We start from the raw sequence: 266208 nt of genomic DNA, 5'->3' as shown, positions 1-266208 counted from the left end.
GCCCTAAAAAAAGGAAGAAAAAAAAAAAAACCTTCCTGAGAAATCTTAAGCCCTCTTAAAAAAAAAAAAAAAAAAAATCTTGGGGGAGTTCCCTTCGTAGCTCAGCGGTTAACAGACCTGACTAGGATCCATGAGGACTCGGGTTAGATCCCTGGCCTCGCTCAGTGGGTTAAGGATCTGGCGTGAGCTGTGGTGTAGTTTGCAGATGTGGCTCGGATCCTGCATTGCTGCGCCCATGGCTTAGGCCAGCAGCTGTAGCTCTGATTAGACCCCTAGCCTGGGAAACTCCATATGCCGTGGGTGCAGCCATAAAAAAAATTGAAAATAAATAAATAAATAAATAAACAAAAATCTTGGGTGAGGAGGGGCCTACTCCGTGCCAGGCAGGGTGTGATGTGAGGGCTGATCTTCACAGCGCCTGACCCTAGAGGTGAGAGGAGGCTCAAGCCTGGCTGGCAAAGGGGAGGGGCCAGGATGGACCAAGGCTTCTATCCATCCCTGTTCACAAGGCCGTTTGTAATTACAGCAATCATCACTCACACGTAAAAGACGAGCAGGCATTGCTCTGACCGTTTGTCGCATATCAACGCATTTAATCCTGTCACAGTCCATTGAGGATTGTGCTGGTGAGGAAGCTGGGGACAGAGTTTGATCAGCTGAGCCTGAGATCCAGAGGTGCAGAGCAGAGGGGACCCCTCCAACCCAGGGCAGGTGTCCAGAGCCCAGGCTGAGGCGGGCCCCCAAAAGGCTGACCCCAGAGGGGGGAAAGCCCAGACACAGGCCCCCCTAATCCTGTCACCATCCGGTGGCCAAAGCTGGCGTGTTACAACACAAAATCAGATCCTGCCACACCCCTCAGAACTCCCAAAGGCAGAGCCACCTAGTCAAGCACAATTTCTTCCTAACAGAAATTTTGATTTAAGGCTTCTTAATCCTGGCTTCAAAAAAAAAAAAAAATCAGAAGGAGGTTCTCTGATAGGATCCATCTGCAGCATCTCCCACTCTGTGGTGCCCGTGTGTGAAGCAGAGATAGGGAACGCTTTATGGTGGGCATGTGAAGCAAGACCTCAGAGGTCCGAGTCCTGGAGATAAGCAGGCCCTAGAGACCCTTGACCTCTTGCTTTAATTCCCCAAAGAGGGTAGTTATTACCTCAGGGCAGCCACAAAGGATGAGGTTAGCGTCACTTCTAACTGCCTTCTGCTGCCAGGGGGAGATGGGAGGCATGGTCCCTCCTTGCCTGGGCCCAGTGTCCTCTGGATGTCCTACCCCTGGTCATCCCAGCCCTTCCCTGCCTCTGGCCTTTCTCCTCACCATCCAGATCATTGGCCCCAGCCTGGCAGCTGGTGTAGGTAGGGCTGGGTCTGATTTGGTAGCCATATATGCCTGGCACAGAACAGGCTCTCAGTGTATCCTTGTGGACCAGACACAGCTGGATTCCACACTTACTGTATACAGCATGGGGGTTAAGATTGTGGCTGAGCTGAGCTGCCTGGGTTCACATCCCTGCTCTGACACGTGTTAGCTGAACCCTCAGGGAACCTTTGGCCCTCCTGGACTCCAGTTTCCACCCGTGTTAAAAATGGGGCAATACTATCTCCTCTACTAGGATGTTATGAGGATGAAGCAAGTTGGAGCAGGAAGCCCTCTAGTAGTAAGCGCTCAGTGATGGTTACCTTTTAATTTGTATTACTATATTTAGCTGCATGATACTGGGCAAATCACATCTCTGAGCCTTGGTTTTTGTTTCTGAGAAGTAGCGATACTATCCACCTCACGGGACTGTTGGGAGGACTGAAAGAGAATGCTGTGTATAGAGGGCTCAGGACACTGCTTGGAAAACATTGGGTAAGAAGTCCACATTTCCCTGTGCTGTATTCTCTTCTTTCAGAGTCTTGCTGTTGATCGACTTACTGGCTGGATATATTAATAAATATTCATAGTCCAGGTAGACTCTCTGGAAAAGATAGAATTGCTCTGGGCCTCCCTTGCTGGGGGCACAATCTCGAACAGCCCCCAGATACAATATCTGCCACCTTGACTCACTGGTTAACTTCCCCCAGGATTGAGTCACCTCGTGGTACTTTTTCCACTGGAGAAATGGCTCAGAGAGACTCCCTTTCCAGACCTGTGCCTGCACAGAAGCCCTCAAAACCCTACCCTCAAGGATAAATTAATGGTGGTATTTCAACCAAGAGGCGGCTAGTGAGGGATTATTCAGAGGCAGACCTTTACCAGCTAGCAGATGACAAACCAAACCAAACCAAAACACCCTGCTTGTTCCTTGTCCCCAAGCCAAATCCTCCCACGTGGCAACCCGAAGGCCCTGACAAAGCAGGGCAGTCATGGACCTTCACACGCCAGGACCCCAAAGAGGGAAGGATGGCAACTCCACAGAGACGCACACTTAGGACAAGGAGGAGGCTGACGGCAGTTCTCAGCTCCGAGTCCTGGACAGAAAGGGGGAAGTTATACAGGCAGCCGCTCCTCCCTGAGGGCCAGCCTCTATCACCTCACTCTTCTCTGAACTCACAGTGGGGTCCCATGTGGACAAAGGGTTTTTCCTTCCTTTTTGTGTGTGATTTTATTCATACACAAAAAAGCTTAGAGGTGAAACAAATTATTTGGTTATACATTTACTAAACCACGTTAACTGAAAAGAAGCAGCTTACATAAAATCTAGACCAGAGGTCACAGAACTTAAACTTTTCTTTGGTTGTTGGTATGTGGATCGGATGTGATTCTTTCCCCAAGTCTTTTTTTCCACTCGTCAAAATCCCTCTGGGTACCTTCAAAAAGTCCTAAACCTTTAGCATAAGCTACCCACTGAGCCACTGGTTCGGCAAGTATTTATCACCTACCACATATGAAGCACCTACCAAGGTGGTACCAAGTATTAAGTGTTACCAAGTATTAAGCACCTACCACGGGGGTGAGGTGTGAACACCACAGACCCGCCTGGAGTTGCTCCATTTAGCCAGAGCAAGCAAAGAACCTTGCCCCTCCACCCCTGCCCCCGAACCCCATCCTGGTTATACCCTGGAACACTCCTGCACAGGTTTGGTTTTTTTTGTTTGTTTGTCTATTTGTTTGTTTTTTGTCTTTTCTAGGGCAGCACCTGCAGCATATGGAGGTTTCCAGGCTAGGAGTTAAATCAGAGCTGCAGCTGCCAGCCTACGCCACAGCCACAGCCACAGCAATGTGGGATCTGAGCCATGTCTGCAACCTACACCACAGCTCACAGCAACGCCAGATCCTTAACCCACTGAGAAAGGCCAGGGATTGAACCTGCAACCTCATGGTTCCTAGTTGGATTCGCTAACCACTGCGCCATGACGGGAACTCCACATCATTTCAAGTTTAAGAAAATCTTAAAATTTAAGGAAAACCATGAACAGTCACTGCCCATAATCTCACTATCTTAGCACAATGATTTCCATTTGTCTTTCCTTTCGGTTTCTATGATGTACACATCATGTTTTACAGCAGAAGCCATCCCAATATGCTTACCAGATGATATTTTTCCACCATTTATATTTTTATATATTCTTGCCTAGTCTTTATAATTAGCTTTTTCAAAAAGCTACACTGTTTTACCCTGGTTCCTGTGCCAGAATTACAAACTATTCCCCTAACTGTGGGACTTTCACTTTTTTTTTTTTTCTTGGAGTCATGGAAAACAGTGCGGTGTTCACAGACTCAGCACTCTCTCTGGAGCACCTCCTGCACCCAGGTCCTGTGATGAGAACATCAGGACCCCAAGGCCACCAGCCAGCCACAGTCCTCCCAGAGCCCAAGTCCCTTTGGCTCGTAAAGTCCCAAGGAACACCAGCACAGATGCAAGGACACCAGAAGAGCCTTCTAGCAAATAACACTAAAAAAACCCCAGCAAAAGGGATTCAGGTCTGAGGAGCCCAAAAGAATTCTACATTTTCAAAATGACTGAAGCAAAGTGTTTGAGGAAGTCCCAGCTCCCAAGTTTTAGTCACCAGCCAAGCTGAAACTATCTCCACACAAAGTCGTATTACTAAATAGCAGGTCTTCTGATTTCATTGACGACTGAGGGAAAACCCAGCTTTATTTCAGAATGAACTCCCCTCACCCTATAGACCAGCCAGGAAATCCCACACTCCCTGCCCACCCAGAGAGCAAGTTCAGGCCTGTGTCCGGCATGGCAGAGCTCCTGAGTGGGCAGGCCTCTCTCTGGACCTTTCTCTCCTCCACTTCTCACTCCAAACGAGGAGCCCTAGAAGAACCAAGGCTTGCCTGTCCTCAGTCATCAACTTTTCCACTGTTTCCTTAGAAATAAGAGAGCGCATAAACTTATTCTACGCCCCCCACCCCCAAGGTCTCTCCCATAAAGCCCCATTCTCTAGTCCCCACCCTACTCCAGCTGCCAGAAGCGGATGCAGAAGAAACACTGAAGGAACACAGACCAGCTGGAAACTCCAGGCCTCAGGCAGCCTGGGGAAAATCGATGTGCTTGTGGGTTTGCCCTCTTCCTCTAGACTCTGAGGCCTCACAGGATCAGCTGTGGCCAGCACTGTGGGAGGAGGAAAGGTTACTGGTCAGATACTGTCCTTCTAGAAGTTTCCGCACAGCAGAACTCTTTATCATTTTCCCCTCCAGGGCTGACCCCAAAGGCTATCTCCAGAGCTTGGTAAACCTTTGGCTGGGGGTGGGGGCAAAGGGGGTTGGCAGGACATTTATCACATATCATGGGGGGAGTTTACTTGTCCCTACAAGGCCTTAGGCTCTGGGGGCAGGCACAGGTCTCACAATGACAGCTTAGTCAGTTCCCTGGAGTTACTAAAGAGCTTTCTCTGGAAGCTTCATCCCCTCCCAGTTTTTATAATCTTTGTGTTTTCTGTTTTGTTTTTCTCTTTTTACAGCCATACCTGTGGCATATGGATGTTTCCTGGCTAGGAGCTGAACTGAAGCTGCAGCTGAGGACTACGCCACAGCCACAACACCGGATCCAAGCCACATCTGGGACCTATGCCCCAGCTTGCGGGAGATCCTTAGCCCACTGAGTGAGGTCAGGGATTGAGCCCAAAACCTCGCAGAGACGACATTGTACCCTGAACCTGCTGAGCCGCAACAGGAACTCTCTCCCGGCCTTTATTAGATAGGGAATCAAAGACAAGTCACATCCAGATCCAGTCAGGTCCTGGTGCAAGAACAACAGAAAGACCCTTCCCACGAGTAGAAAGCCACATACTAAGGACACTAGGCTCCTCGGGCTGGATTTTTCTGGCTTTAAAACATTTCAGAAAATGAAGCCTCCCACCAGACTCAGCTCAAGAGAAAGGGACTCCCTGATGGTACTCAGTAGGTGCTAAATAAATGCACGTTTATTTTCTTGGCAGAGATTCAGCAGGTTGTAAGGTCAGCAAAAGCCTCACAGAGGAAGGGCCAAGGAATAACTAGCACCTGGTTCTCAAAACAGCTGAAACTGGGGAAGTGGAGCTTTAAGAAACGCTGATGTTAGGGGAATGGGTAGACGGATAGGTGTGTGAGGAAGGAAGCAGAGTCAGATGGCCAGGGCGGAATCGAGGTGGTGAGTACATGGCTCTTCACTGTAGAATTCTTTTCATTTTACTATATATTTGAACATTTTCATAATGCAGTGTTGGAAGGAAAATCCTGATGCCTGGTCCCCCCACAGAGATGGATTTTTTTTTTTTTCGGTCTTTTCTAGAGTCGTACCCGCGGCATATGGAGATTCCCAGGCTAGGGGTCTAATCAGAGCTGTAGCCACTGGCCTACACCACAGCCACAGCCACGGCAGATCCGAGCTGTGTCTATGACCTACACCACAGCTCACGGCAACGCCGGATCCTTAACCCACTGAGCGAGGCCAGGGATCGAACTCACAACCTCATGGTTCCTAGTCAGATTCGTTAACCACTGCACCATGACGGGAACTCCCCAGAGATGGATTTAATTAGTGCAGCCTCTGCTTTGAAAGTTGCAAGAGCTGCAAGGTGATTCTACAGCCCAGCCAAGGCTGAATCTCCTTGTCTGGTGTGGGCCATGTGTGGTTCAGACCAGCGAAATTAAAATAACCCAGGAACTTCTTAGAAATACAAATTCTGGAGTTCCCGTCGTGGCGCAGTGGTTAACGAATCTGACTAGGAACCACGAGGTTGTGGGTTCCGTCCCTGCCCTTGCTCAGTGGGTTAACGATCCGGCGTTGCCGTGAGCTGTGGTGTAGGTTGCAGACGCGGCTCGGATCCTGCGTTGCTGTGGCTCTGGCGCAGGCCAGTGGCTACAGCTCCGATTGGACCCCTAGCCTGGGAACATCCATATGCCTCAGGAGCGGCCCAAAGAAATAGCAAAAAGACAAAAAAAAAATAAAATAAAATAAATTTAAAAAAAAGAAATACAAATTCTGGGCCCCAACCCAAATCTACAGAATCAGAAATTCTGAGGGTGGGAAACAATTGGTATTTAATAAACACCTTCCCATGATTCCGGTGCAAGTTAGTTAAAGTGGGTAGTTCCCAAACTTGGCTGCACACTGGAATCACTTGAGGAATTTGAGCGTGGGGGGGGGGGGGGAAATAAATATGATTCCAGAACCAAGCTCTGACCTCCTCCTCCTCGAGCCTGTATTCTTTTTTATAACTCCCCAGTGATTCTGATGTTAACCAAGGTTTGGGCCCAGGCCCAGTTAAAAACTGAGCCTCTCAGGGGGCTGTGTCTTAACCAAGCTGCACAGTGTCCTAGAGGAGAGGAGGGATTAGGGCCAGTTCCCATGGTCCACAGTTGTCCCCACTCACTGCCTTCGTATACGACCCATTACTTATGTTGATCAGGTGAATTTCTGAGCTCCCTTATTCTAGCCTGTACATTGGGATCACCTGGGAGCTTTGAACTACCCACAAAATTTTCTCTGAAATAAGTAGGGTATGAAAAATATCCTCTTGTATAATTCCATCTCTACTGCAACTTCCTCTCTTTCCAGGCCTGCACCCAGCCGTGGGGGGGGGGGGGGCAGATGAGAAGGGAGTTCTGTGGCTGCCTGGTGATCTCTAATTTGCTCGATCCTCTTTCTGAACCAGCTGCATTCGTGGAATCCAAGCTTGAGAAAGAGAGCTGGCTTCCTGCTCTGCCACCAGCTTGCCTTGTACCCCTGAGTCATTACATAAGTTCCCTGGGGTCACCAAAGAACCTGGAGAAGTCATTGAAAGGAGTGGATGGCACAGAACTCGTTCTCACTTTTCATGTCTAAAAAAAGTTTGTAAATAGTGTCCTCAGAAAAGGAACCCTCTGAGTTCCCATGGTGGCTCAGCAGTAAGGAAGCTGACTAGTATCCATGAGGACGTGGGTGTGATCCTGGGCCTCGCTCAGTGGGTTAAGATCCAGCATTGCTGTGAGCTGTGGTGTAGGTCACAGATACAGCTCAGATCCTGTGTTGCTGTGGCTGGCAGCTACAGCTCTGATTGAACCCCTAGCTTGGGAACCTCCAGTGTGGCCCTTAAGAGACAAAAAAAAAAAAAAGGAACCCTCCTACACTGTTGGTGGGAATGCAAATTGGTGCAGCCACAGTGGAGAATAGGGAATGCAAATTGGTGCAGCCACAGTAGAGAACAGTATGAAGATTCTTCAAAAAAGTAAAAATAGAACTACCAAATGATCCAGCAATCCCACTCCTGGGCGCACATCCAGAGAAAAATCTACTTTGAAAAGATACGTGCATCCCGGTGTTCATATAGCAGCACTGTTTGCAATAGCCAAGACAAGGAAGCAACCTAAATGTCTATCCACAGATGAATGGATAAAGATGTGTATATATACAGAGCCATAAAAAGGAATGAAATAATGCCATTTATAGCAACACAGACGGCCCTGGAGATTATCACAGAAGTCAGAGAAAGACAAATAGCATATGGTATCACTTATATGTGGAATCTAACTTACTTACAAAACAGAAACAGACTCCCAGATATAGAGAACAGATTTATGGTTACCAAAGGGGAAAGGAGGTTGGGGAGAGATAAATTAGGAGTTTGGGATTAGCAGACACAAACTATAAAATAGATAAACAACAAAACCCTCCTGTATAACCCAGGGAACCGTCTTCAATAACCGTAATGGAAACTACTGCGAAAAAAATAGGTATATATGTTTACACCACTTTGCTGTATACCGGAAACTAACACAACATTGTAAATAAACTGTTACTTCAATTTAAAAAAGAAGAAAGAAACTAGACAGAAGCGGTGGGAAAAAAAAGTGTCCTCAAAATAGTACAGTGGGAGATAACTGGAAAAGGGAAGGAAAATGAGGCAGGAGGAGGGGAAGTTCCTCAGAGAACCTTTCCTAGGCACGCCTTTCCTAGGCCTCAGGAAGGACAGAAGGCTTAGCATTAAAAAAAGGGAAAGGGCCCCACCTGATCCAGGAACAATAGAGGGCACCTGCTGCCCTGGGCAGTGCTGTGGACCAGGGGATATTCCCAAGGTCCAGGGCAAGGAGTTTACAAGATGGTGGGGATCAAAATGGACCAGGGTCCTCTCCTTTTACAGAAGAGGACACCGAGGCTCAGAAAAAGTAAAAGACAAAAAAAAAAAGGGGGGGGGGGGAGTTCCCATCGTGGTGCAGCAGAAACAAATCCGACTAGGAACTATGAGGTTGCAGGTTCAATCCCTGGCCTCACTCAGTGGGTTAAGGATCCTGCGTTGCTGTGGTGGTGGCGTAGGCCAGCGGTTACAGCTCCAATTGGACCCCTAGCCTGGGAACCTCCATATGCCCCAGGTGCAGCCCTCAAAAGACATAAAGAAAAAGAAAATGTAGTGACTTGCCATTGGTCATGTGCCTGTTATAACTTTCTCAAAGGAGTCCATGCTCTTCAAAGGGCTCTTAACTCCTAAAGTCATTGCAGAAACCCCTTAAGACAACTGATGAACACTCTTTTCAGAAATAGGACTGTAACTATAAAATTATTCACATAATTTTAAGGGTTTTAATGAATCCACAGAGTTAGACCTCGTAGTCTGGTTTTGGGTTTTTTTGGTTTGTCTTTTTAGGGCTGCACCTGAGGTATATGGAAGTTCCCAGACTAGGGATCCAATCAGAGCTGTAGCCACCTACCTACACCACAGCCTCCAGCCATGCAGGATCTGAGCCATGTCTGCAACCTACACCGTAGCTCACAGCAACGCTGGATCCTTAACCCACTAAGCAAAGCCAGGGATCCAACCCACGTCCCCATGGATACTAGTCGAGTTTGTTACCACTGAGCAATGCCGAGAACTCCCAGACCTCCTAGTCTAATGTTTTCTACCTGAGCTCTTTCACCTATTCTCCTGGACCTATTTTTTTTCCTACTGTAGCCCTCAGTTCCCCACCTATAGTTTAAGTCTAAACTCTTTAGACTTTCTTGGCCAGATGGCCCCTGAGGGCCTCCCAAATCTCAGAGATCAGTCATTTCAAAGTCCCCCAGTTCTTAGAAATCAGAACAGCTGAAATGAGATCAGGAGGAGGAAAGCGTGCATGACTTTGGAAGTATCTGAGGCTGAATAGAAGCTCGAAGGCCCAAAGCACTGTTCTTAAGAGAGCTAGAGGGAAAGAATGCAGGCCCCTGCCCAAGTTCCCCCTAGGATAAATGCTGTCTGGATAGGACAGTAGGACAGTAATAAGCCCCTCAGGAAAGCCCCTCAGGAAAGCCCCTCAGGAAGCCACCCCTTTAATCAGAGGAATTCCCAGGAGGATGAGGTCATGGAATCTCTCATCCATTTAATAAATAATTCTTGAGGAAGCCTCCAGGGGTACCAAGATATTGTTGAGGGGTTAGAGGAGACATCTCATGGATGTCTTTTCTGGAGGAGCAGACAGCTCACTCACATGTAAAACAACATCATTTTAGGTCATCAGAAAGCAAGAAGAGAATAAAACCAGTATTGAGATAAAGAGGGAGGGAGTACTTTTCATAGGGTTCACAGAAAAAGTGATGTTTGAGATTAGACCGGCATGATAAAAACAAGCCAGCTCAGGGCAGATGGAGGAAGGGCTTTTCAGGAGGGATGGGGAAGGGAAAAGATCCTAAGGTGGCAAAGAACTTGACAGAGCGATGAGGGGAAGAGTCGGGGGCACTGGGTCTGAGAGACTTATAGGCTGGAACTAGAAGCCACTGGGGAGGTTTGCAGAGGAAAAGAATGGATGCTTTTCAGACCCTAGATAAAGAACATTTCCTTCTCTGATCTAGGAGGAGCTCCCCCTCCCCTTACCTCTTTGATCTCATTTCTTCCTTCCCTCCATATGGCTGGCCTCCTTGCTTTTCTAGAAATAAAACCTCTCCAGGCTACTCTTACCTGGAGTCCTTTCACGCTGGCTGTTCCCTCCACCTAGAACACTTTCCCCCCAGATACCCGCATGGCTCACTCCCTCTTCATCATTCTTTGCTTGAATGATATCCTTTCAATGAAGCCTTCCCCACCCCCAAGTTTAATATTGCAACTCCTCAACCCACCCCTCCCCACTTCCATCCGCTGCTTCATCTCCAGAGTGCTTACTATTTTCTAACATAACTCTAATATTCCATTTCTAATGTACATATTCATTTGTTTATTGTCTGTCTCTGCTGAAATGTCAGCAGCTCCTTAAGGGCAGGGATTTTGGTGGATTTTGTTCACCACTGATCCCCAGTATCCCAACAGTGAGGACACCAGCAGGTGTTCAGTAAATGTTTCTGGAGTGAGTGAAGCAATTAAGAGGCGGTTGCAGAGTTCCCGTCGTGGCTCAGTGGTTAACAAATCCAGCCAGGAACCATGAGGTTGCAGGTTCAATCCCTGGCCTTGCTCGGTAGGTTAAGGATGCGGTGTTGCTGTGAGCTGTGGTGTAGGTTGCAGACTCAGCTTGGATCTGACATGGCTGTGGCTATGGTGTAGGCCGGTGGCTACAGCCCTGATTAGACCCCTAGCCTGGGAACTTCTATATGCTGTGGGAAGCGGCCCTCAAAAGGCAAAAAAAAAAAAAAAAAGGAGAGAGACAGTTGCAGTAGTTCAGACACAAGATGATAATGCCTTGTAAAAGGATGGAGGCAGAGGAGATGAAGGCAAAGAGCCGTGAGAATTCTGGAATGTTAGGCTGAGCAAGTCTAGAGCTGACTGGTCCCCAACCCAAGAGCTCTTTTCATTCTTCCCCACATATTAGGCCTGCGGAACCCAGTCCAAAAGCTGCACCTCTCCTCCTTCCTTCTTGCCTTTCTATTTAATATAACACCTGAAACAGAGCAAAGGCAAAAACAAACAAACCCCTTAACTTTTGAGATGTACACTCAGACCTCCAAATTCCTACAAAATAAAATAAGTAGCCCACCTAAATTGATACAGAATTTAGTATATTGCTCTCACTTCGATTTGGGGGATATAATTCACATACCATAATATCGATCTTTTTAAATTCAGTAGTTTTTTAGTATCTCCACCACCATCTAATTCCAGAACATCAGCATCAGTTCCAAGAGAAACCCTGTACCATTACCAGTCTCGCCCTGTTCCTCCTTCCACCCAGCCCCTGAAAACCACTAATCTATTTCCAGGCCCTATGGGTTTGTCTCTTCTGGACATTTTCATACACGCGGAACCACACAATATGTGGCCTTTTGTGACTAGCTTCTTAGAATAATTTTTTGAAGTTTAGCCATGTTGTAGTAAGTATCAGTTCTTCTTTCCCTTTTATGGCCAAATAGGTCTCCGTTGTATGGATATACCTTGTTTATCCATTCGTGTGATGTTGGACATTTTGAGCCGTTCCCATCTTTTGACTATTACAGGAATGGATATTTATGTACAAGTTTTTGTGCGGATGTAGACTGTGTTTTCAATTCTCTTGGGCACATCCCCAGGAATAGAATTGCTATGTCAATGGGTGACGCTCCATTGAACTTTTCGAGGAACTGCCAAACTGTTTTCTGAAGTTTCACCTTTCTCATCATCCTCATTTTGCTGATGAGGAAACTGAGGGGGGAAGGAAGTGAGGTGATTTGCTCATATTCACCAGCTATTGAATGGCAGACTCGGGGGGTGGATGGGGGTTGCTTATGAAAAGAAATCTTCTTCCCAATGCATTTTGCCCATTCTTCAAAGCTTCTGAGTGCCTTCTAGGAGCCAGGCACTAGTCTAGGTGTTGAAACAACCTCAAGAATAAGAGAGACGTAACCACTGCTTTCTTGGATTCATAAATCTAGGGGGACAGTAAATAAGTATTGTCTTACTGTCTGTCTCCGCTGAAATGTCAGCAGCTCCTTAAGGGCAGGGATGCACAATGATGAAGTCTACAAGAGGATATGCCTTAACTCATCCTGTCCTTTATGTAGTGAAGAAGAGCTTGGGCTTGGAGCCAACCTGCCCAGGTGCAAACTCTGCTCCCCACAGGCTAGCTGAGGGACTTGGGCAAGTTCCCTATACCCTATGCCTCCGTTTCTCATGTGGAAAATGCACAGAGTAAATAGTACCTACTTTGAGGGGTGTAAGGTGGATTCAATGCCTCAAAGTCTATAAAGCACTTAGAACGTGGCCCTGGTAATCCCCAAATAAATAGTAGCTGCTGAGGTTGCTATTATACTGTCTATCCTTTGCCCATCATTCGGGGAGTATAAATTTTGGTCTTTCCAACTTGCTCTGTTTTCCCACTGCCTTTCTTTATCACTGCCCCATGTACACAGCTGTGGCCAGAATTCACCAGAATTTCCGCAGTGCTCTGTGCCAGGGTCCTGCAAGTCAGTGCATCTGGTTTGATGCTCCAGTTAGGATCCCTGAATGCTGGGCTCCTCTGGGTACAGAGAAGGAAATGCTTTTTATCTAGTTGTCTTTCCTCCTTAACCAGATTGTGAGCATCTCAAAACCAGACTTTTCTCACTTCTCTACTGCTACAAAAATTTGGTGAGAAAAACAAATGTAGGCCAAGTCTGAGTGGGCAATAAGGCTGCAGGAGCACAGGCTCTGGAGCCAGACTGACCTGGGTCTTAAGCTCTGCCCCTCCACCTAGAGCTGCCTGACCCTGGGCAGGTCACTGAGCTTCCTTTTTTCATCTGTTGATTTGCCGGTGGGGCAGCAGCCTCTCAGTGCCCTTGTGGATCTGTAGTGAGCTGTAGAAGTGCCTTGCTTGTGCCAGGAAGACACTGATAGCCCATCATTGCCACCAGTTTCATCACAGCAACGCTGCAAAGGAGCTGGAGCCCAGCTCGGGCAGCACAACAGTGGAGGCAGCCGAGTACAGGAAGTACACAAGGTCAAAAGGAAAAAAATGAACTCTCAGAGATGTTCTCTGATCACTATCATGCGCATTGGGTTGAATGGAACAGAAAATGCTGTTTGGGCTTTTTTTTTCCCTCTCCTCATCTCATAGATACTTCTTTGGCTATTTTTTTTTTTGTCTTTTTTGCATTTTCTAGGGCCGCACCTGCGGCATATGGAGGTTCCCAGGCTAGGGGTCTAATTGGAGCTGTAGCCACCGGCCTACGCCACAGCCACAGCAACGTGGGATCCGAGCCACGTCTGCAACCTACACCGTAGCTCACAGCAAAGCCAGATCCTTAACCCACTGAGTGAGGCCAGGGATTGAACCTGTAACCTCATGGTTCCTAGTTGGATTCATTAACCACTGAGCCACAACAGGAACTCCTCTTTGGCTATTTTTTATGAAGAATAGGGACAAAAATACTTATTTAACTGTAGCCAGTGAATTATTAAGAAATGCATGTGAGCAGAGATTGTGTAATTCTCAAACTGCCATGCTTCATCAGCAGCCCATCAGTCTGAGAAACACTGGAACGCCTGCCTAAATTGTGCTCTGTTCCTAGGAGGTTTCCTGGATTGGCTTAAACACATTACTTAAGAGTAACAACAGAGGACATTAAAAATTCTTCCAACTCCATGGTGCCCATCCACTACGGCAGTGCATGTCCCACAGTTAATCTTCAGAGACATGCAAGGAATGATATCATGTTTGCCCTTTGAAAAATGTCTTTTCTTCATGGGGGCCTCAATAAGGATGAGCTGTTTATTTATACCAAAAGTGGTCATATAACTTTTCAATTGCAGTGAGCAAGAATCCAAAAAAAGTCATATTAATGTATTAATATCTATATAATACATACATTTTAAGTGGTTTTCCAGTGTTTTCTCTGTGGCAGTTCTGAGAGGAAGCAGCTAGGTGGGGAGGATTATTGTCTCTGCAAGTCTCATCGTGGTACCTGAGATTCCTGGGATGCTGAAAAGAGACCAGGGCAGCTTCTGCTTCATGTCTGTTTGGTATTTGGAGGCACCTACAAACCAGAAGAATTCTGCAAAGAGGGAGCCCCCAAATTGAATTCTAGACTCAAAGAAATCTAAATTTGCAAATAAACTGTGCAAATGAGATCAGGGTCGAAGGTGGGGTTCTTGATGATTTAAGAAAACCTAAGAGAAGGAACTCTTCTAAAACTCCAGATTAGTCAAGGGACATGCTAATTGTAAACCATTCTTATCTAGATTTCCCTTTGCAAATATTCTCTAAGGTAGAATCTTCACTAAGCAATCTATATTTTGCCCCAAAATTGGTCAAATTTGACCATGTGATAAAAAATTGGTTGGCAGCAGGAAGAGGGAGTGAACTTCCCTTTTATGGTGGCTAAAATTGGGCAATATAGAAGAAAGGGGAGAGAAGGAAGAAAGAAAACAGAAGAGGAATGAACTGTTCCACACCGAACTGATACTAAACAGAAAGCAGCCAGACACAGAAAGTGAACACTGGGGACAGAGCTCTGGAATCCTGTGCTCCTAAGGACACTCCTGAGCCCTGCCCATACCTGCCACCCCAGGGCTTTGCCCCAGACCCTTCCTAATGACATGTTTTTTGAATCAATAACCAGGATACACCGTGAAGGAAAATAGCATATCTGAAATGAACACTGACTCAGAAAATGCAGGGCCTCTGGGCATAGCTCTCTTGAACCCCAGGCTCAGATACCTGTAGCCTGAATCACTCTTGACCCCTTTGGGGACCAGCCCCAACTCTGGGAGAGATTAGCTCACGAGAAGCACATTCCCCACCCACCCTTTCCTCCTTGTTTGTAGGTGGAGGCAGCTGAGAGACTTACTTCTGGAAGGTAGGTTCCTTTTGTCACCCACACCCCCTCCACTATTGCCAAGGGGGTCGGTGGGCAGAAGGAGTCAGTCCCATGCTGCTCAGCTCATACTGAGAAGATACCACTTCCAGGCAGCCCGGCATGATGTCTTTGGCCTACTTTCCTTCCAGTTTTCAGCAAAGTGGACACTGTGGGGGTCACGGTGGTTGGGTTCTTGTTAAAAATCTTGAAAACTTTCTTTGCTGGAGGAGGACGATCTTGACTATGAGAAAGAGGTTAGAAAACTCTTTGTAGCTTCCCCAGGTTATGCCTCAGAGAGAAAACCTATTGGTCATTCGCAATGGAATCAAGAACGGGGCGCGGGGTGGGGGTGGGGGTGCAGAATTTGGAGGGAAGGTGAGAACTGGGAGAACGAGAAGCCTCTGCTGCCTTTGGTGCCCATGGCCTCCTGAATGTACTTCTGCCAGTTAGAAGTGGGTGTGGCGTGGAACCAGAAGCATGGCCTGCCCTCCACCCCAGTTCCCCTCCAAAGAGAGCAGGGTGGGGAAGGAGAAAGGACATCAGACCTGGGGTCCTGGCTCTGCCACCAGCCTTGCAATGGGGCGTGGGAACTCATTCCATGCCTTTAGCTATTTGTCTTTTTCCCGCAAACATGGACGAGGTCCCGGTGTTGCTCAGTGGGTTAAAAACCCAACTAGTGTCCATAAGGTTGCAGGTTCGATCCCTGGCCTCACTCAGTGGGTTAAGAATCTTGCGTAGCCATGAGCTGTGGGGTAGGTTGCAGACGAGGCTCGGATCCCATGTGACTGTGGCTGTAGTGTAGGCCAGCGGTTACAGCTCTCCTAGCCTGGGAACTTCTATATGCCATACATGTGGCCCTAAAAAGAAAAAACAAAACAAAACAAAAAAACAAACCTGGAGTTTCTACCCTTTGGTTGAGAACCTCTGGTGTCTGAGTGGTATACAGACTTTCCATGGCCCATGTGCGTTCTCCTGGGGAGAAGCGGTGTCTATAGCTTTCACCAGGGGCTAAAACAATTCCCTGACCCCATGAGGATAAAGGTCAGGTCTGAAGGTCCTGTTCTCTGACTCTGGGCACCATCGGGACCATTTTGTGGCTTTACCATTTGATAGGGTTTTTTGCAGTCTCTTACCTCAGTGACCTCCAACTCCCAGCTCGGACATCTGCCCAGAACTGTCTGCTCTCCCTCCAGGGTGCCCGCCAGCCACAGCTATTATTCTTTTTGTTTCACAAAACTTTGTTTTTGACTGTGGAGCCAAGAGGTCAAGTTCCCCCATGGTGACACTGCCACCTCTTACCCACTGGTCACCAGTGTGCGTGGGGTGGGGGAGGGGCCCCTGCTGTGAGCTGGACAGCTAACATTCCAGCTTCTTCTCATCCAAGACCTTTCTCCACAAGCAGAGAAAAAAAATCAGGGTTTTAACAAGAATTAAACCACAGTGACCCAGAGTGTTCACCCTCATCAAAATCTGAATGGAAAGTAGGCCAAAGGCTTTTGCATCCAGGCTGCCTGGAAATGGTGTCTTCTCATCAGGAGCTGAGCAGCCCAGGAAGTGAACCCAGACTGCTCTTTCCAGCTCTTGCCTTTGCCTCTACTTCTCATTTCCACTAAACAGCAACCCACCAACAGCCCAGGCAGGAAGCACCATTTGAAATGAACCTCGTTTTTTCCGATTTGCTCTCCACCCCTCTATCAGCCCTCGCCTCCAAACCTTTATAAGGTTTTACTTTCTTCCTAGAGTTCTTTGCTCTGATTCCCTTGCCAGGCCATGAGCTCCCTGAAGGTAGGGACTCAGTCTAGCTCAGGCTTGGATGCCCTGTGTCTGCTGAACAGAAGAAGGGCTCTAAATCGATGGGTCTCCCCTTTCCTCCCCCTGGCTGGTTACTAGACTAATAATAGGAGCAAGAAGGAGCAGTGAGAAGGCAGCAAGGAGCCAGTGGTCACCATGCCCTAGCCGAGGCTCAGGGAACAACTGCTCTCCTCCAGTCCAAGCCCTTCTCGTTTCCTTGCTGTCTGGGTTGCCCCCTCCCCAGCGGGCTGATGTGGCAGAGAGCACAGCCTCAGATGGGCGTCAACAGGTGGGCCTCCTCCAGTGCTGTCAAGGGGCACAAATGGGCCTCTTTACCAAGAGGTGGGAAAATGGGGTGAATGAGCCAGGGTGCCCACCCCAAGGGGAGGTCCTACAGCCCTGACCATAAATGGTGTGACTTTTGCCAGAAGGCCACACAGGACAAGAGATCAAGTTACTTTTTCTACATGGGTCAGCAGGGACCCTCGTCTGAAGGCACATCTTGCCTTGGTCAAAGGCCCCTTTGGGCATCTGGAGGAACCTATGGATCCCTCTCAGAACACTGTTTTATTTTGGCCGCAGCATGCAGTGGCTTGATGTGGGATCTCAGTACCCAGACCAGGGATTGAACCCATACTGCAGTAGCGAAAGCACCAAGTCCTAACCACCAGTCCATCGAGGAATTCCCTTTTTATTATTTTTTTAAATTAATTAATTTTTGGCCATGCTTACAGCAAGTGGAAGTTTCCAGGCCAGGGATTGAACTCTAGCCACAGCAGTAACCCAAGCCACAGCAGTGACAATGCCAAGTCCCTAACCACCAGGACACCAGTGAACTCTTTATTTTTTAGATACTGTTTTAAATGCGGCGTAGGTCACAGAAGCAGCTTGGATGTGGCATTGCTGTGGCTGTGGTGTAGGCTTCTGCTGCAGCTCTGCTTCAACTGCTAGGCTGAGAACTTCCATACGCCACAGGTGTAGCCCTGAAAAAAAAAAAAAAAATTCCTTTCTCTTCTCTGCCTCCCATTTCCCTCGCAGGGGAAGGCACAAGGGAGTCATCATTCTGGACTCTTCTAATTTAGCCACTTAAGATTCTTTTCCACAAGGCATTCACTTGTTTATTCATTTCGATCCACAAATATATGAATACCTACCATGTGCCAGGCACCATTCTAGGCGCTTGGGCTCTATCAGTGAAGAAAAGGCACAGATCTCTGTCCTCAAGGAGTTTACAGTTTAGCAGCGTGGGGCGTGGGGGAGGCACTAAGTGACACATTGCACTCAGGGAAATTGCACAGCGTCCTCCAGGGGAAATGACCAGGGTAAAGAGGACAGGTAGTGCAGTGCGAGGCAATCTTAAATAATGTCAAGGAGCTCGCCTGAGAAGATGGCAACTGAGCGGAGGTGGAAGAGTGAAGCAGGTAGGGAGCCCACCTGTGCAGGAGCCTGTGGGCTACTTACCTTCCAGAGAGAAGCAGAGGCTGGCCTCAAACTGTGGAGAGACAGAGTGAAAAGTCTCAGGCCAAGCCCTGGGGGAAGCAAGGAAGAAATAGAGGAAGGGGTTTTAACGGACCTTGAACCGCAAGAACAAGTAGCAAAGAAAAGACCCAATTCCGTTCTTATTGTCTGGAAAAAACAATGACACAATGGCATCGCACTGATTCAGTAAGAGCCAAGGATAACCAGCCTTCACCCCAGCCAAACAATGGGGGATGTGGGGCTGGAGGAAGAGAAACCCTTGAGCCGGAAGCCTTGGAAAGGCCCTCCCCACTGCCACCTGCATCCAAGCCCAGTGGCTCTGGATGGAGGGCCCCAGTGCCCAGCTCCCAGGCCAGGTTCTCACTGCTCCATCCTGGCCCTGGCACCTTTGGTGGGCAACCCACATCACCCATGTGCTCCCTGTGTTCCTTGAACTCACCGAGCACAGTCCTATTTCAGGGCTTTGCACTTGTTTTTGTCTCTGCCCTGAATCTCTGCCCCCAAGTACTTCTGAAACTCACTGTCCACCTCAGTTCTACTCTCAAATGTCACCTTGCAGTGGTCTTCCCTGCCCATACCATCCTATCAAAAATAGCCCATCACCTCTACCACCTTGTTTCTCTATCCCCCTACTCTGCCTATACAACTTGACCTGATATTATTATTATTTTGTATTTTGTCATTTTAGGGCTGCACCCAGGGCATGTGGAAGTTCCCAGGCTAGGGGCTGAATGAGAGCTACAGCTGCTGGCCTACACCACAACCACAGCAATGCAGGATCCGAGCCATGTCTGCAACCTACACCACAGCTCACAGCGCCATGGATCCTTATCCTACTGAGTCGGGCCAGGGGTCAAACCCTCGTCCTCATGGATCCTAACCACTGAGCCATGATGGGAACTCCCCTGACCTGATATTATGTACTGATGTAGTGATTTTTTATCTCCATCAATAGAGAGTGGGTTACATGAGGCAAAGACTGTCACATTCATCATAGTGTCCCTAGAGTCTAGACTGTGTCTGCCACACAGTAAGTACTCTGTTCCGCCCTTTCTTGAGATTAGAAGATGCAGGGGAAAAATACCCGATCACCAACCACCTTCTTTGGAAATATTTTTCTCACAAAAGATACTCACCAGTTGTACTGGGCTGAGTAGTGTCTCTCCCAAATTTCTGTCCATCAGAACCTCAGAATGTGACTGTGCTTGAAAACAAGATCTTTGCAGATGTAATGAAGTTAAAATGAGGTCACACTGGATTAGGATGGACCTTAATGCAGTTGTCCTTATGAGGACAATTTGGACACAGAGGGAAGAAGATGTGAGACAGAGGGTGAAGGTCACAGGACCAGGATGACAGAGCCTGGGGCGATGCATCTACAAGCCAAGGATTGCTGTCCACCACTGGAAGCTAAGAAAAGGGGAAGAAGGCTCATCCCCTAGAGCCTTCAAAAGGAACATAACCCTGCTGACACCTGATTTCTGACTTTTTTGGAACTGTTAAAGAATAATTTTCTGTTTTAAGCCAGCCTGTTTGCGGTGCTTTGTTAGGGCAGCCCTAGGAAATAACACATCAGTGTTACCTGGAACTCTAGTCTCTTAAGCGGTCAAAAGGGATCATTCCATTTTCTGGGTTCCCATCCCTGGAGAGACCCAGAAGCATGAGACACAACCCTGCCCTCAAGTTGCTTGCTGTCTAGTGAGAAAGACGTGATTTATAGCTTGTGCTTGCAAAGATTTCCCTGCCCATTCTCGTAATGGCATCTTTCAGGAAGAGGAAGTGATGGGCAGAAGTGAAGAAAGTATACACTGTGAAGGGCACACACTGACTGACCAAAAAGGGCGGGGAGTCCTTGCCAACAGGATAGCATTACACTAGACACATGCCAGTAACAGATGTCACTTCAGATGTTCTAGCCACTCTTTTAAAAAGTAAAAAGAAAAAAGGAAAAGGATTTCCCTGGTGGCTCAGCAGGTTAAGGATCTGGATTGTCAGTGCTGTGCCTTGAGGCACTGCTGTGGTGTGTGTTCTGTCCCTGGCCTGGGAACTTTGGCATGCTGAGGAACAAAAGAAAAAAAGAAAGGAAAGGAAAGGAAGGAAGGAGGAAAAAGAGTGAGAAAGAGGAAAAAAAAAAAGAAAAGAAAAGAAAGGAAGGGAGGAAGAGAGAGAAAGAGAAAGAAAGTAGGAGTTCCCGTCGTGGCACAATGGAAACGAATCCAGCTAGGAACCCTGAGGTTGCGGGTTCAATCCCTGGCCTCGCTCAGTGGGTTGAGGATCCGGTGTTGCTGTGGTGTTGGTTGCAGACATGGCTCGGATCTGGCATTTTCTGTGGCTGTAGCATAAGCTGGCAGCTATAGCTCCAGTTGGACCCCTAGCCTGGGAACCTCCATGTGCTGCCAGTGTGGCCCTGAAAAGACAAAAAAAAAAAAAAAAAGAAAGAAAAAAGAAAAGAAAAGAAAAAAGAGAAAGTAAAAAGAAACAGGTGAAGTTAATGTTAATAAAATAACCCCAAATATCCAACTTCTTTTTTAAGATACAATCACTATGAAAATTGTTGAGACATTCTCATTCTTTTTTTCATATGAAATCTTCAAAATCCTGTGTGCACTTCGCACTTAGAGCACTTCTCAATTCAGACCAGCCATTTTTCAAGTGTTCAAGTGACCAAATGGGGCTAGATGTTGCTCCCCTGGACAACACAGTCACAGAGGCTTCCAGATAGATGAGCAGGATTCAACAGGGGTCCCGTGGACCTCTAGGGCTTCATGATAAGCTTTGGCAAATCCCTGTTTCCCTGAAATCGTTAGCTAAAATTTGACTGCATTTGCTTTTTCCTCAGGAAGTAGTTTTCTTAGATTTTCCAGGAGTCTGGGGTAAGAACTCCCACAGTGGGTCCAGATTTACAGCCTGAGGACCAGGTCCAGCATTTTCATGTTGCAGCACAGGAGTCTGTGGACAGAGAAGAGGGTGGACTCAGGGAACACAGCCTGGATCAAAAAGCCAGGCCTGGGGGCTGTGTTCCCCTCACTGCCTCTGCCCCCTGCCCTGGAGGGCAACTCAGATTCTTCATGTGACACCAGCTGTGGGAAGGGGTAGGGGTGGGAACGCAGGTCAGCAAGCGCATTTTCCATGGCTTCTTGCACCTACAAGTGTGACACATTCTTCTGCATTCATCTTAGTTCTCAGACGAGTTTCCACAGAAAAAATAGCTTCCTCTTTTTTTGCTCTCGCCTCATCTTCCTCATCAAGAGGCTGTCAATCTGTGAGAGTCTCCACCCTGCTGCTCGGAGGAAGTAGAAACCCTTTACCCCCACCCAGGGCAGAGCTACAGTCAAGGCTCTTTTACAGTGAGAGTCCCCAAATTTGGTGGGTTGTCAGAATTCCTTGGAGGTGTTGAAAATGTAGGTGCCTGGGCCCCAGTCCCATCACATGTGCATCTCTGGGAAAGGGCCCAGGAATCCTCTCCTGATAAGAGTTCTTGTGATTCCTGTGTGGTTGCCTTTGGATATGTTTCTTTTTCCTAAGGAAGGTAGTGTGGCAGCCTCACTGGGCTTTGTGTCACCTGAACTTTGAGGCTGGGCTCCTGCCACTTTCTAGCTCTGTGACCTTGGGCCAGTTTTTGTTTTCACTCCTCTGAGTTTCCATTTCCTTATAGGCAGAATGGAGACAACATGAGATGAAATCATTCGCCGCTCTAAGAGCCCTGAAGTCGCAGCCTCCCAAGCCCAGCCTTCCCCTCTGCTTCTAATTGGGAAGTTTCTTTGAAAAATGTGGTCTAGTGGCTTGAAGAACCAAATGTTTCAGACACCAGCACATTGAGGGGAAAGACATTTCCTTGACTTCCTCCCATGATGCCAAAATAAAGAAAATCACAGCTATTCCCACCCCCACCCCACAATGGAGAAAGAAAATATTCCTGCAGCCAATTTCAGAGTCTTTTTTTTTTTTTTTTGTCTTTTGAGGGCCCCACCTGTGGCATATGGAGGTTCCCAGTTTAGGGGTCTAATCAGAGTTATAGCCGCCGGCCTACACCCCAGGCCACAGCAACACAGGATCCTTAACCCACTGAGCGAGGCCAGGAATTGAACCTGCAACCTCATGGTTACTAGTCGGGTTCATTAACCACTGAGCCACGACAGAAACTCCCAATTTCAGTCTTGAAATGATTCCAACTGACACTACAGACAGAAGCCAGTGGCTAGGATCCTGCAGTTTCCACCTACAGAAAAGGTAATGTTTACCCGCAGCCTCACTCATTTAGAGACTCATTTGGCGGTTTTTTGTTTTTTGGTTTTTTTTTTTTTTTTCCTTTGAGATCATGTGTTTTTAAAAGTCCCTAAACCAAGTAACAAACTGTTTCAGCAAGTCCCATATTAGATTACTCCCCCAAATCCCCTGCGGGTGCCGTGAGGAACAAGCATGTATTTCCCTCTCCCCTGTGCTGGGGGGATGATAGGGGAGGAGCCTTGGCCTCTAAGAACATCCTGATTCCACATTCTCTTCCTCTGTCCCCCTTCACTGCCCAACACTCCTGGATCCTCCTCACCAGAGGTGAGACTCCTCCTGGTGCCCCCAACACCCCTGGATCCTCCTCACCAGAGTCCTCATCGCACCTGCTCTCTTCTCCTACCTGTTGCTTCTCACCCTTCTAGTCTCACCTCCTCTAAGATGTTTCCAGGAACCTCCAGCTCCCTGGGTTTGCAGACCCCCTCTTCTCAGTACCCAAAGCCCCGATTGCCTGCATTTCCCCCTTGGCCCATTTACTGGAAGCCTGGAGTCCCAGGGAGGGCTCAGTACAGAGGCCTCGCACAAAAGAAGTGCTCAACAAAGCTTTGCTGATTGTTGAATTAGATAAGAGTTTCCAAGGAGTGGAAGTGGAAATTCAAATTAACTTAGGGTCCAGACATATATCAGTGTGAGAACGGGTCTCCATGACTCATGTTTAGGTTGAGCTTCATTGAACCTGAAGTTGCAAAAGAGAGGAAACACGGGTTGCTACAAAGCAACCTAACCGCAGAGTGCACACATCTTGTTTATTATCTGCCTGTGATGCTTTTAGTTTCAGTGACACAGGCCTATTGCAAGATTAGTTTTCTGGGCCAGGAACTAGGGCTTCTCTTTTTGGCTAGGTGAAGACACTCGGGGGTAGGGGGGGGCTCTAGTAAGGGTTAGAACCTATGTCGAATGTAGAAACACTTTTCCATAAATGGGCTTCCTTTTAGCAAAATGAATCATACAGTCAAGGAGGAAGCATGTTGAGAAAGAAAAAATCCTGCTCAGGGTATGTTTTTCCTGCGTCATTAGCTTATTTTATTTCACAGACATAGTGTTGAACTATGTAATGGATCTGTTTTCTCCTTTCTCATTGGTTGCTAGGAAGCTCTGAGTCAACCCTATGACCCACTAAAATAAGGATGTCCATTTCTTTTTTTTTTGCTTTTCAGGCCCACACCTGTGGCACGTGGAGGTTCCCAGGCTAGGGGTCCAATCGGAGCTACAGCTGCCAGCCTATGCCACAGCCACAGCCACAGCAAGGCCAGATCTGAGCCACATCTGTGACCTACACCACAGCTCACAGCAATGCCAGATCCTTAACCCACTGAGCGAGGCCAGGGATTGAGCCTGCCACCTCATGATTCATTTCCGCTGTACCACTATGGGAACTCCAGGATGTCCATTTCTGTATGTTTCTTGACTGGCCCTATTTTATGTTCACATCTTCATTTTTCCTCTATTTTCCTCACCATTTACCTTAAGTCCTATTTAGAGTAAGGTGGAGGATAAGAGGAGAAAGGGAAAAAAAAATTGATCTTAGCCTTAAAGGATAAAGAATCTATATAGAAGGAGATAAGTAACAATGATGAAAATAATACTAGGGAAGCTTTTGTTTATTAAGTAAATATTAAATATGATAGTTATTAAAATATTTAGCACTTATACAAGGTACTATAATATATATCATCTCACTAAATTCTCCAACAGACCAACCAGGTAAGTACAGAATTGATATTTTCCTCAGGTTAGTGTTAGAGATGAGGAAATGAAAGCTGAGAGACAGGAAGTCATGAGGCCAGGATTACCCGGCTGTCGAATCGATGCCTGGAGCCCAAGCCCAGGTCTGGGTGATGCCAAAGCATGAACTCAGAGGCACCACATCTACAAAACCACATGTTAGGGGCAGAAAGTGAAGGTGCCATGGTGCATCTTCCTAGAGAGCCTGTGGACTCAATGGTCAAAGACTACGTTCAGCCAGCCTGCTCTTAAGAATGCCAATTTCTTCTTCTGTAATTGAAGTATAGTTGATTTACAATAGTGTAATTTCAGATGTACATCAAAGTAACTCAGTTATTTTGTTTTCAGATTCTTCTCCATTATAGGTTATAACAAGGCATTGAACATAGTTCCCTATTATACAGTAAATCCTTGTTGCTTATCTATTTTAAGTATAGTAAATTGTTAATCCCAAATTCCTAATTTATCCCTCCCACTCCCTCCCTCTCTCCCTCCTTTGGTAACCATAAGTTTGTTTTCTATGTCTGTTAAGTCTGTTTTATATATAAATGCATTCATGTTATTTTTTAGATTCCAGATGTAAGTGATATCATATAGCATTTGTCTTTAGGATTCTAGATGTAGATGATATCATATAGCATTTGTCTGACTTCACTTAGTATTATAATCTCCAGGTCCATCCATGTTGCTGTAAATGGCAATGTTTTTCTTTTTTATGACTGAGTAATATTCCACTGTGTATGTATATGTATCCACATCTTAAACCAATCGTCTATTGATGGATACTTGGCTATTCCTTGGCTATTGTAAATAGAGCTGCTATGAACATTGGGGTCCATGTATGTTATCAAATTATAGTTTTTCATCTTTTCTGGCTATATGTCCAGGAGTGGAATTGCTGGGTCATATGGTAGCTCTATTTTTAGTTTTTTAAGGAATCTCCATACTGTTTTACATAGTTGCTGCACTAATTTACATCCCCACCAACAGTGTAGCAGGGTTCCCTTTTCTCTACACCCTCTCCAGCATTTATAATTTGTAGACTTTTTTATGATGGTCATTCTGACTGGCATAAGGTGAAACCTTATGGTAATTTTGACTTGCATTTCTCTAATAATTAGCAACGTGTTGAACTTTTTTTTTTTTTTGTCTTTTCTAGGGCCGCACCCGCAGCACATGGAGGCTTCCAGGCTAGGGGTCTAATTGGAGCTGTAGCCACCAGCTACACCACAGCCACAGCAACACCAGATCTGAGCCACATCTGCAACCCATATCACAGCCCATGGCAACGCTGGATCCTTAACCCACTGAGCAAGGCCAGGGATCGAACCTGCAACCTCATGGTTCCTAGTCAGATTCATTAACCACTGAGCCATGACGGGAACTCCAAGTTGAACATTTTTTCACGTGTCTGTTGGCTATCTGTATGTCTTCTTTGGAGAAATGTCTTTTTAGATCTTCTGCCCTTTTTTTTTTCTTTTTAGGGCCACACTCTCAGAATATGGAAGTTCCCAGGTGAGGGATCTAATCGGAGCCATAGCCACCAGCCTACACCACAGCCACAGCAACATGGGATCCAAGCCACATCTGTGACCTACACCACAGCTCACGGCAATGCAATGGCAGATTCCCGATCCACTGAGTGAGGCCAGGGATCGAACCTGAATCCTCATAGATCCTATAAGGGTTCATTAACTCCTGAGCCACAAAGGGAGCTCCTTCTGCCCATTTTTAAATTGGTTTTTTATTGATTTGTATGAGCTGCTTGTAATAAAAAATTGCCAATATCTTTGACTCAAGTGGAGAATATTACTAGGTTCATAGTGCCTTGGCTGGAATGACAAATAGCTAAAACAGTGAAGAGCCTATGAGCCCCAACTCAACTGTTCTTCTCTTCCCCTCAAATCCAGGCTGAAAAGAATGTGTTGAATTAATGAGTGAATGGGTTCACAGATGCTTCACAAGCATTGTTGACATTGCACACATGAAGGAAGCTATACCCAAACCCACACAAATGAATTCTGACTATAGACATCATACAGACACACAGACATATTCACACCCCACAGATTCCTGTAGAGGCACTAGCCTTTTCCAATAGAACATCATTTACATAAGTGGCACAGTTTTTCAAATTTCAGTAAAAAGAAAACAAAGAGCTAACTACTTTATATACAGAAATAACAAATTAAAAACAGGTCTGCATCCAAAGTAAAGTAGAAGAGTCAGGGGCCTCGGCAGTTCACACCTGAATGGCGGGGACACTGATTTCCGCCAGCAGGGAATCCGATGCGGATGTGGAACCAGTAAGATGTGGGGCCTCGCCAGGCAAGGCCATGGGAGTCTCTGGACTTTATATTCCTAGCCCTTTACTTAGTCACGCCCTGGATGCCTCTTCCAGTCAGTCAGTAGGCATTGTCAACAGTTGGAAAGCAGAATGGGGTAGTGACTGAACTCCAAGCCTTTAGAGTCCAAAGCAGGCTCAGATTCCAGCTCAGGCACTGTACCAGTCAGGGCTCTCCGGAGAGACATACACAGAGAGATTAGTTTAAAGGAATTGGCTAAAGCCACTGTGGGGGTAAATCCAAAATCTGCAGGGAAGGGTGTTCCTGTCGTGGCTCAGTGGTTAACGAACCTGATTAGGATCCATGAGGTGCAGGTTCGATCTCCAGCCTCATTCGGTAGGTTAAGGATCTGGCGTTGCTGTGAGCTGTGGTTGTCACAGATGAGACTCGGATCTCTTGTTGCTCTGGCTGTGGCATACACCGGCAGCTGTAGCTTCGATTCAACCCCTAACCTGGGAATTTCCATAGCCCTCAAATGTGGCCCTAAAAAGAAAAAAAAAAAAAAAAGAAAAAATCTGCAGGGAAGGCAGGCATGCGGGAAATTCCCAAGGAGGTATGTTGTAGTCTTGAATTCAAGGGCAATCTGGAGACAGAATTTCTTCCTCCTGGGGGACTTCAGTCCTTTCTCTTAGGGTCTCAACTGATTTGATGAAGTTATACATTTTTTTTTTTTTCCTGCACACGCAGCATGCGGAAGTTCCTGAGCCAGGGATTGAACCTGAGCCACAGCAGTGACAATGCTGAAATCCTAACCGCTAGGCAACCAGGGAACTCCAGAGGCCCATACACATCATGGGAGGCAGTCTGCTACTCAACATCCATTGATTAAAATATTAATCTCATCTGAAATGAACTGATTGGTTGTGTTCCCCCCCCCCCAACTTCATATATTGAAACCCTAATCCCAGTGTGATATATTAGGAGGTGGGGCTTTGGGAGGTAACCAGATTATGAGGGTGGAGGCCTCACAAATGGGATTAGTGCCCTTATCAGAAGAGGCTGGAGAGCTGGCTGTCTCTCCTTCCACCACATAAGAATACAGGAGGAAGGAGTTCCTGTCATGGCTCAGTGATTAACGAATCTGACCAGGAACCATGAGGTTTCGGGTTTGATCCCTGGCCTTGCTCAGTGGGTTAGGGATCTGGCGTTGCCATGAGCTGTGGTGTAGGTTGCAGATGCGGCTCGGATCCCGCGTTGCTGTGGCTCTGGCGTAGGCCGGAGGCTACAGCTCCGATTCAACCCCTAGCCTGGGAACCTCCATATGCCACAGGAGCGGCCCAAGAAAATGGGAAAAAGAAAAAAAAAAAAAAAGAATATAGGAAGAAGATGGCCCTCTGCCACCTGGAAATGGACTCTAACCGGAACCCCCCATCCTGATACCCTGATCTTGGAATTCCAGCCTCCAAAAGTGTGAAAAATAAATGTCTGCTGCATATAAGTCACCCACTTTATGGTACTTCGTTACAGCATGCCAAAGAGAGTAAGACAGCATCTAAAAAATACCTTTCCAATGATATCTAGACTGATGCTTGACCAAACAACTCGACACAGTAGCCTAGCCAAGCTGATACATAAAAGGAACCATCTGGGGCACTTCCTGGATTGTGACTCGGGCCTCAGTGATGATGCCTACTTCAGAAAAGTGTGGGGAGGGCCAGATAGGGTGCACATACAAGTGCTTTTCGGGTGGAGAGTGCACTCAGGTCTGAGTGGGGCCCCTGGCAACAGAGGGGGCAGGCAGATCCAGGCTTCTGGACTTCCATAAATGACAGTGGCAGCTGAGTCACCTTTCCAACTGGGTACATGCATTCTGCCAGGCTCAGAGAGCAGCTTGGAGCAGAGATACATCTTCATGATCCATTTCTCCTGGGAACACAGAAGCCACAGGCATCAGCTGCCTCTTTCAAGATGGCCTGACCCAGGATGGATTTGCTGAGGTTTGACCTAGTCGTTTGGTCAAACACCAGTCTAGGTTATGCAGGCAAGGTGTTTAGTCTGTTCAGGTCACTTTTTTTCCACCTTAGTTTTGTTTTTTTTTTTAATTGGCACATAATTGACTTACAATGTCGTGTTAGTTTCAGAGGTAGAGCAAAGCGAATCAGTTATATATGTATGTACATATATTAATTTCTTTTCAGATTATTTTCCCATGTAGGTTACTACACAGCATCGAGTACATTTTCCTGTGCTATACAGTAAGTCATTGCTACTTATCTACTTTATTATAGTAGTGTATATATATTAATCCCAAACTCCTAGCTTATCCCTCCTCCCAACATTTCCCCTTTGGTAACCATAAGTTTGGTTTTGAAATTTTTGAATCTGTTTCTGTATTGTGAAGAAGTTCTTTGTATCATTTTCTTAGATTCCACATATTAGTGATTTCATGATATTTGTCTTCTCTGTCTGACTTCACTTGGTATGATAATTTCTAGGTCCATCAATGTTGCTGCAAATGGCATGATTTCATTCTTTTTTATGGCTGAGTAATATTCCATTGTGTATATGTACCATGTCTTCTTTATCCAGTCCTCTGTTGATGGACATTTACATTGTTTCCATGTCTTGGCTATTGTGAATAGTGCCACATTCAGCCCCATCACCCAACATGGACTGAGTACCTGCTTTGCACCTGGCCCTGTTCTCGGCTCTGGGCCCTCACAATACTCTTCCCACCCTCACAGAGCTGGCGTCCTTGGCCTTCACACCTTCCCTTTCCTCCTGTGAATCTACCACTCACAAATCCTGACCTCCAACTGGGACCTGCCCTCAGACCTCCAGCCTGGCTGGGTCCACAAGCGTGGCCCATCATTGACTCAAACTCACCAAGACCCATTTGAACTTTTTTTACACTCCCTGCCACCACCCTTTCCATCCCTCCTCCTGCCAATGACATCACTACTTAGCCTGTCGTCGCAGCTCATAGCTTCAGTAACAGTAGAAATGGGGCATATCTACTGAGTGCTGAAAGAGTTCCAGGCACATGTATTGTCTACCTTAACTGTCACTGCAAACCTATGATGTGAGCTCCATCGCAGATGACAAAAGGGAAGGTCAGAAAGGTTAAGTAATTTGTTCAAGGTCGCACAGCTAGAAAGTACCATAACCAGAACCCAAGTCCAGGTATTTTTCGAATAAGGAGCAGGTTTTTTCTGTGTTTCCAGGGACAACTGGGGATCCTTGAGGCCTTTTTGGGGTCTTTGAGGTCAAAACTATTTTCACAATGATACTAAGATATTATGTGCCTTTTTTTTTTTTTTTTTTGGTCTTTTTAGGGCCACACCCAAGGCTTATGGAGATTCCCAGGCTAGGGGTTGAATTGGAGCTGTAGCTGCTAGCCTACACCACAGCCACAGCAACATGAGATCCAAGCTGCATCTACGACCTACACCACAGCAACATCAGATCCCTAACCCACCGATCAAGGCCAGGGATCAAACATGCATCCTCATGGTTACTAGTCAGATTCTTTTCAGCTGAGCCACAAAGGGAACTCTGTTATGTGCCTTTTCAACTCTCACTATCCTACAAGGATCCGGTGGAGTTTCAGAAGCTGCGAGGTACATGGTATCACAATAGACCTAATGCAGAGGCAGATATGAGAATCCAGCAAATGATCTTTCTCGTAAGCTGGACATCAAAAAGGTCTGGAAAAAAATGTAAAACGATGCCATTCTTCTCACTAGTTTTTTTCATTATGGAATAAGTAATTTTTAATTGAAGTACAGTTGATGTACAATATTGTGTTTGTTTCAGATGTGCAGCAAAGTGATTTGATTATTGAAATATATAACTATTAATCATAAAATGTTAACACAGAATGGATTTATTCTGGTTATTTAGATTTTTCTTGGTTTTAATTTCTAAGATGATAAACATCAATGGCTACAACCTACAACAACAAAATTCAACAATTTTTAAAAGTGTAAAGTGGTCTCTTAAGACCAAAAAGTTTAAAAAACATTGATTTTAAAACTTTTATGGTTGTCTTTCCTTTCCATTTCTTCAACATCTCACACATTTCCTCAATGTTTTAGGAACGTTCTGTTGTTTTTCTGGCCTCCAGGCTGCTTGCCCTTGATCCACCTTGTCTGGCAGCTACTATTGTAGATTTCTCTCGCTGTTTACTACCCTGCATTCCTTGTTTTCTCTTAAAATGTTTATTTTTAAATTATGGTCATATGATTTTATTTTGAACAATTTCGAGCAAATACTCTAGTATGACGCACCTGCTCCCATGTGTATTGCATTTCGCTTTATGCAACAATTTGGATGCTCTGAAAAATCCATGGTTAAGTCTAATTGTTCCAAGTGAATCGTATTTAAAATGCTCAGGAGAACAACAAAACAGAGAAGCTTTTGAGGCAGTGGTTCTCCAACCTGAGCTTGCATCAGAGTCACCTGGAGGGCTAGGGAACCCCTAGTGGCCCCACCCCAGGGTTCCGGATGTGACAGATGTTGGGGGAGGGGCTGAGAGTTGGCATTTCCAGCAAGTTTCCAGTTGATGACGCTGCAGCTCCTGCTGTTACAGGGACCATAGTTTGAGAACCACTGTTTTAAGGTAAGCACTCCCAAGTTATATTTTCCATTAAAGCAAAGCACTCTACGGGGGAATCTGCCTCACATGAGCTTCATTATGTAACAATACCATATCTTTTCATTCAAAATGAGCCCTGGGAACTGACAAGCTTACTGAGCACACACGGGTCACTCCAATAAGTGGGTGATATTTGAGAGTGGCTACCTTCTTCCTCTAGTAGGGTGTGAGGAATTTTGTTTGTTTTATTGTGTTGTGTTTTTTGTCTGTACTCTTATAACTGCCAATGACAGAGACTCAAACTGGTTTGAACTAAGCATTAGAGGTAATTGATGGGGCGGGTCAGGGCTTCAGGCACATCTGGGTCTAGGTGTCACCATCATCACCAGGAATCTGACTCTTTGCACCGCTGGGCTCTGCTCTCGGCCAGGTTTGGTCCCCCTGTGGTGCCACAATGGTCCCAGTGTCTCTCAACAAGGTTCATACCAGGCTGCTGATCTCTGGAAAAACACAGATCCTCTTTGCCTCCGTAGCCTAGATTGATTTGTGTGTATGGGTTAAAATAGATATGACAGAAAAGTTACGTTGTAATCATTGCGAATTGTACAGTTCTGAGTTAAATGCATTCATGACTGTTGTGCAGTCATTACCACCAGTGCTCTCTGGGTAGCAGTCTGACAGTTTTCCTCCAAGGAACCAACTTGTCTCCAAGTCTGGGTCCATGTGGTTTGGAGGGGCTTCCCTTGTCTCAGCTCCAGGGGTGCAGAAGAAACTCATGCTGGCCAGTGAGAGCTGTCCCCCGGCCAGAGGATTTGGTGCAGGGACAGCCCTGGACAGAAGTTGGGTGAGTCAGAGTCGATCCTCATCACCCTGGATTATGCTGAAGCTGCTGGGAGCGGGGACTCCTCCTTAACATTGCTAAACTGGGAGGTGAGCCTGGTGCTTCCAGGGGCCACTCACAGAGGGAGAAGCCTGAAAACCAGCAGAGAAGAAAGCAGACCCGAGAAGTGGAGAAAGATATGAAGGCCTCCGATACTGAGCCAATTTCTTTCTTTTTCCCTTTTCTGGCTACACCTGTGGCATATAGAATTTCCCAGGCCAGGGATCAAATCTCATCCGAGCTGCGTCTCTGACCTACACCACAGCTGTGCAATGCTGGACTGGGGATTGAATCCGCAATGCAACAGAGAGGAGCCGGATCGTTAACTTCCTTGCTATAGGGAGAGCATTGCCAATACATTTCTTTTATCTCCTTTTCCTTCTCTCTTTCTCTCTCTCTCTCTCTCTCTCTCTCTCTCTCTATATATATATATATATATATATATATATTTTTTTTTTTTTTTTTCCTGCAAGGAGTCCATAGCAATGGCCCCTCCTAATCATCCCAATCCCTGGAAGCTGCTACTTTCCTCAGGGAAGGGCAGTTAAGATGCAGGTGGAATTAGTGCTGCTAATCAGATGATTTTCAACGAGGGAAGGTTCTGGATTATCCAGGTGGGACCCATATCATCACCAGCGTCCTTAAAAGTGGGAGCGGAGGCAGGAGAAGAGGTCAGAGGGACGCAGGGTGAGAAGACCTCGGGTCCCTTTTGTGGCTGTGAAGACAGAGGAAGGTGCCATGAGCCAGGGACGCAGAAGCTGGAAAAGGTGAGGGAGCAGCATCTCCTCTGGAGGCCCGGGACGGTCTGACCTGTGGAGCTGTAAGGTCTTGTGTTTGTGTCATTTGAAGCCACCCAGTTTTGGGTCATCAGTCCCAGCAGCCACCAAGTGTGTGGTCACTGGCTACGGTTTGGCTTAGAAAACAGCAACATCCTTTTCCCCTGTTGCCTCCCCACCCTGCCCTGGGACAGCACAGCCACTGGCTCCACCTGCCCAGAGCCGAGCCCCCTGCTCCTCCCAGAGAACTGACGTCCTTCCTGGGCCGACCATCTGGCTTCAGCCCATCTTCCCAGCCTCCTGCCTCCCTCAGTGCTTCTTTCAACCAGGCTTCCTCCTCTCGTTTTTCTTCTCAGGGGCCCCTGGGGGTAAAACTGCTCCCCTCCCCCCACTGCCGCCTCTGTCTTTTCCCCACAAACTAACCCGCACCCCCTCCTGGCCTTGTAACCCCACCTGTCCCTCCCCTGAAGGCTCCACTCTCTCCTCACCTCCTTCAGGTGACCTTCACGCTCAGCTGCCACTCACAAACCCTCACTTGGGCAGGGACCGCCCCTGCCTCAGGCTGGCTCTCTTTCCAACATGCGAGGAAGACGGGGTGGCCTGTCTTGTCCTGAGCTGCATGCAGAGCCTGGAGGGTCCGCCTTCTCCCCAGGCTGGGCATCTGGTCTGATCAGCACCTCCAAGCCTTTCTTTTATTTAAAAAAAAAAATTTTATTAACATGTAGTTAATTTAAAATGCTTTAATTTCTGCTGTACAGCAAAGAGATTCAGTTATACATACGTATATTTTTATATTCTTGTCTGTTATGATTTATCATAGGTTAGTGAATATAGTTCCCTGTGCTATATAGTAGGACCATGTTGTTTATTTTATATATAGTTCATGGCTGCAAATCTCACCCTCCTAATTGATCCCTCCTCAATGTCCTTTCCCCTTTGGTAACCCTAAGTTTGACTTTGAGATCTGTGCGTTTGTTTCTGTTTTGTAAATATGTTCATTCGTGTCATATTTTAGATTGCACATACAAGTGATATCATATAATGTTTGTCTTTCTCTGATATACTTCACTTAATATGATAATCTCTAGTTTCCTCCATGTTGCTTCAAATGGTACTATTTCATTCTTTTTATGGTAGAGTGATAGTCCATTGTATATATACCACATCTTCAGTCACTTATCTATGGACATTCGGGTTGTTTCCATGTCTTAGCTTTTGTAAACAGTGCTGCTATGATCATAGAGGTGCATATATTTTTTTCAAATTAGAATTTCCTCTGGATTTATGCCAGGAAGAGGGATTGCTGGATCATAGGATAATTCTATTTTTAGTTTTCTGAGGAACCTCCTTGCTATTTTCCAGAGTGGCTACACCAACTTACATTCCCACCAATAGGGTAAGAGGGTCCCATTTTTTCCACACCCTCTTCAGCAATTCCCATCAAAGCTGGCCATTCTGGAGTTCCCATTATGGCACAGCGAAAACAAATCCGACTAGGAACCATGAGGTTGTGGGTTCAATCCCTGGCCTTGTTCAGTGGGTTAAGGATCTGGTGATGCCATGAGCTGTGGTATAGGTTGCAGACGTGGCTCAGATCTGGTGTTGCTGTGGCTGTGGCGTAGGCTGGCAGCTGAAGCTCTAATTTGACCCCTAGCCTGGGAATTTCCATATGCCTTGGGTGCAGCCCTAAAAAGACAAAAAAAGCTGGCCATTCTGAACAGGGTGTGGTGATACCTCATTGTAGTTTTGATTTGCATCTCTCTAATAATTAGCAAAGATAAGCCTCCTTTCATGTACCCTTCAGCCATTTGCATGTCTTCTTGGGAGAAATATCTATGTAGGTCCTCTGACCATTTTTCAAATGGGTTGTTTGGTTTTGTTGTTGTGGTTGAGTGGCATGAGCTTTTTGTATATTTTAAAATGTAAACCCTTTTCAGTCACAACATGGCCAAATACGTTCTCCCAGTCGGTAAGATGTCTTTTTTTCTTTATGGTTTCCTTTGCTGCACCAGAGCTCGTAATTTCATTAGGGCGCATTTGTTTAGTTTTGCTTTTATTTCTATTGCTTTGGGAAGCTGACCAAAGAAAACATGGGTATACTTTATATTAGAGAAGGTTTTGCCTATGTTCTTTTCTAGGAATTTTATGGTGTCCTGTCTTTAAATCTCAAGGCTTTGTGAGTTTGTTTTTGTGTGTGGTGTGAGGGAGGGTTCTAACTTCACTGATCTGCAGGCGGTTGTCCAACTTTCCCAGCACCACCTGCTAAAAAGACTGTCTTTTCTCCATTATATATTCTTGCCTCCTTTGTTAAAGATTAATTGACCAGAGCAGTGTGGGTTTGCTTCTGGATCTGGGCCCCTCTTAGGACAGAACAGACTCTGGTCCACAGATCTCCCAGTTTATCCTGCAGCATCTGGGCCCTCAGTAGAGATTGGCTGCATGTGGGATTGCTTCACTGTTTCCTTGGCCAGGCTGGTTCACTCACTCTTTCCAGGTCAGCCATCCCTACCTGCATTCAGCATGGCTCCCTCCCCTCAATGCCCCCAGTCTAGTCTTGGAGCCAAGTCTACAGAAATCGCAGGAAGTTTGTATGAGCAGAATAAGGTAGATCTCCCAGCCCAGCAGAGTGTGTGTGCCCCTCTTTTCCCGATTTCCTTTAGAGCTTGAAAGAGCTGTGCTTAGGGACCCTAGCCAGTGGGGAGGGATCTAGGGTTCCTTGCTGAGCCCCACACACTGTGCTAACCCAGAGACAAAATGGGTGCTAAAGAGACTTGGGCAAGATCAGCACTCTTTTCAGACCCTTGGTTTTCTCATTTATAAATCAAGGAGTGTGTGCTCATCCTCACTGGTTATTCAGGGAAAAATGCAAATTAAAATAACAGTGAGGGAGGTTTTCAGCCATCAGGTAAGCAAAAACTTAGAAAATGGGACATCTGATGTTAGAGGGGAATCATACATTTGTGTGTATTACTTATGGGAATGTGAATTGCTATAACTCTTGGGGAGAACAGTGTGGCAGAATCTTCAGATGAAAACCGTGCACGTGGTCAGCAGTCAGGAGAGAGGGTACCCTTGGCAGTGGAGTATTGGACCAGGACAAAAACAAGGAGTCTCCTCAGGTGCTGACAGTGCTCGGTTTCTTGAGTACGAGTCACACGTGTTTGCTCTATTTGTGAGACTTTGTTAAAACTGTAAGGTTTATGACACAAAATTTTGGGTACAAAAAAAAAGTTAAAATAGTATGTGCTTGTCCTTGGACCCAGTAATAACAGTTTTAGAAATCTGTTCTACAAAAATAAGTGTCAAGGATTATATCAGGATTCATTCACAAGCATGTTTATTGGTTTGTAGCAATATAAAAACTGACAATATCCTGACCATCATAGGAAACAGGTGAATAGATAAGGTTTATCCATGCTATGGAACCAGAAGCTGCTTTTTTTTTTTTTTTTTTTGTCTTTTTAGGGCCTCACCCACAGCATATGGAGGTTCCCAGGCTAGGGGTCGATTTGGAGCTGAAGCCACCAGCCACAGCCACACCAGATCTGAGCCGCGTCTGCAACCTACACCACAGCTCATGGCAACACCAGATCCTTAAACCACTGAGCGAGGCCAGGGATCAAACCTGCATCCTCATCAATACTAGTTAGGTTCATTAACCTCTGAGCCACAACGGGAACTCCCAGAAGCTGCTTATTAAACATTGTATCAGTCTGTATGGACTGAGCTGAAGAAAGGTTTATGATAAATTGTGTGTTGGAAGGAAGCCAGTTGCAGAGAGTAATTCCACTTTTGTAAAAGAAGAGACTAGAAAGAACCCAGGTGTGTTCAGTTGGAGGATGTGTATTTGAGACTAGGCAAAGGTGTAGAGGGAATCACCATGCTATGAAATTCTTCCCTCAGGGGTGCAGGGTTGGAGGAGAATGAGGAAAGATTTGTCTCTATATACTTATTAGTACAAGCATGGTGTGTTTTTTTAATTAAAACATTTTAATAAGCCAAGAAAAAGGAAGATAATGTGTTCCAGGAAAGAGTGGCTGCACACTGGGAGAGGAGTGGAGGGGAGTACCAGGATGAGAGCTGAGCATCAGCTCTGGAGAGCAATTGGTGCAGGGTGGGAAGAAGGAGGGCTCCTAGAGGGAAGTCTTTGGGGAGAAAGGACCAATAGATGACTCTGATGGTCACTGTGACAGCCAGAACATAGGGGCAAATACTGAGGGGGCGGGTGGGGAAGGTAGTCAGAAACTCCAAGCAGAGCATAAGTCTGAGCACGAAAGGAAAATAATCATAGTACCTTTTAAAGTTGCAGTGGGTGATATTTACATAATCCATGTAAATAGTTGAATCCTTAGCTTGTAGAATCATCACACAAAGATATAAGCACTTGGTTATGACAGAGTAAAATGTATACATAATACTTATCAACACTGCCAATGTATAAATGGAAATATAGGAGTTCATGTTATGGTTCAGCAGGTTAAGAACCCAATGTAGTCTCAGTGAGGATTCAGGTTCAGTGATCCCGGGCCTCCCCCAGTAGGTTAAGGATCCAGCATTGCCACAAGCTGTTGCATAGGTCACAGATGCAACTCAGATCCAGTGTGGCTGTGGCCTAGGCCAGCAGCTGCAGCTCTGATTCAACCCCTAGCCCAGGAACCTCTGTATGTCACAGGTACATCCAGAAAAAAGAAAAAAATTTTTAAATATAGTTTTGTGAGGGAAAATTAAAGGTAAGGATATGGACACTAATATCCTCATCTCAGTGGATGGTCATGAAACAGAATAACACGTATTTACATACATTAATTTATATATAAATTTGTTACATATTATTTGGGTTATATTTAATACATTTATAATTTAAACCAAAAACAGTTTTAACATGGGGGACCTATGCTGAAAGAAATGAGGAGAGCAAGTAAGGTGTCATAAGTGAGCTGTATCCTTTACTATCATTAGAAGTCAATAGATAATACTTCTAATTGATAAATCAAGAATTAGTGACGTGATGGAATTCGCTTCGTGGCTCAGCGGTTAACAAACCCAACTAGGATCCATGAGGATGGGGGTTCGATCCCTGGCCTTGCTCAGTGGATTAAGGATCTAGAGTTGCCTCGAGCTGTGGCATAGGTCGCAGACATGGCCCGGATCTGACATTGCTGTGGTTGGGGTGTAAGCTGGCAGCTGTAGCTCCAAAATGACCTCTAGGCTGGGAACCTCCATATGCCACAGGTGTGGCCCTAAAAAGAAAAAAAAAGTGACATGAGCATATGATTACCACATATCCAGATAACCAGCAAAAGACAGGTGCCTCCTGGGAGTGGTTGGGTGGCGGGGGGTAGGGAAGGACAGTGCTAAGAACTACTTTTCGTTTTAAACTCTTTGAAACTTTTTTAAAATTAAGGATATTTCGGAGTTCCTGTCATGGCTCAGTGATTAATGAATCTGACTAGGAACCATGAGGTTTTGTGTTCGATCCCTGACCTTGCTGAGTCGGTTGGGGATCCGGCGTTGCCATGAGCTGTGGTGTAGGTTGCAGATGCGGCCCAGATCTGGCATTGCTGTGGCGTAGGCCGGTGGCTACAGATCTTATTAGACCCCTAGCCTGGGAACCTCCATATGCCATGGGAGAGGCCCTAGAAAAGGCAAAAAGACAAAAAAATAAATAAAAAACAAAAAGGATATTTCTTAAATTGTCTTTAAAAATCATTTAAAATAAAAACTTTGCTTAAAAGAGGAAATGAGGAGCTCCCCTTGTGGCTCAGTAGATTGAAGATCCAACCTTGTCTCTGTGAAGATGTGGGTTCAATCCCAGGTCTTGCTCAGTGGGTTAAGCATCCAGTATTGCCACAAGCTGTGGCTTTGGTCACAGGTGCGGCTCAGATCCAATGTTGCCGTGGCTGTGGTGTAGGCAGGCAGCTGCAGCTCCAATTTCACCCCTGGCCTAGGAACTTACCTATGCCACAGGTGCAGCCTTTTTTTTGTTTTTTTAAGAGGGGGGAATGAATGCAACACTGTATGTGTGTGAGTGTAACATTCAACAAATTCTACTCTGGGAATAAGTGCATTTTTAGTGTAGAACTGCTGCTTACCTAGTCTGTGTTCCTTGTTAAGTAATCTTTTTCCTCACCACCCTTGAGGCATTCCAGAACATTCTTCAAGGGTCATTAGGGAATCTTTAACATTCATTTAGGAGGCTTCCCCTTGGGCCCTGAGAGCTAGTGTTGTGGTTACCAGCCTCAGGCCCTCACTTGCAGCCACCCAGCAGAAGGGTGGGAGGGGCTGCTTAGAGGACCAGGAGGAGATCGTTGTGGCTCCTTGTTTGCCTAAAGCCACTGGGCATGCTGGGTCCCCAGGCTGGCTTCTCCTTGGGAACCAAAGGCACAGAGCAGCTTTGTGGTTCAGGATGCTTCTCCCTACAGAGGCTGCTCTAATACACTCTAGTTTCCATCTCCTAATTCTAACAGCAGCATTTCCTGAATTTAATGGACGTGAGAATCACATGGGCATCCACTAAAACATGGATCCCAGGACCTCATCCCCAGAGTTTCTGATTAGTTTTAGGCTTGAGCCTGGGAATATGTATTTTAAGTAATTCAAAATGATTCCAAGGAGTTCCCATTGCGGTGCAGTGGAAACAAATCCGACTAGGAACCAAGAGGATGCGGGTTCAATCCCTGGCCTCACTCAGTGGGTAAAGGATCTGGCATTGCCATGAGCTGGGGCGCAGGCTGGCAGATGTAACTCTGATTTGACCCCTAGCCTGGGAACCTCCGTACGCCTTGAGTGTGGCCCTAAAAAGACCAAAAAAAAAAAAAAGAAAAAAAATTCCAGTGCAGGTGAGTCCTCTAGGGAACAATCCCCTACAGCTTATGCTACTACAACATTTTATTAAAAATAGGATCTTAAGAACAGTTAACCAAATTACTCAACTACCATTTAAAAAATTCTCACTGCTCGTTGCTGTGGCTCTGGCGTAGGCCGGTGGCTACAGCTCGGATTCAACCCCTAGCCTGGGAACCTCCATATGCCACGGGAGCGGCCCAAGAAATAGCAACAGCAACAACAACAACAAAAAGACAAAAAAAAAAAATTCTCACTGCTGACCCTGGAACAACAGGGTTGCCCACATGCGAAGCAGCTTAAACAGCAGAACTGAATTTGGAGCTCACAGGTGAAGCCTACTTGTTCTCTGGTGGATTAGTTCCATCTCTGCTAAACTGTAGTCACCCAAGCCTCTAATTCAGCTGCTCTGGGTGGTATCTGCTGACTTCTATAAGCACCCCAGGCCATCTCAAAGTGATTTCATTTCTCATGCATGATCATATATCAAGTCAGATCATTCCACACACAGCCTCTGTATTTGGTGTCTATTAAGTTTGTGGAATAAGGTATATATTCTTCTCAAGAAGGTAAAAGCAGGCCTTTGGAATTAAGGTACAACTTGGAACCTTCTGGCTACCCTTGATAAGGGAAACTTCAGGTGTTCTTCCAGAGGAGCATTGGGATCTTGCCCCCTTATTTCTATTTTTATTTATTTTTTCAAGTAAGTGACTTATTTCTCTTGGACATTTCAGTCAATTTCTACAAAACTTCACACTTCCTCAAAAGACCACATTTGGCAAATAAATCTCTATCCTAAAGAATTCATAGCTGGAGGAGTTCCCTTTGTGATTCAGTGGTTAATGAATCTGACTAGTATCCATGAGGATGCAGGTTTGATCCCTGGCCTCGCTCAGTGGGTTAAGGATCCTGCGTTGCTGTGAGCTGTGGTGCAGGTCATAGACGTGGTGCAGATCCTGTGTTGCTGGGGCATAGGCCAGCAGCTAGAGATCTGATTTGACCCCTAACCTGGGAACCTCCATATGCTGAGGGTGCAGTCCTAAAAAAGATAAAAAAAACCAATGAGTATAAAAAATTACAAATGTCACTAAACTCCATTCCCATAACCAATTCAATCAGCAGCTTTTTCTACATGTGTTTCAATATTGCCAACAAGATCTGCCAAAACTTCTCTTAAGGGATGGTTTGAGCTGAGAGTGGCTTCTCACTTGCAGAAAACAGTAGCTTTGCCACAGAACTTCATGCCAGATCAAATCACGCATCCCCAACCCCATCACTACTTACAGCCTCGTGGAAACAATGGAGATCCTTGTAGTCAACTCTGAGATGCCTCATTGCTGATCTGGCTTCTGCTAACCCCAGTGGATCTCTCCTTCCACGACCTAGCTTCTCTACTCGGCTTCATCTGTTTACTCCTCCATCCACTAGGAAAAGAGCACCCACGCTAACAGCCTTGAGAGTATTCCAGCACCGAGTTACAAAACCAGAGGAGAGCTGGGTGTGGTAGTCCTTCTCCCTACCACACAGCAGTGAGCATCAATGGCTTTCAACACTTTTTACTGTGACAGGAGAGAAACACAAACCTTCATCTAGAAGAAAGAAGAGTCCAAGAGGCATGCAGCTCCACAGGGTTTTTCCAATGAAATAAATTTGGTTCTCAGCAAGTGTTCAGATTTTTTACTAAGACTCATAACTGGCGCCCAGGCTGTTCTGAATGCACCTGTTTATGTAGCTTTGCTGCCAAAAAAGGAAGCTTCCTAGCATGGTGCGCAGGGCAGAGTGGCTATAGCACCACACAGATTCAGGCGAGACAAAGGGAATGGGCCAGAAAAAAAAAAAAAATGTTAAGAGGAGCTGAGTCTGCTTACAGACACATGTGCTCTGATGTCTGAAATTCTTTCAGGAAGCAAATGGCAGGTAATAATTCTGCATTGATCAGGAGAGTCTAGAGATTTTACTGAGTTGCTTATTTCTAAATTGGTCAGATCTAAGTCATACGTGTTTTGAGAACAAAATGCAGGCAAACTGAAGCCTTGTAATTGTGAAAGTATGTTAGAGTTACAACTAGCTAGTAAATAATGAGGATTAGCTCTGGCCTTGGTAGAACTTCAAGAACATTTTCCTTGCAGCAAAGATGAAGGTGGTCACACAGAACTGCTCATTAATCTGTACAAAGATTTTCAAGAGAATGACATTTTTGAATGGGAGGATGAAAAGTTGGCAACTTTACTACTTAAAAATTTAGTTTACAATGAGCTAAAGAGTGTGTATCGGCTCAGTGGTTAACGAATCCGACTAGGAACCATGAGGTTGAGGGTTCGATCCCTGGATTTTCTCAGTGGGTCAAGGATCCAGAGTTGGTGTGAGCTGTGGTGTAGATCCCAGATGCAGCTCAGATCCTGCGTTGCTATAGCTCTGGCGTAGGCTGGTGGCTATGGCTCCCTTTAGACTCCTAGCCTGGGAATCTCCATATGCTGAGGGAGCGGCTCTAGAAAAGGCAAAAAGACAAAAAAAAAAAGTGTATCACCTGAAAGTTCCCATAATCCTCTACACTTCTAGATGGATTTCACCTAACCCAAAATGCCCCCTTATTTTTAAGTGGGATGTAATTAGATTTTATTGCACATAAAAACAAAGGAAGGATTAAATAATCAGAAATAGAGTTCAAAGCTCGAGTCTAAAAGAACAGTAAAATAAAAATGAGTAGAATTTTTAAATTAAAAAAATTTTTTTTTGTCTTTTTAGGGCTGCACCCACAGCATATGGAGTTTCCCAGGCTAGGGGTCTAATTCGAGCTGTAGTTGCTGGCCTATGCCACAGCTACGCCAAATCCGAGCCTTGTCTTTGACCTACACCATAGCTCACGGGAACGCCAGATCCTTAACCCACTGAGCGAGGCCAGGTATCAAACCTGCAACCTCATGGTTCCTAGTCAGGTTAGTTTCCACTGTGCCACAATGGGAACTCCTTCTTAAAGGAGTTCAGTGGGTCTGAGATCCAGTCTTGCCACGAGCTGTGGCAGACATGGCACGGATCTTGGCATTGCCATGGCTGCGGTGTAGGCTGGCAGCTGTAGCTCTGATTCAGCCCCTTGCTTGGAAACTTCCATATACTGAGGGTGCGGCCCTTTTAAAACAAACAAAGGAAAAGAATAAAAGGACAGTAAATTTTTAACATAAAGCCATTCTATAGTTTTGCATAATCGGTACAGCAGATTGGAGGTTATTCTGTTGTCATTTTTATAATTTCTTCTGTAATTGTACTATCTTCTTAGCATCTAAGCCATAGCTTGAGGTGAAAATAAAAAGCATAAAAATGATCCAAATGAGATCAGAGATGACTTTTGGAGGGTGATGAGTCTCTTGATACCAAAATCTGGTTTAGGGGCGGGTAACAGGAAAGACAAAGTGATGAAGATAACCAGTGGAGGAAAAGTGAGGGAGCTTTCAGAAGGAAGTGGGGATCAAGAACACTGTTCTGAGACAGTTGATATGTGGCTGCATGCCAGTCACGTCAGAGTCAGAAACGCATTATCATTCATTCATCAGTTTTCTCTGGCTGCTTTTTCTTAACTGTGTTTTTGACCCCAAGTTTTATACAGAGCGTGTATAAGCTTTCCTTGTCACTTCATGTAGATGAAAAATTAATACTGGTCATGACCTTCCTGAGAAGTTATTAAAGAGTTCGGGATTACATGGGTTGTGTATGGGTGAGACTGCATGAGAGCTGTACTTACTCTGGGATTTCTCCTTGTTACACAGTTCCTTTGCTTGTTTGAACTGTTTTTCCTATTCTAGGTTTTTTCAAAGTCCAAAAATAATAAAAAGTAATGATTAAAACAACTTGAATGGGAGTTCCTGTTGTGGCTCAGTGGGTTAAGAACCCGACATAGTGTCCATGAGGATACAGGTTCAGTCCCTGGCCTCATTCAGTGGGTTAATACCTGGCATTGCTGCAAGCTGCAGCATAGGTTGCAGATGTGGCTCAGATCCAGTGTTGCTGTGGTAGTGGCATTAGCCAGCATCTGCAGCTCTGATATGAACCCTAGCCCGAGAACTTCCATATGCCCGTGGTGTGCGTTCCTTTAAAACAGAAAAATCCCAACCAACTCCAACGGGTATTATGACTCCCAATTGATCCCCCACCCCCAAAAAAAAGGTTACATCTCTGACATGCAAAATGACTAAAAGGTCCATTTGTGTATTAACAACCCTAAAAATGCATTAATGTACACTGGGCCATTTAAAAAATTATCATTATTGGAGTTTCTATTGTGGCTCAGCAGTTAATGAACCCAACTAGCATCCATAAGGACTCAGGTTTGATCTCTGGCCTCCATCAGTGGGTTAAGGATCCGGCATTGCCCTGAGCTATGGTGTAGGTCGCAGATGCCACTGGGATTCTGCATTGCTGTGGCTGTGGTGTAGACTGGTGGCTACAGCTCCAAATGGACCCCTAGCCTGGGAACCTCCTTATGCCGCAGGTGCAGCCCTAAAAGACAAAAAGACCCCAAAAAAGAAATCATTATCCTAATATATTTGAGTTTTTTCTCTTCATATATCATGATTGGTAATTGATTGTGACAATCAAAAACAGACCTGCAAAGTCAGTAGCTATAAAAAGTTTGGAAATACTACAAGAGCTGCTTAGCTGTAAAATGTATACAACTTTTCATCTATGTATCTATATAGATATGGTACAATTATTATTTGGACAATAATATGATTTTAAGTTAAATTCTTATTGCTTCTGCCTGGTTTAATGGCTTGTGAAACAGTTTTACTTTAAAATTTGTTTTCTTGAAGTATAGCTGATACATAATATTAGTTTCAGGTGTAAAGTGTGATTCCACATGTATATACCTCAAAATGGTCACCCTCAGAAGTTCCCGTCATGGCCCAGCAGAAACGAATCCGACTAGGAACCGTGAGGTTGCAGGTTTGATCCCTGGCCTCGCTCAGTGGGTTAAGGATCTGGCATTGCCATGAGCTGTGGTGTAGGTCACAGACTTGGCCCGGGTCTGACGTTGCTATGGCTGTGACATAGGCTGGCAGCAACAGCTCCGATTCGACCCCTAGCCTGGGAACCTCCATATGCTGCAGATGCAGCCCTAAAAAAATCAAAAGACGAAAAAAAAAATGGTCACCCTGGTAAATCTAGTATCCATCTGCTTCCAAAGTGATTATATGGTAATATTATAAGTAAAATCATTGACTATGTTCCCTACGCTGTAGATTATATCCCTGTGGTTTATTTTTTGTTTTTGCTTTTGTTTTTTTTTTTTTTTAGGGCCAGACCTGTAGCATATGGAAGTTCCCAGGCTAGGAGTGGAATCAGAGCTGCAACTGCTGGCCTATACCACAGCCACAGCAACACAGGATCTAAGTCGCTTCTACGACCTACACCACCACCCACGGGAACACCAGACCTTTTCCCACTGATGGAGGCCAGGGAACGAACCCGAATCCTCATAGATGCTAGTCTAGTGCGTAACCCACTGAGCCAAAGGGGAAGTCCAGAAGTTTGTACCTTGTAACTCCTTCACCATTTTGCGCAAGCCCTCATCCCTTCCTCCCCTCTGGTGACTAGCACTTCGTTCTCTTTATCTGAGTTTGTTTGTTTTCTTTTTTTTTTTTTTCACTTTTGTTTTCTTTAGATTCCAATGTAAGTGAAATCATGGGTTCGCTGACTTGACTTGACTTAGCATAATACTGCCTAGGTCCATCCATGCTGTTGCAAATGGCAAGGTTTCATCCTGTCTGATGGCTGCGTCATACTCTATTTTGTATGTCTATACCACATCTTCTTTATCCATTCATCTAGCAATGGATGGTTGTCTTATTTTATAGTCCATTTAAACTAAAATGATAGAACCAGCAGCTTGTTAACTTTGTAAGAGATACTCATAATGACCTTGGTTCAAATAACAGCTCTAGGATTTCCTATTGTGGCTCAGCAGGCTAAGAACCCAGCTAGTATCCATGAGGATGCAGGCTCGATCCCTGGCCTGACTCAGCAGAATAAGGATCTGTTGCTGCCCTGAGCTATGGTGTAGGTCACAGTTGTGGCTCGGGTCCTGAGTTGCTGTGGCTGTGACGCAGGCCAGCAGCTGCAGTTCCAGTTTGACCCCTAGCCTGGGAACTTCCATCTGCCACAAGTGTAGCCCTTAAAGAACAAAAACAAAACAAAAGCAAATAATAGCTCTACATCTTACTCCTCATGTGACCTTGGACAAGTCACTGGAGCGCTCTTAAGCCTCAGCTGCTCATTCTGTTAAAAGGAAGATAGTTGCGTCCATGTCAAGTTTTCCAAACAGTTCTATGAAATAATGCATAGAAAGTGCTTAGAGTCCCTGGGATAGATTAGATAGTGCTCAATAACATCAGCTTTTATAACTACCTTTTATATATAAAGAATAAAGAAACTCCAAAAGTAAATCAGGAAAAGCAAGAATTGGCAAGCCTTGCCCCTGGGACAAATCTGGCCTGTCCCCTGTTGTCATGAGTATACTTCTATTATAACAGAGCCACATTTGTTCACTTATGTACAGATGCTTTCACAGCAAGGTGTTTTTTTTGTTGTTGTTTTTTGGGGGTTTTTTTTTGGTCTTTTTTTAGGGCCACACCCTTGGCATATGGAGTTTCCCAGGCTAGGCGTCTAATTGGAGCTGTAGCCGCCAGCCTACACCACAGCCACAGCAATACAGGATCTGAGCCATGTCTGCGACCTACACCACAGCTCATGGCAACGCCAGATCCTTAACCCACAGAGTGAGGCCAGGGATCAATCCCACAACCCCATGGTTACTAATCGGATTTGCTAATCACTGAGCCACAACAGGAATTCCCACAGCAGTTTTGAATAGATGCAATAGACTGTATGGCCCAAAAAGTTTAAAAATATTTACCATCTGACCCTTTACAGAAAGTTTCCAGATCCCGAGTATAAGGAGAAGAAATTTAATTGGCCAAAACTAAAATTGCATTTGAAATGTTGAATGGATATTTTCTAGTCAAATGAGAAAAAAGACTAAATCTACCAAGACCTTCCTCTTGCATGATTTGGGAAGAAACTAACAGCACTAGCTCAAAATGATATGAGGAGCAGAAATAAACAAAATGCAGATAATCCATAGAATACCCCTGAGTTACAGGCAATTGCAAAGGAAGAAGAAAAATCTCTCCTTTACCCAATGTAGACAGCAGAGAATTCCTTATGAAAACAGCACTTAAACAAACCTATCCTTAATAATGAGTATTTCCCCCCAAAGAGAGCCTACACCATCTGGAAGACCCTAAACTTCACAGACAAATTTCCATATTTTTCTCAGATAACTGCTCAGAATTGATAGGTAAAATGCAATCTCCTGGGAGGAGGCATTCAATGTATACTTGTGAAATAAGTGAATGAATCAAGGAATGATGCCTTTAGTCTATTGTCTAAATCTAGCAAGATGGCGTGGTGGCGGGGGGTAAAGGACTTTGCTGTCAAAAAGCCCAACTTTTTATTAGCTCAGTCTCTAGCCTTTGTCCCAGTGATTGATTTTAGGGGTGAAGAAAAGACAAAGGGAAATTGGAAATAACTCCATGGCTCTGGTAGGACATTGACTCAAGCCCAGACTCTATCCTGCTGCCCACTCTTCTGAGGGTTCTGGGTATGTGTATCTCAGGTTAGTTTTGCAAAATTTAGCCCAGAATAATGAACTATCTAGGTAAAGGTGAGCCTCCATTATTCTTCAGCAACCCTACAGTCATAGGGATGAAAACAATGATGAAACAGCTTTGACAGACTTCAAGCAGATCAAACAGTATTAAGGAATCCAGCATGGCTAGAAACCCAATATATTCCGTGATAAAATAACAAAGACATGTCATTTCCAGAACCCTAGACTCAACCAAAACCAATGTGTACTCAGTCATAGAGGAGTCCATTTTTCCTTTGGCTGGGAGACCTCTGGCCTCTGTGGGTTAAGAATCCAGTGTTGCCTCAGGCTGTGGCATGGCTCCAGAGGCAGCTCTGATCCAGTGTTGCCATTGCCGTGGCTGTGACATAGACTGGCAGCTGCAGCTCCAAGACCTCTAGCCTGGGAACTTCCATATACCACAGGTATGGCTATTTAAAAAAAAAAAAAAAAAAAGATATTGCCATGATTCTAAACTCAACCAAAACCCATGTGTACTAAATCATAAAGGAGTCCATTTTTCTTTGGCTGGGAGACCTAGCCACATTAGTTTCCTAAGCGAAGCCTCAACCGCCACTCTGCATCTTGCCCAACACAGAATAAGCTAGGGCATCAGTTCTTGAGGGGAGGACCTGGGAACCACAGAGTGGGGCAGGAAATCCCAGGAGCATGTTCATGCTAAGAGGACACCAGCTTTTTCACCCTCACATGCTCACAAACAACTTTTCCAAAACCTATGGGCCACGTTCTATCACACCAGGTAATGAGAATCAGCCTTTTTCCTATTAAGCCAAACATTAAGGATCTTTGCAAAAGTGGAAAATATGTTTCATCCTGGAAAATTTTTATAGTTTGAATCCCCTGGATTATTATGAGCATAAATTGCTAACATTTCCTTAAATTGAATTTCAACTAGGGTGAACACAGACAGAAATAACTGGCATAAACAAAAGCCCTCTGGCTCCTCAGTTTTAAGTGCAAAGGGGCTTTGAGTAGTTTGAGAACTACTAATCCAGAGAAGCAAGGACGTCTCAGAGGGCAGCTGGCTCTGGGAAGCCAGGCTCAGGGAAAGCACTTTGCAGAACAGGCTGTGTGCAGGGAGTGCGTGACTGTGAAGCAGCCAGGCAGATTTTTCTGCTGATAAGACAAAATCTTAAAACGTGAAAAGTCACTATGGACAGCCAACGGACAAATAGGAAAGTGTATTGATGGTTATTAAGATAAAGACTGGTTTTAAGGCCAGTGCCCGTTATACTTGAATTTTATCTTTGGACTCAAGCTGAATCACACAGTTGGGAAGAGGGAAAGCTGTCAGGATTGAAGAGGCTGTGCCTTCCTGGTCATATTCTAGAGCTTAGTGCAGTGACCGGCACACAGAAAGAGCTCAGGATTTGTTAAGCAAACGAATGAATGACTGTAAGGTGAAGTTAGGAGGTTGAATAGGTTGAGAGCAATACGGCTGTTAATGTTTTGGGAGTTCCTCGTAGTCGAGCAGTTGAACATATCGTGTTGTCACTGTTGTGTGTGTTCCATCCCTGGTTGGGGAACTTGCACATGTGGCAAGTGCATCCCAAAAGACAACGGGGGGTTGTAATGGGGTGGGATGGTGGCACGGGGGTGGGGTGCTCTGGAATCAACTCTCAAAAGAGAGTTGAGTTCCCGTTGTGGCTCAGGAAATGAATCTGACTAGAATCCATGAGGACACAGTTTCGATACCTGGCCTTGCTCAGTGGGTTAAGGATCCAGTATTGCCATGAGCTGTGGTGTAGGTTTTAGACACGGCTCAGATCTGCTGTGGCCAGAACCTATAGCTCTGATTGGACCCCTAGCCTGGGAATCTCCATATGCTGTGCGGGTGTCCCTAAACCTCCCCCCCAAAAAAAGTTGAAAAAATGAGAGTAGCTAAACACAGAGACACCTTACTATCTCCAAGAAACCTCCCTCCCCCTTTGCCTCTCTTTTTTTTTTTTTTTTTCCTTTTTAGGGCCACACCCTTAGCATATGGAAGTTCCCACCTAGGGGTCAAATTGGAGCTTCTGTTGCCGGTCTACACCACAGCCACAGCAACTCGGGATCCAAGGTGCATCTGCAACCTACATCACAGCCTGCGGCAACACCAGATCCTTAACCCACTGATCAAGGCCAGGGATTGAACCTGCAGTGCAATAGAGAGGAGCCAGATCATTAACCTCCTTGCTACAGGGAGAGCATCGCCAATATATTTCTTTTATCTCCTCTTCCTTCTCTTTTTTGCCTGAAAGGAGGTCCAACTAACTAAGCCTCAGAACAGTGGCCCCTCGAACATGCCCGTGTCCTAATCATCCCAATCCCTGGAAGCTGCTACTTTCCTCAGGGAAGGGCAGTTAAGATGCAGGTGGAATTAGTGCTGCTAATCAGATGATTTTCAACGAGGGAAGGTTCTGGATTATCCAGGTGGGACCCATATCATCACCAGCGTCCTTAAAAGTGGGAGCGGAGGCAGGAGAAGAGGTCAGAGGGACGCAGGGTGAGAAGACCTCGGGTCCCCTTTGTGGCTGTGAAGACAGAGGAAGGCGCCACGAGCCAGGGACACAGAGGCTGGAAAAGGTGAGGGAGCAGCATCTCCTCTGGAGGCCCGGGACGGTCTGACCTGTGGAGCTGTAAGGTCTTGTGTTTGTGTCATTTGAAGCCACCCAGTTTTGGGTCATCAGTCCCAGCAGCCACCAAGTGTGTGGTCACTGGCTACGGTTTGGCTTAGAAACAGCAACATCCTTTCCCCTGTTGCCTCCCCACCCTGCCCTGGGACAGCACAGCCACTGGCTCCACCTGCCCAGAGCCGAGCCCCCTGCTCCTCCCAGAGAACTGACGTCCTTCCTGGGCCGACCATCTGGCTTCAGCCCATCTTCCCAGCCTCCTGCCTCCCTCAGTGCTTCTTTCAACCAGGCTTCCTCCTCTCGTTTTTCTTCTCAGGGGCCCCTGGGGGTAAAACTGCTCCCCCCCCCCCCACTGCCGCCTCTGTCTTTTCCCCACAAACTAACCCGCACCCCCTCCTGGCCTTGTAACCCCACCTGTCCCTCCCCTGAAGGCCTCCACTCTCTCCTCACCTCCTTCAGGTGACCTTCACGCTCAGCTGCCACTCACAACCCTCACTTGGGCAGGGACCGCCCCTGCCTCAGGCTGGCTCTCTTTCCAACATGCGAGGAAGACGGGGTGGCCTGTCTTGTCCTGCGCTGCATGCAGAGCCTGGAGGGTCCGCCTTCTCCCCAGGCTGGGCATCTGGTCTGATCAGCACCTCCAAGCCCTTCTTCTTCTATTAAAAAAAAAAAAATTACTAATGTGTAGTTAATTTAAAATGCTTTAATTTCTGTTGTACAGCCAAGTGATTCAGTTATATATATATACATTTCTTTATATTCTTGTCCATTATTGGTGTATCACAGGTATTGAATACAGTTTCCTGTGCTGTGCAGTAGGACCTTTTTGTGTATTTATTTTGTATATAGTAGTTTGTGGCTGCAAATCCCAAACTCCTAATTTATCCCTCCTCAACCCTTTCTCCTTTGGAAACCATAAATTTGGTTTCAAATCTGTTGAGTTTATTTCTGTTTTTGTAAATAATTTCATTCGTGTCATATTTTAGATTGCACATGTAAGTGATATATGCTATTTGTTTTCCTCTGACTTAGTGTAATCATTTCTAGGTCCATCCATGTTACTGCAAATGGCATTATTTCAATCTTTTTAATGGCTGAGTAATAGTCCATTGTGTATAAATATACCACATCTTTATCCATTCATCTATTGATGGACATTTGGGTTGTTTCCATGTCTTATCTATTGCAAATAGTGCAGCAATGAACACTGGGTGCATGTATCTTTTTCAATTAGAGTTTTGTCTGGAAACATGTCCCAGAGTGGGATTGCTGGATTATATGACAGATCCTTATTGAATTTTATAAGGAAACTCCATAGTGGCTGCACCAACTTGCAGTCCCACCAGCAGTGTAGGAGGGTTCCCTTTTCTTCACATCCTCTCCAGCATTTGTTATTTGTAGAGTTTTTTTTTTGTCTTTTGTCTTTTTGTTGTTGTTGCTATTTCTTGGGCCACTCCCACGGCATATGGAGGTTCCCAGGCTAGGGGTCGAATCGAAGCTGTAGCCACCGGCCTACGCCAGAGCCACAGCAACTCGGGATCTGAGCCCCGTCTGCAACCTACACCACAGCTCACAGCAACGCCGGATCGTTAACCCACTGAGCAAGGGCAGGGACCGAACCCACAACCTCATGGTTCCTAGTCGGATTCATTAACCACTGCGCCACGACGGGAACTCCTATTTGTAGACTTTTTAAACCACGGGCATTCTGACCTGTGTGAGGTGGTGCCTCAATGTAGGTTTGATTTGCTTTTCTCTAATAGTTAGCAATGACGAGCATCTTTTCATGTGTTTTTTGGCCATTTGCATGTCTTTGGAGAAATGTCTGTTTAGGTCTTCTGCCCCTTTGTCAATTGGGTTGAGTTCTTTGTTGTTGGGTTATATGAGCTGTTTGTATATTGTGGAGATTAAGCCCTTGTCGGCCACAGTGTCTGCAAATGCTTTCCCCCAGTCAGCAAGGTGTGTTTTAGTCTCACTTATTGTTTCCTTTGCTGTATTAGAGTTTGTTAGTTTGATTAGTTCCTATTTGTTCATTTTTCCTTTTATTTCTATTTCCTTGGGAGACTGACCTAAGAAAACTTTGCTACGGTCGATGTCAGAGAATATTTTGCCTATGTTCTCTTGTAGAAGTTTTATGGTGTCCTGTCTTATATTTAAGTCTTTAACCCTTTTTGAGTTTATTTTTGTATATGGAACAAGGAGGGGCTAAGTTCTTTGGTATGCATGCGGCCGTCCAACTTTCCACACTACTTGCTGAAGAGACTGTCTTTTCTCCATTGCATATTCTTGCCTCCTTTGCAAAGGACAATTGACTGTAAGTATATGGGTTTACTTCTGGTCCAAGCCCTTCTTAGGGGAGAATGGACTCTGAGAGAGTAAGTGATGCCCCCCAAAGCCTCCTGACTTCCAGTCCACAGACTTTTTCTTTTTCTTTTTTTTTCCCTGCTTTTTAGGGCCACACCTGTGACATATGGAGGTTCCCAGGCTAGGGGTCTCATTGGAGCTACACTGCCTTCCTATGCCACAGCGACACAGGATCCAAGCCATGTCTGCAACCTACACCACACCTCTTGGCAACGCCAAATCCTTAACCCACTGAGCCAAGGATTGAACCTGCAACCTCATGGTTCCTAGTCGGATTCATTTCCGCTGCACCACGTCGGGAACTCCCAGTCCACAGATTTTTCTCCACTTTACCCTGCGGCATCTGGGCCCTCAGTAGAGATTGACTGCATGTGGGATTGCTTCATTGTTTCCTCGGCCAGGCTGGATCACTCGCTCTTTTCAGGTCAGCCATCCCAGCCTGCATTCAGCTTGGCTCCCTCACCTCAATGCCCCCGGTCCAGTCTTGGAGCCAAGTCTACAGAAATCACAGGAGGTTTGTAGGAGCAGAATGGAGATTCTTGGAGATTATTCTGTCTTCACTTTTATAATTTCTTACATGATTGTACCACTTTCTTAGTGTCTAAGCAGTATCTTTGAGGTGAAAGTTAAAAGCATAAAAATCATCCAAATGAGATCACAGATGACTTTTAGAGGGTGATGAGCCTCTTGATAACAAAACCTGCCTTAGGGCGATAACAGGAAAGACAAAGTGATGAAGATAACCAGTGGAAGAACATTGAGGGAGGTTTCGGAAGGAAGTGGGGGTCAAGAATGCTGTTCTTTTTTTCTTTCTCTCTCTCTCTTTTTTTTTTTTTTCTTTTTAGGGCCACACCTGCAACATATGGAGGTTCCCAGGCTAGGGGTCGAATCGGAGCTGTTGCTGCCAGCCTACACCACAGCCACGCCAGATCTGAGCCGAGTCTGCGACCTATACCACAGCTCATGGCAATGTCAGATCCTTAACCCACTGAGCGAGGCCAGGGATGGAACCTGAAACCTCATGGTTCCTAGTCAGATTCATTTCCACTGTGCCACGATGGGAACTCCAAGAACACTGTTCTGAGACAGTTGGTACGTGGCTGCTGCTGGTCCTGTCAGAGTCCGAAACACATTATCATTTAGCATGTTCTCTGGTTTTTCTTAACTATATTTTTGACCCCAGTTTTCATACAGAACACACATAAGGCTTTCCTGCCACTTCGTAGAAATGAAGAATTAATATTGGGTCATGACCTCCCTGAAGTTATTGGCTTCAAGAGTCTAGTTGGGATTACATGGGTTGTATAGGTGAGATTTCATGAGCGCTGTACTTTCTCCGGGATTTCTCTTTGATACATAAAGTTCCTGGTTGTGTTTTACCTTTTTTTCCTACTCTAGGATCTTTCAAACTCCAAAAATAATAAAAAGTGATGATTAAAGCCAACTGAATGGATATTAGGACTCCCAACTGATTTCCCCCCCCCCACCAGAAAATGTTAAATCTCTCTGAAGTGCAAAATGACTAAAAGGCCCAATTGTGTACTGACCTGTAACCCTATAAATGCATCTGTGTACCCTGGGCCATTTAAAAAATATCCATTGCCCTAGTGTATATGTTTCTCAATATTAGTAACTGTGAGAATCAAAAACAGACCTGCCACATAGGTAGCTATGAAGAGTTTGGAAATACTGCAACAGTTACGTAGCTGCGACATGAACAACTTCTAACATCTATGTATCTGTATATATAGACAAAGGGAGATCCTGCTGTGGTGCAGCAGATTAAGGATCCAGTGGTTGTCTCTGCAGTGGTTCTGGTCACCACTGAGGTGTGGTTTTGATCCCAGGCCAGAGCAGTGGGTTAAGGATCTGGAGTTCCTGCAGCTGGGGCACAGGTCACAGCTGCAGCTCAGGTTTGATCTTGACCCTGGAGCTTACACATGCCACAGGTTTGGCCAAAAAAAAAAAAAAAATATATATATATATATATATATATATACACATATATACACACACACATACACAGGAGTAATTATGATTTGGACAACATTTTTAAGTTCTCCTTTATAGCTTCTGCCTGGTTTAATGGCTTGTCAATTTTACTTCAGGTGTTGTTGCCCCTTTAAAAACTGTTTTATTGAAGTAGAGCTTATATACAGTCTTGGTTTCAGGTGTAAAATGTGATTTGACATTTATTTACATCACAAAATTGTCACCCTGGAAAGTCTAGTAACCGTCTGCCACCGTACAAAGTTATGTATAGTAATACCTCTAAGTGACCTCACTGACTATATTCCTTATGCTCTAGATTGCATACCTGTGACTTATTTTATCCTTCACCTCTGTTGCCCAACCCTTCAGCCCCTCCTCCCCTTTGGCAACTACCAGTATGTTCTCTGTATCTACGAGTCTGGTTCTGTTTTGTTGATTTGTCTATTTTGTCTTTTGGATTCCACATGTAAGTGAAACCATGGTGGTTTTTTCTTCTGACTTAACTTCACTTAGCATAACACCCAGTAGGTTCTTCCATATTGTTTCAAATGGCAAGATCTCATCCTTTTATGATGGCTGATATTAACACTATTGTGTGTGTATCTACCACATCTTCTTTATCTATTCATCTATCAATAGATGCTGGTCTTGTCTTATAGTCCATTTAAACTAAAATGATAGAACCAGCAGCTTGTTAACTTTGTAGAAGATACTCATTAATGACCTGGGTTCAGATAGGAGCTCTGCCACTTACTCCCTGTGTGATCTGGGCAAGTCTCTGGAGCTCTCTAAGCCTTAGCTGTGCACTCTGTAAAAGGAGGATGATTGTGTCCATGTCAAAGTTTTAAGAGAATTTTATGAAATAATGTATATAACATGCTTAGCAGAGTTTCTGGAATAGATTAGACAGGGCTCAATAACATTAGCTTTTACAAGTACATTTTACATATAAAGTATAAAGAAAACTCCAAAAGTAAACCAGGAAAAGCAAGTGTTGGCAAACCATGCCCCTGGGCCAAATCTGGCCTGTCACTTGCTGTCTTGAGTACATTTTTATTGTAACACAGCCACATTCATTCACTTATATATTGTCTGCAGGTGCTTTCACCGCAGCTTTGAATGGCTGCTGTATGGCACAGTCTTAAAATATATCATCCGACCCTTGACCAAGTTTTCCAGGTCCCAAGTATATGGAGAGGAAATCTAATTGGCCAAAACAAAAATAGCACATGAGGAGTTCCCACTGTGGTCCAGTGGGTTAAGAATCCAACTGCAGTGGCCAAGTGGCTGCAGAGACACAGGTTAGATCCCTGGCCAGGCACAGTGGATTAAAAGATCTGGCATTGCCATAGTTGTGGCATAGGTCTCAGATGTAGCTTGGATTCAATCCCCTGTCCCAGGAACTTCCAAATACCTGTGGTGCAGCCATTTAAAAAGGAGAAGAAGAAAGTATTGGAAATGTGGAATAGCTATATTCTAAGCAAAAATGAGAAAGGAAAAGAGATAATCTATCAAGACCTCCCTCTTATACAATGTGGGGAGAAACTAACAGCACTGGTTCAAAATGATCTGCAGAGCAGAGATGAACCAAATGCAGATAACCCAGAAAACTCCACTGAGTTTAGAGGCAGTTACAACAACACTTTCCTCAAGGCCATTGCAAAGGAAGAAAAAAAGTCTCTCCTTCACCCAGTGTAGCCCGCTGAGAGTTACAGCAAAGAACAAGAATAGCATTTAAACAAACCTGTCCTTAACAACCAGGATTTTCCCCAAAGAGAATCACACTATCTGGAAGACCCTAAAATTCATGACAAAGTTTTTTTTTTTTTTTTCGTGTTTTCAGTGGTTTTTAATGTTTCTCTCAGATAACTGCTTAGAACTGACAGGTAAAATGCAGTCTTCTGGTAGTGGGTATCTGGTGTATACTCATTAGACTAAGTGAATGAATGAAGGGATGACGCCTTTAGCCTATTGTCTAAATTTAGCACGATTGAAAAGAAAATGGCAAAGGAGTTCTGTATCAAAAAGCCCTACTTTTCATTAGCTCAGTCTGTAGTCTTTGCCCTGGTGATGGTTTATAGGGGCATGGAAAGGAGGAACAGACAGCAATTGGAAGAAACTCCATGGCTTTGCTGGGTCATTGACTTGAGCCCAAATCCTCTCATGCTGCCAGTGCTTATAAGTGTTCTAGGTCTGTGTATCTCAGATGAGTTTTGAAAAATAAGCCCACAATAATGAACCATGTAAGTAAAAGAGAACCTCTCTACCCTTCAGTGACCCTACAATGAAAACAACCATGAAACAGCTTTGACAGACTTCAAGCAGATTAAGCAGTATTAAAGAATCCAGCACGGCTGGAAACCCAATATATTCCGTGATAAAACAAAGGCATTAAAGAGTTCCCACTGTGGCTCAGCACGTTAAGGGCCTGAGGTCTCTATGAGGCTGTGGATTTGATCCCTGGCCTCTGTGGGTTAAAAATCCAGTGATGGAGTTCCCATCGTGGCGCAGTGGTTAAAGAATCCGACTAGGAACCATGAGGTTGCGGGTTCGGTCCCTGCCCTTGCTCAGTGGGTTAACGATCCGGCGTTGCCGTGAGCTGTGGTGTAGGTTGCAGATGCGGCTCGGATCCTGCGTTGCTGTGGCTCTGGCGTAGGCTGGTGGCCACAGCTCCGATTAGACCCCTAGCCTGGGAACCTCCATATGCCGCGGGAGTGGCCCAAGAAATAGCAACAACAACAACAAAAAAGACAAAAAGACAAAAAAAAAAATCCAGTGTTGCCTCAGGCTGTGGCATGGCTCCAGAGGCAGCTCTGATCCAGTGTTGCCATTGCCGTGGCTGTGACATAGACTGGCAGCTGCAGCTCCAAGACCTCTAGCCTGGGAACTTCCATATACCACAGGTATGGCTATTTAAAAAAAAAAAAAAAAGATATTGCCATGATTCTAAACTCAACCAAAACCCATGTGTACTAAATCATAAAGGAGTCCATTTTTCTTTGGCTGGGAGACCTAGCCACATTAGTTTCCTAAGCGAAGCCTCAACCGCCACTCTGCATCTTGCCCAACACAGAATAAGCTAGGGCATCAGTTCTTGAGGGGAGGACCTGGGAACCACAGAGTGGGGCAGGAAATCCCAGGAGCATGTTCATGCTAAGAGGACACCAGCTTTTTCACCCTCACATGCTCACAAACAACTTTTCCAAAACCTATGGGCCACGTTCTATCACACCAGGTAATGAGAATCAGCCTTTTTCCTATTAAGCCAAACATTAAGGATCTTTGCAAAAGTGGAAAATATGTTTCATCCTGGAAAATTTTTATAGTTTGAATCCCCTGGATTATTATGAGCATAAATTGCTAACATTTCCTTAAATTGAATTTCAACTAGGGTGAACACAGACAGAAATAACTGGCATAAACAAAAGCCCTCTGGCTCCTCAGTTTTAAGTGCAAAGGGGCTTTGAGTAGTTTGAGAACTACTAATCCAGAGAAGCAAGGACGTCTCAGAGGGCAGCTGGCTCTGGGAAGCCAGGCTCAGGGAAAGCACTTTGCAGAACAGGCTGTGTGCAGGGAGTGCGTGACTGTGAAGCAGCCAGGCAGATTTTTCTGCTGATAACTCAAGACAAAATCTTAAAACGTGAAAAGTCACTATGGACAGCCAACGACAAATAGGAAAGTGTGTTGATGGTTATTAAGATAAAGACTGGTTTTAAGGCCAGTGCCCGTTATACTTGAATTTTATCTTTTGGACTCAAGCTGAATCACACAGTTGGGAAGAGGGAAAGCTGTCAGGATTGAAGAGGCTGTGCCCTCCTGGTCATATTCTAGAGCTTAGTGCAGTGACCGGCACACAGAAAGAGCTCAGGATTTGTTAAGCAAACGAATGAATGACTGTAAGGTGAAGTTAGGAGGTTGAATAAGGTTGAGAGCCATAGGGCTATGTCAAGAAAGGTTTGGGGGTTCCCTCATGGTTGAGAGGAGTTGAGCACTTGGAGTTGTCAGGGCTATGGCGAGGGTTCTATCACTGGCTGAGGGACTTCCACATGCCACGTGTGTACCCCCCCCCCCCCGCCCAAAACAAAGGTTTGTAAGGGAGAGGGAGGGCTCTTCTAGAATCAGCTCTCAAAAGAGAGTTGAAGAAATGAGAGTAGCTGAAACACAGAGCTTTTTTACCATCCCCAAGAGCCATGATAGTTTTTGAGTTACATTTTTCTAATAATTAGTGACATTGAGCATATTTTCCTGTACCTACTGTCATCTATATGTCTTCTTTGGAGAAATGTCTAATTAGGTCCTCTGCGCATTTGTCCATTGGGGCATCTGTTCTTTTGTTGTCGTGGGAGTGGTTTGTACATTTGAGAGACTAAGCCTTTGTTGGTTGCATCATTTGCCACTATTTTCTCCCATTTCTTAGGTTATCTTTTCTAATAGTTTCCTTTGCTGTGCAAAAGCTTTGAGTTTGATTAGGTCACATTTGTTTATTTTTGCTTTTATTTCTGTGGCCTTGGGAGACTGACCTAAGAAAATATCTGTAACAGTTTAAGTCAGAATGTTTTGCCCATATTGTCTGGATGTTTTACAATGTCATGTCTTATGTTTAAGTCTTAAGTCATTTTGAATTTATTGTTGTGCATGGTCTGAGGGTATGTTGTAGTTTCATTGATTTACATGCAGCTGTCTAGTTTTCCCAGCACCACTTGCTGAAGAGACTATCTTTTTCCAATTTTTATATTCTTGGCTCCTTTGTCGAAGATTAATTGACCATAGGTGCCTGGGTTATTTCTGGGCTTCTATTCTGTTCCATTGAGCCCTGTGTCTGTTTTTGTGCCAGTACCACACTATTTTGATTACTGTAGCTTTTTGGTATTGTCTGAAGTCTAGGAGAGTTATGACTCCGGCTTGATTCCCCGCCCCTCCCCCCCCCAGATTGCCCTGGCAATTCTGGGTCTTCTATGGTCCACTTAAATTTTCAGATTATTTAGTCTAGTTCTGTGAAAAATATCATGAATATTTTGATAGGGATCTCATTAAATCTGTAGATTGCTTTGGATAATATGGCCATTTTAACAATATTCTTCTAATCCAGGAGCATGGGGTATCTTTCCATTTCTTTGAATCCTTTTTTAGTTTCCTGTAGTAATGTTTTATAATTCTTGGTATATATGTCTTTCACTTCCTTAGGTTTATTCCTAGGTATTTTATTTTTTGTGGTGAGATTTTATTGTATTTTATTTTTTGGTCTTTTTAGGGCTGCCCCTGTGGCATATGAGGTTCCCAGGCTAGGGTTTGATTTGGAGCTACAGCTGCCAGCCTACACCACAGCTCATGGAAAGACCAGATCCTTAACCCACTGAACAAGGCCGGGGCTCAAATCTGCGTCCTCATGGATGCTAGTCAGATTCATTTCCACTGAGTCAAGACAGGAACTCCTTTGGGGTACGATTTTAAAAGGTACTTTTTAAAATTCTTTTTCTAGTATTTCATTTGTATACATACAGGCAAGCGATTTCTGAATGTTAATTTTGTATACTATTTCTCTGCTGAATTTGTTTTTCAAATGGAGTAGTTTTTGTGTGGAGTCTTGGGGTTTTCTATATATGGTATCATGTCATCTGCCTATATTGACAATTTTACCTCTTTCCTAATTTGGATACCTTTTATTTCTTTCCTTCCTTTCTTTTTTTTTTTTTTTTTGTCTTTTTGCCTTTTCTGGGGCTGCTCCCATGGCATGTGGATATTCCCAGGCTAGGGGTCGAATCGGAGCTGTAGCCACCGGCCTACACCAGAGCCACAGCAACTCAGGATCTGAGCCGTCTGCAACCTACACCACAGCCCACGGCAACATGAGATCCTTAACCCACTGAGCAAGGGCAGGGACCGAACCCGCAACCTCATGGTTCCTAGTCGAGTGCGTTAACCACTGCGCCATGACAGGAACTCCTCCTTTCTTTCTTTTCTTTATCTGATTGCTGTTGCTAGGTCTTCCAGTCCTATGTGGAATGGAAGTGATGAGAGTGGGGGTAACCTTGTCTTGTTCCAGATTTTAGCAGGAGGGCATTCAGCATTTCTGTGTTGAGTATTGTATTGACTGCATTTGTCATAAGTGGCTTTTATTGTGTTGAGATAGGTTCCCTCTATACCCACTTCGATAAGAGTTTTTATCACAAATGGATGTTGGATTTTGTCAAGTGCTTTTTCTGTCTCTTTTTTTTAATTTTTTTTATTTTTTTGTCTTGTTGTTGTTGTTGTCGTTGTTGCTATTTCTTGGGCCACTCCCGCGGCATATGGAGGTTCCCAGGCTAGGGGTCTAATCGGAGCTGCAGCCACCGGCCTACGCCAGAGCCACAGCAACTCGGGATCCGAGCCGCGTCTGCAACCTACACCACAGCTCACGGCAACACCGGTTCCTTAACCCACTGAGCAAGGGCAGGGACCGAACCCGCAACCTCATGGTTCCTAGTTGGATTCGTTAACCACTGCGCCACGACGGGAACTCCTTTCTGTCTCTTTTGAGGTGATCATGTGGTTCTGGACTTTTCTTCTGTTAATGTGGTGTATTAACATTGATTTATGCATGTGGAACCATCCTTGTGAACTTGGGATGAATCGGACTTAGATGTTGTGTATGATCTTTTTTAGGTGTTGTTGGATTTGGCTGCTTAAATTTTTGTTGAGAATTTTTACATCTATATTCATCAAAAATATTGGCCTATAATTTTCTTTTTCGGTAGTGTGTTTGTCTGGTTTTGGTATTAGGGTGATGGTGGCTTCGTAAAATGTCTTTGGGAGTGTTCCTTCATCAGTCTTTTGGAATAGTTTAAGAATGGTCGGTGTAAGTTCTTCTTTGCATGTTTGGTAGGATTTGCCTGTGGAGTTTTCTGCTCCTGGACTTTTGTTTGTAGGGAGGTTTTTTTTTGTTTGTTTTGTTTTGTTTTGTTTTTTTAAATTCAATTTCATTTCTAGTGATTGTTGTGTTCAAATAATCTATTTCTTCTCGACTCAGTTTTGATGGGCTGTATGTTTCTAGAAAGTTGTCCATTTCTTCTAGGTTGTCAAATTTGTTGGCATAGAATTGTTCATAATATTCTCATGTTTTTTTGTTTTTCTGCAGTTCCATTGAGATTTCTTTTCTTTTTTTTTTTTTTTTTGTCTTCTTAGGGCCTCACCAGCAGCATATGGAGGTTCCCAGGCTAGGGGTCTAATCTGAGCTGTTGCTGCCGCCCTACGCCAGAGCCACAGCAACGCCAGATCAGAGCAGCATCTGTGACCTACACCACAGCTCACGGCAACATAGGATCCTTAACCCACTGAGCAAGGCCAGGGATCGAACCCACAACATCAGGGTTCCTAGTTGGATTTGTTTTTGCTGTGCCACAATGGGAACTCCTCTTTTTTTTCTCTCTCTCTCTTTCATTTCTTATTTTGTTTATTTAGGTTCTCTCCTCTTCCTAGTGAATCTGGCCAGAAGTTTGTCAATTTTGTTTACCCTTTGAAAGAACCAGCTCTTGGTTTTATTGATTTTTTTTTCTACTTTTTAATCTCTATTTTATTGATTTCCTCTCTGATCTTTATTTCCTTCTGCTGATTTTGTTTTGATTCTTCTTTTTCTCTTTCTTTTAGGTAGTACATTAGGTTGTTTGGTATTTTTCATGTTTTTTAAGGAAGGCCTTAGCACTATGGACTTCCCTCTAAGAACTGCTTTTGCAGCATCTGATAGATTTTGTATGGTTGTGTTTTCATTGTTGTTCATCTCAAGGTATTTTTTTTAATTTTTTAATTTTCTTATTGATCCATTTTTAAGTAGCATATTGTGTGGACTCTATGTAGTCAGTTTCTTCTCATTCATTTCTTGCAATTGATTTTTAGTTTCATTCTATTGTGTTCAGAGAATATGCTTGAAGTAATTTGTTTTCTTAAATTTGTTGAGGTTACTTTTTGCCCTGTTATGTGGTCAATCCTAGAGAATGTCAATCTGTGTGCACTTGAAAAGAATATATATTCTGGTGTTTTGGGATGTAATGTCCTGAAAATACCAATTATGTCTAACTGTTCTATTGTGTCATTTAGGACCTCTATTGCCTTCCGGATTTTCTGTCTAGAAGATCTGTCTATGGATGTGAGTGTGGTCTTAAAGTCTCCTACTATAATTGTAATCACATCAATTTCTCTTTTATGTCTGTGAGTATTTTATGTATTTGGGTGCTTCTAAATTAGGGGCATATATATTGATTAATGTAATATCCTCTTCTTGAATGGATCCTTTTATCATTCAATAGTTTTCTTCCTTATGGCCTTTGTTTTAAAGTTTATTTTGTGTGATGTGAGTATTTTGACTCCAATTTTCTTGTCATTTCCATTTGCATGAAATATTTTTTCCCGTCTCCTCACTTTCAATTTATATGTGTCCTTTGCCCTAAGATGGGTCTCTTGTAGGCAGTATATTGTAGGCTCTTTTTTTATTTTTTATTTTTTTTATTTTATTTTTTTTATATCTAGTCTGCCACTCCCTGACTTTTGATTGGAACATTCAGTCCATTGAAATTTAAGGTAATTATTGATAAATATGTATTTATTGCCTTTGTTTTTGTGTTTTTATTTAGCTTTTTAGGACAGCACCTGTGGCATATGGAAGTTCTTAGGCTAGAGGTCAAATAGGAGCTGTGGCCACTGGCCTATACCACAGCCACAGCAGTGCCAGATCCAAGCCACATCTGTGACCTACGCCACAGCTAACAGCAATGCTGGATCCTTTAACCTACTGTGAGAGGCTGGGGATCAAACTCATGTCCTCATGGATCCTAGTCAGGTTCGTTACCTCTGAGCCACGGGGGGAGCTCCTTTATTGCCATTTTAAATTTTGTTGTCCAGCTGATTCTGTTTCTCCTTTCTTTTTCTTTTCTTTCTTTTTTTGGGGGGAGGGTGTGGTCTCCTTTTATGCTTATATCCTTTTCTTTTGGTTTTTGTGAATCTATTGCTTATTTTTGATGTTGCCCTATTTTTCAAGTGTTAACCCCTTCCTATACCTGTCTGCTTTAGCCTAATGGTCATATAGGCTCACACACATTCTTAAAAGAATCTAGATTTTCTTACTCTCCTTCCCCACATTTCATGGTTTTAATATCCTTTTTTCACATCTTCATGTTTATCCTTTTGCTGTTCCTTCTGTTTATCATTGCTTTCACAAAGAGGTTTTGTTTTTTCTTTTTAAATCTATGGATTGGCTTATTTAAGTGACTGTTTTCCAGCTGTGGTTTCCTCCATCCTATAATCTTTCTTCTTTCCTGCTTAGAGGAAATCTTTCAATACTTCTTTTATAATGGGTTTAGTTTTGCTGTATCCTTTTAGTTTTTGTTTGTATGAGAAATTTTTTATTTCTCCCTCTATTTTAAATGATACTCTTGGTGGGTAGAGTATTCTATGTTTTCCCTTTCAGAACTTTGATCTTGCCACTCTCTTCTGGCCTGTAACATTTCTGTAGAGAAATCAGCTGATAGCCTTTGGGGAGTTTCCTTGTTAAAAAAAAAAAAAAAAAAAACTTTTTCTCTTGCTACCTTTAGAATCCTCTCCTTATCCTTTTGCCATTTCTATTATGTCTTGGAGTAGGTCTGTTTGAGTTCGACTTGTTTGGAGATCTCTGTTTCCTATATCTGAATCTATTTTCTTCTTTAGATTCGGAAAGTTTTTGGCCATAATTTCTTCAAATATGTTTTCAATCCCCTTTCTTTTTCTTCTTCTGGAATCCCTATTATGTATAGATTGGCATGCTTTATATTATCCCATAGATCTCTTATACTGTTTTCTTTTTTCTTTTTTTTTTTAATTTGGCTTTCTGTCTGCTGTCCTGATTGGGTGATTTCCATTATTCTATCTTCCAAGTCACTTATTCATTCCTCTGCATTATTCATTCTGCTATTCAGTGCCTTTAGCTCAGCTTTCATCTGTGCAAATGAATTTCTAACTTTTCTTGGCTTCTCCTTACAGTTTCTAGTTCCACTTTAAAGTAATCTGTGTTAGTGTTGATAGCCATTCTTAACTCCTTCAGTACATTCATTAGCTCCTTTTTTGGAACACAGTGTCTATTAGATTGCAGACGTCTGTTTCATGTTTACTCCTTCAGGAGAAGTCTCCCTTTCCTTTAACTGGGAATGGTTCCTGAGCTTCTTCATTTTGTTTATATTTTTCCTACTCTGTGAGTTTAGGAAAAACAATTATCTACTGTATTCTCAGAGAAGATTACATATTTATATGCAGGAGTGTCCCTGGTAGCTTGTGTGGGTTTACTTTGTGTGCATGTGTGGGGTGCTTTTGGTTTAGATGCTTGCTGTCTCTTTCCTCAGTGTATGCAGACTGTTATCCCCTTGATAGGGGATGTGCAGAAGTACACCCTGTGTTTCTAGGGAGGTATAGGCAATGGGCTGTGCTTACAGTTGGTGCCTGGTCGCTAGGTCCTCAGCAGTGGTGAGGACCCTCAGGGAGCTGGGGGCAACAGGTGGTACTCAGTTGCAGGGCCCTCTGCTGCAGCAACCTGAGATGACTGGGGCCACAAGCAGTGCCTGGTCACGGGACCCTTAGTGTGTTGGTGGGCTGCACCCCTCTGGAGTACAAGTTGGCTGCAGTGACTTGTACTTGCTGCTGTAGCCTGAGCAAGAGGTGCTCTGTCGCCTGAGAACCCACACAGGTGCAGAGAAAGAAGTTCCTATGGTGTCTCCCACCTCTTCTAGCACTCCTCAACAATGGTACCCTGTTTCTCTGGTAGGCCCAGGCCTCCTCCTGCATTCCCTCAGCTGTGGCACACTGTTCCCCAGTCCCCTTGGGCTGTCTACACACAGCCAACCCTAGTCCTCTCCCTAGAACTGACCTCAGTGCTCAGCCCCCACCCGAGTGTGTTAGGCTGTGGTGTGCTGGGTGGTGGTACCGATCATCTGTGTGGCTCTCTCTTTGCTTTGCCCTCCCCAAACCAGCTACTCTGCTTTTCTCTAAGGTTTTGAGGCTCCCCCCTCCATCCCAACTAATCTCCTTGGCATTAAGGTTGCCTCCAGTGTGTAGATGCCTTTCCACTTTCACTGCTCCCTCTCAGGAGCGCTAGTCCTGATTCCTTTTTTTTCCTTTTGTTCTACCCAGTTATGCAGAGGATTTCTTGCCCTTTTTGCAAGTCTGAGGTCTTCTGCCACTGTTAAGTAGATGTTCTGTGAGAATTGTTCATTCATGAGGATGGTTGTTTTTGTTTTGTTTTTTGATGTGTTTGTGGGAGGTGAGCTCCACGTTCTACTCCTCAGCCACCATGATCCCTCCAAAGAGAACTCAATTCTAACCATACCTCCCTCACAGATATGTGCTTCTCCTGCATACTTCAATTAAATATGGTTCTTGATGATTCTTTTCCCCTCATGCCTTGCATGTAACCCTCTAGCATGTCCTATGACTCTACTTCCAAAGAACATACTGAATGTATCCACTTCTCCCATCCTCACTCGAATCACCCTAGTCCAGACTACTTGGATTAATCTTAATAGAACCTAGTTTCTCTCTCTGCTTTCCCTCTGGTGCCTCCCTCTTCTCTCTACAATCTATTCTTCCCCTAGGAGCCACAGTTGTTTCTTAAAAATGCCCATCAGATCATGTTACTCCCCTTGAAGGAAAAAAACAAAACAAAACACCTCTACAAAAGTTTTCCCACCGTACCTATAATAGAATCCAAACTCCTTCCCCACATCTACAAAGCCCTCTCCATCTAGACTCCCTACTCCTGCCCCGCCCCATCTGATCCTCACCTCATCTGCTCCAGCCACACTGGCTTTTTCTGTCTTCTAAAATGCAACAACTCCTTCCTAAGCTTGGTCCAGCCTAAGGGCCTAGCATTCCCTGGAGGATTCTACTAGAGAATCTTTACTTTGTTGCCTCTTTCTGCCCATTTAGTTCTCAACTCAGTGTCACCTCCCACCTTTTTGGTGGCCTTTCAGATCACTGTCTCTAAAGTAGTCTCCCTTCCCATTAAATGTCAACCCAGCACTCTGGTTCCTTTCTTAGGAAATTCATGACCTGAAGTCATCTTGCTTATTTACTTGCGCAATGAGAACAGGACCTTATTAGTCGTATTCATCACCGTATCCTCTAAGCTTAGAAAAAAGTGAGAACAGTACCTGACCCATGGAAGACATTTAATAAATGTTAAATAAGGAGTGAGTTACACATTACTATTATACCCAAAGATTTTTTTCTGGCAAACTGATCTCAAAGGAAAAGCAAGGTATTTATCACATACATAATACATACATAATGTTACGGAAGTAACATAAATAACATAAATTTACAGAATCTCAGAGCTGACCTAGTTCTAAGCTTTCTGAAGCCAACATACAGAGCTACTCTCTGTATCAAATTGTACAATTAATCCTGATTTTTGCACTGGATAGGGACTCCATTTCAACTGTGCGTCTGTTAAAATTATATGTATTTACAATGTTATTATGAAGTTCATATCTTTATTTCAACAGTGCTTAAAGGTTACTGATACACCAGGATTCTCTGAGAAACTGCAGCCAATAAGATTTTTTAGCACACAGTAGGATCACAATAAGTATGGTCAATGAATAAGCTTTTAATGTTTTCTCTCTGTGCAGTGTTACTAAAGAAATATTCTTCTCTGGCTTCAAATAAGGCAATACCTTTTTGAAGTATCAAAAATAAACCAATTCTTACAAGAAAACAAAAGAATACATGGAAGCTTTTATTAGCGAAACAAGTCCATTTATTATATTTCCGACAAGGCCTTTTTCTTGTATAAGGAAACAAACTATGGTACTATACAACATAACTTAGTTTTTTTTAATATTTTCAGAAAGGAAACATTAGGAATTTAGGAAATTGAGTATTTCTGGAATAATAACTACACGAAGTTACTTTTTCAAATTTAATCTAGTAACAACTTGCCTCCCAGGTATATTACCCAGCATTTTTCCTCTTAATAAATCCATCAAGTATTAACCAACAAAGAACCACTTTTAGAAACTGAGGCAGAAAAGGTTTAAATAGGCAACAAGCAGTCTAAAATATTCAATCACATGTCCCTTTAACGAGGCAATTTATGTACATAATTAGGTATAAATTAATAGTTATGTTGATGAAGGTCCTAACAAAGGTCTGACTGCATCTCAAGTTCCAGTCGCACTCATATGGCTATAAAGGTCAACATCACAATGGAATTGGGCCTGTTTGACTAAGGAGAAAAAAATTCAGTATTGCACATTTTCTGTCTTTAAAAACGAGGAGTATTAAGTCAGGGCCATCTTGGTTCTGAATCTCTCCATTTTTGTTGGAAGAAGACTTACCATTTCTTTGCTAAGTTCTAGCTCAACTTCTATTTCTTGGGCAGCTTCAGGGTGCCTCTCGCAGTAGTCAACAATAAATTTATAATGTTCTAATGATGTTGCCAAATTTTCTAGCTCTTTCTTGGGATCTGCAGTGATGATTTTGCCATAGAGACGGGCAACTCGAAACTTAGCTAACATGGCAGGGCGAAGGACATCTTCCCCTATGTGCTCAGGAAATACTTTATTTGGGTCTCTCAGGGAGTCTAAGAAGAGCTGGTAGTATTTCAATGCTGACTTATTAAGATTATTGATTTTTTTTACGATGTGTGAGTCAGGATCCCTCAGTTTGTCAGCTATGGCAACCTTCAAATCCATCATATCATAGTAAGCATGTGCAATTTCAAACTGAATCTGCCTGTTGACCAACAGATAATACTGTGGATTCAGGTCCACAATTAGGGGCTCTAGCATGGCTATTCTACGTTTATGCATCTTGCACCGTCTCTCCATGTCAGTTTCAAAGAATGCAAGCACCTTAAACAGGGCACTGTGGTCTTGGACAACTTCAATATGGTCAGTGACATAACCATCGATCTGAAAGAACTCTTTTGCCTCAAAAACATAATGCTGACCCGTTAAGAAAAGCTCTCTGGCTTCTTCAAAATCTAAAGGTCTCAAGTAGCTGACTTTCTCTTCCACTGCAGAGATGGCATCACACAGTTCACCGGTTCCAAACTGCACAGCTTTTTTCCTAACACTTTCTTCCTCATCTAGTTCTTTTTCCTTAAAGCTCTAAGTTCAGATTGTTTATCAAGATCAAGCTCTCCTATGTTGTCCTGAAAGAAAAAAAAATTATGGTTAAGGAGGACATTGATCTCATGCTGTCAATACCAAAGCAAACTTAAGAGTAAAGACAAACCTCAGCAGAAACCACAAAAAAAAAGAGTAAAGACAAGAAAATTTATTTCTCAGCCAATTATATTAAAAATGAAAGAGACTAGGAAAAAATAGGATAACCTGTTTATTCTTTTATTCTTTGGGAAACTAACTCAGTTATTCATTCGATAATATAAATGCATATGAAAGAACTGTAAGAGCTGTGAAACATTATACACATATAATCTGCAATGTAGTTTAATATTAGAGTAGGACTGAAATCTACACACTAAAACACTACACAGAAACGCCATTAACAACATGAGTTCCCTTGTGGCCCAGTGGGTTAAGGATCTGGCATTGTCACTGCCGTGGCACAGGTTCAATCTCTGGCCCAGGAACTTCCATGTGCCAAGAGCCAGGGATCTGCATGGCCAAAAAAAAAAAAAAAAGATTAACAACATGATGCTTTCTGCTATGACAAATTATTTAGTGAAATACAGAGAAATGCTTTGGGTCTCTTAAAGACACTAAAAAATATAGAGTTAAATCCTTTTTTTTTTTTTTTTGTCTTTTTAGGGCCAAAACCGAGGCAAATGGAAGTTCCCAGGTTAGGAGTTAAATTAGAGCTGCAGCTGCCAGCCTATGTCACAACACAGGATCCAAGCCGTGTCTGCAACCTACACCACAGCTTGAAGCAATGCCAGATCCTTAACCCACTCAGTGAGGCCAGGGAAGGAACCTGTGTCCCAACAGACACTAGTCGGATTTGTTTCCATTGCGCCACAACAGAAACTTTTCTTTTTTCTTTTTTTTTTCTTCTTTAGATGAGAGTTAAATCTGCCTTCATAGTTTCTCTCCCCTGCCTCCTGGGGAAAGAAGAAATAGAGGGAGAGAGGATTCTAAGATGGTTCAATAGAGCAAGTTCATTCTCTTCCTCATGGACAGTAAAATTAAACCTCAGATTCCCTCAGTGCTCAGCCCCAAGGCCTTCTTTTCTTTTCATTTAACACTGTCTCTCTAGACCTGTATTGTTCAAAACAGTAGCCCTCTGCCATATGTGGACGGCTACTGAGCATCTGAAACATCCGAACTAAGATGTGATCAGTCTATGTAAAATAATACATGCCCAATTTCCAAGACTTGGTACAAAATAATTTAAAATCACTCCATAACTTTTTAGTATTGATGACACATAGAAATGACAATTTCTTATAATCTGTTAAAAAATATAAATTTCATCTGCTTTTCTTCTTTTCTAATGTAGCCACTAGAAAAGTTAAATTTATAATATGTAGCTGGTACCATCCAGACCTCAGCTCCAGACCCACAACTATAGCTCCTCATATGACGTCTCCTCTCAGAAGACTCAGACACCTCATCTTCAACACATCCACGATGGAACTCTTACTCTTCAGCAAACAGGTTCCTATTCTCATGTTTTCATGCAGGACACTCCATTGATCTGGACAGCCAGCAACCAAGGAATCTCAGGTTCCCCCTTGACGTCACACTTGCAATCCATCACCAAGTCCTTTACGTGTTGCCTCCTAAATAACCCTCGAATCCACTTTTTTCCCCCTCCATCTCTTCGGCCACCATCCTAGACCAAGCTCCTTTCACATCTCACCTGAGCTGTTCCCATGGTCTTCAAATCGTCTCCCTCATCCACTCTTGCCTTCCCTCAATTCATTCTCCATTCTGCTACCTAAGTGATCAGTCAGCCCCTCAAGGTTTCCATTCATCAAGGCCCTGCCTGCTCCAGCCCCTTTCTAACTATCATATCACATGCTCTCTCACTCTGCTCCAGCCTCAGAGGCCTTTGTTCCTTCCCTTCTAACATATGCCTGCTCCCTATGCCATAGAACTTTTAAATTTTAAACATGCTGTTTCAGCTCCTTGGAATGCCGTGCCTTCTTTTTCTCAGGTCTAGGTAATTCCTATTCATTCCCAGAGCTTCCTCAGATGTCACCTCCTTCTATTAAGACTTCTCGTATCCTGTGTCTCTCCTTTGTGGAACTTACCCAAGGTGTATTTTCATATGAAGTAAAAAAGCAGCTCTATCTTTGTCATAGTACAATGACTAGCTGGCTGAAATAAATACTTAAATTTGTGTTACTAAGCTTTCAGGTAAACAGATGATGAAAAGATGAAGTTAAAGTAACAAATCCAGATAAAGGAAAATCTGAGTAATTTAACAGCATAGCAACTGAGGAGGTGATAAGTTCTAGTGCCCACTCTGGAAAATATCAACTAAAGGAAGGGTAAGAGTTAAACCACCGGGTGTTTTGCTTGACACAATTACTGTAAATGCAGGCCAAAAGTCTCCAAATCTTGTTTACTTAATTTGCTTCCAGGTTGCTTGTTTACATGCTTCTATCCTGCTTTCTGAGCAGAAGAAAGGTGACAAGTTTTCTTGGTTGCCACTTCTCTAGACATAAAACTCCCTAGTTTTTCTCCTGACTTCTTTGTTTTCCAAATAGGCCTCATCTTTACCCTCCACCTCTGAAGTGCTCTCATCTTCGAAAGACCCCTCTTCAGGGAGTCTGTTTGGCTTTATTTTGTTTAGTAGTTTCACAAGGTTCTGTATTATTTACTAGTAAAAATGATTACACTTTAATGCACACAAACAGAAAAGAAGCAAAATAACTCCTCCAGGAAAGTCTTCTATGTATCTACACTTAGTATACTGTATCCACATGATTATTTTCCTCTGTAGTTTTCCCAGTTAGGAACCAGGATTCATTAAGTATGGATTAGTAGTAATAATGAAGTCCGCAATGCTAGTTAACATTTATATGAGGATTTAGCATTCTTCTGGGCCCTTTATGTTTAACTGTTTCTTTGTTTTTGGAGTTTTGGCTGCACCTGCAGCATGGGGACAAGGATTGAACCCGTGCTGCAGTTACAGCAATGCTGGATCCTTAACCCACTGCACCACACAGGAGGTTCCTATATCTTTAACTCTGACAGCAACACTATTAAGTAAAGTCTATTATTGCCTCCATCTTACTTGTGAGGAAACTGAGGCACAGAGAAGTTAAGTAAATTACCATGAATACACAGCTACAAACTAGCAGGGCTGATTCCAGACATAATTATATATTTTTATACACATATTATATAAATTATATAAAGATTAGTAGGAATTGTATCTTGCCATCAAGTTGCTCACAGTCTAAAAAGACATAAAGGAATAAGATAAGAATCTGAATAGGGAAAATTCAAAGCAGAATTTAAAGTGACTCATGGAATTTAAAGGAGGGAGAAGACATCAGAAGGGAATGAAGAACTTATACATTCAACAATTTCTGTTGTGTCTGGAGATAATTATGAGTATGAGGCAGACTCTACCTCTCTTGGAGCTTATGCTCCATCCAAAAGAAAAGTCTTGGAAGAAGAGCTGTTATTTGAGAGAGGCCTTGACTGATGAGTAAGATTGAGAAGTAGAGATGGGGAGGGCAAGAAATTAATATTTATGAGAACATTCTGCATGCCTTGAATAATAAACATGCAGTAAGTCCAAAGAGCATACTCCACATTTTAAGCTTTTACTTACAGCCTGCTGATTTAAGAAAGAAAAGACCACTTTTGACTGTATTACCTGCATGGAAAGTTGGGCATTCTGCATGAGAGTCAAACAATATTTGATCCAGCATCTTGCTATTTCTCCTTTTCTTTGATGATAAAGCTCTGGCACATCTCCTTCAGCTTCAGTAGCTAAAGTGATATAATGCGATTTGTATTAATAGTCACAACTATAATTTTCATTGTGTACTGCATTCTTTTCATATCACTTTTCCTGATTATAAAAGTAACAGGTCCTCAATGAAACAGTGGGGAAAAAATACCCAAAATTCCTATCACAGAGAGGCAGTCACTGTTTTTTTTTCCTTTTTTGGCCACTCTGTAGCATATGGAGTTCCCAGGCCAGGCATCAGATCCAAGTCACAGCTGTGACCTACACCACAGCTGCAGCAATGCTGGCTCCTTTTAACTCACTTTACCCATATCATTATTAACTCTTTAACATCATTTTTTAAGGTATAGCATTATACACAATTTAAATAGAGGTCCCATATGCTGTCTAATCATTCTTGTAATACTGGGCTCTTCTAATAAAGTTCCAATCCCTCTATTACAAACAATTCTAAAACAGGAAGATCTCTATACATAAATCTGGATTTTAGATTACTTCTTTAGGACAAATTTCTAGAAGTGGAATTTATTAGGTCAGAGTTTACACCACTTTAAAAGCTCTTGATGCTGAGGAGTTCCCACTGTGGTGCAATGGGATGGGTAGCATCTTGGGACCGCTGGGATGCAGGTTTGATCCCTGGCGCGACACAATGGATTGGGGATCTGGCATGTGATCCTTGGCCCAGGAACTCCATATGCTGTGGGGTGGTCAAAAAAAAAAGAAAATGTTTGATACTTATTGCCAAATTATTTTCAACAAATACTCTAACCAACAGGATAGGAGGTAGGTCAATAAAGGCATTTTTAAAATATTGGATATTGTCAAATATTTTTTTTTTTTTTAGCTAAAGAGTAAAAACATCACTAGAAGTTTAGTTTTTATTAACTTTTTTTTGAACAAGTGCCTTTCAGACTTCAACCAATCACAATTCAATGTAATAAAGGGAACAAAACTAATCTGATAATACAATACACATTGCTCTAACTCACCATACCCTCTGTATTTTTTTTTTTTTTTTTTTTAGGGCCAGACCTGCTGCATACGGAAATTCCCAGGCTGGGATCAAATCAATAGCTACAGCTGCCAGCCTACACCACAGCAACTCGGGACCTACACCAAGGCTCACTGCAACCCCAGATCCTTAACCCACTGAGCAAGGTCAGGGATTGAACCCGCAACCTCACGGATACTAGTCAGGTTTGTTACTGCTGCCACACCACGTGAACTTTACCCTCTGTATCCTGATCCCTAATGATAAACTGTCACTTCACTACAAAACTCGTTAGAAACTAATGCAGTGTTTTCTGGTTTGGGAGGAATCGTTTTGTTTGCCTTTTTAGAGCTGTACCCACACATATAGAGATTTCCAGGCTAGGGTCTAATTGGAACTGTAGCTGTCGGCCTACACCGCAGCCACAGCAACACCACATTCAAGCTGCATCTTCAACCTACACCACAGCTCACAGCAACGCTGGATCCTTAACCCACTGAGGGAGGCCAGGGATCGAACCCACAACCTCATGGTTCCTAGTCGGATTCATTTCTGCTGCACCAGGACAGGAACTCCTCCCTAATACAGTTTTTAGATTGAGATAACTGTGGCATATCACATATCAGTTTCAGGTATGTAACAAAATGATCTGATATCTAAATATTGCAAAATGATCACCACTGTAAGTCTAGTTAGCATGTGTCAGTATACAGAAACGTTTTTTCTTGTGTTAAGATCTACTCTGGGAGTTCCCATCGTGACTCGGTGGTTAATGAATCTGACTAGGAACCATGAGGTTGCAGATTCAATCCCTGGCCTCGATCAGTGGGCTAAGGATCCAGCGTTGCTGTGAGCTGTGGTGTAGGTTGTAGATGTGGCTCGGATCTGGCGTGGGCCGGCAGCTACAGCTCCAACTGGACCCCTAGCCTGGGAACCTCCATATGCTGAGGGTGCGGTCCTAAAAAGACCCAAAAAAAAAAATCTACTCTGTAAGATTCAAGTATGCAATCAGTACATTATCATTAATTACAATCACCATGCTGTACATGAAATCCCCATGACTGAGTTTTACGACCCCCTTTCACACATTTTTCCCACCTCCCACCACTGGCAAACACCAATGTGTGCTCTGTATCTGGGAGTTCTGCTTTGTTGTTTGTTAGATTCTACATATAAGTTAAATCACATTGAATTTGCCTTTTTCTATTTGATTTCACTTTATATGATGATGCCCTTAAGGACGGTCCTTGTCATCAAAAATAGCAAGATTTTTTAACCACTGTTTTTTAGTTTATTTTGCCTATGTTCCCTCCTGGGAGTTTTATGGTATCTTGTCTATGTCTAAGTTTTAAGCTATTTTGAGTTTATTTTTCTGCATGGTATGAAAGCGTGTTCTAGTTTCATTATTTTACATGCAGCTGTCCAGTTTTCCCAGCACCACTTGCTGAAGAGACTCTTTTTCTCATTTTATATTCTTGCCTACTTTGCCGAAGATTAATTGACCACAGATGTCTGGGGTGTTTTTTCAATTTTATTGACGTATAGTTGATTTACAATGTTGTTAATTTCTGCTATAGAGCAAAGTAACTCAGTTATACATATAAATATGTTCTTTTTCATATTCTTTTCCATTATAGTTTATCACAGGATACTGAACATAGTTCCCCATGCTATACAGTAGGATCTTGTTGTTCATCCATCCTATAAGCACTAGTTTGTGTCTGCTAATCCCAAACTCCCAATCCTTCCATCCCCAGTGGCAACCACAAGTTTGTTCTCCATGTCTGAGTCTGTTTTGCTGATGTGTTCATTTGTGTCTTTTTTTTTTTTTTTTAAGCTTTTTAGGGCCGCACCTGAGGCATAAGGAGGCCTGCAGGCTAGGGGTCAAATCAGAGCTACAGTTGCTGGCTTACACCAGAGCCAGAGCAATGCAGGATCCCAGCTGCATCTGCGACCTACACCACAGCTCATGGCAACACCGGGTCCTTACCCCACTAAGCGAGGCCAGGGTTCGAACCCGAGTCCTTATGGACGCTAGTCGGATTCATTAACCACTGAGCCACAACAGGAACTTCATCTGTGTCATATTTTAGATTCCACATATAAGTGATATCATATGGTATTCGTCTTTCTCTTTCTGACTTATATCACTAAGTACGATAATCTCTAGGTCCATCCATGTTGCTGCAAATGGCATTATTTCATTCCTTCTCATGGCTAATATTTCCATTGTTTATAAGTACATCTTTATCCATTTATTTCATTTTCAGACTTCCCCACCCAACTCCAGAGAGCAGCAAAGGTCAGTTCAGTTGCTGTTCGGCTCAAGCAGAGGAACCATGAGTTATAGGCTTGGAACCATCTGCTGGGGTTTGAATGCCAGCTTTGTCCCTAATGATCTGTATGACATTGGGCAAGTTGTTGAACCACCCTGTGCTCAGTTTTCCCACCTGTAAAGTGCAGATAACAGTGACCATCTGACAGTGTAGCTAGTTCTAAGGATTTAAGGAGAAAATGCCCCAGACGAACATGGAACCAGGTACGTATGGGTAATCAGCACCATTATTAATCAAATTAGAGAAAGGATTGCTCAAACAGGTTTTTAGAGCACTTTAAGAACATGTCTATACATAGATTCTTAGGAGGTGACTGAAAGCAGTTTCCCTTAATTGTTCCAACATTTGCTTTTATCACCTTTCCAAAGCTCTGATCTCTGTTAATGAAGAAACAGTGCTGAATAAGGTGAAGGGCAGCATAGCTGCTAACCCATTTGTCAAATGCCAATTCAGTAGAATCCAAATTGAAGTGGATTTCTCATGAATTAAAAGCAGGCCTAGAAAATCCATTTAGAAAAAAAAACCAGGCTTGGGTAGAAAGCATCCCCCAAAATAATATTCAGAATGATGGAGGTAGTTCAATAAAAGGCCAATTATTTCATTTTGTAATAAGTCCCATGTTCAGTTTTACCAAAACACTGTTACATCTGTGGAAGGAATTCCTTTCTGCTGGTTGGTTTGTCTCCCTCAGATGAACATTTGGTTCAGTAGAAAAAGTGGGTTTTCATTTCAAATAGTAAAACTTTCTACCTGGATCCTCATATAAGGAAACAGTGTATAGTTGATTTTCATTGTTCATGGTAGTTAGGTTCTATCCAGTCACTGTGAACACTGAATTAGGGAATCCTAAAGCACCACTCCCAGGGGAAATAGGTTCCAATGAGTTTCTGGTCACAGTATATTCACCAACTGATCAATATTTTGCATGTATTTCTGTTTAAAGAGACCTTAATAAGTAATTATTCATTAGCATTGAACTCATGGCCAATAGCACTGCAGCATGTGGTTGAATGAGGCTTAAGCTTAACACAGTATTTTCTCCAGAAGGCACATCACAGAGTTCATGTGCTTAGGAATACTAGACAGCACCTCAGCACTACACTTGGGGGCCATTTTAAACAATAAAATCACCAACAAAATGCACAAAAGTGTGGAAAATGTAGCACTAAATAGACTGCAAAAAGGATACCTGTTTATATAGTATAAGAGCTGAAAGAAGAAGGCAGAGCATTGCCTTGTTCAGCCTCAGCTGGGGATGTGCACTTCAGATGCCTCAAATTTTTCTGTCTGCAAATAACCACAGAAGGGCCTTGAGTACTGATTTTGGAGTTACAGGTAAATTGTAGCAAGTAGGCAAATTCAAAAATATGGAATCCAACAAATAATGAGGATTGACTATACTTTGGAACCTGCACTTAAAGAGGAAATCCTTCATCTTTCCTTTTCAGAAATGGCTTATGGGTCTGGGTACTTCCTTAGGTTCTAGAAGCAAAAGTTACTGGATTGATACCTTACTAAAATGTGCTCAGTGGCCCTACTTAGGCATATTGCTAATTTTGTAATAGTAGAAAATAACATTTTTTTTGTCTGTCTGTTTTGTTTTTTAGGGCTGCACCCACAGCATATGGAAGTTCCCAGTCTAGGGGTGGAATTGGAGCTACAGCTGCCAGCCTGTGCCACACCAACACCAGATCCAGCTGCTTCTACGAATTACACCAGAGCTCACGGCAATGCCAGATCCTTAACCCAGTGAGCAAGGCCAGGGATCAAACCCACAACCTCATGGTTCCTAGTTGGATTCGTTTCCTCTGTGCCACAAGCCACAATGAGAACTCCTAAATATGAATTATAGGCAAAAGAACTATGTCAATGTTACATTTCCTATTCTATGATTAAGAAAATATTTTTAGGAAATACACGTTCAAGTATTAGAGATAAAAGAGCTTGATATAGGCAATGTTCTCTCAAATGGTTCAGAAAGAAAAATAAAATGTGACTGCAACTAAAGCAAATACTAAGTGAGTTAAGGATCTGGCATTGCCGTGGGCTGTGGTACAGGTTGTAGACATGACTCGGATCTGGCATTACTCTGGCAGAGGCTGGCAGCTGCACCTCCAATTGGACACCTATCCTGGGAACTTCCGTATGTCGCAGGTGCAGCCCTCAAAGGCAAAGAAAAAATTTGTGAATTTAGAAGAGCATATGGTAGTTCTTTGTTCTGGTTTTGAATTTCCTAAGTTTAAAATTCAAAATTAAGATTTAAAAAAACTACACAGTGAAACATGCACACATAAACTTACTGTCTTCCATGGTTGAGATCTTTCCAGTTTGACCAAAAATGACATTAGCAGCTGATAAACAATGCCTAGCCTCCATAAAGCATTGCTGTTGAGGAAATAAGAATAAATAGAATTATCACAGTCTTATTTAAGACACTTATATGAAGTCTTAATATGGGAAAACCTATAAAATTGGGTAAAAACCACCACTAAAGGAGACCCTGTATAGCTACTAGACAAGAAGGCATATAAGACATAGTATTATCTGGTTAAAAAATACCCTACCCTAAACATAAAAATAACAAAATCTTTTTATTATTAATAACTCTTAATAATCCAAACAGGCTGAAAAACAACTGTTAATGGAAAGTTAGCTCTCCTCCAGTAATCAGCATACAAGAATAGCTAGCATTCTAGATCCAAACTGCCTCAGAGTCCACTTAAGTTCAGTCTAAATAGCCAGTTCTATGCATGATCAATTTTATACCACTGACATTTGGTCAGAGGACTTAAACATTTTAATATTTTTTAGGTTTGGACATCCCTTTACATCCTACCACTCAAAGGCAAATAGGATACATTTTGACAGCAATTCCTGTCTTTTAAAATTTTTGGAACTTACATATAATGAGGCTTCCCAGCAAGTTTGAAGGGAACAGATTTCCGCAGATAAACTTTTTGGAATTGCTCTACTAACACAGTTGAAGGCTTCATAATTCAAACCTGAGCATAGTAAACTTCTCAAACACCTGAAGAAGCTCTCCGTGTTACTTAATCACTTTACATGTGTCATGTAAGTCACAGGACTACCCAGCAGAAGTACAAAGTTAAAGTCCAACTTTTAGTTGGAAGCCACCCTCATTAAATGTCTACTTCATATTAGTAACACCTGATTTTGCTAAGAGGATTTTTCATGGATGACTATGACTTTAAATTCTCAGCATTAACTGTATCTCTCCATTAAGGCAAATTCAGAAGCCACCTTGAACATAGCTGGGTATCATGTATAGTATTAGCCCAGCAGTACCTACAGATCAAAACGGTACTGTTAAACCTCAAAAAGCAAAAGTTATGGTTTACATAAATAATTTTTAATTGCTGCTCTATAATCCTTTACCCATCATTATCACTTCAGCTTTGTCCAGATTGGTTATTTGCAAGCAACCACTGTTAGAAAACAGTGAGTGCCCTGTGCCCTCTAGGTGGCTGGTAAATGTGGGACTTTAGCACCTGCAAGGTAGGACTCACTCAGTAGCAAAACCTCATGGAACCAGATGAAGATGATAGTGATATAAAATGACAATTGCATTTTAAAAAAACATAGCTCAATTCTTTTTACAATCTAACTTAGCTAGTCATAACAAAATTTATAAACATTTTGCCAAAAATAAAAGTGCGGGGTGGGAGAGGTACTCATGAAATTTACTGCATGCTCTGCATTAAACAATGCTTAACAACTTTAAATTTTTAATTACACTTTAATAGCTAGATATCTTAGCACTATTAGAATCCATGGAGTTTTAAGTGTTAATTAAAACCACATTGAAAATATAATTTTAAAGTTGCTAAACAAAACAAAGGGCCCATGGAAACTATTAAAACAAAATAGGTGCTACAAGCAGAAGCACCAGATAACACTTTTTGATGATGACCACAATGAAATGGACTCATGAGATTAAGATTTAACTGAATGCTCTGATATAGGCAGTAGCGTTACTTACACGCTTGATCTTAGACCAAAGTCCTAGAAGCGATGCTGCAGTCACCACAGCCCTTTCTCTCTTGCTAATAGCTTTTCTGAATGAAATTCTGTGGGACAATACTTTAAACATAGGGCGCATTTACAGAACCAGCACTAACAAAAACCTTAAAAACGATAAAGGCCCAGTAAAGATAAAGCAGAAGGTAACCAGATATCTAAGAAGGAACTCTGATAAGCAAAGAATTATTAAAATTTCAGAGAGGCTTGTGAATCAAATACAAATAAAAGTAATTTCTATGGCTGAAACATCTTACTGAAGATTAACAGAAAAATCTGGCTGGGAAAGATGGTTTTAAAATGTTTTTAGTATTAAAACTCTTAAGGGCTAAAGGAATAAAAAGGCCAATTAAAAGTACACCAATATGATTCTGAATAATTGCAAAAACAATCAAGAAGCTCAAATTTGTCCCTGTGTGTGTAATACTTCAGAAAAAAAATAACATTCTCAACATAGAAAAGGTACAAATGAGTTAATTCTAAAGAATAACTGAAGGAGTTCCTGCTGTGGCTCAGCATTAATGAACCCAACTAGTATTTATGAGGATGTGGATTCAATCCCTGATCCCTGGCCTTGCTCAGGGTGTTAAGGATCTGGTGTTGCCATGAACTGTGGTGTAGGTGGCAGACGTGGCTCCGATCCCATGTTGCTGTGGTGTAGGCTGGCAGCTCCAGCTCCAATTAGACCCCTTGCCTGGGAACCCTTGTGCCGTGGGTGTGGCCCTAAAAAGAAAAAAAAAGAAGTGCATCACATGCTTTTACCAAAGCCCACATTTAACAGTCAACTTCCTCAGACAAATTCTTTTAGTTACCAGATTACCACTACATACAGATAAATCTACAAGATAAATTGTGCAATTTAAGATCTCACTAAAATAGGCTGCCTGTATCAAAATGGAACTGGTCTTAAGCCACATGAAACTTTAGGGGCTAGCAACATGTAGGACATGATAAAAACTATTTTCATATTCAAAAGGACTGATGCAACAAAAAGCTACAAACTTTACTACAGAAAAAATATGGGCTGCATTTTTCTGTCCAGTTCATAAAATACAAGCTGTTTTCAACGGATGCATTTTCAAGGTATTTGTGGTTCTATGTTTTTACAGTATTGGTAGCTTTGTTAGATTACTACCTTGAGAAGCTTACCTTATTGATGTAAAATTGTGACAAGGTAGCAGCATTAATAGCCCACTCCATAGGATGGTAGGCATTGTGCTCAAGCTGGCGTTTTAGGGTACTGTGGCAATAATGAGCAGCCTTCTCAAACATTTCCATGTGCTGGTAGACTTGAGCCAGGTAATACAGGTTATGAGTATAAACCTTCTCAAATCTATGAAGGGAAAAACATTTTCACAACAGTTTATGATTTATAAGGAACTTTCATGCATGTTTCTCTTACTCGACCCACCAACTTGTATCTGTTTGACAGATAAGGAAACTGAGTCTCAGACTAAAGAGAGGAACATCTATGAAATGGCAAATGAGGGTTTTACTCCATGTCAGAATCTACATTCTATAACCTCCGAGTGCCTTGAAAGAGAAAACACTGCTTTTTTTGAACAATCGTCTTATCTACACAATGTGGAAATGCCTGGGAAGGCTGATTTCTATACCTACTCATCTTTTTTTTTTTTTTTTCCTGTTTTTTTCAGGGCCACACCCACAGCATATGGAGGTTCCCAGGCTAGGGATCGAATCAGAGGTACAGCTGCCGGTCTACGCCACAACCACACCAGATCTGAGCTGTGTCTGTGACCTATACCACAGTTCACAGCAAGGCTGGATCCTTAACCCACTGAGCAAGGCCAGGGATCGAACCCACAACTTCATGGTTCCTAGTCGGATTTGTTTCCTCTGCGCCACGACAGGAACTCCGTATACCTACTCACCTTTTTGATCTCTCTTGTTCAGCAAGTTTCTCTTCTTCAGAAAGAAAATGCTCAGTAGGATCAAGAGGAGGACTCCCAATCTGGAATAACAGAAAAACAAAACTCTAGAATTTTACTGTAAACACCAAGCGCCCTCCTCTGGAAGAACTAGAGAAATCAAATTTTTTAAAAAATTTTTAAATTTTCATTTTTTTCCTAGTTCACTTTCATGTTATCCAAGAAGTGGTTTTCTTTACAATAAAATCTGAAAGGGTCAAACAAAGGAGGTTGCCTACAAGCTCATACTTAAGATTTTAATGCTGTTGCAGGTAAACTTCAAGTATACTTAAAATCTACATACATCTAGAGATGTATAATTGTTTTAAGTCTTAATTTTATCTGGGAAAGAAAAGCTCTTTTTGGAGTTCCCGTTGTGGCTCTTGGCATTGCCGAGAGTTGTGCTGTAGGTCAAAGATGTGGCTCAGGTCCCATGTTGTTGTAGCATAGCCCAGCAGCTGCAGCTCTAATTTAACCCCTAGCCTGGGAACTTCCATATGCTGCAGGCGTAGCCCTAAAAAGACCAAAAAAAAATTTTTTTTTAAACCCTTAAAATCCTACATAATCATGACAAATAACAAAAATGTAAACATCCTTGGAGTAATATTGTTTAAACTGACTGACAGTGAAGACCAAAGTTTTAAATATTCTGGGCAGGACCAACATGGCAGAGGAGTAATATGTGGCACTCACCTTATCCCAAAAAGGCATGAAAAAAAACATCTACATGTAGAACAATTCACACAGAACATCTACTGAATGCTGGCAGAAGACTTAAACCTCCAAAAAGGGCAAGAAACTCCACATAACTGGGTTATAAAAGGAAAAAAAAAGGAATCAGGATGGGACTAGCACTCCTGAGAGGGAGCTATAAAAGAGGAAAGGAACCTGCACCCTGGGAGACTACCTAACTGACGGGGAGATCAGCCAAGACGGAGGGACCTCAAGCCTTGGAGAAAAGTGCAGGAGCCGGACTGAGGAGGGCAAAGCAGAGACAGAGCCACAGAGACCACCAGTACCACTGCCCCCGGATACCACAGCCTGAGATGCTCAGGCACAGGCTAGGCACTCAGACTCAGGCTCCAGAGGTCAGTTTCAGGGAGAGGACTATGGTTGGCTGTGTGGTGACAGACTGGGGGGCTAGGGAGCATCATGCCAAGGGCTGGAGAGCAGAGCGCCACAAGGGAACCAGGCCTGGCCCTGCAGGAAAAGCAAGGTGCCATTGCTGAGGAGAGTGAGAGGAGCAGCGGGACTGCCATAGGAATATCTTTCTCTGCCCCTGCATGTGTGTGGGCTCTCAGGTGGCGGGGTCAAAACCACTGCAGTTGTCTCAGACTCCAGAGGTGGGTGTCGCCCACCACCACCACCAGGGGTCCATGAATGGGTACCACCTGTACCCCCAGTCACCTCAGGGGTCAGTGCAGAGGAGGGCACTGCAACTGAGAGCCACTTATTGTTGTTATCACTCTCTGGGAATGCACACACCCTGCCAAATGCTCTGGGTGCCGCCTACACCTGTCTAAAAATTACTGCCACTTCCCAGGGCCCTGGAGCCAGAAGCAGCCTGTGCCACCTCCCCAGGGACCCTTGTCACTGTCAACGGCCCAGCTACCAGGCACTGGCTACTAGCCCTGCCCAATGCCTCCATCTCCCTGGAAGCATGCACAGGCTATACCCAGGACACTCCCATCATAGGGATAACAACCTGCATACACTGAGGAATGAGCAAGTATCCAAAACAAAGCAGCCCTCATGCCAAAATAAACAGCCCACAAAAGCTACCCAGAGGTGCTCTCACATATAAATGGCGCTCAACACTCAGTAGTTGTTTTCCCTAAACTCATAGAATAAAACTATAAGCAAAATGAAGCTCAGGAACCATTCCCAGTTAGAAGAACAGGAGAATTCTCCTGAAGGAGCAAATGATGAAATGGACCTCTGCAGTCTAACAGATACCAAGTTCAAAAAGGAGAAAGTGAAAATACTGAAGGAATTAAGAGCAAATATGAAAATTAAGACCAGATATGCAGATATGAAGAGTAATGCAGATTACTTTAGAAGGGAACTAGAAAATATAAGGAGCAGACAGAAAACCAAATTAAAAAAACCTGAAAACAATATAAGAGATCTATGGGATAATATAAAGTGGGCCAATCTACACATAATAGAATTCCATAAAGGAGAAGAAAAAAGGGGATTGAAAATATATTTGAAGAAATTATGACTGAAAATATTCCAAATCTAAAGAAAACAGATATCAAGATACAGGAAGCATAGAGGGCCCCCCAAAAGTTGAACCCAAACAGACCCACAGGAAGACATAATAAAAATGGCAAAAGTTAAAAATAAGGAGAGGTCCTAAAGGCAGCAAGAGAAAAAAAAATTATAAGGGAACCCCCAGAAAGTTATCAGCTGATTTCTCTGCAGACACACTACAGGCCTGAAGAGGGTGGCAAGATATATTCAAAGTTCTAAAAGGGAAAAATTTGCAACCTAAAATACCCAGTAAGAGTATCATTTAAAATAGAAGAAATAAAGAATTTCCCCAACAAACAAAAACTGAAAGAATACAGCAGTACTAACCACATTCTAAAAGAAACATTGAAAGGTCGTCTCTAAATATTAAGAAGATACAGGATGGAGAAAATCACTATTGGAAAGTAATCACTTAAATAAGCCAGTATACTATCTAAAAGAAAAAAAACCTATTTGTAAGTGATGATAAACACAAAGAACAGTAAAAGAATAAACATGAAGATGTAAAAAAAAAAAAGACATCAAAATCACAAAATTTGGGGGAAAAAAAATCTAGGCTCTTTTTTTCCTTTTAGAATGTGTTTGAGCCTATATGACTATCAGGCTAAAGCAAGCAGATATAGGAAGAGATTAACATACTTGAGAAACAGGGCAACCACAAATCAAAACCAAACAATATATTCACAAAAACTAAAAAGAAGAGGACACAAGCATAAAATAAAATCATCCAGTCAAAAAAAGGCTCAGTGGTTAACAAATCTGACATGAGGTTGAGGGTTTGATCCCTGGCCTTGCTCAGTAGGTTAAGGATCCAGCCTTGCTGTGAGCTGTGGTGTAGGTCGCAGATGCCACTGGGATCCTACGTTGCTGTAGCTGTGGTGTAGGCTGGCAGCTGTAGCTCCAATTCTACCCCTAGCCTGGGAACTTCCATATGCCACATATGTGGCCCTAAAAACAAGCAAATAATAATTTCAGCTATTAGGTGACCACCCAGGCAGCTCTATAGAGAAGTCCCAAAGTATATCAGTATACTTTGGGAAAAGTCATATTATAATAAATATGAGTGAGGAATTCCGTTTTTTTTCTTTTTTCTTTTTTTTTGGCTGCACCCATGGCATGTGGAAGTTCCCAAGCCAGGGATCGAACCTGTGCCATAAGAAGCAACCTGAGCCACTGCAATGACAACACCGGATCTTTAACCCAGTGTGCCATAAGGAAATTCTTAACATCAATTCTTGACTGGCTTCAATCAAAAATTAAAATTTATCTGACATGTAACATACCTCTTTCATATACTGATTATACAGAGCTTCTGATGATTCTAGATAAGCTTGTGCAGATTCAATTTCTTCTCTTTCGGACCACAAGATACCCAGGTTATTCTAGAAAACAGAAGAGAAATAATGACAATATAAATGTTCCAATAAAAGTGGTTTTTATAGTTTTGAAATTAATGATTACCTATCTAATAGTACTACAGTTTGATTAACAATGAATTAATTGGAGTTCCCATCATGGCTCAGCAGTAATGAACTCAACTAGTATCCAAGAGGATGCAGGTTCAATCCCTGGCCTTGATCAGTGGGTTAAGGATCCATCGCCATGAGTTGTGGTATAGGTTGTAGATGTGGCTCGGTTCTGGTGTTGCTGTGGCAAAGACCCCTAGCCTAGGAACTTCCATATGCTGCTGGTACCGCCCTGAGAAGACAAACAAACAAACAAATAATGAATTAATTTTTCATAATATAAGGTCCTTATGGCATGGTAGGCAGCCACTAAGATTCTCCAATGATTCCTGCCTCCTTGTGTTAATGCCCTGTATAATCTCTTCCCCTTAAGTCTGGGCTGGACTTATTGACTTGCTTCTAACAAACTATGGCAAAAGTGATAGGTCTCTCCCAAGATCAGGTTACAAAACACTGTGGTTCCATTTTGGATGCTCCCTTCCACTTGATCTGAGGGAAGCCAAATGCCATGTTCTGAGCCACCCTATTGGACAGACAGAATCACTATCCACAGCAAGGAACCAAGGCCCTCAGACCCAACAGCCTGTGAGGAACAGAATCCTGCTAACAACCAAGTGAGCAAGCTTGGAAGCAGATCCTCCCTGAGTTGAGCCTTCAGGTGCAGCCCCAGCAGGCCAAGAGACCTTGAGCCAGAGGCAACTAGTGAAGCCATGCCTGGATTCCTGTGATGACAAAAGTTTGCTGTTTGAAGCTGCTAAATTTGGGATACAATGTTACATAGCAATAGATAACCAATATAGAGACAAAGATGAGCTACAAATTTACAATGTTTTCAAAACATCTACAATATCCTTCAGAAACCTCTTAGAAAATATAATCAATTGTTACTACTGAGTTCAAGGGAGATGAGTTTTCCAACTCCAATAATTCAAATTCTATCACATGAAAAATCTGAAGATGGTATATGCCTTTCCTCAGAAGTTAAGTCAGACTCCTAATGTTTACCATTTCAAACATTTCTTTGTATTTTCTAGAGTTCTTAAAAATATAGCCTTATATCCAATCAATAAAAAATATTCTTCCTTTGTAGTGTCTTTTCTTGTACTGATCACTTTCTTTTGATTTCCATAGACCAACTTCCTGCTGCTACCATGAAAGCCCTAAGAAGTTGCTTAGATTTAGGATTATACCCTAAATAACATTTTTAAAAGTAAGCCAATTTGTTTGCTGCTACATGACTCTCTTATTAGGTTCTGCACAAGGGAAATTAGGCCTGTTTACATGGTCAGAACTGAAGACCAGCTCCCCTTTAGACGACAGGGTTAGTCTGCCTCCCAACCCTTTCAACAGTCTTTCAGGCACAGGGATACTTCTGAGGCTGGGCTTCTACCATATTTGCTTACTCCCCTAGGGAAGAGAACAGGAAAAGAAAAAAATGTTTTGTTTCTTTTAATTGCCATACCTGGAATCTGAGCTGCAGCTGCCAGCCTATACCATAGCCACAGCAACACAGGATCCCAGCCACATCGCCACCTACACCACAGCCAACACCAAGGCCTTAACCAGTGAGCAAGGCCAGGGATGGAACCTGCATCCTCACAGACCCTGTATCAGGTTCTTAACCGGCTGAGCCACAACAGGAACCTCAGGAAACAAAGTTTTTAAAGCAAATTCTTCCTTATTTTTCTTTCTTCTGGCCATGCCCACGGCATGTGCCAGTGCCTGGGGCCAAGGATCAAACCCACGCCATAGCAGCAACCTGAGAGATGCAGTAGTGACAACACCTGATCCTTGACCCACTGAGCCACAGAGGAACTCCAAAGCAAATTATCAACCTGGGGTCCCAGGACCTACAAGATACTCACAAAGACAATTCAGGGTCTATGAACATGGATGGGAAAACATTACAAACTTATATTCACCATGTCCTATAAAATTTAGCACTTTTTTTCAATTATGAATGCAGGAAACAAAACGCAACCACATTATAGTAACCTGGAATTTTGTGGCCTATGGATATAGAAGTGAAAAACTTAAAATTGCAGATATCTCAAAATATCATTTATATTCATTAGTACTTTAAAATATGGAAGTTATTAGACATAGATGTTATTATTTAATGTGTTAATAAGGAAACACATGTTACTATATCATAATTTGTAAAAAATTTATTTTTCTAAATTTTTGTTAACTTCTGTTATTGGTTTCTTTTGTAACCCTCTACTTCTATTTTTTTGTTTGGGGTTTTTTTTTGTTTTTTGTTTTTTTTTTTGCTTTTTAGGGCTGTATCTACAGCAGATGGGGTTGAATCAGAGTTGCAGCTGTTGGCCTTTGACACAGCCACAGCAACATGGGATCCGAGCCACATTGGTGACCTACACCACAGCTCAGAGCAATGCTGGATCCTTAACCCAGTGAGTGAGGCCAGAGATCAAACCTGCATTGTCTTGGATACTAGTCAGGTTTGTTACCACTGAACCACAACAGGAACTCCTATTTTATACATTTAAAATCATTACTCTCTTTCCTGAAATATAGGCTTCACCAGACTGTTAAAGGGGCATGTGGCACAAAAAATGTTTAGAAATCCTGCAGTTTAAAGGTGACACGATCACTGCCCTGGAACACAGACCTCTAGTCTTATGACTTCACACAATATATCTATTCTATACTTTTTTTTCATCACTTTTTAAGGGTTCTGGCCCACTACTAATTTACTGATTATCCTGCCTTCCCAGCCTCAGAGAATATAATCCCCCTTAATATTCACTTCTTGAATTTAGAAATGAGTCCATACGTCACTTTTTCTCACTCCTTGGGTCAGCTTATTTTTTTCAACAGTCTTTGAGATACTCCATTTGGCCATGAGACCAGTAAGCCCTACCCCAGCATACTGTACCTAGCGACACAGACTAGAGATGTAGCTAGTACAAGAAGTGGTTAGCCACGTGTTTTCTATTTTGATGCATTTAGCGTGCTAAATTCTGGATAGGCTGTATCACAAAAAACAAGAACCCTGGTGTATGCTAAATCTTAAATCAAGTATGCACCCTAGAGTATGTCTAGAAATGAGTAAGATTTGTCTTTTGAACTATAACCTATTGAGGTCCTGAAGTTAAGGACTGTGCAAGGGATCTATAACTTCTTTGATTTTTCAAAATTAATAGTGTTAATTTTTTTTTCAGTGTCTACTCCACAGAGGTAATGGCTGTCGACATTCTGCATGAAGTACTTTTAAAATATAAATCCTATATCAGAAAGTATTTTATCAGGTAGTTCCCTTCATGGCTCAACGGTTAACGAACCCGACTAGGATCCAAGAAAATGTCGGTTCGATCCCTGGCCTCGTTCAGTGGGTTAAGGATCTGGCACTGCTGTGAACTGTGGTGTAGGTTGCAGCCTCGGCTCAGATTTGGTGTTGCTGTGGCTGTGGTATAGGCCAGTGGCTGTGGTATAGGCCAGCAGCTGCAGCTCCAATTCAACCCTTAGCCTGGGAACTTCCATATGCTGTGGATTTGGCCCTAAAAAAAGCCAAAAAAAAAAGAGTATCATTCACAGAGCATAATCATGTTCTTTTGGGGTACTAGAATAGGTTGGGGAAAAAAATTTAAATAGGTAAAAAAAGTACTACTGGTGAATTCTACCAAACATTTAAGGAAAAAATAATACCAACTCCACACAAATTCATCCAGAAAAGTGAAGTGGAAAGAACACTACCCATCTCATACTAAATCAAAGATATAACAAGAAAACAAAACTGTAGACTGATAACCTTCATGAATAAAGATACCAAAAATATTAACAAAATTTTAGCAAATTCAGTCCAACAAAATATAGAAAGGATAATATTTTACCCAGGTTTGGCTCTATAAAAACTCCAACTGGAGTTTATCACGGGAAAGAAAGGCTGGTTTAACACTGGAAAATCAATGTAACTCACCATATTAACAAAGTAAAAGAAAAAACCCAAAACATTATCATCTCAGGTGCAGCAATGAAATAATGACGCTGAACGAAAGAAGTAGAACCAAAAAGAGTACACAGCTTACGATTCTATTACGAAATTACAGAAAATGCTGGAGAGGAGGGCAAGAAGAAGGGAGAGAGAATAAAGGATGGAAGGAGGGATTATAAAAGGGCTCAAGGTAACTTGTAGTGGTAACGGATATGTTCATTACCTTGATTGCAGTGACTGTTTCATGGGTATACAGAGATGCCAAAATTCATCAAACTGTATACTTTTTTTGTTATTGACTTTAAGGGCTGCACCCACAGCATATGGAGGTTCCCAAGCTGGGGGTCAAAAGGGAGCTGCAGCTGCCAGGCTACACCACAGCCACAGGAACGCCAGATCTGAACCGCTGTCTGCAACCTACACCACAGCTCATGGCAACACCGGATCCTTAACCCACCGAGTGAGACCAGGGATCGAACCTGCGTTCTCATGGATGCTAGTCATTCGTTTCCTCTGAGCCCCAAGGGGAACTTCCCAAACTGTATACTTTAGATATGTGCAGTTTACTCTATGACAACTGTACCTCAATAAAGCTATAAACATACACAAAAGGTACTCCTTAAACATATGTATCCTGGCAGTAGGGAGAATAATTTACTAGTTTGTTAGGTAATTTTACTAAAGTGAAGCAGTTAAATTTGACTCGAGATGATAATGCAAGTGCGTATTGCTGACAGCAAAAACTAGAAAGAAAACCAGAGAAAAAACATTCTTGAACCCCCCAGGGGATAGAAAGAGTCTCTCCTGATAATTTTTTTTTTGCTCTCCAGGGCCGCCCCTGCGGCATATGGAGGTTCCCAGGTTAGGGGCTGAATCACAGTTGCAGCTGCCAGCCTACGCCAGAGCTCACTGCAATGCCGGATCCTTAACCCACTGACAGAGGCCAGGGATGGAACCTGTAACCTCAGGGTTCCTAGTTGATTCGTTTCTGCTACGCCATGACAGGAACTCCTCCCTTGATAATTTAAGTGGGTCCAAGTCCTGTGTATCCAGTTTCCCAGGAAGGAGACACCAGGTTGAAACAAAGCAGTCAGAATCTCATAAACTCCCAGGATCTGATATTTTCAAACTTCTCCTACACACACAGTCTTTTACCAAAATGGAACCACTCTACATAACTCCAAATATACCTTATAATCTTCTCCCTCCTCTTAATACTAATATTTTTGATTAACAAATATAAATCATTATTCATACTGTTCTTCTATTTGGATGTAGCAGTATTTATTTAACTGTATATCTACTCATTAATGTTTATTCTTGTTTTTAAAATTAACGATGCTGTAGTAAACATCTATGTTAACATACCTTTGCATACCTGTCTCAATATTACTTTTGAATATTGATACGGAATTTTTTTTTTTTTTTTTGTCTTTTTAGGGCCACACCCGGCATATGGAAGTTCCCAGGCTAGGGGTCAAATAGGAACTGTAGCTGCTGGTCTACACCACAGCCACAGCAATGCAGGATCCTTAACCCACTGAGCAATGCCAGGGATAGAACCCAAAACCTCATGGTTCCTAGTCAGATTCGTTTCCACTGCACAACGACAGGAACTCCCTGATGTGGAATTTTAAAATCAAAGTCTTGACTCAAGAGTTTTGATACCTACTTATCTCCAAAAATGTTCTATGCATTTATATTTCCACTAGCAATAATACTAATGGACTGTATCCACCTTCTCACAGTTTCTCCGACAATGAATATAATCAATACCTTTAATAAAATCTCTGCTGCATGGAGTTCCCGTCGTGGCGCAGTGGTTAACGAATCTGACTAGGAACCATGAGGTTGCAGGTTCGATCCCTGGCCTTGCTCAGTGGGTTAAAGGATCCGGCGCTGCCGTGAGCTGTGGTGTAGGTTGCAGATGCGGCTCGGATCCCGTGTTGCTGTGGCTCTGGCGTAGGCCGGTGGCTACAGCTCCAATTAGACCCCTAGCCTGGAAACCTCCATATGCCGTGGGAGCGGCCCTAGATAAAGCAAAACAAAAACAAAAAAACAAAAAACAAAAAAAAAATCTCTGCTGCAAATCTGATATAATTTCTCTAGCTCATTCTTTCAGTTTGCTTTATTAGATCAAATCTCTCATCATAAATAGCAAATAAATGAATAAAATACTACAGATTGGTGATGTCATTGGAATAAACAAACCAACTGAAGAGTAGAGTTCAGAAACAGACTAAAACAAAGACTCTAATTAAGATACTATTGCTGTAACTCACAGGCTAGTTTTGGCACATTACTTTTTTTTTTTAAGGGCTACACCTGCGGCACATGGAAGTTTGGGACCAGGGGTCAATTGGGAGCTGCAGTTGAGGCCTACACACCACAGCCATGGCAACACAGGATCTGAGCCACATCTGTGACCCACACTTCAGCTTGTGTCAATGCCAGATCCTTAACCCACCGAGTGAGGCCAGGGATCGAACTTGCATCCTCACAGAGACAATGCCGGTCTTCAACCCACTGAGCCACAACAGTGCATTCATTACTTTTCATATTTTTATGGTCACTTTTCTTTCTTCTTTCAGATAAACATATTCACTTTCCCAAGTTCCAAGAAAAAAGCCTATTGTGCTTTCAGCATGAATTGCATCAGACCTATAAATGAGTATCAGGAAAGTGATATACTTAATCTTGCCACTGAGGAATGTGGTACATCACTCCTCCTAAGATTATCAGCTCTACTATCCCAATACTGCTCTTTGTGAATGCAATTTCTAAAAATAATATTTTGGGAGTTCCCCTTGTGGCTCAGCAGAAACACATCAGACCAGTATCCATGAGGATTCGGGTTCAATCCCTGGACTTGCTCAGTGGGTCCGGGATCCGGCATTGCCATGAGCTGTGGTGTGGGCCACAGATGTAGCTTGGATCTGGCGTTGCTCTGGCTGTGGTAGGTCGGCAGTTGTAGCTCTGATTCGACTTCTAGCCTGGCAACTTACATACACCACAGGAGCAGCCATTAAAAAAAAAAAAAGACTTTAAAAAAAAGAGAGAGATCTTAGGCAGCCAAGCCAAATGGCTAAAGAAAATTTCAAATAATTGAGATATTGTTTGAATTCAACATCTTTTCGTTCCTGTTATTACATAGCTTTTAATTTAATGGGGCCATGATAACAGAATACAACCTATACAATTTCCTTTTTAATTCTGAGGCTTCTCTTTGAGATTTAGTTACCATATGATCAACTATGATAAATATTCTCTGAATCCCACATACCAGGAATTGTAAACGTTTATGAGTTAACTTAAGCGAAGTACCTGACACAAGTAGTTCACACCCATTTGCATTTTGAAGTGTTATGCTCCTAACGAGAATGTGAAATTTATTTACCAAGCCAAGCACCATATACATGGGAAACAATAAGTATCATACGAATTCAAAGGTAGGAGAAAGAGATCATTTTGGAACAAAATAATCCAAAAAAAGTTACGAAAAACATGAGGTGAGTCTTGAGATGGGTTCTGAAGAATGGGCAGGCATTCCCTGGGAAGCAAATAAGTGACTATGAAAAGAACAGAAACTGAAGATTTTAGATATTTTGTTTTAAATTAAGAAGGTACTCTGGGAGCTCCCGTTGTGGCGCAGTAGTTAACAAATCCGACAAGGAACCATGAGGTTGGGGGTTCAATCCTTGGCCTTGCTCAGTGGGTTAAGGAACCGGTGTTGCCGTGAGCTGTGGTGTAGGTTGCAGACGCGGCTTAGATTCCCCGTTGCTGTGGCTCTGGCGTAGGCTGGCAGCTACAGCTCCGATTAGACCCCTAGCCTGGGAACCTCCATATGCCGCGGGAGCGGCCCAAGAAATGGCAAAAAAAAAAAAAAAAAAAGAAGGTACTCTGGTTATTCTTTACAATTTCTGTAAAACCTTAAATTAAGACATAAATTACTTGGGAATTTTTCATAATAGAGCAGGATTCGGACTGGTGGGGAAAAGTTGGAAAGAGCATTTACGATGTAGGAGAATCTGGGGAACCAATGCGGGCACCACGACTACGTGAAGCAGCAAGTGAAGCTGGTGGAGTGGGTGATGGGCGTGGAGAAGGAGTTCGGAAGCCACTTATCGCGAAGCTTCGAAAACGCGGAGACAAATCGTGCCTTATTACGTTTGCCTTTGGTCTTGGCACGAGCTGGGGCCCCGCTAAACCAAGTCGCCTACGGCCGACAGCAGCGGACGGGGAACGCTCTCACCTGAGCTTGGATGTAGAGGGAGACGCAGTCTTGCGACATTCGGTACTTGCGCAGTAGCCTCAGGCATTTCACCAGATGCTCCTCCCCCGCCGACAGCTCCTCCGTGTCGATGTGATTCACCCCGAGATGAAACTCAATAACCGCCCGCCTCACTGCCCCCAGGGCAATGGGGCCCTCGGCTTCCACCAATTCAGCCGGCAGTCCCAGGGTGTGGTCCCCCGTTCCCAAGCTGTCCTCGGCCTGAGGCCGGTCATCCTCGTCCTCAGGCGCGGGGCCCAGAAGGGCCTTAACCTCTTCCAGCAGCGCCCGAGCGTGGTATTTGGACTTGTACGGTTCCTTCTCTGGGTTTTTATGCAGTTCCACCCGCGACAGGGCCAGTGCGGCCTGGAATTTCTCACGAAGCTCAACCCACGGAGCATCCGCCATAGCGGCCTCTATAGCCTCGGTCTCCTCAATGTTTGCAATCGGGACTCCCGCCTTCTTTCTGCTTTGCGACACTTCACTTACGGCCCCTGACGGGCCTGCGCACTGCAAAACGGTACCCAATGACGTCCGCCAGGAACCGCAATATGCTTGGCAGTGACCAGTGGGAAGGCGTGGTAGTCACCGTAGCAACCGTTGTCTTGGAAACGAAGCTGTCAAAGACAGTAGTCTCACCTCCAGCCCCGCCCTCTACAGTGGTGAGTTCATCTCTTGCTTGACCTTGTGAAGTTAATAAAAGTCAATAAAAATATCGATTGACTTTAACAGAACACAAATACCGTTTACAAACATACCTAGATAATTACTATCGTTAATTGTTATAAGCTGAAAGGCAGAAAACTTTTGACGTTAGTATGTAACACAGCCCGTCCCTGGACATAAATGTAACAAGGATCTGTGTTCTATAAGTGTAAAAAGCACTCAGTGATCAAAAATATTTTCACTTCATCCCTGAAGATACAGGTTGTAGGGACATGTACAAATTCCCAAAGTAATACAAGAGTTAAGTCCCAGAGCTGAGACAAAACATCTCAAGCAAGGCTTTTTCCATTGCATAACTCGTAAATTATCAAGTAAAATAATAGGGGGAGGGGGAGGTCTCTTGCGGCCCAGCAAATTAAGGATCCAATGTTGTCACTGCAACGGCTTATGTCGCTGCTATGGACAAGTTTCTATCCCTGGCTGGAATTTCCACATTCGAGAGCCACCAAAAAAAAAAAAAAAACTAAATACCAGGGGGGTTGGCGGGGGGGGGGGCAGTCTGGAGGCAGGCTGGAGGTTTTACTATTAAGAGTTAAGTATATAAAGTGCTTTGAGATACATAAATGAGCACTGATTTTGGAAGCTCACAGACACCAAGTCTGAGTCTCAGATTTGCTTCAAATTGACTAATTTGTAATTTTCTAAGCTTCAGGTTTCTCGAGTAAAACATAAGTGATAATATTACTTATCTGTACAGAATTATTCTAAGGAATAAGTGAAAACTAAATATCTATCCTTTAAATGTCAGTGCTCAGTCTACAGGCCAGATGGCTCTCTGGAGCTCCAGACTGTAATATTCATCACCCAACTGGAACAACTACTCCTGAATGTTCCACTGACTCCTGTATATCAGTACGTTCAAATTGGAACTCATCAGCTTCTTCTTCACATGCCCATTCCCTCCTACACCACATTTGCTCTTATGTTCTGCATCTCAGTGAAGACATCACTATCCACCAAACTGATGGCTTCCTGCACTCACTCTTTTCTTCTTTTACCCTTAAATGTTAAAACCAAATATTATCCACCTCTAGTCCACCTCCTGAAGAGCTCTTACATTGGTCTACTTTTCATCTCCCAGTAGTTTAGACCATTATCTTCTGAATTACTTTTTTTTTTCTTTTTAAGGCCGCATATGGAAATTCCCAGGTTGAACTGGAATTGGGTTGAATTGGAGTTGCAGCTGCCAGCCTGCGCCATAGCCACAGCAACACTAGAGCTGAGCCTTATCTGTGACCTATGCCTCAGCTTGCAGCAACGCTGGATTCTTAACCCACTGTGAGGCCAGGGTTTGAACCCACATTTTCATGGATACTAGTTGGATTCCTAACCAACTAAGCCACAACAGGAACTCCTGAATTACTTTTATTAACAGGTATTCTTGCTGCCAGTCTGGCTTCCTACCAGTGCATTTTCTACAAAACTTCAAATGACTGTTTTGTACACTCAATAAACTTTTTCTTTCTTTTTTGGCCACCCTGAGCATATGGAGTAGGGACCAGAGATCAGATCTGAGCAACAGTTGTGACCTACACCACAGCTGTGGCAACACCAGATCTTTCCACCCATTGTGGTGGGCCGGGGATCTAACCTTCATCCTAGTACTGCAGAAACGCCCCCAATCCCATTGCACCACAGTGGGAACTCCTCAATAAACATTTTACCTGTCTGGAGTTTCTGTCATGGCTCAGCGGTTAGTGAACCCACCTAGCATCCATTAGGACCCAGAGTCTGATCCCTGGCCTCGCTCAGTGGGTTAAGGATCCAGCATTGCTGTGAGCTGTGGTGTAGATTGCAGACGCAGCTCGGATCTGACGTTGCTGTGGCTGTGGAGTAGGGCGGTGGCTACAGCTCCAATTAAACCCCTAGCCTGGGAACCTCCATATTGCAAGGGTGTGGCCCTAAAAAGACAAAAAAGACCAAAACAAACAAAACATTTTACTTGTCTGTTGATTTGCCAAGTGCTATTCTAGACTGAGACTTCAGCATTTAAAAAAAAAAAAAACTTTCTGGAATTACCATTGTGGCACAGCAGAAACAAATCCGACTAGTATCCATGAGGACTTGGGTTCGATCCCTGGCCTTGCTCTGTGGGTGGGGGATCCAGTGTTGCCTTGAGCTGAGGTGTAGGTCGAAGATGAGGCTCAAATCCCTCATTGCAATGGCTGTGGTATAGGCTGGCAGCTACAGCTCTGATTTGACCTCTAGCTTGGGAACTTCCATATGACATGAGTGTGGCCCTAAAAAGACAAAAAAAAGGGGGGGTGGAGAAAGAAACCCTGCTACACTGTTGGTGGGAGTGTAAATTGGTGCAGCCACTGTGGAGAACAGTATAGTGATTCCTCAAAAAGTAAAAATAGGGAGTTCCCTTCCTGGCTCAGATGTTAACGAATCTGACTAGGATCCATGGGGATGCGGGTTTGATCCCTGGCCTCACTCAGTGGGTTAAGGATCCAGCATTGCTGTGAGCTGTGTTGTAGGTTGCATACGCAGCTCAGATGCCACGTTGCTGTGGCTGTTGTGTAGGCCGACAGCTGTAGCTCTGATTCAACCCCTAGCCTGGGAATGTCCCTGTGCCTCAGGTGTGGCCCTAAAAAGCAAAAAATAAATAAGTAAAAATAAAAACTTTCTGCCCTTGTATAGGGAAAGACAGTAAATATATAGTAATGTCAGATGATAAGTGTTATGGAAACAAAGGAGAATGTTAGCTGGTGAAGCAAGGTTGCTATTTTTCTCAACAAGAGTGGTCAGGAAAGGCCTTCCTGAGACGTCATCCTTTGAGTAAAGGTCTGAAGGTGAGGGGCTGAGCCCTGAAGCCATTAGGGGAAGGATATCCCAGAGAGATGAACACCAGGTACAAAGGCTTTGACACAAGAGTGTGCCTTGTGTGTTCTAGGAACAAGAAGACCTTATGGCTGGAGCAGAGAGAATGGAGAGAACAGAAGATGAAGTCAGAGAACTCAAGTGGACCCGATTATGTAGGGTTTGCAAGGCCACTATAAGGACTATGAGTATTTTGTGTGAGATGGAAGCCATTGGATGGTTTTAAAGCATTGACAGGATTATTCAGAAGACAAACTGAAGGGGAAAAGCAGAGACACTGGTAAGGAAACTACTGTGATAATTATAGGAGATGCTCAGATATATATATATCTGTTTGTGAATAGCAAAGTGATTGGCACATGGTTAATAATGGGATGCACTACTATAAGCCAGAAAACAGTCTATATATTAAAATCACCTAAGAGTTCCCATCGTAGCTCAGTGGTTAACGAATCCGACTAGGAACCATGAGGTTCGATCCCTGCCCTTGCTCAGTGGGTTAAGGAACCGGTGTTGCCGTGAGCTGTGGTGTAGGTTGCAGATGCGGCTCAGATTCTGCGTTGCTGTGGCTCTGGCCTAGGCCAGTGGCTACAGCTCCAATTAGACCCCTAGCCTGGGAACCTCCACATGCCATGGGAGCGGCCCTGGAAATGGCAAAAAAGACCAATAAATAAATTAATTAATTAATTAAATAAAATCACCTAATCCTCGGAACAATTCTGTGAGATACTATTATTATTATTCCCATCCTGCAGATTAGGAATTGAGGTCCAAAGAGATTAATAATTTATCAAATGTCACATACAATAACTAGTCAGTTTTTCTCCAGAGCCCACACTTTTAATCATTATGCAGTACCATCTCATAGAAGGAGCTCAATAAATAAACCACCATGACACACAGTGCTGACCTCTAAAGATCTAGCTAGAAGAACAGCCAGATGAAAACTAATATATCTATTTTTTATATCTAAATTTATGGCTGCACCCATGGCATATGGAAGTTCCTGGGTCTGGGAATGAATCTGAGCCACTGCTGGGACCTATGTTGGATCCTTTAATCCACTGCCTCAGGCTGGAGATTGAACCCACACCTCTGCTGTGACTGGAGCTGTTGCATGCAGTCAGATACTTAACCTACTGCACCACAGCAGGGACTCCTAAAATAGAGATTTTTGATAAATCCTTAGACAGGCACACCTGAGAAACACAAAGACATGGGACTAGGAAACTTGAGATGGGAGATTTCTGGCCACCACTTGGGGAGTAGTCCCTGTGGAAGGTGTCCAATGAGTGGCAGAGAGGACAGATCACCATACCACGGTGACTTGAGATCTATCAGATGAGAGCAATTGGAAGAAACAGAAAAGCTTAAGGTGTGTTATGAAAAGGGAATTAACTCATTTGGTCAGAGCATGGCTAATGTCTACCAATTATGTTTATGCCAGTAAAAATACCATACTAAGAGCAGTAATTCCTTTGTCTTTTATATCAGGGAGTCAACTTAACAAAAAATTCATTAATAAGGCTAGGGTGACTGTATCTTTACAAATTTTTTTTTTTTAAGGGCCACACCCTCAGCATATGGAAGTTCCCAGGCTAGGGGTCCAATCAGAGCTGCAGCTGCCGACTTACACCACAGCCACAGCAATGCCAGATTGGAGACGCATCTAGCAACACCGGATCCTTGAGCCAGGCCAGGGAATCAAACCCACATCCTCCTGGATACTAGTCGGGTTGTTACAGCTGAGCCACGCCAGATGCAAGCTGCATCTTCGACCTACACCGCAGCTCACAGCAACACCAGATCCTTAACCCACTGAGCTAGGCCAAAGGTTGAATCTGCATCCTCGTGGATACTAATTGGATTTTTAAGCCAAGGTGTCACGATGGGAACTCCTTTTTTTGTCTTTATTTTAATTTTTTAAGGGATATATAGTATTGTTCAAAGTGTCAGAAAATGCAAATGGATAAAAGAACAAAATAAGAGGTATAATGATTGAGAATGAGATGGAAAAAATTATTTATAGATGGTATAACTGTCTTCCTGAAAAAGCAAAGTAAAACAACTGAACACAGAAAAAGTTTAAAAAGTCAGTAAATGGGAGTTCCCCTTATGGTTCAGTGAGTTAATAACCTGACATAGTGTCCATGAGGATATGGGCTCAATCCCTTGCCTCACTCAGTGGGTTAAGGATCTGGTGTTGCCACAAGCTGTGGTATAGCTCATAGATGTGGCTCAGATTTGACTCCTAGCCTGGGAACTTCCATATGCTGCAGGTGCAGCTGCAAAAAGAAAAAAAAGTAAGCCAATCACAACCACGCAAAAATCAACTTTTTTTAATTGGAGGAAAAACATAATGGAGAAAAAGTTCCCTTTGGTAATAGTAATAGCAGTAATATCAATAAAAATTAAGCATAAACTCATTTTTTAATGAACCAGATATAAGAAGTCTTCGTTGGTTCAGATTATAGGCCCTAAACAGCATTCTCTATTAACATGAAATAAGGTTCCTTGTTCTGGGGCAGGATGAGTTTGGATATCTTGTCACAGCAGAAATCAAGGAAATCATCAAAGGTTATGAGGGTCAGATAAAAGGGACTGAGAAAATGCCAACATAAAAAGAGTTTAACCCTTGCTGGCCAAAGATGGGAAAATTTAAACATTGATAAAATAACTGCACTAAAGTATGTCAAATATGTTAAAATTCATGAATTTATAATGAATCAACAGTTACAAAAGAGAAATTCATTGGCCACCTTGGAGGAAGCTAGGAAGTCAATCATAATTCTGAAAACTAGAAAAAAAATTAAAAACAACAATTAAAAAAAAAAGGGGGGGGGAGTTCCCGTTGTGGTGCAGTGGTTAACGAATCCGACTAGGGACCATGAGGTTGCGGGTTCGGTCCCTGCCCTTGCTCAGTGGGTTAACGATCCGGTGTTGCCGTGAGCTGCCGTGAGCTGTGGTGTAGGTTGCAGACGCGGCTCGGATCCCGCGTTGCTGTGTCTCTGGTGTAGGCCAGGGGGTAAAGCTCCAATTTGACCCCTAGCCTGAGAACCTCCATATGCCGCGGGAGAGGCCCAAAGAAATAGCAAAAAGACAAAAAAAAAAAAAAAAAGGGAGATCCTGTTGTGGTGCAACAGAAACAAATCCGACTAGGAACAGTGAGGTTGCGGGTTTGATCCCTGGCCTCGCTCAGTGGGTTAAGGATCCAGTGTTGCCATGAGCTGTAGTGTAGGTCCCAGACTCAGCTTAGATTCCATGTTGCTATGGCTGTGGTGTAGGCCAGTGCTGTAGCTCCAACTTGCCCCCTAGCTTGGGAGCTTCCATATGCCATGGGTGTGGCACTAAAAAAAAAAAAAAAAAAAAGTGGCAGAATCTATGGAACAAATTATTTATTTGTAGCCAAAAAATAAATTGCAAGGAAAGAATTCCCCGTCTGTGGGGAAATTTTCCAATACATTAAAAAACAATAAAAACTACTTACGCACTTACCTTTTGACTCAGCCATCCCACTCCTAGGACTCAACACTGGAGACAATCCTTCCAACAGTATATAAATACACAAATAACAAGGTTTCTCACTGCAGCATTGTTTGTAAAATTGTGGAAAAAGACCTATGTGTCCATATGTAAGAAATAAGAAAATGGTTGAACTATTTTATACTACACAATGGATTATGATGCAGTTGTAAAACAAAACAGATTTCTATGAACTGATGTGATTTCCAGAATATACTTTAAGAAAAAAAGAGCGAAGCTGAAAGAAATACCTATAGGATGGCACCCATCATGTTAATATCCTGGTTTTGATGTAAAATATTAGCACCAGTGGAAAGTGAGTGGAGAATGTACACTAACTTTCTGTACTATTTTTACAACATTTATGTAACTCTGAAATTATTTCAAAATAAAAATAAAAAATCTTTTCAAAAAATGCAAGTGACCAATAAATTTAACATATTAATCCTCACCCAGTTAAGATGCAAATAGGGAGTTCCTGTTGTGGCGCAATGGAAACAAATCCAACTAGTATTCATGAAGATACAGGTTCGATCCCTGGCCTCGGTCAGAGTGGGGAGGGATCCCACATTGCTGTGGCTGTGGTATAGGCTGGCAGCGGAAGCTCCTATTTCACCCCTAGCCTGGGAACTTACATATGGCTTGGGTCGGCCCTAAAAAGAAAAAAAGATACAAATAAAAATATTAGGAGTTCCCTGGTGGATCGGCAGGTTAAGGATCTGGCATTGTCACTGCTGTGGTTCAGGCCACTGCTATGGTGCATGTTCAATACCTAGCCCGGGAATGTGATGCAGGTGAGCCTAAACAAATAAATAATGTATTAGCTTCCACTAGCAAAGTGACAAAAGGAAGCCAACATCTAGTGCTAGTGTTCTGGGGAAACAGGTTGTCTCCTAGGCTGGGAATGTAAACTGGTACTGCTTCGGAGAGCAACTTGCACCAAAATTTGAAATACATTGACTTTTAGAATTCTCTTGTGCCACAGCAGGTTGGGGATCCAGTGTTGTCACGGCAGCAGCTCGGATTGCTGCTGTGGCAGGGGTTCAATCCCTGGCCCAGGAACTTCCACATGCTATGGGTGAAGCCAAACAAACAAACAAACAAACAAACAAAAACAAAAACAAAAGTCACCTGACTCCACAATTCTACTTTTAGAAAATTTTATCCTAAAGTGTCAATCAGACAAGTATGCAGATTTATACAAGAATGTTCAGTTTAGGGTCGTTTAAACAGTGAAAGATAAAATAACAAATAACCAACTTGGCCATCTTCATGGCATACTCATATTATGCACGTAGTCATCAAAAATGATATAGATCCAGAGTTCCTGTCGTGGCTCAGTGGTTAACGAATCTGACTAGGAACCATGAGGTTGCGGGTTCGATCCCTGGCCTTGCTCAGTGGGTTAAGGACCCAGCGTTGCCATCAGCTGTGGTGTAGACACCAGATGTGGCTGGGATCCCATGCTGCCGTGGCTATGGCAAAGGCCAGTGGCTATAGCTCCGATTCAGCCCCTAGCCTGGGAACTTCCATATGCTGCAAATGCAGCCCTAAAAATACAAAAAAAAAAAAAAAGAATTTCAAGCTTCAATTTTAGTTAAAAAAAAAAGTTACCAAAACCATAAATAGTAAGTACTAATATCTTTATTATGGCATAAAGCCTTATTTTCATACATTAACTCAATTTTACAGTAAAAACATCTTATGTACAACTGTAAAGAAACTGCTGCACAGATAGTTCCAACATAAAAATTGATTGTATTTTAAAAGTTCATTGAATTGATACCTAAATTGTAAAATATTTTCTCTGTAGAAAACAGTAAAAACAATAACATTTCCCAGGTTAGCTCAACAAACCCATTTAAGCATATGGTAGCTGCAGTTTACATTTATAAATATGGTTTGAATTCAGGGATTCAGGAAAAATTTTAGCTTCATTTATTTATTTATTTGGCCGCCCTGCAGTATATGGAGTTCCTGGCCCAGGGATCAGATCCGAGCTATGCCACAGCTGCAGCACAGCTGGATCCTTTAACCCACCAGGCCTGACCGGAGACAGAACCTGCATCCCAGCACTTGATCCTGTTGTGCCACAGTGGGAACTCCATAGCTTCATGTATTGAAATAGTCATGTTTTCCTTAAAATTGAGTTTTGTAAAGTTAAACTCCCATCCATCTCTCCTCTCAACCCCCCAATCTTGATTTTTGCCTGATGGTTTTTCTTTAAGCTAATCCACATCAAGGTTTTAACTGTATTTTCCTAAAGGTACAGTGTCCTTTTAATCAACTTAATAAAGTACCCATTCCTATCCAAACTGAAACGTTTTGGTTGTTATTTCAGCAAAACCAGAAGCTAATAAAACATGATCCACAAGGCACATGACTTGTATGTCATGTGCCTTGTGGATCAAATACCTCCCCTTACTCCCTCTGGCTTGATGGGAAACCATGAGGTCAAGTGATAAAACTGACATGTGGATCAAGGAATAAAAGCCAAGAGAATGTGAGAACAGAAACATCTAGTCAGGATTCAAGTTCAGAGCTGAAATCCAAATAGAAAAAGGATGCTGCCTCAAGAATTAAGGAGCTGAGCTGGCTACCCGAGCCCCTTACTGCAGAGGTGACTGCTAAGTAGTTGGAAATAAACAGCCAGTTAGAGAAATCAGGGCCTAGAAAGATTTCAGTTGTTCCAAATAATTAAATGAACACAAGACAGGCCATATGTTTGAACTTCTCCTATCATAGTCTGTTTCCTGAGATTCCCAATACAGAATTTCTAGGAATTAAGTCAAGAAGACAAAGCTACACTGAAGCTCCTGCACCCCTTGCAAGGTTTCCCAGAAAAATCATTTGAGACCTCAGAGCAATACTGGACCAGGGGCTATATTCCCTTCCTCAGTTCCCTCCAAGCAACAAATTAACTGTTTGTTAAAACGAAGACCCTAAATGGCTACAACCTTTCAATAGAGTAGCAGTCTATTAGAAAAAGACCCTATCCTGCAGCTGTAAGAACTAGGCCTCATTGTACCTAAAAACTCCAGCTTGCCTCTTAGAAATTAAACTCTAGAAACAGTAAGGACTCGGTAAGTTTTCACCATTAAAAGGATGCTTTATCATGCATCTTCACTTGTTCCTCTCTTTGCCTTCTTCTCACATGTAGAAACTATTTTCAGTGGCTTTTTTTGATTCTTCTGCAAGTTTCTGCCCCCTACTCCCTTAGCTCCTTCTTGGTAAATGCTAATCTTCCAACCAGAGGTGAGTACATTATCAAGCACCATTTAACCAGCCTCCTTGCTTATGAAGAAAGTTATGGGGCCACCTTATATACCTGGAATTCCTTAAAGACTTGCTTTCCAGTAAAACAGAATTCACTGAAGCATGAATCATCTTATATTGAGAAGCTAAAAATGTACCAAAATGCACATAACAATGGCTAATCTATGTAATATCTCCCATCAAATGTATCACCATCCTCCAAATCTAGAGCATACACTGTGACACATCCCAGCTAAGTTTGCTTCAAAACATTGCTCAGTATTAATTCTCAGAAGACACATTATAGGACCACAGGAGTAATCATTAAGCAAGTGGCTGAGGAATCCCAATTACAGAACAAAGCCTTGAGTGCTCAGAGTGCTTCTCCAGAAACTGTCGATTCCCCATGGTATTCAAGGAAGGACACTACTGAGACACTTCTAAGTACAGACAGATCAACTTAAAAAGTATCAGCAGATACATGCTTGATTTTACCTTGTAACCTATAGACAATGCACTAGGATAGGCAATGAATCCATATACCTTTTCAAAAGGAAAATTCGATACAGAAGTAGCAATAAAGTTATAAATGACAGTCATCAGAGGAAATAATTTAGATGAAGCTAGTCTCTCTCTTGAAGAGATGGGGACTGGGTAAGCGGTCAGGAAGGATAGACAATGTGCTTTTGACTTTGTATGAAAAACAACGTTCAGTTCCACGTTGGTGAACATGTTCTGTTTTTTGCCGTGTAAATCCTCTACTTCAAATTACTGTCCAAACGCTTTACTAAAACTCCGCTTCTGGCCTTTGTTTTGGAATCTGTTACTTCTGCTGCCACCTCCTGATCGCTGTCCCCTGAAGTTTCTGTTTCCTTCCCGCTGTCCCCTGAAGCTTCTGTTTCCTTTCTGCTGTCCCCTGAAACCTCGACCGCCTTCCCGCTGTCCCCTGAAGCTGCGATATCCTTCCCGTGGTCCTTCCAGCTCTGGTTGCTCGGTGGCCACAGAGAGCTGCCAGCGTCGGGAATCATGCCATTTTTTCCTGTTGAGAGATGGTTTTGTTTTTACCTGCTTCGATTTTTATCGAATTTAGTTTTAAAAGGCATGAGAAAGACAAGATTTTCACCCTTTTTCTAAAGAAAAACCAGACAACCTAAGTGCTTAAAGGTCACTGGTCAAAAATTAGTTTCACTGTAAGAAATACCCTCAACATTTTTTCATTTCAATCACTACAGGGTATCCCCAGCTGTCAGGTAATAAAACATATAGAGCTACCACCACACGCAAACAGTCTCACAGCAGTACTGAATAAAAGACACAGCAATTAAATATGTCTGTATAAACCCTGTGTAGCACATATGCAGAAAAAAGCTGAATAATATTCAAAATGCTGTCAAAAGGAAAATAGGAACACTGAATAAGAGAAATACTAGAATAAAAAAGGCTAAGAGGAAAAAATACTAAAATGTAATTTTTAATTGTCATTAGTAGAGGGACTAGAGCAGTTGTTTTCCTTTCTATTATTCTGTATTTTAAAGAATAAACTTTTTTTTTATTTTATTTATTTTTTTTTTTGTCTTTTTGCTATTTCTTGGGCTGCTCCCGCGGCATATGGAGGTTCCCAGGCTAGGGGTCGAATCAAAGCTGTAGCCACTAGCCTACACCACAGCCACAGCAACTTGGGATCTGAGCCGCGTCTGCAACCTACACCACAGCTCACAGCAACGCCGGATCGTTAACCCACTGAGCAAGGGCAGGGACCGAACCCGCAACCTCATGGTTCCTAGTCGGATTCGTTAACCACTGCGCCACGACGGGAACTCCAGAATAAACATTTTAACTTTAGATTACAATTTAGATAGGTTAACTTCAAAACCAAGAGAAAATAATACCTGTACTTCTGTTACTGCTGCAGTAGGGATATCAAAGCAAACACCCTAGAAATCAAAACAAATGCAAGTTAAGTCAGCCTTTGACAAGAATTATAAAATGTACATTAAGTGATATTCCCAAAGACCAAGTACTATGTTAAAACAAACAAACAAACAAACCAGGTATCAGTTTTAGATAAACTTCAGACAAGCCCAATACATCATACCTCCCCAAAGCACAACAGCAAAAGGCCAAAGATATATAAACAGGACTCAACACTACCTAGAACTGACTAGAAGCCATTCGTGACTATCACACTGTGCTAATTCTCACAGAGCTATTAGCTGAGGAGACAGAGGCTTGGAGAGGCTGACTCATTTGTCTGAGGCTCCTCAGCTGGTGAGAGCAGATTTTTAAAAATCTGGTAAGCATGGCTATAAAACCTTTTGTCTAAAACCATTAAAACACACTGCCTTCCATCAGAAAGAGGGGCTATTCGGGATGAACTAACTAAAAGCATAAAAATAAATGATCTTCTATTGTTAATTTTCTAGTTTTTTCATAATTCATTCTCCTCTGAAAAGTTTTTTAAAAATTAAATACTTTACGGGACACTATCTCTGATAATAAGCAATGCTGTCATCTCCAATTAAGTAGACTTTCTGTTTCCTAATTTTCACGAAACAGTCAAACACCCCCTGCGACTGACACAGGCACTCCTCTCCCCTGGCTGTTTTTTTGCTGTTGTTGTTTTGCCATTTTTGTCTTTTCTAGGGTGGAACCCACGGCATATGGAGGTTCCCAGGCTAGAGGTCTAAATTGGAGCTGCAGCTGCTGGCCGATGCCACAGCCACAGCAATGCAGGATCTGAGCCACATCTGTGACCTACACCACAGCTCACAGCAACGCCAGATCCTTAACCCACTAAGCGAGGCCAGGGAGCGAACCCGAAACCTCATGGTTCCTAGTCGGATCCGTTAACCACTGAGTCATGAAGGGAATTCCTGTCTCTCTGGGTTTTTTTGTTTGTTTGTTTGTTTTTTTGGCCATGCATGCATGCAATAAAGTACCCAGGCCAGGGACTGAACCCAAGCCATAGCAATGACAACATTGACTCCTTAACCGCTAGGCTACCAGGGAACTCCCTGGCTTTAACTGAAATATCTTGAGGAACATCCCTTCCGCCCAACAATTTACCCAATGATAACCGTAGGCAACATCAGGTTACTAATGGATTTTTACCATTTGTGGGAATCTTCATTCATGTATTTAATAAGCATTCAATATCAGGCACTCAATATGGTATAGAGACTACTAGAAAACAGTTTTCGCCCTAAAGTCGGTCAGCGCTCCTAAGGCTCTCAGTCAGCAAGCAAGCACAGCAAGGCAAAATTCACATGAATAAAGCTATGCCCTAAGAACTCTGGAGAATAGGCAGAGATGCCCCTAACTCTGCCATTCAGCCAAAGGAAGCTTCAAAAAGACTTAAGACTCAGCCAAGTCATAAAGGATACTGTGGAGATGGGAAATACTATATAAACAGTGGATTGAGCAGACACTGAGGATGAAAGAAAGCAAGATGCACTTGTTTTCATTCCATTGTGGGAATGGAGGGTATTGGTAGTGAGGAGACAGAGATTAAGCTGGTGAGGGGGAGAGGAGCCAGCTTGCAAAGAATCTCATCCTCCATGTGAAAGCTGGGACTTTATCCCATGGATTATGTGCTTAAGGAAGTGAACAACATGGGCAGACATGCAAGATAAACCCAATTTGGTTCACAAGGCCAGTAGTTCTCCAAGTATAGTCCATGCACCCCTAGAATTGAGATCTTTTTGGGGTTCCACAAAGTCAAAAAATATTTTCATAATACTACTAAAAATGTTTTCTGTCCTTTTCACTCTCATAGGGTGGAGAGGAGTTTCCCAGACACTATATGTGATATCATTGCTCTGATGACTAATGAAATATGATATTCTTATGTTTTATTAGTATTTGAGTCTTAATTTCTAATACAGTGAACAATAAGATGTAACTCACATCAACAGACACTTTTCAGTGTCCCCAACATTTGTTACGAATGTAAAGAGGTCATGAGACTAAATGTTTGAGAACTGCTGTGCAAGTCTACGCCACTAACAGTCAGAAGTCAGAAGAACACCAGGTTTGGAAGGCAAGATTTTAAATTTTGAAAAATGACTAAGTTTGTTTTAAGTTGCTTAAGAAACCCCATCTGGATGGAGAAGTCAGGGAAACAGCTGGATCATCAAGTCTGACACTTCCTACAGATGGTTCAGGCTAGAGATACAGACAGGGAAACTGTCAGCGACTAAGTGGCAGCTGCGGGTCATGGGTGACACTGCGTGGAGAAGACGATGTGCCTTATCCCCAGAGAACAGGGAGAAGCTACGGAACCAAAGTGAGGTCACAACAGAGGCCCCCCCCCCCAGCCTTACCTGCTTTCCTTTGAGAAAGACCATTCCCTTCACTTTGGAATCAATACCCTCACCCAGTTGCTCTTTAAGTTCCTTCCAAGCATAACTAATGTTTGGCATTTCAATTGAGCACCGCAAGATCATGGTCACAAGCCCTACACAAGAAAGGGGATACAATGAAAGTCTCAAATACAAACATAATTGATAAACACCTGTCCTCATGTTTCTGAAATAATTATGGGAACATTCTTCCTGAAAGCAGAGTGCTTTCCCTGCCACCCTATCCTCTGCCGTTTTACTACAGGTCAAACTGGGGAACTCTGAATAAGACCAGTGGATTGTGCTAGGGCTGGTGTCCAGGTTGTGTTAACACTCGCAAAATATTACCATTGGGGGAAACTGGCCAAGTGTACCAGGAATCTCTCTGTATTAACTCTTACAACTTCATGTGAACCTATAATTATCTCAAAAATTTCAACTTAAAGAAAAAAAAAGAAAAAAAGCATTAGCTTAAGTTTCTAGGTATGCTGGCTAAATGTATCATATGCACTTATATGTTTCTATGATTGACGGATATTTTTGGATTAAAAAAACTGACATACAATTCACATACCATTTTTAAGTATACAATTAAGGGGGGTCTTAGTATATTCGCGGGATTTGCAGCCATTACCACTACCTAAATTCTAGAACAGGTGCCTCTACCCCCTAAAAAACTCACATTCACATTAGCAGTCACTGCAATCCCTAATCTAATCTAAATTCCTTTCTTTCTCTATGGATTTATATATATCATCACCCTTCATGTGAAAGTTAAAATAATTGGGAGGTTTCAATGGAACACTCAGAAATTTGACAGGGACCCTTACCGCATCCGAGTTGATCAAAGAGCGCTGGTCCACTGATGTGGCACCTGAAATATGGGCCAGGGCTGCTGCCAGGGCTTCCACAGCTCCCTTCTCCTCTATCAGCTTCTCGGCTGACTGCTTGAAGTGACCAATTGCAGTAGGAGGCACAGAATCCAAAAGCCTATGTTTGATTGAGAGTATATTTGTTAGGAGAAAAGACAGTAGAAGTGGACAGACTTCATTTTCGAGACAACAGCATCAAGATAAATCAATAACTTCCAAATCCTACATATGTCTAACATCATTCTGATACAATGTATACAATCATCACATTTCTGAATAAATCTATTCCTTTGTCTCTAATTTTAATTTATCATCAAACCAAAAAAATAATGTTTGTTTGTTGTCTTTGTCCTTTTAGGGCACACCCATGGCTTAGGAAGGTTCCCAGGCTAGGGGTCTAATCGGAGCTGTTGCTGCTGGCCTACACCACAGCCACAGCAACACCAGATCCAAGCCACGTCTGTGACCTACACTATAGCTTATGGAAACACCAGATCCTTAACCCATGGAGCGAGGCCAGAGATGGAACCCGCAACCTCATGGTTCCTAGTCAGATTCGTTTCTGACAGGAACTCCAAAAAAAAAAAAAAATGTTTTTATCTTAAGGAAATAATAAGACAAATATTAAGATGTTCGTCACCTTAATATTTGTCAAAGAGTATAAACAATTTTAAAATGTGCACCAATATGAGAATTGGTTGGGAGTTCCCACTGTGGGTCAGGGGGTTAAAAACTGACTAGTATCCATGAGAATGCAGGTTCGATCCCTGGCCTTTCAGTGGGTTAAGGATCTGGCGTTGCTACCAGCTGTGGTGCATGTAGGTCACAGATGCAGCTCAGATGTGGTCTTGCTGTGGCTGTGGTATGGGCCTGTAGCTGCAGCTCCAATTCAACCCCCAGCCTAGGAACTTCCAGATGCTGCAGGTATGCCCCTAAAAAGAAAAAGGGGGTGGTGGGGGGGACTGGTTAAGTAAACCATGAAACAGATACAATAAAATGTCATACTGCCGTTAGAAATGATGTTAATTACAGAAACAGACCCATGGACAAAGAGACTAGACTCCTGGTTGCAAGAGGGAGGGAGGAGGGAGAGGAATGGACCTGGAGTTTGGGGATTGTAGATGCAAACTATAACATTTAGAATGGATAGACAACGAGGGTCCCACTGTATAGCATAGGGAACTATATCCCAACTCCTGGGATAAACCCTAATGGAAAGGAATAGGCACAACATTGTAAATCGACTATACTTTAATAAACAAGTAAAATTAAATTTAAAAAGGAATATATATAAAAAGGTATATATGTGTATAACAAAGCCAATTCACTGTACAACAGAAATTAGTATAACACCGTAAATCAACTATACTTTCACTAAATAAAAAATGCGAATTAATGCAGAACTTTCACAGTAAGCATGTGTCACTTTTAGAATCAGAAAATACCACAGCTATTTTCATTCTGAAATAAAACAGATTCAAATCAGGAGTTCCTGTCATGGCGCAGTGGTTAACAAATCCGACTAGGAACCATGAGGTTGCGGGTTCGGTCCCTGCCCTTGTTCAGTGGGTTAATGATCCAGCATTGCCGTGAGCTGTGGTGTAGGTTGCAGACGCGGCTCAGATCCCAAGTTGCTGTGGCTGTGGCATAGGCCAATGACTACAGCTCCAATTTGACTCCTAGCCTGGGAACCTCCATGTGCTTCAAGTGCGGCCCTAAAAAAGACAAAAAAAAAAAGAAGAAGAAGAAAATAAAATTTAAAAGGCCAAATCTCGTTACTGTACAAAGACCTTGGAGTTCCCGTTGTGGCAACAGCAGAAACGAATCTAACTAGTAACCATGAGGTTGCGGGCTCAATCTCTGGCCTCACTCAATGGGTTAAGGGGATCTGGCATTGCTGTGAGCTGTGGTGTAGGTCAAAGACATGGGTCAGATCCTGCGTTGCTGTGGCACAGGCCAGCAGCTGTAGCTCCGATTCAGTCCCTAGCCCCAGAACCTCCATATGCTGCAGGTGCAGCCCTAAAACAAAAACACAAAGACCTGCAGTAAAAAGAGCAAGCACTAAAGCAGACAACAGTAATCATGGGGAACATACCTGATGGCATCTTTACTAGAAGCTTTTATTATCTCTGTTGGAGAAGGAACACCTATTCGTTTAAATTTAATCCCCTACAAGAAAAGAGCCATAATTTAATGGACAACATGACCATCAATTGTTTCCCTTGAGATTAGCAGTCTCCCAATTTCCTAATATTTACCAAACACATTTCTTACACATTTAAAAGATAAACCTTTTACTTTAGAAAGGTTTTAGATTTACCGAAAAGTTGTAAAGACAGCAAAGACTCTGCTCCACTCCTTGTAAGCAAGTCACTCAGTGTAGTCCACTGAAGTTGTTTTTTTTTTTTAATGGCCACACCTGAGGCATATGGAAGTTCCCTGGCCAGGGATCAAATCAAGCCAGAGCTTCAACCGACACCACAGCTACAGTAACACAATGGATCTTTGACCCACTGTTGCCCAGCCACAGACAGAATTGGAGCCTTCACGGAGAGAAAGCTGGATTGATAACCCACTGTACCTCAGCAGCAACTCCCTAAAATTTATCCTTTTGACATATTCTTGATCTTTTGGTTTTCAAGCAATTCCTACAATTCCCTAAATCTACACTTAAATATTTCTAGTGTGTTCATGTTAATCACTGTCTGAAAATTGCCTTTCAAGCATAAAAAGACCTTTTGTTATTATAAATAGGAAAACAAAACCACCACTTTCAAATGCAAAGTTATTTCAAAATGGGCTTTTAGCATAGGACAACATATAAAACACAGTTGGTGAGCTTTCGAGCTTTCGCATAGTAGAAATAAAAATAATTTAAAGTCAATAAAAACTGGAGTTCCCATCGTGGCACAGGGGAAACGATTCTGACTAGGTACCATGAGGTTGCGGGTTCAATCCCTGGCACTCGCTCAGTGGGTTAAGGATCCAGTGTTGCTATGGGCTATGGTGTGGGTTGCAGATGTGGCTCGGATCCCATGTTGTTGTGGCTGTGGCTACAGCTCTGATTAGACCCCTGGCCTGGGAACCTCCATATGGCACAAATGCGACCCCCCCCCCCCCCCAAAAGTCAGTAAAAACTGAATAAAGAGACCCAGGACTGACTTTAGAACTCAACATTTGCTGAATTAAAGGGTAAGAAAATAGTTTTACCGCTTTTTGCTCCACTAGGGTTAACTGATATTCTTCCTTGTGCTGATAAAAGCAGATGCAAATCCCAGTCCTTCCAGCTCTACCTGTACGCCCAGAGCGATGAATGTAGGACTCCACATCCTATTGAGGTAAAATAAAATACATCAGTGACACTGAGAAACAGAGACAAAGACCTGTAGCCTATAGAGAGACAAGTGTGGTGGTTATACACCTGTGTGTGTGCGTGTGCCTATGTGTTAGGGTCCTCAGTAGGTCAATTATCCCATGAGCTAATCAGCAAAAAAACATTGTCTAAATAGCACTGTTCAGTAGAATCATAATTTTTAAAAATTTTACAGCTGCACCCATAGCACATGGAGGTTCCCAATCCAGGGATCAAATCTGAGGTGCATCAACACCAGATCCTTACCCTACTGTGCTGGCTTGGGATCAAACCTGCACTGCCATAGAGACAATGCCAGATCCTTAACCAGCTATACCATAATGGGAACTCCTAGAACCATAATTCCAATAGTCAGATTTCTAGTAATCACACTAGTTTTTTTAAAAAGTCAAATTAATGTTAGTATCATTTTATTTAACTCAATATCCAAGTTTTATTATCATTTCAATATGCTATTTATACAAGTTATCGGATATTTTCATTCTTTTTCCAGACTTAAATCCACCATACACAGTAGGAAGTTAGAAGAAGAAAAAAAAAACCAATGTGCATTTAACACAGCACACACGTCAGTTAAGACTAGCTGCATTTCAAGTGCTGAACAGTTGCACATGGCTATATACTGGACAGCACAGGTGTGTAGACTCACTTAAACATGGTCTAATGCCACACGCTTATGAGACTTCCTTTATAAGAAATGGTGACTTCATAGTAATGTATTTTTCCATCACTATAAACAATTTTTAATCCTTAGGGATTTGCTAAATTGAGGGGAGGTTATAGGGGCTTCATGCTTGAAGTGATGAGAAGTTTGTTCATTCCACAGAAAAGAAAATCATGGACTTGCAGAACAGACTTGTGGTTGCCAAGGGGGAGGGGAGGGAGTGGGGTGGTTGGGGAGCTTGGGGTTAATAGATGCAAACTATTGCTTTTGGAATGGATTAGCAATGAGATCCTGCTGCGTAGCACTGGGAACTATGTCTAGTCACTTATGATGGAGCATGGTAATGTGCGAAAATAGAATGTGTACATGTATGTGTAACTGGGTCACCATGCTGTACAGTAGGAAAAAAAATTGTATTGGGGAAATAACTATTAAAAAATAATAATAATAAAAAAAGAAGTTTGTTCAGACCAACTTGTATGTAAGTGAAGCACTTCATATCACATAAACCATGGGAGATTCCCATCACCCACAAACCCAAGCAGTTTTAACCAGAGCCTATTAACTACAGGCCTTTTCTCCCTTCTCCATCCTCCATTTCATGAGTTTATCGAACCTACCACCATCCCATCTAAGTCTTGCCCATCTTCGAGTCTAGTTCAAAACTGCACTATCCCCATGAAGCCATTCAGGACTCCCCTCTGACCAAAAACTAATATTTCCTACCTTGAACCACTGACCACACTTCCACTAAAATGTCAGTTCTGAGGGGGGTGAGGGCTCACGACAGGCTCATTTTAAAATCACCCTTAGCATCCTAGCACCAAAGATAAAGCTATTACTAATCACATGAAAGGAAGTGATACAACCTCAAATCTGTAACAAACAAAAGAAACAACAAAATAAAATGTAAGTATAAAACACTTACCTTTGGTGGACAACTCTGTACAACCAGATCAACCTCAGGGATGTCTAACCCACGTGCAGCAACATTGGTTGCAACCAAAACTCCAAAATCACCATTTCTAAAACCCTTCAGGGTGATTTCCCTTTGCTTCTGTGGAATATCTCCATGTAACGACTGGGCATCCTGCAAAAGAGATAAACTGGCTTAAGAATACCAAATCCTACAACATAGGTGCCATCAAATTCACCAATTAGGCCTCTAAAGACGTTCATATTTTGGTGATACTTCTGCTGAAAATAATACAAAGAGGAAAACATGTGCCTTACATGGACAAGCCTCAAAACTATTTCCAATCCTTGGTCATTAAAGCAGCTGTATCCAACTATATTTAGAAGACACAGAACACCAGATAAAGAGTGACCAAATACTTTGTCAGGGTAACCTTAGGTTTGAGCCACCTTTTCTTTCTTGTCTGTGAGATGAGATGGGCAGACTAAGACTATTAAGTGAAAATGCTTTCTCCCAAACAAAAGGAAGGGAGGGGAAGGACCAACCTGCCTCACGGCCGCATTCTGTGACAACTCCTGGGCTTCTTTCTTGGTTTCACAGAAGATGATAGTGCGCCCTTGATAACCACTGTACACTCGGATTACATCCCCGATAACTGCTGCCCTTTGGGTCCAGTGGCACTTGATAGCCAGATGCTATAAAAGAGGAGAAAAAGATCTAGTTAGTAATGCCTACCTGGAACCTAAAACCACCTGCTCAACACTAATGACACTAGAAGCAATTATTTAAGCCTGACTAGAGCAAACTTTGCCACCACTACTTAGAGAACAAAATTCAACCATTAAAGCAGAAAGAGTACTTGGCTTCTTTATCCATTTTCTGACCTAACCAGGAAAATGCAGGAAAGTAAATGCTGTTCCCTAGATTGCTATAGGAGACCAAATAATTGACAAGAAAAATCTGCTTTGTCTTTTCATTCACTTAAAAATGTAGGAGTTCCTGCTATGGCGCAACAGGATTGGCAGCATCTCTGCAACTCCAGGATGCAGGTTTGATCTCCTGCCTGGCAGAGTGGGTTAAAGGATCCATCATTGCCGCAGCTGCAGTGCAGAATGCAGCTGTGGCTGAGCTCTGGTCCCGGGCCTGAGAACTCCACATGCCAAAGGGTGGCCAAAAAAAAAAAGAAAGAAACAAAGAAACAAAGAAAAAAAAAAACGCAGTCAGTATTCAGTTTCTGTACTGGTCTATTCCTTGGATGCAATGAATTCATCTAGATACCATGCCCCAAGGTGAAAATGGCTTCAACACAAACACTAGGGTTCTCTGCTGCTCTCTAGTGAATAAACTCTAGGTGTAATTTCTTTGTGTTTACACAATTCAGAGATTTAGGTTCCAAAAGATTCTAAAATCAGACTATCAGATAATAAAATTTACAAAACATATATGAGAATATAACCTTACTTGGCTTTTCAAATGGGATTTTAGTATTTATCTGGAAAAGGAGTTTGTATTTGTCAGTCTTAATACTACCAGGCAGGCAAAAAAATTATATACAATTTAGTACTAATTCTAGCGACTGAATGAATCATTTACCTCCACAGTTATTGCTGTTTTTTGAGTCTTCTTACCAATCAGGTCCACCTGTTCATACGTAGATTTCATGTATTTCTTAGCAACATTATATACCCAATGAGGGCAAGTTGCAGAAAAAAGCAAGGTTTGGGGATTGTCTTCTGAATCTTTGAGGGAAAAAAAAAAGTCAGTATGAATAAATAATTCAGACAAGCATACATAAAATTCCACTTCACTCAATTCTTCCCAGGCCTGTAATATTCTACAGGAAACACTTGAAGCAAAACCAGGCATTGAGGACACGAAAATGAAAGACACAGAGGCTCCTAGTGAGTAAAGAAATACTCCCTAAAATAACTTAGGTAAAGGGTCTTTTGAAATATCCAAAATAGTTTTAAAGTTACTTTGCTTTTTAACCATTGGCCTTTATGAACCATGAGGGAAATCAGTCCTTTACACGGAGACCTACTAACTGGTGACCAACCAATTTAAATCACTGAGTAAATAATCTATAATAAACAACAGAACAGACTCTATACTCATCTACACTCCCAAGCACTTCCTCAACATTTTGTGGTTAGAATTCTACTCATTCTTTACGGTCAGGTACTAAAAATTGCTTCACAACTTCATGGGGGGGGGGGCGTTGCTCTTAGAATATACCATTATATTTTCATTTATTTCAAATGGCAGCATAACTGATAAAATCCCTTTGGTGAGTAACCTGACAATGTATATTAAGGAACATTAACCTTTCAATTCAGTAGTTTCATTTCCAGAAATCTATCCTTAAGAACTAATATTGATGTTTGAAAAAAGCTGTCTACATAAAAATATCTGCAAGCAGATTTGTAGTATGCAAAAATTAAAATATGTAGATAGATTAAATCATGGCATAAACAGTTCATGGAGTTTTATGTATACAGTAAGATCACAGTTAACATACACACAATAGCAGAGCAGGAAGAAACATAACAAAAGCAAAGTATACCAACCTGTTTTTTTTTTTTTTTTAATTTTCTCAATTGCAATTATGTAGCAATCAAGGAAATTTTGGGGGGGCGGGGGGGGGTCTTCTTAGGGCCGCACCATGGCATAAAGAAGTTCCCAGGCTAGGGGTTGAATTTGGAACTGTAGCCGCTGGCCTACACCACAGCCACAGCAATGTGGGATCTGAGCCATGTCTGCAACCTATACCACAGTTCATGGCAATGCTGGATCCTTAACCCACTGAGGCCAGGGATCAAACCCATGTCCTCATGGATACTAGATGGGTTCATTACTGCTGAGCCACAATGAGAACTCCAGAAGTGTTTTTTTAAGTTTTCCTGGATAAAGTCAGTCACCTGTCAATTTCCTAAAGCTTCATTTGACTCTTAGCAAACTACCTAACCACTGCCCTCCCTCTGATTCCTTACACCAGTTCTTGAATGTGGAGGTTACCTTTCTTGTATGCCACACATAAAATCTCTTCCACTTGATCAGCAAAGCCCATGTCCAACATCTGGTCAACTTCATCCAGGACAACATGCTTAAGTTTGGTGAGATCCAGCTTGTTATTCTGCAGGTGGTCCTTAATACGACCTGGTGTCCCAACTAAGATATCAATTCCATTCCGCATGCGATCAACTGTAAAGAACAACAATGATAAAATACGCTGCATTTTTAAGTCCTTTTATTAATCTATATATTTATTTTATTCTAAAATATTAAGTACAAATATAAGGTAATACGTTAAATACTGAAGATAAAGAAAGCCTGCCTATAGCAAAATGAAGCAGAGATCCAAGGTCCTTGGCAGATAAAAAGAGGAACTTTGATTCTTGACTTTCCGGCTCTGGGACTCTGTCCTCTAGGGCGCAGTAAGGTACCACTGCGGCCTTTAGATAAACGCAGATAAATACAAAAGTCCTAAGAACCGTATACACTATCTGACACATCATCATGCAGGACCATATGCTGGACCATCTTTAAACAATAACGACAAAAGAAAACCACCACTAATGACTAGATCAGGTAGGTAAAGCCAGATGTCAAGGTCAGAAGAAATCCAATCAGGGTATCCAACAGTAGATGGCATTTTGCACTTTCTCCCCTCACTTTTGGATTTACTTACTCTGTCCTCCATAGGGAGTTCCACCATAAAAACAAGCCACAGCCAGCTTTTTCGTGATGTCACTGAAGTCTCTGCTTACTTGACTTGCCAACTCCCTCGTGGGTGCAAGAACCAGTACCTGAAAAAGAAAAACTAATAATAGAATCCAAAGTACTATGCAGTATTTGTTTCTTAACAAATTTGGGATGCACCAGAAGGTTCAACCCATCCTAAGAATGATTTTCAAAGCATCTATAATGTGCTTTGCCATGTACTACGGTGTGAGAAGATAGTAAATGTAATTTTTTTTTGGCTTTAGGGCCACACCCACGGCCTATGGAAGTTCCTGGGCTAGGGGTCAAATTGGAGTTACAGCTGCCAGCCTACACCACAGCCATATTGAGTCCCATCTATGAACTACACCACAGCTCACAGCAACGCTGGATCCTTAATCCACTGAACAAGGCTGGGGATTGAACCTGCATCCTCATGGATACTAGTTGGATTTGTTTCTGCTGCACCACAATGGAAACTCCTATAATGTGGTTTCCAACAAATCTATTCCCAATAAAAGCTTGTGATCTTACCAATCAGAAGAGAAGCATGTGCCCAAATTTATAGTGCTCCAAGGTTGCACAGAGCAGGATGGAGGAACTGAGGTATGTTTCACAGATGCTAGTACTTAAAGACCAGCATTCCAAGAAAGGAATAGTTTGTGCAAGGAATTAATACTGCCAATGATAACAGCAGCTAATGTCTGAGCTTTACTATGTGTCAGGACCTACTAAAATGCTTATTTTCATTTAATTCTCACAAGTTACCGCACACACAACTACACTATAAAATTGCATTATAATACAATTTATTATAACACACAATAGAACTCTAAAATGAAAAGACAGGCATTTCCTGGTGGCTCAGTGGATTAGGATCTGGTGTTGCAACTGCTGTGGGGAAAGTTCAATCCCTGCCTGGGTAACTTCCACATGCTATGGGTGTGGCCAAATAATTTTAAAAATTAAAATAAATATAAATAAAATAGCTAAATTAAAAACAAAACAACAACAACAACAACAAAGGCAGAGCCAAGAATTTAAATTTGGGTAGCTAGGCTACAAAATCTATAGTCTGAACCTCTATACAAGAGTGAATTGGAATTGGAATGGAAGTCAGACAAGTAAGGCAGGGCCAATATGGTGAGGGGCTTTAAATCCCAGAGCAGGACACACAGCACAAAACCATGACAGATCCTCAAGGAAGGTAACAGCATGAAATAAATATGATTTAAGAATAACCTAATACATTCATCCACAGATGTTTACAGAACACCCACTATATGCCAGGCACTATTCTAGGTGCTGGTTCATCTGTTTACTGCTGCTGTAACTATACACAAATAGAGCCGCAAACAAATTAATTAATTAGGAGTCAGCATTGACAATGAAGGCCAGCAAATGAGTGAAGTGAGGTCAGAAAGTCAGGGAAAGAACCCAAAGCCAAGGCATGAACATAGGCAATTCAGTGAGGTTAAGTTCTGTCTAGGAGTTCCCATAGTGGCTCATTGGAAACGAACCTGAGGAGCATCCTGGAGGATGCAGGTTTGATCCCTGGCCTTGCTCTCTGGGTTAAAGATCTAGCGCTGCTGTGAGCTGTGGTGTAGGTCGCAGGCGTGGCTTGGATCTGCTGTGGCTGTGGCTATGGCATAGGCCAGTGGCTATAGCTCAGATTAGACCTCTAGCCTGGGAGCCTCCACATGCCACAGGTACAACCATAAGACCAGAAAAAAAAAAAAAAAAAAAAAAGGAAAAAGAAGATCTGTCAAATACAGGGTTTTCTAGAAACAAGCTCAATAAGCACCATCCTGCCTGATCATGGGGCTTGGCCTTTTCACCTAAGTAGGCCTCTTATTCAGGCGTCTCTCTTTTTTTTTTTTTTGGCATGTGCAAGCATGTGTAAGTTCCCTGACCAAGGATCAAACCCATGCCACAGCAGCAACCTAAGCAAGTGCAGTGAGAACACTAGCTTCTTAACCTACTGTGTCACTAGGGAACTCCCAAGCATCTCTATTAAATGTGCTTTCTCCATTTTAGGCAAAAATGGAGACACCTGACCAATTGTGTGAGCTCTAAGGACATATAAGAGTTTGAAAGAAACATGATGAGCATTAGCAATATAGGTTTTCACCACCACAGTACAGATTACAGTATTTAAATATATTCTTAAAAGAATTATTCTCATCTACCTTCAGATAAGATCTATAGTACATACCAAAAAAAGGATTTAAGGAGAACTCAATTAAAAACAACAGGGTAGGAGTTCCCATCGTGATGCAACAGAAACGGATCCGACTAGGAACCATGAGGTTGCAGGTTTGATCCCTGACCTTGTTCAGTGGGTTAAGGATCCGGCATTGCCATGAGTTGTGGTATAGGTCGCAGACGCAGCTTGGATCTGGTGTTGCTGTGGCTGCGGCAGAGGCTGGCAACAACAGCTCCGATAGCCTGGGAACCGCCATATGCTGCAGGTGCAGCCCTAAAAAAAAAAAAAAAACCAAAAAAAAACCCCAAAAACAAAAACAAAAAAACAACAAAACAAAACAGGGTATGTAATGATGCCCAAGCAGTATCTCTCTTCCTGTGCAGATCTAAAACTCCCAAGGACTGTGTTAGAGACATTTACCTGAGGGGCACGGCCTCTCTTCCGGTCTTGTAGTTCTCCCTGAAGTTTCTCAATCAAAGGGATGGCGAAGGAGAACGTCTTCCCAGTTCCTGTCCGTGCCTGTGCAATCAGGTCCTTCCCGCTATAGACATGGTGAAACGTCTTTGCTTGTATGGGAAACAGGAAGGTCACTCCACGGGCTGTGAACAAATTAATTGTGTTATCTGATATTGCAATTCTTAAAATTCCAGCCACACTGGAACATCAAAGCATACCCATGCTCCTGGTTCTGCAGAATTATGAAATTCTACCTTTTGGTCAACATCTACCAAGTCGAGTTCAAATCTATTCTGGCAGTGAAGAATCTGCTTGACTAAAAAATATCAATAAATTTTAAAGCACCACATCATAGTAAATACTTCTTTGTATCTTAGGAAATCTCACCCACAGGACAGCACAAGCCTAAAAATCAGGTGCTTTGCTATCTCAATTGCAGGGTACCCTACTCAGAAAACACCTAAGAGCATCTCTGACTTCCTACAGGTTTATAGGCACAGTGACAAAATAAGTTCTGAGTCAGGCTGGTATCATTAACCTAGAGATGCCTCAAGAAGTGGAAAAGGGTAAAAAAGAAAATACCAATATGGCATCAACTATTTAACTGCACCAGCACTATCAGTCATTACTGATATATAGTAATATATACAGAGAGAGAGAGAGAGAGAGAGAGAGAGGGAGGGGCAGTGAAGGCCATCACTCGTATAGTCATGCACTGAATATACAGATCTACTTCATTATATGGTTGCATATATTGTCCTCCAAATAAGAACGTCTCCCAGTTCATCCCAACAAAAACAGGGGAATGCTTCCAAAGAATATGTTCTAACATGCAGTATTTCCAAGAATATTACCTTTGAGAAGTTTAATAGTTTCTTCAGATATGGGAAAATTAGAGAAAGCTCCTTCTTTTTGCTCCACAGATATTTCCTGTTAAAGGCCACAGGGAAAAAAAAAAAACAAAAAAAACCAGTAAATTTACCCCTGTAGGTTAAATACAGAAAGCCTTCTGAGAAAGAAACTATTCTAAAACATCCCTTCTAAATCAACCGAAAAGACAAAAACTTTTGCAGGTAAATCAAGATTTGAAAAGGAAATACAGGAGTTCTTGTTGTGGCTCAGTGGGTTAAGAACCCAACCAGTATCCATAAGGAGGCAGATTAGAATCCTGGCCATGCTCAGTGGATCAAGGATCTGGTGCTACTATGAGCTGTGGTGTAGGTCTCAGACGCAGCTTGGATGTGGTGTTGCAGGCAGCTGCAACTCTGATTCGATCCCTAGCCCAGGAACTTCCAAATGCCCCAAGTGTGGCCCTAAAAAGAAAAAAAGGAGGGAAAGGAAGGGAAGGGGAGGGGAGGGGAGAGGAGGGAAGGGAATGAAAGGGAAAGAATCTACAAAACCCTAACAACAACCACCAAAAAAACTGGTAGCAAAAACACACAGCACATTTATACCAGGTGTGGCTGGCAAAGGTAGATTTAGCCTCCACTGAGAACCTTTCCACAGTCATTCCAAACTAACAATACATTGTTGAACAGGTTATTAACCCCTTCCCATAGCAACATCTCTCATATATCTATCCATAGAAAATAGGGAACAAACATAATGATCATATTGGCACTATTTGAGAGTAAGAAATCTGAATGCTCAACAGAGGAATAATTAAGTGAATTTCTAAACATTTATATGATGGGTAATATAACCACTAAAAATATTTAACATTTAAAAATGGGGAAAATGCCTATATAAAAATTTAGGCAGGGAGTTCCCACTGTGGCGCAAAGAGATCGGCAGCATCTTGGAAGCCCTGGGACGCAGGTTGGATCCCCAGCCTGGCACAGTGGCTTAAGGATCTGAGAGCTTGGGTGAAAACTGTCACTTGGATCTGATCCTTGGCCTGGGGACTCCATATACTGCAGAGCAGCCAAAAAGAAAGAAAAAAAGAAAAAAAATATATATATATATGCAAGATAAGAAAAGGCAAGATACAAGACTATATATAGTACAATCCTGTTCTGATTTTTAAAAAAAATTTTTTGGCCACACCTGCAGCATGTGGAAGTTCTCAGGCCAGGAAGTTTCAGATGGGAGCCACTGCAGTGACAATGCCAGATCCTTAATCTGCTGTTCCACAAGAGAACTCTAAAAGAACTGTACATATTTTTATAATCAAGAAAAAATTTTAAATGTTGATCAAGACCTATGGCAAACAGAAAATTATTTATTAGAATTAGGATTTTGGAGTTCCTGTCGTGGCTTAGTGGATAGGCCAGAAGCTATAGCTTGGATTACACCCCTAGTCTGGGAACCTCCACATGCCACGAAAAAAAAAAAATCAGGATTTCCCTTTGGAGTTCCCATCGTGGCTCAGCAGTTAGCAAACCGGACTAGCATCCATGAGGACGAAGGTTCGATCACTGTCCTCGCTCAGTGAGTTAAGAATCCAGCATTGCTGTGGCTGTGGCATAGGATGGTGGCTTCAGCTCCAATTCGACCCCTGGCCTGGGATCCTCCATATACCGCAGGTGCGGCCCTAAAAAAGACAAAAGACCAAAAAAAAAAATAGTTAGGATTTTTCTTTGATGACTATTTCTGAAAGATAACAGTATTAGCTTCCAAACAGACATTTAAGCATACTATTCAACTCAAATTAATGGCCTGTACAAAAAGACTTATGCAATCAAGCAAGCACCCTTTTGGGGTTCCCACTTAATTATGACTCATTAGGCTAAACCCCTGAGAGGGAAAAAGGAGCATATCTGCATAACTATACCCTTCCTGCTGATTTCTGAAATAAGTAGACTGAGTATGGAGAGAAGAAGACTTTCCCTAAACTTAAACAGATCTGCTTAGCTGCAAAGGAGGCCTTCTGACACTTATTAAGATGAATTCTCACCTTGAGGCTCAAGGGACCTCCCCACCACCACCACCACATGAAGTGCTGACACGTCGAATTTCCTCCCCTCCCACTATTAAATACGTGTACCAATTACATACTTATCTGAAACAACACTGAAAGATACATTCTACATATTAAAATGCAACTTTACCTGCTCTAACTCACTGTTGCTCTCTTCAGTGGCAGCTTCCTTGGAGTCAGAGTCAGGTCCAGAATGAGAGAATCCATTCTTCAGGTTTGCGCTTTTCTCTCCAATTCCTCCATTCATTTCTTTTTCTTTCTTCATCTTCTTGGGCTTAGGAGCATCTATTTCTTCCACAGAAGGCTCTTCATTTTTTATTACTTTTTTGGTTTTAGGAGAAACAACTTCCTTTTCCAAAGCCTCCTTTGATTTTTTCGAACTTTTGGTTTTAGGAGAAATAATGTCATCTTGAGGTGGCTCCTCTTTCTTTTTAGCCTTTTTGGATTTAGGAGAATCCACGTCAACTTCAGAAGACCCTGCTTTCTTTTTAACTTTTTTAGCTTTGGGGGAAATCACTTCTTCCATTTCTTCTGCCTTTTCAGTCTTACTAGATTTTGGCTTCTCCTTTCTACCTTTCTAAAAAATTAATAAAGACAATAAACAAAGTAAAAAATTAATAAAGACAATGAACAAAGTATTGATACATTTGTGTAATACATCAATTCTGGATTATTTCAAGGTCACGTTATTATCAACAACACACTTTGGGGGCATTTTCCAACATGTGTGCTTTCACCTTGCAAAAAGGTAAAAATCAAACAGTATGTTTTTTATACCATTTTTTGGCCATATGGAAATAAGCCTATACCAATAGTTTCATAAGCCTAGAAGAGAATGCCTCTTGGTAACTATACAATTCATGTTGGTCAAATAAGTGGTAAAATCAAATATTCACAAGGGACCCGGAGTTGCTCATGGGATTCTCCAACATGTTCCAACAACATACAGTAGAGAAAGTGATCAAGAACAAGTTAATTTGATTCTGATACACAAATGAGACCATGTATAGCCACAGACGGATGTTAAAATTTCTTTCTCTGCTAGAATTCCTCTTCAGGCAAAACGGGGATTCATAATATTTGCCTTGCCTACCTCACAAATGCCAGTGAGTTTACATAGACACTTTACAAATCAAAAACGTATAAAGACCCACAACTTATCACTCCGTGAATAAAAAAGATATATCTAATTTAAAGGAAAAACATAGCACATGTTACAAGAAAATGGAATGAGTGAAATCTCAGAACCAAATCAGACAATGTCTCCTGCTTGAAATGCCTGACCCTCTCCAACTTCTCATATTTTTGAAAACTTTGTATTACTGAAAACAACTGGAAAGGTGTTTCAGCCTCTATTAAAACCTCTCTAGCAGAGCCCCAGGTCAACTCCAGAAGTAAGGAGACTTTACACTGAGCTGAAACCTGCCTCCCTGCAATTTCAGGCCTGGCCTCTGCCCTTAATCTCTCCCACACGACCCATCCTTCAGACAGCTGAAAAATAATCTGGTCTCCTCCATCTAAAAGCTTTATTTCTTTCCATCCCTTACTTCCATCAAACGAAGCTGGATTTCCAATTCCAGCGGTCTCCTTTGGAAAGCAATAGAGTATGGTCATGTCCCTTCTAATTTCAGCATCCCATAACTTAACAAGTTGCAAGGCAGGTAAACCAGGACCACTTCCTCCCCACCTGTGAGCACAAGTCTGCGCTACCTCGGCTTCCTACAACACCAAAACATTGTTTTTGTAGAAATTCCCCATCAAAAAGACCCAGAAACAGCAAGGAGAGAAAATTCTAAGTCGTATACAAGTTCAGGGACAATCTTTGCTCTCAGTGACCTTATCTCAGAGCAGAGACTCAGTCACAGGTTAAATCGCTATCTAAGGAAGTAAGAGCGGGAGGCAGCTATCGAGGTAATTGCACACGGTGTGCAGTTAAGCATCAATACATGTCTTTCCATTTCCAAGGAAAATATGGCTAAAAATATTAAGAGGAACTGAACTACCTTATCTTCTAAGGGCCGCTTCCCGGAAAACAAGTATTACCCTCCCTACTATGGTAAAAAAATGTCACTGCGGACGCCGCCCACGTGTGCGGATGGCCTTATGGGCTGGCCAGCCCAGCTGAAAGCTTTAAATCCCTACCTACAATTTCCTCCGCGCACACTCACGCTGGGAGATATGAGTCTGGGCCAAAACGTGGGGGCCTAACCGTGACCGTTCTACTTTGCTCACCCGGTGCGGAGCGCCCAGACTCAGGGACCACGTGGGACACCCGGCCGGCTCTCCAGCTGCGATCGCCGCCCCCCCACCGGACCTCCGGGCAGTGCGCCCACCGCCCGCGGAGAGCACCGACCACTCTCTCAGGCCCCTTGGCCGAAACCCACGCCGATCTCCGGCCAAGTCGGGTCCGCGCCTCGCGCCGCCAGCCCAGGCCCCTCATCTCAGAGCCCCTTGTCCTGCCTTGCCCCAGGTCCCTCGGCCCTCGGTGGTACCTTCTCATTTTGCTTTCGCGGCATCTCCACTTTTGCCGTGGCGGTTTCTGACTCCAAATCCGCGTCACTACGAAGTTTACCCGGCATCACTCTGCACCTGCTGGGTAGGCCGACCGATCTCGTCAACCGCGTGGAGAGGAAGAGAGAGCCCAACCTTTTTAGCCCACCCAGCTCCCGTCACTTCCTGTAGCAGAGCTCATCCTGCGGAAGCGGAAGTTCCCCAGGGAGGCGGCGGCACACGTGGTTCCACAGCAGATGCAGCTCACGCCGGCTGTTGAGTTGAGTGTTTACAGTGCCTGAACTAGAAGCCACCCTCAGGAGGGTAAACGGAAGGAACCGCAAAGATTGGCTTTATTGTCGTTAAAACACTGGCCAGATTTTCGCTAGCCTCGGCCTGATATTGGAAGATTTTTAGCTGTTTTTGAGTGGCGCTTTTTCAGTGCTTTATTTTAGATTGCTAGCCTTGGCAAGCTCCTTTCACGAGCAGATGCGCAGGATGTATATTCTTGGTTATCTTGTGGAAATGTCACACTTGAAAGGAGACGCCCAGACTCACAGGCCTCGATAATAACTGGAGTTCTGTCGGGTCTGGTCATTAATGCGTGCACTCACCGTACCTCCCACTGAGCATTCACCTGTCAAGTATGAGAAACAAGGCTAGGATTCAGCACAGAAGCCTTGCCTTCAAGACGTTTTATAGGCTGGGTGGAAATAGACGAGTGTCAGTTGTTTTGAAGGCACAGACAGGCAACTGAACCGGCCTTGGGGCCTGAAGAAAGGATCCCCAAACCACGTGGACCTCTATTAGAAAATACAGGGGCTCTTAGTCTTGCATAATGTGGACACTATACGAATTAAAGCAGTTGAGGAAAAGTGGTATATTGAATACTCTGTGACAGTATCGCTAAACTTCCTGTGAAGAACTAGTGAGGCAAAGAACTGGGAGCCAATTCATCATGAAATCATTTAAAAAAAATCGGTTGAGGAGTTCCCACAGTGGCACATTAACTGTCCAGCGTGTCTCTGTGGAGTTGCAGTTTAGATCCCCCAGCAGGCACAGTGGGTTAAGGATCTGGTGTTGTCACATGTGGCATAGATTGCAGATTCCAGCTGAGGCTTGGATTCCATCCCTGGCCCAGGAACTTCCACATGCCAGCAGGTGCAGCAAAAAATGGGGTGGGGTGGGGTGGGGTGGGTGGGTGTGTGCGCGTCATGTGAAATCTTCCCTGGCCTTGTAAACCTTCATCATCTTGCTCTGATTTTTGGATATGTTTCTTAATCTGAACCCGAGTTTCTCATGTATAATGGAGCTGGCAAAATTAATATAATGGACACACACACAAAAGAGCTCCCGTTATGGCTCAGTGGTTAACGAATCCAACTAGGAACCATAAGGTTTCGGGTTCGATCCTTGGCCTCGCTTAGTGGGTTAAGAATCTGGTGTTGCCGTGGGCTGTGATGCAGGTCAAGGCAGCTGGGATCTGCATTGCTGTGGCTGTGGCACAGGCCAGCGGCTACAGCTCCGATTAGACCCCTAGCCTGGGAACCTCCATATGCCATGGGTATGGCCCTAGAAAAGACAAAAAAAAAAAAATAATAGTAATTATATATATATATATATAAAATGAATGAAAAGAGTGCAGCAGTACCTGGCACATACAGCACAATAAATAAGAGCTATTAAAACTCATAAGTGTGTCAAGATTTGTGGAAAGACAATTCAAAATTAATCATTTTATGACAAAGGAAAATGCTGGAAGTTTTATTTATGTATTTCATAAGATTAATTTTACTGCACTTTTAATCTGACAGTTTAAAGGAAAATTTTTTTTTCACAAATTATTGATGTTTCACAGTTGTCAGTTTTTTACCAGATAAATTTGTATAAATATACAATGATGCTTTAACTCACACTCTGTGACATCCTTGAGCCAGGAGTTTTGATTTATCCATCTTTGCATCCTTAAGATTTTGGACAGTGTCCATTACACATTAGCCTGTCACTAGTAGTGGGGGAAGAAAGGAACCCTTTGAAGAAAATTTTAGCTGTATGCCCAGGCAGGAAAGCAGTTAGGAATCTGCAGTCTCGTTAATAAACCACAAAATTTCATGAGACTGCTGCACATAGTACAGGGATATTTTTATTACCAACAGATGTTTAACAACAGAGTAAGCCCAGGACACTACTAAATGGAATATTGTTGTCAAGGCTTATAAAGTATATAAATTCCTTGTAACATATCTGCACATAGGCATAAGGCCAAAATTCCAAAAAGAAACATGCAGAAGGCCCTTTCTGGCTCAAAGGTGGCAAAGTTACCGTATTTCAACTAGTCATCAGTATAAAATTCAGTAACAAGTAGAAGAAATGGGTCTTTTATATCCATTTGATAGGAAATGTGAAGTAACTGCTTGAATATTGATTCTGCCAGCCCACTTTCCTCTGATGTAGATGATATGTTTTCATAAAATTGGGAAATTTTCTATTTCTCAAAGTATGTATACACACACAGTGAATTCAAAGGTCTATACAACAAAATATTAGCCATAATTATCTCTGAGAGAGGTAATTATGGATGGTTTTAATTTTCTTCTGTTTGCCTCTCTCTTTTTCAAATTTTCCACAATATTACTAATACTTTTAAAAAACCATTATTATGCACTACTACCAAAATATGCAAAATGAAAATAATGTGAGAAGAGGCTCTCAGACATTCACACCTAAGTGTGAATTCATTATTCAAATTTCTAATGCTGAAGAGAACAAAACATATTTACAAATTCAAAAAGTGAAGATCGGGGTAACTGATTCAAGTCCAAATAGCTATTAAGGGACAACATTAAGATACAGAATATCAAATGGAAGGCTCTGAATAGCCAGAAAGTGCAGCCATGAGTTCTGGACTCTGTAAGGAAGGAGCAGAGTAAAGACAAGCGGCTGCATTCAGCCCAAAGCTGAGAATTTGATGAGGAATTTGCCCTGCCCCCTCCTTCTTCCAGAAGACACCGAAAGCTATTAATTAATATTCTAAGGATATGCCCCCCCCTTTCCTTGCTGATAGGGAAGCCAGCCTTGAGCAAAAAATCCCCTTAAATCCATCCTTCTCCTTGCTGGCATTTACTTACACGTTTATCTTTTTCACACTCCTCCTTGAACGCCTTTGATGACTCTCCAAAACAAGGCCTATGAAGCCTTCCAAGACAGGACTCTTGCCCTCTTCTCACCACTGCTTTCCTCATAGTCAAGATTCTGGCAATAGGAGTTCTCCTATGGCGCAGTAGTTTGGGTCACTGCTGTGGCACAGGTTCAGTCCCTGACCCAGGAACATTCACATGCCATGGGTGTGAGGAAAAACAAAAACAAACAGTATTCTGGCAACAAGAGCTACTTATTGTTTGCCGTAATTAGAGCTTGTTACATTAGCTTTTCTGTGCCTTTACCTGGATGCCCATTCCCACTTCCCTGTTTCTTTTACCTGACTTAATTCATGTACAATCATCATGGCCAAAAGCTTCCTCTGCACTCCCACCCCATTCCTGGGCTGGGCTGGGTGTCCTTGTGCAGAGCTCTCAAGTCATCACACTTAGTCACTGCCATGGGCCTAGCTTTGTGTCTGTGTATTTCACTAGATTCTGAGCTCCTGAGGGCAGAAACTGAACACTCTTTGTTCCCTTTTGTATGTCAAACATAGTGCCTGGGACCTTGTAGGTACACAGCATGTTCTGTCTGAAGTACCAAGTACCTCAGGAGGAATGGAGCCCGTTTCTTCTTGGGTTTAAATGCAGAGCTCACACTCAGGTGCAAAGCCAACTGAGATCCCTTTAGCTATCTGAAATCCCATTCCCCATAATCAAAATGACCCCTTTCTCAATCCAGCATTTGGCTTAATTGAAATCTGGCTCTTGGAGTTCCATCTTGGGGCAGCAGAAACGAATCCAACTGGGAACCGTGGGGTTTCGCATTTGGTCCCTGGCCTCTTTCGGTGGGTTAAGGATCCAGCGTTGCCGTGGGCTGTGGTGTGGTTCACAGATGTGGCTTGGATCCTTCGTTGCTGTGGCTCTGGCGTAGGCCATCGGTTGTAGCTCCGATTGGACCCCTAGCCTGGGGACCTCTATGAGCTGCGGATGTGGCCCTAAAAAGACAAAAAGACAAAAAAAAAAGAAATCTGGCTCTTACTGGAAAATACTCTGCTGTAGCTTACATGTTGCTTGTTCCCTCACATTCAATGTACACTGACGTCAGTGACCTCCTCTTTTCCTTAAAGCCATTTCCTAACTATTACCCCATGACTTTCGTGTAAATGCCCATGTCCCTTTGAAGATATGTCATTATCTCACCTTTTACCGCTTCAGGTACTTTACCAACCTCCACCACTCTGGTATGTTGGCAACTGGCTTAGTCTTCCTCTCCCTACTCAGTCCTCGTTTGTCTTCATTCTAGGAGACTTTTTAGGGCCGAACCTGCAGCATACGGAAGTTCCCAGGCTAGGGGTCCAATCCAAGCTCTAGCCACCAGCCTACACCACAGCCACAGCAACGTGGGATCTGAGCTGCGTCTGTGACCTACACCACAGCTCACGGCGACACCAGGTCCTTAAACCACTGAGCGAGGCCAGGGATCAAACCCGCATCCTTATGGATGCTATTCAGGTTCTTTAGCTGCTGAGCCATGACGGGAACTCCTCTAGGATACTTCTTTGTCCATGAAAACCATCCATGAAACACGGGGCATCTTAATTCTTTGACCTCAAATTCAGTTAGCCCTCACTGACCTTCACTCCTTTGCCCCTTTCCTTCTTCATTCTTCTTTAACCCCTCTTAAGCAGTCTAGACATCTTGGACTATTACGTCAATCACTTCTGCTAAGTCCTTAACATCTTCACTTTGTCATCATTTCATCTTACACAGCAAAACCCCAATCCTCAATCAGTAGCCTCCCATGTCCATTCCTGCAGCACAATGCTGAGTGTTGTTACCAGAAATCACTCTAATGACACTACAAAGTCACTCTCTCATCTCAGCTGGACCCTCAAAGCTGCCTGTGATCGTCAGTTTGCCCGGTGAGTTCTCCATCGTGTTCTACACCTCGCGTGAGCTTATACCTCAGTATTTTTCCACTTTCCTCAAATCTCTTAACCTACTCTTCCCTCTTCACCTTCGGTGGATGACCATGCAAAAAAATACCACTGGAAAAAATTGAAAACATCAAGTAGGCACTCGCTCAACTTTTTATCTTAACACGTGCAAATGCACTTATGTGATAATCAGACCTGCCTCTTGACAAAATGTTGGAGATATGCTTCTACCATCTAAAGCTAAAACCTCCCATCATGCTTGAGCTCATCCCTCTGGGTTGTCACAGGGATTTTGCTCCCTCATATGTTCATTCTTTTTTTTTTTTGTCTTTTGTCTTTTTGTTGTTGTTGTTGCTATTTCTTGGGCCGCTCCCGCGGCATATGGAGGTTCCCAGGCTAGGGGTTGAATTAGAGCTGTAGCCACCGGCCTACGCCAGAGCCATAGCAACTCGGGATCTGAGCCGAGTCTGCAACCTACACCACAGCTCACGGCAACGCCGGATCGTTAACCCACTGAGCAAGGGCAGGGACCAAACCCGCAACCTCATGGTTCCTAGTCGGATTCGTTAACCACTGCACCACGACGGGAACTCCAATATATTCATTCTTTCCCCTCTTCCCGCCTTTCTGGCTCCTTCCCATATGAGTATTTCAATATGCTCAAACTTCCCTCTTCTCCCACTGCAAAAGTCTGCGATCTCATGTCCTTTCTTCTACATCCAGTTTATTCTTCCCTATTCACAGCCAAATTTCTGGAAGATGTGTTCATACTTGTTGTTCCTACTTCTTTATCTCCCATTTCCTGCTGAACCCACTGCTAAATAGCTTCTACTCTCAATACCCTATTAATATGGCTGTTCCCCATGTCACATGTCTTTTCGCCAAATAAAAAAGGCCAATCCAGGCTTGTCTACTAGTTCCTTTAACAGCCCCATACTTCTCGCTTTGTGCCCTCTTATCATCCCTTCTCAGTGGGTTCCCCTTTCCTCTGCTACAAAGTAAGTACATGAGTGTGCTCTGGGTTCCCTGTTCAGCCCTCTTTTCTTACTATACTTTGCCTGTATCATCTCATTTACTACCTTAGCTATAATTACCATTTCTTATTATTCACAAACCTTTAGAACAGATCTCTCTCCTGCTTCAGACCTGTAAATCCAACTCCCTCCTGTTTATATCCTCTTGCATTTCTCATGAAATACTCAATACCAAAGTATAGCTAATCCTGAACTAATCAGATTCCCACTTCTTCCCCATATAACTTTTCTTGCTCTTTGTTCTACTACCTATTTCAGTGACAGAAGTCTAGGTTTTAGTCTTTTGCCTCTCTTATCTTCCAATTCAAAGCCCTAACAATTTCATTTCCTAAAAACTTCTGAAATCTATCCATGTTTCTCAAAATTCACTGCCACTATTTAGCACAGTGGTTAAGAATGCTGGTACAGAAGTGAGACTTATCTTGGTTCAAATTCTCATTCCACTATATATTATCCAGCTGTGTGATTCTGTTTTGTTTTTTGTTTTTGGCCTCACCCATGGCATGCAGGAAATTCCCCAGGCAGGGATCAAATTCATGCCACAGCAGTAACCACAGCCACAGCAGTGACAATGCCAAAACCTTAATCTGTTAAGCCACAGGGGAACTCCACCCAGCTGTGTGATTTTGGACAAGCAACGACCCCTCAAGTGCCTTGGTTCCCATTACTCAAAATATGTTACCTATCATTAGTGCTGACCATCACTTTCACCTTGGATTACTATGACAGCCTCTTCAGAGGGCTCCTTGCCTCTGGTCTGGCCCTTCTGCAATCCAGTCTCCTCAGTGTAGCCAGTAATCTTTCTAAAACGCAAATCTCACTAGGTTACTCCTAACTTTAAATCCTTGAATGATTCCCCACTGTCTTCAAGGAAGTATCTCAACTTAAAACTGTAAACAAGACCTTTAAAATTTGGTCCCTAAGTCCTTATCTATGCCTGTCCTCTGCCCATCACGTGCAAGTCACACTATTTGTAGGTCCTCAGACTCACCATGCTATTCTTTGCCTCTGGGTTTCTGCATATACAGGCATCACTCAGAAATATTGCGGGCCCAAGTTCCAGACCATCGCCATCAAGCAAATATTGAAATAAAGTCTCACAAATGTTTTGGTTTCTCAGTGCATATAAAAAGTTATGTTTACACTATACTGTAGTCTATTAAGGTAACAGCATTATGTCTAAAAAAACAACGTACCTACCTTAAGTTAAAAATAAAGTTGGAAAAATGGGATTAACAGACTTGTTCAACATAGGCTTGTTTGACGCAGGGTTATCACAAACCTTCAATTTGTAAAACAAATAGTATCGTCAAAGTGTGTTACAACAAGGTACACTTGTATTGTTCTGCCTGCAAACCCTCTCCCTTCTAAACTCCTCTTCCCATGACTCGCGTGTACTTGATTAGATCAAGTGGTACTTTTGCTTTACTTCTCCTTTTAGGTATCACTTCTTCAAAAAGCCTGACTCCTGAGATTGGATAGGTGCACCCCAACTAGATCTTTAGCATTCCATACTTACTTTCATCTTAGATGTTAGGTGGTTTCTTTACTTTTCTGCCTTTTTTTGAGGGTCGCACCCATGACATATGGAGGTTCCCAGGCCAGGGATCCAGTCGGAGCTGTAGCTGCTGGCCTATGCCAGAGCCACAGCAACTCGGGATCCAAGCTTCCTCTGTGACCTAGACCACAGCTCATGGAAATTCCGGATCCTTAACCCACTGAGCAAGGACAGGGACTGAACCTGCATCCTCATGGATGCCAGTCAGATTTGTTTCTGCTGAGCAACTCCCTTAGGTGTTCGGTGTTCATCTCAACCATAATTGCTTGTCTTTAGATTGTAAATTCCTTGAAGATAGTGACTGTGTCTTACACATCACTCTATCCTCCTTGGGGACTGGGGTAGTAAAGAGCACATAGTAGACATGCAGCCAATATCTAACTGAATAAATTACTGAGTATGCGCTGCTTGCACACCTTATTTTTTCCCCTCTTTTTACGGCCATACTGCAGCATATGGAAGTTCCCAGGCTAGTGGTCAAATCAGAGCTGCAGTTTCCGGCCTATGCCAAGCCACAGCAACAGTGGATCTGAGCGGCATCTGAGACCTACACCACAGCTTGTGGCAATGCCAGATTCTTAACCCACCAAACGAGGCCAGGGATTGAACCCACATCCTCATGGACTCTATGTCAGGTACTTAACCCATCGAGTCACAATGGGAATGCCTAATTAACTTTATCTAGAATTTAAAATGTTCCACCTAATCAATCATGTCATGAGTTCATACACTCCTTAATGTAAAAGGGATTTCTTATTTTATACCACATATCCTATAGGAGGAATGATCTGAATACAGACACACCACATTTTATAAAATGCAAGCAACCTTAAGATTAACTTAACTGCCACATTTTAGAAGGAGTTTTAAAAGATTACACTGAGAAAATTCTTAATGCACAGTGAAAAGAGACAATAAAAGGAGGTTTTTTTATTCAAAGTTTTAACTGGATAAGTAGATTTGTTTACAACCATTCTTGTGAAATACTTTTAAAAAAATACGACCAACTTCTTTGCAAGTAGCAGACACATACCTCAACTATGATGACCTAATTTTTAGGTGGATAATGTACATGATTAGGCAGCAACAGGCAAGCTCACATTGACAGATTAACTATCTCAGTCAAAACTCCGTTTGTGGCCCCCACTTCTTGATCGATTTCTGTTCCCACTTCGTCTTCTACCATCTTGTCGACTTCCTGACCGACTCCCTTGTCGACTCTGTCTACCAGCCCGGCCACCAGATCGACCACCTGACCGACCAGACCAGCCCGATCGGCCACTTGACCAGCCACTCCTCTGTCTGGAATTGGAAGCTGTATTTCCATCATAATGTTCTTCGATTTCAGGCAACTTGGCTGGCACTGAGAGTATCCAGTCGGAATCATGCCACTCTGCCTGTTGGGATAATTTACAGGATTAATATAAATGCAAAATATAAGCCATAAGCAAGTACATTAGGACAGAGACTCTTTTTCTCATTATTTATTATTACTTAAAGGCCATTTATCCATTAATTCAAAGTATCTGGAACAAAACTGAAAACCAGAAAACAAAAACAAAAACATATTCTAAGCTCATTCACTAAAGTCCCTAAGTTTTACGAACAAAACAGAAACAGACTCAGACATAGAGAACAAACAAGTGCTTGCCAGAGGAGAGTAAGTTGGGGGGTTAGGAGATGAGTGAAACAGATCAAGAGGTACAAACTTTCAGTTACAAAATAAATGATGAAATGTATAGAATGGGGAATATAATTGATTATAATATCTTTGAATGGTGACAGATAGTAACTAGATTTATCCTGGTAATCACTTTGTAATATATAGAAATATCAAATCACTATGTTGTGTGCTTGGAACTAACACAGTATTTTAGGTCGATTATATTCCAATTTAAAAAAAATGCAGATAGGAAAAAAACTCTATTGCATTTTGGTGCATTGGAGGAAATGCACCAAAATGCTAATGGTGGTTACTACTGGGTGGAGGTGGGGATCATGGGTGATTGTTATTTTTTATGTTTTACTTTTACGTGTTCCTAGTTGTCTACAATGAATATGTACTGCTTGTAAAATCAGAAAGAAAACAATGTCATTAAAAATGAAAAAGTCAATCCTGTTAAAACTCTCAAATTTAATATAACAATGCAAAGCTTGGTTTTCCTTCTCCCCTCCCCACCCCCAAAAAAGAAGTTTCTAAAAGCTTCTAAGTTTTAGTCTCAGGAGAAATTTTCAGGCTGATTTTGGGACTCTAAATTCCTACTCAGTTTGTACATTATTAAAAGAGAGCACCGTGGAGTTCCTGTCATGGCTCAGTGGTAAAGAACCTGACCAGTATCCATGAGGACACAGGTTTGATTCCTGGCCTTGCTCAGTGGGTTAAGGATCCAGCATTGCTGTGAGCTGTAGTGTAGGTCACAGACACAGCTAGGATCCTAGATTGCTGTGGTGAAGGCTGGTGGCTGCAGCTCAGATTCAGCACCTACCCTGGGATCTTCCATACGCCATGGGTGTGGCCCTAAAAAGACAAAAAAAATAAAATAAAATAAAAATAGAGCACTAGTTTCTTAGCACGAAGGAATATACTATTAATAAGTAGTGCATAGCTTTTAGCACGTATACTCACAGAAGCAAGGAGTGAGAGCTGATAATGGAGATTAAAAAAATGAAGCCACTGGAAACACCTGGTTATGGGGTAAACAGCTCAAGATACAAAAATCAGGAGTTCCCACTGTGGCTCAGTGGAAACAAATCTGACTAGTATCCATGAGGACACAGGTTTGATCCCTGGCCTCACTCAGTGGGTTAAAGATCCAGGTGCAGTGTAGGTCACAGATGCCAACTCAGATCTGGTGTGGCTATTGCTGTGGCGGAGGCCGGCGGCTACAGCTCCAATTCAACCCCTAGCCTGGGAACCTCATATGTCTTGGGTGTGGCCCTAAAAAAAAAAAAAAAGATATAAAAATCTGCAGCTCCTAAGAGTATCAATGTCATCTCCTACTATATTAACTGTTCTTCATTATGATCATGAATTACCAAGGAAAGTTAATATTAAAATACCTTGTTGGGGAGTTCCTTTTGTGGCTCAGCAATAACGAACCTGACTAGTATCCATGAGAATTCAGGTTCAATCCCTGGCCCTGCTCAGTGGGTTAAGAATCCAACGTTGCCCCAAGCTGTAGTATAGGTAGCAGATGCGGCTTGGATCTGACGTTGCTGTGGCTGTGATATAGGCTGGCAGCTGCGGCTCCAATTCAACCCCTAGCCTGGGAACTTCCATATGCAGCACTTGTGGCCCTAAAAAGAAGAAGAAAAAAAAAAAAAACAACACTGTTGCTAAGAGTGAGCAAACAGCCACACACATCTCTGGTGGCTATATGTGACCAAAGCCTTAAAAATGCACAAACCTTTTGGCTGAGCAGACATTTTAAAAAGTTCATCTTAAGGAGGTAAATATGGCAATGCATAATGAGTTAGCTAAGACAACATTTAAGGCTGATCTGTTTATAATAGTATATTAGTATCAGAAATAATCTAGATGTCAGAAAATAGGACATTAAGTTGGCCACCTAGGTGACCAAATGCCAGGGAACCAATAAAAATAAATAACTGAATAGCTGATAAAGAAATGTGTTCACAATATATTCTGAATTTTTTTTCTTTTTAGGGCTGCATCCAGGGCAGGGAAGTTCCCAGGTCGAATCAGAGCTATAACTGCCGGCTTATGCCACATACACAGCAAGGCCAGATCCGAGCTGCATCTGTGACCTACACCATAGCTCACTGTAACACCAGATACTTAACCCACTGAGAGAGGCCAGGGATTGAACCTCAGTCCTCATGGATACTAGTTAGGTTCATTACTGCTAAGCCACAATAGGAAATTGTAGTCTGAATTTTTCAAAAGACTTTAAAAACAGAATAACCCCCAATTCTTGTTTCAAAATTTGTACATAAATATGCACAGGAACCAGACAAATTCCACAGTGTAGGAATCTAGGGGACAATCTCTTTTTTTTTTGTCTTTTTGCCATTTCTTGGGCCGCTCTCGCGGCATGTGGAGATTCCCAGGCTAGGGGTCCAATCAGAGCTGTAGCCACCGGCCTACGCCAGAGCCACAGCAACTCGGGATCTGAGCCTCGTCTGCAACCTACACCACAGCTCACGGCAATGCCGGATCGTTAACCCACTGAGCAAGGGCAGGGATCGAACCCGCAACCTCATGGTTCCTAGTCGGATTCGTTAACCATTGCACCACGACGGGAACTCTGACAATCTCTTTCTTCAACAGATAAAATGCTAGGTAAATTTTTTTTAAGCAAGGAGAACCTATAGAGTAAAAGAGACAAACCTCAAATTTCAGCATATGAACATCATGGACCTTACATTTAAAGATTTTAGGGTATTCCCACTGTAGGTCAGCAGAAACGAATCCAACTAGCATCCATGAGGTTGTGGGTTCCCTGGCCTCGCTCAGTGGGTTAAAGAATCCGGCATTGCTGTGAGCTGTGGTGTACGTTGCATATGTGGCTTGGATCTGGCGTTGCTGTCGCTATGGTGTAGGCCAGCAGCTGTAGCCCTGATTTGACCCCTAGCCTGGGAACTTCCATATGCTGTAGGTGAAATCCTAAGACGCAAAAAAAAAAGATACTTAGGAGACAAGAGGGAAAATTTAAACATAAAATTGGATGATATTAAGGAATTATTATTTGGGGGGTGAGTTAAGGTATTACGTTTATGTTTTTTAAGTGTTTTTTTTACCATTTAGACATACAGAAATATTTATGGCTAAAATGATAGACTTCCTAGAATTTACTTCAAAAGAATATAGGAGAGTGGGAAAGTGGATGGAAGTAGACATGAAACACAACTGGCCATGAGCTGGTAACTGCTGAAGCTGGATGATGAGTACATGGGGATTCATTATACCATTCTGTTTGAAATTATTCATAATTTTAAAGTTATGACACAGACTGGGTATTTATTATTTATTTATTATTCTTAATTGATTCGGGCATGATAATGATATTATGACTATGTATTTTTTAAATCCCTACCTTTTAAAGAAACATACTGAACTATTTAACAGATAAGATTTTTTTAAATACCTGTAGCCTTTCTGACTCAGCTGTGGAAACATCAAAGCAAACACCCTAAAAGCAAAATGAAAATATTTTTATTTAGATGCATATGAGTTGATTTTTTAAAATACTTACTGGTAAACTTACATTAGCTAAAAAAAGAAAAGATTAAATGTGTCCAGTGATTGCTTACAGGATTACAACAGTTGGTATATAATAATGTATGACACAGAATGGCTGCTAAATGTCCTTTCTAAATCTGAAAAATAAACACAGTATCTAATAAGGACTGAGTACTACTAAGAATCTAGACTATTCTCTAGAAAAGCTTCTTCTTTTTTGGCCATGCCTATGGCCAGGAATTGAACCTATGCCACAGCAGTGACCTAAGCTGCTGTAGTGACAATGCCAGATCTTTAACCTGCTGTGCCACAAGAGAACTCCTAGAAAAGTTTTTGTAGACACTGTAATGTTTCATGTCCCCTGTAATATAACCTATCTAATAAATTCCTTAAAAAATTTAGTGCCAGAAACTTTCTCTCCTAAAAAGCTGAAACGTTTACCAGATAATAAGAATGAGGTAACCTGAGATGTTTTCTCTTTGATTTTGGTTGCCAGTAACTTGAAAGTTAATTTAATATTCAAGTATAGCAAAGAGTTTGGCCTAAGGATCTTGGTGTATTTTACCTCCCCTCCACACTTTTTCTGAATGTATATATTTGTCTCATACTTGCTACAAATCTTTTTCGAAGGGTAAGTGATATTCAACTTTGAGAAAGATAAATATTTCCAAAAAGTAATCAAGTTAATAAGCTCTAGGCTTGAATGAACCTATACATAGTCAAGTTCGATGAATAAATATAACATCTTTTCTCAGAACCAACAGAAATCAGTCACTAAATTTACAGAAGGTTTTAACTTTGTCATTTCATAAATGTATGAAAATACTTAATTCACTTTAAACAACCAATAGCATGCCACTTAAAAACCAATATTGTATATTCTCTAAAAAATAGAGCTGTTTAGTTGTTGCAATTATATGTTACTTAATCTTAGAATGGAAACACTCACGACCACATGTAATATGAACACAAAGGCAGAAACTCAAGATAACGTGAATAGGAGTCAAATTAAGCAGAATGACTTACAGCTTTCTAGAGGAATAGGTTACTTATATAACTCCTCAAATTTACAACTGGAAATATACCAACACATGGAGAAAACAGTATTATTCATCTCAGGCCTCAAAAAAAGGATGAACAAAATCTGCTAGTCTTTATAAACATTTATGACAGTATTTAGAAAAGCCTACCATATTTCCTTTTAAGAGGCACATTCTGGTAATTTGGGACAAGACATTACTGCTCAGCTTTTTGTTAAGTTCTTTCCAAGCACAGCTGACATCCTGAATTTCTTCTGGGCTTTCCAGAGTCATGGTCACAAACCCCTTAAGGAATAAAAGTCACATTATGTTTGGGAAAAAAAAGCGCAGCAGTAAGACAATGATATCCCAACTTGACAGTCCTTCAAGACTTAACTATGCATATCTTATTAGCCAATAGTATAACAGGACTGCTCAAAAAAAACTTCTCTGACACTATGTTAATAGAAGACTAATGTTTATAGATCACTGAAAGTACCATTCTTCTATACATTGCTGTAAAGACTACATTTCTTTTTTTTTTTCTTTTTTTGCCATTTCTTGGGCTGCTTCCACGGCACATGGAGGTTCCCAGGCTAGGGGTTGAATCGGAGCTGTAGCCATTGGCCTACACCAGAGCCACAGCAACGCGGGATCTGAGCCGCGTCTGCAACCTACACTGCAGCTCACGGCAACACCGGATCCTTAAACCACTGAGCAAGGCCAGGGATTGAACCGCAACCTTATGGTTCCTAGTCGGATTCGTTAACCACTGAGCCACAATGGGAACTCCTACATTTAATTCTAATCTTCATACTTTAAGAGGAAATTAAACTACAGCATCCGAGAAAAGATAAGGTAGTGAAGAGTTAGGAAATGCTGAAGGAATCAAAGTTAGCTTTGACTGGGAAAACAAGAGGACAAACTTCTTTAAGTTTTGGAGGACTATTACATAGGCAAAAATCACTTGCTGTGTAAAATTTCACCAGACATCAAAAGGATCAACATAAAGAAGACATAGGGAAGCATTCATCTAACAAATGTTTGAATGCCCCCTATGTATATGCCAGAGATTGTACTAGGCACTAGAGATTTAATACGAAATAGTCCTCTGTCTCATGGAGGTTACACTGGTAAGGTGGAGGGGGGTGGATAATGGTAGGAAGGAGATAGCAAACAAATAAGGAAATACAGAGAATGTCAGACAGTAATAAGCATCATAAAAAAAGGGGGGGGGGAAGAAAATGAAAATAGTAAAGGGAGGAGTAAGCTATTTTAGATAGGGTGATGAGGAAAGACTGATGATATGGTGATATCTGAGTAGAAACGTGAATGAACTGAAGGAGAAAGCCAAGGTTATAAAAAAGGAAAGGACATTCAAGACAATACAAGTAGGTACAAAGGCCTTGTGTAGGATTAAGTTTATGTTTGAGTATCAGCATATAAGTGAGGGTAGCTGAAACAAGCAAGGAGAGAGTGATATGAGCTGAGACCAATGAGGTAGTAAGGGAAGACCCTATAAGACATTCATGATAAAGACTTCAGATTTTGGTTTAACCGATAAAAGAAATATCAAACCATTCACTAACACCCTGTTGCTAAGACACTTAATCAGGTTAGATGAGGGATTCTTTTATTATATAAAAGTTGGGATTAAATGACCTCTAAATACTTCTTGGATCTAAAAGTCTATCTTAACATTTTCTTAAGAGTATGGTTTAAATGTTTTAAGAAGTATCTGGTGGGTTATTAGGGATAGGGTATTTGCTCAGTGCTAAAGTATCACCTCACAGATTACTTACTAATTACAAAGAGTAAAACATTCATTTATAATGAGAATATATGGTTCTGGTGTGGTTTGTTTTGACCTCTGATACCAACCTGGCAGGGGTCAGCTAAGATGGTATTTTACTTACACACACACACACAGAGGCAATCCTTACTCTGCAGGACAGTGTGTTAGCTGCACAGAGTCTATTTCTCGATTTGCACGGGTCATGGCAAACAAATGAATAGGTTCTGTTACTCAAGTTTCGTGTAACACAGTACTGTGCAAAGTGAATATGTCCTATATTTCACTCCAGATAGAGAGATATCTATGGTTCAGTTTTAATCTTTCTTAACCACATACAATTTTCTCACAGATTTATACCTTATCAGAAGTGATCAAAGATCGTGGTTCAAAACTTGATGCGCCAGAGATGTGAGCTAATGCTGCAGCCAGTGCATCCACTGCCCCTTTCTCTTCTATCAGTCTCTGAGCTGATGGTCGGAAAAAATCAACAGCAGCATAAGAAACGGAAGCCAGAGACCTATGGTTTAAAAATAGTAAATTTCCTTGGTCAAGACAAAGGGAGAATATTAAAGACAAGAGAATAAATGGGAAAAGAAAGAGCAACATTTTTGTATTTTAATGTAATTAAATGTCTGCTGGTAAAACTGGTGATAAAATTTTCTGATATTTGAACTAGGAGAGCTTAAAGATGTATAGCCTAATACAAGAGAAAAAATTATTCAGCAAGGTCAGAAAGCATACCTGATGGCATCCATGCTTTTAGATTTAACTAAATCCATTGTAGAAGGAACACCTACACGTTTAAAAGTAATTCCCTGAAAATGAAAGAATTACATTAAAGAAAAATGGAAGTCTTTACAATTAATTCCTAAATCTAGTTTGCTGAATTTCCATTTCTTGGACTTAAAGATTTCCAAGCTCTAGCAGATCAAAAGATTTTCTAATAAATCATTGATTACAAATTCTAGACAGAGAAAAAAATTTTTTTGAATTTTCTCAGTTACAATCACAGGATTTCAGGTGCAAAATAAAAGTTGATTTTTTTAAAAAGATGCTGTTTACATCAATTTTTTACTCTCCTCCTTTTACAAAGTATATGAAATAGTGTATAGAAACACACATCATAAAAATAGGAAAAATGTGAAAGACCACAAAAACTCCAGACTACAAAAAATGTGTAATTTCTCATAGAAATTGGCTAGTGTACCATTATACTTGACAAAATATTTTTTTGTCTTTTCTAGGCCCGCACCTGCAGAATATGGAGGTTCCCAGGCTAGGGGTCTAATCAGAGCTGTAGCTGTTGGCCTATGCCACAGCCATAGCAACGCGCGGGATCCAAGCCACATTTGAGACCTACACCACAGCTCACGGCAATGCTGGATCCTTAACCCACTGAGGCCAAGGATTGAACCCACAACCTCATGGCTCCTAGTCAGATTCATTAACCACTGAGCCAGGACGGGAACTCCGACAAAGTCTTAACTATTACACCAAGACAATGTCACATTTACAATACTGGACTAAGAAGTACTGAAATCACAATGCAGTTTTTTTTTGTAATGGCTGCACCTGCGGCATATGAAAATTCCCAAGCTACAAGTCGAATCAGAGCTGCAGCTGGGGTCTGCACTGCAGCCACGGCAATATCGGATCCCAGCCCACTTACGGCAACACCATATCCTTCCCACTGAGCAAGGCCAGGGATGGAACCTGCATCCTCACAGAGACAATGTTGGGTCCTTAACCCACTGAACCACAATAGGAGCTCCCACAATGCACTTCTGATTTTATCATCAAGGGAGAAATTCAAGGGAAAAATGAGAAAGTCAGATCTTCTTTCCTCACGATAAAAGCTGTATTAAAACAAAGTCTTGCAGCTAATGTAAATTAAGGTCTCCACATGCTCCACATCCAAATGCAGCTTAAATTGAGAAAAGTTATAAAGATCTATTTGGGAGAAGAAATACAAAAAGAGTTCTTTTCTAAGCCATCATTTAGATAATAAGCCTGAAATAATTTAATTCTACTTACTGCTTTTTGTTCCACATATCTTAGTTGACCTCTTTCTCTTGGTTGATAAAAACATATGCAAATCCCTGTCCGGCCAGCTCTACCTGTGCGTCCAGAGCGATGAATATAGGACTCAACATCCTAAAAATAAATAGGTAACACTTCTTAAAATATGGCAAATTACACAGTCATTCCAGCATCCAAATAATACTACTACTAATAAAAAAACTATTACCACCAAAAATATTTCTATTTCAGGAGTTCCATCGTGGCACAGTGCTTAACGAATCCAACTAGGAACCATGAAGTTGTGCGTTCGATCCCTGGCCTTGCTCAGGGGGTAAGGATCCCCCTGAGCTGTGAGCTGTGGTGTAGGTCGCAGACACAGCTCAGATCCTGAGTTGCTGTGGCTGTGGTGTAGGCTGGTGGCTACAGCTCCAATTAGACCCCTAGCCTGGGAACCTCCATATGCTGTGGGTGTGGCCCTAGAAAAAGGCAAAAAGACAAAAGACAAAAAAAAAAATTTCTATTTCAATCCTGTTGCTCTTTTCAACAAGAATTTTATGCCTGAATTTTGCAATAAAAGGGGAGATGATTTAAAACCTTTTAACCACCTTATCCCAGGATTCTTTATATGGCAATTTTTATAACTCCCTTGCATGATTCTATGCTTCAAAGAATTTAATCATTTGCAAAGGCAAAATATTCCAATCAGTTTAATACAACACTAACAAAAAATGGCTAACAGCAAGACAGATAACATTTTTCATATCAGAGAAGTGTCTTGTAAATTAAATGGCAATTTATATAGCTACTCTTATATTCTCCAAATCAAACCTCATTTCCTTGCAAATTAAAACCACAATGGGATATCACCTTTCACCTGTTAGAATGGCCATCACCAGAAAGACAAAAGATAACAAATGCCAGAGTAGAAGTGGAGAAAAGATAAATCTTGTATATGGTTGGTAGGATTGTAAGTTGGTAGTTACTATGGAAAACATAGTATGGAGGATCCTCAAAAATTAAAAACAGAACAACCACATGATCCAGCAATTCCACTTCTGGGAATATATTCAAAGGAAACAAAAATAATAACTCAAAAAGGTATCTGCACCCCCATGTTCACAGCAGAATTATTTACAATAGTCTAGACAAGGAAACAATCTAAGTATCCATCAACAGATGAAAAACTCATGGTGTACACACACACACACACACACACACACACACACACACACACACACACATAGAGGACAATTATTTAGTCATAAGAAAAAGGAAATCCTAACATGGATGGAACTTGAAAGCATTATGCTAAGTCAAATTAGTCAGAGAGAGATAAATACTATATGACCTCATAAATGGTATCTAAAAACAACAACTAAAAAAAAACTAAACTCATAGAAACAGAGATCAGACTTGTAGTTACCAGAAGTAGAAGGCAAGGGGAGGGAGAAATGAAGGAAAGTGGTCAAAAGATGCAAACCTTCCGGTTAAAAGAAAAATAAGCACTAGGGATATAACGTACAACACGATGACTATAGCTAACAATGCTATAAGATATATACATACACACACACACACACACACACACACACATGAAAGTTTCGGAGAGAGTAAATCCCAGGAGTTCTCATCACAAATAGGAAACACTGTTTTCCCCGTTTTTATCTTCTTTTATACCTGAACATGATGAGAAGATGGATAATAGCTGAACCTACTGTGGTCATCATTTCACACTTGTAAATCAAACCATCATGCTGTATGCATTAAAATTATACAGTGATGTATGTCAATTATTTTTTAATAAAACCAGAAAAAAACCCTCTTATTTCCTACCTGGGGAGGTGAACTCTGAATCACCAGGTCAACCTCAGGAATGTCCAAACCACGGGCAGCCACATTAGTTGCCACCAAAACTTTAAAACTACCTTCTCTGAAGCCTTTCAGTGTAATTTCTCTCTGTGATTGTGCAATGTCCCCATGTAAACACTGGGCATTCTATTTTTAAAAAAAGGAAAAGTAAGTGTTTATTAGTATATATTTGCAACTGGTGGCACCCAAACACCACACAACCTGTGCTTTTTGCTGCTTTTAAATCTTATTTTCTAATAATTATAAAAATGCATGCTTACTGTTTTTAAAAAAATCAAACATTACCAAAAAATATTTAACATGGAAGTTTCCCTTAATATTAGCCTCCTAATAATTATCTGCTCAAAGTTTGGTAAATATTCCTCCATATATTACTTTTAAATACATACACACACACCTCCCTCACAAATCCTAGTATGAGTTCCCACTGTGGCTCAGTGGTAACAAACATGACTAGTATCCATAGGACTTGGGTTTGATTCCTTGCTTAGTGAGTTAACGATCCAGTGTTGCTGGGAGCTATGACTGGGCACAGAGGTGGCTCACATCTGGCGTTGCTGTGGCTGTGGTATAGGCCAGCAGCTCCAGCTCCAGTTCAACCCCTAGCCTAGGAATTCCCATATGCTGCAGGCACGGCCCTAAAAGATTTAAAAAAAATCCTGGAGTTCCCGTCGTGGCGCAGTGGTTAATGAATCCGACTAGGTGCGGGTTCGGTCCCTGCCCTTGCTCAGTGGGTTAACGATCCGGCGTTGCCGTGAGCTGTGGTGTAGGTTGCAGACGTGGCTCAGATCCCGCGTTGCTGTGGCTCTGGCGTAGGCCAGTGGCTACAGCTCCGATTCAACCCCTAGCCTGGGAACCTCCATATGCCGCGGGAGCGGCCCAAAGAAATAGTAAAAAGACAAAAAAAAAAAAATCCTAGTATATAACTTTATGTACTTATAAAATGCGACTATACTATTTATGTACTGTTTTAAAACCTGCCTTATAAGTTTGTTATGTTTTAGCTATTTTCCACATCTACAGATACATATCTACTTAATTTCTTTTCTTTTTACCACACCTGCAGCATATGGAAGTTCCTAAGCTAGAGGGTGAATCAGAGCTGCAGCTGAAGCCTACACCACAGCCATGGCAACACCACATCCGAGCTGTATCCATGACCTATGCTACAGCTTGTGACAGTGCTGGATTCTTAACCCACTGAGGCCAGGGACCAAACTCACATGCTCATGGAGACTACATCAGGTCCTTAACCACCTGAGCCACAGTGGAAACTCCATATATCTACTTAATTTTGTTGTTTGGCCATGGCTGTGACATGCAGAAGTACCTGGGCCAGGGAGAACCTGAGCCACAGCAGTGACAACACTGGATTCTTAACCTGCTATGCTACTAAGGAACTCCCACATCTACCTAACTTTTAAAAACTATATGTGATATATTCATATGGCTGCAGCATCATTTATTTTAGCAATACCCTACTGATGAACATTTAGGTTGCATCTAAACTTTCAACTTTAGAAACAATGTTACAATGAATAACCTTGTATTTGTATCTCTAGACTCCTTAGTATATGTATATTTCAATAGGATACACATCTAGAAGTTGAATTCCTAGGTCAAAAATTATAAACATTTTGGAGTTCCTGATATGGCACAGTGGATTGAGGATCCGGGATTGCTGCTGCTGTGGCATAGGTCACAGCTGTAGATGGGACTTGACCCCTGGCCCAGGAACTTTCATATGCCATGAGTATGGCCAAAAAAAGGAAAAAAAAAGTATATATAAACATTTAATATTTTAATAGCTATTGCAAAACTGTATTATAAAAAGGAGTTGCCGCAGGGGCGGCCCAAGAAATAGCAAAAAGACAAAAAAAAAAATAAAAACAAAAAATAAAAAATAAAAATAAAAAGGAGTTGTGCTTGTTTACTTTTCAACATTCTATGAGAGTTTACTTACACTTACCACACACACATACATTTACACATATATACATACACACCTTACCTGTATATTATGAAGCATCATAATCCCTGTAAATCTAATAGGTAAAAATGATTTCCCAATGTTGTATTAATTTACATTTTTGTAACTTTTGGTAAAGCTGAACCAATGCACACTGGGTTGATCTTCCATGTATGCTGCAAATAATTTTCCTGGTATTACAAATAAATTTCCTGGTATTCCTAGCCACTGCTAAAATTTAAAAGTTTGGGAGCTGCCTATGGCCTTAGCAGTTAAGGATTCGGCAGTGTCACTGTTCCACCCCGGCCTAGAAATTTCCACATGCCTCGGGCACAGCCAAAAATAAATTAATTAATTTAAATTAAAAGTTCACAGAGGTCCCATCGTGGCACAGCGGAAACGAATCCGACTAGGAACCATGACCTTGCGGGTTCAATCCCTGGCCTTGCTCAGTGGGTTAAGGCCATGAACTGTGGTCTAGGTCGCAGACGCGACTCAGATCTGGTATTGCTGTGGCTCTGGTGTAGGCTGGCAGCAATAGCTCTGATTAGTCTCCTAGCCTGGGAACCTCCATATGCCATGGGGGCAGCCCTAAAAAGACAAAAGACCAAAAGTTCAGAACAATGATTTAATCCCAAAAGTACATAAACTGTAGATAATGCATTCATGAGTGAGTTTACTAAGCACTTGCTTTGCTTCAGGTACTATGCCAGGTTCTGGAACAATCATAAAGAAACAGCCCTGGGACAGACAAGTTGATGAGTATTTTCAACACAGTATTATATGTGCTATATAATAACGTGCACGGTGTTACAGAAATACCTAAGAGGGGAACCTAACAATTTAATTTTATGGAAGGAAGCACTGAAGCTGAGACCTGACAGCTAATAAGGGACCAGTAGTCAGGGGAAAAAAAGCAGGTTAGAGAGTTCCAAACAGAGGAAGTATTGCACATAATTAATCTATCTCGGGAAATGCCTATATTTGAGTACTGCTAAAGCAAAGAGAAAAAAGGAGAAGTGGTGGTGCTCCTGTTGTGCCACAGTGGGTTCAGAATCTGACTGCAGCAGATGAGGTCCCTGTAGAGGTTTAGGTTTGATCCCCAGCCTGGCGCAGTGGGTTAAAGGATCTGGTGATACCACAAGCTGTGGCATTAAGTCACAACTGTGGCTCAGATTCAATCCCAGACCCAGGAATTTCCATATGCCATGTGTGCAGCCATTAAAAAAAAAAACAAAAAACCAGTGAAGTGGTGAAGAGTTCCCCTGTGGCACAGTGGGTTAAGGATCTGGTGCTGTTAGCAGCTGGGGTTGGTGTTGCGGCACAGGTGGATCGCTGGCCCAGGAATTTCCATACGTCTCTAGCCAAAAACAAAAACAAAAGTGGTAAGAGACGACAGTGAAAAAGAGTATGAATTCTGTCCTGAGGACTACAGGGAAAAAGTGAATGACTGTAAGCAGAAGATTTTTAGGAACAGTTCTATTCTAAAAGGAACATTCTGGCTACAATATAGAGAATATATTAGAAAAGCAGAAATCAAAAGCTAGGGAGAATCAGATGGCAGGCTATGGTAGAAATTCAGGAGAGATATTCGTAGCCTGACCAAGGCAATGGCAATAACCATTTATTCATTTAATGAATATTTAGTAATCTATATGTCAGACAGTAGGGATAAAATAGCAAACGGAAATTAAAACTTCCTCTGACCTCATGGTCTTTATACTCTCGTCAAAGAAATGGACAGTAATCAAATAATTAGGCACACAAATAAATTTAGCCAACAAGTGTAACTGATGATGCATGGGTCTAAGAGACAAAGGGCGTTTGGAAGAGGACAACCTGACCTACTTTGGGGCAAGGAAGAATTCCCAGGAAAGTACTCTGTCCTGTTATATGAAGGATGGGAGCAGCTGGCAAGACAAGACTACAAGTTCAAGAGCCCTACGATGAGAGGAAATGTATGATGAGAGTGAAGAAATGGAGGATGTGATAATAAGATGAGGCTGGAAAGGTAAGTAGGGGATAAGCAGTAAGTAAACTCAAAAACTATTAGCAGATGAAAATGGAAAGATTTGGTAAAGGGAATAGAAATGAGGTATGAAAGAAAAAGACATATACATGCCTCCCAGATTTTGAACTTCTACAACAGTAGTAGGAAAGAAATGGACCATTTTAGGAGTTCCCATGGTGGCGCAGTGGTTAACGCATCCGACTAGGAACCATGAGGTTGCGGGTTCGGTCCCTGGCCTTGATCAGTGGGTTAACGATCTGGCGTTGCCGTGAGCTGTGGTGTAGGCTGCAGACGTGGCTCGGATCCAGCGTTGCTGTGGCTCTGGCGTAGGCCGGTGGCTACAGCTCCGATTCAACCCCTAGCCTGGGAACCTCCATATGCCGCGGGAGCAGCCCAAGAAATAGCAACAACAACAACAACAACAACAAAAAAGACAAAAAAAAAAGAAATGGACCATTTTAAACTATAGGAAATAGAATCTAAAAATATTTTGTTCCCTGGAAAGTTCCTGGTGGCTCAGTGGGTTAAAGATCCACTGCAGTGGCTCTGAATACTGCTGTGGTGTAGGTTTGATCCCTGGCCTGGAATCTTCAACATGCTGCAGGTACGGCCCCCACCAAAATACTTCCTAGTTTACCAGATGGCAAATGGAAGAAAATCAAGCGTGATATGTAGATTTCTGGCTTAGACTATGGGTAGATGTATCATTCAACAAGAGATAATGTTGGAGACAAGGAGGTATGGGCAGATGAAAAGGAATAAATTCAATTTTAAGTATATAGTGGGTTGGGGTGTCTGTGGCCAGTAGGATAAACACAAGATTAGATTCTGGAGACAGAGCCAGGGAACCTGAAAAAATTTTGGATATCATCAGCATATACATAATGACCTGAGCCATAGGAGTGATCAGATATATTTATCTATACATTTGGCTATTCTTCTTTATCTTTACACTTATTGACTGCTTATTATAAAAAAAGCACTGTGCTAAGTGCTTTGAATGATTTTACTTATTTATTACATTTTGATGGCCGCACCTACAACAAATGGAAGTTCCCAGGCTAGGGACTGAATCTGAGTCGCAGCTGTGACAACACTGGATCCTTTAGCCCACTGCACTGGGCCAGGGATTGAACTAGTACCTCTGTAGTGACCCAAGCTTCTGCAGTCAGATTCTTAACCCACTGTGCCACGGTGGGAACCTCCAACCTTCTTTTTTTTTTTTTTACTTAATAATTAGTCCTAAGGGGACATAATATATTCATGATATCAGGGAGTTTCTAGGTCTCCAACTTAAATAAACTAACCATTAAAAGTTCCATGGTTAGTCCAAAAAAATCCCGTAACACCCATAATGATATACAACTACTACTTTTTACCTAAATAGCAAATAGTCACCCAGTGGAGGAGAAACTGCATTACTCTCAACCACAGAAACTGGTTACTATTCACTAAGAGGGGAATTCTCACCTAACCTCTGCAGCAAGGCAATGAATGAATTCCTCCCTATGAGATCAAACAATAGCTTCTGTAAGACACTGCTGCAGCTGAGTGTTCTAACGCAAAAACAGAAAAGGTAAATTAACTACTCTTCAACATTCTTTCACTATTTAGAGTCTCCGTTTATATTGAATACAAAGCTGAAGTTACACAATTAGTTAAAACGGCACTGGAGAAGATGGTGCCAACATTGTCTGTGTATCTCCAGTTCCCACATAAAAATAAATAGAGCAACTAGGATAACAAAAATAAAACTCCACAAATATCTATGACAAAATTCGGTAACAAGGTATTTTCATGGTTTCCAAAACATGAGCAGGTAGGGACAAAACCCATATGTGTTGGGTTTGGTGGCGGGGGGGTAACGGTGCAGGGGAGAGGCAGGCAACTTACTAGGAACAGATATTCCCTAATACTAGTAACAGATACAGAATGCATAATGGGTCAATTTGAGAGTCAGCTGAATCTGGGAGAATTTTTGCACATTTAAGGGTGAGTGTGAGGGGCCAGAGGTAAGGTCCAAAAGAGGCTGGAACAGCCTGGGCCCAAATGAACCTTCAAAACTAACAAATGAATGCTCCCTTATCAGAACAAATCCCCACACTGAGAAGAAATGATTGGACCTAGAATCCAAACTGAAGGTGCCAGGGATCCCAGAAGCAAAGGAAAGAGCTGACCCAGATAAAAGTGAGGGGAAATTCACTTAGAGCTCAGAAAGTGGGAGACCTTTTTTTTTTTATAACAGCTTTATTGAGATATAATTTGCAGAATGTATACTTAAACACTATCAGGAATAATGGAGGTAGCTCTAGAGCTATGAAGCTAGAAAACTATTCTGACCTATACCTCCCCATCTAAAGTTCAGAAAGATTAATTTCCTCTAACTCTGAACAACAGAAAACATCATGGTTAAATCCCAGGAAAATAATTATGAGGGGAAAAAAAGAATAATATCCCCACAAACAATGGAAGGGTTCTAAAATGGCATGCCCACAAAACAGATGAGAAGCATAGCATTATATTTCTGAATGAGCTAAAAGAAAACTTTTAAATATATGATTGATGACATATGAAAGAAGAAAAGTCAGAATAAGAAAAAGTAAAATATGAGGTGAAATGACTCTAGAAAGAAGCAGAAATAAAAAACAAAGACTTCACAAATGAAGACTACACTGGAAGGAATATAAGATTGACTAAACACAACAGATGAAGCCTTAATTTTGAGGTTTTTGAAAACTGAAATAAAGAAAAAGATAAATATATTCCAGTAAAACTGACTTTTTTTTTTTTTAAGAGCTGCACTTGCAGCACATGGAAGTTCCTGGGGCTAGGGATCGAATCAGAGCTGGGATCCAAGCCACATCTGAGACCTACGCCATAGCTTGTAGCAACACGGGATCCTTAACCCACTGAGCGAGGGCAGGGATCAAACCCATATCCTCATGGACACTATATTGGGTTCTTAACTCGATGAGCCACAATGGGAACTCCTAAAACTACTAAATAAAAAGGAGGAGTTACCCTTGTAGCTCAGCAATAACGAACCTGATTAGTGGGTTAGGGATCTGGCATTGCCATGAGCTGTGGTGCAGACTGCAGATGTGGCTCAGATCCCACGTTGCTGTGGCTGAGGAGGAGGCAGGAAGCTGCAGCTAAGATTTGATCCCTGGCCTGAGAACTTCCACTTGCCACACATTCAGCTGTAAAAAGCAAAAAAGAAAAATTAAAAAAAAAGAAAATGGAAAAGGAAAAAGGCTTCTGTATTCAGGCAATAAACCAAATCACTTATCAGGGGAAAAAATCAGACTGGCATCAGACTTTTTATAGTATGCTTTATTCCAATGGGGAAACATATTGAAGACACCTAAGGAAAGAAAATGTGAACCAAGAATTTTATGCCCATCCAAAATGATTTTAAAATATAAAGTTACTAACAAGCTATTATCAATATTGTTTCCGTAAGCCCTTCCTTGGGAATTTATTAGATAACAAGTGACAGTCAATAAAAATGCCTGGAAAGACAATGACATAACGACTGATGGTGTTATTATCAATGGATGTTAATGTCATGAAAAGAGAAAGGACTAGACATTATGCCTCCTTATGGAAGTATACCACCTATGAAATAATTTTGCCACAAACAAACCTGAATTAATAGGAAATACAGAAAACAGAAGAGCAAGTTATATGATATCACGGAAGCAATCCTCTAGATTAAGAAAACGTGGCTTCTTAAACAATAAAAAAGCTACAAGAAAAATAGATGGAAGAATCCATATTTAATGAAATCACACAATGTAAGAATCTTATTTGGATGCAGATTCAAGAAAACAAACTATAAAAGAAAAAACAAAGCATGTATGAGGCAACTGAGAATCTGAAGAGTGATATTTGAAGATATTAATTCCTATTATTTTTTAAATGTCATAAAAAGATTGTGGTGTTTTTTTTTTTTAAAAAATAACCTCTTTCTTGTAGAAACACATTCCCAAATATTTATGGGTATAATAACATGTTTTCTAGAGTTTGCATCAAAATAATTTAGGAATAGGAAGTGAAATGGGATGAAGTAAGTTAACTGTTGGCAGCTGGAAAATGAATACATAGGGGCTCATTATACTGTCAACTTTTGTATATGTCTTGAACATGTTTGAAATTTTCTACTATAAAAATATAGTAGTGAATTGAGTATTCTGATCTATTCAGTCAATGTTCGTGACTCATTTTATATACAACTCTAACATATTATCCACAGAAACTCATTGTTTCACTCTTTATATTTTTAAGATTGTATCTTCAAAGTCCTAAGAAAAAATGTCTGATGAAAATAGATAGAATTCTATCTGACTTAACAGATCATGAGAGGCTGGCTATAACTTCTTTCTGAATTAGATTCAATTCTTGCTTTTTTGCTTTTTTTTTTGGCCATACCTGCAGAAGTTCTCAGGCCAGGGATCAAACCTGAGCCACAGCAGTGACAATACTGGATCTTTGATGTACTATACCACCAAGGAAATTCCTCAATTAGACTCAATTCAATGACTACCCAACCTAGTCCACAAAGGGCAACATGATTTTTTGTTCAGTGTTTCATCCCTCTAATCTCAATTAGAGAAAACATGAAAAAAGACTTACCTGTTTTATGTGTGGATTCATAGCCATTTCAGTTACATTCTTTTTGGTCTCACAGAAAATAATAGCCCTTCCTTCAGACCCACTGTAGACTTGAAGGACATCTCCAATAACTGCTGGCCTCTGAGACCAATGGCACTGGATGGCCAAATGCTTTTAGGAAAGAAAATATCAAATATCTGTTACATTAATATTACTGAAAAAGATTTCTCTCATACATTTTTTCTATTTAAGAATTGATGTTCCTGGAAAACAATAAGACTACAATTCCCCCCAACCCCATCTTTTTTTTTTTTTTTCCTTTTTGCTATTTCTTTGGGCCGCTCCTGCGGCATATGGAGGTTCCCAGGCTAGGGGGAGGTTCCCAGGCTAGGGGTCGAATCAGAGCCGCAGCCACTGGCCTACGCCAGAGCCACAGCAACGCAGGATCCGAGCTGCGTCTGCAACCTACACCACAGCTCACGGCAACGCCGGATCGTTAACCCACTGAGCAAGGGCAGGGACCGAACCTGCAACCTCATGGTTTCTAGTCGGATTCGTTAACCACTGTGCCACGACGGGAACTCCCCCAACCCCATTTTAAAACAACTTATAAAGAGCCATCATAGGTGAAAGTATAAGCAAATTGTAGTATACTCGTACAGTGGAATACTACTCAGTAATTAAAGGAATCAACTACCAATCTACACAACATGAATGAATCTCAAAACATATGCTGGGTGAATGAAGCCTTATAGAAAAAGCACACACACAGTGTGATTCCATTTATATGAAGCTTTAGAACAGGCATAACTAATCTATGATAGAAAAAAAGCAGGACAGTGGTTGCCTCTGAATGGGGACTGGGCAAGGGCATAAGGGAATTTTTCTGAGATGGTGGTAATATTCTGTTTCAATAGGGGTTTGGGTTATACACATGTATGAACTTGACAAAAAAAAAAGCAAAACATACACTTAAAATTTTGCATTTCGTTGTTTGTAAATCTTATCTTTTCAAAAAAATACTTCTGCCATTTTTATTTATTTTTAATTTTTATTTTTATTTTTTTTTGCTTTTTAAGGCTGCACCCGTGGCATACGGAGGTTCTCAGGCTAGGGGTTGAATTGGGGCTGCCATAGCAACTCGAGATCTGAATCTTCGACCTACACCACAGCTCATGGCAATGCTGGATCCTTAACCTACTGAAGGAGTCCAGGGATCAAACGTGCATCCTCATGGATCCTAGTTGAGTTCGTTAACCAATGAGCCACAAAGGGAACTCCTATAAATCTTATCTTAAAAATTATAATTATCAGGGAACTCCCATTGGGGCTCAGTGGTAACGAATCTGACCGGTGGCCAGGATGATGTGGGTTCAATTCCTGGCCCTGCTCAGTGGGTTAAGGATCTGGTACTGATGTTGCTGTGGCTATGGCGTAGCCCAAAAGCTGCAGCTCTGATTTGACCTCAGCCCGAGAACTTCCATATGCCATGGGTACAGCCCTTAGAAATAAATATATATCAGGTGAATGAACCTCTAAAACATTATGCTAAGTAAAAGAAGCCTGACACATAAAAGCCAAAAGTTGTAACGATTAAATTTATACGAAATATCCAGAAGAGCTAAATTATAGAGACAGAAAGCAGACTGGTGATTGCCAGGGGCATGGGGGGAAAGAGTAAGGAGTAACTGCTTAATAGTTACAGGATTTCCTTTTCGGAAGATCAGTGTTTTGGAAGCAGGTAGAAGTAATGGTTGTATAAGACTGAATGCACTAAATGACACTGAATTTTACACTTCAAAGTGGTTAAATTTTAGTTATGTGAAATTTACCTCAATAAAAATTTGTAAATATTGAACTCTAGTTAGGCAATGCATGCTAAGATATTATGGAGAAGTGTACTGATTTCCGCAATTTGAAATAAATAAAAAAAATAAGATGGGAGTTCCTGTCAGGGCTCAGTAGTAACAAACCCAACTAGTATCCATGAGGATTCGGGGTTCAATCCCTGGCCTCGTTCAGTGTGTTAAGGATATGGCATTGTCGTGAGCTGTGGTGTAGGTCGCAAACTCGGCTCGAATCTGGCATTGCTGTGGCTGTGGTATAGGCCAGCAGCTGCATCTCTGATTTGACCCCTAGCCTGGGAACTTCCAAATGTTGCGGGTGCAGCCCCCAAAATAAATAAATAAATAAGATGGATATAGGGATGAGCAGATATGAGACAAAGCAAACACAGCAAAATATTAATGGCAGAATCTAACTGGTGATTATATGGCTGTTCATTATAAAATTCTCTCCACTTTTCAGCGTGTTTGAAAATCTTCCCAATAAAATGCTGGGGAAAATACAGTGTAACTGTGTGTGTGTGTGTGTGTGTGTCTTTCTGCCTTTTCTAGGGCTGCCCCCATGGCATATGGAAGTGCCCAGGACAGGGGTCTAATTGGAGCTGTAGCTGCTGGCCTGTACCAGAGCCACAGCAATGCAGGATCCGAGCCGAATCTTCAACCTACACCACAGCTCATGGCAACGCCAGATCCTGAACCCACTGAAAAAGGCCAGGGATCGAACCTGTAACCTCATTGTTCCTAGTCGGATTCATTAACCACCGAGCCATGATAGGAACTCCCAGAGTAACATTTTAAATCTGTGTATTTTAACATACTATATCTCAATAAAATTGTTTAAAACAATTATAGAACACCTGGAAAACAGACACAAACACAAAGAAGAAAACTAAGAATCATTTGTGTCAGGTAGGCCAAGCCTCTTCCTTCTTATCTCTTAAAAATAAAAATTAAAAAGAACCTGAATCTGACCAAGCCTCACAATCTAATAATCAACTCAGGAAAATGAAAGCAGAGGAACATGTTAAATAACACCATATGGTTGCAAATCAGCAAAATTGAGACTATGGGAAATCTGTAAAACAAAGGATCAGTTTTTGTTTTTTTTGGCCACACAGCATGAAGAAATTCCCAGGCCAGGGATCAAATTCACCCCACAGCAACAACCCCAGCCACAGCAGTGACCAGATCCTTAACCTGTTGAGCCACCAGGGAACTCCAAATGGTCAGTTCTTTTCAATAAAAATTGCAAAGAGGATTTCTCTTGTGGCACAGTGGCTTAAGGAGCTGGCATTGTCACTGCAGCAGTTTGGGTCACTCCTGTGGCGTGGGTTCGATATCTGGCTCAGGAATTTCCACATGCCATGGGCATGGCCGAAAAAAATTATAAAGAAAAAAAAAGGACAGAGTAACTTTTGTATATTTTAAAAGACTTAATTGATGAGTAGATAAAGAAGATATGGGATATATATATATATATATATACAATGGGATATAACTTAGCTGTAAGAAAATGAAATCTCGCCATTTTTCACCATATGGATGAATTTATAAAGTATTACGGTAAGTGAATTAAGTCAGAGAAAGATAAATACTGTATTATCTCACTTATATGTGGAATCCTAAAAAATAAAACAAACAAAAGAAAGCGAAAACAGACACAGAGAACAAAATGGTGGCTGCCAAAGCAGAGGAGGGTAGGGGGACCTGAAACAGGTGAAGGGGATTGATAGGGACAAACTCTAAGTTATAAAATAAAAAAGCCATGGGATGTAGTAAACAGCATAAGGAATTTGGTCAAAAATGTTGCAACAACTTTGTATGAGAACAGATAGTTATTAGACTTATTGTGACGATCATTTCAAAACATATGCAAAAATCAAATCACTATGCAGTACACCCAAAACTAACATAATATTGTCCGTCAATTATATTTCAATTTTTAAAAAAGGGAGAAAAAAGGAAAGCTATCATGAATTTTAAAAAGAGACTTAAGACACATTAACCAGTAGCAACTGAAGTATCTTATCTGAATGCATATTAAAAAAAGCTATTTATTAGAATTCCTGCCCAACTAGTATCCATGAGGACATGGGTTTGATCCCTGGCCTTGCTCAGTGGATTAGGATTGGGCCTTGCCTTGAGCTGTGGTGTAGGTTGCAGGCGGGGCTCCAATCTGGCATTGCTATCTATGACTGCAGTGTAGACCAGCAGCTATAGCTCCAATTTGACCCCTAGCCTGGGAACCATCATATGCCGTGGGTGCAGCCCTAAAAGATTTTTTAAAAAAGCTATTTATTAAAAAAAAAAAAAAAAAAAAGACAACCACGGTAATGTGAACATTGGATATTTAAAGAGATTAAAAAATACTGTTTTTCGGAGTTCCCGTCGTGGCGCATTGGTTAACAAATCTGACTAGGAACCATGAGGTTGCGGGTTCGGTCCCTGCCCTTGCTCAGTGGGTTAACAATCCGGCGTTGCCGTGAGCTGTGGTGTAGGTTGCAGACGCAGCTCGGATCCCGAGTTGCTGTGGCTCTGGCGTAGGCCGGTGGCTACAGCTCCGATTCAACCCCTAGCCTGGGAACCTCCATATGCCGCGGGAGCGGCCCAAAGAAATAGCAAAAAGACAAAAAAAAAAAAGAAAAATACTGTTTTTCTACTGAGATGGTAATTTTGTGGAGGTTTTTAGTTGTGGAAGAACCCTTATGCTTTAAAAAATAAATACAATTACATGAAAATGAAAAGACTGGATTGCTTCAAGTGTAGGGAAAAAGAGTGCATAGGGGCACAGAAAGATCAGCATTAAAGCCTGGTGATGAGTGAGATCCTTTGTACTATTCAACTTTTGTACATGGCTGAAAATGTCCTGATTAAATTTTTTTTCACTGACACATTTAATGTTCCTTTTTTTTTTTTGTCTTTTCGTCTTTTCCGGGCCCGCACCCTCGGCATATGGAGGTTCCCAGGCTAGGGGTCTAATCGGAGCTGTAGCCACAAGCCTACCCCACATCTCACATCAATGCCGGATCCTTAACCCACTGAGCGAGGCCAGGGATTGAACTTGCAACCTCCTGGTTCCTTGTTAGATTTGTTAACCACTGACCACAACGGGAACTCCTTAATGTTCTTAATATAAAACTTTTGGCCGTTACAAAACATACAAAGCTTCCTTTGACCAATTATCCCATACTAAAGTCCTCTTTGCTAAAAGTAATCATTATAATTAGTTTGATATTTATCCTTCCCACTTACCTTTGTACATAAATATCTAAAGAATCCATTTAGCACTATTTGTGTATCTTTTTAAATAGTATGATTCTGTATGTATCATTTTATAATTTTGTTTTTATCACTCAAATTCATTCTTTTCAACCATTACACTGTATCTTCAGTTTATATTCTTCATTTGGGCTATTTTTATCTACATACACATATACCTACATCTATCAAGTGGAAAAACGACATATGCAATATATATCTGTCCTAAATAATGCAAATATTACCTTTAATTCCTTTTTTTAAAAAAATACTATTGGTTTAAATTTTTATGGAGTCAAAATTATAAACCTTTTCCTTTATGGTTTCTCTTCTGTCTTTATCTTTTTAGAAAGGCCTTCCCTTTTCTGATATCAAATACCTGTTGATCTACAATCTGCTGCAAATTATTTCATGGCTTAATTTTTAAAATTTTTTTGTGAATATTTTTGGGATAGGGCACGGCATGAGGATCTTTTTCCCATTTAAGCTTTAACAAATTATACCAGCGATCAGCATTAATCTTTTTTTTTTTTTTTTTAGGGCTGCACCACAGCATAAGGAAGTTTCCAGCCTAGGGGTTGAAGTGGAGCTGCAGCTGCCAGCCTACACCACAGCCACAGCAACACCAGATCTGCTACCTACACCACAGCTTGGGGCAACTCAGGATTCTTAACCCATTGAGCAAGGCCAGGGATCAAACCTGCATCCTCATGGACACTAGTCGGGTTCCCTTTCCGCTGAGTCACAACAGGAACTCCCAGGACTGCTCTTTTCAAATTGACTTGAACTACCTCATTTGTCACATTCTACACACTTTAAGTCTGTCTCGATGGCTGCTTGTATATCTCCTGTTAGGACTTCCCTGTTCACATACTTTTTTCCCTTGTTTTATTCTATTCTGCTCCTGAGTCTTAGACTATAGAAATACACAGGGAGCTTAGTGACTAAGGGCAAAAAAGAGAGATCTGGCCTGAATTGGTACCCAAAACATAAATTTAGCTTCGACAAATTTCAAAATACCAACTGAAAGCTAAAATCTATCACACGGGAAAGCTACTTACTTCCACAGTAGTTGCAGCCTTTTGAGTCATTTTTCCAACAAGGTCAACCTGTTCATATCTGGATTTCATGTATTTTTTTGCAACTTTGTATACCCACTGCGGGCAAGTTGCAGAAAAAAGTAAAGTCTGAGGATTGTCTTCAGAATCTTAAATAAACAAAAAGAATTCAAATGCTTTCTTATTTCCTAAAATCCCATGATATTGTCAGCTCTTAAAAATCCCCCCAAACTTCAGAGAAATAATGAAAATTCAGAACTTGGGGTGAATTTTGAACATGAAACTTAACCGCAATTATTAAAACTTTCAACTCTTAAAACTGAGGGAAAACATGAAGAAAACTGAACCCTGAAGGAAGGTGAACATTTAAGAAGAAATAATGAACAAAGACATCAGTAAAATGAGTTAGTAAACTACTTACTATAAAAAAAATAATACATGGAAGAAAACACAAAAAGCTATGAAAATGGTTAAAGTATGCTATCCTACTTTCTTGTTCAAGAAGAAAACAGATACCAAATACCTTTGGTTTTGTTAGAACACTGGGGACTATATTTTTATCATATTATAAAAATTATGAAATAAAAAATTCATAAGCTTTTAGATAAGAGAATAACTGCTAATGTGCTTATTTTTAATCAGAATATACCAGTTTTGTAGGATTCGTGGATGATATCTTCAACTTGTTCAGCAAAACCTAAATCTAACATTTGATCCACTTCATCAAGCACAACATGGCGCAGTTTAGAAAGATCTAATCGGCCGCTCTGCAGATGATCTTTGATACGACCAGGGGTCCCAACCAAGATGTCAATACCATTTCGAATGTGATTAACTGTAAGAGGAGAGAAATATCAGTAATATATAAAATCAAATACAGACTTTCACATACTTTTTTAGATTTGAGTAGTAAATGGATCTTTGTGCTACTATCATACATATTTACTCACTTTGGCTTTGATATGATGTTCCACCATAAAAACATGCTACACTGAGTTTCTTAGTTATATCTTTGAAGTCTTTGGCTACTTGGTTTGCCAGTTCCCTTGTAGGAGCCAAAACAAGTACCTGAGCAAAAGGTTTAAAAAATAAATAAACAAATAAATAAGTTTCTAAAGACATCTAAATTCAAACTGAGATGACTTTTTTTTTTTTTTGGCTACATCGGCAGCATATAAAAGTTCCTGGGTCATGGATCAGACCCGAGCCACAGCTGCAACCACAGCCACAGCAGCGACAATGCCAGATCCTTAACCCACAGAGCCTCCAGGGAACTCCAGGTCTCTATGCAAAAAGTCACTTTTTCAGTGAGGTTCCTATCCCTCTTTTCATACTTCCTACCACTGTTTAACTGTTTCTCCTTAGGACTTAAACCATATAAAATATTCACATTTTCCTTATTTGCCCATTGGCTGTCTCAACCATTAAAATGTAAGCTCCAAGGGAGTTCCCATTGTGGCTCAGCAAGTTAAGAACCCAACTAGTATCCATGAGGATGCAGGTTCGATCCTTGGCCTTGCTCAGTGGGCTGAGGACCTGGCATTGCCGTGAGCTGTGGTATAAGTCTCAGAACATGGATCTGGAGTTCCCATCGTGGCGCAGTGGTTAATGAATCCGACTAGGAACCATGAGGTTGCGGGTTCGGTCCCTGCCCTTGCTCAGTGGGTTAACGATCCAGCGTTGCCGTGAGCTGTGGTGTAGGTTGCAGGCGCGGCTCGGATCCCGCGTTGCTGTGGCTCTGGCGTAGGCTGGTGGCTACAGCTCCGATTCGACCCCTAGCCTGGGAACCTCCATATGCCGAGGAAGCAGCCCACGAAATAGCAAATAGACAAAAAAAAAAAAAAAAAGAACATGGATCTGACATGGCTGTGGCAAAGGTCAGCAGCTGCAGCTCCGATTCGACCCCTAGCCTTAGAACTTCCATATGTCCTTGGTACGGCCCTAAAAGAAAAGAAAAAAGGAGTTCCATCATGGTGCAGCAGAAACAAATCTGACTAGGAACCATGAGGTTGTGGGTTTGATTCTTGGCCTCACTCAGTGGGTTAAGGATCCAGCATTGCAGTGAGCTGTGGTGTAGGTCGCAGACATGGCTTGGATCTGGTGTTGCTGTAGCTGTGTTCAGCAGCTGTAGCTCTGATTACTCTTAGCCTGGGAACTTCCATATGCCTCAGGTGGGGCCCTAAAAGGCAAAAAAAAAAAGAGAGAGAGAAAAGAAAAAAAAAGTAAGCTCCATGAAGGCAGAAATTTATGAGTTTTCATTACTGTCCTTCAAACAGTGCCTGGCACAGAACAGATACTCAAAAAATATTTGTAGAATAAATCAATGGCTCACCATACGCCAGGCACTAATTATTTAATTTGATCCTCACAAAAACCCTATATGGTGGCAATATTTTCCCAATTTTACAAATGAGGAACATGAGTCTGAGAAAAGTTGAGTCTTGCCCAAGATCAGACAGCCAAAAGTGTTGGAGCTGGAATCTCCAATAATAAATATCCTTCTAGCATAAAAGCTTTTTAAAGGCAGTGTTGGGCCTGTGTCCTAATTCAGCTACTTTTAGTCTTTCTTTTTTTTGTCTTTTTGCCTTTTCTTGAGCCGCTCCCGCAGCATATGGAGGTTCCCAGGCTAGGCGTCGAATCGGAGATGTAGCCACCAGCCTACGCCAGAGCCATAGCAACGTGGGATCCGAGCGGCGTCTGCGACCTACACCCCAGCTCACGGCAACGCTGGATCCTTAACCCACTGAGCAAGGCCAGGGATTGAACCTGCAACCTCGTGGTTCCTAGTCGGATTTGTTAACCACTGTGCCATGATGGGAACTCCTACTTTTAGTCTAATTTCACCTAAGAAACAGAACTCTCTAAAAAAAGATTTCTCCTGTTCCAAAACCATTATTATTTAATTATATTCACGTATGTGAACTTACTTTCACACTATAATATTTAGGAGTCTCAAAGAACAAATTACAAATACAGACACGTTCAAATTTTTTTAAATTTTTTTGGCTGAGCTTGCAGCACGTGGAAGTTCCCCAGGCCAGGCCAGGGACTGAAGCTGCACCATAGCAGTAACAATGCTGGATCCTTTAACCCACTGAGCCACATGAGAACTCCTCTGTTCAATTTTGATACTGATTTTTTTCTTCTTCATTTTTATGAAACTGGAAGTGAACACAGATTCTAAAAAGGTCAAATTTTAGGCGAAAATTTCAGTAGATCCCCTCTGTTCTTTACTATTGATAAATTAAGACAGATTTCCAGGGAACAACACAGGGAGTAGCAGCATCATTTCTATAACCCTCTTAAAGTCAATCACTAAAATGAATGTTATACTGAATGACTGAAAAAATGATAACCTCTTTAACAAAATTATTGTTTAAAAGCAGGGATTTCCTATTTTGGCTCAGCAGCGATGAACCAGATTAGTATCCTTGGCCTCACTCAGTGGGTTAAGGATCCAGTATTGCTGTGAGCTGTGGTGTAGGCTGCAGAAGTGGCTTGGATCTTGCGTTGTTGCGGCTATGGCTTGAGCCAGCACCTAGAGCTTCGACTCGACCCCTAGCCTGTGAACTTCCGTATGCCACAGGTTCAGCCCTAAAAAGACCAAAAAACCCCAGCAAGGGTCAGAGAGTTCCCATTGTGGAGCAGTGGCCTAAGGATCCAGAGTTGTCATAGCCATGGCATAGATCGCAGTTACGGCTCAGATTTGATCCCCAGCTTGGGAATTTCTATATGCCACCAATATAGTCATAATAAAGACAAAAAGAAAAAAAAAGGGAAGGAAAGGTCAGGACTGAAAAAACAGAAGAAAAAAGATATTAACTGCGGGAATTCCTGTCGTGGCACAGTGGAAACAAATCCGACTAGGAACCATGAGGTTGTAGGTTCAATCCCTGGCCTTGCTCAATGGGTTAAGGATCTGGCGTTGCCGTGAGCTTTGGTGTAGGTCGCAGATGCAGCTTGGATCTGGCATTGCTGTGGCTGTGGCGCGGGCCAGCAGCTGCAGCTCCAATTAGACCCCTAGCCTGGGAACTTCCATTCGCTGAGGGTGTGGCCCTAAAAAGTCAGAAAGACAAAAAAAAAAAAAAGATATTAACTGTGGAGTTCTTGTCGTGGCTCAGTGGTTAACGAACCCGACTAGTATCCATGAGGACACAGGTTCGATCCATGGCCTTGCTCAGTGGGTTAAGGATCCGGCATTGCCTTGAGCTATGGTGTAGGTAGCAGATGTGAGCAGATCCCGCATTGCTGTGGCTATAGTATAGGCCAGCAGCTACAGCTCTGATTCAACCCCTAGGCTGGGAACCTCCATATGCCACAGGTGGGACCCTCAAAAGACAAAAAGACCAAAAAAAAAAAAAGATATTAAATGTAAATATTCCTAAAATTAGACATCCTGGCTTTATAACATACAGTTATCAGAGACATTGAGGAAGCCATATTACATTCACAAACAATAACTACACTTTGGAGATTTATGCTAAAAACCAAATGTTTGCTTTAGGATCCAAATTTCTACATTATGCTACAGGGCTAACTTTTCTATCTTTGGGATACTTAAGACCAGTATACTCTCTCTTTCCGCTAGAGTAATGTTTAAACCTTTTACTCCCTATAATGGTTACCTTTGGTGAACGGCTTTTTTTAATTGTTTCTTGATTTCTTTGGAGTCTTTCAATCAAGGGGATGGCAAAAGAGAATGTCTTTCCTGTTCCTGTCCGCGCTTGAGCAATTAAATCTTTTCCCTCATATACAGGACCAAAAGTCTTAACTTGAATAGGAAAGAGATATGTTACCCCCTCGACCTGTAAAATGAGATTTCATTGAAATATTTATTTAAGACTAGCATTTGGAAAAAAAAACATTTATCTGAAAATAACATTCCTGATTCATTAACATCTGCCTGAAGATACACCATCTAGTAACATTTAGTTATTCCTACCCCAAAGAGGAATTATTTTTAAAAACTGGCCTGAACTTTTGACACGTACATATAATTCTTTAAAGCTAAAAAGTGATCAGAATACCAAAAAGGATGATGTAGAAATAACTGCAACTAAAAAGCCATTTCAGAGTTCCCGTCTTGGTGCAGCAGAAACAAATCTGACTAGGAGCCATGAGGTTGTGGGTTTGATCCCTGGCCTTGCTCAGTGGGTTAAGGATGCGGTATTGCCGTGAGCTGCAGTGTAGGTTGCAGACGCAGCTCAAATCTGGCGTAGGCTGGTAGCTGTAGCTCCGATTAGACCCCTAGCCTGGGAACCTCCATATGCCGAGGGTGTGGTCCTAAAAAGATTAAAAATAAAATAAAATACAAATAAAAAGCTATTTCTTTTTGCTTTGTATGTTCTCCTTTTGGTCAGAAAAGGCACAAGAGTTTTCTAAAATAGAGTTTTAGATTTTCAATTGCAAATCCATTATAGTTGTACCTTTCAGAAGCTTTATGGTCTCTTCAGAAATAGGGAAATTGGAGAAGGCTCCTTCTTTCTGTTCACGTGTTAGGCTCTGTCAAAATGAAATCAAGGTTCTAATTAATATAGCTCATATTCAACTAGGTTTTTAAAATCTTTCACTCATTTTATTGGTTTTTTTTTGGGGGGGGGGAACTCTTTTTAAGGCCATGCCCATGGCATATGGAGGTTCCCAGGCCAGGAATTGAATCGGAGCTGCAGCTGCCAGCCTACACCACAGCCACAGCAACGTGGGATCCGAGCCATGTCTGTGACCTACACCACAGCTCACGGCAATGCCGCATCCTTTAACCCACTGAGCGAGGACAGGGATCCAACCTGTGTCCTCATGGATACTAGTCAGATTTGTTTCCTCTGAGCCACACCAGAAACTCGTTTACTGTTTTTAGTTTGATTAAATGAGCTAACAAATCAACTTTAATAAGTACTTGCAAAAACTGTATAGATTAACTTACGAGATAAATTAGTGGGAAATTCTTTTATTTCAAAAGTATTCCTTTAAATAGCCAGCTTACTTATTTAACATGTTTTCCCATAACACATTTAAAACTGATTAATTTATATATAAAACTCCCCTTAATACACATTTAGTACATAAATCAAAATATATTTCCACTTGACTAAGATATTACAAAAGAGCTATTCAATAATCTAAATCATATTCACAGATATATATCTATTAACTATGAAGACTAACACAAGCCTATAAACCAGCCCCCAAAGAAACTACACAATGAGGAAGGTAAACTACTTCTAAAACTAAAAGTTAAATAAGTTGTTCTATGAATCAAAAAAGCATTTTTTAAGTCACTAATACAAGCAAATGTTCCTGTAAGCTTGAAAATTTCTCTTACATATAGCTTAGTGTGACACTGTCATTTAACACCTATTGAAAACTTTGTGTACCAGTCAATATTTATACAGAAGAAAGACTATATATATACCCATAAACTTTATTATTGGTATGTTTAAAGAAAGTAGTTTAGGAGTTCCCGCTGTGGCACAGTAGAAACAAATCCAACTAGTATCCATGAGGACTTGGGTTCAATCTGTGGCCTTGCTCAGTGGGTCAGGGATCTGGCCTTACTGTGAGCTGTGGTGTAGTTCGCAGATGAGGCTTGGATCCTACATTGCTGTGGCTGTGGCATAGGCTGGCAGCCGTAGCTCTGATTCAACTCCTAGCCTAGGAACCTCCATATGCCATGGGTGCAGCTCTAAAAATAAAAAAAATAAAAAAAATAAAAAAGAAAGAAAGTAGTTTCAAAACCACAATAGCAATTTTTAAACCAAGAACCAGATAAAAGACATATCAAATTCAATCCATTTAAGCAAACCTCAATGATGTTACCTTTTTAAGATTAAAAAAAAAATTTTATTAAAAAAGTACATTTTTGGAGTTCTGTCAGCAGTGCTGGGTCACAAGTTTGATCCCTGCCATGGCAGTGGGTTAAGGATTCTGCATTGCCACTGTGACATAGGTTACAACTGTGGCTCGGATCTGATTCCGAGCCTGGGAACTCCATATGCCAAGGGGCAGTCAAAAAAGAAAATAAATAAATAAATAAATAATACATTTTCATTGCAGAAATTTTAGAATTACATATTAACAGAAAAAATTTAAAAATCATCTACAATCTGGAGTTCCCCTCGTGTCTCAGTGGTTAGTGAATCCGACTAGGAACCATGAGGTTGTGGGTTCGATCCCTGGCCTTGCTCAGTGGGTTAAGGATCCGGCGTTGCTGTGGCTGTGGAGTAGGTTGCAGATGCGGCTCGGATCCTGCGTTGCTGTGGCTCTGGTGTAGGCCGGTGGCTACAGCTCCAATTCGACCCCTAGCCTGGGAACCTCCATATGCCGCGGGAGCAGCTCAAGAAATGGCAAAAAGACAAAAAAAAAAAAAATTATCTACAATCTGGTCAGCTAAAGCCACATTTAAAACACATCCTCCTCTAATTGTCACTTTATGCACACATACGTTTTTTTAAATGAAATAAAATCATACTATATATACTACTCTGTAATTTACTTTTTATTTTTATTTATTTTTATTTTTTATTTATTTATTTATTTTGTCTTTTTGACATTTCTTGGGCCGCTCCCGCAGCATATGGAGGTTCCCAGGCTAGGGGTCTAATCAGAGCTGTAGCTGCCAGCCTACACCAGAGCCACAGCAACGCAGGATCCGAGCTGCATCTGCAACCTATACCACAGCTCACGGCAATGCCAGATCGTTAACCCACTGAGCAAGGGCAGGGACTGAACCCGCAACCTCATGGTTCCTAGTTGGATTCATTAACCACTGAGCCACGACAGGAACTCCTTTTTAAACAGGAATTTACTTTTTAAACTTTTTCCTTTTTCCTTTTTTTTTTTTTCTTTTTAGGGCCACACCTGTGGCATATGGAGATTCCCAGGCTAGAGGTCTAATTGGAGCTACAGCTGCCGGCCTATGCTACAGCCACAATAATTCGGGATTGGAGCCACATCTGTGACTTAAACCATACCTCACGGCAATCCGGATTCTTAATCTACTGAGCGGGGCCAGGGATGGAACTCTAGTCCTCATGAATACTAGTCGGGTTCGTTACCACTGAGCTACAACAGGAACTCCTGCTTTTTTTATTTAATAAGATACACTGAATACCTTTCTAACATATCTGTGCCCTTTAAGATTGATGCTTTCTACTGCATGGGTACTATGGCATATTTTATTAAACCAACTGCCTACTATCAGTCACTTAGAATATTTAAAATTTTTGCTATTATCAACACCACTGTGATAAGATTCTAAAAACAGAATTCCTGAGCCGCAACATAATCTAAACAAAATAATAAACAGTTAAGCCTTATAAATAGTTAAGCGTTATAGCAGGCAAAATCCAGAATGAGAATTACATTCTCCTACTAGCAAAGAGACTTGTAGGGCCTTATTTAGATCAATTCTCTAACATATATGCTTCCTGACAAATAGCAAACTCACAAATAAAAAAACAATATATTGTAAAGCAAGGATTACACCTTTTCTCAAAGGTCTCCAAAGATTACACATTAAATTAAGCTCAAATTGGAGTTCCCGCCATGGTGCAAGAGAATCAAACAGTAGGTTAAGGGATCTCTGCAGTGGAGATGCCACTGCAGCACAGGTCACAACTGTGGCCTGGATCAGACCCCTGGCCCGGAAACTCTATATGTTGCAGGGAGTCCAAAAAGAAAATTGATTGATTAATTAATTAAGCTCGAGTGTATTTAAATTAACAGCAACCATCAGATTTTTTAAATATAAAGAATTATGAAATACCAAGAATTATTAAGAATATTAGTTGTTTCTTTCTGAAGTCCTGAGAAATTTAGTGACAATTCATAATACCTAGGTAAACCTATGAATTCTGCTAGAGAAAAAGTGCAAGAACAAATTTAATAAATTCTATGCAAGAAAATATCTACTCTAACAGATACTGGCAAAAGCAATGCCAGTAATGAAGATCCAAAAATGAAGATTCTAGACTAAGCATGTTTTCTACACCTCCCCAAAAATTGATACCCAGGAAAACAGATTTCTTCAGATCGTTTTTATTTTTCATTTCTGTTTTAAAAAAGCAAACAGGGAGTTCCCATCATGGTAAAGTGGTTAATGAATCCGACTAGGAACGATGAGGTTGCGGGTTCGATCCCTGGCCTCGCTCAGTGGGTTAAGGATCTGGCATTGCCGTGAGCTGTTGCGTAGGTTGCAGACTCGGCTCGGATCCCGCATTGCAGGGGCTCTGGTGTAGGCTGGTGGCTATAGCTCCGATTTGACCCCTAGCCTGGAAACCTCCATATGACGTGGGAGTGGCCCAAGAAATAACAAAAGGACAAAAAAAAAAAAAAAAAAGCAAAGAGGAGTTCCTGTTATGGTTTGGCAGGTTAAGAATTCAACTAGTATCCATGAGGATTCAGGTTTGATCCCTGTCCTTGCTCAGTGGGTTGAAGGATCTGGTGTTGCCACAAGGATCTGGTGATGTGGCTCAGATCTGGAGCTGCTGTGATGTAGGCCAGCAGCTACGGCTCGGACTCAACCCCTAGCCTGGGGACTTCCATATGCCTCGGGTAAGGCCCTAAAAAGCAAACATCTTTAAGACTGAGTTACCATAAAGACCTAGAAATCATTTAAAGGTATTATTGTTACAGAAATACAAAAAGCAGAAGGCAAAATATACAAAGTCAAGAGTACCCTGCTTCAGAAAGTCATATTTTGACTCATGAGCACTGGTAAGGATTGAAATAACCGTAAGAAATGCATGCAAGTAGGTGACCATCAATAAGAAATTTGGAAGAACTATCTAGAGATCCAAATGGACAGGAAAGGTTTAAAACTGACCTCCCTCCCCAACACCACCACCACCTTAGCCCCCAAAAGAAGGCAATATACTAGAAGAAATAAGAGGCAAAGGAAAAAAGCCTCAGATTTCAGCTGTATACTCTCCAGTTCAACTAAAAGTATTGGACAGTAAGCAGGAAATACTATAGAATCAATTCTAATTAGTCAAAAAATCAAATTAGCCTATACTTCAAGGGTAATGTTAAATGCAAAACCAAAAGTATACATACCTCTTCTGGTTTATTATCACTTGATTTATGAGTAGAACTATCTAAGGATGACACTCGCTTTGATTTTTTCCCATATTCCTCAATATCTCCATTTGACAGATCTTTTCTTCTTGACTTACGAGATTTAGAAAATTCATCTGCAAGTCTATTACATCCTTCTTCAGTGTCTCCATTTAGCTTCTCTTTCACTTTAGCTTTTTTAGGCTTGGGAGCATCTAGGTCATCTGCAACCCCATTTTCTCTTGTTTCTGATTTCTCCTCTGAGTCATAATGGTGCCTTGACTTCCTTCTATCACTCTGTGGAAAAACAAAGTAGTGACAAGAGGATCAAAAAGTCTGCATTTAAGACTCTAGAAAAGTCAGAGTACAACGCCCCGAACCAGCAAAGCTCAATCTACCATAATCTTGAAAAGTTACCTGGTAGAAACCCAGACTGGGTGCTAATGCCAAGCCTAAGCTTTACCTGTTGCTTTCTTTCTCATCCCAAATTTTGCACTCTTAATACTTGGCTACTAGTCCCTCTCCCATCCCATAACAACATTTAATGGAAACTGAAATAGTTCCTCTTCAGTAAAAGAATGAGAACTCAAGATTTATAAATTAAAAAAACAAACAAAAACTTCTAATATTTCCAAGAAAAAAATTAATATTTATTGAGTACCTACCCAGCATTGTGTAATGAGTTTTCGGCTTATCTTGTTTAAATCTTCATAACAACCCTATAAGGGAAGTACAGGTCCATAATCCCTTATCCGAAATTCCGATATCCATAAAGCTCTGAAAACCGAAAGTTTTTTTGTAACTTATTTGGAGACAAAACCTTACCTGAATTCGGAGACAAAAACCTTACCTGACCTTGGCACAACACTGTGAATCAACTATACTTTAATAAAAAATTCTGGAGTTCTCATCATGGCTCAGTGGAAATGAATCTGATTAGCATCCATGAGGACACAGGTTCAATCCCTGGCCTCACTCAGTGGGTTAAGGATCCGGTGTTACCATGAGCTGTGGTGTAGGTTGCAGACGCAGCTCGGATCTGGTGTTGCTGTGCCTGTGGTGTAGGCCGGCATCTACAGCTCCAATTCAACCACTAGCCTAAATCTCCATATGCCACGGGTGCAGCCCTAAAAAACAAAAGAAAAAAATTTCTTAAAAAACTGAAAAAACAAAACAAAACAAAACAAAACAAAACCCTTACTGACCTAAACTCATTTCATGGCAAAATCTGACTTGAACTAATGTGAGACAATTTATAATCTTTATTTATTCCACTTAGTCTGAATAGTCATAAATTTGATATTAAGGTGTCTGATTATAGGTTGGGGGCCCCAAACCCTACTGGGTTGTTACCCTTTTAAAAATCCCCAGAATTTTCAATTCCAAAATACATCTAGCCCCAAGGATTTTGGATAAAGAATAGCCAACCTATATTATCTTTGCCATTTTACAGAAGAGGAAACAAGTTTTTAGAGATAAGCAACTTGCCAAAGACCCACATGTGGGATTTCCTGCAAGTAAAACTGCTCAAAATCATGCCCTGTCTGATTTAAAACCCATGCTCTTTTCCTATCATGCTTCTTCTCTGAACTCTGGTAAATAGATTAAAGAAAAAAACCAGTATATAGTTCATACAAAACCCAATTGTTATACTATCATAGAAGGAAAACTATATTAGTAAACCTGGAATTTTTTTAAAAGTTTTAAAAATTTAATCAATAGAACTTCGAGGGGGGGGCTTTCTGCAACTTTAGCTTTAAAATGCCAAACTAGTGGCCAGTGTTTTAATATTTGCAGACAGTAAGAAATGATTAGGAAATTCAGCACTTCAAACTTGTGAAATGTTCAAAATAAATTAGATAGGGAGTTACCACTGTGGCGCAGCAGAAACGAATCCAACGAGGAAACATGAGGTTGAGGGTTCAATCCCTGGCCTTGCCAAGTCGGTTAAGGATCTGGCGTTGCCATGAGCTGTGGTGTAGGTTGCAGACAGCGGCTTGGATCTGGCATTGCTGTGGCTGTGGGGTAGGCCGGCAGCTGGAGCTGTGGCTGGACTCTTAGCCTAGGAACCTCCATACGCTGTGGGTGCAGCCCTAAAAAAGCAAAAGATAGAGAGATAGATAAATAAATAAATAAATTAGGTAGTAGTGACTAGTCTTGATAAAAACTGCCATTACCAAAATTTTCACTATGAATTACACGTGGTATTTTTTTTTTTTTGGCCTCACTCGCAGCATACAAAAGTTTCCAGGCCAGGGATGGCACCTGCGCCACAGCAGTGACAATGCCGGATCCTTAACCAGCTGAGCCACCAGGGAAATTCTGATTTATACAATTTTTAAAGAGTACTTTCATATACAATTTTCTCATCCATAAAATAAGAGTTGTTATAAAAACTGAATATATGAAAATGCTTTGTAAACATCAGAACACTACATTAATATGTCATACAGTTGTATGTTATACCATTTGATCTTTAGTTAAGTGAGCTAGCCCGTATCTCCCCAAACCAATAGGTTCTATACAAAAACAAGACTATTTATAGAACCAGCCATGGGCTTTGAATTACTTCTGGGCCTTGCACTTCACAGAGGTTCTGCAAAGTAAAATGAGACCTTTAGGTCCAAGCCCAGAAATATCCCAAGGTGATGAAATACACTGTTTCACATCAGATTCACAGTGCTTGACAGACTCCATTTTCTTGGCTTCTGAGACACACACAGTTTCCTCCTTATTCTCTTACCTCTATCTTCTTCAATGGTTCCTCTCTCTTCTTTAGTAGATGTTCCTTAAGTCTCTGTTCTCTATGTATACTTTCATACCATTTCATGGCTTCAACACACACTTCCAGGCTTCCTTCCTCATTTGCACTCCAGTTCTGGGAACCTAAGACCCAGTTCCATATCTCAAGATATCCAAACCCAAAATCACCTTCATCTCAATGCCAGGTCAGTATTTGACTGCTCTATTCTATCAGTTGGTACTCCAAACTGTTTCCAATTTTTTTTTTTTTTTGCCTTTTCTAGGGCCACTCCTGCAGCATATGGAGTTTCCAGGCTAGGGGTCTAAACCAAGCTGTAGCCACCGGCCTACACCAGAGCCACAGCAACGCGGGATCAGAGCCATGCCTGCGACCTACACCACAGCTCACGGCAGATGGTTAACCCACTGAGCAAGGCCAGGGATCGAACCCGCAACCTCGTGGTTCCTAGTCGGATTCGTTAACCACTGCGCCACGATAGGAACTCCTGTTTCCAAATCTTTAGTTATCTCTCATAATTAAAGGAAAATCAACAAGTACTTCTGGAGAAATTACAATGTGAAAACCACCAATTTACAAGATTATAGTGAAATGCAAGCATAGACAGAGATACTGTCATTTCCCTCAAGAATCTTTGGGAAATATTTGGGAAAGATACACACAAGAAGACTGAACTAACTTTACAAGAAAGTACATAAGAGTTCCCATTGTGGCTCAGTGGTAATGAACCTAATATCCATGAGGATGTGGGTTTGGTCCCTGGCCTTAGTGGGTTAAGGATCCGGTGTTGCTGTGGCTGTGGGGTAGGCCCGCAGCTACAGCTCCAATTCAACACCTAGCCAGAGAACTTCCATATGCCACAGGTGCAGCCCTAAAAAGACAAAAATAAAATAAAAATTAAAAAAACCTCACAAGGAAGTACATAAAGGCCAATTGTATGAGAAAGATAGCACTGGAAAAAGAATCCAAGGGGGAATGAGATTACTGTGTGTACAGTGGAGTGGTTTTAATAGGCATAAACTAAACCTTGATAGAGGGATAGGATTTGGATGCCAAAGGAAGACCAAGTATTTTAGAAGCAAAATTAAAATAACTGCTTGGTGATTTCACTTACATGACTTATCTAGAGCAGTCAGATTCAGAGACAGAAAGAATGGTAGATGCCAGGAGAGGGGGCAATGAGGAGCTGGTGTTTAACACACCCAGAGTTTGGGAGGATGAAAAAAATTCTGGAGATGAATGAAGATAATGGCTACAGAACAGTGTGAATGTGTTTAATGCTACAAAACTGTATATTTTAAAATGGTAAATTTTATGGTATGTGTATTTTACCACAATAGAAAATATTAACTCCTTGGCTAGAATGGCAAGTTTACCTTGGTAATAAGGTCAGAAGAGTAGGTTCTCTGCTCTCTGGAGCTATACAGTCATTCTGTTGTCAAATGTCAGCTTTCAAATTGCTTCTTTACCTTCTAAAGCTGTTTTCTTTTCTCTAAATTTCTTTCTTTCTTTTGAGGGGTGGAGCGGGAAGTCTCTACAACTCTTCTAAAAGGCTCCTTGAGGGCAGGGACCACGGAGATGCCCAGCAAAGAGTCTAGCATAAATTAGGCTCAATAAATATTTGTGAATTGAATGAAAATACTATCAGAAAAGGCTATTAATAATACAACCCACACGATCTCCATCACAGCCAAATCCTGGCAACACTGGCTGTGACACTTTTCTTCACTACTCCACTGACCCGTTATCAAGGTTTGTAAACCTAAGATCGCTTTCCCCAAGATTCTCGCATACAGGACAGGATGACGGAGAAGGAACACTTATTCAAAGCAATCATTTTTTCTTAATCATCTTCTAAGACGGCCAACGAGAACCAAATGACAGGCCTCGCTGCTTAAGGAAGGAGAGGAAAGAGATAACAGATTCCATGATGAGAACTTGAGTCTGCCCATCTCGTAGGCGCCGATGAGAACGACTGGAGGACCACAGGAGGCCGGGCCGAAGCCCTTCTCCAGGTTAGGGGTGTGGCGGTGGGAATGGTCCTGGAGCGACCTCAGAGGTACGCGGGCAGCGCGAAGAGAGGCCCTCGGATGCTCCGACCGGGTTGTGACAGGCCATCGGGGAGACTCCCCTCCCCGCCCAAGCCGGCGCAGCCCAAAAGGAGGCGCGGCCCATCCTCAGCGCACCTTTTGCCTCTCCTTCCTTTGGCTCTCGGTCTCCTCCAAGGGTGCTTCCAGCTCCATAATGTCCCCCCAGAGAAGTTTCCCAGGCATCATTCGCCGCCGTCGCCTCCTCCTAAGCACGGTGGCCACAACCACCTACAGGCAGCGACAGCGTGAAAGGAAGAGGGGGCAGGGCGGCCGACCGGCCAGAGCCTTGCGTCACTTCCGGGACACGCACCGACCGGCGGGGAAAAATAATCCCGGATACTCTCGTTTTAAACGCTTCCCTTGCGACACAGTCTCCCAGCCAGTGAAAGCGAGCCTTCTCGATTGGTCCATCCTTGTTCTGAAGTGATTGGCTTCTAGAGTAAAACCCTGGCCAATCTCTATAAAAGATGCGCAAACTGTTTAGTATAAAAAGTTCAGGTTTTCCCCCCTTCCCCTCCCCCACTCCGAACAGCTCTTCTCGGCTAAGTGGAGATGCTTCCGGGCTTCCCAGCATGCAATGCTGCGGCCGGAGAGCCTCTCGAGTGCAGCGGAGAGGGGCTCACGCCTTCCGCGGGTTGGCGGGAGAACCGCTGAGGCGCGCCACGCTCGGCCTCGCCTCCTGCCGCCGGAAGCTGCAGGCATCAGCCCCACCCATTGCGGGGTGAGGCGTTAACGTCTAACGGCTTCGCGCGAGACTAGCGTCCCGGCGTTGGTGGGAAGGGGCGTCTTGGGGTCTGGAGTGGGCTAGGTGCGCTTGGGGTGAAGGCTAGGCCGTGTCAACCTTCTCTCAAGTCTTAAGTTTTAGTAAGGAAGTTGGCCCTTGGCTTACTGTAGATCCTTACCACCCTCCCCATTTGCCATTAGAGGAAACTAATCCCCTAAGAGGGATTTACTTGTCTGTAGTCTCAGAGTTGGTGGCACAGTCGAGTAGGAAATCAGTCTTTCTCTTGCCACACCAGCCTGCAAGCTTTAAGGTTCCCAAAGCGTTTTTGGGAAAGCTGCTCCCATGAACATAGATGGAATAATAAGTAGAAAAAAAAAACTAAAGAAATTTAGAGAAAACAAGCCTGAATGTCACTGACAAATTGTTTATTTGCAGCGAATAAAAGGATTTTACTTACGGGAATAACTGCTCCTGAATTACAACTTTGAACAAAACTAGAAACCTTTTGATACTACAAGGGGCAAACTCCTTAGCATATACCTTTTTTTTAACATCACTGGTGCTGGATGGTTGGCTTCCTTTTCTGAGCCGTTTCTTTTTATCTCTTCATGATCTCTTCAGCCAAGCTACTCTTTGAGTGAAGAGCAAGAAGTCAAATTGAGACGTAGGTGCAGGGGTATTTCACAAACCCCTTGACAGTATCCACCACACCAGCCTTGTAACCTGAGCATCAAATTTACCTCTTAGCAAAATTTCAGATTGGTACATGTCATGGAGTTTGGGAATTAGTCCTGAATAGCTGAAAGCACAAAGGTTAAGTTTGTAATTGCTACAGGCCTTCTGCATAATTATGGATTGGCCTGAAGTCAAAGGTGCTATGTCTATCTAAATGTTACCTTATGGATTCAGTACTATCAACAAATGGAGTATCAGTCAATGATAGTGAAAAATGCATCTCTCTCCCTAGATTATGAGACTAGCTAGGCATCTCTAGATCTGTGCTTTTTTAAAACATTTTTGTCCCACTCTCTCACACCCACTACCAATTCTATCACTGTGAAGTCTTTCTAGCCCTGCAACAGGCTGTGATGTACATAGAAAACACAGGAGTAGATGTGGCTAAGAATGTCACATGTATAAAATTGGGATAATAATAGGAATAAATGTTAGTATGTTGTTGAAAAGCACAGATGAAGTATATTTTAGCCTCTCAAGACTATTTTTAGCATTCGTTTTTATGTCAGAGGTCATACAGCATATCTGAAAAATGGACAAGACTGTTCCATTCTCCTTAGGCAAGAAACTAACAAGTATATTAGCGTTTTTTAGAATGACCTTCTGTGATACATGAGACACTGTACAAAACCCTACCTTCCTAAGCACCAAATTCATTGACTCAAAACTCTGGTTGCTGTCTATGTTAGACAGGGCAATTGTATGTAAATTAAACCGAGTCATAAGTAACTTGACCAAACTGTAGCTTAGCTAAAATAGGGATACCACTAAATACATGTTCTCAATGGGTATAAACTTGAAAACTTTGGAATGGAGATGAGGAAATGAATAATTGTTTTTTTCACATTTGGTCCCTCTTTAAGTCTCAAGAGATTGATACTGATGATGAAATATACTGGGAGGAACATGAAGGTGTACCATAAATTATTAAAATGTACAAGTAACTAAAAATCTGCTCTTATTAGAAAAATCTTTGTTTTCTAAATATCTTGCCAGAATCACTGATACAATTTCTTTCTCAGTTTGTTAGGGTGCCTCATCTTTTGCTCTGTTGCAACGTCCTATAAAGATTTCCCTTGCCTCTGGTTTTAGATAATTAAACTCTATGACCTTAAAATATAGAAACAAGATGTCTATAAACTTGCCTCTCTCTGGTCATTCTCAAACCTAGAGGGCTAAATTTAATTTTTATTCCATAGTTAGAAAGTAGAAAGTAAAAAGAAACATTTTGAATCTGCATATCTATCTTACTTAACAAGAGGAAATGAGCCATCATTTTAAAATGTTATGACATGGAAATAATTTGAGATAGCTATAAATTGATTGAGAGATATTGGAGGTAGAGAGTGAGTGCTGAGACTACTAAGTAAGGAGAAGATGAAAGAGGGACCAAGAAGGATATTTCTTCTATTGCTAGCCACATGACTTTGGCCAACTAAACTTTAAAACCCATTTTTTTGTTAGTAAAGTGGGGCAAAAATTCCTTCCCTGTTGGTAGTTGAGAGAAATATGGGGGAATCCCCTGATATAACAGTACTAAAGAGATGATGTACAGAGGTGCTTATATTCCTACCTTTAGCTCCAGGTTTTGACTGTGGAGACAGCTTTGAACTCATTTAGTGTGTGTATATTTACGTATGTATCTAGCTCCTAATTTAAATTATTTGGGAAAGCTTTTTAAATGTTTAACCTTTGGAAGAAGGTCTGTTTCTTTAATTACTAATTACTTTGTAGGTCCTTTGAATAACAGTGGATGAAAGGAATAGTCACAGAAAAGGGCACCATTCCCTGAGAAATGGAATCTGCTACTGCTGAAAAGGGAACATGCTTCTAAGGTTTCAAATGAGAGGCTAGCAAGATAGTCCTGAGTTTGTTTTTGATATATACCCATTCTTGTTTCATGACTCCCATGTCTCTCTTCTCCACTCCCCATCCCTTAAAAGCCTCCTCAGGTAGCTATAGGATGGGTTCTCAAAATGCAGTTGATCCCAATCTTTTTACTGCTATCGCTCTTTCCATTGTTTTTTTTTTAAATCACAAATGTGACACTTTGAAACATTCTGTCTGCTAAACTGCATTTAGTAATCACTGATTCATGATCATTCTTCTAATACATGAATAAGACACAACTGAAGTTTAACAATGTCACGCCAGCATGTGATAGGGTTGCATTGCTGAGCAGGTGTAATTTCAGCCACTGGCAGAGAAACTGATGTTAGCAAGGGGTTAGACAAAGGGAATGTACAATTTCTATTAGGATTTTTCAAGTACTGAAAGTGGTTTACACAAGCCATCTACTCTCAAGGATTCTATGGGTCTGAGATCCCAGATGAACAGGATCTCACATTATATGAATATCTGCAGTAAGCCCATGCTTTGCAGATTTTATTCCTATTTATAGTATAAGGCATTAACTGCCAAAGGCATAATACCTCCCCAGGCAACTCTGGATTTTTATTAGATACTTTCTATAATCATAATCTATAGGACTGAATTTTTTTTTGTTGTCTTTTTGCCTTTTCTAGGGCTGCTTCCCACGGCATATGGAGGTTCCCAGGCTAGGGGTCGAATCCGAGCTGTAGCCACCGGCCTACGCCAGAGCCACAGCAACTCGGGATCCAAGCCGCGTCTGTGACCTAAACCACAGCTCACAGCAACGCCGGCTCCTTAACCCACTGAGCAAGGCCAGGGATCGAACCCGCAACCTCATGGTTCCTAGTCGGATTCGTTAACCACTGCGCCACGACGTGAACTCCGGACTGAATGTTTAAATGGAAGAATTCCAGATAACCTGGCAAAAACAGGGGACCTATATAGTAAGCCATGTTCTTTACCTATTAGGCAAGTTTTGTGAATAAGTATATAAAAATATACATACATATAACAATATTATGTGTCTCCGCATTGGCCACTTTCAGTAGATTATCGTCAAATCTTAAAATATTCCTATAAAGTAGATGTTGTTACTATCTTACTTTACAGATGAGAAAAACAAAAAAATCAGATAAGTTTTTAACTTTCTCCATCACACAGCTACCAAGGATTTAAAAACTTACCTGACTCCTAAGCTTGGGTTACCATGCCATTTCAAAAGAACAGTTTTCTCTTAGTGATAGCAATGGGAAAGAGAAATCAAGAACTAAAATTTCCACATGCAAAAATTATTAGTGGAAAAAATGTAAATCACCTCTCGTAGAGAATAATCTCCCAAACAACAATTTAAGAACATGTATATTCATCTTTAATATCTGTGGTCATATTTTGTATTTTGTAGAAGGCAAGTTTATCGATTTCATAATAGGCTTCATAATGCATCCAGTGGCAAAATTAGATGGATTTCATTGGTCCCTAGGTGTGGCTAGAGCCAGCCATAAAAGACTCTAGGTTCCTCACTGTATTAAGAAACTTGTCCAGGTCCAAGATCAAGACAGAGCTGTTGGTACTCCTTTTTCCAAGGATTGGCAGGGATAGGTACAGAAATGGAGAACTGGAAGCAACACCCAGGAATCTGTGTGAGCTCAGTATTTCAGAGGATCTTCAATGAATCTTTCACTATCTAGTTGTGGAAATACCTCTGCAACATACCCGTCAAGGGATCATCAAGCTTCTGCTTGAATGTCCTAAATGAGGGGAAGTTCATTACTTTACAAAACTGCCTATGTCATCTTCAGAGAGTTTGTCTAATGGGAGGTTCTTCATACTGAGCTGAAATCTTTCTCCTAACTTCCATTCACTGATGCTGACTTCAAGCTATAACACCCCTTAAACCAGTGCCTCCCTCACATGGCTTTTCTATCCAGATTACCCTTCTGGGTACTTTGCTCAGGGTTTTGCATATCCTTGTGGCCACAGCTAATCTTGGAGTGCCACAGTACGTTGGTCAAGGCCCCTGAAAACCAACAGTCAGGAGTGAGTGATCCAAATACTATGAAACAGAGTGGCATATCTGGTCTTCTCTCTTCTGCAGTTTTGTTTGTTTGTTTGTTTGTTTTTTATTTTTATGGCCACACCTGTGGCATATGGAGGTTCCCAGGCCAAGGATAGAATCCAAGTCACAGCTGCAACCTATGCCTCACTGTTATCACGATGGTGACAGCTAGAAAGAAGCACTCTATTTAGTCATCCTTGAGATCTAAGGCTCTGACGATCCTTAGAAATCTCTTAAAAGAAACATCCCCTCAACTATAAGTTAGCATTAGCATCTACCCAACATGCTGAAACTAGTTTTGACTGCTCCATGTTCCCCAAACCCAAGAGAACTGACCATTCCACTACTTGGTCTGAAAAGGCCTGCCAGAAAAAATTCTGGCAAGAGTATGTAGGTCTTATCATGAACAGAAGGAACAGATCAAATGCAGATGGATTGTCTATCAGCCATCTTCCATCTCTTCTCTAAATCTGTAATTCAGAACCTCCCTTTCACTCACAAGCCTTTTTGCCACCATCTGTTTCCCTTTATCTCCACCATGTGAGAACATCCTGACTTCTCAAAGTCATTTTACAGAGACAGCCTCAAACATGGGGAGGACCCAAAGAGTCAAGCCATACGCCTGTTGCCATGGGTATTGTGGACACTGTCGGTCAATCACAATGTGGAGCCATTTGTTCATGTTCAAGCTGGTCACAGAGAATATCTTTGGCAGCAATGATTGGATGAAAGGAATTCTTGTTGCAAAGTACCCATCTATATAAATTATTTTAATGATAAAAGACATTAGTTGCAAATGACCTATGCAACCCAAAAACATTATTTGCTGGGGTTTTGTGTTGAAATCAGGTGAGAGCCACTTAACATAAGAATTCAGTATTGATGTGGGTATGGAAATTCATTACTGGGTAGTAAATTAGCATCTATGTATTTGAGAAACTAATGAATGTCTATCTGATGATTTAAGTTAATTATACTTAATTGGAAGAAGACCAATGATTCCATGTTTAAATTGCAAACAATCTATATATTCCTAATAAACTTAAAGTAAAATAAGCTTTAAAAAAGCCAATGTCAAAAAAGGAAAAAAGCCAGAAACTACAACAAAATATATAATGAGATTAATAACATATGTGCTTGGCTTTAGAGAATTCTTATAAACTCAACTGATGAAGACATTCTATATTAATGCTGTACATTTTTACAAAAAGTTTCCAGAAGTAAAATAAAAATTAAACATTTATGACTGGAGTTAGTTGTAGTAAGGAATTGGATGTGAGTGTTTGATTGCTCTTTGTGCCTTCAAAATTCTGCAGGAAATTTTGTCTTCTTTTAAGTCCATCCAAAATGATTGAATTATTCGATGCCAGACTCTGTGTCCTAAAGATATTAAAAATAACAGAATTATTGCCTTAAAAAGGGCTTGCTATGGTTACCAAAGGGGAAACATGGGGCAGGGGATAAATTAGGAGTTTGGGATTAACATGTACACACCACTATATATAGAATAGATGACTAATGGGGGACCTGCTGTGGGGCACAGGGAACTCTACTCTGTATTCTGTGATAACCTGTATGGGAAGGGAGACTGAAAGGGAATGAATGTACGTGTATGTATGGCTGAATCTCTGCTGTGCAACTGAAGCTTGCACAGAACTGTAAAGCAATTATAATCCAATAAAAAAAAAAAGAAAGGGGCCTCGATTTCTAAGCAAGGCATTACATCTTCATTTGTTACTTTGAAGCAATACATTTACTAGCAGGAACTAACTTATCAAATAGGTGAATCTTTAAAAATCTAATGTGTTCTTGAGAGTTCCCAGGTGGTCTAGCGCTTAGGACATGCGGTTAGGACAGTGCTTTCACTGCTGCAGCCAGGAATCAATCCCTGGTCTGGGAACTGAGGTCCCATATCAATCCACTGCAGGCAAAAGTGCTCTTTACATTTTAAAGGATTCCGAATAGTTTATATTTTATGAACATCTGTTCTCAGATTCAGTATCAAATATATTCTAGTCAGAAACAGTGAGTTCTCTGAAAAACTCTTCTATACAACTGAAATGACCAATACCTTCTTGTGTAATTTCTTTATTTTTTGAAACATCATATGGAAGAGAAAAGCCAATTACAATTTTTTTTTTTGTCTTTTTAGGGCTGCACCCTTGGCATATGGAGGTTCCCAGGCTAGGGGTCCAATTATAGCTGTTGCCGCCGGCCTACACCAGAGCCACAGCAACGCCAGATCTGAGCCGTGTCTGCAACCTACACCACAGCTTACGGCGACACCGGATCCTTAACCCACTGAGCGAGGCCAGGGATTGAACCCACAACCTCATGGGTCCTAGTCGGATTTATTTCTGCTGTGCCACGATGGAAACTACATATAATACTTTTCATATTGACAGTGCTCCTTTCCTAGGAGCTGTAAACTATGTTAGTCCCTTACCTAACACATCTGCCTTGCTTCAGTCAAGTAACATGACTGGCTGGGCATTTTGTTTTGCTTTTTTTTTTTTTTTTTTTTTTTTTTTAAATAGCTGCACCTGCAGCATATGGAAGTTCCTGGGCTGTGGGTCAAATTGGAGCTGCAGCTGCTGGCCTAAGCCACAGCTACAGCAACACCAGATCCGAGCACATCTGCAACCTATGCTGCAGCTCACAGCCATGCTGGATCCTTAACCCACTCAGCAAGGCCAGGGATCGAACCTGCATCCTCCTGGATACTAGTTGGGTTCTCAACCCACTGAGTCACAATGGAACCCCGGACATGTTGCTTTTGACACTCCCCTTCTCCTACCTTGCCTCTTCTCCCTCACTTGTCTATTACATTAAGGTATGTCTCAAAAATGTGTCCTTCATAAGTCTTTTCCACATAGACCATCCCTCTTGTTGGGTTCAATTTGTTTGTCTCCTCAACTAAACTGGAAGTTTCCTATAAATAACACCTTGTTCATCTTTGTTCTCTTAATCATTATGACAATTATAACATCTAGTTGATGTCCAAATGTTATCTTCCCTCTCTTTTTTTGCTATAGATGTCTTAATGATTATAGTTATGTCTTTCAAGAAAACATAAGCAACTTTTAAAAATTAAATTTCTTGGAGTTCCCATTGTGGTGCAGCGGAAACTAATCTGACTAGGAACCAAGAGGTTGGGAGTTTGATCCCTGGCCTCATCCAGTGGGTTAAGGATCTGGCGTTGCTGTGAGCTGTGGTGTAGGTCACAGACAAGGCTCAGCTCTGGTGTTGCTGGGGCTCTGGAGTAGGCTGGCGGCAACAGCTCCGATTCGACCCCTAGCCTGGGACCCTCCATATGCCACAGGTGTGGTCCTAAAAAGACAAAAATACCCCCCCAAAAATTTAATTTCTCAAGGTTTCTCATAAATTCTCAATTGCTTATCAATTTATCTGTTTTATTTTTTTTTTTCTTTCAGCCACATCCTCGGTGTACAGAAGTTCCCCAGCCAGGGATTGAAGCCTAGCCAGATCCTTGACCTACATCACAGCTGTGGCAACACTGGATCCTTAAACTACTGCAACCTAAACCTCAGCAGTGGCCAGAGCTGCTGCAGTGTATATGCCAGATCCTTAACCTGTGCAGTGGGAACTACTGTTTTGGTTTTGGTTTTGCTTTCGCCAGAGAGAGAAAAAGGGGACCAATGGTCTATAGTTTTACACCACTGTTTACTGCAAAGACATGTTTTGATAATTTAATGACTTAGTGTGAATTAAATCACTGTTTCAAGCAGAAAAATCTTATTCCCCAATAAAGTAGATAAGTTTAAAAAAATATAGACTTTCAGGAATTTAGCCTAAGGAATGTCTGAAAACATTTATATAACTCAATGCAGATTGACTTATTATGGCAAAAAATTAGGAGGAGTCTAAATGTCAAAAGAAGGAAAATAATGGTTATGTGAATAACAAGGTCCACATAATAGAATACTAAGGAGCCATCTTTAAAATGAGCTGGAGGGAGTTCCCATTGTGGCTAAGCAGTAACGAACCCAATTAGGATCCAGGAGGATGCAGGTTTGATCCCTGGCCCCAATCCGTGGGGTAAGTAAGGATCTGGCACTGCTGTCAGCTATGATGTAGGTCGCAGATGAGGCTCAGGTCTGGTGTTGCTGTGGCTGTGGCGTAGGCTGGCAGCTGCAGCTCTTATTCCACCCCTAGCTTGGGAACTTCCATACGCTGTGGGTGCAGCCCTAAAAAGACCAGAAAAAAAAAAAAAAAAAAGAGCTGGATATATAAGTATTGATTGTAGGATAACCATGATAAGTTAGGTGAAAAGAGAAAGCTACACCTCTGTATGATTTGTTGTTAGAAAATGATTTATAGGAGTTCCCGTCGTGGCGCAGTGGTTAATGAATCCAACTAGGAACCATGAGGTTGCGGGTTCGATCCCTGGCCTTGCTCAGTGGGTTAACGATCCGGCATTGCCGAGAGCTGTGGTGTAGGTCGCAGAAGCGGCTCAGATCTGGTGTTGCTGTGGCTGTGGCGTAGGCCGATGGCTACAGCTCCAATTAGACCCCCTAGCCTGGGAAACTCCATATGCCGAGGGAGCGGCCTGAGAAATGGCAAAAAGACAAAAAAAAGAAAAAAAAAAGAAAGAAAATGATTTATAAACACACAGAAAAATGCCTGAAAAAATATATTTCAAATTGTTAACAATGTTTTAGATCACCTCCATGGAATAGGAATGGAAAAGACTGGGGAATGGAAACTTCCACTTATACTTTTTACACCTCTATATTACTTTATCATTTCAAAAGAAGATACACAGTAATTTTACACAATAAAAAAAGAATGAAGATATACACCAAATTTTAAGAATAATTTTTTTAGAAAACTAATAACATGGCAGAAAATATTCATTATATGCTGTTGAAAAAAACAAGATGCAAAACAGTAACTATAGTATGAGTTCAACTGACAAAATATACAGATCAATATGTTCAGACTGAAGTGTTATAAATAAAAAAGGATTCTCAAAAATAGATGGTAGGGTGATTATAGGTGTTTTTAAAAAAATTCGTTTCAGTACTTGTCAAATGTTTTATTATGACCAAATTACTTTTATAATCTGAGCAATGTTATATAAATAAATTGGCATGGAAAAAAAGCAACGTCTCTATCTCAACCTGTGCAAAACCAGAAATATATGTGAAAACTTCCAACTTTTGGTTCAGAAAGTGCTTGGTTTATGGACGTTCCTTCCTATTTTTAGAAGTAACCCAAGATTTAGTGGTAGGGGAACAGTCAAACCTTGGTTCACATTAAAAATGAGCTCTCGAAATTCCCATTATGGCACAAATCCAACTAATATCCATGAGGATGTGGGTTCAATCCCTGGCCTTGCTCAGTGGGTTAAGGATCCAATGGATCTCTCATTGCAGTGGCTGTGGCATAGGCCTGCCACTAAAGCTCTGATTCAATCCCTAGCGTGGGAACTTCCATGTGCCACACCTGAGGCCCTAAGAAGCAAATAATAATAATAATAATAAGGAATTCTATCCTATTAAGAGATTTCACTTTATAAAATGTATTTAGGAAAGGCTGGCAGAATTGCATCATTATGAAGTTTATTCAGGGAGTTCCTGTCATGGCTCAGTGGTAACGAATCCGACAAGTATTCACGAGGGCTCGGTTGGGTCCAGGGCCTTACTCAGTGGGTTAAGGATCCAGCGGATCCTGCACTGCTGTGGCTGTGGCTGTGGTATAGGCCTGCAGCTACAGCTCTGATTCGACCCCCTAGACCAAAAAAAAAAGAGAAGATAATTGTTTTAAAGTTTATTGAGGAGTCTCCCACCAGGTAACTCAATATGCCCTTGATTTGAATAATTCCTGTGGGATTGTGGCTAATCACTTTTCTGTGGACTTACCGTGGAGAATCTATTCCACTGTCTCCTGCCATGCTCTGATTTTCTGTTCCTTCCAAGTGACTGTGCTGAAGACCTGGAGCCAGCAATGGCGTCTGTGAAGTGGTGAAGAGTTCTAACTTTTGTGTGAACTGTTTCCTCATTTCCTGATTCTGAGCACTGTGATACCAGCTAGCTGGATTCTTTCCTGGGTCACCAAGAGAGTCTTGTGGGATTTCAGTCTCAGAAGCAGCTTTTCTTGTGCTATAGTAATCAAATATACTCCCATCAGCAGGAGCTGAGGCCTGCACACATTTACCTATGCTGGGTTCCTCTTCATAGTTAAAACCAGACTGGGTCCCTGAATTGAGGACACAGCTTTCAGCAGAGAGATTAGGTTTTTGGCTTTCACTGGGGCTAGTGAGCAACCCAGTGGGCGTGTAATGTTCATTTCCTTTAAGCCCCTGAGGCTCAAATCTATGTGTGTTGCTACTGTACTCAGTCAGAGACCTTTCAGTCACCTTTTCTTTGCCTAAATGATTCCACTTGCTTCCCCCTGCAAAGGAAAACTGAACGTGGCCAGGCAGTATTTGAATTAAGTCATCATTCTCAGAAAAGTCATCCTCATCTAGATACAATGAACTGCAGGCACCATCATCATCTGCTTCATTAGGATCCAAAGCCTCATCGTTGTCAGAAAGCCCTTCATTTTCTAAATTCATGGTCTCTGCTTCCTGGACCAATGCCTTTCTCAGGAGAGTGTCCTCTGAGTCTCTGTCTTGTCTCTTAGGTTGTTTCAAATGGTTTGCACCAACAGGGTAATCCAAAAGACCAAGATTTTGGAACTGGTGCATTGTTTCATCAACTACTCTACAAGCAGGGGATGCTTGGTCTAAAGAAGGGGAACCTCGGGATGGCAGGACATGCTGTGTTTCTGTTGTCTCTTCGAATGTGGCAAAGTGAGAATAACTTTCCCTCAAGACTTCAGGCGTTGCTTCATTTTCTCCCCCATACACATCGTACCTCAACATGCTTTCTCTGAGGGAACAGCGTTTACTATCATTCTGCAAAATACTACATTGAGAGTAATTGAAGGAGTGATCTCTAAAGTCATCACTGGTAGGTTTGACAGTGGAGTGATTCACATAAATGGATTCTGCTCTCAGTTGATCATGACATTGTTCCCCATATGGCTGTTTGGTTTCAGCTGAAAAGATTCTTGAGGAATCCACAGACCTGGACCTTTGGAAAGGCTTTCCCTCTGGTCCAGTCTGACCGGGTCCCAGATCACTGGTCTTCCGGATGTTGTATACTTTGGTTATTGGGCTCCCTCGGTGAGACAAGCCCTGGAAAGGATTACTGATTCGCTTTTTGTAGATCAAATGGGAATCTAGCACTGATGGATTCCCAGCAAGTGGTTTCTGAAGTACTGCTTCATTGGGGCTTTTAATTCTGGGGGTGGGCTGTGTAGCAGGGAGCTTGGGGTGTTTCTCCAGTCTAATGCTTCCTGGCTGAGGCCCACTTCTCTGACTCCTGGCTTTGTGTCTACCCCTATGTGAATGGCCCCGCCTCTGAGGTTTCACAGACAGGCCTTGTCTTTTCTTAACTCCCACTTTTGAAGGATATTTATGCCTGAGTGTCAGCACATCAGTGGAAGTACCCTGGCTATTATATTTTTTCTGTTCTTCATATTTTTGCATTAGGACGGTATGTTTGATTAAGTTGTCAACAGTCAGAATGGGATTAATTCGTTTGATTATCTCATGTTCAATGTCTCGAGGGATATTGTCCAAGTTATCTTCATCTCGAACAGGCCATTCTTCCGGTGGGAACTGGGCCGAGAAACTGCTGTGCTCTGTTCTGGATTTCTCCTTTCTGGATATACTGCGCCAGAAGAGGCTAAAGCCAAACTTCTTGGCCTTTTCTCTGTCTTTTGTGTATGGTAAAGGTTTGGTGCTCTCACAGATGTGATTATCCTCAGACACTGAAACGGCTTGATTCGGTACCAAAGATCTGGATTCCCCAAGACCTTTCTGGCATTTTCTAGTCACTTCTGCAGCAGCTGGTGGTTCCTGTACATCCTGAGTGCACACATCAGGGAAACACCGGCAGGAATGACAGTGGGAAATGGGGGTTGCACTTTCTTTCATGAACTCTGCACAGCTCTTCACATTCACTAGATATGTAACAGAAGTTGGCATCTGGGGACTTTCATCTGACATGATTCTCTTATTTTCTCGAGCGGGTGTGTTTGTGATGAAGTAAGTCTGAGGAGTGACTATGAAGTATCCTTCTCCAGTGTGATAAATCTTCCTTTCTTTAATGAGAGTTCCCAGAGTGGTATAAAGAGTGTCTTGAGATGGAATTGCAATGCCTAAAACAAACAAGCACTTTATGCTGAGAGATTCTGAAATAAGAAGCATTTTAATGAGTGAAATCAATAACTAAGAAATGACCACGCATTTGCTTGATGAACCCAGAGCTAATTGTAACACAATTGATATATGTAATTCAAACGCCAAAAAAGCATTAACAGTCCTCATAATTCAATTAAGGATCAGGAATATAATTTGGTCCACACAAAGACATATGCTAGGTTAATGGTTAAGCAGAGAGAAAAATACGAGTTTACGCAACTAAAAACACCAAGTTAGACAACCTCATAAGTCTAAATTTTGACTAAGGGAAGCCTTCTTGAGAGCAAACATGGAAGCTTTTAAAAACCATACATTCAAAGCTTAAATCTTAGAAAGAATCTAAAGAGAAAAATGAGTGACCTTGCAGCGCAGTGGGTTAAGGATCCAGCATTGGTACCACAGGAGTTTGGGTCACTGCTGTGGCATAGGTTCGATCCCTGGCTCAGAAACTTCCACATGCCACAGCATGGCCAAAAAGAAAAAGAAAAATGAAAACCAGTCTGTGCTTGGATGAGGGCAAACTACCTAACATCTGCTGATTTTTCAAACTGGAAAGGTAATAACTTTAAAAGAAATTCCCTTTCCAAATAGCAATGTTCAAAATCATATTTATCTTGTGGAAAAGTGTGCAACACTGGAAGAAATACATCAATATGTTAATATTGGTTTACTTTGAGTAGTGGTATGAAAGTGACTGCTTTCCTATACTTTCTGGATTTTCCACAATAAGCATATTTTGTAATGGGAAAAATAAAAAATGCTCTTCTACATTCATGAATTGGGATATCATGTAGCTATGAAAAGAAGGAGACAGATTGATATAAGCTTATATGGGAAGATCTCAAGGAGTTCCCTGGTGGCTCAGTGGGTTAAGGACCCAGTGTTGTCACTGCTGTGACAAGGATTCATTCCCTAGCCTGGGAACTTCGCCATGCCGAGGGTATAGCAAAAAAATTTTAAAAAGAAAAAACAACAACAATGAAAAAAGAAAGATTTTAAAAATATGTCTAAGTTAAAAAAGGAAAAGTGCGGAGTTCCTGTCGTGGCACAGTGGTTAACAAATCCGACTACGAACCATGAGGTTGCGGGCTCGGTGCCTGCCCTTGCTCAGTGGGTTAACGATCCGGCATTGCCGTGAGCTGTGGTGTAGGTTGCAGACGCGGCTCGGATCCCGCGTTGCTGTGGCTCTGGCGTAGGCCGGTGGCTACAGCTCCGATTCGACCCCTAGCCTGGGAACCTCCATATGCCGGGGGAGCGGCCCAAGAAATGGCAAAAAGACAAAAATAAATAAATAAAATAAATAAAATTATAAAAAAAAAGGAAAAGTGCAAAGAGAAAGTATAGAATGATCCAACTTATGTTATTTTAAAAGGATACATAGGAGTTCCCTGGTGGCCTTGAGGTTAAGGACCTGGCATTATCACCGTTGTGGCTTGGGTCACTGCTATAGTGAAGGTTTGATCCCTGGCCCGAGAACTTTTGCACGCCACAGGCAGGGCCAAAAAACAAACAAGCAAAAAAGATACATATATTCAAATACGATTTATGAATGTGAACATAAGAAACTATAACAAGACAGTCACCTCTAGGAAGCAGCAATTTAAGAATAGGAGGTAGGGGGAGAAGATAAACCTTTTGTTTTTGGCTTTGCTCTCCTTTCTAGAGAGTCTGACTTATTTATTGCCATAAACATTGTTTTTGAAAAAAGTTCATCTGGAAAATAAAAGAAATACTCGGGAGTTTCCGTCATGGCGCAGTGGACATGAATCCGACTAGGAACCATGAGGTTGCGGGTTCAATCCCTAGCCCCACTCAGTGGGTTAAGGATCCGGCACTGCCGTGAGCTGTGGTGTAGGTCGAAGACGCGGCTCGGATCCTGCGTTGCTGTGGCTGTGGTGTAGACCAGTGGCTACAGCTCCAATTGGACCCCCAGCCTTGGAACCTCCATATGCAGCAGGTGCAGCCCTAAAAAGACAAAAAAAAAAAAAAAGAAATACTCATCACATTTGTTGATGCAGGCCGTTTTCTGGCAGGGCTCTAACATAGGGTTCTATAACAGAAAAAAAATTGAGTATCACCCAGTCTATTTATGTGCTTAAGATCATTTATAAATAGAAACCAAACACATGCAATGAACTAATAGAAACAAACTTGTTACTCTACCTGGGTAATGTTTCATCAGATATTCCAATAGTGATCCCTGTGTTGCTACAATCTGAGCAGCATTCATATCAGATACAGCACAGCAAAGAACTTCAGCCAAAGGTATAAACTGAGATTGAGCTATTGGATTCATCTGCACTGGAAAGACATCACCTAAATTGGAGATTTGGAAAAGAAAAAGGGTGATAAATTAGATTTAGTATAAAATATTTGAGGGAGTTCCTGTCGTGGTGCAGTGGTTAACGAATCTGACTAGGAACCATGAGGCTGTGGGTTCAATCCCTGGCCTTGCTCAGTGGGTTAAGGAGCCGGCGTTGCTGTGAGCTGTGGTGTAGGTCGCAGATGCGGCTCGGATCCCGCGTTGCTATGGCTTGGTGTAGGCCAGCGACTACAGCTCCAATTGGACCCCTAGCCTGGGAACCTCCATATGCCGCGGGAGTGGTCCTAAAAAAGGGGAAAAAAAATTAGAATTAGTGAATCAAGAATAATTATAAAGACTGACTGGGAGGTAGAATTGCTATTCATCAGTCTTTACTCAGTCTGTTAACATGAATGAACTGTGATTGAAACAACAGAAGAAAAAGGCTTACATCATGATATCTGCTTTTAAGAAGTCTAATATTTGTCACTACTTGATAAGCAATAGATAGTAGGTTTCCATGAGAAAGGTACAAAGTGCCAATGGAGTTCAGGTGAGACAATGCTTATACAGCAATTCACATCTTTCAAAGCACTTTGTTTTCATGTTAGCTACCTGAGATAGGCATGGACAGGATTATTATTTAAAATATAGGAGTTCCCGTAGTGGCTCAGTGGAAATGAATCTGACTGGTATCTGTGAAGACGCAGGTTCATTCCCTGGCCTCTCTCAGTGGGTTAAGGATCTGGCGTTTCTGTGAGCCGGGGTATAGGTTACAGATGAGGCTTGGATCCCGTGTTGCTGTGGCTGTGGTGTAGGCCGGCAGCTACAGCTCTGATTCAACCCCTAGCCTGGGAACCTTCATATGCCAAGGCAGTGGCCCTTAAAAAAAATACATACATATATATATATACAGAGAGAGAGAGAGTGCGTGCCATAAAAAGCTCATTTAATTGTCCCCAAGGCCTAAAAGCAAGTAATGTGACAGAAATATGTCTTCTGAGAAGTTTCATTGTGGCTCAGCACTAATGAATCCCACTAGTGTGAAAGAGGACATGGGTTTGATCCCTGGCCTTGCTCAGTGGGTTAAGGATCCAGCGTTGCTGTGAGCTGTGGTGCAGGTCAGCAGCTACAGCTCCAATTCAAACCTAGCCTAGGAACTTTCATGTGCCCTAGGTGTGGCCCTAAAAGACAAAAAAAAAAAAAAAGAGAGAGAGAAATAAGTCTTCTGACTCCTAATCCAGTATTTTGTCATTCCACACTTTCCTAATCAGAGTGATAAGGAAGCTTTGAACAAGGAAAGTACGGAAGTGACTTCCAATTTGCAGGAATACATGGAGCATAATCATGGAAGGAGGAAAGATATATAAGAGCACGGATAGTTATCCTGGCTAGACAGAGCTCAAGGGTTATATAAGACCAAAGTGGAAGATAAGGCTGGAATTGTAAGCTAGTCTGTATCGTTTTTCCTCTTTGCCAGTGTATTAAATTGTTCTTCTTAATGTGCCATTAGTCACGTTGAGTTTTAGGTTCTGCTGGATATCCAAGGGAACTCCCCTCACTTAATTGGAAATGAAGGACTAAGGCTCAGGAAAGCAATTTGGAAATCAACCAATAAAGATGAGAGTTGAGGAGTTCCCCTCCTGGCGCAGTGGTTAACAATCCGACTAGGAACCATGAGGCTGCAGGTTCCATCCCTAGCCTTGCTCAGTGGGTTAAGGATCTGGCGTTGCTGTGAGCTGTGGTGTAGGTTGCAGATGCGGCTGGAATCCCGCGTTGCTGTGGCTCTGGCAGAGGCCGGTGGCTACAGCTCCGGTTGGACCCCTAGCTTGGGAATCTCGATATGCTGCACGAGCAGCCCTAGAAAAGGCAAAAAGACAAAAAAAAAAAAAAAGAGAGAGAGCTGAAGCTAAGGAGTGAAATACATTCTTTTAACAGGAAGAGTGAAAAAGAGAGAGTCAAGAAACAGTTATATGAGGAACTATCTATATTTAAGAGATAGCAGAAGTAGGGATCCACAAATGAGAGAAGGCACAGTAATGAGGATAGGAGGAGAGAACCAAGAGTACGAGAAGGGAAAAAAAAGATTTCCAAAAGAACAGCAAATCAACAGGGTCAATGTTTAAGAGAGAACAAAAAAGTTGAGGGAGGAGAAGAGGCAACTGGATTACTTGCTTGGAACAAGGTGACCACTGGAAACTTTCAAGAGAATTGTTTTCATGGGAAAGAACAGAAATTAAATGTCAGATTGAAAGAAAGGGAATGGGTGAAAAAAAGCGAAGTTAATGGGTCTTCCCCCTAGAGCAAGATTTCTCATCTTTGGTACTTCTGACATTGGGGGCCAGGTAAAGGGTGACCAATCGTCCCAGTATACTCAGGAATGAAGGGTTTTCTGGGACACAGGGTTTTCAGTGCTATAAACAGAAAGCTGAAGGCAAACCAGGGTGGTTGATCACCCTAACTAGAGAATTATTTCCTGGGGCGGGGGTGGGGGTGGCTGTCTTGTGCATTGTAGGATATTTAGTAGCATCCTCGGCCTCTAGGTGCCAAGAGCATCTCCCACGGTTACAGCAACCAAAAGTGTCTCCAGACATTGCCAAATGTCTCTGAAAGGAAAGGGTTGGAGGTCAAAACTGCCCTAATTGTAAAGCACTGTTCTCAGACCATTTGTTGGAAAAATCTGATTGTGAAAGAGTAGAAAAAGAACCCAACCCAGAAAGGAGTATGATCAAATGAACATGAATGTATGTGTATGTTGAGATTTTCTTAAAGAGCTCTCTACATTTGGATACAAAAAGGGCTTAGTGGGTATGATGAAAATGATTCTGGGAGGGAGAAGTCAGTCAGACAGCAAGATCCCAAATGAGGGCAAAGAGGAAAAAAACACATGCACAGGTAAAAGAGCTTTCTTAGAAATGAGAAGGATATTTACAGCCAATTAAGCTGACCAGCGCCCTTTTCCCCATGGGGGCCTGGTGTGCAATGGCTGCAAACAGCAGCCTCCCCGGTAGTGTATGCACCCTGTTGCCTGTATAGGTTGCCCTAAGGGACCTTGGAGACAGCCCTTTCCAGCAGACATTCATGACTGGCATGCTGTCCCCAATACAGGCTCCAGACAGCTGCAGAACGAGGAGCATGTGATTGAGGCACTACGCAGAGCCAAGTTCAAGTTCCCTGGCCACCAGAAGATCCACATCTCTAAGAAGTGGGGATTTACTAAGTTCCACACAGATGAATTTGAAAACATGGTGGCAGAAAAGCGGCTTATCTCGGATGGCTGTGGGGTCAAATACATCCCTAATCTCAGCCCCCTGGACAAATGGTGGGCCCTGCACTCATGAGATCCTCGGCGGCATTGTCCCCTCCTTAACACTCACCAATACATCCTACTTGCCTGTCAAAAAAGAAGAAAAGAAAAAAATGAGAAGGATATTACTTTATCTGAGACTTGAGACAACAGAGGGTGGCAGAAGACCAGAAATATATCAAGGCATAGAAGGAAAAAAATATTAGCATAAGAAGGTCATGTGATCTCTGCAAAGTTAGGCGGAAAGAAAACAGGAATGGGAGGAGGAAAAAAACGGAAATGAGGAGGTGAAGGGTAGAAAGGGAGTTTGAGGAGTTATTCTTAGAGCATGCTAGGAAATTTAAAAATTCATACAAAGACTACGCAGGAGCCTTGGGTCTCAAGGTGATTTAAGTGTGATTTTTGATTACAGATGAAGTAGCAATCTGGAATAGAAAAGGATAAGAGTCTAGGAGACCAACAGTGCTTCTAAAACGTTAATGTGCATATGAGAATCACTAGGCGATTGTGCCAGTGTGCAGATTCTGATTCAGAAGATCTGAAACAGAGCCTATGATTCTGCATTTCTAACAAACTCCCAGGTGATGTCCATGCTGCAGGTCTGAGGTCTGCTCTTTGGAGTGGTAGCCCATTAGGGTGTTAATGATAGCAATGCTAAAGTTTGGCTACTTTTAAATATACTGGCTGGGTGTGAGGGTTTGCAGCCAAAGCTGGTCAGAGGCTCATAGTACTCATTGTATCTGCAGCAGGAAACTGATAAGCAGCTGTTATTAAAGATCACACTGGTCTGTTTCCTTGTTTCCTTAAGCGTCTCTATTTAGCAGTTTGGGGCATCTTTGACCTTGGAAAGTCATAACACAGGGCAGAAACTGCTGTCTGCTTTGGCAGCCTAGGGAAGGATCTTCTCTTGGCCTGCTTGGTGCTGTCTTACTGGGCGATGCGAAGATACCTATAGCATTCTGAGAAGCTAGGATGTATGGCTAATCAATTAGCATTTCAAAGAGTGGTGATAAGAGATGATGCTATGAAACTTATTGTTAAGAGGGGAACACTAACCTAAAATTCAAAATCCTCCTAGAAACTCTACCTCTGAGCTAAGAGTAATAAGCCTTTCTCCTTATCTTCATTCCCCTTTGCTTTTCTTTTTTCCCTCCGCATCTGAGATTACTTTCTTCTCTTTCATCTCCCTCCTCAACCCGACAAAATACAGTATTAAATTGCCCTTTCACTCTTGTTTATGCTTCTTAAACATAACTCCATGTGCTTAATTTAAAACAAACCCTCTTCCTCATCTTCCAAGACAGTCTAAGTGACTTTTTTTCTTGTATGTGATTACCTGTCCCCACTTGATGTGGACTTAGAAACCCTTAATTCAAAAAGAAGGAGGGAAAAGTTCTCCTCTCCTAGAAAGATAAGGGCAAAACCTAAAAAGAATTTGCTCAACCGCACTATATATACTCAAGTCTCATCTCAGCCCTAGCTTAAACCCAGTCACTTGGAACTTTGAGATTGGGGTTGGGGGAGTGAAGGCCAGAGACTTTTCAGGAGATGAGCGGCTAGAAACTCAGTACATGTCTGATGCTCTTGTTGCGCCCCCTGCCGGTGGCTTCCCATTTCTATGCAAATGAAAACAGGAAGCTGTCCTAGGGTCCAGTGAGGGATCCCCACTACGCCTTTAGGCTAGACCTGAAGATGCCCGTTTCCAGTTCAATCCTTAAGCTTGTTTCCTCTTTTCATAGGAAAATGAATAGTCAAAATTGATTTTTTTATGGGACTGCGGGAAGGGGTTGCATGGGCTGTTCCTGTACACTTCTTCACAATCTCCTGTATATCTATAACTACTTCCAAATAAAAGTTAAAAAAAATAGATTTTACAGAAAAGACTACTTTTGATTAACAAGCGGAAATGTATGAGAAACAGAATTTTTCTTACATTTTAAAAATCCCAACTTTTTCTTAGAGTCCTAACATTGCCTGCCAAATCCAAAGACACTTTTAGAACTTTTATTCATAATTCTTACTGTAGTGTGGGGATGTTTATTTTAAAAGAGTAAACATATCTACTACCAACTAGAAAGACAACTGTCTTTTAGAGAACATGTTAAAATCGCATTAACCTCTGCTTTGGAGCTCCCTCTAGACAAAGCCTAGAGAAAGTTTCTCAGTACATTTTCTTCACAGCCGTTGCTAAGATACGTCTTCAGGTGCATAAATCATCAAGAGTTCTTTTATGCAGGAAAGGAGAGCGAAGCCTGCCTGACACGAGAACATCTGTGATAGAAGCAAGAATCATTTTCCAGCTGCAGCCACAGTTTGTTTCAGTTACTTTGGCACTTGGGTTTTGGAATGCAGTCACCCTTACAGTTTTACACGAAAAAATTAAACTTTCAGTGGAGAAGATCCCCCTTATAGATGTAACTAGATTTCACAAGAAGAGAAGGCCAGCCCTTTGGCTTTATCCTTAGCAACTATGGAGTGACTGAAAGGCACCCTTAAGTGCAGGCCTGCTGTGGACCTCTGACCCTTGAACTAAAGCAGGGATCAGAAGGCAAGAAGAGCCTGTGGGCCAGAGTAAACAGTTCACAACAACATTCTCTCTGTTCACACAGTCTTATACTCTTAGGTGCTACAGAAATGGGAGAAGTGTTTATACCAAAAGACTGGTTTCTCAAAAAATACCAACAAAGTAGAACCATACGGATTAGCACCTGTTACATATAACGCCACCCTTTCTGTAAAGGACATTTTTATTGCTACCCTGCTGTATTCCTGAAAGATTCAGTTGGGGTGTGTGTATATATATATATCTTCCTCATATCTTCCAAGATATGGGGTTAATAAGTTATATGAGTTTTAAAACAATTACTCTTTAAAAGCCCACTTTTTCTAGGGAAGATAAAACAGTGTAAGGCAAATTAAACACACGTAGCATGTAGATGCCCAGGCAGCAAATGAAAATAGGGTTCTCTTAACTATCAAAAGCAGATGATATCCAGTGAAGTCCAGGACAGCCTCCTCTGAGCTCAGGATCCTAAAACCGTGACTAGAACCAGCTTCCTGTGTGATGGACATAAGATCATACAACCTCAGGCAATCAATTTCCGCTCTGGCACCCAAGAGCTGTGGTCTAGAAGAGCCCCATGGCCAACAGGAGCAGAACCCCCTGGAAGCGTGGCTTGTTCCTGGAGTTGGTGACAAAAGCTCAACAATAATCCAGCACAATCAAAGACCTCATCAAAACTCTGAGGAAAAAAGAGGTGGTTTCTTTATGTCAGGACACCAAGGCCTCCTCCATGGGCCTCAGGTTTTTTCCAACCTGAGGTTTCTAGCCTGGCTGTTTTCTAACAGCAAAGAAAAATGGCTGAAAGAGCTATTTCCTAGACAGTTCATGAGGCGTGAATACTCCTGCCCCAGTGTAGAAATAGCAAGAGGTACATTCAAGACAAATATGGACTGCCTTTTCACCAGACCAGAGAAGGCAACCAGTGGAGACCAAGCAAACCATCTCCAGGAGCTGTGGTACTAGAGAAATCTTCAACCAGGGACACAGGACTCCTAATCTGCATTCCAGTCAGTGGGAGTTTCAGTAAAATTACAAGCCTACACTTTGCACTCTCCAAGTGAGAAAGGGAGAACCAAAATCAAGATACAATCTGCCTATCCTGAACCTGTGTTTGCTCTGTCCACTGAAAAAAAAGCTTTGAAGTAAAAGAGTACTAAAATCGAGTGTTTGTTTTGATAACTGAATGCTCTAGTTAAATTTCAGGAACAAAGTGAAAGTTTTCCGTAAAAATTTACCTTTAGGGAAAAAAAAACTACCATGCAATATTTACATTTATCTTAGGCTTTTAAGGTACCTAAGCAAATTCAAAGAGGGCCTTCTCCTGGAATCTAAACACTGATATTTTCATCTAGGGTGCTTGAATTTGATTGTAAGGTCCCTAGGAAACTGTGCCAGCAAATATGCACAAAAGAGGAAATATTTCTTTGGAAATTTGGAAAGCATTCACATCAGAACTCAACTGTTTCACATTAAAACCTGAATTTGCTGTAAGATTAAACTGTAGACAAAACTAATCTTAACACTATTTGATATTTAAAACACAAAATTTTTTCTACTCTACATGTGTTTAGTCCCTGTGCAAGTGTGTTTACAGACTCTGTGCTAGGCGGTCTGCCAGAAATTCATGCATTATTGACCTTCAAATGGTTTAACTGAGCCACTCAAACTCAACTAATTACCCGGACACATGAAATCTGAGAGCATCTTTTTTGGGCGCCTGTATTGAATCACACTGTGGGAAAAGTATCTTCTAAGTACATTAGAAATAACAATGGAGCATGAATTAAACAGCCTGCAGATAGACTCAGGTTAAATAAAAAGGATGTTTTGTTCTAAGTAATCCAAGAAGCTTCCCTTATTTTAAAAGGCACTTTTATCCAGGACAGAATTTCCAAATTTCTTTAACATTAAAATGAATCCTGAACTTTTAAAAGTGAAAGTACTCTGTAACAATGTGTGTCTCATCTGAGATTAGATGCTGTGCAAAATTTTCCATGACTTTAAATAATTAGATCTATTGTATTATAACCTTAAATAGGTTCAGATAATCAAACAAAATGGGAACAAAAAGGAGAGAGGTTTCGGGCTGGCAAAACCAAGCACCTCTCCAGGTCAACCTTTTATGTCAGTAAAATAAAAGAATGCAAACAGGTTCCTCCGCATTTAGAGACAAAAAGAGTACCAAGACTCAGAAACTGGCTGTAGATCTAAGGGTAGTCAGGCTATCTACCATGGAAGCTGAAATTCCTTCTCAGGCACGGGGATGTTTATTTTGGATTCCCAGACAAATCCTCCCCTTCTGGGAAGTACCCTCTGTTGAAAAACTAAAGGCTTCCCTCAACAGCGGGAGTCCTTACTTGCTATCTTCTTTAATAACTGCACTTCAACCTGTCAGGATTAGTAAATTAGAGGCTCCCATTTTTTTTCAAGTGAGTTATATCCTCTAGTATGGACCAGCAGTTGCGTTACAAAGGTCTTGGGCCATTTATGACGGAGACCTATGTGGCTGTCACAGCACAAAGATATGTTTGAAAAGACACATAATCAGCCCTGTTAGGGAGCCCTTTGAGTTCCTAGCAGCCTTGCCTCTTAGAGATAGATACAGGGAGGCCCCCCTGGAGGGAGGGATGTGAATGACTCAAACCAGCTGATCTTTTTACAAAACACTAAAATGAATTCACACTCAGCCCCAAAGCCCTTCAGGCCCGGTGGTGCCCTTTTCTAACCTCTATTCCCTTTGCCTCTTCCACTCTGGATATGTTAATGACTTTACCCAGGTGTGTGTGTTTTCTAAATCTGTCTAAATAAATTAGTGGCTTAAAACAACACTGATTTATTATCTCACAGTCTATATAGGTCAGAAGTCTGGTGGACTCTCCTGGTTCCTCTGCTCCAGCACTCATGCCCTGGGGTCTGACTGGAGGCTCTGGGAGAGAATCTGCTTCCATGCTCATTCAGGTTCTTGGCAGAATTCAGTTCCTTGTGGTTGTAGGACTGAGGTCCCCCTTCCCTCCATGGCTGTCAACCAGGAACCTCTTCTCAGCAACATAAAGCCACCTGCATTTCTTATCATGTTGCCCCCTTTATCTTCAAAGATAGCATGGAATCTTTTTCACACTTCAGTTCTCTCTGACTTGTCCTTCTGTTGCTTCACTTCTGCTTCCAGCCAGAGAAAGTTCTCTGCTTTTAAGGGCTCATGTGATGAGATTGGGCCTACCCATATAACCCAGGATAATCTCCCTAAAGTCCATAACCTAATTACATCTGCAAAGTCCCTTCTGCCGTGTCAGGTAACATATTCACAGGTTCCAGGGATTCGGATGTGGACATCTGTGGGGGCCCATTCTGCCTAGAACAGCAGGTATAAGGGGGCTAGGAAAAATGGAAGAGAAGCACTGGTTGCAGACTTTTTCAGTCTCTCTATCTCCTTAAAGTGGCTGTGCAGAAAAACATCCCTTCTTTGTCCTCCAGGCAAACCTGGGGCTGATTTAAGATGAACCTCCTTCCCAAGATTCTGGAGGATATACAAGGCAATGACTGTGACTGGCAGCTCTCATCTCTGCTCGGCATCATGATGATGAATAGAAAGTACCACTGTACAAAACGGGGGTGGGATTTGAGCACCAAGGCTGCTGTTTTGTCTGAATAATGGAGAAATAAAAGTTCCCTGTAATGAAGAAGCTGTCCTTTAAATCCACATGGTCTTCACATTACGAAGGAGTACTACACTGGACCTCAGGCGATCTGATCGTGATTCGAATCCAAATTCTGCTATGTGGCTTTGAATATACCACCTCTCTTCCCTGGGTCTCAGTGTCCTTATCTGTAAATGTGGAGCTGAACTAGCCAAGCATGTCCTAGAAAATGTTCTGTGAAAAATTCATGCTATGAAATGCTCTCTAAGAAAAGGGTCCCAAAGGCCCAATGTTTGGAAAACGCAGCTTGCTGTCACAGGGACTTTGTTCAAAGCTCTGAGAACTGCAACAGAAAACCTAGCTTATTTAACCCAATGTCTCCCAATCATATTTGGCAACAATATCTTTTCTCCAATAACCTGTCATTAGGGATTGTTACTTCTTTTCCCTCCACTTGGCCTCTCCTTGAAGAGTCGGTACTCCCTCACCTGGGGGACCTTGTCCCCTTTTCCTGCACTTACAGCTCTCTTCCCCACCTCTCAGGGTTTCAGAATCCTGCCACGAAGACTGGCTCAAATGCCAACTGACTCTCTCATAATACTCTGCTATTGCAATAGCACAGTCCTTCCATCATTCCTTATCCAGCAAATATTTATTGAGTACCACATGCCAGGTAGCGGGGCTACAACAGTGAACCCGACACAGTCCTTGCCCTCAAGGGCCCCCATTCTAGTGGGGGAGCAGTAGTTGGAGGCAATCATAACCCAACACGATGGCTATCACTGATAGAATTGGGACTCAGTCTTCCTGGGCCCCACTCCTGAATGCCATTCTCAGAAGTCTGTGGATGCCTGGGCGTGACCATCACAAGGAAGATGAGCCAGACTTGGCCCTGTGGGGCCTCCAGGTACCTAAGACGGCATGGGCTAAGAGAGTCCTGGAACTGGTCAGGCAGACCTGGGCTCGAATCCTCTACTTGCACATGCTGACTGCGTGCCCTCTTCAAGTATTCATTAGTGACTGTTCAATATGAATAACCAGCATTTGGCTCACACACTATTGTGGGTAAACAACCACAGGCACCTGGAAGAAGATCTGATACACATCAGTTCTTAGGGATGTTAGCACTCTTCACTTTTCTTCCCAAATGAGGGATATTAAACTTGATCATCCTTTGTTCCATCTCTTTATCAGTACTTTGAAGGCTTCTTGTAGGACACTGGTTCTGCACATGGATGGGTTTCTTAGCCAATCCCGACTTTTCTTTTCCCAACTTCCACAGCCCATTTGATCAGATACTAGTCCTGACCGTGATCTTCTCCCAACCTGGGAGAAAACAATGTATGTAGGTAAGGCTTACCGCTAGCCCTGCTTTTTTCTATTCACTAACACTTGATTGTGACTCCTTGTGGCCAAAATTGTGGGTTGGCACGTTCAACCCACATTCCCAACCACCTATTTCTTTGCCTTCCACCAAGGTGGAGGCAGGAAAGTGTCTTGTGCACTCAATTTTCCGGTCTCACTTAAAACTGGTGGCTATGTGACCTCATAGTGGTCAACAAGATAAGGGCAGCCAGGTGCCACTGCCAAGAGAAGAGGAGCCTCATGAGGGAAAGGCCCTTCCTTCATCTTCTACTTTTTCATTCTTGATTCTTTCTCCCACCCTGGATCCTGATGAGATCACGGCCAGTTTGGGACCATGAGGTAACAAGCATGATGTCAAATGACCCCCGCACTCAGGAAGATAAAGCAGAAAGAAGGAAGGAGCCCAGGTGTCCGACAGCCTCGTTGAGCCTCTGCGCTGGCCCCAGGGGCTGCCTACCTCCAAACTTCTCATGACAAGATAAACCTTCCCCTTATTTTTTCAGGCCATTTTTAGAAGGTTTTCTGTAAAATCTGCAACAAATCACTTCTTTAATCAATCTACTTCGTCAAGGACATTTGACATTATCTCCAACGCATATTTTCTGCTGTGGACAAAATGCCTGTCTGGCCAAAAGCTTGACTAAGCTTCTGGATTTTATACCAGCTGGATCTTTTTTTCAACCTTACCTCCTGGGAAGCTAGAAGCCCCCACGGATGGGCATTTACAGAAAAGGCGTCAGGGCTCCTGCAGCTTTACCCTTATCACGTCAAGTCAGGGACATGCCATGAGAAGAAAGCGATGCAGAAGCTTGAACTAGAGTTGCTCATTTTTAACTGTCTGGGGAAATCTGTCCTAAAATGGTTACGACAGGCACTCCCCTCTCGAAGAGGAAGGACATCCTTATTGCATGAAGAAATCACAGAGGGGAGGAGAACAACTGTCATAGCTCCTCCAGCTCCAATTCAAAATGGGTATCTACAGTTAAATCCCTAAGAACGGATGCCTTTCAATCTCTCCTGAATAAAGCCACTAAGTCCATATCAACGTTAAAATCGATGTAAGATTAACTCAGGATATGAAGAGGCAAAGAATGCATAAACCCACTGAATATTTGAGTCATCCCTGTCATTTGTTGAAGAAAGCTGTCTTTCCCGAAAGAGCCTGGATCCACCCAGGTCCCTGGGCTGGGTCAGTGCGGTGCTGGATTAAGCCCGGCAGGGGCTTCCTGCTGAGAGGACTGGGTTCTGGGGTGTGAAGGGAGCTGGAAAAGGGCTCTACTTTGCATCATAAGATAAACACACACAATGCTGTCTTTCGCTCCAAGCTGAGCATGTGCCCCGCCACCCCCCTCCCCACACACACACCACACACACTTTACCAAAAAGCATCACAAAAACTTCAGCTTTGCCTGTCCCCCTCCTACTAAAGGAGGTGGGGGTTGGGTGACTCACCAATAATGAGTGAGAATGAGAACAATGAAATGAGAATAATGAAAAGGATCTGCCCAGAATCCAGGGAGGCTTATCAGTGCCCACAGGCAGCCCCCACCCCCCCAAAGCAGGCTGCTCTGCCCTGTCAGGCATCCTCTCTCCCACCAAATCTGGAATTTCTGCACCACTGAATTTCTGCATCAACACACTCTCTCACTTTCCCCTGACTGTCTGCCTCGATCCAGCTGCTTTCAAGTTGATTACAGACTCTCTTTTGGCCTCCTGAAATAGTAACTTTTTAAAGATAAAAGCCACTCCAGGGATACGGGTCACATAAGTGTGTTTTCCTAAGAAGTACACCTAGGCTATTAGAAGCTTTAAAGGACATAAACTTTTTTTTTGTCTTTTTTTTTAGGGCCGCATTCACGGGTAGGAGTCGAATCAGAGCTGTAGCTACCAGCCTACACCACAGCCACAGCCAGATCTGAGCTGTGTCTGCAACCTACACCGCAGCTCACAGATATGCTGGATCCTTAACCCACTGAGCGAGGCCAGGGATCGAACCCACAACCTCATGGTTCCTAGTCAGATTCGTTTCTGCTGCGCCACGACGGGAACGACATAAACTTTTTTAAGACTGTGAATGTCCTTTTCCTCAGCACAGGCTTCATATCACATCTGGGCAGGTGTGACTGCACCTCAGTGGGACTTGAACATATTTCTACAAGGTCACTGCCTTGGGAATGAAATGTAAAGTCACCCCTCTGAGAAATCTTTTTTTTTTTTTTTTTTGCTTTTTAGGGCCACACCCATGTCACATGCTGGTTCCCAGGCTAGGGGTTCAATCACAGTTACAGCTGCGGGCCTACGCCACAGCCACAGCCACGTCAGATCCGAGCTGCGTTTGCGACCTACACCAAAGCTCACGGCAACACTGGACCCTCAACCCACTGAGCGAGGCCAGGGATTGAACCCGTGACCTCGTCGTTCCTAGTGGACTTGTTTCCACTGTGCCATGATGGGAACTCTACCCCCCTCCCCCGCCCCTGAGAAATCTTAAAAGAGGCAGTAGGTCTTGCCTAATACCACTGACTCTGATCTTTACATGTGAGGGTCATCTGGTCAGTGCCTCTAGGACCCGACCACCAACTTTACACTAAGCCATCCATCACTGCACCTCTGACCCAAGGCAGCCAGACATTTTCTCCGATTATCTTCTGGCAGAAAGAGTGTGGGTGTGTGCCCATCAAGTCGTTATCTAACCTTCCCCTGTGCCTTCCACACAGACATGGCCCTTCCACCCCACGGAGAACAAATGCACACACTCATTCTTCCTCCCTCTCTTGGGTTTCAGCCCAGAACAGGGGGCTCCAACATATCTTTTAAATACACTTGCTTCCTAGCTTCCTTAGCCACCTTGTCATCCTTTTTAGGAGTCTAAGACTGGCATTCTCTATCTACTCACGAAATATCCCCTCTCTGCTCCCACTAATACACACAGAAAGTTTTCTCACCCCCTGCTCACTCACCGATCCTCTTGCCCAGACGACCGTCTCCCCCGCCTCCACCACCTCCTGCCTTAGCCTGACAGCCCCGTGCACTGTGCCTGAGCTCAGAGGCAGAACAGCAAAGTCAAGGCTGTGGAACTGCCTGGGGCCAAGCAGATGACTGGGTCTTGGGAGTTGTGCATCCATCCTTCACCAGCGGACCAATGGAGCAAACTATTAGCAAGAGAAGCAGAATCTTTGAAGAGTTGGGCCCTTCTGAATAAACGTTCCTGAAAATTTGGGACCCTCAGGTTAATTGACAACTGTATAGTGAGAGGACTTGAGAGAGATTTACAGAAGAACCCTAAAGGTGTGTTTACATTTCCAGAGAAATGAGGCCCAAGACCTTAGAATGGCTCTAAGTCATTAAACTGGAGTCACCAGGGTTGCTCTGGCTCTTGTAGAGATGTATTTAATTCCAAAAGGTTAGAAGAACGCAGGATCCTTTCTGTCCTGTTTCCATGCAACAAAGGTTCCACTTCCTCCTCCTTTGCAGTTGCAAAGAAAATTCATTTTTCTCCACCTCTCACCTACAGAGTGTCTGACACGCTCCGCCCCCGCCCTGGAGATTTTTCCATCTGGCTTTCATCACATGGTCCCAGTGGAAAGCCCTTGGGCAAAGGGTACTGATGTAGCTATTATTAACTTTCATAATAATATTATTTATTATTGCATAAATAATAACTACCCTGCCTCTGATCTAGAATACCTACATGCATGAGAATAAAATCAATAAAGATGAACACTAAAAGCCCCAATAGTTACGGTGGCAAGGATGGTGGGACCCTGTGTGCTGCATGGTTTACTGGGAGAGACACAGGAGAGCCCAGAGGCGGGTTAGCAGGATTTGAAGATCCATGGGGAACTAGAAGCAGATCTGTTGAAAGGACTAGGAGGTGTTACCCAGGTGTTGGTAGAGGAGTTTGGAAAATGGACCGCCAAAGGCACTTTTGGATTTTGCGCTCTCCTCTGGTTGGGCCCAGCCAGAGCAGGTCCGAGGTAAGCTATGCTAAGCTGGCCAGCACCACAGGAGTGGAGTCTGGATTACTGTTTTGGAGACTCTTCCCTGCTCCTCTCTGATTCCGAGCTCCTTTTCTAGCCCAGCTGCCCTTCCTGTTCCAGAAGACACTACACTAGTCCCTTTTCAAGGGGGGAAACAGGGAAGTGGATGGGAGATTGGCATGTTGACAGCTTTATGGGATGCCAGCACTTATGGGGCCATGTGGAGAGGGGACATGGGACACAGGGTAAATGGAAATACTGAGGAATACGGAGAAAAGCCCTGGTGAGTGAGCGGAAAAGCCCTGGCACCTTCTCTCAGAGGCCAAGTGGGGAAAAGGAGAGGGCCGCTCCAAAATGCCACCCTGCAGCCTGCATTTTGCCTCCCTTCTGTATTTCCCACCAGGGAGGAAACTACTTCTCCCTGCAGCTGTGACTTTCATCCCTGTAAATGCTGACTTTCACTGCCAGGAGTCAGTGCAAAACTTTGCAGTAGAAAAAAGAGCAGTTTAAAAATGGCTTTGTGTTGTTTTCTGCGCTACTGCATCTGAATGTATGGCAGAAATTGATATGGATGTTATATGTCACCTCCTCTCAATCAGAGAAAGATGCAAAAAAACAGTGTTAATGGAATTCCCTTGCTTTCTGCCACCTGTGGCTGAAACAGATGGCCCTTGACCCCGAGGTTCTGGCAATGAGAAGGAAACCACTGGCTTCTTACCATCAAATTGGAGCCTGAAATCTTACTGGACTCTAGGTGTGGAAGACAGAACAAGTCTCTGGGCTGGATTTTGGCTATGATGTTTGCCTAAGGAAAGGCAGTATGCCAGGAGGGCATGAGAAGGGAGGCACTTCCCAGATGAAGGTCCATTTTATGAGTTTTTGACACAGTGACTCTTTGAAAATCAACTTTTTAGCTTGCTAATAAGCTCAGGTTGCCCATCTGTGCAACTCTATGAATGACAGGTGAAAGGACCTTAAAAAAAAAAAAAAAAAAATCCTTGCAAGAAAGGCCCTGATAGCCAAGCAGCGGTTCAGCTTTGCACCCCGAGGCTGCCCCAAGCAAGGAAGAGTTGCTGGCTTTGTGGGGGCTGGGGGAAGTGGGGAAGTCAGAGGGAATCCTAGATTCATCAGGTTTCCCTCAATTGCCGGGGCCTGGCTCAGCGATGCCTGTTGTGGTTTCAAGCGCTGCTAAGCTGAAAACGAGTGGGGTCTTCTTGCTCCGTGAGCAGAACTCAACTATGCAACTGTTGAAAGACATCCTTTTGTGGGGCCGTGAGCTGTGGAAATGGATCAGGAACACTCGTGGACCTGCCTGAATAGTACGCACAAGCCTGTGGAAAGGGCTGTTCTCTGAAGAGGCCACTGCTGATCAGGAAAGCCTGACTCTTTCCTGGCAGGATTATTAGAGAAGCAGAAAGAAGAGGAAGCTTCGAATCACCAGAAGCATGGCCCCTCCACCCACTCCCAGCTGTAGGCTTTTCAGGTTCAGCCTTTCTGATTGTTTGCTGTCAGGGCAATTTGTGCCTTTTCTGGTTCGGGCAGAGGTCACTCAACAATCAGCTGCTGGTCTGACTCCCCCTTCATCTTACACCACAGTAAGGAAGCTGGAGCCAGCACCTGGGGGGGCTGACCCTCTCTAGCCTTTTCCCTGGGTCACGGTCAGAACGATAAGGGCGGGGGCCATATAGATCTATGTCCAAATGTTTTTTAATTCAGAGTTCTGCCCTGACCATTCTCCTGCACATAATGGATCTTTCTCTGTGCTCCCTGAACAATAACCCCAGATCAGATTGCCTGAAAAGTTAGGAAATTTATATTGAATAATTAAGTCTGTTTGAATTGTGTGAACATGTTTAGAGAGGAGGCTTTCAGCCTCTCTTGTACCCAACCTTCCTGGAGGAAAGGTCTGGGTGAGAGATGAGGATGAAGGAAGAAACCAGTGAAGTTAAAGGAATGAGACAAGCTGATTTTGCATTTTCCATTGTCGCAAAATCAGAAGGAAAGCAAAAAGCAAGGCCCCCAGGGAGGGGGGAAGCTTTAGACCGGGGAGATGGGGGTGGGGCAGGGATTAATGATCTGTGTTTTTCAGAGTCTGCTCCTGCAGCCCTCCTGCCAGGAGGCTGCTCCTCGCTGCTCTCCCACCAGCTGCCTTGCGCCCCTTTTCCTAACCGCCCTCCTCTGCCAGCGCTCCTGAACTCAAACTGCCTGCTGCCTGACAGCCGACAGGACAGGAGGGGACAGACCCAGCTCCTGCATTTTCCATACAGGACACCTCCAGATGAACTGGTGTCGTGAACAGGACTGCTTGAAACTACACTGAAAACAAGAACTGAATGCACCTGAATTATCTGGGCTGAAGTGCAGAGTCCCCAAATCTATCAACTGGTGGGAGGAGGGAGGCCCCAGTGTGGATCTTGCCCACTTGTGCTGCCTAACGTATAGCCCCGCTTGGGGGCCCTAATAATTGTAAACTCTTTGTTCCCAGGGGTGCAGGTGTGTGCCTCTGGGGCTGTGCCTGTATGAAAGGCAGGCATTAACATATCTCTGGTAAAAACACTGACTTACACCTGGAGGTGGCTTTCACTTTCAAGGGTTTAAGGAAATAAATACCCCAGGTAGACCAAGTCCCCTCAGATGTGGACTCTGGGGAAAGCTTACCTACAGCGTGAGTTGTTCCATTAGAAAAGTGGTATGGGAGTTCTCGTCGTGGCTCAGTGGTTAACAAATCCGACTAGGAACCATGAGGTTGCAGGTTCGATTCCTGCCCTTGTTCAGTGGGTTAAGGATCCGGCGTTGCCGTGAGCTGTGGTGTAGGTCGCAGACGCAGCTCAGATCTGGTGTTGCTGCCGCTCTGGTGTAGGCCAGTGGCAACAACTCCGATTAGACCCCTAGCCTGGGAACCTCCATATGCCGCAGAAGCAGCCCTAGAAAAGGCAAAAAGTAAAGTGGTATGAAATGTATCCTCACAGGAGCTGATGTGACCCATGACCCTGCCTCCACCTCAAAGGCATTCAGGTCAGCTTTAACTTACCGGGGCCCACTTATAAGGATGACAGTTTGCCAGAGATTTCTTTTGTGCAGGGCATGGCGAAGTCTGTGCAAAGTATTAATATTGCCAGCTCGACTTGGGTGTTGTGCCTTGGGCCAGGTAGGCAAGGTTAATACAGAAACCTGAGAATGCTACCAGGCATTCTAAGGTAGAGCTTTATGGTAAATGAGATTTGTTCCATTGACTAAAACCAGGAAGAGCCTTGGAGGCTGAGACTTAAGACCAATACAGTGGGACTGACCTCATCCTGCCCTCAGAGTCCTGCTGAGTAAGTGCTATTGAAAACAAACCCCATGGATTTAGGCCTAGCTCCCATGGGTTGGGACAAACAAAATGACCAATGTAGTAGTAGCATATTATGGGAAAAGTGACCAGTGTCCAAATACAGAGAAACGCAAGAGGTGGGATGGTGGGGTAGAGAGAAAATGGTTTTGTTTCTGCAGAGTTGTGGTTTTTTTAACTTGCTGAAAGCTTAGGATGCTGGGCTAAGAGCAAATCTTGGAAAAATTAATTTGCAACTATATAGACAGGGAGCTGCAAATAGATGTGCCCATCTCTGGAGGCACATGTTTATATTTCAAGGGAAAATGAGGGCCAGGACCTTGAAGATATCTTTAGGTCAAAAAGCTGGAGCTTATCTGACCCCTGGTGAGATGTGTTTACATTGCCAGAAGTTAAGAGAACCCTGAGTGCTTTCCATCCTGTCTCCAAATAGCAAAGGTTTTTCTCCTTTCAGGGAAGGAAGGAGGAGCAACTGATTTTCTCCTGTATAAGCAGAGAAAAGCGATTTTTCTCACTCTCACACCTATGGAATGTCCAGCTACTTGTGTGGGAGGTTTTTTCCAACTGCTTTTCATGGATTTGCCCCAGGCCCAATGTAGCAGTTACGTAAGTAATAACTAATCTGGTTCCCACTTCGGGAGGTCAGTGTGAGGAACTCCGTGGACCACTTCCTAGCAAGACAAAACTGGTGGAAACTATAAAACAACGCTTCAAAGTCTCTGGAAATTCTTCTAAGGGCATACAACCAATGAGGAAACATTAATTCAAGAAAAACGAGTAAATTTGGTAAGAACAATGAGAATCTGTGGCAACTGGGCCACCCCTTTCTCCCCCATCAGTCTCCTCTACTCCAGCTCAGGCTGATGAAAGTTCCACTCCAGGCAAATATGGCCAAGAAGTCAGGGCTCCCTCTCTGCTCAGCTCCCGATCAAGGATTACCATATCTCTCTGGGAGGGACTAGCTGCCAGCATTTTCCATTCCCTCCAACTCCAAGCTGAAGAAGCTAAATGTAAATTCCTGGTGAGTGTGGTGAGATCTGGGGCTCCCTCCCATGACCCAGTCTATACCCACCCAGTCCTGGCTCTGTCCCAGAAGCAACAGCCCAAGAACACTGGGACTTTAACTACCTTCACCCCAGCTCGCTCAGGGCATAGGTTCCACCTGGCAGAGCAAGAGGGCCGGTCTTCTCATTGTGCCCGGCACCCAGAGAATAGGCTCAGTTTGCCCAGTCGGGGGGAGAGTCAGTCCCTAAGAAAAAGTTCCAGAGCACTCCCCAAAGGAACTGACTTTATTTGAACAGTGTGTAAGAAAGGTCAAGCCTAAGAGCATTCCTGAAAACAGCTCTTCAGAAAAACCAGCTAAACTACAGACAAGCCAGTGCCCCACAGAGAACCAGAAAAAGGGCTAAGAAGAGCCCTCCTGGATCAGAAAAACTCAAAAGACCTCAAAAACAATCTTTGTCAGAATTGAATCAGAATGGTGAGCAAGTCTGCCCCAGAAGATTGCTGAAAACAAGAGAACAATTGGTCGGTAATTAGAGCCTGATAGAAATAGTGTAAAACCAAATGAAGCACACAACTAAGAGATCAGGGAAAGAGCGAACAGAGCCCTGCTAAAAGCACTGTCAGTCCAGGGTGACTGTGTGTATGATCATGGCTGGGTTCTCTGAGGGGCAATATCAACGGCTTCCTGCTGCAGAAGAGGAAACAGACTTCACTAAAATAGCCCACTCGAGTCACAAAAGCAAAACACAAGTTCTGGACTGGGACAAGAGGAATCTATCCTGAGTTGCTATATTACCTAAAACGTCCAGTTTTCAACATCACAAGACATGCAAAGGACCAAGAAACCAGTGACCTATATGCAAGGGAAAAAATAGCAGCAGAAAATGCCTGTGAAAGGGACCCGATGCCAAAGACTTCAAAATGGCTATCCTATGTTCTAAGAACTAAAGGAAACCATGCTTAAAGAAGTAAGGATGGAGTTCCTGCTGTGGCACAGCAGGTTAAAGATCCAGGGTTGCCATAGCTGTGGTATACATTGCAGCTGCAGCCCAGATTTGATCCCTGGACTGGGAACTTCTGTATGCCATGGATGCGGCCAAAAAAGAAAAAGAAGTCAAGAATGGGGTTCCCTTGTGGCTCAGTGGATTAAGGATCTGGCATTGTCATTGCTGTGGCTTAGGTTGCTGCTGTGGTGCAGGTTTCACTCCTGGCCCCAGAAGTTGCATGTGCTATGAGTCCAACCAGAAAAAAAAGTAAAGTATGGAGGAGATAATGCCTCACTGAACAGAGAATATTGATAAAGAGAAATTATGAAAACTAACACCTGAAAACTCCAGAGTTAAAAACATAATAATCAGGAGTTCCCATCGTGGCTCAGTGGAAACAAATCTGACTAGTATCCATGAGGATGCAGGTTCGATCCCTGGCCTCAGTGGGTTAAGGATCTGGCATTGCTGTGGCTGTGGTGTAGGTCAGTGGCTACAGCTCTGATTCAACCCCTAGCCTAGGAACCTCCATATGCCACAGGTGCAGCCCTAAAAAGACTCTCTCTCTCTCCCCCTCTGTCTCTCGCTATATACATATAAAAAAAAATATATATATATATATATACACACACACACACACACACATATATAAATTTAAAATTCATTAGGCTCAACAGTAGATCTGAAGTGGCAGGAGAATCAGTGAACCTCAAGTTAGATGAAAAGATATAAGCATTTCCAAAATATAAAATAGAATAAAGAAAAATGAGCAAAGACTTGGAGGTTTTAAGACTCCTTTAAAGGCACCAATCTACATGAAAGCAGGAATATCAGGAGGATGAGAGAAAGAAAAGAGCAGAAAAAATTTGAATAGTGGTAAAATCTTCCCACATTTGCTAAAAAACAATCTATATATCCAAGAAACTCAAAGCACTTCAAGTAGGATAATTCTACACACAGATACATCCGAAAGAAAATAGGGAAAGCCAAAGACAAAAAGAACATCTTCAGGAGTTTCCATTGTGGCTCAGCAGTAATGAACCCGACTAGTATCCATGAGGATGAGGGTTCAATCCATGGCCCTGATCAGCTGGTTAAAGATCTGGCCGTGAGCTGTGGTATAGGTCAAAGATGAAGCTAGGATCCCATGTCGCTGTGGCTGTGGCCACAGCTGCAGTTCCAATTTGACCCCTAGCCTGGGAACTTCCATATGCCACTGGTGTGGCCCTAAAAAAAAAAAGAAAAGAAAAGAAAAAAATCTTGAAAGCATTGAAAATAAAAGGTTCATCACGTACAAGGGAGCCCCAAATAGATTAACAGTTGACTTCTCACCAGAAACAATAGAGGCCAGAAAGCAGTGTGATAACAGATTTAAGGTGATAAAAGAATAATCTGATACAACCATTATGGAAAACAGTATGGAAGTTTCTCAGAAAACTAAATATAGAACTACCACATGATCCAGCAGTCCCACTCCTGGGCATATATCCTGAAAAAAACATAATTCAAAAAGATGCATGCACCCTATGTTCATAGCAGCACTATCACAACAGCCAAGACATGGGAGCAACCTAAATGTCCATCAACAGATGAATGGTTCAAGAAGATATGGCACATATATACAATGGAATACTACTCAGCCATAAAAAGAACAAAATAATGCCATTTGAAGCAAAATGGATAAAACTAGAGATTCTCATACTAAGTGAAGTCAGAGAAAGACAAAAATCATATATCACTTATACATGGAATCTATAATACGGCACAAATGAACCTATCTGCAAAACAGAAACAGACTCACAGACATACAGAACAGACTTGTGGTTACAAATGGGGTTGGGGGAGGGATGAACTGGGAGTTTGGGATTAGTACATGAAAACTATTACATTTAGAATGGAAAAGCAATGAGGTCCTACTGTATATCACGGGGAACTACATCCAGTCTCTTGGGATAGAACATGATAGAAGATAATATAAGAAAGGGAATGTAGGAGTTCCCATCATGGCGCAGCAGAAACAAATCCAACTAGGAACCATGAGGTTGTGGGTTTGATCCCTGGCCTTGCTCAGTGGGTTAAGGATCTGGTGTTGCCATGAGCTGTGGCATAGGTCGAAGATGTGGCTCGGATCCTGCGTTGCTGTGGCTGTGGCATAAGCCAGCAGCTGTAGCTCTGATTCTATCCCTAGCCTGGGAACCTCCATATGCTGCAAGTGTGGCCCTAAAAAGCAAAAAAAAAAAAAGGAATGTATATATATACACGTGTATGTACGTATGACTGAGTCACTCTGCTGTACATCAGAAATTGGCACAATGTTGTAAATCAACTATACTTTAATACAAAATTAAAAAAAAATTCTTTGACCCAGAATACCTCATGTGCATTCTAGATAAAACTAATGAAGATAAATATTAAGAACCCAAAAATGTTATAATTAAAAGATTTTAAAATGTAATGTCTTTTTACTGCCACAGTTGGAGGACAATTTATATAAGAAAGTGAATTAAGCCCCACATGATTAAGTTTACTCATGGAGCATTCAAAGGCCCTAGAATGTTGAAGCTTCCTCTTCCTCCCACTCTTTTTTCAAGGATGGAGTTGTGTTTGACTTTGTGTGGAAACCTCTTCCCTCTTATCATATCACAGAAAGATAGTTGGTCTTTGTCGCCCAGTTCCTGGCACAAGAGCTCCTCAAACTTGTGGAATTTCCTGATAAGGGTAGCTGGCAGGCCCCTAAATAGCCTCAGGATGGGGGCTGGCTGCCAGGAAAACCAAGCCTTGATTAGAAGCTGGGAACTTTCAGTCCCCTCACCCAACCTCTGGGGATGGATGAGGGGCTGGAGACGGCACTGACCATAATTTAAGAAATCATGTCTATGAAATGAAACATCCATAAAAACACCTAAACAACAGAGTGGGGAGAACTTCTGGGCTGGTAAATACATCAGGTGCTGGAGGGGGCAGAAAGCTCTGAATCCCTTTCCTATTCCTCACCCTAAGCATCTCTTCTGGTTGGCTGTTCCTGAGGTGTGTCCTTTGTAATAAGCTGGTAACAGTAAGTAAAGCACTTTCCTGAATTCTGAGTTCTTCCAGCCAATTACTGAACCTAGGGAGGGCTTATGAGAACTCCTGACTTTGTAGTCAAGTTGGACAGAAGTGCTGATAACCTGGGGACCTAATACTTTCAGCTGGCATCTCAAGTGGGGACAGTCTTGTGGGACTGAATCCCCTAAACCTGTGGTGTCTGATACTAACTTCAGGTAGTTAGCGCCAAAGTTTTAATTGTAAAACACCCAGTTGGCATCTGTAGAGAATCAGAGAATCAGTAGGTGTCAGAAGGAAAAACCCTCTCACCCTCACTCTTCTTGCTTTCCCCTCACTCTCTAAGCCTCCAGCCAGTGTAACTGGTCCCACAGCCCTCCCACAGCCCCCATCCTCCAAGAGGTCCAGCAAAACCACCTAAAAGTCTACTTATAAATAAACAAGATGTCATGGAATCTCAGCTGCTGACCAACTATCAACTTTAACATGACTGTGTAACATAGAATTTCACACCAAAGGAAATTTTGCAACACAAAACCCACCAGAGGTTTCCTTACAGTTTAGGGAAGGTGAAAAGTTAGTGTCTTAGAAACTCTAGTCCATTGTTTCCTAAACATCAATCATTTGGGTCACCTCTGAGATTTGGACCTATCCCCATATATGATATTTATCTTCAATTCAACTATATTAAAATAATAACTGAGGAAACTATCATGCCCCCATTTTAAGTATAAAATCGGTGCCATCTGTTTTGTCTTTTTAGGGCTGTGCTCATGGCACTTGGAAGTTCCCAGGCTAGGGGTCGAATCAGAGCTATAGCTGCCGGCCTACACCACAGCCTCAGCAAGATGGGATTCGAGCTGCCTCGGCGACCTACACCACAGCTCACGGCAAGACAGGATCCTTAACCCACTGATTGATGCCAGGGATTGAACCCACATCTTCATGGATACTAGTTGGTTGGCTACCACTGAGCCACAGTGGGAACACCCTCAGTGCCACTTGTTAAACAGAGGGTATATCTTAGTTCATTAAAAACATATTTAGGAGTTCCCATCGTGGTGCAGTGGAAGCAAATCCGACTGGGAACCATGAGGTTTCGGGTTCAATTCCTGGCCTCGCTCAGTGGGTTAAGGATCCGGCATTGCTGTGAGCTGTGGGGTAGGTTGTAGACGCAGCTTGGATCTGGCATTGCAGTGGCTGTGGTGTAGGCCAGTGGCTACAGCTCTGATTCGACCCCGAGCCTGGGAACCTCCATATGCCACTGGTGCGGCCCTAAAAAGACAAAAGACAAAAAAAAAATTAACATTTAGAGTTCCTACTGTGGCACAATGGGATGTATGGCATCTCTTCAGCACCAGAATGCAGGTTCAATCCCCAGCCCGGCACTGAGTTAAAGGATCCAGCGTTGCCACAGCTTCAACATAGGTCGCAACTGTAGCTCAAATCTGATCCCTGGCCTGGGAACTCTATGTGCTATGGAGTGGCAAAAAAAGAAAAAAAATGTAATGTTTAAATGTATATCTAAAGTTGTTTCACCACCATCAATGCTATGCCACCCTTTAGGAAATGATTCCCTAAAATAATGCACTAATTCACAGTGTGGGATGAAAGGGTGAGACCAGAAACAGAAGGTACTGCCGTTGTTAAGTGCCCTGGGATTGAGAACCAGGCTTCCTTCTGAGAAGACTGTCTTCAACTTTCCTTTCTAAAGGGACAAGGAACCACTAACCTCTACAGCACTTTGATTCAGTTATAACAGAATTGCTAAAAAAAAAAAAAGGTTATTTTTATTACTGGGGCCTTCAACTATGGGCAACTGCAGGGCTAGACAATTAAGCTCAGTTTAAACACAAAACACAGCCCTGGGATTTCTGAAAAGCACCATCACCCAAGGTTATTGCTCTCTAGAAATGACCATTTTATGTGACCTACAATTACCATTTAAAGGGCACAACATTCCTTCATTTCCTTTTCTTTTTTTTTTTTCCTTTCACTTTTTAGGGCTGTACCCTCAGTATGTGGAAGTTCCCAGGCTAGGAATCAAATCACAGCTACAGCTACCAGCCTACACCACAGTCACAGCCACACCAGATTCAAGCTGTGGAGTCTATGATCTACACTGCAGCTCACAGCAACACCGGTTCCTTAATCCACTGAGCCAGGCCAGAGCTCCAACCCACGTCCTCATGGATGCTAGTCAGAATTGTTAAGCACTGAGTCACGAAGGGAACTCCTCCTTTTTCTCTTTTCTTAGGGTTGTGGAGAGATAGATGATAGAAAGTTTAAGAGAAACAAATCCTGGCAAAGGCTGTGACAAAAAAACAAAAAACAAACATACAAACTGAAGCAAACATCAAATTTTTCAACTTGTATTCCAGTAGGAATCAAAATCTTGCAATTTTTCAACTTGTATTCCAACAGGAATCACAATCTGGAGAACAGGGATGAAAGAACAATCATGAGAAATTCTTGGGATAAACACACATGCTTCATCTGCTGAGCTTCCATGCAGACTAGCTTTCTGTGGACAGGCCAACCAGAGGGGGGAGGCCTCACATACCCAAAGACAAGGTGGGGATATGCCCTGAGGGCCCTGGTTCTCCTCAGTTCAATCTGAAGATGATGTTCCTCTGGCTGAGGACTCCTTCCACTTGAACTTGGGGGAAAGGCACCAGTGAAGCTGGGTTGGGCCTGACCTGGCTGAAATCTGGCTGGAATTAGGCCCTTTCAGTTATGGTCAATTAGCAGGGCCACAGGGCAGGCTCCTTGCCTCTGACCCAAAGGAGATATGAGTAGAAAAATGACAGCTATGTTCTGCAGTGCAGGAAATGCTGCTCAGCCTATGCCCAAGGAGCAAGGGACTCAGCACTTGGTGCCCAGGTTAGAGCTGGCTTAGCATGGTTCTTGATCAACAACTAAAGGAAGGGTCTTGATCAAGTCCAGTGAGGATGCGGGCAGAAGAGAAGGAGGCTTAAAAAGACATCTGGGAGTTCCCGCTGTGACTCAACAGGATTGGCGGTGTCTCTGCAGCGCCACAACACAGGTTTGATCCCCAGCCCTGCACAGTAGGTTAAAGGATCAGTGTTGCCAAAACTATGGTTTGGGTCTGACCCCTGCCCCAGGAACTCCAAATGCCATGGGGTGGACCAAAATGAAAAAAAAGAAAGAGAAAAAAATACATCTGCCTTCCAACCCCAAACTCACCCCAGACCTGACACAACAAACTCTCCAACAACACAAGCCATCACAACAAACATGTACCTGCCAATGGTCTTTTTTTTTCTTTTTAGGGCTGAGCCCACAGCACATGGAAGTTCCCAGGCTATAGCTGCCGGCCTACACCACAGCCACAGCAACACGGGATCCAAGCCACATCTGCAACCTACACCACAGCTCATGGCAACACTGGATCCTTAATCCACTGAACAAGACCTGGGATCAAACCCACATCTTCATGGATGCTAGTCAGGTTCATTACCACTGAGCCACAATGGGAACTCCTCTGCCAATGCTCTTAAATCTAAAACTGAGTCATCTTTTGTTGCCTTTCAAAATATTTTTCCTCTCAGTTGATATGAATTTTCTAATTATTCCTAAGAGGTTTGTTCCTCAGTGCCTCTGTGCCTCTTGAGAACTGAAATGGGTTTTCTGCGGTGTCTGTTTACTATCCCACCTCATGTACCTGCTTTGCAACACCAGATCCAAGCCACATCTACAATCTACACCACAGCTCAAGGCAATGCAGGATCCTTAACCCACTGAGCAAGGTTAGGGATCAAATCCAAATCCTCATGGATACTGGTCGGGTTCTTAACCCGCTGAGCCACAAAGGGAGCTCCAAAAACAAACTTTTAAATGGCAAAAGACTTGAACACATGCTCCATTAAAGAAGATACAGGAGTTCCCGTCGTGGCGCAGTGGTTGACGAATCCGACTAGGAACCATGAGGTTGCAGGTTCGGTCCCTGCCCTTGCTCAGTGGATTAACGATCTGGCCTTGCCGTGAGCTGTGGTGTAGGTTGCAGACACGGCTCGGATCCTGCGTTGCAGTGGCTCTGGCATAGGCCGGCAGCTACAGCTCCAATTAGACCCCTAGCCTGGGAACCTCCATATGCCGCAGGAGCGGTCCAAGAAATACCAAAAAAAAAAAAAAAAAAGATACAAATGGCAAATAAGCACATGAAAAGATGCATTAGGGGGAATACAAAGTAAAATCACAATGAAATACTGCCATTCAACTATTAGAATAGCCAATCGAATCAAATCAAATACAATATCAAAGCTGAAATAGAAGACTCATAAATTGCTGATGGGAATGCAAATCTCATGCCTAGGTATTTATCAAAGAGAAATGAAAATATACATCCACACCAAGACCTATTAGCAAATGTTAATTGCAGCTTCATTCATAGTCACTAAAATGTGTAAGCGACCCACCTGTCCAACAGCTGGGCGAACAGGTGAACATGTCATGGAACATCATGTGGTGGAATAGGACTTAGCAACAAAAAGGGATGAATTAATGATACACCCACTGATGAATCTCAAAAGCATTATCCAAAGTTCAAGAAGCCAGACACAAAACGCCATACACCATATGGTTCATTCATGACATTCCAAAAAAAAAGGCAATACTATTGGGACAGAAATCAGATCAGCAGTTGCTTGGGTCAGGGATGGAAGAATGGAATTGATTACAAAGGGTCACTAGGGAATTTTGAGGTGATGGAAATATTCTGTGTCTTAATTGTGGTGGTGGTACAAACTATTTACATTTGTTAAAACTAAGATCTGTATATTTAAAAAAGGGATAGGAGTTCCTGTTGTGGTCAACAAAAATGAACCCAGCTAGTATCCATGAGGATTCAGGTTCAATCCCTGGCTTCACTCAGTGGGTTAAGGATCCTGCATGGCTGTGGCTGTGATGTAGGCTGGCAGCTATAGCTCCAATTAGACACCTAGCCTGGGAACTTTCATATGCTGCAGGTGCATCCCTAAAATGTATAAAAAGTTGGAGGTATCACATTCCCTGGTTCAAAACTATGTTACAAAGTTATAGTACTGCAAATGGTATGGCACAAAAAGTAACACAGAGATCAATGGAACAGACCAGAAAGTTCAGAAATAAGCCTACACTTATGTGGTCAATTAATCTATGGCAAAGGAGGCAAGAATATACAATGGTGAAAAGGCAGCCTAGCCTCTTCAATAAATGGTGATGGCTGGACAGCAACATGTACAGGAATCCATTCCTAACTACATTAGGAGTTCCCACTGTGGCACAATGGATCAGCAGCATCTCTGCAGTGCTGGGACACATGTTCAATCTCTGGCCCATCACAGTGGGTTAAAAGATCTGGTGCTGCTGCAGCTGCAGCTTAGGTTGTAAGTGTGGCTTAGATATGATCCCTGGCCTGGGAGCTCCATGTGACACAGGACAGCCAAAAAAAGAAAAAAAGAAAACCAAACTAGATTACTTTCTGATGCTATATACAAAAATAAGCTCAAAATGGATTAAAGACTTAAACATAAGACCTGAGACCATAAAACTCCTGAAAGAAAATATAGGTAATATGCTCTTGACAACAGTTTTAGCAGTATTTTTTGGCTATATCTTCTTAGGCAAGGGAAACAAAAGCTAAAATAAACAAATGGGACTACATCAAACCACAAAGCTTTTGTACAGCAAAGAAAACTATCGACAAAACAAAAATGCAGTCTAATTATGGGAGAAGATTTTTTTTTTTTGTCTTTTTGCCATTTTCTTGGGCCACTCTGGCGGCACATGGAGGTTCCCATGCTAGGGGTCGAATCGGAGCTGTAGCCACTGGCCTACACCAGAGCCACAGCAATGTGGGATCCGAGCCTTGCCCGCAACCTACACCACAGCTCACGGCAACGCCGGATCCTTAACCCACTGAGCAAGGCCAGGGATTGAACCCGCAACCTCATGGTTCCTAGTCGGATTCGTTAACCACTGCGCCACGATGGGAACTCCAATTATGGGAGAAGATATTTTTAAATGATATATCTGATAAGGGGTTAATATCCAAAATATAGGGAGTTCCTGTTGTGGCTCATCGTGTTAAGAATCCAATTCGTATCCATGAGGATGCAGATTTGATCCTTGGCCTTACTCAGTGGGTTAAAAGACCCATTGTTGCTATGGCTGTGGTGTAGGCCAGCAGCTGCGGCTCCAATTTGACCCCTAGCCTAGGAACCTCCATATGCCACAGGTGTAGCCCTAAAAAGAAGGAAAAAAAAAAAACCATCCAAAATACAAAAAGAACTCATACAATTCAACATCAAAAGAAAAAATCAACCTGATTAAAAAATGGGCAGAGGATCTGAATAGACATTTCTCCAAAAAAGATGTACAGACAGCTAACAACAGACACATGAAAAGATGCTCAACATCACTAATCATCAGAGAAATGCAAAACAAAACCATAGTGAGATATCATCTCACACCTGTTGGATGTGCTATTATTAAAAAGACAACAAAAAACAAATGTTAGAGAAAAGGGAACCCTTATGCACTGTTTGGTGGGAATGTAAATTGATACGATACAGCTACTGTGGAAAACTATATGGAGGTTCCTCAAAAAATTAAAAATAGAACTATCTAGAAATTTACTTTTGAGTATTTATCCAAAAAAGAAAAAAGCACTAGTGTTCACTAAAGAATTATAATAGTCAAGTGAAGTATTAGTCATAAAAAAGAATGAAATCCTGGAGTTCCTGTTGTGGCTCAGCAAGTTATCAACTGACTAGTATCCATGAAGATGTGGGTTCAATCCCTGGCCTCCCTCAGTGGGTTAAGGATCTGGCATTGCCATGAGCTGTGGTGTAGGCTACAGACATGGCTCGGATCTTGTGTGGCTGTGGCTGGGGTGTAGCCTGGCAGCTGCAGCTCTGATTCAACCCCTAGCCTGGGAACTCCCATATGCCGCCAGTTCATCTGTAAAAAAGGAAGAAAAATAAAGAATGAAATCTTGCCATTTGTGACAACACAGAACTAGAAAATATTATGCTAAGTAAAGTGAGTCATACAGAGAAAGAGAAATACCGTATGATTTCCATTTATATGTGGAATCTAAGAAACAAAAAAATGAATAAACAAAACAAAACAGAAATAGACTCAAAATACAGAGAACAAACATGGTTGTCAGAGGGTAGGGGGCTTAAGAGATGAGTGAAATAAGTGAGAGAGATAAAGAGGTACAGATTTCTAGTTACAAAATAAATGAGTCACAGGATGAAAAGTATGGCACGGAACATAATATTGTAATAATTTTGTATGATGACAGATGGTAACCAGACTTATCGTGGTGATCATTTTGAAATGTACAGAAATACTGAATCACTATGTTGTACATCTGAAACTAACATAGTCCTATAGATCAATTATACTTCAATTAAAAATAGAAATATGGAGTTCCCGTCATGGTGCAGCAGAAACGAATCCAACTAGGAACCATGAAGTTTCAGGTTCAACCCCTAGCCTTGCTCAGAGGGTTAAGGATCTGGCGTTGCCGTGAGCTGTGGTGTAGGTCACAAATGTGGCTCGGATCTGGCATTGCTGTCGCTGTGGTGTAGGGTGGCAGAAACAGCTCAGATTAGATGCCTAGCCTGGGAATCTTCATATGACTGGGGTGCGGCCCTAAAAGGACAGAAGACAAAATATATCTGGCATTGCCATGAGCTGTGGTGTAGGCTACAGATGTGGCCTGGATCTTTTTAAATGTAAAATAATAATAATAAAAAAAAAATGGTATTTTTTACAGAAGCAGGAAAAACATTTCTAAAATTTGTATGGGATCACAAAAGACCAAAAAGCCAAAACAGCCTTTAAGAAAAAAAAAAAAGTAGAGGAATCACACTTCCTGATTTTAATGTTAAATGCTACAAAAATGTAAAACATAGAGGAAAAGCTTTATGACATAGGTCTTGCAATGATTTCTTGACTCTGGTTCTAATAGCACAGGCAACAAAAGCAAAAATAGACAAGTGGGACTAAAGTACAAACAGCAAATATTAATGGTGGTTGTGTGACATTTGGTGTTGATTATGACTGGTGTGTGTGTGAATGCATATGCACTTGTGAATGTTTATATTTTTTTTCTTTTTATTTTTTGTCTTTTTTTTTTTTTTTTTTTTAGGGCCACACCTGTGGCATATGCAGGTTCCCAGGGTAGGGGTCCAATCAGAGCTATAGCTGTCGGCCTACGCCAGGGCCACAGCAATGCTGGATCTGAGCCGTGTCTGTGACCCACACCACAGTCGGCAACGCCAGATCCTCAACACACTGAGCAAGGCTAGGGATCGAACCTGTGTCCTCATGGATGCCAGTCAAGTTCATTAACTGCTGAGCCACAATGGGAACTCCATTTTTTTTTTTAGAGCCACGGCTGTGCCATATGGAAGTTCCCAGGCTAGGGGTTTAATCAGAGCTGCAGCTGCTGGCCATTGCCTCAGCCAGAGCAACTCCAGATCCGAGCTGCACCTGCAACCTACACCATAGCTCATGGCAATGCCAGATCCTTAACCCACTGAGAGAGGCCAGGTATCGAATAGGCATCCTCATAGATACTAGTCGGTTCCTTTTTTTTTTTTTTTTGTCTTTTGCCATTTCTTGGGCCGCTCCCGCGGCATATGGAGGTTCCCAGGCTAGGGGTCCAATTGGAGCTGTAGCCACCAGCCTACGCCAGAGCCACAGCAACGCGGGATCCGAGCCGTGTCCGCGACCTACACCACAGCTCACGGCAACGCCAGATCCTTAACCCACTAAGGGCAGGGATCAAACCCGCAACCTCATGGTTCCTAGTCGGATTCGTTAACCACTGCGCCACAACGTGAACTCCTACTAGTCGGGTCCTTAACCCGCTGAGTCACAATGGGAACTCCAATTTTTATATTTTTAAAGTATTACTTTTTTCCAGGACCTATTATTTTAATTAGATTTGACTTTAATGGGTTGCTTAGGTAACATATCCACATGGTATAAAAGGGTACACAGTAAAATCTTTTGCCCCCAGTCACTCACTTTCCCTTCTTTGGAAATAGCTGCAGTGGTCAGTTCCCTACTGTTTTCAGAGACAGTTCATATATCTACAAGCAATATATATAGGTATCCTTCCCTATTTTTACATGAATGTTAGCGTATTACATGTATCTTTTTTTCTTGGAAACAGAAGATTTCTAAAATGGTCATTTTAAAAAAGGAAAAGTATAAATGTGGGAGTTCCTGTTGTGGCTCAGTGGAAATGAATCCGACTAGTATCCATGAGGACTTGGGTTCAACCCCTGGCCTCTCTCAGTTGGTGCAGAATCCAGCATTGCCATAGATGCAGCTTGGATTCCACATTACTGTGGCTGTGGCGTAGGCTGGCAACTGTAGCTCCAATTTGACTCCTAGCCTGGGAACTTTCATGTGCTGTGGGTGTGGTCTTAAAAAGCAAAAAAAAAAAAAAGAAAAAAGAATAAAGTATAAATACGGGAGTTCCCACCATGGCACAGCGGAAACGAATCCGACTAGGAACCATGAGGTTGCAGGTTCGATCCCTGGCTTCCACTCAGTGGGTTAGGGATCTGGCATTGCCGTGAGCTGTGGTATAGGTCACAGACGCAGCTCGGATCTGGCGTTGCTGTGGCTCTGGCATAGTCCAGCAGCTGTAGCTCCGATTAGACCTCTAGCCTGGGAACCTCCATGTGCCTCAAGTGCGGCCCTAGAAAAGGCAAAAAGACCAAAAAAAAAAAAAGTATAAATGCAAAGAAAGAAACAGCATTAATCTAAGTGTGTGCAGAAACACCAGCTCTTTGGCATGTATTAAAAGAAAGCTTCCCAGCTGACTTAGTTTGGAAATCATGTTTAAACAGGTTTCGTTACTGCAAAGACTTCTGGGAAATCTTGGTACCCTGATTGTCTCCATCCAGGAGGCAGGAAAAAAATTTAAGTGTCCCAAGCTTATTCTGCCATGGAAACTTCTTTTGCCCATTTCCTTCTGGGGGAGGTGTATGAGGCATTCTTGGGAAACTGGGTTCCCGTGCTGCATCTCCCTGTGGAAGGAGTTGATCAGCTCACTGACTGGCCCAGAGATCTGCCCTACAGAGGACCACTGTCTCAGAGCAGCAGTGACGGGGGGATCAGGAGAGAAAAATAAAAACTGCCAGAGCACCCCCTCCCTTAGGGAGGTATGAGTATTGGAGCATGAAGGTAGGGCTGGGCCATGGGGAGCTCTGGACAGAGTCTGGGCTGTTTGAAGAATATTAATCATGCACCCTGGGGCAGTTTCCCCAGCACTCTGATCCTGCAATCCACCCCTTATAAATGGCAGTCACCATGCTTGCTCTGCTCCAAAGCTGTGGGATTTGGATGTAGAGCACATGACACACTTCAACTGCCCCCATTCCATCCCGACAACGGAAATTTCTAGAAAGGGGAGTAGAGTTCGACTTCCCTTGAGTTCACAAGTGTCCTAGATCAGAAGACTTTCAAAGACCCCCTGGAGTTTTAGCCAAACTATACTAGAAGGAAAGTCAGACTTTAAGCTTTTGTTATGCAGAGAACTGTTTAGGTCAGCTACCTTTTCACAGATGAGGACACAGAAACTGCTTGCCTAAGATCTTTGCAGTATTGAGCTCATTACATGACAACTTTTTAAAATTTATCTGTTGGGAGTTACCACCGTGGCTCAGTGGTGATGAACCCAACTAGTATTCATGAGGATGCAGGCTTGATCCCTGGCCACTCTCAGTGGGTTAAGGATATCAGTTGCCATGAGCTGTGGTATAGGTCACAGATGAGGTTCAGATCCCGAGTTGCTGTGGCTGTGGTGTAGGCTGCACCTACAGATCCAATTTGACCCATGGCCTGGGAACTTCCATGTGCCATAGGTGCAGTTCTAAAAAGACCAAAAAAAAAAAAAATTATCTATTGGGAGAAAATGTGTATCTTGTTTTCTTTTCTTTTTTGGCCACCCTGTGGGCCAACCATATGGAGCTCTCAGGCAGGATCAGATCCAAGCCACAGCTGCTACCTACACCACAGCTGCAGCAGTCCTGGATCCTTTAACCTACTACCCAGCCAAGGATCAAACCTACTATCCTGGTGCTGCAGAGACACTATAGATCTGGTTGTGCCACAGTGGAAACACCTCCTTCTTGTTGTTGCAAGGCACCTCTCTGGCTCTGCACCATTTCTTTAGTGGTTAATAAAGAATCAGGAAGTCCCTTGTGAAATTCTTTTAAAAATCACAGTAGGGGAGTTCCCATAGTGGCTCAGTGGTTAACGAACCTGACTAGTAACCATGAGGTTGCAGGTTCGATCCCTGGCCTCGCTCAGTGGGTTAAGGATCTGGTGTTGCCTTGAGCTGTGGTGTAGGTAACAGACACAGCTCAGATCCCACATTACAGCGGCTGTGGCATAGGCCAGCAGCTGTAGTTCCGACTGGACCCGGAGCCTGGGAACCTCCATATGCCACGGAGTGGTCCTAAAAAGACAAAAGACCAAAAAAAAAAAAAAATCACAATAGCTCTTGTCCCAATTTTTTTTTTTTGTCTTTTTAGGGCCACACCTGAGGCATATGGAAGTTCCCAGGCTAGGGGTTAAACTGAAGCCATGATCACTGGCCTATGCCACAGCCACAGCAACAATGGATCCTTAATCCACCGAGTGAGGCCAGAGACTGAACCCATACTAGTTGGGTTCTTAACCCACTGAGGCACAACAGGAACTCCAATACCTCCAGCTTTGTTTTTCTTTCACAATTGTTTTGGTTACTCAGGGTTGCCATTGAGATCCAAACAGGGAATGTGCTATAGATCACTTGGTAATATGGACATTATAAAATATTAAGTTCTAAAAAATAAAAACATTAAGTTCTCCAATCCATGAACACTACCTTAAATGACCCTTAATCAAATTAATAAAGGCCATACATGAAAAGGCCACAGCTAACATCATAATTAATGGGGAAAACCTGAAAGCTTTTCTGCTAAGATCAGAAACAGAATGCCCACTGTCACCATTCTATTCAGCATAGTCCTGGAAGTCCTAGGTAGAGTAATTAGGCAAGAAAAATAAATAAAATGGAAACAAATTGGAAAGTATAATTATCTCTTTTCGGATAACATGATCATACATGCAGAAAACTGTGAGGACACCATAAAAAACTGTTAGATTGAATCAACAAGTTCAATAAAGTTGCAGGATACAACTGTTGTAGCTCAGCGGTAACTAGCCCAACTACTATCCAAGAGGACACAGATTTGATCCCTAGCCTCACTCAATAGGTTAAGGATCCAGCAGTGAGCTGTGGTGTAGGCCACCAGCTGCAGCTTGGATTTGACCCCTAGCCTGGGAATTTCCATATGCTGTAGGTGTAGCCCTAAAACAAACAAAAAAATCAACATACAAAAATCAGTTGCAGAGTTCCCTGGTATTTCAGCAGGTTAAGGATCCAGCATTGTTACTGCTGTGGCCCAGGAACTTTCAGAGGCTGAGAATGCGGCCAAAAAACAAAATAAACAAAACATCTGCATTTATATACACTAACAAGGAACCACATGAGAAGGGAATTAAGAAAATAATTCCAGAGTTCCTGTCATGGCTCAGTGGTTAACAAACCCTACTAGCATCCATGAGAGCTCAGGTTTGATCCCCGGCCTTGCTCAGTGGGTTAAGGATCCCCAGTTGCCATGAGCTGTGGTGTAGGTTGCAGATGAGGCTTGGATCCCACGTTGCTATGGCTGTGACATAGGCCAGCAGCTGTAGCTCCAATTAGACTCCTAGCCTGGGAGTCTCCATATGCAGCAGGTGCAGCCCTAGAGAAAGGCAAAAAGACCAAACAAAAAAATAAAAATAAAAATAAATAAAATAAAATAATGCCATTCGCAGCAACACCAATGCAACTAGAGATTATCATACTAAGTGAAGTCAGAAAGAGAAAGACAAATGCCATATGATATCATAAGTGGAATCTAAAATATGGAACAAATAGGTGTTCCTGTTGTGGCTCAGCAGGTTAAGAACCCAACTAGTCTCCATGAAGATGCAGGTTGGATCTTGGCCCAGCCCAGGGGGTTAAGGATCCGGCACTGCCATGAGCTGCTATGTAGGTTGAAGACATGGCTTGGATCTGGCTTTGCTGTGGCTGTGGCATAGACCAGCAGCGGCAGCTCCTATCCGACACCTAGCCTGGGAACTTCCATATGCCACAGGTGTGACCCTAAAAAAAGAGAAAATAATTCCATTTATATAGTTTCTATCAAAATTAAATCTATTCCTAAGGATTTTATGTTAAGAAAGTGAAAAACTTGTACACTGAAAACATTGATGAAAGATAAAAAAGATATAATAATAAATAAATGTAAAGACCTCTTGGTCCTTGTACTTTGTACTTTATGAAGTATTTCACAGATGGGATCTCATTTGAGCCTGATGCCAACTCTGTGAAGTAGAAAGGGCAAGGAGAACACTCGCTACCTGGCAGCAGCTAGAGGTGTCTTCTCTCATCCCCTCACTGCCAAATCAAAACAGGAAGCCAAGGATACTCATTAACTCCCAAGATGCTACCTACGTACAGACCATCCAGCTTGAAAACAACAGCATGCCCACAAGCCACCCTGCTGTGAGCCCTCTGGCTCTTTCAGACTGAGCCCTTCAGCTGTCCCTGCACAGAATAAGGTAAAAGGCAACATCTGGCAGAACAAAGCCAGAAAAACATGGCTGGAAAGGTCCTGGGTAGGAAGGAGGGAGGTGAGAACCGGGGCATGTTCAGAGCAGCTGCTTCTGCCATTTCCCAGGGCTTGGAGTCGACCAAAGGCCTGGTGGGAATCTGATAGCCTCAGAGGGAGTGTGAGGGCGGGGGCGGTAGCTGGAGGAAAACACCAGAGCCTTCCTGGGAACCCTGCAGGATTTGGCGGTAAAGAGAGAAGCAGGCAAGAAACCTAAGCAACACGAGCCGCATCCCAGCCCTGATTCCATTTCCTCTCTGCAAAACGGGCAGAGTTATTCCAGCTTACCACCAAACAGGAGAAAAGGGATATTCAAGTTAGAAAAGACTGGAGATCTGTCTGGGAGAAGGAAGAGCTAAAACAGAGGCATTTGTTTTGGTGATTGAATAAATGTCAATGATCTTGTTATGACCATTAGTTTCTCTATGGTCATGACATTTTATTTATTTACTTATTTATTTATTTATTTTTAGGGCTGCACCTGTGGAATACGGAAGTTCTGAGACTAGGGGTCGAATGAGAGCCACAGCTGCTGGCCTACATCACAGCCACAGCAACACAGGATCCAAGCCACATCTGCAACCTACAACCACAGCACACTACAACGCTGGATCCTGAACCCACAGAGCGAGGCCAGGAATTGAACCCGAGTCCTCATGGATACTAGTCGGGTTCATTACTGCTGAGCCACAATGGGAACTCCCAGTCATAACATTTTAAAAGAGGAAAAGACAGGAATTAACATTCATTAATGAGGTTTGACTCTAATAATGGTGGACAAAATCCTACTAGACCAACCCTCTTGCAAATAACAACCATAAACTTTGGAGAAAATATAAAAACCTTTACTTGAAGGTACCGAAAAGCAACCAAAATCAGGTAGAAATTGAAAGGGTGGTCCACCTGGAAGGAAACGGCAATGGCTAAGTTTCTCATTTTTTATAGCTCTTCACCTAGGTGCAGCCCCCATTAGGAGCCAGGCCAGGATTCCTTAAAACCTTAGAGAATCTAAGGCCACTATGGAGCAGCTACAAAACATCAAGAAAGGGATACTGGAAAGGACTGAGCCATGGAGGTGGAACCCCAAATTCTGCAGGTAAATTCAACCGGACGCTTTGGCTGAACTATGAACTATGCTGCAGAGGGCACAAGCGGTCTAACTCAAGAGATTTTAGCTGCCATTTACTGCAGGGGAGATAAAAGTTCAGAGATTTGAGCCCAGCCAAATTAACCGCTTGATAAACAAACAGTTCTCTGGTGGCTCAGTGGGTTAAGAATCTAGCATTGTCCTGCTGTGGCTCAGATCACTGTTGTGGTGTGCGTTCAATCCCTGGCCCCAGAACTTCCATATGCCATAGGCATGGACCAAAAAAAAAAAAAAATCAGACTCTACAGATGAACATTACAATCCAGAGTCTCTACAACATATCACTCAGAATGTCAAAGATATGATTCTCACTACTAGACAATACAGAACTAGGGAAATGTGGCTCATGCAAAAGAAAAGACCATGAGACCAATCCTGAGATGACTAAGATGTTAGAATTATAAGGATTTTAAAAGAAGCTGGCATAACTATGCCGAAAGATTTTAAAAAAAACATCCTTGTAATGAACAAACTGAAAATCTCAACAGGAGAAACAAATTATTTTAAAAAATAACCAAATAATTTGGAGTGGATAAGCAATGGGATCCTGCTCAGTGGGTTAAGGATTCGGCATTGCCGTGAGCTGTGGTGTAGGTCACAGACGTGGCTTGGATCTAGAGTTGCTGTGGCTGTGGCGTAGGCTGGTGGCTACAGCTCCGATTGAACCCCTAGCCTGGGAACCTCCATATGCTGCAGGTGCAGCCCTAAAAAGACAAAAAGACCAAAAAAATAAATAAATAAATAAAAGTAAACAGATAAACTGTGGTATATTAATAAAATGAAATGAATTGGAGCTACAGCAATGAAAAGGAATAAATGGTAATGCAACAGCGATGAATCTCAGGAACATGAAGCTGAGTGAAAGAATCCTCACCCAAAAGAGTACTTAGTATATGATTCCATTTACATGAAGCTCTTGAACAAGCAAAATTAATTTATGGCTTAAAAAGTCAGAATAGCAGTTATTTTTGAGGGTGGGGCAGAGCTGACTGGGATGGGGCAAGATAGAATGTTCTAGGGTAATGGGAATCTTCTAAATCCTTTTAGGAATTTGGGTTACACGTATGTATATTATTTGAAAAATGCATCAAATACCACACTTATGATTCATGCATTTCACTACATGTAAATTTCACCTTAAAAATTCCATTAGTTCCTGAGAGAACCGTAATTCAAAGAGATGTATGCACCCCAATGTTCACTGCAGCACTATTTACAATAGCCAAGACTCAGAAGCAACCTAAATATCCATCCACAGAAGAACAGATAAAGGGAGTTCCCATCATGGCTCAGCGCAGACGAATCCGACTAGTATCCATGAGGATGCAGGTTCGATCCCTGGCCTCCATCAGTGGGTTAAGGATCTGGCATTGCCGTGAGGTGTGGTGTAGGTTGCAGACATGGCTCAGATCTTTCGTTGCTGTGGCTGTGGTGTAGACCGGCAGCTGCAACTCTGATTCAACCCCTAGCCTGGGAACTTCCATATTCCTTGAGTGCGGCCCTAAAAAAAAAGAGAAAAAAAAGGAAGAATGGATAAAGAAGATGTGGTACATATATACAATGGAATATTACTCAGCCATTAAAAAGAATGAAACAATGCCATTTGCAGCAACATGGATGGACCTAGAGATTATCATACTAAGTGAATTAGTTGAAGACAAACATCATATGATATCACTTATATGTAGAATCTTTTTTTTTTTTTTTTGCTATTTCTTGGGCCGCTCCCGTGGCATATGGAGGTTCCCAGGCTAGGGGTTGAATCGGAGCTGTAGCCACCGGCCTACGCCAGAGCCACAGCAACACAGGATCCGAGCCGAGTCTGCAACCTACACCACAGCTCACGGCAACACCGGATCGTTAACCCACTGAGCAAGGGCAGGGACCAAACCCGCAACCTCATGGTTCCTAATCGAATTCGTTAACCACTGCGCCATGACGGGAACTCCTATATGTAGAATCTTAAAAAAGGATACGAATGAACTTATTTGCAGAACAGAAACAGACTCAGACTTTGAAAAACTTATGGTTACCAAAGGGGATAGGTGGTGGGGGAGGGGAGGGACTGGGGTTTTAGGATTGGCATATGAGATATATGGAATGTATATCTCATATTGGCATATGAGATATACAGACCTGCTGTATAACACTGGGAAACTCTACCTAATATTCTGTGATAATCTATACGGGAAAAGAATCTGCAAGAGAATGGATGTGTGTACACGTAGAACTGAATCACGCTGCTGAACAGCAGAAATGATCACAACATTGTAAACCAACTATACGTCAATAAAATTTTAAAAAATGAAATAAAAAATACCCTTAGCTACTAAACTCCACAAGATGCCCTACTGCCAACTCATGCCAGGACTTGAGAGAAACAAGGCAGAATAGGAGTTGGACCATTCCCTCTCCTCACCATCTCTACACGCTTCCTCCAGCCATTCCCCAAATCAGATGAGGATAAGTCAGAACATTTCAGATGTCTTCCCAACCCTTGTACCTTCCAGCACCAGGCACCCCTGAGCTGTTCTTCTCCCAAACAGATCCCAGAATAGATTCCGAAATGTACACCTAGCATACATTAGTGACTGGTCCCTACTCTTCTTGGGCACTTGTAAATCTTACCTTGATACCTCTTAGAGATGTTTCAGGGAGCAGGCAGGAAGACATGGGGAGCAGTGGGAAGGCCTTCCCCTCCCCTCCCCTTCACCAGCCTGACCTGCCTGATTTTCAGTACCTGCCAAAGCACACACCAGGGAACTCTTGCCCAACTAAGAGCCCAAGGTAGCCCTTGCAGTGTCCCCACGTGTCACTATGGGATGGAGAAGAGTGTGTGTGGACCAGCTGGCTTCCAGCACAGAGCCTCCCACTCAGCTATTCCCTCTTGAGGTGGATATGAAATAAACAGGCTGAATCTCTTTTCTCCCCGAGCACACACAACTCTGAATAAAAGGTGCATTAAAACATAGGAAAAAAAAAAAAAAAAAAACTACAGCAGGACCTAGCATACGAATACAATAATGAAGCAAGCATTTTGAAAAGGTCACAGGTTTTTTTTTTTTTTTTGGTCTTTTTGCCATTTCTAGGGCCGCTCCCACGGCATATGGAGGTTCCCAGGCTAGGGGTCCAATTGGAGCCGTAGCCACTGGCCTACGCCAGAGCCACAGCAACGCAGGATCCGAACCGCGTCTGCAACCTACACCACAGCTCATGGCAACGCCGGATCCTTAACCCACTGAGCAAGGGCAGGGACCGAACCCGCAACCTCATGGTTCCTAGTCAGATTCGTTAACCACTGCGCCACGACGGGAACTCCAGGTATTTTTGTTTTTACTTTCATTCAATGAAAAAAGATCAAAGGCCAAGCTTGGGGTGAGTGAGTAGGGTTACCTCAGCCATAAATTTCAGGGAACAAATGTGTTTGGCCAAGTGGCCTTCCTTCCCTCACCCTGGGAGGCTTTCAACTCCCCAGTGGGTATAGTCTCAGAGCAAGAACGGATCAACCCAAACAAATACAGGTGTCCCCGCCCCTACCACCTGCAGTGGCTCAGCCTGGGAATCAGGGGACTGCCTCCAGCTGCCAGAGCTTACAGCCCTTTCGTTTGTTAATGTTGTTTGCTAATTAAAAACAAACAAACAAAAAACAGAAAACACCAGAAGGCGAGAGCACAAAAGAAGTGTTAGTTCCAATTATCCTCTGTCCCCGTTTTTAGGGAAATGCTGGTAGCCTGGAAACTACTTTTCTTAGCAGAGAACAGCTGGGGTAGAAAAAGTGAAGAAGCAAAGAAACAGCAACAAAAACATGGAGAAAACATAAACTCCTGCAGGTCTGAAATTCAGGCCTGTCACTCCTGTCTGCTTGGCCAGTGCATTCCTTCCTCGTATCTTCCGACGCCTCCATGAGCCCCAGGTCCAGAAGCCCAGGAGAAGACCCTGTGGAGCACAGTGGGTTTACAAAGCAGATGGCCATCCCTCTTCCCCTCCCTGTATCTTGTCTGAGTTGCCAGCTACGCTCTGTGTCCAAGTGCTCTTACGTAGGAGTACATGAGCCTTTAAAACCAAAAACAACTACAGTAAAGAGACCAAATGCATCTGACCAAATTGATTCTTTGTCCCCCTGCCCCTTTTTAAAATAGCATTTTACCCTTTTCCACACGGAAACAGCAAGAATGGAGTGAAAACCTTCTACAGGGTAAAGCTGTGCTTCCCTCGCCTTCCTGGAAGACCAATTTTCCTTCCGGAAGCCAATACTCCCAGATTCAGGAAAGCAAACGGACTGAAACTTTCAATTTCTTTGGGAGAAGTCAGCTTCTCTTGCCCTCACCACCTTCTGGGACTCTTGAGAAGGCCCAGAGCTACCTTGACACTTCCTCACCTTTGATCTGACCCAGAGACTCTCAAGTTAGACTAGTAATTATCAACTCTATTCAAAACAAATCTCCCTGCCTATGTGCACCTACTTATCAGCATCAAATAAGACCTTTCCCTGGAGTCCAGGGAAATGAATCTGACTAGCATCCTTGAGGACACAGGTTAGATCCCTGGCCTCTCTCAGTGGGTTAAGGATCTGGCCTTGCTGTGGCTGTGGCTGTGGCATAGGCCAGTGGCTACAGCTCCAATTTGACCCCTAGCCTGGGAACCTCCATGTGCCATGAGTGTGGCCCTAAAAAGATGCACGCACACACACACACAAGACCTTTCCCTATTTTTCTCCTCAAAATGTCCTAATAGGTGGTTGTACACAAATTATGGCTAAAGTCCAAATTCCTTTTTTTTTTTTTTGGCTGCCCCCACAGCATGCAGAAGTGACCGGGCCAGGGAATGAACCAGTGGGCCACAGAGTGACTCAAGCCACGGTAGAATACAGTGTCCATCACATTCAGAATTGTGCAATGAGGCAGCACTACTAGTAGATGGATAATCAGAGAACCTAGCAACATGTTCACTTTGTCCACTTCATCTTTCAGATGGCAGCAAACAGGACCAACTTAGGAACTAGCATTCACCACAAGGTAGCGGCATCGCAGCTGCCTCTGGCTTAGCACAAACCCACTCTATTTCACCCTCAGGTCTAGACCCCAACTTCATCCACTCCCTCTCTGCCGTATACTCTATGCTCACCCTTTGAAAGGGGGTGGGGAGCCAGAGAATGCAACCGCTAATTCAAACCAGAAAATCCGAGGTCACAGAAATGAAAAGAATATTTCATCCGGCCTGTCTGAAAGACCCCTTCTCCTTCAAGAATTTTGGCTTTGCTACTTGGTCCACTGCTATCAAAGCCAGAAATGGATTTTCTTCACTCATTCCTGCAGGTCAAAGGAGATGAAGCAGGTGTAGGTGGCTTTGCAAATGGGCTCTTCTTTTGCTCTTAAGGGAAGGAAAAATGGGGGTGGGTAGATGTAACACACAGAATTGGACGCATGGAGGGAAGAAGCCAAGGTTTGACCTCACTGGCCTCGGATGTGGGGACATCGTTTCTGAGCAGATGATGAGCAACATGGAGTGCCTCATGCTCCTTACCCCTGGGGACTACAATAAATGTTTTCTATTTGCTGCTCCTCTCCTCAAACAGACAAGGAGGAGGATTTATGGACTAAGAGAGGGGTTCTTTGGTAGGAGTCAAAATTTAGGGCTGGAACAACTGGTGACTTGTCAACAGCTCACCATCAAATGGTCCTCACAACTCCACATAAATGCCGACACAACCAGGCTGTTCCAGGGAGGTGACGCCCACCTGAGTGTAGTGGTGGGTGACAGAGACCACTCAGCGGTGTAATGGTTTAACTTCTCAAATGAGACGCTGTTTCACTCAAGCAAAAACCTTCTGTCTGTCTCCTAACAAACGGGCTCTCTGAAAAGACTGGAAAGGAGGAATTCCATTTAGCTAATGGGATGAGATCAGTCCAGAGCGCCACTTGCTATTTATTGATTTATTTATTTTTGCTTTTTAGGGCCACATCCGAGGCACATGGAAGTTTCTCAAGCTAGGGGTCCAATGGGAGCTGTAGCCACCGGCCTACACCACAGCCACAGCAACACAGGATCCCAGCTGCATCTGAGGCCTACACCACAGCTCACAGCAACACCAGATCCTTAACCCACTAAGCGAGGCCAGGGATTGAACCTAAAACCTCATGGTTCCTAGTTGGATGTTTCTGCTGTGCCACGAGGGGAAATCTTAGTTATTTCTTTTTCCCTAGCAGTTAATGACCCCAAAACTTCCCCTAGGCCCTTGAACCAAGACCACCACACCACGCAGAACAGCACGGTATGAAAACCATGGCCCGTTGTCCACTCCAAGTCTACAATTAAAAAAAAAAAAAAAAAAAAAAGGCAGCAGCCAGTTCACAATGGGTAGATTCTGGCCAGCCCCTAGTGTACCCTTCCTAAGCGCCCCCCCTGGAGCCGAGATAGAGCCCCTGTCTCCTGACTCCGCAGGCCTCAAACCTCTCTCCTTTGGAGTTCCCGTCGTGGCCCAGTGGTTAACGAATCCGACTAGGAACCATGAGGTTGTGGGTTCGGTCCCTGCCCTTGCTCAGTGGGTTAAGGATCCGGCGTTGCCATGAGCTGTGGTGTAGGTTGCAGACGCGGCTCGGATCCCGCGTTGCTGTGGCTCTGGTGTAGGCCAGCGGCTACAGCTCCAATTCGACCCCTAGCCTGGGAACCTCCATATGCCGTGGGAAGCGGCCTTGAAAAGGCAAAAGGACAAAAAAATAAATAAATAAATAAATAATAAAAAACAAAGCAAAACAAAAACCTCTCTCCTTAGACATCACTTTTCCAAGTAGAAAATTCTTCCTAACAGAAACCTGTGCACTCCACTGACAGAAAGAGTTGAATGGAGGAGTTCCCGTCGTTGTGCAGTGGTTAACGAATCCGACTAGGAACCATGAGGTTGCAGGTTCGGTCCCTGCCCTTGCTCAGTGGGTTAAGGATCTGCCGTTGCCGTGAGCTGTGGTGTAGGTCGCAGACGCGGCTCGGATCCCGCGTTGCTGTGGCTCTGGTGTAGGCTGGCAGCTACAGCTCCGATTGGACCCCTAGCCTGGGAACCTCCATATGCCGCGGAGCGGCCCAAGAAATGGCAAAAAGACCAAAAAAAAAAAAAAAAAGACAACAAAAAACAAACAAAACAAAAAAGAGCTGAATGGAGACACCCTGCAGATGGCCCAGGGCAGTTCCCAGAAATACCTTGCGGGCCCGAAGTTTGTGTCCCAACAGGAGGGAAAGTCTTAGGAAGCAGCCCTTCAATCTGTCCTCCCAACCCCTCACCCCCACCACCCTCACAGCCGGATCCCGCTCCCTGAAGCGGACCCCTCGGCTGCACGCGCCCCCGCGGCCATGGCTCTATCCCCGCAACTCGCGCGGGGGGCCCTCCCCTCCGGGCCCCGCACTCACCCACCGCCCGGATGCGGAAGCCGCGTGGCGGGCGCAGCGCCCGGCGGCACCAGGCTTCGCGAAGCACCTGCAGGCTGGCGGGAGGCGCGTGCACCAGCAGCACCCCGCGCCTCAGCCAGCCCTGGAAGGCCAGCCGCGAGGCGGCGCGCGCCAGCCGCAAGTTCCAGAAGCAGCGCGCGTTGGCTCGCCGAAGGCGCGGAATACCGAGCGCCCGCCCGGCTCCTCCGCGCCCCCCGCAGTCTCTTGCGCCTCCAGCCTGCAAAGCACCAGGGCCAGCGAACCCGGCGTCAGTTGCACCGGCCCGGCCATGCTGCCCTCGGCGGCCGGGGCCCGCAGCCTAGCGCACTGCTGCGCGCCGCAGCGGCCGGCGGGAGGGATCGGCTTACTGCGTACGGCGGCTGCTGCCGGGGGAACCGGGCTCCAGGGGGCGGGGTCGAGGTGCGCGGCTGGCCGGGGTGGGGCGGGACGCGCGGCCTGGGGACGGCCACTGCTCTCATCCGCGAATCGCCCAGTAGGGTTTCCAGGGTGCTGAGTTCCCAGGTGGTTCTACACACCCCAGCCAGAGCTCTGCCCGCGCAGTACCCACTCCTCCAGCTCTCCGCAGCGCGGAACTTTTCGTCCCCGTGAAAGGCCCGCACCGGGTTTTTTCCAAGCCCAAGGCGTGCGGAGCTGCCTCCAACGGTGGTGCGAGGGGCATGGCCAGAGTTCCTTAGAGCCGAGAGGACAGAGATGGCCACTGTCGCGTTGGCTTTGGGATCTCCCCCAGTAAAAGAGGCCTCGAGGGACGACTCGCTCTGATCGAGGCTGGGAGTCAAGAGACCCAAGTTTGAGTCTCCGTCTGCTTCTGTTCAGTTTACACATATTACTTCCTCTCTCCAATCTGAGTTTACTGCCTTGTAAAATGAGTTGGGACCTTTTCCATAATTTTCTGGGGTTCTAGGGTCTGATCCCGCTCCTGGGATGTCCCATAGATTGAACGTGGTAAGGGGCAGAAAGTCATCCAAAGGCGCAACCCGGATTGCTGACGAGGCGCCGTGGTGAATCCTGCGATTCAGCCCTGGGTTGGGTTGGATATTCCGAAAGGAATCCCCAGGAGTGAAGGGAGAGGAACTTGTGACCTGTCACAAGCAGACTCTAGCCAATGCCTCTGAACAACGAGGGGGCAATTCAGATACTGAGGGACAGAAAGGCTAGAGCCCTGAGCGTGGCAATGGGTGGGAGCTCCTCCAGGAAAGAACAGGGAAAGGAGAGGAATGGAAATACAATCAGCACAATAAGGGCGCAAAGGTGCTTGGCAAGACCTGGCCAATCATTCCAGATTCCGACTCTCTCAGTTAATCAGCCGTCAATAACAACTGCAATAATTTGAGATCTGTACCCTGCCCCTGGTGGATCATTATCACGGTTAATGATAGGTGATGTTGTTAATAACCATCGCTCACACTTATTGAACACCATATGGGGGGGCTTAATTGCACAGCTCAGTGTTAGCTACTATTAGTATCTCTATTTTTATTTTATTTTGCAGATGAAGAAACTGAAATGAGGTTAGATTGAGAAGTATTTCCCATGTAAATCAACTAAAATAAAATGAAAGAAATTTTTAAGTATTTCCTGGTTACACAGATGGTAAGGAATGGAGTCAGACAAATGCCAAAGCAGGGTTCTCTATGACAAATAAGTCTGACACAAGATTCAATTCAAGTAAGTATGCAAACCTGAGACAACCCTCTCACATCTGAATTCTGGGATGTGGGTGGATGAATGGATAGGCGTATAAATATAGCAGAGAGGCCAAATGAATTAAATGTTCCCCTCTGTATGGCCTACATAGGGAGAGCCAAGCTCCCCCTATCATGATGGATTTCTCTCCATCATGGCACTTGCCTTGCAGAATCAAGGATGACTTTCCTGCATTCCCCAACCAGAGGAACTATGATTTTTATCCCCACATCTCTAGCAGCTACTGCAGCATCTTTTCCATAATAATCATGATGATAATTCCCACTTATTCTCAGCTCACTCTGCACCTAGAACTATATATATATGTGTGTATACATTTGTTCTTTTGTCTTTTTGGGGCTGCACCTGCAGCATATGGAGATTCTCAGGGCAGGGGTTGAATAGGGGCTTACAGCTGCTGGCCTACACCACAGCTCACAGCAATGCTGGATCCTTAACCCACTGAGCAAAGCCAAGGATCAAACCCGCATCCTCACAGATACTAGTCCAGTTTGTTTACCAGTGAGCCACTAGGGAACTCCTAGAACTATATTAAGAGTTCTACATGTGTGGTCTAATTTTATCCTCAAATTAACTGTCTGAAAAGGGTAATATTATTGAGGCCCATCTTCCACAAGAAAAAATCTCTTTTGAGGCAGCATGCTCATGGGGACAGAGTTAATAGATGGTAAAACAGAGAGCCCACACACCTGGCTAGAGGGAGGGAGAGCCATCATAGGACCTGTGGCCAGGTATGAAAAGTCCTGATCTTAATTCTCTGTCCCAAGAACCTGAACTGGAAATACACCATCAGGCCCTTCCTAGCAGGGTTTGTCCTGCAAGGATGCTAGCAGGTAGACCCATGGCCTGAAATTATGAGGTAGAACTGTCTTAACCTGTGACAACTTTGTTCAGATGTTCAAAATTTCCTTGATTTTATTTAAGCTAGTCCAATTCACAAAAGAAAGGAGAAAGAATTTTTTTTTTTTAATTTCAACTATAGTCAACAAGTCATGGAGTTCCTGTTGTGGTGCAGAGGAAACAATCCGACTAGGAACCATGAGGTTGTAGGTTCAGTCCCTGGCCTTGCTCAGTGGGTTAAGGATCCGGCGTTGCCATGAGCTGTGGTGTAGGTCGCAGAAGCGGCTCGGGTCTGGTGTTGCTGTAGCTCTGGCGTAGGCTGGTAGCAACAGCTCTGATTAGACCCCTAGCCTGGGAACCTCCATATGCCACAGGTGCGGCCCTCAAAAAAAAAAAGTCACTTTTTTCCCCAAAGGTTCGACTACCACCCAAATATTTCCAAACTCTTACAAAATAGAACATATCTTAAAAGTTACATGGAAAACTGTAGGCCTCCAACTGGAATGGCCTGTATTATTCAGGAAAACTAGAGAACGAACTTCTCTAGGACATTCCATCTTTGGGATCTCTGCAGATGAGACACAAATATTTTAGAATTCCTATTTTTTTATTCTCCACTTAAAGAGGCACAGAGTAGTCAACTAAAAACTACAGTCTCAAGATAGAGGGGGTTTTTCTGTTTGTTTTTTGCTTTTTTTTTTTTATCTTTTGCCTTTTCTGGGGCTGCTCCTGCAGCATATGGAAGTTCCCAGGCTAGGGGTCTAATCAGAGCTGCAGCTGCCAGTCTACACCATAGCCATAGCAACGTGGGGATCCGAGCTGCATCTGAGGCCTACACCACAGCTCACGGCAATGCCAGATCCTTAACCCACTGAGCGAGGCCAGGGATCGAAACCGAGACCTCATGGTTCCTGGTCGGATTCGCTAACCACTGAGCACGACTGGAACTCCAAGATGGAGGTTTTTTATTTTTGCTTTGTTTTGTTTTTCCCACACCCATAGCATGTGGAAGTTCCCAGGCCAGGGACCAAACCCATTCTTCAGTAGCAGCCTGTGCTGCAGCTGAGGCAACACCACACCCTTAACCAGCTGTACCTCGTGGCAATTTCCAGGATTTTTTTTTAATTATTTATTTTCAGTGGACTCTTTGCCTGGGAAAGGACAAAGTAATTCTAACACTATGTACAAATCCAAACAGCATGCTGTGAAGTCATTAAAAACATCGAGGTAGTAGTTTCCGTTGTGGCTTAGCAGGTTAAGAACCTGACCACTATCCATGAGGATGCAGGTTTGATCCCTGGCCTCGCTCAGTGTGTTAAGGATCCGGCATTTTGCTGTGGCTGTGGCATAGGCCAGTGGCTGCAGCTCTGATTCAACTCCTAGCCTGGGAACTTCCATATGCCGCAGGTGCAGCCCTAAAAAGACATACGAACACACAAAAAAAGATTGAGATGAAACTTTCTGTACTAAAACAAGACAATATCCCAGATATATATTTTAAGTAAAAAAGAAAACTACATAGTAAGGCTAGAATAAGGGAGGGAGGAAGGAAGGGAAGAAGGAAGGGAGATAATAGGCACATATATTCACAAGTGCCTGGAAAATCTGGAAGGGTACGTAAGATGCTGGTGATAACAGAGGTTACCTCCAGAGAGAGGAACAAAGGACAGGATAAAAGGGAGGCTTATTTTTCACTGTGTTTACTATGTGCAAATATTTGTTCAAAATGTCTATCAGGACATCAAGAGATTAGCTCTAGTCATTTTGAGACATAGGATAGCTCTGTAGTTTATTTCCTCCAGAGTAAATAATTGCCAACAATTTATTTCAATTTTCTCCTCTCCTATTTCCAGATTATCCCTCTCTTGTTCACCTTATCAGGTCTGAAATTCCTACACAGACAATCTCAACTTAGAAAAGACTGTCTCCAAAGTCACTGCTAAGGGCACATGCATGGTTTTCTCCCATTATTACATTTTTGTGAAGATTTCTTTAGCTCATCCAATTTGCCGTTGACTCCAAAATTGCAGTGGCCTTTCATGGGACAGGACACAGGATCTGTAAGGAGCTTTTGGACTTCAAGACCACTGAGAAAGGAGTTCCCATTGTAGCTCAGGAGTAATGAACTCAACTAGTACCCATGAGGATGCAGGTTCGATCCCTGGCCTCACTCAGTGGGTTAAGGATCTGGCACTGCTGAGAGCTGTGATATAAGTTGCAGGCAAGGCTCATATCCCAAGTTGCTGTGGCTGGGTATAGGCCTGCAGCTGCAGCTCCCAATTCGACCCCTAGCCTGGGAACTTCATATGCCACAGGTGCAGCCCTAAAAGGAAAAAAAAAAAAAAAAAAAGACCACTGAGAAAGATTAAGATGGCTTGTCCTAGAGACAAGGGAACGGGAAGCTGGTGCCTTCGACTGAATTGAGGGAGGGTCACGACTGGCAGATACCTCTCCCAAGAGATCCCCCATATGGAGAGAAACTTGCAGATACTTTTGGAGTCTAAACTCCAAAGCATCAGCCTTGAGAACAGAAGAGGCAACAGAAGACCATTGTGGGGCCCTCTCTGAACCCACACAGAGCTTGTGAACTTGGTGGTCAGTGGACGTGGAGGAGCAGCCCTTGACTGTGTGGCAGAGGGTACCAAGGTTAACTGTAATGGGCACCCCGAGAAAAAAGACCAGGCCCCTTTTCCCCATTTTCTGGGTATCACGTAAACCCCCAAGGTTTTTTTGTTTTGTTTTGTTTTTGGCAATTCCAAGGAGTGGACTTCTCAAAACACGGTGAGACTTTTTTGGCCAACTCTGGCAAATGGAACTTGGAGTTTGACTTTATTTCATTTAGAAAACTGGAACTGAAGGGGGGAAATTCATTCTTGCCACATTGTAATTGCTGGGAAGATACACTGGATGATGTGATGCTCTCATCTGGCTGGCACCTGTCCTAAGGAGAGCATTCAGTGCTCTTCACACCCAGTCTCCAGCCTGTCTTTCCAGCTTTCTCTCCATTTCCAGCCTTCCTTTCTTCCTCCAGTCCACACCAAGGATCTTATGCTTCCGCTCTTCAAAATTATGCACCTTCCCAAACACGCCCCCACATCTTTGTTCACACTGTTCCCTCTGCCTAGAAGTTCTTTCCCCTTTCCACTAGGCGGTATCCTACAAAGGCCAGCTCATAAAACCTGTGACACATCCAGGAAGATTCAATCTGTTCTTGGAACACATCGTTAACCCTCTTATACATGTATTAAAGGCTATAATACTTAGTTACCTGTCTCATCAGGCAACCTGCCATTCCTTGAGGGCCAGGCTCCTACATGATTCATCTCTCTAAGCCAGTGTGTAGCCCAGTACCTGGGTCAGAGATTCGTTCTGTCGGAATCAAATCTAATTTTATGAGTGCTTGGTCCAGGATAACCCTGCTTTTCTTACTTCTTGCTAACCTGGTGTCACCATACACACATGCATCTTTGGGCATCAATGCTCAGGGCGAAGCCTCAAGGAACAGGCACACAGGCTTCACACACCCAGGCATCTGGAGGTCAGTGGTGTCTCTGGCGTCTAAGACACACGTTGGATGCAGAGGGTTAAAGATCCCTTTTATCACTACAATGGCTTGGGTCACTGCTATGATTTGATCCCTGGCCCGGCAACTTCCATATGTCATCTTCGTGGCCAAAAAAAAAAAGAAAGAAAATCAAGACTTGACACTCAGGCTGATTTAGAAAGCATTTCATATCTGGTTTCTCTTTATTATGACCATTTGTGCTTCTACAGCGTATTTCTTACATTTATCAGAAAAAAACGAAAAGCGAAACAATAACAACAACCAAACAATAACAACAACAAGGCCCTGGAGACTGTGTCTATTTCTCAAAGGGAAATGTGAGTCTTTCCTAAGCAACTGTGTTTATTTAAAGGACAGAGAAAAGGAGGTGGGGGCAGGGAAAGGAACTTTAATGTCATTTCTTCTTGTCTGGCGTTTTGGGGGTGGGTTTTGTTTTCTTTTTCTTTTTTTGGTTTTTGTCCTTTTTTTTTTTTTTTGGACTGCACCCACAGGATATGGAAGTTCCCAGGCTAAATGTCGAACTGGAGCTGTAGCTGCTGGCCTCCGACACAGCCACAGCAACACTGGATCCGAGCCTCGTCTGTGACCTACACCACAGGTCATGGGCAACACCAGATCCTTAAACCACTGGTCAAGGCCAGGGATTGAACCCCCATCCTCATGGATCCTACTTGGGATTGTTAACTGCTGAGCCACGCTGGGAACTCCTATTTTTCTTTCTTTTTTTTTTCTATAATGTCATTTCTTTTTTAAGAAAAAACACTACTGTCTTTATTCTAGTTGCCTAACATAGAGACTGGACCACAGTAGCTTTATCTGTAAAATGCGAGTAAAAATAATTGGCTGACCTGAAGGATTTCTTAGGGCCCCTCCAGCTTCATAGTTCTACAGCTCAGCTTTCATGCCAGCAGCAGGAACCCTAATGCGGTTTTCAATAATCATTGAGCCCAGTGAGGTCCTAACGGATGCAAAAATCAGAGCCTGAGAGCCAGATAGCTCCAAAGCAGATTCCAATTTTTCTTTAAACATATCGTTTTATCTTCTCAATGGCAAGAGGCCAAAAAAAGAAATCAATATTGGAGGGGAAATCTCCTTAGCTTAGAACACTAAAGGGCTTGGGATACCAAAAAAACCCATGATTCTGATGTGAGAAAGGATGTAAAAAATTATTCTGACACTTGTTAAAATGGTAAAGAGTTTGTTCAAGAATATTGTGGCCTAGGAGTTCCTGTCGTAGCGCAGTGGTTAACGAATCCGACTAGGAACCATGAGGTTGCAGGTTCGGTCCCTGCCCTTGCTCAGTGGGTTAAGGATCTGCCGTTGCCGTGAGCTGTGGTGTAGGTCGCAGACGCGGCTTGGATCCCGCGTTGCTGTGGCTCTGGCGTAGGCCAGTGGCTACAGCTCCGATTAGACCCCTAGCCTGGGAACCTCCATATGCCTCGAGAGCGGCCCAAGAAATGGCAAAAAGACCAAAAAAAAAAAAATTTGTGGCCCAGCCGGTTAAGGATTGGGCATTGTAACTACACTGCAGTGGCTTGGGTCGCTGCTCTGGCACCAGTTTGATCGCTGTCCTGGTGCGTACCTCAGGCACAGCCCCCCAAAAAAAGAGCCCAGAAGAACCCGACTTTAAGAGTTCCCATTGTGGTCAGTGGAAACAAATCCAACTAGTAACCATAAGGATTCAGGCTTCGATCCCTGGCCTCACTCAGTGGGTTAAGAATCTAGCATTGCCATGAGCTGTGGTGTAGGTGACAAACGTGGCTTGGATCCTGTGTGGCTGTCTTAGGCCAGCAGCTGTAGCTCTGATTGGACCCCTAGCCTGAGAATCTCCATATGCTGCGGGTGCAGCCCTAAAAAGAAAAAAAAAAAGAAGAACCTGACTTTATAAAGTTTGGTCAAGGAAAGTCTTTGTCAGGGGCCAGTACAAACTTCCCATTGTTCAGCCCTCCTTACTTCGTTAAAGGACTTAACATCCATACAGCATTTAAAATACTCTATAATCAATCCTATTCTTGTAAACTTCCATTCCAGGGGATTACTGGAATAATTATCATTATGTTAACAAAAATTATTTTGAGATTAGTGGGATTACAAGCAATTTTTATTTCTTTCTTTGAGCTCTCTATACTTTCCAAGTATTCTGTAATTAAAAAGAGGCCCCGGAGTTCCCGTCGTGGCACAGTGGTTAACGAATCCGACTAGGAACCATGAGGTTGCAGGTTCGGTCCCTGCCCTTGCTCAGTGGGTTAACGATCCGGCCTTGCTGTGAGCTGTGGTGTAGGTTGCAGACACGGCTCGGATCCCTCGTTGCTGTGGCTCTGGCGTAGGCCGGTGGCTACAGCTCCGATTCGACCCCTAGCCTGGGAACCTCCATATGCCTTGAGAGCGGCCCAAGAAATAGCAACAACAACAACAACAACAAAAGGACAAAAAAAAAAAAAAAAGAGGCCCTAATAATGTTTGAGTTAAAGGAAGTAAAGGCAGCTGGCTCTTCTGCACTGGGGCCATCAAAGGCAATAAGCTTTTTAACCAAAATGAACAGACTCCATCACTCCACCTCTCCATTAAATGTGGGGTCAGGGGGCAGGTCTCTGAGCCGGAAAAAATTACTTCTGGCAAGAAAGCTGGAGCAGCATCTTGTCAAGAAGGCATGCAACTAAGTGCCCCGTGGCCAGAGCACGTCAGCAAAATTTCTATTATTTGAAATGTGGAAAATCTGATTGATTAGTTCTCTGACATCAAAAAATAAAGTATGTGAGTTCCTGTCGTGGCTCAGTGGTTAACGAATCTGACTAGGAACCATGAGGTCACGGGTTCAATCCCTGGCCTCTCTCAGTGGGTTAAGGATCCGGCATTGCCATGAGCTGTGGTGTAGGTCGCAGATGTGGCTCAAATCCTGTGGTGCAGGCTGGAAACTACAGCTCAGATTTGACCCCTAGCCTGGGGCCCTCCATATGCCGTGGTTGTGGCCCTAGATAAAAGACAAATAAATAAAGTATGGAGGCCTAAGGCAAGATGCCAAATCCAGTTTCAGGATTTTATTTTATTTTTCACTTTTGATTTTATTTATTTATTTATTTTGCTTTGTAGGGCTACACCCGTGACATACGGAGATTCCCAGGCTAGGGATTGAATTAGAGCTGTAGCTGCCATCCTGCACCACAGCCACAGCAACGTGTGACCCCTGACCAACTGCGTGAGGCCAGGGATCAAACTCACATCCTCATGGATACTAGTTGGCTTCATTTCCATTGTGCCACAATGGGAACTCTTTATTTTTCACTTTTTGACCATTTCTGTAGCATTTGGAAGATCTCAGGCCAGGGATTGAACTCGCACCACAGCAGCAACCCAAGGCACAACAGTGAAAAATGCCAGATCCTTAACCCACTGAGCTACTAGAAAATTCCAGTTTCAGGATTTTCAAGGAGAAATGACTTTTCTTCAGTTCTATTACAGCAGAGGGTGTAAAGCTGGGCCTTATATCCCACTCTTTACATGCACATCCAAGCAAAAATAAGTTGGCTCCATTCCTGGTGCCCAGATCTCAAAGGACCTCTTGTTTCCAGGGAGACCCCTGTCTTCTAGGTACAATCTGTGTTCTCGATTCCTTATGGGGGAAGGGGAGAAAAATGCTAAGGCATCTCTCTCACACGGAAATCATCATGAATTGGGAAACAAACTGTTGCTGTCCCCTTCTGACAGTCTACCTGTTAACCAGTTGTTGAAAAAATAAACCTCCACCTTTAATAATGTTTATCATTGTGTTGAATAAGTTGTTTGGCGGGAGTTCTCTTGTGTTACAGAGGGTTAAGGATCCGACATTGTCACTGCAGCAGCTTGGGTCGCTGCTATGGCTGGGGCTTGATCCCTGGCCCAGGAAATTCTGCATGTTGTGGCTACAGCCACAAAAACAAACTGTTTAGTGATATTCTTTTCCACTCTTCAATAAAATTGGTTAGTACCCTCAGTCATTACCTCTTACAATAAGGTACATCTAGATAGCAGAGTGCTTGTCAAATATACTTGCCAATAGGACACAAAAACATTAATATTTTTAAATAATACCTTTTTTTTTTTTTTTTTTAGGGCTGCACCCAGGGCATATAGAAGTTCCCAGGCTAGGGGTCAAATCAGAGCTACACCTGCCAGCCTACGCCACAGTCACAGCAACTCGGGATCTGAACCATGAGTGCGACCTACACCACAGCTCATGGCAACGCCAGATCCCCAACCTGCATCCTCATGGATACTAGTAGGATTCATTTCTTCTGCACCATGACAGGAACTCCCTAAATGTTGTCTTTGAAGGAGAGAAATGTCTTTTTTCCAATTAACTCTGGTATTGTATTCTCTTTGCCCACCAATTAAAAAAAATACAAACGACCCCCACCAAAAAAATAACAGGAGAGAGGACCACTGGAACATTAGAAAGAAGTGATATGAAGCTTCAGTGTCAGGAGGCTACAGATTCTGGTCTATCAGAGTTGCGACATTGTTCCTCATATGAGGAGCAAGATTCACACTCACAGGAGGGATATTAAGATTTGTATCCTTTAAGTAAATTAATTTCCATTTCTCACATATAATGTTGCTTGGGTTGACTTCTGCTCCTATGATAGAATCAGGAAATCTAATATTGTAGCTAGAAGGAACAGTTTCATCTGTTCCTGTTCTTCTCCATTCCGTCAAAACATACTTTGAGGAGTTCCCATTGTGGCTCAGGGGTAACAGATCTGACTAGTATCCATGAGGATGTGGATTTGATGCCTAGCTGTGGTGTAGGTCAGAGGCGAGGTGTGGCTCAGATATGGTTGCTGTGGCTGTGGTGTAGGCTGGCAGTTGCAGGTCTGATTCCATCCCTAGCCTGGGAACTTCCATATGCCGCAGGTGTATAAAACAAACAAAAACCCCACCAAGGAGTTCCCATTGTGGTGCATTGGAAACGAATCCAACTAGGAACTAGGGTTTCGGGTTTGATCCCTGGCCTTCCTTAGTGGGTTAAGGATCCAGTGTTGCCATGAGTTGTGGTGTAGGTCGCAGATGCGGCTCAGATCTGGCGTTGCTGTGGCTGTGGTGTAGGCCAGCAGCTGTGGCTCCAATTTGACCCCTAGCCTTAGGTGTGCCCTAAAAAGAAAAAACAAACAAAAAAAAACACAACAACAACAAAAAATACTTCATAGGGAAACAGAAGGCCACAGAAATTAAAGAAGTGCCCAGGGTCTCAGGGCTACTTAGTAGGGAGCCAGGAATGGAAGTTAGAGAGATTTCCAGCGCTAGGTCTAGAGCAGAGACAGGCAAACCAAGGATGGTGAGCCAAATCCAGCCTGCCTCATGTTTCAGTGTGGCCTACAAGCTAATAATGATCTTTACATTTTTAAATAATTGGAGAAATATATCAAAAGAAAAATTACATTTCTTGACACGTGAAAACTACATGAAATTCACATTTCAGTGTTCACAAAGTTTTACTGGAACACTGGCACATTTTTTCATGTATGTATTATTCTCTTCGGCTGCTCTTGTCAGCAGAGTTGAGCAGTTGCAACAGAGACTGTATGGTCTGCAAAGCCTAAAATATTTCTTCTCTGGTCCTTTACACAAAAAGTGTGCAGAATTCTTGTCGTGTCAAGGCTGCTCTACAGAACAGGGCCAAAGATAGGGAAAGGATTCTTACTGCACAAATGGTAGGTTTTCTGGGCCTCCTGGTTCAACTCAGTTGCATCGTGTGTTGGATGCTTCTGGAGAGGGGAGACCTGGCAGCTGCATTATGCATCCTATGGCCAACATGCTGAGCTGAGGTGGGGGTGGGAGTTAGTTTTTCTTCTCACTGCGCATTCAATCAGGAGCCTCTCAGCTAACCCTGTCAACAGGGAGACCAATTAGTGCCAATTTCGATGTGAAAGGCGTTTCCTTAAGGCAGAACTGAGATCACCACCTTGTTTCACACAAGCAATTCAGGGTCACAGGGTTAACCTGGTTTGCTTCAAACTAGAGCTTAAAAAGTAAAAGGCAGCCCTCTCACCAATCCCTAGAGCTCTCTAGACTCCTTAGGAAAAAGCGTCTAAGAATTCACCTCATTTACCACAAGGGGACCTAACACTTCGGGGGTAAACATCCGACAGCCCTAGCAAATTTAATATCCCACCACAAGATGACCCTCAGATTTCCCACAGATGTTTATGGCCAAACTTTATTAGAGCCATATGTAGTAATCAGGCTTCCTTGGAATTTAAGAGCACCAGGCCCTCCAGAATTTTTTAGGAAATCCAAGATCCACTTCCAAGGGCCAATGAGTTCTCAAAACACATTTCTTACAAGTGAAAATATTCTTTTATAGGCAACTTTATTTATACTAGATTGCCTAAAAATTCACTGTAAATAAACTTTTATGTACATATTGCAATTATTTTTTTTAGGGCCACACCCATGGCATATGGAGGTTTCCAGGCTAGGGGTCGAATTGGAGATCTAGCCACCGGCCTATACCACGGCCACAGCCACGCCAGATCTGAGCCATGTCTGCAAACAACACCACAGCTCACGGCAACGTGGACCCTTAACCCACTGAGCAAGGCCAGGGATCGAACTTGGGTCCTCATAGATCCTAGTCAGATTTGTTTGCCCTCAGCCACGACGGGAACTCTGTAAATATTTTAATAAAATGAACAGAGCTTACTTCTTAAACCTTTGGTGGATCATTTCTCTTTTTTTTGGCCATACCTGCAGCATGTGGAAGTTCCTGGGCTAGGGATCAAACCCAAGCCACAGCAGTGACCTGGGCCACTATAGTGACAACACCAGATCCTTAAGGTGGACCATTTCTTAAAAGAAACACAACTTTTTTTTTTTGAGAGTGTGTATTTTGTTATTCAAAAGAATTCATAACTTTAAAATACTGAGGTGCTACTCACTTAATATAAATTGGTTATTCTAAATAAATCAAAATTATTTATTCTAAAATGAACAATTTAGAAATTCCCATGGCTGTGGTGTGAGTTTGATCCCTGACTCAGGTATTCCTCTATGCTACTGCTGCAGCCAAAAATATAAAATAAATAAATAGATAAAATGAATGATACGATGGCAATCAGAACATTAACAATGTCATAATTTTTTAATGTTAGTGTAACCTTTTCATATCTGCTGAAAATTTCATTCATATTTTGAAGATTAAGAGGGTACATAACCATAGTATCCATGTTCCTTGCATGAATTTGAAGCCAAGAATTACTTTTGAAACCAGGAAACTGTCCCTCTTGGACATTCAAATTGCCAAATGGTGATGAGAAGTAAATCACACTAGTGAAAAATAGGAAAAGGAAATTCCTTTCAATTGATTACAATCAGTCAGAAAGGAGATTTACTAGGTTTTCCAGGTTGTAGATATTTTGGTGGGGGGGGGCATTAACCTCTCCCAATCTTCACCCAAACCACACACTTTTTTAGAATGCCCTCTGTTATTTTTGAAAAAATGATACATTTCATTATTAAAAATTCAAATACCATACAAAAAAGAAAAAAAAAATCACCTGAAATTCTGTGACCCAAAAATGATCATCTTTAGCAAGGTGAACCTTTTTTTTTTTTTTGTCTTTTTAGGGCCTCACCTGAGGCATATGGAGGTTCCCAGGCTAGGGGTCAAATTGGAGCTGTAGCTGCCAACCTACTCCACAGCCACAGCAATGCAGGATCTGAACCACATCTGTGACCTACACCACAGCTCATGGCAACCCAGATCCTTAACCCACGGAGCAAGACCAGGTACTGAACCCATATCCTAATGGATGCTAGTTGGGTTCGTTAACCTCTGAGCCATGATGGGAACTCCCAAGGTGAACTTTTTGTTTTGTTTTGTTTTTTTAGGGCCACACCCACAGCATATGGAAGTTCCCAGGCTAGCGGTCGAATCAAGCTACAGCCGCTGGCCTACACCACAGCTCACAGCAACGCCAGATCCTTAACCCACTGAGCGAGGGCAGGGATCAAACCTGCATCCTCACGGATACTAGTCAGATTAGTTTCTGCTACGCCACAATGGGAACTCCCTTTTCTTTTTCCCCTTCTTGGACACATCTTTGGCATAGGGAAGTTCCAGGGCCAGGGATCAAATCTGCACCCCAGCAGTGACCCAAGCCATAGCAGTGATCCCAGATTCTTAACCCACTGAGCCACTAAGCAACTCCAAGGTGAACATTTTTCTAAGTAAACAGAAATAATTTTGGAAAAATGGAATCATATTACATATCATATTTTAAATTAAAAATATTAGCTGGGGAGTTCCTGTTGGGGCACAGCTGGATCAGTGAGGATGAGGGTTAGATCCCTGGCCTCACTCACTGGGTTAAGGATCTGGAGTTGCCTCAAGCTGTTGTATAGGTCGAAGACACAGCTCAGATCCCGAGTTTCTCTGGTTGTGGTATAGCCCAGCAGCTGTAGATCCAATTTGAACCCTAGCCTGGGAACATCCATATGCTGCAGGTTCGGCCCTAAAAAGAAAAAAAAAAAAATTAGACAAGGATCTCCTGTTGTGGTACATTGGAAATGAACCCAACCTGTATCCATGAGGACTTCCTTGCTCAGTGGGTCAAGGATCCGGTGTTGCTGTGGCTGTGGTGTAGGTCAGCAGCTGCAGCTCATTTGACCCCTTGCTTGTGAACTTCTATATGCCATGGGTGTGGCCCTAAAAAGCAAATAAATAAATAAATAAATAAATCATTAGTTTCAGGAAGATAGACTAGGCATACTTTCCCATATACTTTCCATTTAACAGTAACTAAAAAACCTTGGAGATATACGTATATATTGTTACGTATATCTCCCAAGACACAGATTTATAATGGCAGATGGCTGGCTAGGGACCTTGGACCCAAGAACATCACCACAGCTGTGAGCTCCTTAGGGTTTCTTTTTGCTTCATATACCCCAGGCTGGATACTACTAAAGCCAGTCACTTGGAAATACCAATGGGCAATGGACACAGACGAAATCCACACCTCAAGAAAAGTCAACTTTCTCTAGCTAAAGGACCAAGAAAGGGGCAGCCTAGCAAGACAGAAACTTTTACATAGTAACCATTCTACTCCAGCCAAACATCACAGAAAAAAATTGTGGTCTATCACCCTACCAGAAAATTGGAAAGCCAAGACTTCCACACTTGCCAAGCTGTAATGAGGTATCCCAACTAACTCCAACCCCCAAAAGTGATGACAAAGGAGGTCTCTTGTGGTGCAGTGGGTTAAGGATCCGCCAGTGTCACCACAGCGGCTCAGGTCACTGCTGTGGCACATGTTTGATCCCTGGCCCAGGAACTTCCAAATACTGTAGAGGCAGCAAAAAAGAAAAAAACAAAGTGGTGATAAAGAAAGTGGGGGCAGGAGTTCCTGTCGTGGCGAAGTGGTTAACGAATCCGACTAGGAACCATGAGGTTGCGGGTTCGGTTGCTGCCCTTGCTCAGTGGGTTAAGGATCTGCCGTTGCCGTGAGCTGTGGTGTAGGCTGCAGACGCGGCTCGGATCCCGTGTTGCTGTGGCTTAGGTTGCAGACGCGGCTCGGATCCCGTGTTGCTGTGGCTGTGGTGTAGGCCGGTGGCTACAGCTCCAATTAGACCCCTAGCCTGGGAATCTCCATATGCCGCAGGGGCGGCCCTAGAAAAGGTGAAAAGCCAGATAGGAAGGAAGGAAGGAAGGAAGGAAGAAAAGAAAGAAAGAAAGAAAGGAGTGGCCTGCCTACCCAAAGCCCTGCTTTGGGTTTCAGTGGAGACCACAGGAGGAGCCTGGACTTCTACCCCTACCAGGTAGTACTGAGTGTCCTCCCCTCTCTGCTGGGGTGGTGTCAGAGGTAGCCAGGTAGAGAGGGAGGACTTCCACCATAGCTCAGCAGTTACAAGACCACCCTGCCCACAGGGTCAGTGGAGGCCACATGGGAAAGCAGCAGTAAGATGACCTTTCACTTTCAGACCTAGTGGAGAGCCTGAAAGCCCATCCCCACCCAGAAGCTACAACAACTCCCCCTCATCTGCACCCCATTGTCAAAGGAGCCAGATTAGGAATCCTGGACTTTCACACGATTTGGTGGTAACAAGATAGCATTCCTCTCTACCCAATGGAGAGGTGTCAGGGTTTTGAATGGTGTCTGCTGAAATAAGCAAATAAGATTTAGTCTTTAGTCTTTTTTTTTTTTGGTCTCACCCATGGCATGTGGAAGTTCCCAGGTCAGGGATCAAACCCGAGCCACAGCAGCTGCCCGAGCCACTGCAGTGACAATGCTGGATCCTTAACCCATTGTGCCACACGAGAACTTCAAGATCTAGTCTTATAATACCAAAATGTTTGGGTTTTGCTCATAGGCAACTTATACTAAGAAACAAGATGATCTCAAAGTGAGTGGGGACACCAACACAGAGATGATGCAGATGTTAGAATTATTTCGCAAGGACTTTAAAGCAGCCATTATAAAATTGGTTCAATTAACAAGCTTGTGGGAGTTCCTGTCGTGGCTCAGTGGTTAACGAATCTGACTAGGAACCATGAGGTTTCGGGTTCAATCCCTGCCCTTGCTCAGTGGGTTACGGATTCGGCGTTGCCATGAGCTGTGGTATAGGTTGCAGATGTGGCTCAGATCCATAGTTGCTGTTGCTGTGGTGTAGGCCAGCGGCTACAGCTGCGATTAGACCCCTATCCTGGGAACCTCCATATGCCGCGGGAGCGGCCCTAGAAAAGGCAAAAAGAAAAAAAGAAAAAGAAAAAAAAAAGAAGCAGCTTGTCACTGCAGCAGTTCGGGTTGATGCTGTGATGAAGGTTTGACCCCTGGCTTGGGAACTTCTGCATGCCACCAGTGTGGCAAAAATAAATAAGTAAAAATTTTATAAAAGGAACCAAATAGAAATACTAGAATTTAAAAATATAACAAAGAGATGTCTACACTTCCAAGTTCATAGCAGCATTATCTATAATAGACATGGAAACAACTTTAGTGTCCACTGATGTGTGAATGGGTAAGGAAATTTTGGTGTATATATAGATATAGATAATAGATATTTTTCAGCCATAAAAAAGGAAATTCTGTCACTTGCAACAACAAGGATGGATTTTGAGGGCCTTATGTTTTGTGAAATAAGCTAGAAAAAGATAAATACTCTATGATCTCACTTATTTGTGGAATCTAAAAAACAAACAAACAAAACCCCCCAAGCCAAAACCAAACTCATAGAAAAAGATCGGATTTGTAGTTATCAGAGGTGGGGAGGTAAATGGGGAGGAAATTGGATGAAGGTAGTCAAATGGTACAAACTTCCAGTTATAAGATGAAAAGAGTCATGCATCCCAATGTTTACAACAGCACAATTTACAATAGCCAAGGTAGTGCCAGTTCTGGATGTTTAACCCACGGCACCACCAGGGAACTCCTCTCTTAATTGCTTATTGAACCAATTTTACAATGGCTGCTTTAAAGCCCTTGCAAATAATTCTAGCATCTGGATCATCTCTGTGTTGGTGTCCCCACTCACTTTGAGATCTTCCTGTTTCTTAGTGTGACAAGTTGCCTATGAGTGAAAACAGCCTAAATATCCATTAACAAATGAATAAAGAAGATGTGGTACATATATACAATGAAATACTACTCAGCCATAAAAAGAATGAAATGACGCCATTTGTTACAAAAGAGATGGCCTAGAGATTATCATACTAAGTGAACTCAGAAAGAGACAAATATCGGAGTTCCCGTCGTGGCGCAGTGGTTAAAGAATCCGACTAGGAACCATGAGGTTGCGGGTTCGATCCCTGGCCTCGATCAGTGGGTTAAGGATCCGGCATTGCCGTGAGCTGTGGTGTAGGTTGCACAAGCGGCTTGGATCCTGGGTAGCTGTGGCTGAGGTGTAGGCTGGTGGCTACAGCTCCGATTAGACCCCTAGCCTGGGAACCTTCATATGCCGCAGGTGCAGCCCTAGAAAAGACAAAAAGACAAAAAAAAAATGTTTATGACAAATTCTTGGAGTTCCTGCTGTGGCAGAGTGGGTTAAGAATCCAACTGTAGTGGCTTGGGTCACTAAGGAGCTTTGGATTTGGTTAAGTCACTGGGATTTAGTCCCTGGCCATGGGTGTGGCCATAAAAATTTTTTTTAAATCTTAATAATTTAAAGTAAGTATACTGCTGAAGCAATGTTGAACACTGGGGAAAGCAAGAAGCTTTCACACTAGATCACAACTTTTTATCTCTGGCTTCAGTTTCCCAGGTTGATTTTTTTTTTTTTTTTTGGCCACGGCTATGGCATGCAGAACTTCCCAGGCCAGGGACTGAACCCATGCCACAGCAATGACATTGCTGGATCCTTAAGGTGCTAAGCTACCAAGGAACTCCCCAAGGTGATATTTATCTGCAAAGTGCTAGGGGTTCCAGGCAACCAAGAGTTAAATATGATCACACCTTCAAACGGAAATTATCTGTGCAGCTAAAGGATTGGCTTTAGAATGGCAGAATTATCGTTTTATTCCACATTCCAATTCTTACAGTGACAGTTGTTGGTTGACTGGTTCTCTTCTGGAAACAGTAGCTCAGAGGTTAAAATTTTACCTCCTGAAAATATTTCCAACAGCCAGGTGAATGCATCCTGAGTTTGCAAAGCTGGTAAAAACCCTGGGATTAAATAACAGATGGATTTGGAAATGGCATAAGCACAGCCCGAGGCTAGTATATTTTGTGCTTTAAGGATGGATGTTTCAAAGTGGGTTTTAATTAAATATTTATGTTATAGCCAGAAAGAGCAAGTGGTTTTGTGTGGCCAGGGACGGGCTTTCAAAAGACCTATCTAAGAAAATGAATGGACATTAAATATTTATTCTTAAAATATATGTTAGAAGTAGATTGATTCTTTTCTTTCCCTGCCTGAAGGAAGATAAAAAGGCTAGAGATGACCAGTGAGCTGCATTTGGAAATATAATCTTATAAAGACTAGGAGGCTAGATTCAACTATTAAGTGAATATAAGGTTTTACTGAGGCCAGATAATGTGAAATGTTAAACTTTGTAATTTATCTGGGGACCACTAGGGAGTAACTTCCCATTGTTTGTGGTTGCATTTTTCTTAGCTTTAGAATGGGGAAAATAACACGACCAACCTTTTTGCTGAAGCATAGGCTGCTAACTGCTATATCAATTTTCCAAACCTTATATGACCCTTGCAAAGCAGATTTGTCATAACAAACTAATCCCAAGATGAATTTATGTTTCTGGTTTATTTTGAGTGTGAACTTGAACATTTATTTATTTACTTACTTTTGGTCTTATTAGGGCCGCACCCGTGGCATATGGAGGTTCCCAGGCTAGGGGTCTAATCGGAGCTGTTGCCACTGGCCTACGCCAGAGTCACAGCAACACCAGATCTGAGCCGCTTCTGCGACCTACACACAGCTCACGGCAACGCCGGATCCTTAACCCACTAATCGAGGCCAGGGATCAAACCCGCAACCTCATGGTTCCTAGTCGGATTTGTTTCTGCTGCGCCACAACGGGAACTCCTGAACTTGAACATTTAGAACGATCATAACCATACAGTATGCAGATTTCTCATATTTAATCTATTTAGATGTGATTTTTTAAGTTTTGAACTCCAAGATAATGTTGTAATAATCTCTATATAACGACTTCCTATAGATCACATTTAAACTTGTTCCCTGGTCTTTCTGATGTTTCATTCACCTCAACTGTTAGAGCAATGGAAAATATCGATTACTGTTGGACCAAAGGTGAATTTGCACCTGACTTAGTAGTACAGAGAATTTTTAGATGTGGTTAAAAAATTAAAAAAAAAAAATGTTTGGCTGAAGTTCAGTTCTGAAGTTATATTAATACCCCAAATTTGAGACCCTAGAACAAACTTCATATGAAGAGGCACCATCTTAACCACATGTTAACAACGGTGAAACTGCAGTATTGCAATAACAGAGAAAAATTAAAGTGGTTATATGACATTCTTTGATGTTAGGTCTAGGGCACATGGGCTCTAAAACAGGTGAACTGGAAAGCCATCTGCTCTCAAGACACTATAAAACAATGCCAAGAGCCAAATATTTAAAAGGTGATTGAAACATCTAAACCTAGACTTCAAAATATTTTTATTTTTATGTATTTATTTATGTATTTATTTATTTATTTTAGAACCAGCTTTTTTTTTTTTTGTCTTTTTGCTATTTCTTTGGGCCGCTCCCGTGGCATATGGAGGTTCCCAGGCTAGGGGTCGAATCGGAGCTGTAGCCACCGGCCTACGCCAGAGCCACAGCAACACAGGATCCGAGCCACGTCTGCAACCTACACCACAGCTCACGGCAACGCCGGATCGTTAACCCACTGAGCAAGGGCAGGGACTGAACCCGCAACCTCATGGTTCCTAGTCGGATTCGTTAACCACTGCGCCACGACGGGAACTCCTCAAAATATTTTTAAAGTGTAAATAATTTAGTAGTAATTTAGTAATTTAGAAATGAATAGATGTTTTAAAATATCCACTTGGGACCAATGGGAGCTAATGAAACTGACAAGCTTTTGCACAGCAAAGGAAACCATAAAAAAAAAAAAAAGACAACCTACAGAATGGGAGAAAAGAGTTGCAAATGAGGCAACTGACAAGGGCTTAATCTCTAAAAGATACAACTTATACAATTCAATAGCAAAAAAACCAACAACCCAATTGAAAAATGGGCAAAAGACCTGAATAGACATTTCTCCAAACAAAGAAGATATAAAGATGGCCAACAAGCACATGAAAAAAATGTGCAACATCACTAGAGAAATGCAAACTACTATGAGGTACCACCTCACACTGGTCAGAATGGCCATCATTAAAGTCAACAAATAACAAATGCTAGAGAGGGTGTGGAGAAAAGGGAAACCGCCTATGCTGTTTTAGGGAATGTAAATTGGTACAACCACTATGGAAAACAGTATGGAGGTACCTCAGAAGACTATATACAGAACTACCTTATGACCCAGCAATTCCACTCTTGAGCATCTATCTGGACAAAACTTTCCTTGAAAAAGACACATGCACCCACATGTTCACTGCAGCACTATTCACAATAGCCAAGACATGGAAACAACCTAAATGTCCATCAACAGATGAATGGATTAAGAAAAAGTGGTATATATACACAGTGGAATACTACTCAGCTATAAAAACAACAAAAGAATGCCATTTGCAACAACATGGATGGAACTATAGACTCTCATACTAAGTAAGTCAGAAAGAGAAAGACAAATACCACATGACATCATTTATATCTGAAATCTAATGTATGGCACAAATAAATCTTTAGACGGAAAAGAAACTCATGGACTTGGAGAACAGACTTGTGGTTGCCAAGAGGGAGGAGGAGGGGGAGGGAGTGGGATGGACTGGGAATTTGGGGTTAATAGATGCAAACTATTGCATTTGGTGTGGATTAGCAGTGAGATCCTGCTGTACAGCACAGGGAACTACATCTAGTCTCTTGATATGGATCACTTTGCTGTACAGCAGAAATTGATAGAACATTATAAATCAACTATAATGGAAAAAATAAAAATCATTAAAAAAATAAAACAGGAGTTCCTGTTGCGGCACAGTGGAAACAAATCCCACTGGGAACCATGAAATTGCGGGTTTGATCCCTGGCCTCGCTTAGTGGTGTTGCTGTGAGCTGGGGTGTTGCTGTGAGCTGGGGTGTAGGCCAGCAGCTGTAGCTCCGATTGGACCCTTAGCCTGGGAACCTCCTTATGCTGTGGGTGTGGCCCTGAAAAGACATAAAAAATACAAAAAAAAGAAATAAAATAAAATAGGAGTTCTCGACGTGGCTCAGCAGTTAAGGAATCTCACTAGCATCCATGAGGATGCAGGTTCGATCCCTGTCCTTGCTCAGTGGGTCAAGGATCTGGCGTTGCCGTGAGCTGTGGTGTAGGTTGCAGATACGGTTTGGATCCCGCAGTGCTGTGGCTGTGGTGTAGGCCAGCAACTACAGCTCCGATTCAACCCCTAGCCTGGGAATCCATATGCCGAAGGTGCGGCCCTAAAAAACAAATAAAATAAAATATCCACTTAGAAAATATGAGGGGTAAAAAGACCAATGAGAGAGAAGTCAGAAAACACAGTTACCTCAGGTATGCCCACAATAAGATTTTTGTTACCATTAGAAGGATGCTTTCCGAACAGATTCATACACTTTACAAAATGTCCTCACAAAGATTCACAACTGCTTAGGATCTCCTATAGAAAACACAAGACCTCTTTAAAAGAATTGGCTGGCAGTTCCCATCATGGCACAGTGGTTAACGAATCCGACTAGGAACCATGAGGTTGTGGGTTCGATCCCTGGCCTTGCTCAGCAGGTTAAGGATCCGGTGTTGCCGTGAGCTGTGGTGTAGGTCGCAGACACAGCTCAGATCCTGCATTGCTGTAGCCCTGGTGTAGGCCGGCGGCTACAGCTCTGATTAGACCCCTAGCCTGGGAACCTCCATATGCCATGAGAAGCGGCCCTAGAGAAGGCAAAAAGACTAAATAAATAAATAAATAAAAGCATTGGCTTTGCTTCTGATCTTGAGTTTACTTATAAGCAACAGCATGTCCAGGAAAGCAAGAGGCTTGAAGGTCACAACTTTTAACTCTAGGCTTTTGTTTCACTAGGTGATTTCTTTTTTTTCTTTTTTTTGCCATGCCCATAGCAAATCGAAGTTCCTGGACCAGGGATGTAAGCTGTACCACAGCAGTGACCCAAGCCAACACTTGATCCTTAACCCACTGTACCACATGAGAATTCCCCTAAGGTGATTTTATTGTTAGCTCTTTTTTCATTTTTTAACATTTTACTGAAGTATAATTGATTTACAATTGTGGTAATCTCTGTACAACAAAGTGATTTAATTATACATGATGCCCTAAGGTGATTTTTATCTGCAGACCGCTGGAAGCCCCAGGCAACCAAGAGCTAAACATAAGCCACAACAATTCAGGATCCGGGATCTGTAACCCACTGAGCGGGGCTAGGGATCAAACCCTCGTCCTCATGGATACTAACTGGGTTGTTACCACTGAGCCACAATGGGAACTCCAAACGTGGCCAATTTCTAAAACAAAAATTAACTGTGGAGCTGAAAACCTCATTTTTAGAATGGCAGGGTTCTTATTTCATTCCAAATTCAGATTTACCCTGGATTTGATTTCACTCAATTTGAAATTAGGCTGGCTCACACTAACAAAACATTAAATACATGAAAATGCTTAGATATTTTTGATTGTAATAAACATCTATAAAACCACCTGAGGTTAAGCCTACATTTCAGCCCTGCCTAGCTACAAGTTTCAGATCTTTAAACTATAGATTTAGGCTCAACAGGTTTCTGAGCTAATCCAAACTGCCTGATAACAAGTTAGGAGGAGTTATACCAAGAGGTAGGATTTATTATTTTCATTGTCCTAAAATGCAGTGTGAACCCAAATGCCACCACCCTCACCATGCTCTTGTCTTCAGTCAAAATTAGTGTAGCTAAGCCTCTACCTGGCTTCTGATTTCTTGCCTCCATTGTTTGCTGAACTTGGGGCCCCAGCTCTGAATCCTGCTTCTGTGGTTGAAGTCCTGGCAGCAAAATCCTTTCTTCTTCTTCTTCTTCTTCTTTTTTTTTTTGGCCTTTTCTAGGGCTGCTCCATTGGCATATAGAGGTTCCCAGGCTAGGGGCCTAATCGGAGCTATAGCCACCAGCCTACACCATGGCCACAGCAACGCAGGATCTGAGCTGCATCTGCGACCTACACCACAGCTCATGGCAATGCTGGATCCTTAACCCACTGAGCAAGGTCAGGGATTGAACCTGCAACCTCATGGTTCCTAGTCAGATTCGTTAACCACTGAACCACGACGGAACTCCGCAAAATCCTTTCTTCTTTAGGGGCTGGCCTGTCTTCTGGCTGAGGTCTAATTCTAACTGATTAATTTCTCTGGCACTAAGATTATAATCCACCTGATTTTCAGTAATACTGGCACAGCCTAGAGGATTACCATTTCCTCAACCTCTATGTTTTCTTACCCACCATAGACCTTTAGACAGCGAAGTCAGCCCCAGCGTCCTGAGGAGCAATTTGGTTAGGATGACCCCTACACATCAGTCCCATTGATTACCAGTATACTCTAGTTCTTTAAATACTCAATGAAGGAGTCCCTGTCATGGCTCAGTGGTAATGAATCCAACTAGTATCCATGAGGATGTGGGTTCAATCCCTGGCCTCACTCAATGGGTGTGGGATCCGGTATTGCCTTGAGCTGTGGTTGCAGGCTGCAGCTCCTATTCAACCCCTAGCTTGGGAACTTACATATGTCATGGGTGTGGCCCTAAAAAGAAAAGAAAAAAAAAAAAAAAGAAAGAAAGAAGAAGAAGAAAAAAAAAACCTCAATCAATGAAGCAACATTTAAGGAATTTAATTTAGCCAAAATAACTTCCTCTCACCATTTGCCTTGCCCACTCTAAGCCATTTCTATGTGATGGCCTAACTAGTCAAGGAAGCTCCCTTTTTGCCTCAAGGAGAGAACACAGCTTTTTCAGTTAAGGCTTCAGAGGATGATGTCACTGCCTTCAAGTTTAGTTCCTTCAAGATTCAGACAAATGAGTAAACCCTGGCTGGAGATGCACAGAGAACCTGGAATTGAAAGTCTTTGCTCACAACTCACATCTCTTCAAGAGATCCTCCTTGATGTCTACCTAGTCTGTGCCTTTCATTTTCTTGACCTCTCCACTGTCAAAAATTTTGTTGCCTATTGTTTACCCGTCGCCCCACAACCACCTCAATTCTTTACTTTTTCCTCTCTCATCCCAGCAATCCACTCTAGTGTTCTTGCCTAAGGCAGTTGATCTGCCCCCTCACCACTTATCTGTTCTCCCAACCAAGCACCTAACCACCTTCACAAACTGTTGGCACATTCTTGTCATCTGACCAATGGATGGTGGAGACCACACAGAGACATTCCACATTAGATTATGTTCAGAATTTGACACATCACAAAGGAATTATATAATTATATTAGCTTGAGAAGTGGAAAAAAAAACTGTAAAGATTGATTTTGTTAACTTATTTAATTCAGTTGCTCAGCATCGACAGCACCCAGAATTTGTTAGATACGCAAATTCTTATGCCCTACTTGGAACCTTCTCAATCAGAAATTCTAGGGATGGGGCCCAGAAATGTGGTTTAACAAGACTCCCTGGTGATTCTGCTGCATACTAGTTTGAGAACCACTGCCTTAATTAAGGCACAATGATCACATTCTAAATCCATCACTAATGGGGCTAAAATAGGAGGTGACTTGGCAACTTAAGTAGTACCTATCTGACTACCTGACATAAAATGTCCTCCCTACAACAAGGAAAACCAAGGATATAATTTGTGGTCAAAAGTACCTTGGGACTTAATCTTCATTCACGTATAAGCCTAAGGCTTGTTTTTAAACTAAAGAACACCAAAAGCTGGTCAGATTTACCCACAAGGTGAATAATAAATAGGTAATAGTTTGCTTTAGTACTAGTTTACACCTGCTGTCTTGATATTATTCTTGGCACCCTCCTCTCAAAATATTCCCAGTTTAGACAGTAAATTATGGTCTAAATAGCATCCATTCAAAATAAAACATAAAATGCAGTATAAAATGTATTAATAACGATACCTGAAAAATTCTCATTCGATTAAGCTTCATTAAACAGAAACAATTTGTAAAGAGTCTTCGATCACAGATCGAACCGGCAACCTCATGGTTCCTAGTCAGATTAGTTTCTGCTGCACCACGATGAGAACTCCAGTAAATTACTACTGATGACAAAAGTACTTAGGTTTTCACTTTGCTGAAACATAAAGATGAGCCCTGGTTTTAGCTCCTCTTAGCTCTGCCACTTCGGAACACAATTTGTTCAAATTGTTAACATAAATTGAGTCAATTTTACAAAAATATTTTATAACCTATGAAATTTGGTGTTACCCAAAATCATGTTATCAGATCAATACCAAAATGACCTCTGAGATTTTGTCGATTGAGTTATTTGAATGTAAGTGGTTAATTATGACTCTTGCTGAGATTTTTGCCCCATGATCATTTCTACACATCCTTGCCATAAAATGTATTTCAAATGTTCTGAAACATCCTGTAACATTAATTCTTTGAACTGCATTAAAAATTTTTGTTTATTGGTTTTGCCTTACTATTTCCAGAAGGCTTAATCTTTGCTTCTCCAAAATACAGATTTATACATTCTGTACTAGATTCAGAAATTATATATTATCAATAAAGACACTGGGGTTATTCGTACCTAGTCGTCCACTGTCACTTTTGATGGTTATCAACTTCACAGACAGAAACAGAGGCAAGAAGTTCTCCCTGCTACTAAGGCAGCTAATATCAAAGAACCCAGCATTCTTCTGACATTTCAGAGGGTAAATCTTGCACTTTATAAGAGGATTAAGATTCTTTATCTTTGCTTAACAATAAAACTATCAATTCATTCAAGCCATAAGACTTTGATAAAGGTTTTAAGATTATTACGGTAAAAAGCAAAAGCACTTCAAACCTTAAAAGAGGCACATAAACTTGACTTTTAAGAAAGTTTGAGGAACTTCCCTTAGTGGTCTAGTGATTAGGACTTTGTGCTTTCACCCGTACAGCCCAGATCTGATCCCTGGTCTGGGAACTGAGATCCACATCAAGCCACCAAAAGTTGATAAACTTTTGGAGTTCCTTGGTGGCTGAGTGTGTTCAAGATCCAGTGCTGGAGTTCCCATCATGGCGCAACAGAAATGAATCCGACTAGGAACCATGAGGTTGTGGGTTTGATCCCTGGCCTCGCTCAGTGGGCTAAGGATCCGGTATTGCCCTGAGTTCCCGTGTAGGTTGCAGACGTGGCTCGGATTCTGCATTGCATAGGCTGTGGTATAGGCCGGCAGCTGTAGCTTTGATTTGACCCCTAGCCTGGGAGTTGAAACTCCATATGCCACAGATGTGGCCCTAAAAACCAAAAAAAAAAAAAAAAAAGGATTTTTTGTGTTGCTATATTTTGAGGAGACATCTTCTAGGTCTCATATGAAATTCAGAAAAAAATACAGAATTCTTAAAATTTCACTGTCTTTTTTTTTTTTTTTTTGTCTTTTTGCCATTTCTTGGGCCACTCCTGCGGCATATGGAGGTTCCCAGGCTAGGGGTCGAATCGGAGCTGTAGCTGCCAGCCTACACCAGAGCCACAGCAACGCAGGATTCAAGCCGCATCTGTGACCTACACCACAGCTCACGGCAACGCCGGATCGTTAACCCACTGAGCAAGGGCAGGGACCGAACCTGCAACCTCATGGGTCCTACTTGGATTCGTTAACCACTGCACCACGATGGGAACTCCAAAATTTCACTGTCTTAAAATGACTAAACCAAGAATTAGAAAAACAAGCACCCAGATGAATTTTTTTAAATGGGAAAATAAAAATAAATGTTATTAGAGTTACCTCATGGCTTAGCAGGTTAAGGATCTGGCCTTATCAACTGCTGTGGCATGGGTTCAATCCTTAGCCTAGGAACTTCCAGATGGCATGGGTGTGGCCAAAATATAAATAAATAAAATGTTATCATAAGCTTTCTTGTTATTTGATTTTTTGGCTTGGCCAACAACAGGTAATAGAATATAAGAACAGGCTACATGTTTACTTCTGAATAAACAAAGACAAAACAATGTAGAAAGACAAAAATAGGTTCTCTTTCCTCACTTCCACAAAAACCATTTGTTCTATATAGCCTATCATTTTTTTCCAGCTTTAGCCATTTCACTCTCCACTTTCAATGTACCTCTAAGTAACAATACGGCGGGGAAAAAATTTTTTTTCCTCCCTTCTCCCAATATTCTCATGTAACTATCTCTGAGAAAAAAAATAAGTTTGACAAGCAAACTTTACCTTTTTTTTTAAAAAAAGTTCCCAGGCTGCTACCTACACCACAACTGCAGCAATTGCCAGATCCTTTAGACTACTGTGCTGGGCCAGGGATCAGATCCATGATTCTGCAGTGACCCAAGCCCCTGCAGTTGGATTCTTAACCCACTGCCACAGCAGGAACTCCTATAATTATTTTTCTCATTCAAAAACATACTGTAGGTGGAGTTCCCATTGTGGCTCAGTGGCCTAGTAAGCCAACATAATCTTTGTGAGGACACAGGTTTGATTCCCTGGCCTCACTGAATGGGTTAATGGGTCTGTTGTAAAGTGAGGCTGTAAAAAGAAAAAAAGAAAATACTGTATTAAAAACAATACTCTTCACTTAAAAAAAAAACATTTTTTAAAAAGCATCATTGTCTAAGAGTTCCCATTGTGGCACAGTGGAAACAAATCCAACTAGGAATTATGAGGTTGCTGGTTCGACCCCTGGCCTCACCAGTGGGTAAAGGCTCCAGCATTGCCATGAACTGTGTTGCAGGTCGCAGACGCGGCTTGCATCCTATGTTGCTATGGCTGTGGTGCAGGCCGGCACCTGTAGCTCCAATAAGACCCCTAGCCTGGGAACCTCCATATGCTGGGGGTACGGCCCTAAAAAGTAAAATAAAAATAAAATAAAAGCATCAGTCTAGTCTCTTTTTGTGTGGATTGAACCACTGTAGTTGTGGCGTGTACCACAGCTGCAGCAATGTGAAATCCTTAACCCGCCACACCACATAGGAACTTCCTATCTTCATATTTAATTTGATTTGTTTGGCTGAACCTGTGGCATGTAGAAGTTCCCAGGACTGAATCTGAGCCATAGCAGCCACCTGAGCCACTGCAGTGACACAGCCATTTCCTTAACCTATAAGATCACCAGGGAACTCGTTCACGATCTTTTAATTAAAAATGTTTCTGGGGTTTTTTTTCCCTTGCTTTTTGTTTTGTTTTGTTTTTCTGGCTAAACCCATGGCATATGGAAGTTCCAAGTCAGGGACTGAATCCGAGCTGCAGCTTCGACTCATGCCACAATTGCAGCAATGCTGGATCCTATTTAACCTACTGCACCAGGTGGGGGATCAACCCGTATCTCCCCAGTGACCCAAGCCGCTGCAGCTGGATTCTTAACCCACTGTACCACACACCTAGTTAAAGGTTTATCTCCAAGATTTTACACTAAGAAAAAAATACTTTCTAACTATCTACGATGTTTTTATCTTACCTTAAAGGTAGAGAAAGATTTATACAATAACTGTATAATCATGGATCAATCAGTAGACTGACTTCAGAGAGACTCAACAAACCATTAAGAATAGAAAGAGCAACTTAAGGTAAAAAATTGGTATGAATGAATTTCAGGTATTTTAATCTATTTCTGAGTAAGAGTTATGTGGATTCCACTTAGCTTAAGATAGGTGTAACAGAGCACTTTTGAACTCACATTAACCTGTTTGGAGGTTAAACCATTAAACCATTATTGTAGCAAAATAAAATTAAAAAACCCTAATATGGACTTCCCGTGTGGCTTACAACATAGCTACCTGGCGTTGCTTCTACAGTGGCTGTG

At 42.7% G+C, this 266208-nt stretch overlaps 4 protein-coding genes and 1 non-coding gene across 6 annotated transcripts; 1 reads left to right on the top strand and 4 right to left on the bottom strand.

The window, feature by feature from the left end:
* Window positions 1-67157: 67157 nt before the first annotated feature.
* Window positions 67158-94093, bottom strand: KIFBP (kinesin family binding protein). The gene is given in 8 exon segments (XM_047760916.1): window positions 67158-68520; window positions 68523-68574; window positions 72219-72334; window positions 77942-78026; window positions 80829-81012; window positions 81572-81651; window positions 85147-85245; window positions 93537-94093. Coding segments are annotated over 8 exon segments (1863 nt in total). The 5' UTR covers window positions 93963-94093; the 3' UTR covers window positions 67158-67699.
* Window positions 94094-102253: 8160 nt separating this feature from the next.
* On the bottom strand, window positions 102254-126000 carry DDX21 (DExD-box helicase 21). Of its 2 annotated transcripts, XM_047760604.1 has the most exons (15): window positions 125840-125941; window positions 123478-123924; window positions 121282-121357; window positions 120392-120570; window positions 117734-117851; window positions 117061-117246; window positions 115639-115784; window positions 114591-114740; window positions 114058-114219; window positions 112303-112422; window positions 111188-111261; window positions 109055-109210; window positions 108203-108341; window positions 105769-105814; window positions 102254-104917 (listed from the first exon to the last, which is right to left on the bottom strand). In XM_047760604.1, the coding sequence occupies exons 1-15, from the start codon at window positions 125924-125926 to the stop codon at window positions 104649-104651; spliced, it is 2355 nt and encodes a 784-aa protein (XP_047616560.1). In that variant the 5' UTR covers window positions 125927-125941; the 3' UTR covers window positions 102254-104648. The 2 variants fall into 2 exon arrangements, with proteins under 2 accessions (XP_047616560.1, XP_047616559.1); XM_047760603.1 differs by lacking the exons at window positions 102254-104917; window positions 105769-105814 and having other exon boundaries at window positions 108202-108336; window positions 109051-109210; window positions 125840-126000.
* An 8408-nt stretch (window positions 126001-134408) lies between these two features.
* DDX50 (DExD-box helicase 50) lies at window positions 134409-175538 on the bottom strand. The gene is made up of 15 exons (XM_047760811.1): window positions 175169-175538; window positions 170222-170518; window positions 165592-165670; window positions 164794-164969; window positions 161119-161236; window positions 160818-161003; window positions 160172-160317; window positions 154030-154179; window positions 145379-145540; window positions 143558-143677; window positions 142265-142338; window positions 141881-142040; window positions 139900-140034; window positions 138615-138659; window positions 134409-134903 (listed from the first exon to the last, which is right to left on the bottom strand). Exons 1-15 carry the CDS (start codon window positions 175256-175258, stop codon window positions 134625-134627), a joined length of 2217 nt encoding a protein of 738 aa, XP_047616767.1. The 5' UTR covers window positions 175259-175538; the 3' UTR covers window positions 134409-134624.
* A 4211-nt stretch (window positions 175539-179749) lies between these two features.
* STOX1 (storkhead box 1) lies at window positions 179750-236903 on the bottom strand. Its single transcript, XM_047761859.1, is given in 5 exon segments — window positions 179750-181839; window positions 186345-188694; window positions 190901-191053; window positions 236538-236726; window positions 236729-236903. Coding segments are annotated over 5 exon segments (2958 nt in total). The 5' UTR covers window positions 236847-236903; the 3' UTR covers window positions 179750-181691.
* LOC125117123 (small nucleolar RNA SNORA70) lies at window positions 193968-194103 on the top strand. Its single transcript, XR_007132492.1, has one exon. It is a non-coding gene; the product is annotated as a small nucleolar RNA SNORA70 (small nucleolar RNA).
* Window positions 236904-266208: the final 29305 nt, after the last annotated feature.

This window comes from Phacochoerus africanus, chromosome 15 (assembly GCF_016906955.1).
Source record: "Phacochoerus africanus isolate WHEZ1 chromosome 15, ROS_Pafr_v1, whole genome shotgun sequence".
Lineage (NCBI taxonomy): Eukaryota > Metazoa > Chordata > Mammalia > Artiodactyla > Suidae > Phacochoerus > Phacochoerus africanus.
This window is presented reverse-complemented; position numbering and strand designations above follow the sequence as displayed.

Bases quoted from the DNA above. Each gene is read 5' to 3' on its own strand.
- DDX21 (XM_047760604.1), bottom strand. From the start codon at position 125,926: ATGCCGGGTAAACTTCGTAGTGACGCGGATTTGGAGTCAGAAACCGCC. The intron at 120,571-121,281 runs GTAATATTCTTG...ATTTGTTCACAG, and splicing joins AACTATTAAACTTCTCAAAG to CCCGTGGAGTGACCTTCCTG. The intron at 112,423-114,057 runs GTAAGTGTTTTA...TTACCTCAATAG, and splicing joins TACAGAGTTGTCCACCAAAG to GATGTGGAGTCCTACATTCA.
- DDX50 (XM_047760811.1), bottom strand. From the start codon at position 175,258: ATGATGCCTGGGAAACTTCTCTGGGGGGACATTATGGAGCTGGAAGCA. The intron at 170,519-175,168 runs GTGCGCTGAGGA...GTTTTTCCACAG, and splicing joins AAAGGAAGGAGAGGCAAAAG to AGTGATAGAAGGAAGTCAAG. The intron at 145,541-154,029 runs GTAAGTCTTTTT...TTTTAAAAATAG, and splicing joins TGAATCCACACATAAAACAG to AATGCCCAGTGTTTACATGG.